This window comes from Chiloscyllium plagiosum, unplaced genomic scaffold, assembly GCF_037043375.1.
Source record: "Chiloscyllium plagiosum isolate Xiang-an unplaced genomic scaffold, Cpla_swu_hap1 HiC_scaffold_42, whole genome shotgun sequence".
Lineage (NCBI taxonomy): Eukaryota > Metazoa > Chordata > Chondrichthyes > Orectolobiformes > Hemiscylliidae > Chiloscyllium > Chiloscyllium plagiosum.
The window spans coordinates 1,166,550-1,454,907 of record NW_028270180.1 but is presented as its reverse complement, the minus strand read 5'-3'; the positions used below and the strand labels follow the sequence as shown (position 1 = coordinate 1,454,907).

The 288,358-nt window shown below is 43.4% G+C and overlaps 4 protein-coding genes across 13 annotated transcripts in view; 2 read left to right on the top strand and 2 right to left on the bottom strand.

The window, feature by feature from the left end:
• Nucleotides 1–333: 333 nt before the first annotated feature.
• On the bottom strand, nt 334–5,975 carry LOC122542518 (beta-1,3-galactosyl-O-glycosyl-glycoprotein beta-1,6-N-acetylglucosaminyltransferase 3-like). Its single transcript, XM_043680344.2, has 2 exons — nt 4,939–5,975; nt 334–3,547 (listed from the first exon to the last, which is right to left on the bottom strand). The coding sequence occupies exons 1-2, from the start codon at nt 5,719–5,721 to the stop codon at nt 3,017–3,019; spliced, it is 1,314 nt and encodes a 437-aa protein (XP_043536279.2). The 5' UTR covers nt 5,722–5,975; the 3' UTR covers nt 334–3,016.
• A 45,418-nt stretch (nt 5,976–51,393) lies between these two features.
• On the top strand, nt 51,394–203,320 carry otud7a (OTU deubiquitinase 7A). Of its 7 annotated transcripts, XM_087982227.1 has the most exons (17): nt 51,394–51,483; nt 72,715–72,771; nt 76,218–76,327; nt 84,583–84,701; nt 90,689–90,930; nt 92,603–92,797; nt 102,508–102,662; nt 113,577–113,747; nt 117,903–118,121; nt 143,850–143,951; nt 145,307–145,434; nt 159,193–159,305; nt 173,473–173,600; nt 181,399–181,548; nt 200,007–200,121; nt 200,753–200,837; nt 201,589–203,320. In XM_087982227.1, exons 7-17 carry the CDS (start codon nt 102,578–102,580, stop codon nt 202,957–202,959), a joined length of 2,667 nt encoding a protein of 888 aa, XP_087838353.1. In that variant the 5' UTR covers nt 51,394–51,483; nt 72,715–72,771; nt 76,218–76,327; nt 84,583–84,701; nt 90,689–90,930; nt 92,603–92,797; nt 102,508–102,577; the 3' UTR covers nt 202,960–203,320. The 7 variants fall into 7 exon arrangements, with proteins under 7 accessions (XP_087838353.1, XP_087838354.1, XP_087838355.1 ...); XM_087982228.1 differs by lacking the exon at nt 90,689–90,930; XM_087982229.1 differs by lacking the exons at nt 90,689–90,930; nt 92,603–92,797 and having other exon boundaries at nt 84,587–84,701.
• Nucleotides 203,321–236,703: 33,383 nt separating this feature from the next.
• On the bottom strand, nt 236,704–259,628 carry LOC122542516 (Krueppel-like factor 13). Of its 2 annotated transcripts, none has more exons than XM_043680338.2 (2): nt 258,884–259,628; nt 236,704–240,219 (listed from the first exon to the last, which is right to left on the bottom strand). In XM_043680338.2, exons 1-2 carry the CDS (start codon nt 259,194–259,196, stop codon nt 239,933–239,935), a joined length of 600 nt encoding a protein of 199 aa, XP_043536273.1. In that variant the 5' UTR covers nt 259,197–259,628; the 3' UTR covers nt 236,704–239,932. The 2 variants fall into 2 exon arrangements, with proteins under 2 accessions (XP_043536273.1, XP_043536272.1); XM_043680337.2 differs by having other exon boundaries at nt 258,830–259,602.
• A 23,839-nt stretch (nt 259,629–283,467) lies between these two features.
• Nucleotides 283,468–288,358, top strand: part of LOC122542515 (transient receptor potential cation channel subfamily M member 1-like) — an 83,011-nt gene continuing 78,120 nt past the window's right edge. For all 3 annotated transcript variants that reach the window (XM_087982213.1, XM_043680330.2, XM_043680329.2), the window contains exon 1: nt 283,468–283,801. In XM_087982213.1, the coding sequence (XP_087838339.1) occupies nt 283,721–283,801 (81 nt within the window). In that variant the 5' untranslated portion in view covers nt 283,468–283,720. The remainder of the gene's footprint in view (nt 283,802–288,358) is intronic.

Sequence of the window (288,358 nt, the reverse complement as noted above, 5' to 3'; positions counted from 1 at the left end):
CAGAGATTTATCCTCCAACCTCGATTTTCGAGGTCGCCGACATGGTCTCGCAAGGCCCGCACCTCTCGCTCCAGCACCTGGATCCGACTGGATGAGGACTCCATCGCAGCTTCTGGGGTTCTGGGGCCTTAGTTCGACCCTCCACCTCCTCCAGCCTCTCCCCGAGGCCCTGGATCTCCTGCTCATGCTTCTGCAGCATGGACACGATAGGGTGGACCTGGGCACGAATCTCCCCACGGATTTCCTCAATCGCAGCCCCAACTTTCAAGGTAAGTCTCTCCATCGCTGCAGCCAATTCCTGCGAGTCTGTCAGGTCCCCGGGGGTTCAGGAGAGGCTGCTGTTGCTGCAGTCTCTGGTGTGGTAGGTGTTGCAGGGGAGTGTCCTCCCGGCTGCTGTTTGCTTGCTCCTTTTCCCTTTGGCATCCTTCCCACTCCCAAATATTAACAAATATGTGTTCTGTAAGGGTTTAAACTAATAATTCCGCCACATACATTGGCCAGAGATGGCAAAAAACACCAGTATGCCTTGGCTGTTAAGCAGAGCTGTCCACAGCAGTCCTACAGAATCACTGCAATCTTGCCGAGTCCACAAAAACATTTTCTATTGGCCTGAACTGCATAAGGATGTATTTGAATTTTGCTGGAGATGTCACACGTCAGGTGATTGGAAAAGCTCAGACACTGTTAAAACTTACACGCTTAATACCCATTCCTGCATTTCATGAACCTTTATGAGAGGCTTAATTGATTTCCCCCTCCTAAGACACAAAAGTTCCAATCAATATTTATTGACCTTGAGTTTGGTGTTATTGTTTCAATATTTCAAAATTTATGTTGCTAGTAATTTATCTGAGATGATTGTGTATTGATCATAACTCTTTAATGTTTTTGGAAAAAAATGAGGACAAAAATACTAGACTATTCAGAAAAAGTTCATTATTACAACCATTCAGTTTGAAAATCAAACATGACAGGATGAGAGAACATACTTGCCAGCACATTGATGAAGGAAGACGGAGCTGTTTGGTGATGGAAAAAAAAGGACTGAAATAACTGTATTGTTGAATTTTTTTCATGCTCAGAGCTAATACAAGGTTCCTGTCATGCTGAGTAGTAATAATGTGACACAAAATACTTTATAAAGGAAGTATGGATGGTTCTTTCTTTTAAGGGGAGAAGGCATGATGATACTGTGCATTTACGAGAGCTATCTGTGCTGTTTCTCTTGCGATGGGGTATTGCCACAGTGATTATGTTTCCTTCAGACAGGCAGTTCGTAAACAGTTTTAAATTCTCCCTGAATGTTTTTTAAGTCAGACAAAGAAACAGACTCAGGGGGGCTTTAAGTTTTGTGTTCGGTTAGTGAGAAGGTTTCTACTGGCTGCTGGAGCTAAAAGCTGAAGTTCTCTGCTTCCTCTTAAATGTTAAAAGAAGCAGGTTGTTTCTTTCAGTATTTCATTCTTTTGGACTGAAGAGTGACAGCTCATGAGAGTCATAACTGTTTTGCTGAATTGCATGTTTGTGTTTATGGGATGCTGCCTATATTGGAAAAGTTAGTGATTAAATAATAGATTATCTTGTTAAATATTTCAATAGAGTTATGCTAGTTCTTCTTTTTGTTGTATTTTAACTGTGTTATCAGAATACAGTGTGTTTTGATTCATTGGTGGACCAAGCACCTTACACTTGTGTTTTTAAAAAATAAAGAAGTTAGGATTTAGGCTATTTACATAATATACTTTGGGAGAGTCTGGTCTAGTCCATAATACTAATACAAATCTTCTTGGACAAATGATACAGGTGGTAGCTGTTCATGGAACATGCCCTGAGATGCATTATGGGGATAATCAGAAAGATAAGAATGAAAAACAAAATAATTTCTAAAGTAAAGGTGTGTTGATTCATGTTAAAGACAGAACTGGGGTGAGGAAAGGGACAAGGCGAGCAAACAATCAATAATTATTTTACAAAAATTAATATGACTTTGGTAAGAACTATTTCGGTGCTGTGACAGGTGTAGAAATGATGTCTGAGGAATTCAAGCAGGGAGTTATTGGAAAGATTGTATGAATTTGGGAAAAAATGAATTAGAAGGGACTTTGAGCAGTGTGGAGGTTTTAAAATAAATGGTCCATGAGACTTGAGTACAGACAGCTGAGGTGCGGCTTAATTGACCTTGTTGAAAGGTTTGAGGATGAGAGTTACAGTCATAGAGATGTACAGCACGGAAACAAACCCATTGGTTCAATCCGTCCACACCAATCACATATCCTAATTATTTCCTCTTGTACAGGAATCCAAAGGTAGGCAGAATTACTCCTGAATTAGAGGTAGGTTGCTGGGGAGTGGTATCAGAAAGCACTTGTTCACAGAACAGATGGTGAAAATGTGAATTGTCTCATTCACAAAGCAGAGAAAAGAAATAACAATTAAAGTTTTCAAGGCTGAGAGCTTCGATTTTTAGTGTTTGATCAGTTGAGATCAAAGGGGCAATAAAGATCAAAGATCACAGATCACAGCTGGATGGATGGAATTGAGGTCCTGATTAACTGTGACATAACAATGGAATAGCCTTCAGGATCTAAATGGAGACCTTCTGTTCACATTTTCATCAAAACCCAGTATTCAGCAAATAACTTTGAACATGGTTTTCCTTTTACATGAAAAGTGAACTTTGGGATGTCATTGAAAACTGAATAAAGATACAAGTTTAATTACTAAAAGGTTACATTAATGCAGAGAGTGATCAGCACTTAGAATATACTCTGAGTGGAGGAGAAAATATTGGAATCATGAAAGAAAAAGCAGGATATTGCAATGTGGAAGGGAAAAGGCAAAATATGCAGTGTTTATGGATGGATGAAATATTTCAAAGATTATCTTCTGCTAAGTAATGACACAATTCATTAAGGAGCTTTGGTCTATCTCACTTGATTTTGGAGGATGTTAAATGGCATCATGTGACATTATGAAGAATCAACAAAAATGGAAAATTAGGATGAACCAAAATGCAATTTTACATCAAACCAGTTCTATAAATTGCTTTATATCTCAAATGTTCCTCCAAGCACTCAATAGCTGTGTTATCTACTTCAGGATCAAATTTGTTGGCAAAGAGGTGATGTTGTTGCAGGATCCAGTGAAGGTCACCAGAACCGTAGATGCATACTGCACGACGATGTGTTCCTGTGCACTTGGGATAAGGGGCACCTTTGGTTATATCCCCCTCCATGTAGGACCACTTCACCATGCGGGCAATGGCTGCCATATCTGACATATGATACTTGCTATTGTAGGGATTGGAGCCTGGGACAGTAGGAATCCTCTGCAGAGTAGCCCAAACATGCTCATCGGGACTATATGTATCTTCTGCCCACTTCAGAAATTTCTGGATTTCGCGAGATTCAAGTAAATGATTCACAAATTCCCTTGAAGCCACAAAGTATGCATTTCCAGTGAACATAGGAGTACTTATTGGAGGTGAGGTCTTCTTTTCCTCAGTTCTGCTTATTTGATTTTTAACTTCATGATGAAACAGCCACCGCTCCTGTAATTTAAGAAAAGTACCTTCAAGCAGAGAGATTGGAATTGGCCAGGATGCCATTATATAGGCAGAGAGGAATAGAATTATTTCAACTAAATGAAACCTGATTAACTGAAGTGAAAGCATTTGCAGGATTGGCTGATTTGCTGTTGCACAGAGCTGACACAATCACTATTTTATGATTGTATAATTTTAATGCTTAAAAAGGGACAGTTTTTTAAAATCAAATTGAATTAAGATAAAAGGGGCTTCTCATTTGTTGTCACCAGTTTTACCCAGGAGCACAATGTCAAAATCTAACCGCTTTGACAAATATCATTATGTAAAATGGTTTAAGGCCCAGCAATTTCAAATCAGTCAGTCAGCATTCCTGATTACCTGCAGCACCTGTGTGCTAGCTTTCTGTGTTTGTGCACAAATATCCACAAGTCTGTACATTTTCTCCATTTAAATAATACTCTGTTCATGAGTGTGGTGCTCGGAAAGCAGAGCAGGCCTGGCCGCATCCAAGGAGCAGGAAAATCGACGTTTCGAGCAAAAGCCCTTCATAGGATTGAGCTCATTCCTGATGAAGTGCTTTTGCCTCCACCGTCGATTTTCCTGTTCCTCTGATGCTGCCTGACCTGCTGTGCTTTTCCAGCACCACACCCTTGACTCTAATCTCCAGCCTCTGCCGTACTGACTTTCGCTTAATACTCCGTTCGTTTGTTCTCCGTTCCAAAATGAAAATTCCACATTTTCCCACATTATCCTCCATTTGTTAACTTTTTGCTCACTTGCTTAGCCTATCAATATCTCTCTGTAAGCTGTATCCATCTGAGAATTTGCCTTCCCACCAACCTTTGTGTCACCTGCAAGTTTGGCTGCAGCACATTCGCTTCGTTTTTCCATGTCATGACGAGAAACTGATATCTGCAGCCCTCACTAACGTCCGCCGCCCTCTTCCTCCAAACCAAACTCTTCACTAATTTCTACTTTTCTGTTGCGGTTTCCTATTTTATCCGATCTCATCTCAAGAAGGACCTGCTTTTTTTTTGTCTGGATGATAGACTTATTGTTGGAATGACGCCGGGCTGGACCCAAGCCTCCCTATGTTGACATTATGCCTCCTGACATAATGTCAGGAGAAAATGTCCAATGGAGGGTGCGTTTCTATGTGTTGGTAATCGTTTGGGATTGCAGCGCCCTGGCTGAAACTTCAATCAGAGTAAAATAATATATGGAATGGGCATTTTTAGGTGAAATAAAAAATTATATTCGTAATCTTTTGAGGTTGAACAACGCACTGTGATTTTGTAATGTGTTTGAAAGAGATGAGAACAATGATTAATGTGCCGCTTCAGCCTTTCATTTGGCTGAAATCGGAGGCCAATTTGAGCAAATCGGCGACCTACCCGTTTGAATGCTGAGGGCACTTCGGATTCCATGCTGTTTTTCCCATTCAGGACAATGAGGCTTCTGACAATCTCTGCGTTGGTTTTAAGGGGGAAGTCCATTCCGCACAGGTTAATGAAATATCTCCAGCGGACTGGGTTCTGGAGCAGCTCTTCCATACAGTTCAGGTCAGCTTGGACTCGCGACCAAGACGCGTAGATCACATTCTCCAACTTGCTGGCAACGAAAACATTAGAGAAACAAGAGGCAATAGCTCTCACAGCGAGTTGAAAACTATCTGCAGCTTTCCGATCCACGTGGATACAATACACATTTTGCGGAGTATAAATGGTCCGGAGCAGTCTTTCAAACATCTCGATGTTCTGATGAATTACAATGGAATAGGCAATGGGGAAATTCTTCTCTTCCTTGCTCAATGCGAAGTTTAGGTACTTGCGCTCCCTTTTAAATCCAGCACAGTCCCGTGTCATATTCCAATAATGATTTTCAGTCAAAGGCGTCTTACGACGTGTAACATCAATCGAGTTTAAACGAGCCTTTTCAATAGCAGTCTGATCTCCTCCAATAATTTGCGAACAAATCGACTGTTGAGCAGACAGATTTAGAGTTTTGTAAAAAATATCCAAGCACCGTCTGTTACCCATATCTATGGAATTTTCCCAAATTCCCCGCATCATATCTTCCTCACAGGATTGAAAATTCCCATTAAGTAGAAACAAAAGTCCCACCAGTGCAGTCCCTGTGGTTAAAAGCCACTTTCTGCGACACCCGATCAACCTCATTCTTTCTACAGGATGTTCAAAAGTCAATCTTTTCAATCCGTCTCACCGAATAATTATCCTGCATATTTCTTCAACTGACATCGATTGTGTAAGCAATTTGAATCATACCTCAACCATAAACTGCTTAATCTTTTAATCTTCATTGGTTCGTAATTCATTTTAATAAACAATCCTAAATTGAACCACACCTCAACCATACAGTCATACTATTCAATCTTTCAGTCCAGTTGAGAACATTTCAGTTATGAATGGTCAGGTGAACCGTCATGACATTATGGTGCCATGGGAGTGACCCTTGCTCTGACCCAGGTGGGCTGGGTACAAGACCCGCCTGCTTCAGAGGTGTGTCATAACATGACTGAACACGTTGACTGGAAAATATCTTAAAGTTTGAAGTGAATCATATATGGAACCACACTTCTGCAGAAATATTGTTGTTACATCACAGAGGTGTTACAACATAAAAGGAAGTCATTCATCCAATAATACGTACACTAACTGTTGTGAAACTAATTAAAAATACCACTGTGTGCAAAACTCTATGCTGTAAATACCAAGCATCAGTGGACATAGAAACCGAGTTAACAATTCCAAACTTTTCATCAGAACCTGAGTATTGGTCAAGACCCCAGTGAGAAAATCCCTTGCTTTTTCAACACTGTCTTGGGATCTTTTCAGTTCACCTTAGAAAACAGACAGGATATCTCCCCTGAGAGAGATGTCCATGATCCGACAATCCTTGAAAGCTTCAAGAGAAAAGATACACAAGATCTTCTTGTTGTTCTTTGATAGGGTGTACATTTGTTGCCTTCTCAGAGAAAGACACACAGTGTGGACAAAGTCAATATGTTGCAACAAATGCAGAAAAAGCAGTTTAAAGGAATTATCCCTGTCTTGAAGAAATAAGATGCAATCTCAATCAATAATTATGTAATTTTGTAAGGTCTATGTGTTTATGTAAAATTCTTAATGTCCACATACTGGTGCACACACCTTGTTCTCCTAAACTACTAATCTTTCCTGTTGTCTGCACTTCATACTCAGACTCACTCAGAAGGGTTACCTCACCACCTCTCCTGCTTCTGCATCATCATTAGCTTTCAGCCATTTCCACATACTCAATCCCTTCCTTTCCCTCAAAGAGGGAAGAATTGTCCCATAACCAGGCTGAGAGGACCAAGACTGCTGGGTTGGGTGGGTGAAGGGAGGCCCTGGACATCAGACTGCAGAAATTCTCTGTCAGGAAAAGAACACAACAGCTCATGTGGGATGGACACATCTTCTTGGGCAACCAATTTGATAAGTTTCATTACGTTGTGAAGCTCTTCCATTAACATGAATGCCCACTCATTCTTAATCTGCACAAGATTTTATCACACTTCCACAATAAATTTTCTCTCTTCCTCTACGTAGACACTAATGGAATCCATTGGACGTTCCCTAAAAGCTCCATGTCTTCTTTGAGGAGGAATTTTTTTAATTTCAAAAATATACTTTATTCATAAAATAATTTGATGGTCTGTACAGTTGATCATGCCATACATATGTAAACATGTACATACAGAGATCAAAACTTATCATTTTTTGTACATTTTTTGATCATATGCCCATATAATTAGCTGAGGCGTCAGCAGAGCCCAAATGACTGCATGGGCCCCCTGTTCTTCGTTAGGCAGGCAAACTTTACACAGTGGTCTTTCCCCACCGCGCCTTGGCGGCAGCTGCCCCAAGCTTCAGCGCGTCCCTCAACACGTAGTCCTGGACCATGGAATGTGCCAGTCTGCAACACTCAGTCGGGGTCAACTCCTTCAGCTGGAAGATCAGCAGGTTTCGGACCACCCAGAGAGCGTCCTTCACCGAGTTGATGATCCTCCAGGCACAGTTGATGTTCGTCTCGGTGTGCGTCCCGGGGAACAGACCGTAGAGCACGGAATCCCGCGTCACGGCGCTGCTCGGGACGAACCTCGACAAACACCACTGCATTCCTCTCCAGACTTCCTCTGCATAGGCACATTCCAGAAGGAGGTGTGTGACAGTCTCGTCCCCCCCGCAGCCGCTTCGAGGGCAGCGTGCGGTGCGACTGAGAGTCTGGGCGTGCATAAAGGATCTCACAGGCAGAGCCCTTCTCACCACCAGCCAAGCCATGTCTTGGTGCTTGTTGGAAAGTTCTGGCGATGAGGCATTCTGGCAAATGGCTTTGACAGTCTGCTCAGGGAACCGCTCGATAAGATCCGCCCTCTCCTTTTCCCGAAGGGTCTCAAGGACACTACGTGCTGACCACTTCCTAATGGACTTGTGGTCAAAGATGTTTTTCTTCATAAATTTCTCCACGAAGGACAGGTGATACGGAACGGTCCAACTACTCGGAGCGTTCCGTGGCAGCGAGGCCAGGCCCATCCTTCGCAACATCGGGGACAGGTAGAACCTCAGTACATAGTGACACTTGGTGTTTGCGTACCGGGGATCCACGCACAGCTTGATGCAGCCACACACAAAGGTGGCCATCAGGGTGAGGGTGGCATTGGGTGTATTTTTTCCCCCGTTGCCCAGATCTTTATATAGTGAGTCCCTTCGGACCCGGTCCATCTTTGACCTCCATATAAACTGGAAGATGGCCCGGGTGACTGCAGCGGCACAGGTTCTGGGAATAGGCCAGACCTGTGCCACGTATAATAGCAATGACAGTGTCTCACACCTGATGACCAGGTTTTCTCCTGCGATGGAGAGCGACCGTAGCTTCCATCTGCCCAGTTTCTGCCTCACTTTGCTGATACGCTCCTCCCAAGACTTGGCGCATGCCCCAGCCCCTCCGAACCAAATACCCAGCACCTTCAGGTGGTCAGTCCTGACGGTGAAGGGGATCGAGGATTGGTCGGCCCAGTTCCTGAAGAGCATGGCCTCGCTCTTGCCTCGGTTTACCTTGGCCCCCGAGGCCCGTTCGAACTGGTCACAAATGCACATGAGTCTGCACACGGACAGCGGATCCGAGCAGAAAATGGCGATGTCATCCATGTACAGGGAGGCATTAACCTGCAGGCCCCCGCTGCCAGGAATAGTCACCCCTCTCAGGCTCGCATCCTTCCTGATGGACTCGGCAAATGGCTCTATGCAGTACACAAACAAGGCAGGAGAGAGGGGGCAGCCCTGCCTGACTCCAGATCTGACTGGGAAGCTATCTGATTCCCACCCATTGATTGAGACTGCACTGGCAATGTTGGTGTAGAGCAGTCTGATCCAATTGCAGATTCCCTCCCTAAAGCCTATTTTGGAGAGAACATCTCTCATATACGTGTGTGATATCCTGTCAAAGGCTTTCTCCTGGTCCAGGCTGATCAGGCAGGTGCCCAACTCTCTGACCTGCACATAGGCGATCGTATCCCTGAGGAGTGCGAGACTCTCAGTGATCTTCCTGCCCAGTACAGCACAGGTTTGGTCAGGGTGAATCACCGACCCTAGAGCAGACCTGACCCGGTTGGCGATTACCTTTGACAGAATTTTGTAATCCGCATTCAACAGTGAGATTGGTCTCTAATTTTTGAGTTCCTCCCTCTCCCTCTTCCGCTTGTAGATGAGGGTGATGATGCCTTTCCTCATGGATTCACTCATGGTACCTGCCCGAAGCATACTGACATAAACCTCCAGCAGGTCCTGGCCAATCAAGTCCCACAGAGCGGAATAGAGCTCGACCGGTAAGCCGTCGCTTCCGGGAGTTTTATTCTTTTCGAAGGACTCGAGGGCCTTGGTCAGCTCATCCAGAGATAGCGGCTGGTCCAGCCTCTCCCGTGTTCTGTCGTCTAAGACCTTCGTGATAGAGGACAGGAACGACTGGGAGGCCTCACTGTCGGTCGGCTTCGCGTCATACAGACTAGCGTAGAAGGATTTACTGATCCTCATGATGTCAGCCTGAGATGACGTTATCGAGCCATCTTCTTCCTTCAGGCTGCTGAGCACAGAGCTCTCTTTGTGCACCTTCTGGAAGAAGAAACGTGAGCACGTCTCGTCCTGCTCCACCGAGTGGACCCTGGACCGGAAGATTATCTTGGAGGCCTCCGAAGCAAGGAGCGAGGCTTGCTGGCCCTTCACTTCCTTGAAGTCCTCCGTGACATCCACCCCCATCGTCTGTAGCAGGAGCAGGTTCTGCATACTTTCCTGGAGCTGGGACAGTTTTCCCCGCCTCTCTCTCGCCTCCTGAACACCTTTGAGGATGAAGAACCTCTTGATGTTCCCTTTTACTGTTTCCCACCAGTCCGCTGGGGACTCAAAGAGGGGCTTCACGGTTCTCCAACCTGCGTAGTCCCTCTTGAGCTCCTCAATGTTTCCCGGGGTCAACAGCTTGGTGTTCAGTTTTCACGTTCCCTTACCAGCCCGCTGCTCGTCCTGTAGGTGACAGTCGGCCAGCAGGAGGCAGTGGTCGGAGAAGAACACCGGCTTGACATCGGTGGATCTGACCGAGAGCGTTCGGGACACAAACAGGTAATCTATCCTTGAGCGGATAGACCCGTCTGCCCGTGACCATGTGTATCTACGCGGCGCTCCGTCTGCAGGGGTGCTGAAGACGTCATGCAGCTTGGCATCTTTGACCGTGTCCATCAGGGTTCTGGACGTGGCGTCCAGTTTACTGTCCCCCCCGCTGGATCGTCCATCTGCATCAATGATACAGTTGAAGTCTCCGGCCAGAATGACCGGCCTGGACGTAGCCAGCAACAGTGGAAGCTGCTGCAGGACGGCCAACCGTTCACTCTTACCCACTGGGGCTTACACATTAATCAGTCTCAGGGGAGCATTCCTGTCCATGATGTCGGCGACGAGGAGACGCCCGCCCACCACCTCCTTAACCTCGGAGATGGTGAAGTTGCCTTCTCTCAACAGGATACCCAGGCTGGAGGCGCGGCTATCGTTGCCCCCCCCGACCAAACTGACGGCCCATGGGCCCATAAGCTCGACCATCTCCTGTAGCTGCTGAGGTGCGGTATCCCACACTCCTGCAGGAACAGGACGTTGGCTTTAACGTTAGCCAGGAAGGCCATCGTAGAAACACATCGCGTAGCCGATTTGATGCTACGCACATTGATGCTGGCAACTCTTATCCCCATTTTAACAGTTTATGAGGTTAACAGTGTCCATTTGCTGCTGGTCTTGCCCCTCTGGGGTAGCTGTGTGCATTCCCGTGGTGACGGCAAACTGCTGGACCATCCCAGGGCTGAGGTAGCTGTCCGGCTCCACGCTGGAGCCATTTCCCCGCTCTGGAGTCTTCGGGTCGGGCCCAGGGTCCGCATAGTCCAGTTCTCCATCTGACAGCGGGGCTGTCACAGGACCGCTGCTCCCAGTTACCTGGAGCTGTGGGCCGGTGGGTACCTCTTGGTTCTCACCGGGTGGGGGGAGGCCTTTACCCGTCCCCTCAGAGGGATCGTCTTTTCCTGCTTGGGTGGTGCTGCCCTCCTTTTTCCCCACGGCGCTCTGTCTCTTCCTCTGGTGACGACCCGTCTTGCGCCCATCCTCACCGTCAGAAGAGCCGCATGTGTCCTCGTCGCGTAGGTGTCGCTTCCCCCCTCGCTGGGTGGCTTTGGGAGGTTTCCTCTTCCTGCTTTTCACGGTAATCCAATCCTCTGCTTCCTTTGGTCCCTTATCTTCCATTTCCTCCCTCTGTCCTGAAGGAGCTTGGATCGGCTACTTTGAGGAGGAAGCCATTGAAATCTCAGAGGATGTATTGGCAAGACTGGTGAGTACATAAGTAATACACTTCCATGGTTGGTTGAGGGGGAACCACCCTTCAGATATGGTGTCCTTGAGACCCTGTGGAAAAAGGATCTGTTGTGCTTTTCCCTGAGCAGACTGTCAAAGTGATTTGACACAATGCGTCATAGCTAGAACCTTTCAACAAGCAACAAGACATCACTTGACAGATGGTGAGAGGGGCACTGTCTGTGAGATCCCTCATTTATGCGCAGACTCTCTGTGACATTGCATGCTGCTCTGTCAGCAGCTGCAGGGGAGAGGAGGAAGGGGCAGAGACTATCACACATCTCTTTCTGGAATGTGCCTTTGTAAAAGACATCTGGAGAGAGATGCAGTTTTTGTTGAGGTTTGCCCAAGCAGCTCATGATGCAGGACTCTGTGCTGTATGGGCTGATCCCCAGGATGCACACTGAGACAAACTTGACTATGCTCACAGGACCATCAGGTTGATGAAGATGCTCTTTGGTCTACCTGAAACATGTTGGTCTTTCAGAGCAAGGTGTCAATCTCAACCAAGTGTTGCAAACTGTCAATGCCAAGGTCCAGGACTATGTGTTGAGGGATGCACTAATGCTTGGCACAGCTGCCACCAAGGCACAGTCGGGAAAAATCATTGTCTCAGGTCTTTCTGTCAAATGTGACGATGCTGCTCCTTAAGCAAGGTTACGTTATCCTTGGTGTTTTCAAAAGGGTAATGAAGGCAGAGGTTACAGTATGTCTGGAAATATCTACTTGAGAATGCTTTTAAGTCTTTTATTGTACAATGAAAGGGGAGTTCTCGCAATTCAGGGTATGGTTTGGTTTGGCTTTAGGAAGCAGTCTGTTTCAAGGCTGCTGGGCAAAGAAACAGATCCATACTGATCCCGAATCTTTCTCTCTCTCTGACATCTCTTCTTTCAGAACCTATTTTACCTATTTTTGCCAAGGAGGTGTTTATGGAGATGTTGCAAGTATTTCAAACAATATAATTAAGGTGCGATAGAGTCGATTGGGTTTTCACAAAGGTTATGTTATTCTAATATCAGTTCTTTTTTGTTCGTGTTTCATTCAGTACTCTGTAAATAAATTCTGTTTTGTTTAAAACTGAGTGGTTGGGCCAGCTGCATCATTCCTGGAATATCCACTGTACACGTGCTTAAAACAACTGGAAAAGTTAGGGTCTGGGCTGTTTTGAGGGGGTCTGGGTCTGGGCTGGACCATAACAGATTGAGGGCTCTTGCAGGAATTGATGTTTAGTCCCGGTTTAGGACTAGGGTTGCTGGACTCAAAGACAGCGAGTGGTAGGTGCTTTTGTCTTTTGATCTGGGCTTTGAATTCAGTTGGTCTGAACAGTGCTTGGTGCAGTAATGGCTCTTTCAGTCACTAAGAGTTTTCTGGGGATGGCAGAATTGACTTTGGGGACCTTAGAAAAGGTGAATAAGGACAAGCTGCTGACAATCTGGACAATCTGGAATTGGAGCTGCCTCCTTCCATGAAGAAAGGAGAGATATTTACAGCAATAGCTTAGCATTTAAATTTTCTGGAAATGCCATCAGAATCTTTAGACATGGTTAAAATTCAGTGAAAAATTATGCAGCTTGATTTAGAGGAAAGCTGAAAATGTGTTGCTGGAAAAGCGCAGCAGGTCAGGCAGCATCCAAGGAGCAGGAGAATCGACGTTTCGGGCATGAGTCCTTCTTCAGGAATGAGGAAAGTGTGCCAAGCAGGCTAAGATAAAAGGTAGGGAGGAGAGACTTGGGGGAGAGGCGTTGGAAATGCGATAGTTGGAAGGAGGTTAAGGTGAGGGTGATAGGTCGGAGTGGGGGTGGGGGCAGAGAGGTCAGGAAGAAGATTGCAGGTTAGGAAGGTGGTGCTGAGTTCAAGGGTTGGGACTGAGACAAGGTGGGGGGAGGGGAAATGAGGAAACTGGAGAAATCTGAGTTCATCCCTTGTGGTTGGAGGGTTCCTAGGTGGAAGATGAGGCGCTCTTCCTCCAGCCGTTATGTTGCTATGGTCTGGCGATGAAGGAGTCCAAGGACCTGCACGTCCTTGGTGGAGTGGCGGGGGGGAGTTGAAGTGTTGAGCCACGGGTGGTTGGGTTGGTTGGTCCGGGTGTCCAAGAAGTGTTCTCTGAAACGTTCCGCAAGTAGGCGGCCTGTCTCCCCAATATAGAGGAGGCCACATCGGGTGCAGCGGATGCAGTAATTGATATGTGTGGAGGTGCAGGTGAATTTGTGGCGGATATGGAAGGATCCCTTGGGGCCTTGGAGGGAAGTAAAGGGGGAGGTGTGGGCGCAAGTTTTGCATTTCTTGCGGTTGCAGGGGAAGGTGCTGGGAGTGGAGGTTGGGTTGGTGGGGAGTGTGGACCTGACAAGGGAGTCACAGAGGAAGTGGTCTTTTCAGAACACTGATAGGGGAGGGGAGGGAAATATATCCTTGGTGGTGGGGTCCGTTTGGAGGTGGCGGAAATGACGACGGATGATATAGAGATTGAGGCGGTTAATGTCGCAGCGGCAGTTGGCTATGAAGAGATCGAGGGCAGGTAAGAGGCCAGCACGGGGTGTCCAGGTGGATGGGGGGTGTTGGCGACTGGAGAAGGGGTCGTCAGAGGGTGGGCGAGAATCCTGGTTGAAGAAGTAGGTGCGGAGGCGAAGGCGGCGGAAGAATTGTTCAATGTCACGCCGCATGTTGAACTCGTTAATCTGAGAGCGTAGGGAAATGAAGGTGAGGCCTCTGCTGAGGACTGATCTTTCATCCTCAGAGAGGGGTAGTTCTAGAGGGATGGTGAAAACACGGCAGGGCTGGGAGCTAGGACATAGGACCTAGGACCTGGTGTGGGGCTGGAGCTGGGAGTGGGGGCGGGGTTAGGCGTGGGGGTGGGAATCGGGGCGGGGACGGAGATTGGGGCGGGGTGGGGTTCGGCGTGCGAACGGAGATCCGCATGGGGATGGAGACACATGCGGCGTGTCGTTGTGCAGGTCAGTGATGTCACTGGGGGCGGAAGTGGCTGCGGCGGCGGCAGAACCGGTGTTGTTCCCGATAGCCGTGCACCCCACAGAGTCCGCAAATCTGTTGTTGATGGTCTTCCTGGTGATCGTGGAGGCGGTTGTCTGGGCGGCGATCGCGGAGGCTGCAAGGTCGGTGGGGGTGGAAGTGACATCATGGTTCGCGGCGGCGGTTGCTGCCACGGGCGCTGCAGCGGCCGCGTGGTTAATGGCGCCCGAGTGATTTCGGAGGCCATGGAAGATTCTGGAACAGTTGAGGAACCCAGAATGTGGGGGTAAGTACATGAAAGTTTTTGGTACTTACTGTCTTTAATTTGCGATATGGCCAGGAAGAACTGTTTGTTTAGTGTATGGATTCTTCTGTGGATGAAGATCTGTAGAGGTCCTTTGCAAGTCTGTGAGAGTGTTTTCCTGAGCTGGGGCTAATTGCCGGGAATGTAGGTAGCGGTGCATGGCTGCAAGCGTGGAGCAGAGAATCCGGAGGAGGTCTGTTGCTGGAGGTTTTGGATTTGTTGTAGGTACTGGTTGTCCTGGTTGTCCTCCCTGATTTAGAGGAAAGACAAGGAAAGGGCAAAAGAAATGAAACTGTTTGAATTACAATTAGAAGCAGAGGAAGAGGACTTGGCAAGATTGTGGCGATTCTGTAGAACTGCTGTGGACGGCTCTGCCTGACAGCCAAAGCAAATTGGTGTTTTTTGCCATCCCTGGCCAACTTATGAGGAGGAATTGGTAGTTTAAAACCTTGCAGAACACATATTCGTTAATATTTAGGAGTGGGAAGGATGCCAAAAGGAAAAGGAGCAAGCCAAACAGCCGCAGGGAGGACACTATCCTGCAGCACCGGGCACACCCAGAGGCCACAGCAGCAGCCTCTCCCAAAACCCAGGGGGCCTGACAGACTCGCAGGAATTGGTGGTGGCGATGACGAGACTCACTTTGAAGGTTGGGGCTATGATTGAGGAGATCCATGAGGAGATCCATGCCCAGGTCCAACTAATCGTGTCCATGCTGCAGAAGCATGAACAGGAGCTCAAGGGCCTTGGGGTGTGGCTGGAGGAGGTGGTGGGTCAAACCAAGGCTTCAGAAGCGGCAATCAAGTCCTCATCTGGTCAGATCCAGGTACTGGAGCGGGAGATGTGGGCCTTCTGAGAACACGTTGATGACCTCGAAAATCGAGGTCAGAGGATGTATCTTCAGATTGTTGGGCTCCTGGAGGGTGAAGAAGGTCGGCAGCTAGTCAGCTTCCTTGAAAGCTGGCTGCTGCAGTTCCTGGCCCTTCAAATCGAGTCCAGCTGGCTGCAGATTGAAAGGGCCTATCCAATTGCAGTGCACAGGTCTGGGGTGATACAGCACCCCTGCCCGGTCCTAGTGCACTTCCACACATAGGAGAACAAGCAAAAAATTGATAGAAGCCTCCAGATCATTGGGAAAGGACCCATAGGCACTGCTGCATAAGGGGTCAAAAACCATGTTCTTCCAGGATTTCTCAGCAGCTGTAATTCGAAAGAAGAAGTCCTTCGATGTAGTTAAAAAGAGGCTGAGGAATCTGGGCATCCAGTACTCCATGGGGTACCCTGCTGTGTTCCACTTCAGCCACAAGGACTCATTTCATATGTTTGACTCAATGGATAAAGCTAAGAAGTTTGTAGACGCTTTAAAATAGACTGACTGGTTTAATGTTCATTCTCTTTTCCTTCTTTCCCTATGTTTTCCCTTTCCCTGCCCTTTGTTTTCTTTCTCTTTCCCTAATAATTTTAGAATAAAATCTTGGAATATGTTGTTCCTATTATATTTTTATAATTGGATTTTATCATGGGAAATTTTGTGCGTGTTCTTTGTTGTCTCCCTATTTTTTGTTCTCTTTCTTTTTTAGTTACAGTTAGGGGTGATATGGAGCCGAAGATGGGCGGAGTGCTTGTCCTGACTTTGGATGTTTTTGTTGACTTAGGGATCATCTTATTTAGTTTTTTTTGCCTAAGGCTGGGCAGAGTCCAGACTTGAAGCAGCTGTGAAGGAGGAGATGAGTAGGGCGAGTGTCCCTGATAGGCTGGGGTGGGGGTGGGGGGTGAATTTCCCTTTCAACGTTTTATAGTTGGTTTTCTTTATAGTTTTTTTGGTAGCAATAATTGTTTATAGTTATGATAGAGTAGTTTTTGTGTGCACAATTCTGTGACTCTATGAGTCTTTATTTACTTGTGCTCGGCGCATTGTAAACAGGGTTCTCTCTCCCAGTGGTTCAAGGGTCTCTGAAAGGAGATCTGGCTGAGTGTCTTGTGAAATGGTGCACCTGGAACAACAAAATAAGTCTGGACGTTGGAGGATCGTTTGGTTGTGCTGACCTGCTATTGGTGGATCTTCATGCTGGCTTCGGCCTAACGCCAATTCAGGGACCAGCCAACCTCAGAGCTATGGCCTCAACAGCTGCGCGCAGCCCTGGGCAGGGGGTTCGAAACACCGTCCGGGTGTCTGTTAAGAAGGTGGAGGAGCGTACACCAGTCGATCGGACGGTGTTCGTCAAGAAGGTGTTGTTCGAGTGCTGTGGATTTGCCGCAGCAGACGTGTACTGCCTGCAGGATTTCCCTGGGGCAGGCTACTTCGATGTCACCTTCAGGAGCATGAAGCAATGTGAGCAGCTCCTGAAGGTCTTCAAAGAAAAGGAAGGGGAGCCGCTGTTCTCCATCTTGTCGGCGGTCCCGTTGTGTGTGCTTCCTGCACAGAGGAGTCGGGTTGTTACAATCCACATGTACAACCCCTACGTGCCAGCACGTCCTGACGTTCCTGGGAAGATATGTGCAGGTCGAGGGTCAAAGCACCGACGTGGTTGACCCTTTCGGGATCTGGACCAGCAAACGACAGGTCAAGGTAACCCTGAGGGTGGACGCCAGTGGGAATATCCTCCACCCACCCACCAGCTTTGCTATCGGAGGGAGCAGAGGGTACCTGACTTATGCAGGGCAGCCGAAAGTGTGCCGAACCTGTGGGAGGTCAGGCCACATGGCGGCGGACTGCAAGGTCACGATCTGTCGCAATTGCAAGAAGGAGGGCCACCCTACCAAAGAATGCAAGGAGGAAAAGAACTGCAATCTGTGCGGGGAGGCGGGCCACGTGTACAGGGCCTGCCCAAGACGAGGGGCCGCCACCTACGCGCAGATGGCCGGAGGCGGGCCACAAAAGGACAGCAAGGCACCGCAAACCGGCAAGGAAATGGTGTCTGGGGGCATGCAACAGGAAGGACAGGCCGGAGCAGAGCAGATGACAGCTACTGGAGAGGTACAGCTGCCGAGCGAAGCTCCAACAGGACAGGAGGAGGAGGCGGAGAAGGGAAAGAAGGAGGCAGAGGAATGGACCGTGGTGAAAAACAGGAAGAGGAAAACCCACCCGGTCACCAAGACCTTCCAGAAAAAGGGGAAAAGGCAGCTGCAGGTGGAAGACACAGACAGCTCTTCGGAGGGTGAGGACGGAAGAAAGGAGGGTCGTCACCAAAAGAAGAGGCAGAGCGCTGCGAGGAGAAAGGAGAGCAGCAACTGCCAACCAAGGGACGAGCCTCCTGATATAGAAACCTCAGATATAGAAACAGACAGCGTGGACCCTGGTCTCGGCCCGATGACACCGAAGCGGGCAAATGGGCCGAGTGAGGAACTGGACAGTTACCTCAGCCCAGCGAGGGTCCAGCAGTTTGCGTACTGCACGGGGATGCAGACAGCTACCCTAGAGGGGCAGGACCAGCGACAATCGGACATGGGTAACCTTCCAACTTGTTAACAAAATGGGGTTTAAAATTGCAACTATTAATGTGCGCAGCATAAAATCTGCTGCGTGATGTGTTTCAACTCTGGCCTTCCTGGCCAACGTGAAAGCTGATGTCCTGTTTCTGCAGGAGTGTGGGATACCGTACCTCAGCAGTTACAGGAGATGGTTGAGCTTGTGGGCCCATGGGCCGTCAGTGTGGTTGGGGGGCAATGATAACCGCTCCTCGGGCCTGGGTATTCTGTTACGGGGAGGCAACTTCACCATCTCCGAGGTTAAGGAGGTGGTGGGCGGGCGCCTCCTCGTTGCTGATGTTACATACAGAAACTCTCCCCTGAGACTGATTAATGTGTACGCCCCAGCGGGTAAGAGTGAACGGTTGGCCGTCCTGCAACAGCTTCCACTGTTGCTGGCTACGTCCAGGCCGGTCATTCTGGCCGGAGACTTCAACTGCATCATTGATGCAGAAGGACGATCTGGCGGGGGGGGGTCAGTAAACTGGACGTCACGTCCAGAGCCCTGATGGACACGGTAAAAGATGCCAAGCTGCACGACGTCTTCAGCGCCCCTACAGACGGAGTGCCACGTAGATACACCTGGTCACAGGCAGACGGGTCTATCCGCTCAAGGATAGATTACCTGTTTGTGTCCCGAACGCTCTCGGTCAGATCCACCGACGTCAAGCCGGTGTTCTTCTCCGACCACTGCCTCCTGCTGGCCGACTGTCACCTACAGGATGAGCAGCGGGCTGGTAAGGGAACGTGGAAACTGAACACCAAGCTGTTGACCACGGGTAACATCGAGGAGCTCAAGAGGGATTACGCAGGTTGGAGAACCGTGAAGCCCCTCTTTGAGTCCCCGCGGACTGGTGGGAAACAGTAAAAGGGAACATCAAGAGGTTCTTCATCCTCAAAGGTGTTCAGGAGGCGAGAGAGAGGCGGGGAAAACTGTCCCAGCTCCAGGAAAGTATGCAGAACCTGCTCCTGCTGCAGACGATGGGAGTCGATGTCACGGAGGACCTCGAGGAGGTGAAGGGCCAGCAAGCCTCGCTCTTTGCCTCGGAGGCCTCCAAGATAATCTTTCGGTCCAGGGTCCGCTCCATGGAGCAGGATGAGACGTGCTCACGTTTCTTCTTCCAGAAGGTGCACAAAGAGAGGTCCGTGCTCAGCAGCCTGAAGGAAGAAGATGGCTCGATAATGTAATCTCAGGCTGACGTCATGAGGATCAGTAAATCCTTCTACGCCAGTCTGTATGACGCGAAGCCGACCGACAGCGCGGCCTCCCAGTCGTTCCTGTCCTCTATCACGGAGGTCTTAGACGACAGAACACGGGAGAGGCTGGACCAGCCGCTATCTCTGGATGAGCTGACCAAGGTCCTCGAGTCCTTCGAAAAGAATAAAACTCCCGGAGGCGACGGCTTACCGGTCGAGCTCTATTCCGCTCTTTGGGACTTGATTGGCCAGGACCTGCTGGAGGTGTATGTCAGTATGCTTCGGGAAGGTACCATGAGGAAAGGCATCATCACCCTCATCTACAAGCAGAAGGGGGAGAGGGAAGAAATTAGAAATTGGAGACCGATCTCACTGTTAAACACAGACTACAAAATCTTGTCAAAGGTCATCGCCAACCGGGTCAGGTCTGCTCTGGGATCGGTGATTCACCCTGACCAAACCTGTGCTGTACCGGGTAGGAAGGTCGCCGAGAGTCTCGCACTCCTCAGGGATACGATTGCCTACGTGCAGGACAGGGGCATGGACACCTGCCTCATCAGCCTGGACCAGGAGAAAGCCTTTGACAGGATATTGCATACATATATGAGGGAAGTCCTCTCTAAAATGGGCTTCGGGGAGGGAATCGCTAATTGGATCAGACTGCTCTACACCAACATTGTCAGTGCAGTCTCAATCAATGGGTGGGAATCAGATAGCTTCCCAGTCAGATCTGGTGTCAGGCAGGGCTGCCCTCTCTCTCCTGCCTTGTTTGTGTGTTGCATAGAGCCATTTGCCGAGTCCATCAGGAAGGATGCGAGCCTGAGAGGGGTGACTATTCCTGGCAGCGGGGGTCTGCAGGTTAAGGCCTCCCTGTACATGGATGACGTCGCCGTTTTCTGCTCGGATCCGCTGTCCGTGCACAGACTCATGTGCATCTGTGACCAGTTCGAATGGGCCTCGGGGGCCAAGGTAAACCGAGGCAAGAGCGATGCCTTGCTCTTCGGGAACTGGGCCGACCAATCCTCGATCCCCTTCACCATCAGGACTGAGCACCTGAAGGTGCTGGGTATTTGGTTCGGGGGGGCTGGGGCGTGCGCCAAGACCTGGGAGGAGCGGATCAGGAAGGTGAGACAGAAACTGGGCAGATGGGAGCAACGGTCGCTCTCCATCGCGGGTAAAAACCTGGTCATCAGGTGTGAGGCACTGTCGTTGCTGTTATACGTGGCACAGGTCTGGCCTATCCCCAGAACCTGTGCCGCCGCAGTCACCCGGGCCATCTTCCACTTCGTGTGGAGATTAAAGATGGACCGGGTCCGAAGAGATGTAATGTACAAAGACCGGTGCAATGGGGGAAAAAACACACCCAATGCAACCCTCACCCTGATGGCCACCTTTGTGTGTGGCTGCATCAAGCTGTGCGTGGATCCCCAGTATGCAAACACCAAGTGTCACTACGTACTGAGGTTCTACCTGTCCCCGGTGTTGCGATGGATGGGCCTGGCCTCGCTGCCGCGGAACGCTCCGAGTAGTTGGACCGTTCCGTATCACCTGTCCTTCGTGGAGAAATTTATGAAGAAAAACACCTTTGACCACAAGTCCATCAGGAAGTGGTCAGCACGTAGTGTCCTTGAGACCCTTCGGGAAAAGGAGAGGGCGGATCCTGTCGACCGGTTCCCTGAGCAGACTGTCAAAGCCATTTGGCAGAATGCCTCATCGCCAGAACTTTCCAACAAGCACCAAGACATGGCTTGGCTGGTGGTGAGAAGGGCTCTGCCTGTGAGATCCTTTATGCACGCCCGGACTCTCTGCCGCACCGCACGCTGCCCTCGAAGCGGCTGCGGGGGGGACGAGACTGTCACACACCTCCTTCTGGAATGTGCCTCCGCAGAGGAAGTCTGGAGAGGAATGCAGTGGTGTTTGTCGAGGTTCGTCCCGAGCAGCGCTGTGACGCGGGACTCCGTGCTCTACGGTCTGTTCCCCGGGACGCACACCGAGACGAACATCAACTGCGCCTGGAGGATCATCAACTCGGTGAAGGACGCTCTCTGGGTTGTCCGAAACCTGTTAATCTTCCAGCTGAAGGAGTTGACCCCGACTGAGTATTGCAGACTGGCACATTCCATGGTCCAGAACTACGTGTTGTGGGATGCGCTGAAGCTTGGGGTAGCTGCCGCCAAGGCGCGGTGAGGAAAGACCACCGTCTAACATCTGCCTGCCTAAGAAGAACAGGAGGCCCACGCAGTCATTTGGGCTCCGCTGGCACCTCAGCTCAATGTAATCGCACAGACGTGTAAATAGGAATGATTACCCTGTTTCGATACGCAAAGAAATGGAATGTTTACAGAAGATGGCATTTCCAATTGTATAGATCAAATATTTATGAATAAAGTATATTTTTGAAATAAAAAAAAACAAAATAAGTAATTTTCCTGTTAAAAGGGAAAAAGTGCTTTCAATCCTTATTAGGGAAAGGGTTGCTATCGCTCTGTTGCAGGAAACCCATCTTGACGATTGGAAACACCTGAAGCTACAACAGGGGGGTTATGATCGGGTATTCTTTTCATCCTTTACTACTAAAAGTCTGGAAGTGGCTGTACTTAACCAGAAAAATCTTCCGTTCACATCGTTATAGCAGGTGAAAGATGAGCAGGGGTGGTTTGTGATATTTAAGGCCCTGATACATGGGGAGGAATATGGCATTTTAAATGTCTATTGTCCTCCGGCGCATCCCCTCAATTTTTTGGTTAGTGCCTTTTCTAAGTTGAGTGCCTTTGGAACACGGCAGTTATTATAGGGGGGATTTTAATTGCCTTTTGGATCTGACGTGGACAGGATGCCTAGTGGGCCTCAACTATTTCTTCGTAGGCCAAGCAGGTAGCTGACCTATGTGAGAAGTTGGGGCTGGTGGATATTTGGAGGTGTCTTCACCCTACCGGCAGGGACTTCACTGTTTTTTTCAAACCCACATAAATGTCACGTGAAAATTGATCTTTTTAGGCTCCCTCGACTTTTCTGGATTCGATTATGCATTGTAAAATTGGGAACAGAACTATCTTTGATCACACAGCAGCATATTTGGAGGTGAAGGCCAAGAGTGAGGGGCTAGGTTTGCGGCACTGGCATCTGAATCCTTTTGTCTTGAAGGATTCCAAATTTGTAGAATACTTTTTGAAGGAGTTTAAGGAGTTCTTGACTATCAATTCAGGCACGGCCAGTAGTCCGACTATGCTATAGGAGATAGCTAAGGCCTTTGCTAGGGGATTAACTATTTCCTTTTCGGCTAGCCAGAAGTGACAGAAGGGGAACAGCTGTGTCTACTTGTGACGAGGTTGAAAGCTGCCAAAGCAGCACATTTTGCATGGCCTTCGGTGACTAAACTACAGCGGATCATGGCCCTCCAGGCTGCCTTGAATTCAATACTTACACAAACCACAAAGAAAGAACTTGCTTTTGCTAGACAAATGCTGTTTGAGTATGGGGATAGGCCAGGGAAATATTTAGCATATCTGATGAGGAAATAACGTGTTCCCGGATCCATTACTGCAATTAGAGACAGTGCAGGGGACCTTGCATATGATGCCTAAAGGATTAATGAGGCTTTTCGGAGTTTTTACTCTGAATTGTATCGGTCCGAAGGTTGCAAGGACAGGTGGTCTAAAATGGAAGCCTTTTTTAAGATCCTGGACCTCCCAGGGGTAACTTTGGAAGAGGCCTCTCTCCTTAATGCCTCCTTAAGATCAGGAAATATAGGAGGCAGCTAGGCAACTTCAGAATGGGAAAGCACCTGGCCCCAATGGTCTTCCGGGTGAGTTTAATAAGGAGTTTATAGGGATTCTGTCAGTGCTGATGTTGGAGAGGTACAGTCACTCCTATGTGCATGATTGCTTCCCACCATCTTTGAGAGGAGCTAATATTTCCCTCATTCTTAAGAAGGGGAAGGTTCTTGATTGTGCCTCATACAGGCCCATCCCTCTATTAAATTCCGATTTCAAGATTCTGTCTAAGATCTTGGCACTGAGATTGGAGAAGTTGTTGCCCCATATTGCCAAGGAGGACCTGACAGGTTTTATAAGGGGCCATAGGTCTTCTAATAATATTAGAAGATTGCTGCATATGGTCCAAATATGTCAGCAATGAATGATTCAGGGGTTGGTGATTTCCTTAGATGCGGAGAAAGCACTTGACCGGGTGGAATGGCCATATCTTTTTTACATCTTAGAGCGGTTTGGGTTGGGTGGGGTCTTTGCTAGTTGGGTGGAGGTTTTATATCACCACTCTCTAGCCACGGTCATCACTAACAGTGTGAAGCCTGGGAACTTTAGGATTTGGAGGGGTAGTTTTCAAGCTGCCCCTTTTCACCGTTGTTGTTTACGTTGGTGATAGAGCCTCTGGAACGTCCACATAACCGATCCAGAAGTGGGATCGAGGGTACACAAGATTACACCGTATGTAGATGAGATCCTTCTGTTTTTATCAAACCCGACTACCTCCTTATCCATCTGATACAATGAATCAATTAATTTGGGGCTATTTCAAGATATAAGATCAACTTTGCAAAATTGGAGGCTGTGCCTTTGGAGAACCTCAAGAAAGTGCTAGAAGTTGAAGGTGGCCCTAGGTTCCCTTTTAAGTAGTCATGGGTGGTATTCCAATACCGAGGCATTTTTATTACCCCCATGTTTGATTGGTTATCCCGGACTAACTTTGCTCACTTGCTCGACAGTATTAGGCGAGATCTCCAGAGATGGGAGGCTCTTCCAATTTCATGGTTGGGCCGAATAGCCCTCAATAAGATGAATGTTCTTCCTGATTTGCTTTATCCCATGCATATGTTCTGTATAATGTTTCCCAGGTCAACGCTGCAGAAACTTTTGGGTTGGTTTACTTCCTTTGTCTGGCATCGTGGGCCTCCCCTCTTCAGACTTACTAAATTGCAGTTGCCTCAACGATGGGGAGGAGTTGATTTCCCACACATCAGGAGATATCAATTGAGTTCCCTGCTGTCCTTTGTGTGTGATTGGGCAGGTAACGATCCGGGCTCAATACGTCTGGATATTGAAGCCTCCCAGGCAAAGTGCCCTCTTATTAACCTGTTGTTCTTAGATAAGATGAGGACAGTTATGGACCACTGCTGGAACCTCATTTGCATATATTTTATTATAGGGTATAATACCTTCTGTATTATAGGGTAGGATAGTAGTTAGTAGACAGTAGTTGTATTGTAATTTATGTTTTTCTTTATTAAACTAGTATTTATTATTTGTTATATTTTCAGTAACTTTATATTTTTGCTAAGTTAAAACTTTTTTTTGCTAATAAATATATTTATATAAAAAAGCAGAAAAAAGACAAAAAGAATGAATCGCATTAGCAGAACAAAAAGAAAGAGAGGAAGAGAGAGAGAGAAATAGAGAAAAGGAGAGAGAGGAAAGGAAGAAAAAGAGGGAGTTTGAACTTCATAAATTGGCACTTAGACAGGAAAGTCAGCTTAAAAGGATAGAGATTACAGCTGAAAGTAAACTTTGTGAGGAAGAAAGTGAGAATGAGCAAACCCACGGTAACCAAAGGCCTGGTGGGAATCTGTTTAAATATATTCAAGCATTGTCAAAATTTGACGAGAAGGATGCAGAAGCCTTTTTCACCTCATTTGAGAAGGTGACTAAACAAATGAAATGGCCAGTGACCATGCGGGTTTTGTTGACCCAAACAAAACTTGTAGGTAGAGCTAGTGAGGTATTTGTAACACCCTACTGATGTATTTGCAACAAAGGAGGTATCTGGGGCATAGGAGGAGGTGAAGAAAGCCTTTTTAGGTGCATATGAGCTTGTGCCAGAAGCCTACAGACAGCGTTCCAGGAATCTAAGGAGGGACCCTGGTTAAACCTACATTGAGTTTGAAAGGATCAAACAAAGTAATTTTGATAGGTAGATACAGAGGGTGGTAGGTGCCTGGAACGTGTTGCCAGCAGAGATATTAGAGGCAGGCATGGTACGTTCATTTAAGATGCATCTGGACAGATGCATGAGTAGGTGAGGAGCAGAGGGATACAGATGCTTAGGAATTGGGGCGACAGATAGTAAATTTGGATCAGCTCAGGCTTGGAGGACCGAAGAGCCTGTTCCAGGGCTGTAAATTTTCTTTGTTCTAGATAAGGGCATTAAAAATAGAGAAAACCTATGATGCTCTTAGAGAGACAATTATTTTGGAAGAGTTCAAAAATTCACTTCCTGAGGTAGTGGGAACACATGTGGAGGAGCAGTGAGTTAAAATGACAAGATTAGCAGCTGAAGTGGCTGATGATTATGAATTGGTTCACAAATTAAAGTTTGGCTTCCAACATCAATTTCAATCCATGGGAGATAGAAATTGGGGAAAAGAGAAATCCTCCTGTGGTAAGGGAAAGGTAGATCTTGGTGAAGATCATGAGAAGAACTTAGCACAGAGTAAAAAGGAAACCCTTCAAAGGGAAAGAGAAGTTAAAAAGCTCTGGTATTTTCACTGAAGTAAAGTAGGCCATGTGAAATCACAGTATGGGGATGTGGGATCGTGTTCAAATAATGACCAGAATCTGTGAGTGGCAAAAAATGGTTTATTTTATTAAGCAATTATAGCATAAGTTTGAGGCAGCAGTAGAATCCTGAAATACAGTTCTGACAAAAGCCCCTTTATACGCAGTTTTCACATATATTAAAATGCCATTACAATGGTGTTACATCCTTTTATCTATAGTACACAAAGGTTTGAAAGGCTTTTGTCCTGGGAGACAGGAGATAGGTTAAAACGTGCTCAATGCTGGCTGCTACCTCTAATGGATTAAGAGTGTCTATCCGGTCTGCTTGTATAACTAGGTGTTTGTCCTTTTGCATTTTAGCTTAGTAAATGTTAGTGGAAACCCTGCACCTATATGCTCTAAATCAATTAGAAATTATACCAGTACAGTACTTAATAAAAGAACAAAGGACATTAAACTGATTACTGCAGCTGGGTTGTGAGATTTATTTACTATTTGCTGGTATGAAAGTGGGTACTGCAGATGCTGGAGATTAGAGTCAAGATTAGAGTGGTGCTGGAAAAGCACCCTCATTCCTGATGAAGGGCTTTTGCCCGCAACATCGATTTTCCTGCTCCTCGGATGCTGCCTGACCTGCTGTGCTTTTCCGGCACCACTCTAATCTTGAACTAGACAAACTCTCAGTTCCAGGAAGACAACTTATTCTTGCTAACAATATATTGTAGCAGGTTTACAGGTAGGAGTGCTGCCTAGGGTGGTTGAAAAGCCAGTGGAAACTCAGGCAACTGAGGTATTGCAGGGCACATATCCTGGGATTTTTCCTGACTATGTGGTAACGAGGTCACAAAATCACCAGTTGGAACAGGAGAGATCAAACAGTGCAGATAAAAAACTTAAATGGAATTAGCAGAGGTCCTGTTTGATCAAATGGTTGAGACAAGCCAGCTACAGGGAGAAAGTGAGGACTGCAGATGCTGGAGATCGGAGTCGAGAATGTGGTACTGGAATAGCACAGCAGGTCAGGTTGCATCCGAGGAGCAGGAGAATCGATGTTTCGGGCATAAGCCCTTCATCAGAAATTCATCAGCCCGTCAATCCTGATGAAGGGCTTATGTCCGAAACATCGATTCTCCTGCTCCTCGGATGCTGTCTGACCTGCTGTGCTATTCCAGAACCACACCTTCGACACAAACCAGGAACAGATTACTAACAAAGTTGAAATCTTTAGCTCCAGAAATTAACTGAGTTACAGCAGGGAGATGAAAATTTGAAACAATTGTATCAAAAGACATCAGGGAAAAAAAGAATCCAAATGCATCCCTGAATGCTATTATCTTAAGAATAATTTCTTAATAAGGAAAGTTAAAAATCACACAATACCAGGTTATAGTCTAACAGGTTTATTCGGAAGTAGCAGCTTTCGGAGCACTGCTCCTTTATCAGGTAGCCAGTGGGGCAGGATCATACGACATAGAATTTATAGCACAAGATCACAGTGTCATACAACTCATACAATATATTGAACAAGCATAGATTGCTGTTAAGCCTTTCATCTTTTAGAATGGTGTTATGGACTAGGCCAGACCACTCAAAAACATTCTTAAGCAGGCAGCCCAGACCATAACTTTGCAATTTGTTTTGTTAAGTGTACAGTGAAAATTACCTGGACTAAATTCGCTAGGTCAACTACTAAATCTTTAAAACAGACAAAACTTTATTCACAAAATTACACAATGCAACACAAAGAACAGAATAAAGAACCCGTACAGAACTCAGTCTGTCCAAACTAGACTTAATTATGCTGTTCCGAATATACACAATTGTACCAATAAGCAACGTCCCTTTAAAAAAACACATGCTTGAAGAGCAGAAAGAGAGAGAGTGTGTTTCCACACAGCTCACTGTTGAACACCTCGCCAGTTCAAGACTGAACTAAACTGCTCAGCTAGAGAGCTGACCACTCCCCTTTCATTACACAGGCCACGTCTAAGGCATGACCACTTTGGCCTGAAGTCTCATCTGTTTACATGTAAACCAAAGGTCTGTCAAAATCCTTTTCATCTCTGTACCAAACCAGACTGATCGGAGACTGGCCTGGTTTATTACCCCTCTGAAAAAAAATCAAGGGCAGAGTATCCTTGAGCCAAGTAACAGCTTTTAGAAAAAAAACGGATTAGCTTTGTGACAATGGGTTGCAGATTTTGATTCATTAATATATAAATCCCAGAACTTCTTTCAAGTCACATTCCTGAGATAACTTAAGGGGGAGAAGTTAGAGTCTGTCTGCATTTCAATCTTGAGTCAGACTGGTTCTGTTTCCAAAGTAGGAATTTATAAAATGTCACATGGATTGAATGCCTACAGATTGTGTGCTTTTTGAGTAAAATAGAATTTATTTGCAAATACAGTTTACAATTGCAAATTCACCCCATAGACTTATATGTGTGTGCATGCATGTGGGGAGACAGAGACAGAAAGAAAGAGAGAGAGAGAGAGAATGTATGTATGTGTATGTGTGTGTGTAATAGTGTGTGAGTGTGTGTGTGTGTAATAGTGTGTGAGTGTGTGTGTGAGAATGTTTAGTGTAGTGGGGTCATGAATCCCAGATCCCAGTTGAGGCTATCTTCATGAGTATCAAACTTGGCTATCAGCCTCTGCCCGGCCACTCTGTGTTGTTGCGTATCCTGAAATCTGCCTTGGAGAATGGTTACCCGAAGATCCACAGCCGAATGTACCTGACCGCTGAAGCGTTCCCAGACAGGGAGGGAACATCACTGTCTGGTGATTGTTGTGTGGTGTCCATTTATCCGTTGTTGTAGTATCTGCTTAGTCTCACCATTGTACCATGCCTCGGGGCATCCTTGCCTTGAGCGTATGAGAGAGGCAATGTTGGCTGTGTCAAAGGAGTACCTGGTGGGTGGTGTCCCCACGTGTAATGGTGGTATCCATGTTGACACTCTGACATGTCTTGCAGTGGTTGCCATGACAGGGTTGTATAGTGTTGTGGTCACTGCTGTCGTGAAGGCTGGGCAGTTTATGGCAAACAATGGTCTGCATAAGATTTTGCAGTTGTTTTAAGGCAAGAAATGGAGGCATGGAGAAGGTCATCCTCATTGGTAATGTGTTACAGGTTGCGAAGAACATGGCATAGTCTCTCACTCTCGGGAAGTACTTTGCTCCCAGAATGTGACTTGAAAGAAGTTCTGGAATTCACATATTAATGAATCAAAACCTGTAACTCACTCTAAAAGATGAAAAACTCAACAGCAATCTAGGTTTATATCATATCATTTTGTATGACACTATGATCTTGTGCTATAAATTTTGTGTCTTTATGATCCTGCCCCACTAACTACCTGATGAAGGAGCAGTGCTCTGAAAGCTACTACCTCCAAATAACCTGGTGTTGTGTGATTTTAACTTTGTGCACCCCAGTCGAACACTGGCACCTCCTCATTAATGAGGAAATAGAGACCATCACATATTCAAGCAAATGAGAAATGGGCAGCAGTTCATCAAGTCATCTTGCTAGTGGGTAAAAGAAAGGAGGTGTTGCGGGTAGCATGTGAACTACCACTAGGAGGTCATTTAGGGGTAAGAAAAGTTCAAGCTAAAATACAGAAACATTTTTACAGGCCTGGACTGCATAAGGATATAGTTGAATTTTGCCAGACATGCCATACATGTCAGGTTATTGCCAAACTGCAGGCAGTAGTAAAAACTGCACCTTTAATATCTATTGCTGCATTTGAGGAACCTTTTACAAGAGTCTTAATTGAGTACGTAGGTTCCCTACCTAAAACAATCAAGGGTCAAACTTTACATCAAAATTATTCAAGGAAGTTATGGACACCTGAGTAATAAAACAATTCAATCACAGGGAGCACTAGAAAGGTGGCATCAGATATTAAAGACCATTTTGAGTCCTTATAGTCAAGATTATCCAGATGATTGGGTTAATGGAATTCCGTTTGTACTTTTTGCCAGAGATGCACCAAATGAATCGACTAAATTCAGTCCATTTGAAATAGGTGTTGGACATGAAGTAAGAGGACTGCTAAAATTGATTGAGGAGAAATTGATAAGTTATAATTCAGAGACCACATATTTGGACAGTATGTTAGATTTTAGGGAACGGTTAAATCGAGCCTGGAAGTTGGCTAGACACAAGTTAAAATTAAAATAGACAGGCAGGACACTGGAAGAACAAAGCAATCCAGATAGCATGAGGAAGTGGCAAAGTTGCCGTTTCGGGTGTAACCCTCTTTCAGGAATGGGTGTGGGTGTGGGGAGAGCTGCAGATAAAGGGGGTGGCAGGGGTGGGGAGGTAAAGTGGGAATAGATGAAGATAGGTAGAGGGTACAACCTGGTTGGTTCCTACTTCACCACTCTGCCCACTCCAGATGCTACCTGGCTTGCTGTGTTCTTCCAGCCTCCTACTTGTCTTTTTTGGATTCCAGCATCTTTTGTCTTTAAAATTAAAATGACATACAATTGAAGTAGACAAGAAATCAGAAATCCCAATTTTGCAATCGGAGATGAGGCATTAGTGTTACTTCCAGTGGCAGGTGAACCTTTAAAAGCAAAGGTTAGTGGACCTTATCAAGTCGACGGGAAATTAAGTGAGGTGAACTATTTGATTAGGACTCCAGACAGAAAGAAATCTCACAGAGTGTGTCATATGAATTGCTCGAAAGGTATTTTGACAGGGAAGGAAATCAAAAGGAGAATGTGTTATTGTTACAACACAGAGTGAAGAACCAAGTTCAGAGGATTCTGAATTGGACATTACTCAAACGAAATTAAACAATGAGGAAGTTGTCAACAACTGGGATAAATTATTGAGTTACCTTCTGGAGGGAAATCAAAATAACCTGAAAGACAGGTTCAAAAGGAGATTGAACAAATGCTCCAAGACGACAGAATCCAAGTGAGTTACACTGACTGGAGCTCACCTATAGCAATGGTGCGAAGACCAGATGATACCCAAAGGTTATGTGTGGACTGTTGCAAAGTCAATGCGGTTACAAAGACTGACACATATCCGTTTCCATGTTTGGAAAACTGTACTGAAAAGGTGGGACACACAACTTATATTTCTAAGTTGGACTTGCTCAGAGGAGAGTGGCAAGTACCTTTGTCTGAAAAGGTGAAGACAATTTTAGCTTTTGTAATGCTGAATGGATTGTATCAACTGAAAGTCATGCCTTTTGGTATGAAAGATGCACCAGCCACATTTCAAAGATAACCAGTAAGGTAATTTCTGGATTTCCCAATTGTGTCGCATATATCGATGACCTGGTGGTTTTAGTCACACATGGAAGGAACATTTGCAACATTTATCAGATTTGTTCAATCAACTTCAAGAGGCAGGCTTGGTGATAAACCTGGCTAAGAGTGAATTTCCCCAAGCCCAAGTTACCTTGCCAGGCCATTTTCTTGGACATGGACAAATTGCCCCACGGAACGTAAAATCAAAGATAATTGGGGAGTTTCCCTTACCATCGACAAAAAGAGCAGTACTACGATTCCTAGGATTGAATGGATTTTATTGAAAATTCATACCAAATTTTAGCAATGTGTCTGCTCCACTCACTGTATTACTAAAGAAAGACAATAAGTTTCAGGGGACAGCGGACAGTCAGAAGGCATTTGACAGCCTGAAAGCTGTGTTAAACACTGCCCAAGTGTTAGCCACACCTAATTCCACAAAGTCATTCAAGGTGGCTATCGATGCGAGTGATGTGGGTGTTGGCGATGTGCTCTTACAGGAAAATGTCAAGAAAATAGAAAGATCCATGGATATTTCTCCAGGAAATTGAACATGCATCAGCAGAAATATTCAACTGTTGAGAATGAGACTTTGCGCTTGGTGTTAGCATTACAACATTTCAATGTTCTTGCCAGCAATGTGTCTGAGACAATCATATACACTGACCATAACCCATTGAGGTTTGTGGAGAAATTTAAGGACAAAAGTTCCAGACTGCTTAGATGGAGATTGTTGTTACAGCCATTCAACTTGAAAATTGTGCATGTGGCAGGAATGGGAAAACGTGATTGCCAACGCATTATCGAGTTGAGAAATGGAGGCATTTGGTAGCACGAGTAAATGAACTGAAACAGAATGTGGGCGGCACGGTGGCACAGTGGTTAGCACTGCTGCCTCACAGCGCCTGAGACCCGGGTTCAATTCCCGCCTCAGGCGACTGACTGTGTGGAGTTTGCACGTTCTCCCCGTGTCTGCGTGGGTTTCCTCCGGGTGCTCCGGTTTCCTCCCACAGTCCAAAAGATGTGCAGGGCCAGGTGAATTGGCCATGCTAAATTGCCCGTAGTGTTAGGTAAGGGGTAAATGTAGGGGTATGGGTGGGTTTCGCTTCGGCGGGTCGGTGTGGACTTGTTGGGCCGAAGGGCCTGTTTCTACACTGTAATGTAATCTAAGTAATCTAATCTAAGAATGTAGTAATGCATGTTTGCATGTTTATAGTCAGTGTATGTGAGTTGTAGAGTACTGACAATTTAAGATTAAGAGATTTTAAAATGAATCCATCTTTGGATATTGATGGGTTTTTTTAAGGGGAGAGGTGTGACGATGCTGCTCCTTTAACAAGCTTATGTTGTTCTTGGTTTTTTCCAAAATGGTTGTAAAGACAGAGATTCTGATATGTCTGGAAATATCTACTTGGGAAGTCTTTTAAGTCTTTCTTTTAAAATACTTTTTTCCAAGGGGAGTGGCCAGTTCTCCCAGTTAAGGGTTTGGTTTGATTTTAGGGAGCAGTTCTGTTTTGAGGCTTCTGGTTAAAAAAAAGCCAGCTCCTTGCTGATCCTGACTCTCTCTGTAAGAACCTTTGTTTTGATTTTACCTTTCTTTGCCAAGGGGGTGTTTATGGGGATGTTCAAAGTATTTGGAACAGCATCATTAAGTTGCATTGGAGTTGACTGGGTTTTCAAATGGGTTAGGTTATTCTAATTTTGGTTCTTTTTTGTTTGTGTTTCATTCAGTAGTCTGTAAATACTTCTGTTTTGGTTAAAACTGAATGGTTGGGCAATTGCATCACCCTTGGAGTATCCACCTGACATCCGCTTAAAACAACGAGAAAAGTTAGGATCTGGGCTACCTTCCTGAAATGTTTTGAGGGGGTCTGGCCTGGTCCATATCACAAAGTACAATTGGGGTCCATTCAGTTATCGAACCCTCCTAGTACTTCAAATACGTATAAATAGTCCCTTCCATTGGTAAGGAATGCCTCGGGTTCCCATTGAGTGAGTGAAACTCCAAAGTTTGTTTTTTTTCAATGTGCTAAGACTGTGCAGAAGTGAACTGCTTTAGTGACGATGGATGTATGTAAAGGTTTTTATGATTAAACTATATTTTTGAAATTAAAAATAGCGAAACAGATGAGGCCTTTATTAGTTACAATTTAGAAGATTGATGGGTGATCTCACCGAATCATACAAGATTCTGAGAGGCCTTGACAGGGTCGATGTTGAGAAGATTTTCCAAAACTGGAGGAATCTTGATCTCAGAGACGTAGTTTCAGAATAATGGGCACTCATTTCAAACTGAGATGTGAAGGACATTTGTCCCTCAGAGTGTAGTGAATGTCTGGAATTCTCTGCTTCAAAGAATTGTGGAGAAAGTGAGGACTGCACGATGCTGGTGATCAGAGTCAAAAAATGTGATGCTGTAAAAGCACAGCCGGTCAGGCAGCCTCCAAGGAGTAGGAGAGTCAATGTTTTGAGAATGAGCTCTTCATCAGGAATGGGTTGGGGGGGGAGTGGAGTCGTTCCTAGGGATCTGAGAGGTAAATGGGAGGGGCATGGGGCTGGGGGAAGGTAGCTGGGAATGTGATAAGTTGATGAAGGTAGGAGGTGATTGTGATAGTTCAGAGCGGAGGGTGGAGCAGATAGGTGGGAAGTGAGATGGACAGATACAACAGTTCAAGAGAGTGGTGCCAAGTTGGAGGGTTGGATCTGGGATAATATGGAGGCAGGGGAAATGAGAAAACTTGTGAAATTAATATTGATCGTGTGTGGCTGGAGGGTCCCAAGGTGGAAGATGAGACGTTCTTCCAGGCATTGGGTGGCTTGTGCTTGGCAGTGGAGGAGGTCAAGTACTTGCATGTCCTTGGCAGAGTGAGAGGGGGAGTTGAAGTATTCAGCCATGGGGTGGTGGGGTTGTGTACTGCATGTGTTCTCTGACAAAACTGTCTGTGTGGAGTTTGCACGTTCTCCCCGTGTCTGCATGGTTTCCTCCGGCTGCTCTGGTTTCCTCCCACAGTCCAAAGATGTGCAGGTCAGGTGACTTGGCCATGCTAAATTGCCCATAGTGTTAGGTGCATTAGCCATAGGGAAATGGGTCTGGGTGGGTTACTCTTCAGAGGGTCGGTGTGGATTTGTTGGGCCGTAGGGAATCTAATAAAAAAAGTTCTGCAAGTTGGTGTCCTGCCTCCCCAATGTCGAGGAGACCACATCGTGTGCAATGGATACAGTAGAGGACATTGGTGGAGGTACAGGTAAACCTCTGTCAGATGTGGAAGGATCTTTTGGGCTCCTGGACAGAGGTGAAGGGGGAGGTATGTGAGCAGGTTTTGTACTTCTTGCAGTGGCAAGGGAAGAGGTACTGGTAGCAGAGGGTGGGTCTTGGGGGCATGGACCTAACAAGGGAGTCGCGGAGGGAATGGTCTCTGCAGAACGTTGCAAGGGATGGGGAGGTATGTTTGTAGATGGCAGAAATGGCAGAGGATGATGTGTTGTACTACGAGGTTGGTTGAGTGGAAGGGGAGAACCAGGGGGTGTTCTGTCCTTGTTGCGATTGGAGAGGTGGGGTTCAAGGATGGAGGTGCGGGAAGTGGAGGAGATGTGCTGGTGGTCCATGTGGGAGGGGAAATTGTGGTCCCTGAAGAAGAAAACCATCTGGGATGTTCTGTGGTGGAATTGATCCTCCTGGGAGTTGATGCAGTGGAGGCAGAGGAATTGGAAGTAAAGGATAGCATTTTTGCAGAAGGCAGAGTGGAAGGAGGCGTAGTCCAGGTAGCTGTGGGAGTCGGTAGATTTGAAGTAGATGTCTGTGTTGAGTTGATCGCCGGAAATGGGGATGGAGAGATTGAGGAAGGGGAGGGAGGTGTCGGAAATGGTCCAGGTAAATTTGAGGTCAGGGTGGAAGGTGTTTGTGAAGTTGAACTGTTCAACCTCCTTGTGGGAGCACAAGGTGGTGCTGATACTGTGATCGGTGTCGCAGAGGAAAAGGTGGGGAATGGTGCCAGCATAGCTGCAGAAGATGGACTGTTCCATGTACCTGGCGAAGAGGTTGGCATAGCTGGGGTCCATGTGGGTGCCTATGGCTACCCCTTTGGTCTGGAAGAAGTGGGAGGATTCAAAGGAGAAATTGTTGAGGGTGAGGACCAGTTCAGTAAATCGAATGAGTGTGTCAGTGGCTGGATGGTACTGGCTGGGTCTGCGGGAGAGGAAGAAAAGGAGGGCTTGGTGGCCTTCGTCATGGCTGATGGATGTGTACAGGGACTGGATGTCCATGATGAAGATGAGGCATTGGGGGCCTGAGAAATGAAAGTCACGGAGGACATGTAGGAGGTGGGTGGTGTCCTGAATGTATTTGGAGAGATCCTGGACAAAGGGGGACAGGACAATGTCAAGGTATGCAGAGATATGTTCGGTGGGACAGGAACAGGCTGAGCTGATGGGTCGACCTGTCAGGTCTGTGTATTTTTGGTAGGAGGTAGAACAAGGCGATGCGGAGTTCTTGAACTGTGAGGTTGGAGACTGTGGGTGGGAGATTCCCTGATGTGATGAAGTTGTGGATGGTCTGGGAGATGATGGTTTGGTGATGGGAGGTGAGGTCATGGTCAAGGGGGTAGTAGGAGGAGGTGCCTGTGAGTTGGCACCTGGCTTCAGCACTTTCGAGGTCAATGCACCAAACTACCACTTCATCCTCCTTGTCTGCTGGTTTGATGCTGAGGTTGGGGTTGGAGCAGATGGAGTGGAGGGCTGCGCATTGCAAGGGTAAGAGATTGGAGTGGGTGAGAAGGGTGGACGTTTAAGGTAGTTGATGTTGCGATGGCAGTTGGAGATGAAGAGATCAAGGGCGGGTAACAGCCCAGCACAGGATGTTCAGGTGGATGGGTGTGTTGGAGGTGGGAGAAGAGGTCCATAGATGGTGAGCAGGAAAAAAGTAAGCACCGAGGTGGAGGCAGTGGAAGAAAAATTTGATGTCGCAACGCGTCTTGAATTTGTTGATCTGGGAGCATAGGGGACGAAGGTGAGACCTTTACTGAGGACTGATCATTCATCCTCAGTGAAGTCTGGGGGATGGTAAGAACTCGGTAGGGCTAGGAGCTGGGACCTGGTGTGGGGCTGGAGTTGGGAGTGGGAGCGAAGACTATCTCTGAAGTGAGTGTGGTTATGGGATGGTGGCTGATGTCATCAACAGAAATGATGCTCACCATGGTGTTTGGGGGAAGGGGGGTGTGGAAGCGGTGCCTTCAGTGGATTTGCTGGGGCAGAGGTGACGTAACATGTAATGTTTGCAATGTTGTCGGTGATGTTCCGTTGAGTGACTTGGTAGAAGAGGAAGTGGCTGAGGCGGCAGCAATAGGGCAGAAGTGACGTGCAGGGTAGTCTTTGTGGTGGTTTTAGGCAGTGGTGGATCTTGCAGCGGTCGGGTTAATCTTGGTGGCGATCGTGGAGGCAGTTGTCTTGGCAGCGACTGCAGAGGCAGTTGTCTTGGCGGCGATCGCGGAGGCAGTACAGTCGCGGAGGTGATTGTCTTTGCGGCGATTGTGGAGGTGGTACAGTCACGGAGGCAGTACAGTCAATCGTGGAGGTGGTCCTCCCATTCCTAATGAAGAGTTCATTCTCGAAACATCAACTCTCCTGCTCCTCGGATGCTGCCTGATCAACTGTGCTTTTCCAGCACTACATTTTTTGACAGAGTTATGGAAACTGGATCACTGAAAGTATTTCAAGAGGGCGTAGATATATTTTTAAAACATTAGAGCTGAGGGTTACGGGCGGCACGGTGGCACAGTGGTTAGCACTGCTGCCTCGCAGCGCCAGAGACCCGGGTTCAATTCCCGACTCAAGCGACTGACTGTGTGGAGTTTGCACGTTCTCCCCGTGTCTGCGTGGGTTTCCTCCGGGTGCTCCGGTTTCCTCCCACAGTCCAAAGATGTGCAGGTCAGGTGAATTGGCCATGCTAAATTGTCCGTAGTGTTAGGTAAGGGGTAAATGTAGGGGTAGGGGTAGGGGTGGGTTACGCTTCGGCGGGTCGGTGTGGACTTGTTGGGCCGAAGGGCCTGTTTCCACACTGTAAAGTAATCTAATCTATGTTATGGGGAGATGACTAGAACAGGCATATTGAATGGCATGACAGGCTTAAAGAGCAAAATGCTCCAATTTGCATCAAGGAGAGACTACTTGTCAGATTACCAATAAAATCTTAAATAATTGAACATAATTCAAATCCACCAGATTTCAATAGATTTCAATAAATTCCTTCTGGTCTCTCAAGCTCTGCAGTGCATTTCTCTAGCATGATCACTTGGACAGTGCTCTTAGTCAATGTTCTAATTCTTTGGTTCATCTTCATCATCAATCTTGCAAACAATCCCCATTTTATGTGCATCAAGAACATCCACTCTTTGTTGGCTCCAGTTGTGAAAGGCATAGCAGGCCACAATGATGTTGCAACTCTACCTGGAGTACTCTGCAGGCCCTGCTAGAGTTATCCTGGCATTGAATACTCATCTGAAGAATGTCTGTGTTCTGTTCCGCTGTGGCCCTGTTTAAAGAGGTTTGAATTTGGGTTAGAAATATTTTACAATGTTAAAAGGCTCCTGGGAATAATGGCGGAATTAATGCTGTGACATTTGAGCATGTGGGGATAGAAGGAAACATTTAAAAGCCTTTTTTGACCAAACAAAAACAAGTTGAACTGGTTGAATGGCATTTGTGAAGTGGCTTTTTGAGATCGTTTGGTAAGACTGGTAACTACAGCAAGTTTCTAGAATTTAAAACAAAATCTGCAGTCTTTCAGTGGAACAGCATATTATGAACTAAAAGCAAAGGGACTTGGGCTTTCCAGCCAATTGTTATTGCTCAAAATGAACTGTTTGAGAACATGAGATCAAAAGACATTTATAGTAACCATGAGGATCAGAAGGCAGAATCTTATAGAATCCTGAGCATTGTAGGCTGTGTACTAGATTTGACTTTTGAGTGGTGTGGAAGCTTTAAAGAGACTTCAATGTGATTTGGAGAAATTGAGTGAGTGGACAATTTGGTGGCAGCTGCAGAATAACATGTATAAATATGAGGTCCACTTCAGTGGGAAAAACAGTGTGGCAGAGTATTTAATAAATGGTGATAGATTGAGAAATGTTGATATACAAAGGAACCTGATCATAGAAAATAAGCATGTAAGTGTAATAAGCAGTTAGGAAGTCAAATAGTATTTTGGCACAAGCATAAATAGAAATTGCTGGAGGAAGCCATCTGGTCTGACATCACCATAGGAGAGAAAACAAATGAGCGTTTCAAATCTGGTTATTCTTCTTCAGAACTGGAATTAGCTAGGTACAAACACTGAAATTGCTGGAAAAGCTCAGCAGATCTGGCAGCATCTGTGGAGAGAAATCAGAGTTAACAGTTTGGGTCAAGTGACCCTTCCTCAGAAAAGTTACCTCTGATTTCCTTCCACAGATGCTACCAGACCTGGTGAGCTTTTCCAGCAATTTTACTTTTTTGTTTCTGATGTACAGCATTCGCAGTTCTTTCGGATTTTTGTTTAGGAAAAGCTGGTATTTGGTCTTCGTATCTAAGAGTCATAGAGTCATCAAAGTCTACAGCACAGAAAGAAAGGATACATTTGTCACATAGGAAGTGTAGTGTAGGTTCACCAAACTGATTTCTGAGGTGGCAGGTTTGAGAGCAATTGGCTTGATTGAACTTGAGCCTCATTTTCCATCTTGGGACCATCCAACCACATCGGATCAATGTGCATTTCACTCGTTTCCTCATTTTCCCTCCTCCTACCTTATCAAAGCCCCAAGCCTACAACTTGGCACTGCCCCCTTGACCAGGCCTATCTGTCCATCTTCCTTCCTTCCCACCCATCCACTCCACCCTCCCAACTGACCTATCACTTCCACCCACACCTTCATCTACCTATCACATTCCCAGCTATCTTCCTCCAGCCCCCCCCCCCCCCCCCTCCCCCGCCATCTGTCTCTCAGCCCTTCAAGCCTACAAACCTCATTTTTGATGAAGGGCTTATGCCCGAAATGTCGATTCTCCTGCTCCTTGGTTGCTGTCTGACCTGCTGTGCTTTCCAGCACCACACTCTTGTCTCTGAACCTGTAATCACTGGAGTTTAGAAGGATGAAATGGTACAGTATAAAATTCTAACAGAGCTACACAGACCAGATGCAGGGATGATGTTTTGCTTGGTTGTAAGTCACACTCAACATACACAGTAGGTTATCTTAGATTGAGATGAGGAGAAGTTTCTTCACGTAGAAGGTGGTGAAGCTCTGGGATTCCCCATCACAGAAAGCTGTGGAGGTGAAAGCATTGAATATTTTTAAGAAAAAGATTGATCAATTTCTTGAAGCTGAATTGTCAAGGGGTATGAGGAAGGAGCAGGAGTATGACAAAGTAGAGGATCAGCCATGATCATGTTGAATGGCAGAGTGGGATTAGTGGGCCTATGCCTCCTATTTTCTATGTTCAAAATATTGGGGATGAATGGTTTTTCGTTAATCTCTAAATAGCTCAAAAACTTCCGACTTAAAATGTTTACTATATACACAGTGTAAAGAAATTTTAATAACAATGAGTGAGTGTTGACACCTTTTTGATCATGGTATCATATTACTTGGTGCTGATGATGCCAGCATTGCCATTCTGTACTTGGTCAACAGATGACAGCCAAATTGCTCCAGGTTTGCATAGCTCAATCAACAGGGCCCTCTCATGGCTTAACAAGGATGAGTGAAACCTATCTTAGAAAAGAAAGTAAGTACAGCTGTGAATCTGTAAAGATATTTGGATATCATTTTATGCTAATCAAGTCATAGAAGTGGAATATAAATTAGCCACAGTAAAACCAATGGCTCAGTTTATGGGGGTTGCTGCAGCAGAGGATCATTAAATCTCAAACCAATGAGACTGAACAATCTTGTTTCCATTCCTATGTCACCACTTTGTCACCACTTGAGATCTGTGAGATGTTGGAGAGAATACAGCTGTCTACACTGTCAGAGGGTCAGTGCTGAGGGAGCACTGCACTGTCACAAGGTCAGTACTGAGGGAGAGTCAAATTGTCAGAGAATCAGTACTGAGGGAGTGCTGCAGTGTTGGAGGGTCAGTACTGAAGGGGTACTGCACTGCTGGAGGGTCAAAATTGAGGGAGTGACAGATTTTCGAAGGGTTAGTACTAAGGGAGTGCAGCACTGTGGGAGGATCAGTACCCACACTGTGATGGACTGTTTATTGGTGCTGGAGATTTCAACCATGCGAACCTCAGGACTGTGCTCTCTAAATTCCATCAGCATATGGACAATGTGACAAGACGGGTGAACATGCTGGATCTTGTTTATACAAAACATTCCAAATGCATACAGGGCAGAGCCCTGGCCACACCTCGGCTCCTCAGACCTCATCTCTGTTATGCTAATCCAAGCATACAGACTGCTCCTCGTCAGACCTGTCAAACCGCTTCGGAAGCAGGCTGGAAGGAGCTATTTTTGCTCTTCAAGATTGTTTTGAGTGCATTGACAGGTGCGCGTTCAGGGAGGTGGTAACTGATGGCGATTACATCAACTTAAAGGAGTACATGGCGTCAGTGATTTGCTACATTAGCAAGTGTATTGACGACATCACTGTTTCCAGGGTCATCACTTCTTGCCCCAACCAGAAGCCTTTTGGCTAAGATCAAGTGTCTGTTCTTATCAGGACAGGGGTCGAGTTGCGAGTCATCAGAGCTAGTGGAGATCATCGCTGGATCGTGATTGGACGTTGGAGGATCGTTTGGTTGTGCTGACCTGCTATTGGTGGATCTTCATGCTGGCTTCGGCCTAACGCCAATTCAGGGACCAGCAAACCTCAGAGCTATGGCCTCAACAGCTGCGCGCAGCCCTGGGCAGGGGGTTCGAAACACTGTCCGGGTGTCTGTGAAGAAGGTGGAGGAGCGTACACCAGTCGATCGGATGGTGTTTGTCAAGAAGGTGTTGTTCGAGTGCTGTGGATTCGCCGCAGCAGACGTGTACTGCCTGCAGGATTTCCCTGGGGCAGGCTACTTCGATGTCACCTTCAGGAGCGTGAAGCAATGTGAGCAGCTCCTGAAGGTCTTCAAAGAAAAGGAAGGGGAGCCGCTGTTCTCCATCTTGTCGGCGGTCCCATTGTGTGTGCTTCCTGCACAGAGGAGTCGGGTTGTTACAATCCACATGTACAACCCCTACGTGCCAGCAACTGATGTCCTGACGTTCCTGGGAAGATATGTGCAGGTCGAGGATCAAAGCACCGACGTGGTTGACCCTTTCGGGATCTGGACCAGCAAACGACAGGTCAAGGTAACCCTGAGGGTGGACGCCAGCGGGAATATCCTCCACCCACCCTCCAGCTTTGCTATCGGAGGGAGCAGAGGGTACCTGACTTATGCAGGGCAGCCGAAAGTGTGCCGAACCTGTGGGAGGTCAGGCCACATGGCGGCGGACTGCAAGGTCACGATCTGTCGCAATTGCAAGAAGGAGGGCCACCCGACCAAAGAGTGCAAGGAGGAAAAGAACTGCAATCTGTGCGGGGAGGCGGGCCACGTGTACAGGGCCTGCCCAAGACGAGGGGCCGCCACCTACGCGCAGATGGCCGGAGGCGGGCCACAAAAGGACGGCAAGGCACCGCAAACCGGCAAGGGAATGGTGTCTGGGGGCACGCGACAGGAAGGACAGGCCGGAGCAGAGCAGATGACAGCTACTGGAGAGGTACAGCTGCCGAGCGAAGCTCCGACAGGACAGGAGGAGGAGGCGGAGAAGGGAAAGAAGGAGGCAGAGGAATGGACCGTGGTGAAAAACAGGAAGAGGAAAACCCACCCGGTCACCAAGACCTCCCAGAAAAAGGGGAAAAGGCAGCTGCAGGTGGAAGATACGGACAGCTCTTCGGAGGGTGAGGACGGAAGAAAGGAGGGTCGTCACCAAAAGAAGAGGCAGAGCGCTGCGAGGAGAAAGGAGAGCAGCAACTGCCAACCAAGGGACGAGCCTCCAGAGGAAATGGGAAACCACCACCCCCCACCAGGTGAAAGCCAGGAGGGCCCCACTGCCCTACAGCTCCAGGTCACTGGGAGCAGCGACCCTCTGACAGCCCCGCTGTCAGATATAGAAACAGACAGCGTGGACCCTGGTCTTGGCCCGATGACACCGGAGCGGGAAAATGGGCCGAGTGAGGAACTGGACAGCTACCTCAGCCCAGCGAGGGTCCAGCAGTTTGCGTACTGCACGGGGATGCAGACAGCTACCCCAGAGGGGCAGGACCAGCAGCAATCGGACATGGGTAACCTTACAACCTGTTAACAAAATGGGGTTTAAAATTGCAACCATCAATGTGCGCAGCATAAAATCTGCTGCGCGATGTGTTTCAACACTGGCCTTCCTGGCCAACGTGAAAGCTGATGTCCTGTTTCTGCAGGAGTGTGGGATACCGCACCTCAGCAGTTACAGGAGATGGTCGAGCTTGTGGGCCCATGGGCCGTCAGTGTGGTCGGGGGGTAATGATAACCGCTCCTCGGGCCTGGGTATTCTGTTACGGGGAGGCAACTTCACCATCTCCGAGGTTAAGGAGGTGGTGGGCGGGCGCCTCCTCGTTGCTGATGTTACATACAGAAACTCTCCCCTGAGACTGATTAATGTGTACGCCCCAGCGGGTAAGAGTGAACGGTTGGCCGTCCTGCAACAGCTTCCACTGTTGCTGGCTACGTCCAGGCCGGTCATTCTGGCCGGAGACTTCAACTGTATCATCGTTGCAGATGGACGATCCGGCGGGGGGGACAGTAAATTGGACGCCACGTCCAGAGCCCTGATGGACACGGTCAAAGATGCCAAGCTGCACGACGTCTTCAGCACCCCTGCAGACGGAGCGCAGCGTAGATATACATGGTCACGGGCAGACGGGTCTATCCGCTCAAGGATAGATTACCTGTTTGTGTCCCGAACGTTCTCTGTCAGATCCACCGACGTCAAGCCGGTGTTCTTCTCTGACCACTGCCTCCTGCTGGCCGACTGTCACCTACAGGACGAGCAGCAGGCTGGTAAGGGAACGTGGAAACTGAACACCAAGCTGTTGACCCCGGGAAACATTGAGGAGCTCAAGAGGGATTACGCAGGTTGGAGAACCGTGAAGTCCCTCTTTGAGTCTCCAGCAGACTGGTGGGAAACAGTAAAAGGGAACATCAAGAGGTTCTTCATCCTCAAAGGTGTTCAGGAGGCGAGAGAGAGACGGGGAAAACTGTCCGAGCTCCAGGAAAGTATGCAGAACCTGCTCCTGCTGCAGACGTTGGGGGTCGATGTCACGGAGGACCTCAAGGAGGTGAAGGGCCAGCAAGCCTCGCTCTTTGCCTCGGAGGCCTCCAAGATAATCTTCCGGTCCAGGGTCCGCTCGGTGGAGCAGGACGAGACGTGCTCACGTTTCTTCTTCCAGAAGGTGCACAAAGAGAGCTCCGTGCTCAGCAGCCTGAAGGAAGAAGATGGCTCGGTAACGTCATCTCAGGCTGACATCATGAGGATCAGAAATCCTTCTATGCCAGTCTGTATGACTCGAAGCCAACCGACAGTGCGGCCTCCAAGTCGTTCCTGTCCTCTATCACGGAGGTCTTAGACGACAGAACACGGGAGAGGCTGGACCAGCCGCTATCTCTGGATGAGCTGACCAAGGCCCTCGAGTCCTTCGAAAAGAATAAAACGCCCGGAAGCGACGGCTTACCGGTCGAGCTCTATTCCGCTCTTTGGGTCTTGATTGGCCGGGACCTGCTGGAGGTGTATGTCAGTATGCTTCGGGCAGGTACCATGAGTGAATCCATGAGGAAAGGCATCATCACCCTCATCTACAAGCAGAAGGGGGAGAGGGAAGAAATTAGAAATTGGAGACCGATCTCACTGTTAAACACAGACTACAAAATCTTGTCAAAGGTCATCGCCAACCGGGTCAGGTCTGCTCTGGGATCGGTGATTCACCCTGACCAAACCTGTGCTGTACCGGGCAGGAAGATCGCTGAGAGTCTCGCACTCCTCAGGGATACGATCGCCTACGTGCAGGACAGGGGGGTGGACACCTGCCTCATCAGCCTGGACCAGGAGAAAGCCTTTGACAGGATATCGCATACATATATGAGGGATGTCCTCTCCAAAATGGGTTTCGGGGAGGGAATCGATAATTGGTTCAGACTGCTCTACACCAACATTGTCAGTGCAGTCTCAATCAATGGGTGGGAATCAGTTATCTTCCCAGTCAGATCTGGAGTCAGGCAGGGCTGCCCTCTCTCTCCTGCCTTGTTTGTGTGTTGCATAGAGCCATTTGCCGAGTCCATCAGGAAGGATGCGAGCCTGAAAGGGGTGACCATTCCTGGCAGCGGGGGTCTGCAGGTTAAGGCCTCCCTGTACATGGATGACGTCGCCGTTTTCTGCTCTGATCCGCTGTCCGTGCACAGACTCATGTGCATTTGTGACCAGTTCGAGCTGGCCTCGGGGGCCAAGGTAAACCGAGGCAAGAGCGAAGCCATGCTCTTCGGGAACTGGGCCGACCAATCCTCTATCCCCTTCACCGTCAGGACTGACCACCTGAAGGTGCTGGGTATTTGGTTCGGAGGGGCTGGGGCGTGCGCCAAGACCTGGGAGGAGCGGATCAGGAAGGTGAGACAGAAACTAGGCAGATGGGAGCATCGGTCGCTCTCCATCGCGGGTAAGAACCTGGTCATCAGGTGTGAGGTACTCTCAGTATTGTTATACGTGGCACAGGTCTGGCCTATCCCCAGAACCTGTGCTGCCGCAGTCACCCGGGCCATCTTCCACTTCGTGTGGAGATCAAAGATGGACCGGGTCCGAAGAGATGTAATGTACAAAGACCGGTGCAACGGGGGAAAAAACACACCCAATGCAACCCTCACCCTGATGGCCACCTTTGTGTGTGGCTGCATCAAGCTGTGCGTGGATCCCCGGTACGCAAACACCAAGTGTCACTACGTACTGAGGTTCTACCTGTCCCCGGTGTTGCGAAGGATGGGCCTGGCCTCGCTGCCGCGGAACGCTCCGAGTAGTTGGACCGTTCCGTACCACCTGTCCTTCGTGGAGAAATTTATCAAGAAAAACACCTTTGACCACAAGTCCATTAGGAAGTGGTCAGCACGTAGTGTCCTTGAGACCCTTCGGGAAAAGGAGAGGGCGGATCCTGTCGAGCGGTTCCCTGAGCAGACTGTCAAAGCCATTTGGCAGAATGCCTCATCGCCAGAACTTTCCAACAAGCACCAAGACATGGCTTGGCTGGTGGTGAGAAGGGCTCTGCCTGTGAGATCATTTATGCATGCCCGGACTCTCTGCCGCACCGCACGCTGCCCTCGAAGCGGCTGCGGGGGGGACGAGACTGTCACACACCTCCTTCTGGAATGTGCCTATGCAGAGGAAGTCTGGAGAGGAATGCAGTGGTGTCTGTCGAGGTTCGTCCCGAGCAGCGCCGTGACGCGGGACTCCGTGCTCTACGGCCTGTTCCCCGGGACGCACACCGAGACGAACATCAACTGCGCCTGGAGGATCATCAACTCGGTGAAGGACGCTCTCTGGGTGGTCCAAAACCTGTTGATCTTCCAGCTGAAGGAGTTGACCCCGACTGAGTGTTGCAGACTGGCACATTCCATGGTCCAGGACTACGTGTTGAGGGACGCGCTGAAGCTTGGGGCAGCTGCCGCCAAGGCGCGGTGGGGAAAGACCACCGTCTAACATCTGCCTGCCTCACGAAGAACAGGGGGCCCACGCAGTCATTTGGGCTCCGCTGGCGTCTGAGCTCAATGTAATCGCACTAACCTGTGAATATGAATGATTACCCTGTTTCAATACGTAAAGAATGGAATGTTTACAGAATGATGACATGTCCAATTGTATAGATTAAATATATATGAATAAAGTATATTTTTGAAATAAAAAAAAAACCAGAACCCGTGGATGACTGCAAAGGTGTGGGTGCTGCTGAGGACCCGTGATTCCTCCTTCAGAGCAGATGGCAAGGCGGCCCTAACAACAGTGAGGACCAACTTGACCTGGGCCATCAAAGAGGCAAAGCATGCACATGCACAGAGAATACATAGCTATTTTCAGGACAGCAGTGGTACGTGGAGCATGTGGAAGGGCATTCAGGCCCCAACAACAGAATAGCATCACTGTTTGTGCTGGTGATGCCTCCCTCCTGAATGAGTTGAATAATTTCTATGTACGGTCTGAGGCACGAAATGATATGGCAGCGAGGAAGACCACACCCCCTCCCAATGACCAGGTGCTGTGTCTTACCACAGCCAACGTAAGGAAAACCCTATGCTGAGTCAACCCATGTAAGGCTGCTGGACCAGATAACAATCCTGGCAGAGTGATCAGAGGATGCTCTGACTTACTGGCGGATGTTCTCACGGACATCTTTAATATGTCACTGAGCTGCGCCATACTTCCAACATGGTACCATTGTCCCTGTGCTGAAGAAATTTTCAGCATCCTGTCTCAGCGACTAATGCCCTGTTACACTAACACCCATCATCATGAAGTGTTTCGAGAGGCTGGTGACGAGGCATATTAAGAGTTTGCTGCCCCCCCTCACTGGATACCTTGCAGTTTGCATATCGTCCAAACTGGTCAACAGATGATGCCATTTCCACCTCCATTCATCTGGCCCTCACGCCGCCTTCGCCTCCGTGCCTTCTTCTTCAATCAAGACTCTCGCCCACCCTCTGACGACCCCTTCTCCCACCTCCAACACACCCCGTCCACCTGGACACCCCGTGCTGGCCTCCTACCTGCCCTCGACCTCTTCATAGCAAACTGCCGCCGCGATATTAACCGCTACCTGAACTCCTCCACCCCTCCCACCCACTCCAACCTCTCACCCTCGGAACGCGCAGCCCTCCACTCCCTCCGTTCCAACCCCAACCTCACCATCAAACCAGCTGACAAGGGAGGCGCAGTAGTAGTTTGGCGCACTGACCTTTACACCGCTGAGGCCAAACGCCAGCTCGCAGATACCTCCTCCTACCGTCCCCTTGACCATGACCCCACCCCCCACCACCAAACCATCATCTCCCAGACCATCCATAACCTCATCACCTCAGGGGACCTCCCATCCACCGCCTCCAACCTCATAGTCCCACAACCCCGCACCGCCCGTTTCTACCTCCTGCCCAAAATCCACAAACCTGACTGCCCCGGACGACCCATCGTCTCAGCCTGCTCCTGCTCAACCGAACTCATCTCGGCATACCTCGACACGGTCCTGTCCCCATTAGTCCAAGAACTCCCCACCTACGTTCGTGACACCACCCACGCCCTCCACCTCCTCCAGGATTTCCGCTTCCCCGGTCCCCAACGCCTCATCTTCACCATGGACATCCAGTCCCTGTACACCTCCATCCCCCATCACGAAGGACTCAAAGCACTCCGCTTCTTCCTTTCCCGCCGTACCACCCAGTACCCTTCCACCGACACCCTCCTTCGACTGACCGAACTGGTCCTCACCCTGAACAACTTTTCTTTCCAATCCTCCCACTTTCTCCAAACAAAAGGAGTAGCCATGGGCACCCGCATGGGCCCCAGCTATGCCTGCCTCTTCGTAGGGTATGTGGAACAATCCATCTTCCGCAACTACACTGGCCCCACCCCCCATCTTTTTCTTCGCTACATTGATGACTGTATCGGCGCTACCTCGTGCTCCCACGAGGAGGTTGAACAGTTCATCCACTACACTAACACCTTCCACCCCGACCTCAAATTCACCTGGACAGTCTCGGACTCCTCCCTCCCCTTCCTAGACCTTTCTGTTTCTATCTCAGGCGACCGAATCAACACGGACATCTACTACAAACCAACCGACTCCCACAGCTACCTGGACTACACCTCCTCCCATCCTGCCCCCTGTAAAAACGCCATCCCATTCTCCCAATTCCTTCGTCTCCGCCGCATCTGCTCCCAGGAGGACCAGTTCAAAATACGTACAACACAGATGGCCTCCTTCTTCAAGGACCGCAATTTCCCCCCCGACGTGGTCGACGGTGCCCTCCACCGCATCACCTCCACTTCCCGCTCCTCCGCCCTTGAGCCCCGCCCCTCCAACCGCCACCAGGACAGAACCCCACTGGTCCTCACCTACCACCCCACCAATCTCCATGTACAGCGCATCATCCGCCGTCACTTCCGCCACCTCCAAACAGACCCCAGCACCAAGGATATATTTCCCTCCCCTCCCCTATCAGCTTTCCGTAGAGACCACTCCCTCCGCGACTCCCTTGTCAGATCCACACCCCCCACCGACCCAACCTCCACTCCCGGCACCTTCCCTTGCAACCGCAGGAGGTGCAACACTTGCGCCCACACCTCCCCCCTCACTTCTCTCCAAGGCCCCAAGGGAAACTTCCATATCCGCCACAGATTCACCTGCACCTCCACCCACATCATCTACTGCATCCGCTGCAGCCGGTGTGGCCTCCTCTATATTGGGGAGACAGGCCGCCTACTTGCGGAGCGATTCAGAGAGCACCTCTGGGCCACCCGGACGAACCAACCCAACCAACCTGTGGCACAGCATTTCAACTCCCCCTCCCACTCCACCGAGGATATGCAGGTCATTGGACTCATCCACCGCCAAACCACAACAACCCGACGGTCGGAGGAGGAGCGTCTTATCTTCCGACTGGGAACCCTCCAACCGCAGGGGATGAACTTGGACTTCACCAGTTTCTTCATCCCCCCTCCCCCCACCTTGTCTCAGCCGGATCCCTCCAGCCCGGCACCGCCTTCCTGACCTGCAGTCTTCTTCTTGACCTCTCCGCCTCCATCCTACTCCGACCTATCACCCTCACCTTGACCTCTTTCCACCTATCACATTTCCAACTCCCCTCCTCCAAGTCCCTCCTCCCTACCTTTTATCTTCTCCTGCTGAACACTCTCTGCTCATTCCTGAAGAAGGGCCTGTGCCCGAAACGTCGAATCTCCTGTTCCCTGGATGCTGCCTGACCTGCTGTGCTGTTCCAGCAATAAAGTTTCAACTTTGATCTCCAGCATCTGCAGACCTCACTTTCTCCTGCTCCATCACTGCCTGGTTGCTGAATTGCACTGTCTTGGATCGTAAGACCATACAACGGATAGTGAGGACAGCTGAGAAGATAATCAGGGTCTCTCTTCCCTTGTTACAGGCATTTACACCACATGCTGTATCCAAAAGGTTAAGAGCATTGTGGAAGACCCCACACATCCCTCACTCAAACTCTTCTTCTTCTTGCCATCTGACAGAAGATGCCGGAGCATTCGGTCTCTCATGGCCAGACTGCAATAGTTTCTTCCCCCAGGCCATTAGGCTCCTTAACACTGTATTCCAGCTGAAACTCTTTGCATGACTTCAAATTGCTGCTGGACCAATGTTTTATTAATTATCATTCTTTTACTACACCATAATCTTTTTACACCACTGTGCCTATTGTCTTGACTTTTCAAGAATTAATGTGCTTACATGTTTTGCACTGCTTATGCACTTTATGCTGCCCTGCGTATGATCATGTAGTTTGTGCTGTCCATGTAGCACCTTGGTCCTGGAGGAACGCTGTCTCTTTTTTTTACTGTATCAGTTGAATGTGGTAGAAATGACAAATAAAGCTACTCTTGACTACTGAAGGAGTGCCGCACCATTGGAGGGTTAATACTGAGAGGGTACCACATTTTCAAAGGATCAGTACAGTGGGAGCAGTGCACTGTGACACTGTCCGTACTGAAGGACTCCTGCATTGTTGGAGGTTCTGCATGGCAGAGTGCTGCACTGTTAGTGAGTCGGTACAATAGACAATAGGTGCAGGAGTAGGCCATTCTGCCCTTCGAGCCTGCACCACCATCAATATGATCATGGCTGATCATCCTTCATCAGTTCCTGCCTTATCTCCATAACCCCATGTACGGGGAACACTGCACTGTTGGAGGATCAATGTAGTGCTTGTAACATGGTGATCCAGATGGACCTCATAGAATATGCATTTCCTACTTGGGGCTGTTAATCCAGTCTGATCAGGGAGCCCTGGCTGACAGATAAAAAAGAGGAACATTAGACATTCTGCCAGTCTGAGAACTGAGTCGATGGGAGCTGGACTAAGTGTTAAGGATTTTTCACGTGTAAACAAAGGGTGACATGGTGACAGGATACCAGCTTCTCTGTAGTTATTTTAATCGTGATTGGAGGTGCTGGTGTTGGATTGGGGAGGACAAAGTCAGAAGTCACATGATGCCAGGTTGTAGTCCAACAGGTTTATTTGAAAACACTAGCTTTTTGTCAGTACTTCGGGAGTGCTGCCCTGTTATGGGGGTCAGTGCTGAGGGAATTTTATTTCTTTACAAATTTCTGTGGTTAAGGTGACAACAGTTTCCACTCTGTAATTAGATTAATTACAGTGTGGAAACAGGCCCTTCGGCCCAACAAGTCCACACCGACCCGCCGAAGCGCAACCCACCCACACTCCTACATTTACCCCTTTACCTAACACTACGGGCAATTTAGCATGGCCAATTCACCTGACCTGCACATCTTTGGACTGTGGGAGGAAACCAGAGCACCCGGAGGAAACCCACGCAGACACGGGGAGAACGTGCAAACTCCACACAGTCAGTCGCCTGAGGCGGGAATTGAACCCGGGTCTCTGGCGCTGTGAGGCAGCAGTGCTAACCACTGAGCCACCGTGCCGCCCATGGGCAGGCAAATGGGCAAAAATGAGGACTGCAGATGCTGGAAATCAGAGTCTAGATTAGAGTGGTGGTGGAAAAGCACAGCAGGTCAGGCAGCATCCGAGCAGGAAAATCGACGTTTCGGGCAAAAGCCCTTCATCAGGAATGGCGTAACAGCAGTTCAAATCCCTACATTCTTCAGCTGCGGACCGTTTTATTTAAATTAAGTTTAAATTCATTGAATTATTCTGAGACTGCCGAATAGCCAACGATGGCTACCTCATGTGGCTCTGTCACTGAAGGAATTTGAGTAACGCCTGGTACTGGGATGAATTTTCGATGGAATCGGTGGAGGGGGCGGGTCCGTGTGGAGGGGGCGTGGTTTATTGCCGTGGCGAGGTGACGCGTGAGAAGGGGGCGGAGCTTGTGTGGACTTCTCTTGGGCCGCCGGGGCGTGGCTAACCTTGAGTGACAGTGCGAATTAGGCGGTGCTGGTAGGCTGCGCGCGCAGTCAGAGTGCGTCCGTTTGCGGGGGACAGCCACTGAGGTGAATTGTGAAAGAAACAGCATAACACAACGGTCCCTATTAAACCGATTTGTAGCTGCATAGCAATAAACTGAGGTAAGAGCTAAATACCCCAAATGAATTTTTCACTCTCAGTCTACGGCATGACTTCTGGCAGTGTTCTTTTGGTCTGGTGCAATGAATTTGAATTTTTTATTTTATCATATTTTCCCCGATCATTTATCTTCATGAAAACAGGTCAGTCTTTATTTTTTGGCTATTTCGTTTTAGTCCCTTGGTAATGTCAAGGTTATACAATTAGGTAGGACGGAAGGTTTTATTTTTCTTATTTTGTGTTTAAACATTTTCAGCTAAATGCCTTTTTTGTGAAAATCTCTGTCGGATAAAATGGCATCCGAAGCTCGTGTGTGGGTTAATTAAAGGATAATTGCTTACTGTTGAAATTCTAAAGCCTGGTCTTTCAATATACTGTACATTAATTCTGAGGATGAAAGGCTAAAGCTTTTTATTGCTGTTATTCTGCCAAAGTATTTCACTCATTGCATTTATCTTCTGTTGTTAGGCATTTTACTGCTTATTTAATGTGAATTTTACTTTAATTGCTGATAGTAACTGGCGGTGTTTTAATTCTGGTACTGGAAGTATTAAAATGACAGTTTTTAAAATTCAGATTAAGTTAGAGATTTTGCTGCAGTTCTGATTAAGATGCTTTTCGGTGATGTCATACAAGCATTGAATGTTTCCTTGATATCAATGTTCTAATTATACCTTCGGTCTTAAGAATTAGCGTAGTTGTGAATTTTATTGAGGTAACTGAATTGTCTTAATCTAAAATTCAGAGTAATCCATACAATTTGGTTTAATAGACATAAAATTATTTCATATTTTTCTTCAGTTTGGAAATCACCAACATTATATGGAATTGATGTAGTCTGTTGAAATGCTGTGCCCTAGGTCTTCAGCAATAAAATATAATCTATGTATAAAAACATCATTGTGCCAAATCCAGCAGAAGCATTCAACCAAAGTTTACAGCAATGCCTGTATGACAGTATGTTATGTATTTATTACATGCAGATCCTGAATTACATGCAGATCTCGTTGTATTTCCTGAATTGCTGTCTGTTTTTGTTTTAATCTGGTACCATCTTCCATTTGATTTGATAGTTATGACTTGGGCGTACTGTGTTTACTGATTTGTATTTTCTTCATTATGGAATATTTTGGGCTTGCAATATTAGAAACATAGGTTCCTGACGAAAGGTTTGTTTGGCTACAAGGGCAGATTACATTGTCATACATGATGCTGTTAATCTACTATGATCTACCAAGTTCATACTGCATGTTTTGATTGTGGTTAACTTGTATCACACTTAGCTATGTCAAATTGTGTGCACTGTTTCATAATTTTGTCTTTTTGTTCAAATAGACAATTCAGTATAATGGTAGGTATATGAACTAAAGGAGTTTTTAAGTAGAACAGCTTGCACTCACTCTGTGGAATTTGCACATTCTCGCCGTGTCTGCGTGGTTTCCTCCGGGTGCTCCGGTTTCCTCCCACAGTCCAAAGATATGCAGGTTAGGTGAATTGGCCACGCTAAATTGCCTGTAGTGTTAGGTAAATGTAGGGGAATGGGTCTGGTGGGTTGTTCTTCGGAGGGTTGATGTGGACTTGTTGGGCCGAAGGGTCTGTTTCCACACTAAGTAATCTAACCTAATCTAGAGCATTTATCAATGGAATAGCTTTGACCCATTAATTTCAAGGATGTCTATGAACCTTGTGTTCAACTCTTTATAAATGCATGTATTAGCACCTAGATAGTATTCATTGTACAGACGAAAATCTATTTTTACTACTGAATGTAACCTCTCCATTTACTACGTAAACAATACAATGAACTTTTTTTTTGCAGGACCAAAATATCACTAGATTAGGTAGTAATATATTCTGTTTCTGAGGTTTGCAGTATGATCTGCATGTTTATATGGAAGAGTTTAAGTTGACATAGACTCTCACCAGCACTGGAAAATCCAGGGTATTTTTGTTTGCTCATAGTTGTCTCTTTCTGTCGATCCTGAGTGTCTTAGTGACCATATATGTTGCATTGTGGAGAATGACCAGTTTGAGACATAGTTAACTATATAAAAGCAGGGGTGAGGAATGGTTTGTGTTTACATCAAGAAAATCTTCGGTGGAGTAGGGCTTTTGAGCCTGGGGCTTGTTTGGTCCATCTGCTTTTCTTTTCTCTTTTTTTTTCTCTCTGTTTCTCTCACTCTCTTTATTTTACTACTTGATGAAGAGCTTGGTTGCAGTGATGACATTGGCAGGAGGTGGTCCTGGTGCTGACTCATGCCTGCTATGGCAGACGTGAGTTTGGGTTCCTGGTGGTGTCTGCTTCCAGCACAGAGTCATGGAGGTAGAAGTGAGTTTGTGCCCCATGTGAGACCCGGTGACATTATCAGCGGCTGCATCGGCGAGGTGGGCTCGAAGTGGAATTGCAGGGATAAAGTCAAGTTTTGTCTGGCGTGCTACTGAGCAGCATTGTGGCATCTGTATTGGTGAGGTCCAGTGAGGACTCAGTTGTGAGGGTGTTGGTGGAGGCGAGATGGTGCTGAAGAGTGGCAACTTTGGTTCTGGCAGTGGTGGCGTGGCAAAACGGACTCATGCATAGTTACAATGCCCACTGCCTGTTGCAGAGCACCTAACAAGAAGGACTGTAAAGTTGAACACTTTCTTTTATTTTTCTGCCTTTATATTCTGTTTTGGTTTATTTTTCAATGTTTTAAAATGGTGCCGGAATGGCGACACTTTAGAACACTTTTCTCTGTGGCAATAAATAAATCAAATTAACCAAAATGCAGTAACTCATCACGACTCCTCTGCAGCGCATCCTAAACTCCTGACCTCTAATGCTTAGTAGGACAAGAGCAGGAGATACATGGGAACACCACCTGCAGGTTCCCCTCCAAGGTGCTCATTGTTCTTGGAAATATATCACTACTCCTTCACAGTCACTCAGTCAAAATTCTGGCGCACCTTCCCCAAAGCACTGCGGGGTGTTTTTACACTTTAAGGACTTCTGTGTTTCAGAAGGCAGCTTGCTGCCGCATTCTTCATGGAAATTAAGGATGGATATAAATGCTGGTCTAGCCTGCAATCTATGAGGAGAAAGTGAGGTCTGCAGATGCTGAAGATCAGAGCTGGAAATGTGTTGCTGGAAAAGCGCAGCAGGTCAGGCAGCATCCAGGGAACAGGAGAATCGACGTTTCGGGCATAAGCCCTTCTTCAGGAATGAGGAAAGTGTGTCCAGCAGGCTAAGATAAAAGGTAGGGAGGAGGGACTTGGGGGAGGGGCGTCGGAAATGTGATAGGTGGAAAGAGGTCAAGGTGAGGGTGATAGGTCAGACTGGGGTGGGGGCGGAGAGGTCGGGAAGAAGATTGCAGGTTAGGAAGGCGGTGCTGAATTCGATGGATTTGACTGAGACAGGGTGGGAGGAGGGGAAATGAGGAAACTGGTGAAATCCAAGTTCATCCCTTGTGGTTGGAGGGTTCCTAGGCGGAAGATGAGGCGTTCTTCCTCCAACCGTCGTTTTGTTGTGGTCTGACGATGGAGGAGTCCAAAGACCTGCATATCCTTGGTGGAGTGGGAGGGGGAATTGAAATGTTGAGCTACAGGGTGGTTGGGTTGGTTGGTCCGGGTGTCCAAGAGGTGTTCTCTGAAACGCTCCGCAAGTAGCCGGCCTGCCTCCCCAATATAGAGGAGGCTACATCGGGTGCAGAGGATGCAATAGATGATGTGTGTGGAGGTACAGGTGAATCTGTGGCGGATATGGAAGTTTCCTTTGGGGCCTTGGGAGTTGAGGGGGGAGGTGTGGGCGCAAGTCTTGCACCTCCTCCTGCCCCTCCCCCAAGTCCCTCCTCCCTACCTTTTATCTTAGCCTGCTGGACAAACTTTCCTCATTCCTGAAGAAGGGCTTATGCCCGAAACGTCGATTCTCCTGTTCCCTGGATGCTGCGTGACCTGCTGCGCTTTTCCAGCAACACATTCCTAGCCTGCAATCTAGCCTAGTTCACATCCCATCGGCAAAAAATTTCAAAAAATCTTCTAGGAGTTAGGAGTAATGATAGAGTCATAGAGATGTACTGCATGGAAACAGACCCGTCGATCCAACCCGTCCTTGCCGACCAGATATCCCAACTCCATCTCGTCCCACCTGCCAGCACCTGGCCCATATCCCTCCAAACCCTTCCTATTCATATACACATCCAAATGCCTCTAAATGTTGCAATTGTACCAGCCTCCACCACTTTCTCTTTATATCTTTCCCCACTCACCCTAAACCTATGCCCTCTAGTTCTTGACTCCCCAGCGCCAAGGAAAAGACTTTGTCTATTTACACTATACATGCTCCTCATAATTTTGTAAACCTCTGTAAGGTCACCCCTCAGCCTCCGATGCCCCAGCCTGTTCAACCTCTCCCTATAGCTCAAATCCTCCAACCCTGGCAACATCCTTGTAAATCTTTTCTGAACCCTTTCAAGTTTCACAGCATCTTTCCGATAGGAAGGACACCAGAATTGCAAGCAATATTCCAACAGTGGCCTAACCAATGTCCTGGACATCCGCAACATGACCTCCCAACTCCTGTACTCAATACTCTGACAAAGAAAGGAAAGCATCCCAAATGCCACCTTCGCTACCCTAGTGAAGAAGACGTTTGGTATGCTTTCCTTTATTGGTCAGAGTATTGAGTTCTAGGGTACACCTGATCAGGTCCTGATGATTTATCCACCTTTTATGCATTTTGAGACATCCAGAGACTTCCTCCTCTGTAATTTGGACATTTTACAAGATGTCACCATCTATTTCCCTACAGTTTACATCTTCCATATCCTTTTCCACAGTAAATACTGATGCAAAATACTCGTTTAGTATCTCCCCCATTTTCTGCGGCTCCACACAAAGGCAGCTTTGCTGATCTTTGTGGGGTGAAAATGTGTTGCTGGAAAAGCGCAACAGGTCAGGCAGCATCCAAGGAGCAGGAGAATCGACGTTTCGGGAAGGCTCATGCCTGAAACGTCGATTCTCCTGCTCCTTGGATGCTGCCTGACCTGCTGCGCTTTTCCAGCAACACATTTTCAGCTCTGATCTCCAGCATCTGCAGTCCTCACTTTCTCCTGATCTTTGAGGGGCCCTATTTTCTCTCTAGTTACCCTTTCATCCTTAACGTAATTGTAAAAACCCTTTGGATTCTCCTTAATTCTATTTGCCAAAGCTATCTCGTGTCCCCTTTTTGCCCTCCTGATTTCCCTCTTCTGTATACTCCTACTGCCTTTATACTCTCCTAAGGATTCACTTGATCCATCCTGTCTATACCTTACATATGCTTCCTTCTTTTTCTTAACCAAACTCTCAATTTTTTTAGTCATTCAGCATTCCCTATACCAACCAGCCTTTCCTTTCACCCAAACAGGAATATACTTTCTCTGGATTCTCGTTATCGAATTTTTGAAGGCTTCCCATTTTCCAGTCGTACCTTTAAGTGTGAACATCTGCCCCCAATCAGCTTTCGAAAGTTCTTGCCTAATACCATCAAAATTGGCCTTTCTCCAATTTAGAACTTCAACTTTTAGATCTGGTCTATCCTTTTCCATCACTATTTTAAATCTAATAGAATTATGGTGGCTGGCCCCAAAGTGCTCCCCCACTGACACCTCAGTCACCTGCCCTGCCTTATTTCCCAAGAGGTGGTCAAGTTTTACACCTTCTCTAGTAGGTACATACTGAGTCAGAAAACTTTCTTGTACACACTTAACAAATTCCTCTCCATCTAAAGCCTTAACACTATGGCAGACCCAGTCTATGTTTGGAAAGTTAAAATCCCCTACCATAACTACCCTATTATTCTTACAGATAGCTGAGATCTCCTTACAAATTTGTTTCTCAATTTCCCTCTGACTGTTTAGGGGGTCTATAATACAATCCCAATTATGTGATCATCCCTTTCTTATTTCTCAGTTCCACCCAAATAATTTCTCCGGATGTATTTCCAGGAATATCCTCCCTCAGCACAGCTGTAATGCTATCCCTTATCAAAAGTGCCACGTCCCCTCCTCTCTTGTCTCCCTTTCTATTCTTCCAGTAGCATTTGTACCCCGAAACATTAAGCTGCCAGTCCTGCCCATCCCTGAGCCATGTTTCTGTAATTGCTATGATATCCCCAGTCCCATGTTCCTAACTATGCCCTGAGTTCATCTGCCTTCCCTGTTAGGCCTCTTGCATTGAAATAAATGCAGTTTATTAGTCCTACCTTGTCTCTGCCTGCCCTGTCTGTTTGATTTGCTTCTGTTCTCAACTGTATCAGTCTCAGATTGACCTCTTTCCTCTCCCTGGGTCCCACCCCCCCACCTTAACAGTTTAAATGCTTCCGAGCAGCTCCAGCAAATTTCCCTGCCAGTATTTTAGCCCCCTTCCAATTTAGATGCAATCCGTCCTTCTTGTGCAGGTCACTTCTACCCCAAAAGAGATTCCAATGATCCAAAAATGTGAATCCTTCTTCGATACATCACCACCTCAGCAATGCATTCATCTGCTGTATCCTCCTATTCCTGCCCTCACTAGCTCGTAGCACTGGGAGTAATCCAGATATTACTACTCTCGAGGACCTCGTTTTTAAATTCCTGCCTAACTTTCTGTAATCTCCCTTCAGACTCTCAACCTTTTCCCTTCCTATATCGTTGGTTCCAATGTGGACAATGACCTCTTGCTGGCCCCTCTCCCCCGTGAGAACACTCTGCACCTTCTCGGAGACATCCTTGATCCTGGCACCAGGGAAGCAACACACCCTTCTGATGTTTCGCTATTGGCCACAGAAACGTCTGTCTATATCTCGGACCAGAGAATCACCAAATAGAATTGATCTCTTGGAACCCCTCATTGCATTAGAGCCAGTCTCAATACCAGAAACTTGGCTGTTCGTGCTACGTTCCCCTGAAAATCCATTCCCCATCTACATTTTCCAAAACAGCATAATTGTTTGAAATGGGTATAGCCATAAAAGACTCCTGCACGAGCTGCCTACCACTCTTACCTTTCCTGAAGTTAACCCATCTATGTGACTGTATCTGAGACTTTTCCCCCATTCCTATAATTGCCATCCATCACATACTGTTGTTGTTGCAAATTTCTCATTGCTTCTAACTGTCTCTCCAATCGATCCATTCGATCTGATAAGATTCGCAACCAACAGTATTTATGGCCGATATAATCCGCAGTAACCCTTAAACTCTCTTTAAACTCCCAAATCTGACAAGAAGCACATTTCACTCTACTAAAGGCCATTTTTGCTTCTTCACAATCTACAGACCCAGAAAATAACACCGTCTTATTCTTCTACAAACTCTGCCCCAGGTTAAGTTAATAGTTATGGCTTATATTTTAAGTTTAATCAAGAGATATATCTCCAAAAACATATAATCAAGAAAGAACCCACTCTGCCCACTATTGCAGCCTTTCTGTAGGTCACACTTGAAACAACAATACACTTATCTGCTTCTGTGTTGTGAACTTCACCCAATAGTTCCTCCAAGATCAGTTGTGAATTTCACTGTTTATTAATTTTCCCGGATGCACTCCAATGTCCAGCGGTTCATGAATTCAAACAGCAAAGGCAGTGCCAGTTTTTTTCTTTCTCTCTCTCTCCTGCACTGACCTCACCATGTGCTTCCTTTTTGTCTGTTCTTCTCCCTTTTAAAACTGTTGTTTTGACTTCCTTTTTCTCCTAAGTTCCAAAACAATGCAACAGCATATAAAACAGTAATTGGTGCTCCTGGAATTCGAGGAAATCACGTCCAGCACCTAAAAGTACCTCAAAGGAGCAGCTGTTACAGCCAGAAAGTTTTCCTGTCCTCCATCTTGGATTAATAGCAGCGTAGATAATGTGAACAAAGCACAAGGATACGTGAATCATAGAATGCAATAGAGATTTCTTAGCCCATCGAGTCTGTGCCACCAAGAATGCACACTATCCACACTCGTCGCACTCTCCTGGACTAGGCCTCTGGCCTTCAGTGTTATGATTTTTTTATTTCAAAAATATACTTTATTCATAAAATAATTTGATGGTCTGTACAGTTGGTCATGCCATGCATATGTAAACATGTACATACAGAGATCAGAATTTATCATTTCTATACAGGTCTGTACATTTTTCAATCATATGCCCATTTGATTAGCTGAGGCGTCAGCAGAGCCCAAATGACTGCATGGGCCCCTTGTTCTTCGTTAGGCAGGCAGACTTTACACAGTGGTCTTTCCCCACCGTGCCTTGGCGGCAGCTGCCCCAAGCTTCAGCGCGTCCCACATGGATTGTGCCAGTCTGCAACACTCAGTCGGGGTCAACTCCTTCAGCTGGAAGATCAGCAGGTTTCGGACCACCCAGAGAGCGTCCTTCACCGAGTTGATGATCCTCCAGGCACAGTTGATGTTCGTCTCGGTGTGCGTCCCGGGGAACAGACTGTAGAGCACGGAGTCCCGCGTCACGGCGCTGCTCGGGACGAACCTCGACAGGTAGAACCTCAGTACGTAGTGACACTTGGTGTTTGCGTACCGGGGATCCACGCACAGCTTGATGCAGCCACACACAAAGGTGGCCATCAGGGTGAGGGTGGCATTGGGTGTATTTTTTCCCCCGTTGCCCAGATCTTTATAATAGCAATGACAGTGCCTCACACCTGATGACCAGGTTTTTTCCCGCGATGAAGAGCGACAGTAGCTTCCATCTGCCCAGTTTCTGCCTCACTTTGCTGATACGCTCCTCCCAAGACTTGGCGCACGCCCCAGCCCCTCCGAACCAAATACCCAGCACCTTCAGGTGGTCGGTCCTGACGGTGAAGGGGATCGAGGATTGGTCGGCCCAGTTCCCGACGAGCATGGCCTCGTTCTTGCCTCGGTTTACCTTGGACCCGAGGCCCGTTCGAACTGGTCACAAATGCACATGAGTCTGCGCACGGACAGCGGATCCGAGCAGAAAATGGCGACGTCATCCATGTACAGGGAGGCCTTAACCTGCAGGCCCCCGCTGCCAGGAATAGTCACCCCTCTCAGGCTCGCATCCTTCCTGATGGACTCGGCAAATGGCTCTGTGCAGCACACACACAAAACAGGAGAGAGGGGGCAGCCCTGCCTGACTCCAGATCTGACTGGGAAGCTATCTGATTCCCACCCGTTGATTGAGACTGCACTGACAATGTTGGTGTAGAGCAGTCTGATCCAATTGCAGATTCCCTCCCCAAAGCCCATTTTGGAGAGAACATCTCTCATATACGTGTGTGATATCCTGGTCCAGGCTGATCAGGCAGGTGTCCAACCCTCTGTCCTGCACATAGGCGATCGTATCCCTGAGGAGTGCGAGACTCTCAGTGATCTTCCTGCCCAGTACAGCACAGGTTTGGTCAGGGTGAATCACCGACCCTAGAGCAGACCTGACCCGGTTGGCGATTACCTTTGACAGAATTTTGTAATCTGCATTCAACAGTGAGATTGGTCTCCAATTTTTGAGTTCCTCCCTCTCCCCCCTTCTGCTTGTAGAAGAGGGTGATGATGCCTTTCCTCATGGATTCACTCATGGTACCTGCCCGAAGCATACTGACATACACCTCCAGCAGGTCCTGGCCAATCAAGTCCCACAGAGCGGAATAGAGCTCGACCGGTAAGCCGTCGCTTCTGGGAGTTTTATTCTTTTCGAAGGACTCGAGGGCCTTGGTCAGCTCGTCCAGAGATAGCGGCTGGTCTAGCCTCTCCCGTGTTCTGTCGTCTAAGACCTCCGTGATAGAGGACAGGAACGACTGGGAGGCCACGCTGTCGGTCGGCTTCGCGTCATACAGACTGGCGTAGAAGGATTTACTGATCCTCATGACGTCAGCCTGAGATGACGTTATCGAGCCATCTTCTTCCTTTCGGCTGCTGAGCACGGAGCTCTCTTTGTGCACCTTCTGGAAGAAGAAACGTGAGCACGTCTCGTCCTGCTCCACCGAGCGGACCCTGGACCGGAAGATTATCTTGGAGGCCTCCGAGGCAAAGAGCGAGGCTTGCTGGCCCTTCACCTCCTCGAGGTCCTCCGTGACATCGACTCCCATCGTCTGCAGCAGGAGCAGGTTCTGCATACTTTCCTGGAGCTGGGACAGTTTTCCCCGCCTCTCTCTCGCCTCCTGAACACCTTTGAGGATGAAGAACCTCTTGATGTTCCCTTTTACTGTTTCCCACCAGTCCGCTGGAGACTCAGAGGGGCTTCACGGTTCTCCAACCTGCGTAATCCGTCTTGAGCTCCTCGATGTTTCCCGTGGTCAACAGCTTGGTGTTCAGTTTCCACGTTCCCTTACCAGCCCGCTGCTCATCCTGTAGGTGATAGTCGGCCAGCAGGAGGCAGTGGTCAGAGAAGAACACCGGCTTGACGTCGGTTGATCTGACCGAGAGCATTCGGGACACAAACAGGTAATCTATCCTTGAGCGGATAGACCCGTCTGCCCGTGACCATGTATATCTACGCTGCGCTCCGTCTGTAGGGGTGCTGAAGACGTCGTGCAGCTTGGCGTCTTTGACCGTGTCCATCAGATTTCTGGACGTGGCGTCCAGTTTACTGTCCCCCCCGCCGGATCGTCCATCTGCATCGATGTTACAGTTGAAGTCTCCAGCCAGAATGACCGGCCTGGACGTAGCCAGCAACAGTGGAAGCTGTTGCAGGACGGCCAAAAGGCCGATAAGCGATGATACTTCAAGTGCTCATCCAAGTACTTTTAAAAAGTTCTGTGGATCTCCTCTCAACTGTCCTCCAACACAGTGCAATCCAGAACCCCTTTACACTCTAAGAAAGCTTTTCCTCAAAATCTCGTGCCTTTCACTTCAAAATTACGCCCCTTGTCCTTGTCCCTCATAATCTTATACAACTTGATCAGGTAACTTCTAAGCCTAATCTGCGCTCACGAAAACATCGCATGCTATGTCCAAAGACAGGATAAGCTGAAATGCATCTTCCAAGACCATATTCTGGTGAATTTCCTTTTCAGCCCCTCTTTCCTATATTGTGGTGATCAGAACTGCACACACTACTCTAGCTGTGGCCTTACCAAAGTATTGTCCAGTTCCAACATGGCCTCCCCGCTTTTAGAATCTTTACCATGACTGATACCAGTAAGTATCCCATATGCTGCCTTAACAACCCATTGTCCTGCCCTGTCACTTCTCGGATTCTGTAGTCAAGCACTCCAAAATCCCTCTGTTCCTCTGATCTTTCTAGTGTCCTGCATTTATTGAGTATTCCCTCATCATGTTCCAAAGTGCATGACTTCACATTTTATCATGGTTAAATTCCATCTGCTGCTCATCTGCCCATCTGACATATCTCTTCATATCCACCTGTAACCTAACACCTTCCTCCTCACTGTCACACAAATGGCAACTCTTTGCATCACCCATAAATTTACTTATCATTCTCCCACATTCTTATCAATATCATTTATGAATATTGCAAACAAGAAGGAACCTTGCACTGACCCCTATGGTATGCTGCTGCACATGGGCTCTCGACTCGCAAACAGCCTTCTCCCAAAGCCCTGTTTTTCCTGTCACTAAGCTAGTTTTCGATTCAACTTGTCAAATTACCCTTTATCTCATGAGCTTTTATCTTTTTCAGTTTCCCATGAGGGATGTCATCACAGGCCTTGATGAAATCCATATAATCCACAGAGTAAGTTTGCAGATGACATCAAAAATTGGAGGTGTAGTGGACAGCGAAGAGGGTTACCTCAGATTACAACAGGACCTTGACCAGATGGGCCAATGGGCTGAGAAGTGGCAGATGAAATTTAATTCAGATAAATGCGATGTGCTGCATTTTGGAAAAGCACTTGTGCACTTAATGGTAAGGTCCTCGGGAGTGTTGCTGAACAAAGAGACCTTGGAGTGCAGGTTCATAGCTCCTTGAAAGTGGAGTCGCAGGTGGATAGGATAGTGAAGAAGGTGTTTGGTATGCTTTCCTTTATTGGTCAGAGTATTGAGTACAGGAGTTGGGAGGTCCTGTTGCGGCAGTACAGGACATTGGTTAGGCCACTGTTGGAATATTGCGTGCAATTCTGGTCTCCTTCCTATCGGAAAGATGTTGTGAAACTTGAAAGGGTTCAGAAAGGATTTATAAGGATATTGCCAGAGTTGGAGAATTTGAGCCATAGGGAGAGGCTGAACAGGCTAGGGCTATTTTCCCTCGAGTGTCGGAGGCTGAACCTGAAGGGCAACGTTTTCCACACAGAGGGTGGTTCATATGTAGAATAAACTGCCAGGGGAAGTGGTAGGTGCAAGTACTGTTACAATATTTAAAACAGATTCAGACAGGTTCACGAATAGGAAAGGTCTCGAAGGATATCCGCCAAACACAGGCAAATGGACTAGTTCAGCTTGGGAAACTTGGTCTGTATGGACAAGTTGGATTGAAGGGTCTACTGTGTAACACTAACTCCAATAAACTGATTAAACATGATTTCCTTGAAAGGAAATGTGCTGGTTTTTCTCTGATTACTTCCTGAGTGCACAGCTATCAGTTCCTTAATGAACGATTCTAACCACTGTCCCACAACAGACATCAAGCTAACTGGTCTATAGTTTCCTGTATTTGGCCTCCCTCCCTTCTTGAATAGGATGGTTATATTTGCTATTTTCGACTCAAATGAAGCCTTTCCTAAACCAAGGGAATTTTGAAAAATTAGTACCAATGAATCGAATACCTCATTAACAACCTCTTCGAAGACCTGAAGATGAAGCCAATCCAGACATGGAGATTTGTCAGTCCCCACCTTCATGGGTTTGCTTAGTACTATGCCCCTTGTGATGGTAATTTCACCAAGTTCCTCTCTCCATTCCATCCTCTGACTTACAACTATTCTTGTAATGTTTTACCTATTCTTTTTATTTGTTAAATTACAAAGGAAATGAGATAAAAAGGCAGGTTATGTTCACTGACCTAAATCACATCTGTCAGAGTCTAGTATAAAAGATGTAATAGCAGAGCATTTATAAATAATAATTATAGTCAGGCAGAGTCAGTATTGGCTTCATGAAGGAGATATCATTCCTGACAAATTTACCAGAACTTTGAGCAGGTAATAAGTCAGATAAAGGGGAAGCAGTGGATGTAATAAATGTGGATTTTCAAAGGTGTTTGATAAGGTATCACACATGAAGCTATTTAATAGTATAATAGCTCATGTTCAAAGTAGTGTATTAGAATGGATAAGAGGATTAGCTACCAAATAGAAGACAGAGTTGAGAAAAGGAGAGCATTTTCAGAATGGCAACTTGTTACAAGTGGAGTGCCACAGGAATCAGTGCTGAGAGAACACTTATTTACTATATTTATATATATATTAATGACTTGGATGAAGAAAGTGAATGTATTACAACCAAGTTTGCAGATGACACAAAAATGTGTGGAAAGGCACATCCTGAGGATGAATGTCTGCAGTGGAATATAGAGACACGAAGCATGTGGGCTGAAACTTGGCAGATGGACAACATTGTGGGAAGATAGGAGATTATGCACTTATGCGGATAATTATTTAAATGAATATTATTTAAATAGAGAATGCGTGTGCAGAAAGCAACAGAACAGAGGGTTTTGGGAGGCCTCATCCTCAAACTACAAAGATGCTGGCAGCCAAGTTCAGTAGGTAAAAAGGAAGGCAAATGTAATGTTAGCTTTTATTTCAAGGGAAATACAATATAAAAAGTAAGGAAGTTTTGCTAAAACTATACAATGCACTAATCAGACATCAGGTGGAATACAATGAACAGTTTTAGTCCACTTATCTAAACAAAGATATACTCACACTGGGGACAGTCCAGAGAAGATTCTCTTAGCTAAAACTAGTTATGGAGGGTATTTTATGAGGAAGAGGTTGAGTAGATTGGGCCTGCACTCACTGAATCAGAGGTGGTCTTAGTGAAGCCTATAACATTCTTAGAGAACTTGACAGGGGAGATGCAGAATAATCTCACATCAAGGGATTAGCACATTTAAAAACAGATGAGGATGAATTTCTTCTCTCAGAAGTTAGCAGTTTTGTGGAAATCTTTACTGCAGATGACTGTCCAAGGCTGTGTTATTTACCATGTTCAAGGCAAAGATAGACAGATTTTTAATTAGAAAGGGAATTAAAGGTTGTTGCAGTAAAAGGCTAGAAAGTGGAGTTGAAGTCATGATCTCATTGACGAGAGGAGCAGACTCAAATGTTAAATGGCCTACTTCGGCACCTATGGTTTACAGTCTTATTCAATTATTTTTCTTATGTACCATTAATTCCCAAATTCTATAGGACCATTTATCATCATTTAAGTAGGAACACAGGAGCAGGAGTAGCTCATACAAGCACAAGCCTTTTTCAACAATGAGATCATAGTTTATCTGTGGCCTAATTCTACATAACTGCTTTGGTCCATATCCCTTAATACTGTTGCTCCACAAAAAAAAATTATCGACCTCAGATTTAAAATTAACTTATCCAGCATCCACTGTCATTTGTGGAAGGAGTTCCAAACCTGTAGCACCCTTTGTGATAGTCAGCATGGCTTTGTCAGGGAACATCACGCCTAACAAACCTAGTGTAAATTTGAAGAGGTGTCAAAGTGTGTGTATGAGGGTAAGGCAGTTATAGAGTCACAGAAACGTACAGCATGGAAACAGACCCTTCGGTCCAACCCGTCCATGTCGACCAGATATCCCAACCCAATCTCGTCCCACCTGCCAGCACCCGGCCCATATCCCTCCAAACCCCTCCTATTCATATATCCATCCAAATGCCTCTGAAATGTTGCAATTGTACTAGCCTCCACCACTTCCTCTGGCAGCTCATTCCTTACACGTACCACTCTGTGTGAAAACGTTGCTCCTGAGGTCTCTTTGATATCTTTCCCTTCAAACCCTGAACCTATGCCCTCTAGTTCTGGACTTCCCAACCCCAGGGAAAAGACTCTGCCTATTTCCCCTATCCATGCCCCTCATAATTTTGTAAACCTCTATAAGGTCACCGCTCAGCCTCCGTTGCTCCGGGGAAAACAGCCCCAACCTGTTCAGCCTCTCCTTTTAGCCCAATCCTCCAACCCTGGCAACATCCTTGTAAATCTTTTCTGAACCCTTTCAAGTTTCACAACATCTTTCCGATAGGAAGGAGACCAGAATTGCACGCAATATTCCAACAGTGACCTAATCAATGTCCTGTACAGTCACAACTCCTGAACTCAATACGCTGACCAATAAAGGAAAGCATACCAAACGCCTTCTTCGCTATCCTATCTATCTGCGACTCCACTTTCAAGGAGCTATGAACCTGCACTCCAAGGTCTCTTTGTTCAGCAACACTCCTAGGAGAAAGTGAGGACTGCAGATGTTGGAGATCAGAGCTGAAAATGTGTTGCTGGAAAAGCGCAGCAGGTCAGGCAGCATCCAAGGAGCAGGAGAATCGACGTTTCGGGCATGAGCCCTTCTTCCTGAAGAAGGACTCATGCCCGAAACGTCGATTCTCCTGCTTCTTGGATACTGCCTGACCTGCTGCGCATTTCCAGCAACACATTTTCAGTACTCCCTAGGACCTTATTGTCACTCCACTTTCAAGGAACTATGCACCTGCACCCTGAGATCTCTCTCTCACTCCCCAGGGCCCTTTAGCTAACTGTATAAGTGCTGCCCTGGTTTGCCTTAACAAAATGCAACACCTCACATTTATCTAAATTAAATTCTATCTGGACCTCCTTGGCCCATTTGATCAAGGTTCTGTTGTTCTCTGAGATAACCTTCTTCACTGACCACTATACCAGCAATTTTTGTATCATCTGAAAACTTACTAACCATGCCTCCTATCTATCTTTATCAAAGATATAGTCATTTATATATTTATGAAAGTCATAATCCACGGAAACAGACCCTTAGGCCCAACTTCCCTTGCCGACCAGGTTTCCTAAACTGAACAAGTCCCATTTGCCTGAGTGTGGTCCAAATTCCTCAACATTTTCTATCCCTGTACCTATCAAATGGCTTTTAATTGTTGTAATTATACCCACCTCTGCCACTTCCGCTGGCAGCACATGCTATATTTGTGCCACCCTATGTGTGAAAAAATTGCCCCTCAGATCCCTTTTAAATCTTTTCCCTCTCACCTTAAATCTATGCCCTCTAGTTTTGGACTTCCTTGCGCTGAAGAAAATACTTTTGGCTATTTACCTTAGCTATGCTCCTTATGATTTTATAAAGCTATATAAGGCAGCCTGCAGCCTCCGATACTCTAGTAAAACAATATCCGAGCCTATCCAACTTCCCCTGATAACTCAAACTTCCAGTCTTGGTGACATCCTTGGAAGTCTATTTTGAATCATTTCCAGTTTAGTAACATCTTTCTTATAACAGGGCAACCAGAATTGGATACAGTATTCCAGATTTGGCCTGACCAATGTCTTGTACAGCTGCAACATGACATCCCAACTCCTATATTTCATGCTCTGACCAATGAAGGCAAGCGTGCCAAATGCCTCCTTCACTACCCTGTCTAGACCACTTTCAATGAACTATGTGCCACACCCCGGGTCACTCTGTTCAACAACTAAGCCCAGGGCCCTGCTATCAACTGTGCAAATCTTATCCTGATTTGTCTTACCAAAATGCAAATCCTTGCATGTATCTGAATTAATCTCCATCTGTCATTCCTTGGCCTACAGGCCCAAATGAGCAAGATACAGTTGTACTCTTAAACATCCTTCTTCACTGTCAACTATACCACCAATTTTGCGTTACCCAAATACTTAGTAACCATGCCTCCTATATTCACATCCAAATGATTTGTATCAATGACGCACAACAGTGGACTCAGCACAGATCTTTGCGGCACACTGCTGGACAACCCTCTGTCTGCTACTGTCAAGCCAATTTTGCATCCACTTGTCTAGGTCTCCCTGAATGCTGTGTGATTCTACTAATGCTCAATTTACTCTCATCGGTTACTGAAGAACCAGTTTCCAAGGTGCTGGTTTCATTACACAGGTTTTCTTACTACCTGACATGCATAGCACATTTTAGAGAACTTCATCACATCTTTATGAAGTCTTGGCCAGGTAAAATAACTGTTCATTGATGCTTGTGTCTCCTTATTCCTACATGTCCTGCCATAGGAATCTCGTGCTACTTTGTATGATTATTTGAGGAAGAACATTGTTTGCTGATCTGTGAGGATATCTCCAATTCCTTCTCCATTTTAATCTTGTTAAGGATCACTGGGAAAGTGTGCTGGAAATCAAGTTGCGCTATTTCCAGAGTCAACACAAAAGTTAAATGTTTTAAAGAGTATGCTAAGTTTTCCAATTTACCTGCCTTTGAGGCCCAGAATGATAGAAAGCACAGACCAGGTGTCTGTTCACTCTCGCTCTAGTTCACAGGTCACTCATTTTTGATAATTGCCTTGGGTGTCTAGTTACTTGCTTTACAAAACTTACAGGTGCCCTTTCAAACACTGGCTTCAGAACATGTTTTGGAACATTGGTTGTGGCAATGTAATAGCATTTCAAAACTCCTTCAGCCACTAACTTCTTTAAATCTGCATCTGCTTCTCATGCCTCAACTATTGAAGATGTCCCAAATAGGTGACAAACTTGGTTTAGCCATTTTTATGGTCATTACAATTGACAGAAGAATCCCTGGAACATATTCCATAAATACTGTGTCTCCTGTAACTTCTCTTAGACTGCCCATGATTATAGCTGAAGCTTTGACTTTCATTCCACCAAATCATCACTCAGGAGTAAGTCAAGTCCATGCATGGATAATTTTTAAATTAACCAACTATGACTGGCCCAGATAAGGGGTCACACTCTAAATTGGACTTTGAACAGTGGAACTGGGATGTCCTTTGCACTTAGCGTAAGTGTTAGTACACAAGATTTCATGAAATTTTCTGGCGGGAAAACAAAATCCTTCTCATTTTTTTGGGTTTGGCTGTATCATTTGCCTAAAGGAAAACACTTCATCTTCCTCCTTGGGACCCTCCAACCACATGGCATCAATGTCAGCTTCACCAGTTTTGCCTTTATGCCTCCAGCATGAATTCATCTGTATCCAGTATAGCTCTTTTTACCATGTCATAATTCCTCAAAATCTCTTCTGACTGTGAAGCATACATTTCTTGTGCATTACCTGTCAATTTACCATGCTTGAGGAATGTCTGATATTGTTTTGGTCAATTTTCCTGTCTCGTTATTTTCTCAAAGGACATTAAAGAATGTCTTCACATCCAATTCCCTAAAATTCTGGTAGGTCTGTGCAAACTTAAACATCTTCTTAGCAGTCTTTATGCTATCAGTAGGGTTTTCCCAATCTTCTTGGTTGCTGGGTTCTCTCTTTTCTTTTAAGGCAGTGTCATTCCAAGCTAAACATTCCCTGGCGCGCGCACTTTTTTTTCACCTTTGCACTTCTAAATCTAGTTTCATAAATTATTTGTCTTTGTCTCTCTCTGCCCTTTAGAAATCCAACATTTTTTATTTTGAGCTGCTTTATTTTTCTCCATACTCAAGCTACTTAAGTCAATACTATCTGATTTTGATTTTTCACTGCATTGAGTACCTGGTCTATCCTGTATTTCTACTAAAACTCAATTGTCACGAGCCCATGGATTATATTTGCCTTCTTAGCTTTTGCAGACAATTCCACTCCCAATTTATTTGTCAGTTCAATCCATCTGGCTTTTGTAATTTTATTTCAGCTTGTCAGGGGTTACTTTTCCATTTGTAGAAAGTTTCCAGTATCACTTTTTTTCTATGTAATAATTTATCACGTACTGATACCATATTTTCATTTCTCTATTCCATAATAATTCCAGACAAACCCCTAATCTCTTGTCATGACCTGTTTGGGAAAAACTGCCGATTTAAGCATGACTATTTCCTAGGTTCTAATCACAAGATTACTGAGTTCCCTGATTTTCCTGCCAATGATCTCGAAAACACCAATTAGGTTTCTGTACTTTTTTTGCCAACAAATCATTTCCGGTTTGCAGTACTTTCTTTCATGATCAATCACACAACAGCGCTTAACTTTCTGAACTTCAAACAACTCCTTCAGGATTCTAACCAAACACTTCTAGTCTGGAACTTTCAAGCTAATCCTGTAACACTGAGCTAACCTATTTCATAATTTTTCTGACCTAACTCCTTTTTCTTGGAGAAGTTTTTTAATATGTCTAATTTTAACCATTACGATTTCAGAAATACTGTCAAGTTTAATCATCAAATAGACCAAAGCCAGATGCCACGAATTCAAAATCCAACTGTAAATGTGATATTAAAATATATATAAATCACACGCCTTACATTACAAAATGTGACACATGACCTCTGCTTTTCCAGTCGATTGAACTATTTTGCAGACATGAGGATGACTACATACACTCCTGGGATTGTGTCTTGCCTGTTCCCCTAACTTGAATTCTGTATCATTATTGTCTCCTAATCTTCCATCTTCTATTTTACATAGCTGGCTTACCAATAATGCTGTGGTCTTCATGAATCGCAGAAATATGATGTGGAATGAGACTATGTGGCCCATTTCACCTACACCAGCAAATGAGCATCCTTACCTAGTGCCAATCTCCTGCTTCTTCAGCAAATCCTTGCACTGTGTTTCTATCCAAATAGTCATCCAGTGCTTAACTGAGGCATTCAATAGAGCGCCCCTTCACCACAATTCTAGGCAGAGCATTCCATATTGTAACAAATCATTGAGTGAAAAACTTTTTTTTCTCGCATCACCACCCTTGCTGCTTTTACGCACCACTTTAAATCTATGCCCTCTTGTTTTTGTTCCCTTTTTGAAGTGGGAACAGGTTGTCAGTATCTGCTCTATCTAACCTATTCATGATTTTGAAAACCTCTAACAAAGATCCTCTCGGCCTTCATCGAGAACAGTTCAAACAGTCCTAACTTGTTCAAACTATCCTTAAAACTGAAGTTCCCCATCCCTGGTACCATTTTTTTTTTAAGCCACGTGCACTCTCTGTGATGTGCTCACATCCTTCAATAATAGAGTCTTACAGTATGGAGACTGGACCTTTGGTCCAAACTAGACCAAACTGAACTCAATATCGGGCTCAACAGTTTTAGGGATTGAGGCATTTTCTTCTGTGTTGTTATCACACGGTCTGCTATTACGTTCGATCCATTTTCCTTTTGCAGTTACTAATTCTCCTAGTCTGATTATCCATTGCTTTATCTGTCAAACTGTTCTTCTCTCTCTTTGGGCTCTATTTACTCCTTACCCTCTCTGTCATTCTATAAGGATTGGAGAATTTGAGCTGTAACGAGAGGTTGAATAGGCTGGGGCTGTGTTCCTTGGAGCGTTTGAGGATGAGGGGTGACCTTATAGAGGTTTATAAAATCATAAGGGACATGGTTAGGGTAAATAGACAGGTCTTTTGCCTGGAGTGGGGGAGTCCAGAACTAGAGGGGATAGGTTTAGGCTGAGAAGGGAAAGATATAAAAGGCACCCAAGGAGCATCTTTTGCATGCAGAGGTTGGTGTGGCTATGGAATGAGCTGCCAGAGGAAGTAATGGAGGCTGGTGTAATTACAATATTTAAAAGGATTGGGTATATGAATAGGAAGAGTTTGGAGGGATATGGGCCGGGTGTTGACAGGTGGGACTAGTTTGGGTTGGGATATTTGGTCGGCAAGGACGAGTTAGACCAAAGGGACTATTTCCGTGTTGTACATCTCAATGACTCCATCTTCGGTGTAAAAAAAGACTTCTTAGCTCCCGTCAGTTCTGAAGAAGGATCGCTGGGCCCAAACTGTTAACTCTGATTTCTCTCCATAAATGCTGTCAGACCTTCTGGAATTTTCCAGCAATTTGTTTTTGTTTCAGATTTCCAACATCTATAGTTTTTTTTGTAATCTAACTTAGATTGTGTTTGTTCATAATTTTCAGTTACATTGAGCATGTATATGTATAATCATGTTGAATATTTATCTTCCCAGATTCAACACAGCTGAATAATCTCAGACTGCCTTTTGAAGCCAATGTGTTGATGAAAGGTGTTGCGTGCATTAGTTTATAATTTTGTTCTGGAGATAAGGTTGTATTTCAGTATAATACCTTTGTGATATTGTTGGGTTTATTTTTGAATGCTAAATAAACCTCTTATTGTTTTGAGATTTTGGGATATAGATTAAATCAAAACTGTCAGTGAAAATGCATGCTGAAGAACTGACTTCACAATGTTCATAATGGTATCTCCTTGCATTTTACAGTGATCGAGATCTGGAGCTTTTCCAGTAGTGTGATACCGCCATTAAAACCCAAGTGTAGTAAGTTAATTTGAAATATATTTCTGGAGATGTAGAGCACCAGTCAAACTTGGCTGTGAAAGTGAATAAAAAGTTGATAGCGATGTACAAGATGATTAGGGGTTTAGATAGGGTTGACCATGAGAACTTTTTTCCACGTATGGAGTCAGCTATTACGAGGGGGCATAGCTTTAAATTAAGGGGTGGTAGGTATAGGACAGATGTTAGGGGTAGATTCTTTACTCAGCGAGTCGTGAGTTCGTGGAATGCCCTGCCAGTAGCAGTGGTGGACTCTCCCTCTTTATGGGCATTTAAACGGGCATTGGATAGGCATATGGAGGATAGTGGGCTAGTGTAGGTTAGGTGGGCTTGGATCGGCGCAACATCGAGGGCCAAAGGGCCTGTACTGCGCTGTATTTTTCTATGTTCTAAAAACTTGAATGCTAAATGCGCTCAGATATGATTGAGGTATTTCTTAGGTCTTGTTTAAAAAAGGACATCCCAGTTAAGAGTACACCTTAATGTCAAAAGGTTGAGGAATTATGGGATGTTGGGACATTTTTACAAGTTAAACTCACAAAGGTGGCAATCCTGTAAAATGAAATTACACATCACTTTGGCATTTACATCAGTCCCCTCTGATGTTGTTGTCTTAAGTTAAAATTTAATCATGGTTGTAATCATAGTTAGGAATGCCATAACATAAATGAAAGCATGTTCTTCAGTTAATTCACAGAAGAAGGGCTATTGGTCTAGTTGATCTGTGTTGGCATTAATCTTTATTGAGAGCAAGTAGTCAAAATCACACTCCCTTTGTTCCCATATCCCTTCATCAAACTGGTTTATGTCCATTTGTTAATGGGGGACTTTTTACTTTGTGGCATGGCTGACAGTTGTATGGGAATAGTTTTAAATATAGATACCATTGTAATTTTGCGGTAGGTGTCAGTACTGTTATTGTTCTTAAGGAACATCTCATGAAAAGAGAACATTCTGTTAAGTAGCACGGTCTTTTAGGGTTTGATGCTGTCTGGTTCTGGAGAATTTTTTAACATTTTCTATGACTGAGACTGAGCTCAATTGCTACAGCATGAATTACCCTCCCTCTGACTTGATCAAATTGCAATGAAATCTGATCCTTCCAATGGATCTTGAATTTAGTTCCTTAGAAAACAAAATTTTGTCCTTATTTGTTCTTGATATGTCTGTTGAGGTCATTTCACATGAGGTCTCTAGCCATGACAATGTCCTTCTCTGGAAACACAGGTTTTGTGGATGGTGTCAATTTAATTCTGCAGAATTTAGTTATCTCTTTTTATATAGGATTTATTCCACTCTGGTTCCTGAGTTTTCCAGTTTGTTTATACCACTACAGAATTCAATAGTGAAATGTGCTCACTAGATGGTTTATTTTATAATATTGTGTACACCACCATAGCAGCAAAGCAGTACAACCTGCAGGTCCTGGCCAAACATTGACAATAAATAAACAAAAAGATTAATAGAATTGTAGCCATGTACAAAAATTGATGTAATATCCTTCCTGAAAATTTAGATGGGTGAGAACAACAAGGACTATTGGGTAAATATGAGGAGAGAAGGACAGAATCTAAATGAATTAAACGATAAGACTAATACCTTCCCTTTTATGTCTCCGTTTCCTACAAACACAATATTTTATCTTTTGAGACTGCTTTTTTTGGCTTTGGTACATGAGCTTCAGACACTGGCTAGGTAACATGTGTCCTAATTTGATAGTAATCAGACAATTCTTTGGCTTCTCGTGATTTTTCCTAAACATTTTTATCTATGCAGATTTCAGATTTGACACTTGTAGCAGGAGTTAGATGTCCCATCCTTTCTCTGCCTTTATTGTTCATTGGAAACTGCTATTGAATGGATCAAATCAGAATGTACAAGTGCATGTATTGTTAAAATGTCATGTATTGCATTATAAATTAGCCGAAGGCTGAGGGAATGTATTCTGTTTTACATAGAGCATTAGAATACAAAAGAATAAACCTTCTACTACAAATATATGAAGCCCTAATTAAACTACTTCTGAAATACTGAAAATTGTGCTGGCCATCACACCTTGGGAAGGACATATAGTGAATCCTCAATTGAAGTTATGGTTGCACAAGTTAAACTTAAAGTTAATTGATTTTAAGTGAATCAGATTCCTTCGTTAGAAAAAATGTAAGAGCTGTAGTTATGTTCTTTCGGACCTACGTTGTTAGAAAAAAAACTCCATAAACTCTATATCCTGAAAATTGAATCACTTAATATTGGTAAATGAAAAACTTTTAAAATAATTGATAAATATTAAAGGAACGTGGTCACTTTCAACTTCACTTTTGCTTGCTGTAACCACCAGAACACACCTCCAACTCCTAGATGCCACTTTTCTTTCTGTGACCATCTGCTATTCCTTGGCCCTTGCTCTCACTGCTGACTAGATAGACTCATGGCCTCTCCCTCTTGCTGCTGTCTCCAGGTCTAAGCTGCTCTACCTGACTCTTGCCGTTCCTGTCCAGAACCCCTGCTTATAGTGAAGCTTCAAGAGAAGAAAATGTCAGGTGGAAGGAATTCCAAGAGAAGGAATTGGGGCATAGGAGGTTTGATAAGAGGGAGTGTTAGTGAGAAGCAGAGGCTGTGACCATGGAGGGTTGGCAATGTGACATAGGGTCAACGTGCAGGAGGGGCCATTTTAAAATGACATCAATCAGATCATGTGGCCCTATGCCAGACTAATGTGAAACAGTTTTAAAACAAGACTTGAAATATAAATTACAATATAGGCACATTAAAAGAAAACAACATAAAATCAAGACTTAGTGTATTAGTGTTGAAGGGAGGATGGTGTGACTTTGCCGGAATATTCCTTGGGTTCCAAGGGTTAGTCATGAGAGATGACACGCCCTCTGATTGATTGTATTTGGTATTATGTCTTACATTCTGTATTATCCACACATTTATCATGAAGGGAACAGTCTGGCTGTGTGTAATTCTTAGATTTTCAGCCATGTGGCAATCTCAAATGGACCACGGACAGAGCCTATCAAACACTGCAAAGGAAAATAGGAAGGAACATGAAATTTAGAAGGGTAATGGGTTAATTGATCAAAGCTTTCAAGATATTGAGAAGAATAGGTGGGTTTAATGGAGAATCCAACTTTTCCACTCGCTAGAAAGTTGAGTGTTCAGGGATACAGTGTAAAAATTAGAGCCAGACGTATCTGGAGTCATATTAGGAAATAAACATTTTCACTTTAATGATGATAAAAGTTTAAACTCTTAATATGTGGCAATTGATGTTAGATCAACTGTTGATTTTAAATGTGAGATGAATTTTATTTCGCAAAAGGTATTAAGGAATATGAGGTAAAAGCAGGCATATGGAGTTAGATCACAGGTATCATAGTGGAATAGCTCGAAGGTACTAAATATCATATTTCTCTTTCTAGGTTTCTAATTGTGTAGCTCACAACAGAGTCATATCAGAAATCCCAACAACTTTCATAGCTGGGGATAGACAAATTATGGCCAAGGTTTCTTTCAAACAGTAGCAGCCTGAGTAAGTACTGCAATATCTACTTCAGTGTTATTACCTTGTAAATGTGGCATTTTTCCAACTCAGCCAAACAAAAATGTCAGTGAATTGCACCTGTGGCACGACTAAGTTTACACTTATGTTAAGGAAGGTGTTGAATTTTGCATCTATTTTTGTTTATTTCGTACTCCTCCTACTGAGTTTCCCCCTTGTCTTTTATTTATCTGCATTGAAGGGTATTAAATAGCTTTAGCACCGAATAAAGACTATTAGTTGTGTAAAAGGCAGTTGTAGAGTCCTGTAGGTTTACAATCAGGAAATAGGCCCTTTGGCCCAACTTGTCCATGTTGCTCAGTTTTTACAATTAACCTAGTCCCATTTGTCTGCGTTTGGTCCATATCCTTCCATGCCTGTCCCATCCACGTACCTGTCCAATTGTTTCTTAAGTGACAAAATTGTACTCCTCCACCACTACCTCTGTTCCAGACACTCACCACCCTCTCTGGAAAACAATTGCCCCTCTGGACCTTTTTGTAACTCTCTTATGACTTTCCAATTTTAAATTCCCCCTCAGTGGGGAAAAGCTATTAGCTATTTACTTTATCTGTACCTCTCATGATATTATATACCTCTATAAGGTCACTCTTCAATCTCCAACAATCCAGTGATAAAAGTCCCAGCCTATCCAGCCTCCCCTTATAACTCTAACTTTCCAGTCCAGGTAGCATACTAGTAAACCTTTTTTGCCATCTTTCTAGTTTAATAATGTCCTTTTTATAATAGGGCGACCAGAACTGCATGCTGTACTCCATATGTGTAAGAAGTGAGGAATGTTTGAGGACTCCGGGTCTGTACTCAATGGAATTTAGACGGATGAGGGGGATCTGTTTGAAATTAACAGAATACTGGATGCTGGACAGAGTGGATGTTGGAAAGATGTTTCCATTGGTAGGAGAGACTAGGACCAGAGGGCACAGCCTGAGAGTAAAGGGAAGGCATTTTAGAACTGAGAAAAGGAGAAACTTCTTCAGCCAGAAGAATCTATGGAATTTATTGCCACAGAAGGCTGTGGAGGCCAGGTCAGTTGGTATTTAAGACAGAGATAGATAAGTTCTTGATTGTGAAGGGGCTAAGGGTTACAGGGAGAAAGTGGAAGAATGGCATTGGGAAACTTATCAGCCATGATTGAATGGTGGAGCAAACGATGGGCTGAATGGCTTAACTACTTCTCCTATGTAGTATACTCTTATATGGCCTCACCAACATCTTGTACTGCTGCAAACGATGTCCCAATTTGTATACTCAGTGCTCTGACCAGTGAAGGTAAGCATGCCAAAAGCTGACTTCACTACCCTATGTCTACCTGTGACTCCACTTTCAAGGAGCTATGAACCTGTACTCATATACCTCTTTGTTCTTTAACACTCCCCAAGACCCTATCATTTATTATTGTAAACCCTGCCCTAATTTGACCTACTAAAATGCGACACTTTGCATTTATCTAAATTAAACTCTGGTTGATCAAGATCTCGCTGTATTCCCAGATAATCTTCTTCACTGTCCACTATACCACCAATTATGGTGTCATCCGCAATTTCACTAACCATACCTCCTCAATTCTCATTCAAATCATTTATAAAAGCAACAAAAAGCATTGGAACCAGCACCTATCCTTGTGGCACTGCTGGTCACAGGCCTCTAGTATGAAAACCAACTGTCTACCATCATCCTCTGTCTTTTCCCTTCAAGCCAGTTTAATATCCAGTTGGCCAGCTCTCCCTGTTTGCTGTGAGATTTAACCTTACTCACCATATGGTAGCTCACCATATGGTACCTTGTCAAAGGTCTTGCTGAAATCAATGTAGATAACGCCTACTGCACTGCCTTCATCTACTTTCTGGGTCACCCCTTCAAAAAAAATCAGATACATGTGATATTTATTTCCCATGCACAGAGCCATGCTGATTGTCCCAAATGAGTCCCTGCATCTCTAAATGTCTTTAGATCCTGCATCTCTGAATCCCCTCTAACAATTTACCCAACACAGACATTATGTGCACCGTTTCCGACATCCCAGTTCTGTAGATCAAATCCTGATGTTAAACATATTATCTTCAGATATTTTTCTTACCTTTTGAAATTACTTGAAAGTAAAAATAAAAGCTTTGAATTGAAGTCTTTATTGTTAATGCTTTTTTTTTGCTGGAAAGTGATGAGGAACAATCTAATCAGTGTTTGATAAATTGGCATGAATATTTGGAAGTGCATACACCGTAGTACTGTTCTATGTTAACATTTTTTGTAGAATAGTGAAACTTCTGTGGCAATGTTTACCATATTAATGGAATTTTACAAAGTAGAGCAATTGGGGCTAGATTAGGTTAGGATGTCTGGTCGGCACGGACGAGTTGGACCAAAGGGTCTGTTTCCGTGCTGTACATCTCTATGACTCTGAGAACGGGACCGTTTGGTCCATTCTGCTTGCTGACTCTTTGAAAGTGTTCGTCAATTAGTCTTACTCTCCCATCTCTTTCCCCATAGCACGTTTTTCCTTTTCAACTGTACGTTCAGTTCTCTTTTACTATAAATCAGGTTTCACTACACCTTTTTAGCCTGGTCATCCACGATCATTAATAATCTGCTGTGAAAGTAAATCTACATATTTCTCCTATGGCTCTCTTGCTAGTTACAGTAAGGCTATCCTCTGGTTACCACCCTTCCTGCCAGTGAAATTAGTTTCTTCCAATATACCTTTACCAAAACCCTTGTCAATTTGAACACCATCACGCCAACACTAATCTTTCCTGGACCACTGCTTTTCCCATAATAATTGAAATCCTTCACCCCTTGCAATATTTGAATAATACCTTTTTGTAACTTCTCCATCTTTAAATGGACTAAGTATAATTGTTGAATTGATTTTTCAGGAATGTTGTTTGAAGAGAAACATTATGAAAGCAGACAAATTAAACAAAAATCTTTGCAAGAGTTGTTCTGGACTTGAAACGTTAACTCTACTTCTTTCTCCACAGCCACTGCCAGGCCTGCTGAGTTTCTCCAGTACTTTCTTGCTGCAACACAGGCCAAGCCAAACCAAATCAGCCCCACTGTCACTGGATTCCCAGTACAGTGAAGTTAAAACATTCAATAACCCTCCAAACTGCCCAATTGCTGCTAATCTGATTTTATGAATAACGGATCTTGGACACTGACTTTATAACTTAAAACAAAAGTTAACAGTTTATTATTACTAATGAAACTTTAGCAGAACACAAGTAAGCAATAAGGTAATCTGATTAATATCTACAATCTAAAGCCCTTTTTTAATTATAAACCCCCTTTTGCACAAAGACAGACACAGTTAAGGGATAAATTAACAAAGAAAATAAAACAACCAGTTTCCAATGATTGATACCAGGCATTCATGAAATCATTGGACAATAGGCTGTTCACAGACAAGTAGAACTGCATATGTTATGTTCGTATGTTCTATATCTTGCTTGAATTCTGAAGTCACAAGTTAGTGCAAACAACTTCAAATTTTCAGAAGTATGGAAACAGGCCCAACAAGTCCACACTGACCCTCCAATTTCTTACAGATTGGGGTTCTTTTCTTTGAACTTTCAACAAGTTGATTCATGAATTTGTACAATGTGGAAAAGACCCTTCAGCCCATTGAGTCTGTGTTGATAAAGCTACTATTAAAAGTGTGCTAATACCAATTTCCTGCACTTGTCCCATATGCTTGAATGTTATAATATTTGAAGTAGTCATTCAATTTTTTTTAAAGGTTCTAAGGTTTCTAGCATCCATTACCTTCCCATGCAGTGCATTCCAGAGTCCCACCACCTGCTGAGTGAAAAGTTTTTTTTTTCCCAGATCCCCTCTGAATTTCCTACCCCTTTTCCAAAAGTTATACCCTCTTGTGATTGACCCCTAAACCAAGGGGAACAGTTGCTCTCTATTCACCCTGTCCATTCCCTTCGTAACCTTGTACACCTCAATCATGTCCCCCCTCAGTCATCGCATGGTGGCTCAGTGGTTAGCACTGTTGCCTCACAGCGCCAGGGATCCAAGTTCAATTCCCACCTCTGGCAACTGACTGTGTGGAGTTTGCACATTCTCCCAGTGAGTGCGTGGGTTTCCTCCGGGTATTCCGGTAACCTGCCATAATCCAAAGATGAGCAGGTCAGGTGAATTGCCCGTAGTGTTAGGTGCATTAGTCAGGGGTCTATATAGGGTAGGGGACTGGGTCTGGGTGGATTATTCTTTGGAGGGTCAGTGTGGACTTGTTGGCCGAAGGGCCTGTTTCCATACTGTAGGGCATCTAATCTAATCTAATCATCTGTGCACTCAAGAAAGAAATCCAAGTCTATGTATTCTCTCCTTATGGCTCCATTTCTCCAACCCAGACAACATTCTGGTGAACCTCCTCTAGTACTGTCATATCCTTGATGTAGTGAAGTGACCAGAACTGCATACAGTACTCCAATTGTTGCCTGACCAATGCTTTGTACAATCCAACATTACCTCCTTGCTCTTATACACTATCCCATGACTAATGCAAGCAAATGTTCCACATGCCTCCTTAACTGTCCAATTCACATGCTCTGCAGATTTCAGATATCTGTGAATAATACCTTCTGTTCCTCTAAGCTACCCAATGTCCTGAACCCAGTACTCCTTCATCTTGTTTCTTCTTTCAAAGTGCATCACCTCACACTTACCAGGCTTAAATACCATCTGCCACTGCTCTGCCCGTCTGACAAACCCATCTGTATCTTCCTGTAACCTACATCCATTTTCTTTGCTATTATCCATTCTAGCAGATTTGGTCAAAGTTTGGGAGAAGATTTGTAGCTCGGGTGCTCGTGGTTGTGGTTCTGTTCGCCGCGCTGGGAATTTGTGTTGCAGACTTTTCGTCCCCTGTCTAGGTGGCACATACAAATCACTATAAATGCTGGAGGACGCTTCACAGGAGGCTCCCAAGCACTGAGGATGTCACCCAGACAGGGGACGAAACGTCTGCAACACAAATTCCCAGCTCGGCGAACAGAACCACAACAATAGCAGATTTGGTGTTTTGCAAAGTTTGCTTGACATTCCCCCCACATTTTTATCTATATCAGTTATGTATGTAACAAACAACAATGGTCTCAGTACTGATCCTTGCAGTACACTGCTGGACACCAGCCTTCCAGTCACTCAAGTAGCCTTCTACCACTACCCTTTGTCCTATTACTAAACCAGTTTCTGATCTATCTTGCCAAATTCCCTTAATTCCATGTGCTTTAACCTTCTCAATCATTCTCCCAATTGGATCTTTGTCAAAAGCTTTTCTAAAATTGATATAAACTACATAAACTGAATTTTCCTCATCCACACACTAGATCACATTTTCAAAGAATTCTAACATTTGTCAGACCTCCATATGACAAAGCCATACTGACTATCCCTAATTAACCCATGCCTTTCCAAGTGGTTGTAATTCATTTTTTCAGAGTTTTCTCCAATAGTTTCCCTACCATGACTTGAAACTCACCAGCCTGTAATATCTACTACTGTCGTTAAAAGGTGGAACCATATTGTCCATCCTCCAGTTCTCTGGCACTTCCCTTGTGGCCAGTTAGGAATTAAAAATTTGTGTCAGAGCTCCTGCAATTTCCTGCCTTGCCTCCCACAGTAGCTGGAGGTGCATTTCATCCGAGCCAGGGGATTTGTCTGTTTTTAAGCCCAACAAAGCCTCCAATACCTCCCCATTTCCTATGTCAAATTGTGCGAGTTCTCCATAGTCTCTTTTCCTGAATTTCACTCCAGCATTGTCTTATCCAGAATAAAAACTAAAGAGAAGTATTCATTCAAAATTCTTCCAATATCCCTAGTGGACTCTACTCTTTCCTTGGTTAACGTCTTCCCTTCAGATTAGATTTAGATTACATTACAGTGTGGAAACAGGCCCTTTGGCCCAACAAGTCCACACCGACCCGCCGAAGCGCAACCCACCCAGACCCCTACATTTACCCCTTACCTAACACTACGGGCAATTTAGCATGGCCAATTCACCTGACCTGCACATCTTTGGACTGTGGGAGAAAACCGGAGCACCCTGAGGAAACCCACGCAGACACGGGGAGAACGTGCAAACTCCACACAGTCAGTCGCCTGAGGCGGGAATTGAACCCGGGTCTCTGGCGCTGTGAGGCAGCAGTGCTAACCCCTGTGCCACTGTGCTGCCCATAAATTCATGTATTTACAGACTATCTTAGGATTCTCTGTAATCTTGTATGCAGGTCCTTTCTCATGCTTCCCTTTTGCTCTTCAAATTGTGTTCTTAAGTTCTCTCCTGCACTTCCTGTATTCCTGTAAGGCCACAGTTGAATTGCTCCCTTTGGACTTGCTAAAAGCCTGACTTTTCTATATCCAGTCCTGAAATGTCCTAGTCATCCAGGGTTCTGTGAACTAATTGATGCTACATTTCCCTCTAAAGAGTACATGTTGAACCTGTACTCCCTCTTGCTTCTTTCTGAATGCGTCCCCCCCACCCCCGGTCTCCTCCTTCCCCCCCCCCCCCCGCCATTGCTCTGCTGTAGATCTACCTGCAAGGAGCTGTTCCCAGTCTAGTGGCGAAATCCTGCTTTATTGTAATGAAATCTGCCTTCCACCAATCCAAAGCGTCTTTTGCAGGCCATCTTTTTTCTTATCCAGAATAAATTTGAACTATATATCATGTTGTGGTTCCCATTACCTAAATGTACCCGGACTGCCATATCAAACATTTGTCCGAATTCTTTTCCACAGAACCAGATTCTTGTCGGACCTTCTCCGTATCGATAGAATATATTTATGAGTATTGATTGGGTGTATTTAAGAATGAAATAGGTTTTTGAGTATCAAAGTAATCAAAGATTACAGGGGGAAAACGGGAGAATGGAGTTGAGAAACCTATTAGCCACTATTGAATGGTTGAGCAGACTCTCTGGGCTGAATGGCCTGATTTCTGCTCCTATGTCTTATGGTCTTAAAAAGCTCCCCTGGATACATTTCGAGGAATTTGCCCCAATAAACCCTTAACACAATGACTATGTAATTACCCAAGTATCATGTCTACATATTCACTCTTGGATAACTGGAGAGAGAGCTAAACAAAGCAGCACAGTCTCTGGAAGTCTCCAAAGAATCACTGCCTCCTGCTAACCTGAGTCAGAACCAGTTCATCCTTGATTGACCAACTCAACAGCCAACCAGCTACTAGCCCTGGGCATAGCATCAACTCAGCACTGATAGAGTCCTTAATCAGTAATAAAGATGCAGTATCTTCCAGACCAGTTCCCAGCAGAAAGCATCTATCTTTGTTCTCTTCTCTTTTAAAACAAACTCCTGTTCAAAGTTCACTTATTAACTTTGGCAGCACGGTGGATAACACTGCAGCCTCACAGTGCCAGTGACCCAGGTTCGATTTCACTCTTGGGCTACTGTCTGTGTGAAGTTTGTGCGTTCTCCCTGTTACTGCATGGGTTTCCTCCCACTGTCCAAAGTTGTGCAGGCTAGGTAGATTAGCCATGGGAAATGTGGGATTATGGGGATAAAATAGGTGAGTGGGATGTGCTTTGGAGAGTCGGTGTGGACTCTATGGGTCGAATGCCCTACTTCCATACTGTAGGGATTCTATAATTTCGACACTCAGTTCCAAACTAAAACAAATGAGAAAGATAAAAGGAAAATAGCAATAGTCTCTTCTTTCTGTTTTTATTTTAGCAGCAGACTAAATGGATTCCTGTTATTAACTCAATCATAGTAAGGAAACTGATGAGAGGTTTAGAAGGGTAATGTTTGTGGGTTGCACATGTTAATATACTCCTATATGGTCCCTTATCCAGTGTTTAAGAAGTCCATATAAGCTGTATTTCTTTCAAAGTGTCCCCAAAATTGACCACATGCACTTTCTTAAAAAGTTATTGAATTCATTTTTCAATGCAAGCGAGTACAAGAAGGTAAGAGATGGTTCGGCAGATATTGGATAAATCAGGTCCGGGAGTGGCTAAATATAGGTTACAAATTTTGGCAGCAATTGTGGGATAGGGGTGAAAATAGTTGTAAAAGTAAGGCTAAGTGGTAATGGAGGAGGTATTAGATCTAGAATTCTAAACTTAATCCTGTTGTATAGAGTTTGCACAGTTTGGTTTAGGCTGAAAGAGTCGAGCACTGAAGGGTAACGGTTGCAATTGGTCTCCCTGCTGTTCAATTGGAAGAAATTTTGACTAATACATGACTTATATCAGGCAGGTAATCTGACGAGACACTTGTGTTTGCACAACTGAAGTGGTGGAGAAGTAGAATTGGATGTTATCTGCGTGTAAAGAAAATCTGATTCCATGGTGACTATCACTAACTCAGGCAGGTATGTTTTCATGCTTTCTGGAAATACTTCTTTTTCCTTATGTTGAAAACTGTTCAGAAACTATGGCAATTTTTGCACCCAACCTCAGTCAACATATAATTAAAGGATTAGTTGTTGAGTCAAACAGACTAATTACTTGGTAGCTGAAAATCCTGGGACTCAGCAATGATTGTAGCTTGTCACAAGGACCCTTCTTCATTAAAGTTGTGTAACTGTGAGTGGTAAAGACATCCACTTATGTGCCTGGATCAAAGAAGACTACAAATCAAATTTATCGACTGTTGAATTGAACTTGCTATTAGTCAAAGCCAATATATTTATATCTAAATCTTGACCACCTGATAGAGTCACAAAGCAAGGAAACAGACCCTTTGGTTCAACCAGTCCATGCCAAATATAATGCCCAACTAAACTAGTCCCACCTGCTTCTCCTGCCCCATATCCCTCCAAACCTTTCCTATTCATGTACTTATCTAAGTGACTTCTGAATGTTGGAACTGGGCCCACATTTGCCACTTCCTCTTAAGTTCATTCCATACGCACACCGCACTCATGTCTTTTTTTTAAATCTCTCTTCTCTCACTTTAAAAATGTATTCCCCAGTCTTGAAATCCCCCATCCTAGGGAAATAGCACCTATCATTAACCCTACTATTACACATCATGGATGTACATGCAATCGTGTAGGTTAGATGGGCTTCAGATTGGTATGACAGGTCAGAGCAACATCGAGAGCCGAAGGGCCTGTACTGTGCTGTAATGTTCTATGATTTTAAAGCATCTATAAGATCACCTCTCAACCTCGTACGCTCCAGTGAAACAACTCCCAGCCTTTCTGTGTAACTCAAATCTTCCATACCCGGCAACATCCTGGTAAATCTCTTCTGAACCCTCTCCAGCCTGATCCTTTCCTTCCGACAACAGGATCACCAGAACAGGACACAGCCTCATCAATATCCTGCACAATATCAACATGACAACCCTACTGCTATACTCAAAGGACTGACCAATGAAGGCAAGCATGCTAAACATCTTTTTAACCACCCTGTCTATATGTGACTGAAAGTTCAAAGAATTATGTACTTGAACCTGTAGGTCCCTCTGTTCTACAACACTACCCAAGGCCCTGCCATTAATTGTATAAGTTCTGTCCCCATTTGTTGTACCAAAATGCAATAACTCACATTATCCAGATTGAACACTATTTGTCATTTTCAACCCATTGACCCGTTTGATCAAGATCTCTTCGTAATTTTAAAAACCTTCTTCACTGCCTACTATGCCATCAATTTTGGTGTCTTCCGCAAACTTACTAACCAAGTCTTCTATATTTTTATCTAATTCATCCAAATGACAAACAAAAGAGGACTCCGAAACGATGCCTGTTGAACACTGCTGGTCACAGGCCTCCAGTCTGAAAAGCAACCCTCCATCACTACTCTGTTTCCTGCTGTTGAGTCAATTATGTATCCAGTTGGCAAGCTCACGTGGAACCTATGTGACCTAACTTTACTAATCAGTCTACCATGTGGAATCTTGTCCAAGACTTCATTAAAGTCTACTGCTCTGCCTTGTCAATTTTTTTGGTAACTTATGCTGAGAATCAAAAGTTTGATGTTTATATTTTTTGATACCTGTTGAGTGAATGAAATACCTGGCTTGGTTGCTGAGATGAGAGTCAGACATGTTTATAATTCTAGTCTTTTTCGTCATGGACTGGGTCTGCTGTGCATGATTCTTCAAATGAGTTCATTTGTGTATCCAGCAATTCTAATTTAATGGATGCACTTGCTTGGCACTATGCTTCTCCTTTAACTGACTAGTGGCTGCTGTAACTCCCCCAGCAGCTTCTTGTTAATAACTCGGGAATTATTGAGGCCACATCTGGAGTAATGTGTTGGTTTTCTTATTTAAGAAGGGACATAATTGTATTGGAAGCAGTTCAGAGAAAGTTTATTCAATTGATTGCTGATATAAGGGCGTTATCTTATGAGGATAGGTCTGACAGATTGGGACTGTATCCATCCTAGGAGTTTAGAAAAATGAAAGGTGATATTATTGAAACACACACAATCCTGAGGGAGCTTGTCAGTGGTGAATATTAAAAATTGTTTCTCCTTTGTAAGACTCAAACTTAGGTGACACAGTTTGAAAACAAGGGGCCTTCCATTTAAGGCAGTTATGTGCAGATTTCTTTTCCTCCAAGGATTGTGTGTGGGGAACTCTTTTCCAGAGTGCGGTGGAAGTAGAGCCTTTGAATATTTTTAAGTGAGAAGCTGATAAATCTTTGACCAACAAGGGAGTCACAGAGTATAGGAGGTACACAGGAAAGGGGAATTGGGCTACAATCAGACATGAACTTGTGAAGTGTGGCAGAGTTGAGGCACCAAACCTGCTCCTGGTTTGTGCGCTCATGCCTCAATAGGACCCCATATTTTGACTGATCTAGTCTTTTTGATGTCATCTAAACTTTTGAAATGTTTTTGTACCTCAGGTGCAGATAGACTGCAGTTTGGACTCGAGCCCAAGGCTCCTGCTTTCTTTTCAATCCTGAGGTCAAACTGTCTTTGCTCCTTAATCTCCCTCTTATTCAGCTAACCTATCTTTGATGACCCCTTTTGTATGACCATGGTGGCCTTCTTCCTCCATACCTGTATTCATCCTTTGTGCTCCACAACCTTTCCTGTTTTCATTAAATAGGCCTATAGATTGATACTCCTGAATGGGGTTCTTTACATGCTTTGCTTGATTTGAAGATTTATCCTAGGACCGAATGGTAGCTATTCCAGGGAGCAAGTTCAAATGGCTCCAACTTTGTCCCAGCTACACATCTCAAAATACTCCTTGGAAACTGATACCCCCAGTTACTTGGAAATGCTTCATCAAATTACCCTGTTCCTTGGCCACCATCTCTGCCTCAGGCTTGCTGTAGTGCTCTAGCGAAGCTCAGCATAAACTGGAAAAACAGCACTTCATTTTCTGCTTGGGGATCCTGCAGTCTTCCGGACTCAGTATTGAGTTGAGTTACTTTGGAGCTTGAGCTCTCCCATGTCCTTACCCCAACCCCCGCAAACCAAGCCTTGTTATCACGTATTACACATGCGCTATTACACACTACCTATTGTTAGCCACTAACAGTTCCCATTAATAGCTGTTCACCCTCTTAGCTGGATCATTGTCCACTCCTTTGTCTGTCCAAATGCTCTTCTCCCTCTTTGGCCTTTATCCCCACCTATCATTTACTCCTTATCGATCTCCCCGACCCTATCTCCTGCATATTAACCAACATTTTCCAGCTACCATCAAATCAGAGGAAGGGTCTCTTGACTCAAAACATTCATGCTGACTTCTCTTCACAGATGCTGCCAGACTGCTGAGCTTTTCTAGCAATTTCTATTTTTGCACCCAGTTACTTCCTTGTTCTTGCCATCTCTTTCCTTTCCTTTAACCATTGCTGTCAGAAAACCTTGCATCTTGGAATATTGCATGAAGTTCTGGTCTCCTTCCTATCGAAAGGATGTTGTGAAACTTCAAAGTGTTCTGAAAAAATTTACAAGGATGTTGCCAGGGTTGTAGGATTTGAACTGTAAGGAGGGGTTGAATAGGCGAGGGCTGTTTTCCCTGGAGCGTCTGAGGGTGAGGGGTGACCTTAAAGAGTTAGGGTAAATAGCCAAGGTCTTTTCCCTGGGGTGGAAGAGTCCAGTACTAGAGGGCATAGGTTTAGGGTGAAAGGGGAAAGAGGCCTATGGGGCAATGTTTTCATGCAGAGGGTGGTGCATGTGTGGAATGAGCTGCCAGAGGAAGTGGTGGAGCCTAGTACAATTGCAGCATTTAAAAGGCAACTGGATGGGTATATGAATAGGAAGGGTTTTGGAAGGATATGGGCCAAGTGCTGGCAGGTGCAACTAGATTGGGTTGGGAAATCTGGTCGGCATGGACAGGTTGGACTGAAGGCTCTGTTTCTGTGCTGTACATCTCTATGACTCTCGTACTGCCTTCACATCTCTCTCTTGAGCATGCACATACCTGTGAACAAGGTCCTTGGATTCATGATCTTCATTTCAGATAATTCTAATCATGTCAGGCTCAAGATATGACTCTCATCCAGCAGTTCTATCCAACTTTCACTTGGAAATCTTTCATTGTGGTGACATGGATTTAATCACTGCGTATGAAATTGGCTTCTTGATTTATTGCAACTGCACTTTGGTATCTTTCAAAATCTTTTTCATTTTCAAAATCGTGCCTCACTCAAAAATGCTCCTAAACCTTTTGCTTAGATTTGTACTAAGATGTGAACTCATTTCTCTGTGTTCTCAAATTGTCCTGAACCCGTAGTCTAACTACATCAGCATCCTCTGTTCTTACTTTGCACTTCTGTTTTCCTCCTTTAGACTTGCCTTGTGACTTGCCTCTCATTCATGTGCTTTGAAACCTCCTTGTCTTCATCGACAGCTCCCTGCCTCTCAAGATCCAAAGTTTTGATCACTTGAGGCAAACTTAATCCGCTACCTCTAGACTTTAGTGACCACATCTTTCTCTTGTAACTTCAATTTCCTGTGTTCTCCCCATCCACCAATGGCAATAATTCCAAATTTTTATTTGCATTTGGAAATTTTGATTTCCTTGACTTTGACCTATCATTTATCACAGCAACTCTATTATAGCCTGCTTAATCGCCCTCATGTTTTTGGTTTTGACACCCTTGCTCCCTTCCTTCATTTGAGCACTATCTTGCATGTCAGACTCCATGCTTTCGGTCATAAATTTGAAAATATCAGAAGCACAATTAGCCAAATCATTAATTGCCAATATATTTCACTGTCCTCTGCTGGAATCACGTGTTATTAAGGATCATGCTAGAAAGTAAGATAACACCATGCCTTAGACTCACTGCACTCAACCCCCTACCCATGATTTCATGTGCTATCTAACATTGGCATTATTCGCTTTTTCTTGAGGACTGTGTCACTCACCTCTGAAGTTCATTGGCACCATCTGTCCTCTCCAGTTATTATATCATCTCTAACCCTTGATTTCTTTATAACATGGTTGAAGATGTTCCACGTGAGCTCCACACCCATCTCACCTTAAATTTCCTGTTTGAATCTCTACAGTCTCCCAGCCTCTTCACAACATTAAAGTGGCACCAGCTGAACTAATGAAAGGTGTCCCTTTTCATGATCTTATTAGAATCAGTTGTGCTATTAATTCAATGTCACATTTTTTTTAAACAGCCCCTTTACATGGCGGCATTTCTCCAGTATGCATCTCGAGCAATGTATTTGGATTGAGATGCAATCATGTACAAAGGCCCCTCCCAGTCTATTGTAGTCATGTGGCCTTTACCATGAGGTACATTGCTGTAGACTGACATCTTGAGCTCATTTCAGTAAAGATCTGGTGTTGCGCATACTTCTGTGTTATACACTTTAAACATTGTGTCAGAAATGACACTTAGGTGACTTGCAGAGCAGTAATAAAGTGCAGGCACTGACAGTTGGGCATAGTTGAGCTCTGAGCTGCCATTGAAACAGAAGTGAATAACAACAAAGCAAGCCACAGTATAAACTGGAATTTTTCTGGGCACAATGGCAAAGTTATGAAATAACACTTTTATCACTGTTGGGAAGCAACAATTTCAAAATATATTCCACCCTAAAACCTCTCTGAAGAACAGAGAAAACACACCACAGAAACTTTAATTGCTCTGAAGTTACGTTTGAGCTCAGGATGCATGTTATGTATGAATGGATCAAAGTGAAGAAAGAGTTCTTTAGCATATATATTCATCAATCTGTAAATCATGACTCCATCTTGCAGAAACCTTTGAATTTGCACAATTAAGGAATAATCCATTTAAAGCCAGGATTGTATTAGGCATAAAAGATCCCAAAATGCGAACACGCCTGTTAAGAGAAGAGAAGTTTACACTCAGGAGAGTAATTTACCTGTTCAGAAGTGCTGGCTCTTGCATTATGCTAATAGATTCTCCAAGTACAAAGGGCAGAACAACAACAGACCAAGAGCGGAATGCAAATATTATGGAGGACATTGTACAAAGGAGAAGGCAGCACATCCAGCATGGGGAAAGCAGTGTTCTCAATGCAAGAACTGAATCATTTTGCACCCAAGTGTCGTCTAAAAAGGAGCATACAAGCAAGTACAGATGGCCACTGGAGAGAGAGAAACGGAAGATTCTGACCAATTACTCAGACACCATATAACAGGTTGGTTCAGTGAAGTCACTATTTGAGACATGGTTTATGTCTTATTAAAATGAGAACTACAGAAGGAAACTAACCAATCAACATGAAGTGTCAGATACTGGTGCATCATGCATAATGTTCACAGACCTGTGAGAAGTGGCTAAACATGACAGTCCAAAAATGAAGGCCTAGAAAGTAACAGTAATGCCATATGATAGGTCTGTGCTAATGCCAAGAGGATAGATTACTCCAAGAACCCATTGTAACAACATGACCGAGGATCTGGAATTTCAGATCATAGATGGAGAGCAAATGCTAGTCATCTCAGCTGGGGCAAGTCTAAAATGTAGACTGGTAACCCTCACTGTGCCAAACAAGATTTGCAATGTGTCATAGCACAGTTTAAGCCATTTATTTTGGGACAATTCCTAGAGGAGTACAACATTGTGTTTACGGGGTTAGCATATAGAGTCATAGAGATGTACAGCACGGAAACAGACCCGTCAGTCCAACTCATCCAAGTTGACCAGATACCCTAACCTAATCTAGGCCCATTTGCCAGTACTTGGCCCATATCCCTCTAAACCCTTCCCACTCATGTACCCATTCAGATGCTTTTTAAATATTGTAATTGTACCAGCCTCCATCATTTCCTGTAGCAGCTCATTCCATATATGCACTGCCCTCTGCGTGAAGAAAATGCCCATTAGTAACCTTTTAAATCTTCCCCTCTCACTCTAGACCTATGCCCTCTAGCTCTGGATTCCCCATCCCAGGGAAAATACCTTGTCTAATTACCCTATCCATGCCATTCATGATTTTATAAACCTCTATAAGGTCACCCCTCAGTCTCTGACGTTCTAGGAAAAACAGCCTCTCCCTGTAGCTCGAATCCTCGAACCCTGGCAAACCCTTGTAAGTCTTTTCTGTACCCTTTCAAGTTTCACAGCATCCTCCTTATAGCAGAGAGACCAGAATTGCACACACTATTCCAAAAGGGATCTAACAAATGTCTTGTATAATTGCAACATGACCTCCCCAGTCATATACTCACTGCTGTGACCAAAACGGAAAGCATACCAAATGCTGTCTTCGTTATCTATCTACCTGCAACTCCATTTTCAAGGAACTATGAACCTGCAATCCAAGTTTTACCCAGGACCTTGCCATTAAGTGTATAAGTCCTGCTCTAATTTGCCTTTCCAAAATGCAGCACCTCACATTTATCTAAATTAAACTCCATCTGCCACTTCTCAGCCCATTGGCCCATCTGATCAAGAGCCTGTTGTGCTCTGAGGCATTTTCCTGGAGAATATCTACTTGAATGCAAGACTAGTTTTGGTCTATTGAGGAAACTTCTACTGCACTCATGGCCAGCCACAAAGATTAGATGGAAGAGCTGGAAAAGAAGGGCATAGTTAAGGAAATGATAATTCCTGCAGAGCAAGTTACCTGCATGGTAGCAATGAAACCACCTGGAAAGCTAAGTGCATGCATCGACCCAAGTATCTAAATAAGGCCCTGAAGGGATCTCAGTATTCCATGCAAATAATTGAAAAAGAAGTTGTCACAATTTGCAACATCAAAAATTTTCAACACTTTTTTTAGATGTGAAGGATCGTTGCTGGTAAATCAGGCCGGATGAAAGCAGCAATTTTCTAACCATGTTCTTGACCCGCTTTGGTAAATACAGATGATTTTGCATGCCATTTGGTATTTCCACTGCTCTGGAAGAATATCACCACAGACAGTATCAAATCATTTTTGATCTTCCTGGATTGGAAACTATAGTGGATTATCAGCTTATTTATGGATGTGGAGATACAATCAAAGAATCCATCGCTGACCGCGATCAAAATACGGTGAACTGCTTGACAGACCTTTTCAGGTAAGCCTGAAGCTGAACAAGAAAAATTTACAATTTAACAATACCTGAAGTCAAGCGAAGTCAAGAACTTTCAAAAGTTGATTGGGAAAGGCTATTTACAGGTGAATGGCTAGTTGGTAAATGGGAGGCCTTTCAGGAGAGTTCAGGAACATACTGTTTCTCTTACAGTGAAGGACAAGGGTGGTAGGTGTAGAGAATGCTGGATGACTAGAGGTTGTGGTCAAGAAAAAGGAGGAGGCAAATATTAGGTATAGATAGCTGAGATTAAGTGAATCCCTAGAAGAGTATAAGGGCAGTAAGAGTATACTTAAGGGGAAAATCAAGAGGGCAAGAAAGGGATGTGAAATAGCTTTGGCAAATAGGATTAGCAAGAATCCAAAGAACATCGACAAATGCATTAAGGGCATAAGAGTAACTAGGGAGAGAATAAGGCGCCTTAAAAGTGAACAAGGCTGTCTCTATCGAGAGGTTGGAGATGGATGAGATATTAAACGAGTATTTCACAGATCTGTTTACTGTGACGAAGGCTGTGGAAGCTGGAGAACTTGGAGAAGTAAGGAGTGATATATTGGAACATGTCCATTTTTTAGAGGTGGTGATGCTGGACACCTTAGAATGCAAAAAGGTGGATAAATCCTTGATCAGGTGAACCTAGAACTTTGAGGGAAGTTCGGGAAGTGATTGCTGGGCCACTTGCTGAGATCTGAAAATATGTTGCTGGAAAAGCGCAGCAGGTCAGGCAGCATCCAAGGAGCAGGAGAATCGACGTTTCGGGCATGAACCAAAACGTTGATTCTTCTGCTCCTTGGATGCTGCCTGACCTGCTGCGCTTTTCCAGCAACATATTTTCAGCTCTGATCTCCAGCATCTGCAGTCCTCATTTTATACTTGCTGAGATGTTTGATCATAGATAGCCACGGGTGAAGTGCCAGAAGCCTGGAGGGTGGCTAGTGTGGTGCCATTATTTAAGAAAGATGGTCAGGAAAAGCAAGGGAACTGTAGACTGGTGAGCCTGACATTTGTGGAGGGGATTCTGAGGAGCAGGGTTTATATGTATTTCGAAAGGTAAGAACTGATTAGAGAGTCAGCATGGCTTTGAGCATGGGGAATTGTGTCTAATGAACTTGATTGAATATTTTGAAGAAGTGACGAAGAAGGCAGAGCATTGGACATTGTGTGGACTTCAGCAAGACTTGAAAGTTCTGCATGCTGGACTGGTTAGATCACGTGGGATTCAGGGATACCGAGCCATTTGGATATAAAATTTGCTTGAAGGTGGGAGACAGAGGATAGTGGGGAAAATAATGCATTCATCTGCAGACCCATTTAAGTTTTTTGAAGGGGCTGCTGTTAAAATTCTGGTTGCACTTCAGCCCCACACTCCTGATCTATGGGCACCTGAAGCAGGGTACGGTAGACAAGTCTATGAGCCTTCTTGTGGCTTTGCTTCTAGGCCTGGCCAAGATAACCATTAATAGGTCCATGTAACAGCTTGAAGAGGAGCTTGTTGTTCCTGCCTGTCTGCCCCTCTTTAGTGGTTACATCTGCGCTCAGGTGTCCTTGGAGGGGAAGCATGCCGTGCTCAGTGGCACATTTGAGGCCTTTCAAGAGGCTGGGCGTAGTGAGGGCTGAAGTGCATTATCAATCGGGATAATGATATTCTGATTTAGTTAATTGTTTCTGTAGTATAAGTTTCTATTTTGCCTTTTAAGTTTGCATTTGTTTTCTGATTTGGTGCCTTGGGAAGAGGGCTGTTTTATTTGCCCTTTGTTCCAATTTTGGACCTCTTGTATTATCCCTGTCCAGATGTACTTGATGGGGATTGGGACGAAGAGAATTTTATTTTTAGTTGGAATGAGTATGAAAACATCCTCTGGATGTTAAACCTTTGTTGTCTCTATCCCAGGAGTGTTTGATGGGGATGGAGCAGAGGGCATTGATTTACTGGCATTGATTTATTTAGTTATTTGTTTTTTATTTGTTTTCTTTGATTTTCCTTTAGTCTCTTTTTATATTGGTCCTCTGTGGTCCCTGCCCAAAAGAGGTTGGTGGGATCAGAGTCAGGGGAGAGCCATTTTTTGCTGGTTAATTGTTTGTTTTTCCCCAGAGTAATAGGATCTTTATTTTTCTTTAAAAGATTCAAGGCAGCTTTATTTTCTGTTTTGAAGGAGCAGTGTGGGCTTTGCTGAGTTTCACCCGGTGCTGTCCCTGTCCCCGAAGTGTCTAATGGGAGCAGTAGCGGGGGATGTTGGATTTGTCTGTTTACACCCTTTATTTAAAAGAGTGGAGCATTGTTTATCAGACTGCAGGCTTGTGACCAGTGATGTGCCCCGAGGATCGGTGCTGTGTCCACTGCTTTTTATCATTTATATAAATGATTTGGATGCTCATATAGGAAGAATGGTTGGTAAGTTTGCAGATGACACAGATTGGTGGTGTAACGGACAATGAAGAAGATTTTCTCAGAATACAATGGGACATTGATCAGATGGGCCGAGGGATGGCAGGTGGAATTTAATTTAGAAAAATGTGAGGTGTTGCAATTTGGTAAGACCGATCAAGACCAGACTTTACATGTAATGGTAGGGTTCTGGGGATGTTGCTGAACAAAGAGATTGTGGGGTGCAGGTTTGTATTTCTTTAATAATGGGAGTTGCAGATAGACAAGGTAGTATAGCAGGCATATACTATGCTTGCCTTAATTGGTGAGTGTACTGATTACAGAAGTTGGGATGTCATGTTGCGGCTATACAAGATGTTGGTGAGGCCACTGTTGGAATACTGCATTCAGTTCTGGTCTCCCTGCTATAGGAAAGATGCTGTGAAACTTGAAAGGGTGCAGAAAAGTTTTACAAGGATGTTGCTGGGTGGAAGAAGTTAAGCTATAGGCAGAGGTTGAATAGGCATGGGGCTATTTTCCCTAAAATGTAGGCAGAAGGGTGACCTTAAGGGTTTATAAAATGATGAGGGGTGTGGAGAGGGTGAATAGCCAAAGTATTTTGACCAGGATAGGAGAGACAAAACTAGAGGATATAGGTTTAAGGTCAGAGGTGAAAGATTTAAAAGGGATTTGAAGATCAACGTTTTCACGCAGAGGGTGGTGTGTGTATGGAGTGAGGAAGTGGTAGAGGCAGGTACAACTACAACATTTTAAAAGGCATGGGTATATGAATAGGAGGGGCTTAGCGGGATATGGTCCAAGTGCTGGCAAATGGCATTAGATTAATTTAGGATATCTGGTTGGCATAGACGAGTTGGACTGAAGGGTCTGTTACCATGATGAAAATCTCTGACTCTGAGGTCTAGCAGGATCTGTGGAGAGAAAACTGAGTTCATATAGTCCACTCTGAGGAAGAATAATTGGATCGAAAATGTCAACTCTGATTTCTCCACAGATACTGCCAGACCTCCTGTGCTTTTCCAGCATTTCTGTTTTTTGTTTATGATTTCCTGCATCCGCAGTTCTTTTGGGTTTTAAACAAACATTGGAGTTTAACTCTATCCAGCAAACAAATCAAAAGCATTTCTTACTTACAAGACTATATTTAATATAGTTGAGGCACCGAGAGGGTCTGATAACTGAATGGACCCCCATTTAACTTGGGTAGAATGAACAGTGGTCACGCACACCACACCTTGGCAGCAGCTGCCCCAAGCTTTAGTGTGTCTCTCGGCATGTAGTCCTGAAACTTGGAATGTGCCAGTCTACAACACCTGGATGAGGTCAAGACCTTGCTCCGGAAGACCAACCAGTTTCAGGCAGACCCGAGAGCATCTTTCACTGAGTTGATGGTCCTCCAGGCGTATTTGATGTTTGTCTCAGTATGCTTCCGGGAGAACAGAACATAAGAATCCTGTGTCACGGAGTTGCTCAGGATGAACCTTTGCAAAGACTACTGCATTTCTCTGCAGACTTCCTTTGCAAAGGCACATTTCAGTCGGAGATGTGTGACAATCTCTATCCCTCTGCAGCAGCTTCAGGGGCAATGTGCGATGATGCAGAAAGTCTGGGTATACATGCAGGATCTAACAGGGAATGTACTTCTCACCACCAGCCAGGCGATATTTCGGTGCTTGCTGCAAAGCTCTGTTGAGTCATTGTGCCAAATGACTGACAATCTGCTTAGGGAACAATCCGACAGGATCCACCCTCTCTTTCCCACAGGGTCTCAAGGATGCTACCTGCTTACCACTTCCTGATGGATTTATGGTCAAAGGTGATTTTCTTTGCAAATCTCTCCCTTAAGGACAGGTGATATAGAATGGTCAAACTACTTTGAGCAATCCGTGGCAACGAGGCCAGCCCCATCCTTTGCAATACTGGGGACAGGTAGAATCTCAGTGACACTTTGTGTTTGCACATGGAGTTCTATACACCGCTTAATGCAGCCGTACAAAAAGGTGGCCATCAGCATGAAGGGGGTGTTTAGCAAGTTCTTTTCCCCCACCTTCTCCAGAGTTTTCTTCATTGTGTTACTACGGATTTGGTTTACCTTAGAGCTTCAGATGAAGTGGAAGATGGTTCGGGTGACTGCAACTGCGCAGATTCTGGGAATGAGCCAGATCTATGCCAGTTGCACTGTTCTAATGTGCACCAGCTAAACAAACTGAGAAATGTGGTCGATACACAAACCCCAGAAAGGCCATGGATGAAGCTGAGGAACATTGAGAGGAACAGATTTATCTTATCACTGTAGAATACTATTCAGACCACTGTTGAAGTGGACCAGCCTTCTCAATGACTACAGGTGAAATTGTTAAATTTCTAAAAGTGAATGCTGACCATTACAGCAATCCAACATTGTCGTGAATGTGCATGAGCCACTGTTCATGAGTGAGGAATTGTGTCATTTCATTAACTGCACCGCCCATCATTTCCACATGATCCAGGTCAAATAAGGGCTGAAGCAGCAGTGAAAATGGTAAAAGAATCATTAAGATATCAAGCAAATCCCACATATTTATGCAAAGAAATTCTCAAGTTGGAAAGCATGCATACTGACAGAATGGAAAATAATCCAGGACAAAGACCAGTTACACACTGCGTAGAAACTACTCTTCCAATACCAAAGAGCTACTGAAGCCAGAAATACTAACTGGTGTGAGGGGCAAAATCAAGATGAAACAGCATAAAACCAAATTTCATTTTGACAAGACCGCTGAACATTGGAGAACCAGGTAAAGTATAAACCTTCAACACTTGACAAAAACCTGCCAAATTGGGATCTGCATGGAGCAGTTATCTCTTTGATCATGTGCAGTGGATATATCATCACATCTCCTTAACTGGAGTAGCTGCACATGTCTGGTCAGGAATAGGTGAAACGTCGATTCTCCTGTTCCTTGGATGCTGCCCGACCTGCTGTGCTTTTCCAGCAACACATTTTCAGCTCTGATCTCCAGCATCTGCAGCCCTCCCTTTCTCCTCCTAGGTGAATTCACCACCTGTACAGTTTGCACATCAACAATCGGAGAAAGGGTTTGCAGCAACCCAACAGAAATACATTAATAGTACTACAGCAGCTGTAGTGAATGATTCAGGAATGACACTCCCTTGGAAAAGAACAGCTAGATGAACTTCCAATGACAACGTGCATGCCCACACTACTAAGAGACCAGCACAACTCAAGGAAAGTGTGCAAATAATGCATGTGTGTAGACTAATGAGCTTAATTACCTGCTAAGGCATGAGGAAGGCATATGTTTGGTAAGTTGGGTAACTGCAAATATACATGATAATGCATGCAATTTTTTTTTGTGTAGAAAGTGGAATTTGAATTAAAGCATAATCATGCACAAATGTTCCTGTTAGTCTGCCAAAGCCATGTGACTTCTACCATGTACATTATAGGCATAAGTCTTAAGCTTACGTCAGTAAAGACTTTGTGTTGAACACGCTGTTTTGTAGACTCCAAACAGTCTATTTTTCCCCTTACACAGGGCACCTCTAGGGTCCATCAAAACTCTGTCCTCTGGCTCGCTCTTGCTAATTTGTATTTTATCCATTAATTTTGGCTCTGTTTCATTATTCAGAATTTAAGAAAGGAATACTAATGTCACATTCACAAACATTGTAACCAAGATATCTTGTCTGCACAGTCCTTTGTGCAATGGAATTTTCCAGTAACCCGACAAAAACAAAAGCAGCAGTATTAGAATTAGAATAATATCGTCTTACAGGCATCGGAGCAAAAAAGCTAAATCTCTAGCTTGTGCTCAAGATGTCAAAACTCCTTCATTAAATTATAGTGACACTTATAGAGATTATGATATCTTTGTGTTTTTCTGTCTTTTTCACACTTCTTAATTTGTTTCGGGAAGCTTCTGAAAATTGTACCAATCAATTGCGTTTGGTTGATATCCCTCTAAACCTTTCCAATCAAAACGTCTTTTTGATGCTGTAATTGTACTCTCCTCGGCCATTTCCTTTGGCAGCTCGTTACATATATATAATATATATGCACCATTCTCTGTGTGAAAACATTGTTCCTCAGGTTCCTTCTAAATCTTTCTTTCTCACCTTAAACCTATTCCCTTGGTGATTCACCTTATCTATGTCCCTCATGATTTTATAAACCTCTATAAGGTCACCCATCAGCATCTTATGCTCCAGAGGAGAAAAGTCTGAGCCTATTCAAAGCCTCCAGTCTGTGACATTATTGTAAATCTTTTTTGCACCCTTTCCAGTTTAATAATATCCTTCCTGTAGGAGGGTGACCAGAATTGTACACAGTGCTCCAAATGTGGCCTTACCAGTGTGTTGTACATCTATCACATGATGTCCCAATTTCTGTTCTCACTGCTGTGACAAATGAAGGCAAGCGTGCCAAATGCCCCTTCACCACCCTACCTACCTGTGACACCACTTTCAAGGAACTATGTACTTACATTGCTGGGTCAGTCTGTTCGACAATACTTCCAAGGGCCCGAGCCTTCCAAATACTATGCAAGTCCTGCCCTGATTTGTCTAACCAAAATGCAACACCTCACATTTTTCTAAATTAAACTCCATCTGCCATTGCTCAACCCTCTGCCCAGTTATTCAAGATCCTGTTATACTCTTAAAATTCACTGTCCACTTATACCATTAACTTTGTTGTCATCTGCAAACTTACCAACCATGCCTTCTATATTCTCATCCAAATTCTTTACCATATATACTCAAGTAATAGTTGTTCTCATGTAAACTTGACCCCCTATTTTTGGCCAAATAGTCTGGAATTTTCCGAATACCTTGTGTAACGGTTGAGCCTAGTTATTCACAGATAGTAGATCAACATTTACGAGTCAGTGTGCCGGCTGTCACATTCTGCTCCAGCTCTCCAGTCTGCCGTTGTTCCACTCCTGTCCCAGTCTTCCAGGCCATCTGGCTTTTGTGTTTCCCTCCGGGTTTTCTGAATTACCACAATTCAATGTTTATTTTTCTTTGTTGTTTAGAGATCACTTGGGCTTCTGCTACTGAATTTTGACAGGCATGAATTTCAGCCCCTCAAAAATAGTGTCCATGTAATAGTCGACCCCATAAATGTAACCTTAAAAAGTACTCAAAAAAATTTGATTATTATTTGTGTATATATGGTATATAAATGATGAACAACAGGGGAATCATCGATTGTTGTGGCACACTACTGATAAAGGCCACCAGTCTAAACAACAGCCGTTGTTTTCTACCATCAAGCCAATTTTGTATTCAATTGGCTAAGTCTCCCTGGATCCCATGTGATCTAACCTTACTTATCAGTCTACCATGTGGAACCCTGTCAAAGGCCTAGCTGAAGTCCACGTAGATAATGTCTACCATTCTTCTTTCATCTATCTTCTTGTTCACCTCTTCAAAAAAAATTATCAAGTTTTTGGAACACAATTTCCCATCCACCAAGCCATGCTGATTATCCCTAATCAGTCCTTGCCTTTCCAAATGGATGTAAATTCCCTCCAACAAAGTATTCACCACTGACATCATGCTCATTGGTCTGGAATCCTCAAAGCTTTTCCTTGCAGTCTTTTTTAAATATTGGTGCAACAGTAGCTACTTTCAGCCTTCCCGCACCTCGCCTGTGTCTGACACAAAAAACAAATGTCTCTGCAAAGGGCCCTGTAATTTCTTCCCAAGCTTGCCACAAATATCCTGGGATACACTTCTTCAGGTAGGAAAGATGTTTCTACCTTTATGCATTTAGGACCTCCAGCGCCACCTCTTCTGTAATATGGACTCTTTTCAAGACATCACTATTTATTTCCCTGAGTTCCTGAGCTCCCATGTCTTTCTCCACAGTAAATACTGACATGAAATATTTGTTCAGCATCTCTTCCATCTCCTGTGGATCCACTCGTAGATGACTTAGTTGATCTTTCAGAGGCCCTATTCTCTCACTTGTTACTCTTTTATCCTTAATGTACTTGCAGGATCTCTTCACATTCTCCTTAACATTATTTGTGAAAGCTATCTTATGTCCCCTTTGTTCCCTCCTGATTTCCCTCTTAAGTGTACTCCGACACTCCCTATATCCCTGAAGGGGTTCACTTGATCCGAGCTGATGTGTGCCTGTTTCTTTTTCTTGAACAGAGCCTCAGTATCTCTAGACATCCAGTGTTCACTCATCCTGTCAACGTTGCCCTTCACACTAAAAGGAATATGTTCTCCTTGAACTCTTGTTATCTCACTTTTGAAAGCCTCCAACTTAACAGAGATATCCCTTTACTTACAAATAGCCTGCCCCAATCAACTTTTGAAAGTTCCTGTCTAATACCATGAAAATTGGCCTTGCCCCCATTTAGAACTTTATCTTGTGGACCAGTTCCAAACTGTTCCCCAACTAACACCTTAGTCACTTGCTCTGCCATATTTCCCAAGGGTTAAGTTTTACCTCTTCCCCCAGAAGGGCCATCTATGTATTGATTGAGAAAGTTTTCTTGAATGCACTGAACAAATTCCTTTCCATCCAAGCCCTTAACACTCTGGCAGTTTCAGATGATGTGTAGAAAGTTAAAATCCCTTACTATTGCAAAAGTATGATTCTTAGATCTATCTGCGATCTCCCTACATATGTGTGTTTCTTAATTTTCCACTGACAATATGGGAGCCTATAGTGCAATCCCATCAAAGTTATCACCCCCTTCTTATTTCTCAGTTCCATCCATTTAGCTTCGCTGGGCGAACTACCACAAATATCCGCTTGAAGTACTGCTGTGACGTTTATTCAAAATTGGAGCAGAAGTAGGCCTTAACTAAATTAAGTTACGATGCAATGCTACCTGCTATTTAGACATTTTTGTTTGGATTTCAGCATCTCACTTTTTAGGTGAAACAGACTTGTTTTGTAGTGGCTAAGAAAGAGTTGCTTTGGTTTTTAATTCTTAATTACTTACTGTGGTGAAATGGAATAGTCATTATCTTTCAACTGCATCCTGGTTGCAGTTGTGGATTGTTTTCTTGATTCTTTTGGCTCATAAGGTATGAGTCATTGTCACACACTGGTGGAATTGTTACTTTCACAGCTACTGGATGGTACAAACAGTTAGGAGTGAGCTGCTGCATTCATATTACTTTGAGCAGTAGAAAACAAGTAAGTAATTCTGTGAAGGATGTTGTACTTCCCTGACTGACTGCAGCAATCAGAGGGCAATAGCTGTGGGCTTGTCCTGGATTGATGATTGACATAAAGTTTGTTTTATATGCCCTGGAAACTACTATTTATTTTTTTTAACAGATGACTGACTAAAAGTCTTGAGACCAAAACCAGTTCTGCTGTGCTTCAAGTAGAGCATCTACATGATCACATGACATTTGATATGGATTTGGTCCTGTCAGACTTTGTTCGCTCCACTGGGGCAGAACCTGGTCTGGCAAGAGACCTGCTGGAAGGTGAGTTAAATGCTGAAATATTGTTCATTGTTATATAGTATTGTATAATCTTTAGTGAAGAAGGGTAGAATATTTTGTTGTTGCACATCTTTTTTTCAATAGGTTTTACCATGTAAAGTTGTAATGTTTAGAATTTCTTACCTTGACCACATGATGTAGGAGTATGACTTTTTGGTTGATTATTGGCCAGCTTTGCTGCTTTTATGCTGCCATACTAAATTGTTACAATGCTGCAGAATACCGCCACTCGTGTTAGTTGTTCACATTCTGCAGGAGTGGGGGAAAAAGTATTCTTTGAAGCTACTTTAGTCCATTTCGGTTAGAATGTATGTCTGTTCATATGTAGCTTTTCAATAAGCTGTTTAACCTTGTTAAAAATCACACAACACCAGGTTATAGTCCAACAGGTTTAATTGGAAGCACACTAGCTTTCAGAGCGACGCTCCAAGCTAGTGTGCTTCCAATTAAACCTGTTGGACTATAACCTGGTGTTGTGTGATTTTTAACTTTGTACACCCCAGTCCAACACAGGCATCTCCAAATCATGACTGTTTAACCTCTGTCTTGTTCTTGTCCATGAAAATACTGATGCTTTTAAAACCAGATGACTATTTGTGAACATGCCATTTCTGTATTGTTTCAAGGCCTTTCATCAAATTCCTACCTAAGGGAAAGTTCGTTTACTAGCAGTAATATTGAGGGCCCAATTTTTACAGATATCAGCCTTGATGGCTTCTTATCTATTGGATTGACATGAAATGACTTTGTTCCTGTAATGACTCCATATTCTGAGAACTCCACCACTGTTCACCTAGCATAGAGTGATTTTGACTGGACTCTTCGATTCAGGGAGTTTAATTTGTGTCGATCAGGCAAAACCGCTTTCTTCTGACCACTGTTTTGTTCTGCATATGTATGAACTGATGTTCACTAGCAAGGTGATGAAATTTCTGAGAATAAACCGACCAGCTCAGTGAGCAAACTTAACCTGTTGACTAGTTAGTGTGTTGCGTCGCGGCAAGTCCTCGTTGCGTTATTTGTCTGTTAGGCATCTGCGGATAAAGTTGCAGGGATATCCATTTTTGGTGAACACCCTGTCGAGATGTTGTTCCTCCATTGGCAGGTTGAAAGTGTTCCAGTGTGTTGTAGCCCTTTTGAACTGGGTTCTAATGCAGCTTCTCTTGTGTGTGTTTGGGTGGTTGCTGTTGTCGTTTAGGATCTGGTCCGTGTGTGTGGCTTTTCTGTACACTTTTGTGGTTCTTTCACTGTTCTGTGTTTTTTCTACTATCACAGTTGAGATGTTCGGCCACGGATTGGTGGGGTTGATTGGTGCGGGTGTCCTGGAGATGTTCCTTAAAGCGCTCTGCGAGATTTAGTTTTCCCCTTCTGTCCTCCTATTATGAAGACATTGGCATTTTCTGGAGTATAGTGCCATAAACACTGGTAGTCTTATGTTTCTTTGATCTAGTGGCCAAACATTTTGCATAACATCCTTCAGTTATCAATATTCTGTGTTTACCACTGACCAGAAACTCTGCTCGACTAACCGTATAAATACTGTAGCTACAAGCACATGTCAATCGCTGAGAATTCTATGGCAAGTACTTCATTGCCTGATTTTCCAAAAGCCTGTCCTCCATCTATAAAGCACAAGTCAGGGGTGTGATAGAATACTTCTCATCTGTCTAGGAAAGTACAACTCCATCAACATTGTTAAAAGCTTGATGTGATTCAGAACAAAGCAGCCTATGTGATTGGTACCCACCAATTACTTTAAACATCTAGTTCTCGACCACAGATAGATGATGGCACATGCAATATGCACTGCAGTAACTTGTCAAACCTATTTTGAAATCACCTTCCAAATCCCACAACCTCTGACAACTGGGAGGCAAGGACAGCAGATGGATGGGAGCATTACCACCTGTAAGATCAACTCCGAGCCTTAAACCATCCTGATTTTGAATCTTATTGCCGTTTCTTCACTGTTCCCTGATCAATATCCTGAGACACCCTTTCTAACAGCAGTGGACTTACCTAACCATTATGAAATACAATGCTTCTAAAGACAGAAGTACGTCGGTTAGGCTACTTTAAAATATTGCGTGCTGGTCTGGTCGTCTTCCTATCAGAAGGATGTTCTGAAACTTGAAAGGATTCAGAAAAGCTTTACAAGGATGTTGCAAGATTTGGAGGATTTGATCTATAGGGGAAGGCTGAATAGGCTGGGGCTGTTATCCCTAGCATGTCAGAGGCTGAGGAGGTAACCTTTATAGAGGTTTATAAAATCATGGGCATGGATAGGATAAATAGGCAAAGTCTTTTCCCTGGGGTGGGGAGACTCCAGAATTAGAGAGCATATGTTTAGGGTGAGGGGAAAGATATAAAAGAGAACTAAGGGGCAACCTTTTAACGCAGAGGGTGGTACATGTATGGAATGAGCTGCCAGAGGAAGTGGAGGCTGGTACAATTACAACATTTCAAAGGCATCTGGATGGATATATGAATAGGAAAGGCTTGGAGAGATTTGGGCCAAGTGCTAGCAAAGGGCTAGATTAGGTTGGGATATCTGATTGGTTCCACTGTTGTCCAGGCCGGTCATTCTGGCCGGAGACTTCAACTGTATCATTGATGGAGATGGACGATCTGGCGGGGGGGGGCAGTAAACTGGACGCCACGTCCAGAGCCCTAATGGACACCGGTAAAAGATGCCAAGCTGCACAACGTCTTGAGCACCCCTGCAGACGGAGCGCAGTTCAGATAAACCTGGTCACGGGCAGACGGGTCTATCCGCTCAAGGATAGATTACCTGTTTGTGTCCTGAACGCTCTCGGTCAGATCCACCGACGTCAAGCCGGTGTTCTTCTCTGACCACTGCCTCCTGCTGGCCGACTGTCACCTACAGGACTGGCTGGTAAGGGAACGTGGAAGCTGAACACAAAGCTGTTGACCCTGGGAAACACTGAGGAGCTCAAGAGGGACTACGCAGGTTGGAGAACCGTGAAGCCCCTCTTTGAGTCCCCAGCGGACTGGTGGGAAACAGTAAAAGGGAGCATCAAGAGGTTCTTCATCCTCAAAGGTGTTCAGGAGGCGAGAGAGAGGTGGGGAAAACTGTCCCAGCTCCAGGAAAGTATGCAGAACCTGCTCCTGCTGCAGACAATGGGGGTGGATGTCACGGAGGACCTCGAGGAGGTGAAGGGCTAGCAAGCCTCGCTCTTTGCTTCGGAGGCCTCCAAGATAATCTTCCGGTCCAGGGTCCGCTCGGTGGAGCAGGACGAGACGTGCTCACGTTTCTTCTTCCAGAAGGTGCACAGAGAGAGCTCTGTGCTCAGCAGCCTGAAGGAAGAAGATGGCTCAATAACATCATCTCAGGCTGACGTCATGAGGATCAGTAAATCCTTCGACGCCAGTCTGTACGACACGAAGCCGACCGACAGCGTGGCCTCCCAGTCGTTCCTGTCCTCTATCACGAAGGTCTTAGACGACAGAACACGGGAGAGGCTGGACCAGCCGCTATCTCTGGACGAGCTGACCAAGGCCCTCAAGTTCTTCGAAAAGAATAAAACTCCCGGAAGCGACGGCTTACCGGTCGAGCTCTATTCCGCTCTGTGGGACTTGATTGGCCAGGACCTGCTGGAGGTGTCTGTCAGTATGCTTCGGGCAGGTACCATGAGTGAATCCATGAGGAAAGGCATCATCACCCTCATCTACAAGCGGAAGGGGGAGAGGGAGGAACTCAAAAATTGGAGACCAATCTCACTGTTGAATGCGGAATACAAAATTCTGTCAAAGGTAATCGCCAACCGGGTCAGGTCTGCTCTGGGGTCGGTGATTCACCCTGATCAAACCTGTGCTGTGCCGGGCAGGAAGATCGGTGAGAGTCTCGCACTCCTCAGGGATACGATCGCCTACGTGCAGGACAGAGGGTTGGACACCTGCCTGATCAGCCTGGACCAGGGGAAAGCCTTTGACAGGATATCACACAGGTGTATGAGAGATGTTCTCTCCAAAATGGGCTTTGGGGAGGGAATTTGCAATTGGATCAGACTGCTCTACACCAACATTGTCAGTGCAGTCTCAATCAATGGGTGGGAGTCAGATCTGGAGTCAGGCAGGACTGCCCTCTCTCTCCTGCCTTGTTTGTGTGCTGCATAGAGCCATTTGCCGAGTCCATCAGGAAGGATGCGAGCGTGAGAGGGGTGACTATTCCTGGCAGCGGGAGCCTGCAGGTTAAGGCCTCCCTGTACATGGATGATGTCGCCGTTTTCTGCTCTGATCCGCTGTCCGTGCGCAGACTCATGTGCATATGTGACCAGTTCGAATGGGCCTCGGGGGCCAAGGTAAACCAAGGCAAGAGCGAGGCCATGCTTTTCGGGAACTGGGCCGACCAATCCTCGATCCCCTTCACCGTCAGGACCGACCACCTGAAGGTTCTGGGTATTTGGTTCGGGGGGGGCTGGGGCATGGCCAAGTCTTGGGAGGAGCATATCAGCAAAGTGAGGCAGAAACTGGGCAGATGGAAGCTATGGTTGCTCTCCATCGTGGGAAAAAAAACCGGTCATCAGGTGTGAGGCCTTGTCATTGCTATTATACGTGGCACAGGTCTGGCCTATTCCCAGAACCTGTGCCGCTGCAGTCACCCAGGCCATCTTCCAGTTTATATGGAGGTCAAAGATGGACCGGATCCGAAGGGACTCGCTGTGCAAAGATCTGGGCAACGGGGGAAAAAATACACCCAATGCCACCCTCACCCTGATGGCCACCTTTGTGTGTGGCTGCATCAAGCTGTGCGTGGATCCCCGGTATGCAAACAAGTGTCACTACGTACTGAGGTTCTACCTGTCCCCGGTGTTGCGAAGGATGGGCCTGGCCTCGCTGCCGCGGAACACTCCGAGTAGTTGGACCGTTCCGTATCACCTGTCCTTCGTGGAGAAGTTTATGAAGAAAAACACCTTTGACCACAAGTCCATCAGGAAGTGGTCAGCGCGTAGTGTCCTTGAGACCCTTCGGGAAAAGGAGAGGGTGGACCCTATCGAGTGGTTCCCTGAGCAGACTGTCAAAGCCATTTGGCAGAATGCCTCATCGCCAGAACTTTCCAACAAGCACCAAGACATGGCTTGCCTGGTGGTGAGAAGGGCTCTGCCTGTGAGATCCTTTATGCATGCCCGGACTCTCAGCCGCATCGCACGCTGCCCTCGAAGCGGCTGCGGGGGGGACGAAACTGTCACACACCTCCTTCTGGAATGTGCCTACACAGAAGAAGTCTGGAGAGGAATGCAGTGGTGTTTGTCGAGGTTCGTCCCGAGCAGCGCCGTGACGCGCGACTCCATGCTGTATGGCCTGTTCCCCAGGACGCACACCGAGACGAACATCAACTGTGCATGGAGAATCATCAACTCGGTGAAGGACGCTCTCTGGGCGGTCCGAAACCTGTTGATCTTCCAGCTGAAGGAGTTGACCCCGACTGAGTGTTGCAGACTGGCACATTCCAAGGTCCAGGACTACGTGTTGAGGGACGTGCTGAAGCTTGGAGCAGCTGCTGCCAAGGCGCGGTGGGGAAAGACCACTGTGTAACATCTGCCTGCCTAAAGAAGAACAGAGGGCCCGCGCAGTCATTTGGGCTCCGCTGACGCCTCAGCTAAAAATGTAATCGTACAGACCTGTAAATAGGAATGATTACTCTGTTTTCGGTATGCAAACAAATGGAATGTTTATATATGTATGGTATGTCCAGTTGTACAGATCATCAAAGTATTTTATGAATAAAGTATATTTTTCAAATAAAAAAAATCTGATTGGTAATGAACCAGTTGGACCAAAGGATCCTTTTCAATATTGTTCATCTCTATGACTCTAAGGCAGCTCCCACTCCTGCGAATGTGAACAATTAGCATGAATGGTGATATTCTGTGTTGTAAAAGTTGAATATGGCAGCATAAAAGCAGCAAATCTGTCCAATAACCAACCAAAACGTCACACTCCTACAATATGTGGTCAGGTTAAGAAATTCTAAAGTTTACAAATACAGAGTATAGTAAAAACTATTGGAAAAAAAGGAGTGGGTAACAAATGCTGGTCTTAACTATTTATGCCCACACCCCATGGGAAAAGACAGGAAATTAAATGCAGGTATTGAATATTGTTTGTGTGTAAATTAAAGCCTGGTCCTGCTCTTTGCTTTCTAACATCCCTACATATTTGGACCTGTCTGTCAGAGTCACTTAAAGCTACGAAAGATGAATTCCTGAGCATGTTCAGGATCCATCAAACCCACCACTCATAACTCAGTATTACGAAGGCCAGTTTTCATGTCATTAAAACATAGGCCATTCAGTGGGAATCGGCCATTCAGCCCTTATCATGCTCCATCATTCAATAAGATCATGTGAATGACATCTCATCTCCACTTTTCAGTTTTTCCCCCATAATCTTTGGCTCTCTTCTCAAAAATTAATCTGCCTCAGCCTTTAAAAGATTCAATCACGCAGCTGTCACTCTTTTCTGAGGAAGAGAATTCCATGGGCTTAGTCCTCAGTGCCTTGATAGGTTCAACCAATTTACATGGAGTAGGGTTTGAATTTGAAATTTTCCTTTGCTGCTGGGTGCTCACTCCTGCAATGTATTAAGTTATCAGCATATTGATGTTAAATTGCTAGTAATTTTAAATTACATGCTGTTTTCCCCAGTAATAATGAGCTAACTTTCTCAAGCACTTACTTTGTGCGTTACGTCAAGCTTCATTCCTTTTTAAATTTTCCTTTGTGGATTGTGTTGCATCTTATTGTTTGAGTTCTTAAATTGAATTGAATTGGACTTGCAGCACAAAAGCAGGGCATTTATTACAGTTAAGCTGTGCCAGTATTTATTCTCCACTTGAGGCTTCTTTATTCTTCCTCGTTTACATGTGAGCAACTTAGTTCCCTTGTGGAGCTTCCCCTTAAATGCACCAATTCTCATGATTGCAAGTTTCACTGTCGTGATTGAATTGGGAAGAATGCACTGAGAATTATACCCCACTGTTGAACAAGCCTTCACAAGATGTATAAAATTCCAGTTGGACCACCAAGATGACAGCTTGCCTGATTGACAGGACAAAAGCAATTCACTCCAGGTTTTCCCATTCATAATGAAAAAAATTATAGCACACCTAACTTGAACAAATAGCAGAGGGAAAAGAAAGGACTACTAATCTAATACTCTGCTACTTAAACTGTACCCCTATAAAGACTGTTGGCTTTACATATTATTGGTGGAAAAAAGATGGTGCAAAATTCTGAAGATCGAGCAGCTGCATACAAAGGTGGGTTAAATTAGCTGACATACTTCATTTTGACTTCAGCAATAATGAAAAGCTGTTGTCTGTAAAGCAATGGTCATTTTTCATTTCAGTGGTTTAAATAAAAGCCCTATTAGAATTCTGTCTTCAAAACTTTATCTCTCTCATCAGGAAAAAGGGAGAGTGAGAGAGATATTTTCAGTTTGCCAACTCTGGAGGTGTCTGGTTTCTTTACAATTAGAGATTTGCAACAGACTGCAACTCAACCAATAAAAGGCTATTGTCAGGCAGTTCTTCCTTTTCTCAGAAACTCCTTAAACCATTTTCTCAGTTAGAATCTCAGTGCTTCAAAAAGCTAAAAAGGTGTAGCTATATCGTAGTCCAACAATCATTTCAGCTTACAGTTGTAAAGGAAAATAAAAATGTGTTCCCTTTCACTATATTCTCATCACACGCTGGGTAAAGAAATTTTTCTTGGAAGTGGGAATAATCAAATGATTCCAAAAGAAAATTGGGGACCATTTGAATGGCTATGGGAGGAATAGGAGAAACTGCATTATTCTGCATCGAGCCAGACCGTACTTGATTGACCAAGTGGCCTCCTTTTGTTTTGATTTGGAGATGCCGGTGTTGGACTGGGGTGTACAAAGTTAAAAATCACACAACACCAGGTTATAGTCCAACAGGTTTAATTGGAAGCACACTAGCTTTCGGAGCGACGCTCCTTCATCAGGTGATAGTGGAGGGCTCAATTGTAACACAGAATTTATAGCAAAAATTTGCAGTGTGATGTAACTGAAATTATGCATTGAAAAATTGATTGTCTGTTAAGCCTTTCATCTGTTAGAATACAGTGATAGTTTCACTTCTTTCATGTGTAAATCACAAAATCTTTTTTTAAAAGTTGCATTCTTAGGTTAGCTGTTAACAATGCTGATAGCTAGACAATATGTTGAAGGTGTTAGCCCCCTGTGTTCTCTGTCTATGACCTGATGTTTAGATTGATTTTTATCCTTTTGTTTTGTAATTGATTTTATACTTGGCCTTTAACTCCAAATGACATAAAGGTTGCTTGGGATACTTTTAAATAGAGTATCACTTTGTCCACTATTTCAATTTGATTTCATGCAATATCTCTGCTATGTTTAGAAGGGATAAACATAGGAACTAATGCAGACATAGATACTTAATAGAAAATGATCAGTTGCTTAACTTATGGAAAGGATTGGGTGTTCACACTAGGTAGTTTGGAGTCAGAATTCTAGTTCTGGAGGATAAAACAGTCAAGCCTTTAATTTCTCCAAAATTAAGCTAAACTTTAAGTAAGGCCACAGCAGAAGCATTTGCTGCAGAAACCGAAATTATAAAGCTGATTGCTTTTTAATGAATAATAACAAGTTTTTCTCTTTGACATAAACCGTTTGATTACAAAGGTGATTCAGGGATATTAATCTGAAGAACCTATAATAACTATATTCATTATCAATCTTTCTTCTAATTCTGATACAATTTGTTTCAGGATAGGAAGATTTGATTGTTCCCTTTTAATGATGGTTGATGTCATTCTGTTTTTATTGCTTTAATTTACACTTTTAAAAAAAAAACTGAATTGAATTAATGACCTGGAGACAAGCATTATTCCCATCACAGCAGTTCAGGCACTTAAATTCAATTAAATAAATATATATGGAATAAGTGAAGCTAGTTTCAGTTAAGGTGACATGCAAATTCTAGATTGTTGTAAAAAATCATCATTCATCACTAGTGTCCTTTAGGAAAAGAAATCTGTCATTCATACTTTGTGTTGAAAATGTGTTGCTGGAAAAGCGCAGCAGGTCAGGCAGCATCCAGGGAACAGGAGAATTGACGTTTCGGCCATAAGCCCTTCTTCAGGATCTGGAGCATCTGCAGTCCTCACTTTCTCCCCATTCATACTTTGTGTGGCTTATATGTAACTCCAGATCCATGGCAATACAGTTGACTCTTAACTCTCCTCTCAAATCCCTAAATAATCAAGTATTATGAGTTAACATATCTGCATACAGAATGATGTAGACGTGCTCTGCTGAGCAGTATGCTGTTATTGTAATGCCAACTTTTTATTGGAATGTGCTTCAAGTACCTCACAATTATAGTAAATTTTGATATTAAATCAAATTAAAATGATCATTGACATGAGGTTGATGTCTTATGTAAATATATGCATTCATTCTAGTCAGTGAATTTGCTGCTTATGTTAAATATCAGTTTCAAAATTTTTAATGTACTTAATAGAAATTAGTTTAGTAAACAATTATTCTGGTTAGTAAGAACTGATTAATATTTTAAATTATCTGAAGGAAGCTCTGCTGTCTTTCACAAATCTGATGCTGAAATATAAATGTAACTAGGAGTGCACATCAGCCGTGGTCTAATTGAATGGCAGAATAGGCTCAATTGGGTGTATGGCTTACTCATGTTCCTGCTTCTCTACTTTTTGCTACTAGTAACTGTGTCAAAGGCTTACAGCAAAGGGGAATAGAAGGTTCACCAGCCTACATTACTCTCAATCTGAAATGCAATCCAATGCATTGTCTCTATATTCAGGAGCACTGCTCAATGTATTTAAAACATTGGGGTATCTCATGTTTCATAACTAAATAACTCTTCTGAAGTAGAGTCACTGTTATAATTTTATTCATAGCAACATTCCTTCAAACTGCAATGGCATCAATTACTGAATTAATATTGGTACTCATTTGAGGAATAAATATTGGCTATACAGCAAGAGAATTCTTCTGGGTTTTTTTTTAAAATAGCATGAGACCTTTAAAGTCCATCTGAGAGGACAGAGAGCATTTTGCCCACCATCCCAAAGACTATGGGTTGAAGTTAATTGGCAAAAAAAACCCCAAAGGATTACAGAGAAGTTATTTAGTGTTGTGAGTCGACACGATCCAGAATGTGCTGCCTGAAAAGTCATGAGAGCAGATTTAAGAGTAATTTTCAAAAGGAAATTGGAAATAGACTTGAAAAGGAAATCCTTGTAGGGTTTTGGTGAAAGAGAATGGGTATGGGACTAAATGAGCGGCTTTCAAAGTGCTTTTAACCAATATGATAGCCTTGTCCTTTGTTGTAATAATTTGAAACAAAAGGCAAACCTCCTTCACACTGCACTGAAATGTCAGCCCAAACTTTGCCCAAATCTATGGAGTGGAACATGAATCCATAAGAGTGCTACCACTGAACCAAGGCCATATGTGGAAGCACTGAATGTCAAATATTCTGTACAGTACTGCGCAGAACTCAGTTAACCATTGTCCAATAGTGATATTGATTGATTATTATTACTTTGTTAATTATTTGATGAGCAGTTGCATCATCACATCTAAAAATGAGTTAGAAATTTTAGACTTCTATTGCTCAGTGATGATATAACAAGTGTGTATCCAATTTTTTTTGTAAGTAGACCTTTTAGAAATGCAATGAGCAAGTATTCCTATATTGATTTGTTTCCAAGTAACTTATTTCATCCATAAAGAGTTTGATGCCTAAATAAAGGTCATGGAGGGAAGTCAGCTGATTTTTTTTTTTCTCTTTAGATAACGTATCAGTTATATTTGGATAATAAGCAACAATGTACAATTTTATCTTTGTAGGTAAAAACTGGGATCTAAGTGCAGCACTGAATGACTTCGAACAACTTCGACAAGTTCATACTGGGAATCTACCTTGTGTGTTCAATGAAGGAAGCTTCTACAGGCAGCAAGACCAAGAACTGTCCGATCAAATGAAAACATCTGAGCAGAGACAGGATGAATTTGCTCAAGGTAATCTGTTTCCCAGTTGGAACACAACATTCCTACAGGTCATGGAGTCACAGAGTTGAACAGCTTGGAAATACATCCTTCTGTCCAATTCGTCCAAGTTCCATTTGCCAACATTTGGCCCATTTCCCTCTAAACCCTACCTATTCATGTACCCATACATATGCCTTTTAAATGTTGTGATTCTAACAGACTCCATCACTTCTTCTGGCAGCTCATTCAATGCACACACCACCCTCTGCGTGAAAAAGTTGCTCTTCAAGACCCTTTTAAATCTTTCCCCTCTCACCTTGGCTATTCACTCTATCCATGCCCTTCATAATTCTATAAACCTCTATTACATCACCTCTCAATCTCCAATGCTTCAGGAGAAGTAGCCCCAGCCTATTCAATCTCTCCCTATAATTTAAACCCTCTAACCCTGGCAACATCCTTGTAAATCTTTTCAAGTTTAACAACATCTTTCCTATAACATGGAGACCAGAATTAAATACAGTATTTAAAAGGTCCTGTAAAGCCTCAACCTGAAATCCCAACTCCTATAATCAATGCGCTGACCAACAAAGGCTAACATACCAAATGCCACCTTCGCTACCCTGTTGACTTGTGCGTCCATCTTCAAGGAACTGTGAACCTGCATCCCCAAGGTCTCTTTGCTTGGAAATACACCTGAGCAGGGCCCTACCGAAGTGTATAAGACCTGCCCTGATTTGCCTTACCCAACTGCAGCACTCATTTATCTAAATTAAACTCCATTGGCCAGTCCTTGGTGCATCAACTCATCTGATGAAGGTCCAATGTACTTTGAGCTGACCACATTCACTGTCCACTTGCACCATCAATTTTGGCAAATAATTTCAAATTTACTAACTATTCCTGCTATATTCCCATCCAAATAATATATATAAACGATAAAAAGTAGTGGACCCACCACTGATCCACGTGGCACACTGAGGCCTTCAATCCAATAAAGAACCCTTCACAACCATCCTCTGCCATCTTTAAGCCAGTTTTGTATCCAAATGGCTAGCTCCTTGGATCCCATGTGTCCGAGCCTTGCTAATTAAAGTCATAGAGTATGGAAACAGAACCCTCAGTCCTTGCCGAGCAGGTTTTCCAGACTAAACAAGATCTATTTGTCTGCATTTGGCTCAATTCCTCTAAACCTCTCCTATTCATGTATTTTGAAGCAATGTAAAAATATTGCATAATCTGCAGTATAGTGGTTTACATGTGTACTTACAAAATAGAATGGAAAATTCTGAACATGTGCAGAGATATTGATATCCAAAGGACCTAAACTCAAAGCAGCCAATCTTTTACTGTGTCCAATTTGTAACTTGTTAACATTGTGGAAAAATGCTGTCAATGTGTTGGTTCCCTCAGTGGGTCTTGAGGACAGACCGAAGTGACTGGGCAACTTAAGTAAGTTTATATATGAACTTGACATCATTGGTAATCAGAAACCTATCTACTTCAAATAACCTGAGCTTCCTCTGAGTGAACAAATTTTTCTTGGTCCTAAATCACGTACCCACTTTATACTAGATTCACCAAATAGGAAACTTCTTTCCTATAGCTGTCATGTCTATCCTTTTAAGTAATTTGTAGGTTTCAATTAAATCACTTCCCAAAGAGGAAGAACATGATGGGAAGAAATTTTGCAAAGTATGTTCCCCTTCCCCAGTCCCTCAGCTGGCTGGCAGACTAACACGGAGGCGCAGTGTGGGCCACTGCCCAGAGCAGGTGCAGTGTGACCTAACCCGTTGTTCTGTACAGCTGCAATATGACCTCCCAAATCCTATGCTCAATGCACTGATCAGTAAAGGAAAGCATACCAAAGGCTGCCTTCACTACCCTATCGACCAGTGACTCCACTTTCAAGGAACAATGAATCTATACTCCAAGGTCTCTTGGTTCAGCAACACTCCCCAGGACCTTACCATTAAGTGTATAAATTCTGTCCTGATTTGCTTTCTCAAAATGCAGAACCTCACATTTATCTAAATTAAACTCCATCTGCCACTGCTCAGCCCATTGGCCCTATCAGATCAAGATCCCTTTCTGCTCTGAGGTAACCTTCTTCGCTGTCCACTACACCTCCAATTTTGGTGTCACCTGCAGACTTACTAAGTATACCTCCTATGTTCACATCCGAATCATTTATGTAAACGACAAAAAGCAGTGGACCCAGCATCGATCCTTGTGGCACACCACTGGATACAGGCCTCCAGTGTGAAAAGCAACCCTCCACCACCACCATCTGACCTCTACCTTTGAGCCAGTTCTGTATCCAGATGGCTAGTTCTCCCTGTGTTGCATGTGATCTAACCTTGCTAACCAGTCTACCCTGAGGAACCTTGTTGAATACCTTACTGAAGTCCATTTCAATCATGTCCACAGCTCTATCCTCATCAATCCTCTTGGTTACTTCTTCAAAAAACTCAGTCAACTTAGTGAGACATGAATTCCCATGCACAAAGCCATATTGACTATTCCTAATCAATCCTTGCCTTTCCAAATGCATGTCAATCCTGTCCTTCAGGATTCCCTCCAACAGCTTGCCCACCACTGATGTCAGGCTCACCAGTCCATAGTTCCTTGGCTTTTCCTTACCACCTTTCTCAAATAGTGACACCATGTTAGCCACCCTCCAGTCATATCTTCAAAGACCTCTAGCAAATTAGTCAAACATGATTTACCTTTCATGAAAGAATGTGACTCTGATTGTATTTTGTCTTTGCAAATGTCCTGCTATTATTTGCTTTATAATGGATTCTAACAATTTCCCAAGGTTAGATGATAAACTTGCTGGTCTATAGTTCCCTCCTCTCTGCCTCCCTCCCTTTTTGAGTAAGGACATATTATTAGCATTTTTTTAAATCACTGGAACCTTTCCTGCCTCCAGTGAATTTTGGATTATAATAGCCATGGATTCATTTTCCCCTGCTACCACTTCCTTCAAGATTCTACGATATAGGTTATTGGATCCTGGGAACGGTCTGCTTTCAGTCTCGATAGTTCGCTCAGTACTTTTTCTCCCAGTGAAGATTATTCCAAATTCTTCCCTTTCTATAGCCTCTGAATGACCTATTACTATTGGTGTAGTACGAGTGTCCTCCAGTGTGAAAACTGAGGCAAAATATTGATTGTGTCTCCACTGTTTCTCTAATCCCACTGTGTACCCCATTAATAATGGGGTAGTCTCATCCTTCAATGGACCAATTCACTTTCTCTTCCTTTTTATATATTTAAAGAAGCTTTTGCTGTCCATTCTTATATCTTGCATGAGTTTTCTTTCATAATTTACCTCTTCTTTTAATTACTTTTTTGATGTAACCCCTGGTTAATCTTTCATAGTTTGTCATATAAAACATGATTGTATAAAATATATTTAGCAACTCGCGGACAAAACTGCCTTTAAAAGCTGCTGATCCAATGTTTTTGTCACAAATTGCCTTCAAAATGTTTTTCTGTGTTTTTGTGCAGGTGTAATTTTGCTTAAAGTTAAGACTTTACACTTCCTATCACAGTGATCTAACTAACATTTTTACCATAGAATTAGGTTGCAGAGGTTGGATGTGTTGTTTCAGTGGTAAAGACCAGAGTACTGAGAATGTCTTTTTCATTGAAACTCAAAAGGCAAAGGACTTGATTAAAAATGTACACAAGTTTAATGCAAGACTTTTTCTTTGAGTGATATACGGATTAATTTTCACTTCACTATTTAAAAACGCTCATAGTTACATTTATCTTCTATTTTCTGAAATGTCTGGGTGCAAAAAGAGATGTTTGAATATAGGTGTTGTGTTATATACAGGATATGTCCTTTTTCTTTCTCTATTCACTTCACTTGATATCACATTTAAGTTGTTCATGGTCTGACATTTACCAACACTTTTAGCCATCATATCAAAACTGTGGTTTTAAAATATTTGTATACATGAGTAATAGTGAATATTTTATGTTCATTCTGAAGGAAAATATTACATTTTTAAACTATTTCGTTTTATGTGCTAATTCCTTATTTATGTTGTTTTGTGAATTTCAGATTTGCATTTTTACTTTCTATACATTGCATTGTAATCAAGTTGCTGATTCTGGGTATTTTCTAGCCAATAATATTTTGCATCATCTTGTACTTTATTTTTTTTTCAGAAAAACGTCTTTCCCGAGGAATTTCTCACGCAAGTTCAGCCATAGTGTCCCTTGCTCGATCACAGGTAGCAAACGAATGCACTAATGAGCAGTTTCCTTTAGAGATGCCCATTTATACATTCCAGCTGCCTGATTTAAATATGTACAGTGAAGATTTCCGAAGCTTTATTGAACGGGATTTGATTGAACAGTCAACAATGGTAGCCTTGGAACAGGCAGGTGAGGAAATATTTCAAATGGTATCAAATACTTAGCAATTCACATGAAGTGATGGTGATTTTACAAAATGTTGGGAAATGACAAGGTGTTGAGAGCATTGCTGCTTATCATACATGCAAATGAGTTGAACCCAAATTAGCTGTACAGGTAACAAAATAACCATTGGTACCAACTTAGAGGAGATGGTTAACAATGTCTCGGGCTACACCAAAATACAGAAAATAAAAACATACTTTAAGAATGTGTTGATATGTGGCAAATGAAATTCAAAATAACAAATGGTAAAGCAAATCATTTTGAAAGTAGGAGTATAGAGGTTATTTATTCCTTGAAAGATAAGAAATTAAATGCAGTCAAAGAAAAAATATGGAAATGCAGATACGGACATCAGATGCAAGTTGATAAGGCAAACAGAAGATGAATAGGATCACTTCCAGAAGAATAAGATACCAGATCAGGTAGATAGTGCTAAATGTATAAAACACTTAGATTAAGTCAGCGTAGACCACTGTACGGTTCTGCTCTACATTTGATGAAAAGGTTAATGAATCACTTGAATCACATTACCCTTGAGATGGTTTCACTATCAGGAAAATTTTGCAACCTGAGGAATATTTTGAATGAGAGGGGAAGACTATGGGGAGACCTAAATTGTAAAAAGATATGTTGGAGTGGAAATGGAGAAAACATTACTTGTGGTTAAACTAAGAGCAAAGTTTATAAGTATAAGCTAGTCATAAATGTATAAGTTGTTTTTGGCATGTTAAGAAATGTATAACTTGCCGCAACAGGAAGCGGAGAACATTGGCACATTTGAGAGGCTTGAAGGGAATAGAGGGTTCCGGATCTGGATGGTGTGTGGTTGGAGAGAGAGAGACAGCTAGAAGAATTTTAAAAGTTTGACAAGAGCTGCAGAGTCATATACTGTATAAAAGTGGCCATTCAGCTCATTATATCTCTGCTGACTATCCATGAACTAAATCCAGTCAGCCTCGTGCTCTGGATCTGTTCCCGTAGATTGCAAATTAATTTTTTAAAATATTCATTCATGGGATTAATTTATTGCCCATCACTAATTGCCCAGAGGACAGGTAAGAGTGAACCACAATGCTATTGGTCTGGAGTCACATGTAGGCCAGATGAAGTAAGGTTGTCAGCTTCTTTCCTTAAAGGATATTAGTGAATTAGATAGGTTTTTCCTGACAATCGACTTAATTAGGCTCTTAATTCCAGACTTTTCTTGAAGTCAGATTCCACAATTTGCCGGATCTCAACGACATTACCTGGTTCTCTGGATTAATAGTCCAGTGATAATACCACTTAGGCCATCACCTCCCCTTCAAATCAAAACTGGCAGCGGTGGCATCTATAGTGCCTGGAACTTGGGTTCAGTGCCTTGGACCTTTTGGCCGTGCTACACAGGCCCGCAGTCCTTTAAGTGTCCATCTAATTTCCTTTTGAAATCAGTGCGGCTCGATGGCTCAATGGTTAGCACTGCTGCCTCACAGCTCCAGAGACCCAGGTTCAATTCCACCCTTGGGCAACTGTACAAACTCCATACAGACATTCTCCCAGTGTTTGTGTGGCTTTCCTCCACATACACCGGTTTCTCACCACAGCCCAAAGGTTGGTGCACCACCAAAGGTGCAGGTTAATACTAGTTGCCCGTAGTGTACAGGGATTAGCAGAGGGCCATGCTAAATTGCCCGTAGTGTCCAGGGATTAGCAATGGGAAATGCAGCTTTACAGGAGTGGGTTAGGGATTGGGTCAGATGGGATGCTATTCGGAGGGTCAGTGTGGATTTGATAGGCCAAATGATTTGCTTCCACACAGTAGAGATTCTTCAGTCATTGATTTGTCTCTGCTTCTATCACCCTTGTGGACAGTTCGTTCCAAGTCATTACCACACAATATAGAACACAACAATATAGTGCATAACAGGCCCTTCGGCCCTCGATGTTGCACCAATCTGTGAATTCATCTAAGTTCATCCCCCTACACTATCCCATCATCATCCATGTGCTTATCCAAGGATTGTTTTAATCTCCCTAACGTGGCTGAGTTAACTACATTGGCAGACTGGGCATTCCACGCCCTTACCACCCTCTGAGTAAAGAACCTGCCTCTGACATCTGTCTTAAATGTATCACCCCTCAATTTGTATTTAAGCTTCCTTGAACAAGCTGACATTGTCATCCTTGGAAAAAGACTTTGTGTGTACCCTATCTAATCTTCTGATCATCTTGTATGTCTCTATCAAATTCCCTCTTAGCCTTCTTCTTTCCAATGAGAACAGATCCAAGTCTCTCAACCTTTCCTCATAAGACCTTCCCTCCAGAGCAGGCAACATCCTGGTAAATCTCCTCTGCACTTTTTCTGATGCTTCCACATCCTTCCTGTAATGGGGCGACCAGAACTGCACACAATATTCCAAGTGAGGCCGCACCAGCATTTTGTATAGTTGCAGCATGACATTACGGCTCTGGAATTCAATCCCTCTCCCAATAAAACCAAATACACTGTACGCCTCTTTAACAGCACAATCAACCTGGGTGGCAACTTTCAGGAATCTATGTACATGGACTCGAAGATCCCTCTGCACATTTATACTACCAAGAATCTTTCCATTGACCCAGTAGTCTGCCTTCGTGTTATTCTTCCCAAAGTGAATCACCTCACATTTAGCTGCATTGAACTCCATTTGCCACCTCTCAACCCAATTCTGCGGTTTATCCAAGCCCCCCTGCAACCTGCAACATTTTTCCACAGTGTCCACCACTCCACCCACTTTAGTGTCATCTGCAAACTTACTAATCCATCCACCTTTGTCTGCATCTAAGTCATTTATAAAAATGACAAACAGAAATCGTCCCAAAACAGATCCTTGTGGCATACCACTCGTAACCAGACTCCAGGCTGAATATTTTCCATTAACCACCGCTCGCTGCCTTCTTTCAAAAAGCCAGTTTCTAATCCATACTGCTAAATCACCCTCAATCCCTTACCTCCAAATTTTCTCCATCAACCTACCATGTGGAACCTTATCAAAGGCTTTACTGAAGTCTATGTATACCACGTCAACTGCCGTACCCTCATCCACATGCTTGGTCACCTTCTCAAAATTCATCTGTGAGGTTTGTGAGACATGATCTGCCCTTGATGAAACCATGTTGACTATCTGAAATCAAATTGCTTGCTAGATGATTATAAATCATATCTCTTATAATCCTTTCCAAAACTTTTCTTACAACAGACGTAAGGCTCACTGGTCTATAATTACCTGGGTCATCTTCACTGCCCTTCAAGCGCACAACATTTGCAATCCTCCAGTCCTCTATACTAAATCTGTAGACAATGACGACTCAAATATCAAAGTCAAATACTCTGCCATCTCCTCCCTAGTTTCCCAGAGGATCCTCTGATAAATCCCTTCAGGCCCAAGGGACTTGTCTACTTTCACTCCTTCTAGAATTGATAACACCTCTTCCTTACTAACCTCGATCCTTTCTAGTCTCATATCTCGTATCTCATTCTTCTCCTCTATAATATTATCCTTTTCCTCAGTGAAAACCGATGAGAAATATTTGTTTAGCACCTCTCTGATCTCCCATACAAATCCCCACTTCTGTCTTTGACTGGCCCTATTCCTACCCTAGTAGTCCTTTTTTCCCCCTCATATACCTATAGAAAGCTTTCGGGTTCTCCTTTATTCTACCTGCTAAAGACTGTTCGTGTTCTCTCTAAGGCTCCTCTTAACTCTCCCTTTAAATCCTTCCTGGCTAATCTGTAACTCTCCATCACCTCATCTGAACCATCTTGTCTCATCGTCATGTAAGCCTCCTTCCGCTTAACAAGAGATGCAATTTGTGTCGTAAACCACAGTTCCTTTACCTTATCACTTTCTGCCTGACAGGGACATTCCTATCAAGGACATGCAATATCTGTTCCTTAAACCAGCTCCACATTTCGATTGTCCCCATTTCCTGCATTTTGCTACCCCGTTCTATACATCATAAATTTTGCCTAATCGCATTATAATTGCTCTTGCCTTGTGGCATGTACCTATCCCTTTCCATTGCTAAACTAAACATAACTGAATAATGATCACTCTCTTCAAAGTGCTCACCTCCAACTAAATCAAACGCCTGGCCTGGTACATTACCAAGCACCAGGTCCAGTGTTGTCTCCCCTCTTGTCGACCCTTATATATTCTGTGTCAGAAAACCCTCCTGCACATATTGAACAAAAACTGATCCATCCAACATACTAGAGGTATAGCATTTCCAGTCGATGTTGGGGAAGTTAAAGTCCCCCATTATGGCCACCCTGTTCCTTTCACTCCTACCCAGAATCATTTTGCCAATCCTCCCCTTCACCTCCCTGGAACTCTGCGGAGGCCTATAAAAACCTCCCAGCATTGTGACTTCTCCTTTCCTGTTTCTAACCTCAGCCGATACTACCTCAGTCAATGGGTTCTCATCAAAAGCTCTTTCAGCCACCATTATACTATCCTTGACTAACAAGACCACACCACCCCCTCTTTTACCGCCTTGCCTGTCCTTAATGAAAGATCTAAACCCTGGAACCTGCAACATCCTTTCCTGACCCTGTGCTATCCATGTCTCCGAACTGGCCACAATATTGAAGTCTTGGGTATCTCTCTATGCTGCAAGCTCACCTACCTTATTTCGGATACTTCTGGCATTGAAGTAGACACACTTCAAACGAGCTTGCTGTCTGCCAGCACATTCCTGTGACCGTGAAGTCCTGTCCATGCCCTCCCTATTCTCATCCTCCTGTGCACTGGAGCTATACCTCAGGTTCCCATTCCCCTGCTGAACTAGTTTAAACCGAACCGAATAGCACCAGCAAATTTCCCACCCAGAATATTAATACCCCTCTGGTTCAAGTGAAGACCGAAGCTCTTTCTCAGATCTCCCTGAATCTGTTGTCCCAAACCCAGTCAATTAATTGAATTATCTTTTCTCTTTATCATATCTGGTCAACATGAACAGGTTGGACCAAAGGGTTTGTTTCCATGCTGTACATCTCTATGACTCTATCTTATTCAAACCTGCTATAACCTTGGACATATTTTACAAAATCTTCCTTTGACCTCCTTTGTTCCAAGCAATCAGAGTTTCTCCAAATTAACATTTTTAAAATAATATTCCTCTATCTCTGGAACAATTCCATCTCCAGTATCCATTGTTAATATTATGGTGATGAGAGATAAATGTAATATCCTACATGTAGCCTAATCAGCGACTCTCAAAAGTTCAATGTAATTTCCCTGCCTTTGAACTAAATAAATCGTTTTATGAAACTCAAGGTACTTTACGAACCATGCTGAATATTTCATGCTACCTTTAAAGATCCCAGTTACACCCTAGGGCCCACTTTCCCTGCACACTGTATAAAACTCTGTCATTTAGTCTCTATTGCTTCTCTTTATGTCATCTTTACACGATGCATGACCTCACATTTCCAGGTATTAAATGCTATCTGTTCCTTGTCTACACATTGTTTTACCCTAGCTTTGTCTGGATGCAGTTGATTTGTATTATCTTCACAATTGCCACTTCTCCAAGTTTGGTATCATTGACATGTTTTGAGGATTTGGATAAATAACCTTTGACACAATGTCTAGATAATTTGGATAGCTGCTTTGGGAGAATGGGAAAAGAGTGGTGCTGGAAAAGCACAGCAGATCAGGCTGCATCCAAGGAACAGGAGAGTCGACCTTTCAGGCATAAGCCCTTCATCAGGACTCTGACTCTCCAGCATCTGTAGTCCTCACTTTCTCCCAGAATAGGAAAAGAGACTGGCAATAATAAATTATTTCCTTTATCAATTATGAAATTTAAGTGATGCTCCATTTTTTATGTCCTGAGAGAAAGTAAACTTCTGAAATATTTGAATTGCTGAAATAATATACTAATGTATTTGCTTTAAAATAAATCTGCTGAATATTTGTTGTGCCTTTTTCACTAACTTGTTGTTAGCCATCTGTAGTCTAATACTTTATCTAAAACTATGCTTGCTATGAATTTAAAAATTGAAATTAAATTAAATTTGCAGCACTTAAATATCATTCAGGATTTTGCTTAAAATACCTTCTGAAGTTGCCAGTTAAAATGAAGGATTTATATAATCATCTGGAAAGGAATAATTTGATTACGGATAATCAACACTGGTTTTGTGAAGCGTCAGTTGTGCCTCACAAACCTTATTGAGTTCTTCGAAAAGGTGACAAAACAGATGGATGAAGGTAACGCAGTGGTGTATCTAGACTTCAGTAAGGTGTTTGATGAAGTTCCACACGGTAGGCTATTGCACAAAATCAGGAGTTTCGGGATTGAAGGTGTTTTCGTGGTTTGGATCAGAAATTGGCTAGCTGAAAGAAGACAGAGGGTGGTGGTTGACGGGAAATGTTCATCCTGGAGCTGTTCCCAGTGGTGTGCCGCAAGGATCTATTTTGGGGACACTGCTATTTATCATTTTTATAAATGATCTGGAGGTGGGCAAAGAAGGATGGTGAGTAAATTTGGAGATGACACTATGATAGGCTGAGTTGTGGATAGTGCCAAAGGATATTGTGGGTTACAAAGAGACATAGATAAGATGTAGAGTTGAGTGGAGAAGTGGCAAATGGAGTTTAATGCAGAAAAGTGTGAGGAAGAAGTAACAGGAATGCAAAGTACTAGGCTAATGGTAAAATTCTAGGCAGTGTAGATGAACAAGTCTATTCATCCTGAAAGTTGCCTCCCAGGTTGATAGGGTTGTTAAGAAGGCATATGGTGTGTTGACATTTATTGGTATAGGGACTGAGTTTCAGAGCCATGAGGTCATGCTTCAGCTGCACTGGTAAGGCCGCACCTGGAGTATTGTTTGCAGTTCTGGTCACTGCTTTATAGGAAGGATGTGGTTGTTGTTGTTGAATACTGATGACTTGTTCCAGTGTAGTTGTCCATTCATGGTCAGTCACATTGGTGTACAGAGTTTTTTGGCCTAAAATTTCTTGTTCGTTTTTGTGGAGTCAGTTGTGGGCATCATTTATCGTTGCACAATGGACCTGAACAGGAAGACACAACATGTCCAGAGTCACCCTCCCATCCATTAAAGACATTTCAGAGATGACCATCAGACTACTCCGGCCCCTAGGCATCATGGTAGCCCACAAATCTATTACCACACCGTAACAACTACTGATGAATTGAAAGGACCCCATACCCACAACCAGCAGAACAAATGTAATGTACAAAATCCCTTTTAATACTGTAACAAACATTACATTGGACAAACTGGCAGATAACTAGCCACCAGGATACATAACCACCATGGGACAATATATTTGTCCTGGGACAGACCAAACAGAGACACAGATGGGAATTCCTAGAGGCCTGGCATTCAAACCAGAACTCCATTAACAAACTTATCGATTTGGACCTGGTTTACCAAATTTTCAGAAACAGAAGTGGAAAAGATATCAGCCACCACAACAAACCAAGACACGCAAATTGCAAGTAGGACAGAACACCAACACTTCATCGGAGGCTCACTGATGATGTTACCTAGCATGGTGATGAACAGTCTGCAAACAAACCTACAACCTCATCCACAACCTGAGGTACAAATCATCTCCGAGGCCTCATCTATGTCTTCAGAGTCCACAGATTGCCTGTATGGGAGCCACCTTTTCCTGGTTATACTTTTGCTCCTTGCACTCTTCGAAAATGCCTTTCGATTTTTCCTTTGTTTTACCTATGTGTTTTTCATGCTGTCTCTTCACTTCCCTAATTTCTTTAAGTAATCCCTGCACTTTCTGTATGCCTTGAGCTTCTGGTATTATGAGCCCTCAGTATTTGTCATATAAACATCCCTTTTTATTCCTGTACATTTTTTGACATGTTTCTGAAATTTTTGTTGCAATTTATAACTTTTTTTTGTCTCGTAACCTTCAATTCCTGTGACCGCTGCCCATTTGTGAAGTTTTGGGCATGTGAACGATATTTTAAAAATGTGTAAAGTTATCGTTAAGGCTTAAATTGGATCTTTGACCAGTTACATTATTATAAGGGTGGCACGGTGGCAGTGGTTAGCACTGCTGCCTCACAGCACCAGGATTCCAGGTTCGATTCCAGTCTCGGGCAACTGTCTGTGTGGAGTTTGCACATTCTCCCTGTGTCTGCGTGGGTTTTCTCCGGGTGCTCCGGTTTCCTCCCACAGTCCAAAGATGTGCAGCTCAGGTGAATTGGCTATGCTAAATTGCCCATAGTGTTTACTAACCTAGTGTTATGTGCATTAGTCAGAGGGAAGTGGGTCTGGTTGGGTTACTCTTCGGAGGGTCAGTGTGTGGACTGGTTGGGCCGAAGGGCCTGTTTCCACACTGTAGGGAGTCTAACCTAATCTCGTTTTTAAATTCTGATCTGATACAAAGCCAAGTATTCCATTTGTGTCTTTGTGTTTCAGTCATAGTTAAAAATCACACAACACCAGGTTATAATATAGCAGGTTTGTTTAGAAGCACTAGCTTTCAGAGAGCTGCTCCTTCAGGTAGCTGAAAGAGCAGTGCTCTGAAAGCTCGTGCTTCCAAATAAACCTGTTCGACTATAACATGGTGTTGTGTGATTTTTAACTTTGTCCACCCCAGTCCAACACCAATTCCTCCACCTCATGTTTCAGTCATGAAATTCAGATCTATGCTGTGACAACTGCTGCTCGAGAGCAGTTTCCTCAGCGCTAAAGAACTGTGAAGAAATGCTATCTTGAGTGATCCAAAAAGCATTTCCAGATGGTTCCTAGTTCTGGTTCCATGTGTTACTTGCAACTTCCTGTCATACCTCAATTGAGCTTCATGTAATGTTTATTTTTCCTTGAGGGTCTAATTTTGATAATTTAATTATTAGAACAAAAGAACATTAGGAGTAGGCCATCTGGGCCTTCAAGCCCACTCCGCCATTCAATATGATATTGGCTGATCTTTTCGTAGCCTAGCTTCACTTAACTGCCTTCTCACCATAACTCTTTGTTTCTTTACTGTTCAAAAAATTATTTATCTTGGCTTAACTACTTCACTGGACATGGAATTACTCAGATTCCCAACCGTCTGGGTGAAGAAATTCCTTCTTAATTCAGTCCTAAATCTGCTTCCCCAGATTTTGAGGCACTGCCCTCTTGTCCTAGTTTCGCCTGCCAGTGGAAACGTCCTCTCTACGTCTATCTTGTCTACTCCCTACATAATTTTATGTTTCTGTAAGAACCTGACTCATTCTTCTAAATTCCAGTGAATATAATCCCAGTCTCTCCTCATAAGACAACCCCCTTGACTCTGGAATCAACCTACTGAACCTACTCTGCACCTCTCTGATACCAGTATATCCTTTCTCATACAAGGAGATTGCACACAGTATTCCAGGTGTGGTCTCACCAGCACTCTCTACAACTGCAACATAACCTCCCTGTTTGAAACTCAATCCCTTTAGCAATGAAGGACAAAATTCAATTTACCTCCTCATTTACCTGTTGCACCTGCAGACCAACCCTCTGTGATTCATGCACAGGGACACCTAGATCCCTCTGCACAGCAGCATGCTGCAATTTTTTTTTACCATTCACATAATAATCCTCTTTAGTGTTATTCCCAGCAAAATGGATGACTTCACATTTATTAGCATTGTGTCCCATCTGCCAGACCTTGGCCCACTCACTTGAAGTGTCTATGTCCCTCTGCAAAGTTTCACAGTCCTCTGCACACTTGGATCTACCACTCATGTTTGTGTCATCCGCAAACTTGAAACACTACACGTGATCCCAAACTCCAAAGCATCTATGTAAATGGTGAATAATTGAGGATCCAATAATGATCCCTGAGGCACACCACTAGTCACTGATCGCCAACCAGAAAAGCGCTCATTTATTCCCACTTTATGCTTCCTGTTAGTTAATCAATCCTCTATCCATGCTAGTTGATTACCCTTAAAGCTATGCATTTTTATCTTATGCAGCAGCCTTTTATGTGGCACCTTGTTGAATGCCTTTTGGAAATCTAGATACATCACAACTACTATAGAATCATAGAATCCCTACAGTGTGAAAGCTGGCCATTTGGCCCAACAAGCCCACAACAATCGTTCAAAGAGTAACCCACCCACACCCGTTCCCCAACCTTATTCCTCGACATTTCCTCTGAGTAATGCACCTAACCTACATAGCCCTGAACATTATGGTAAATTTAGCATGGCCAGTTCACCCAACGTGCCCATCTTTGGACAGTGGAAGGAATTCGGAGCACCCAGAGGAAACCCATGCAGACAGTGGGAGACTGCAAACTCCACACAGACAGTTGCCCGAGGCTGGAATCAAACCCGGGTCCCTGGCGCTGTGAGGTAGCAGTGCTAACCACTGTGCTGCCCATGCTGGATCCTTGTTGTCAACCGTGCTCATAATATCTTTATAGAATTCCAGCAGATTAGTTAAGCATGACCTGCCTTTAATGAACCTATGCTGCATCTGCCCAATGGGACAATTTCTCTCTGGATGCCTTGCTAGTTCTTAGTTGATAATAGACTCAAGTATTTTCCCCACTACAGAAGTTAAGCCAACTGGTCTAAAGTTCCCCAAATTTTGTCTATCGCCTTTTTTAAACAGTGGTGTCACATTTGCTGTTTTCCAATCCACTGGAACTGCTTCAGAGGTCAGTGAATTTTGGAAAATTAGAGGAAGTGCATTTGCTGTCTCTCCTGCTATCTCTTTACCTCCATTAGCTTGTCCAACGCTATCTCTTTTGTGATAATGGTTGTTTCCAGGTCCTCACTTACTTTCGTCTCCTTGTCAATTACTGGCATGTTATTAGTGTTCCTTCACTGTGAAGAACAACACAAAATACCTATTCAATGCCTCGGCCATGTCCTTATATCCAAGGAGCAGGAGATTCAACGTTTTGGGTCTTAGCCCTTCATAGAGTCATAGAGATGTACAGCATGGAAACAGACCCTTCGAATGACGCTTGTGATTCGGGCCTGAGAGATAAATGGGAGGGAATTGATCTTAGGGGGAAAGTAGCTGGGACACCAGCTGGTTCATGACACCATCCATATCCTTCACCTCCTCCAAAATTTTCATTTCCCTAGCCCCTAATGCCTCATCTTCACCATGGACATCCAGTCCTGTACACATCCATCTCCCATGACGAAGGTCTCCAAGCCCTCCGTTTCTTACTCTCACTGTCCCAACCAGTATCCTTCCACCGATACCCTCATCCACCTGGCTGAACTGGTCCTCACCCTCAACAACTTCTCCTTCCAATCTTCCCACTTCCCCCAAACCAAAGAGGTAGCCATGGGACTCAGCTATGCCTGCCTGTTTGTTGGATATGTGGAGCAGTCGATCTTCCACAGTTACACCGGCACCACTCCCCACCTGTTCCTCCATTACATTGATGACTGTATTGGCGCTGTCTTGTGCTCCTGCGAGGAGGTTGAACAGTTCATCAACTCTACCAACACCTTCCACCCTGACCTTAAATTCACCTGGACCATCTCAGAAACCTTCCTCCCCTTCCTGGACCTCTCCATCACCATCTCTGGCGACCAACTAACCACAGACATATACTACAACCCATCGACTTCCACAGGTCCCAAATGGTTGACATTGCCCTCCAGAGCATCTCCTCAACTTTACACACCACCACCATTGAACCCCATCCCTCCCAATGCAACAAGGAAATAACCCTGGTAAAAACAATGACTGCAGATGCTGGAAACCAGATTCTGGATTAGTGGTGCTGGAAGAGCACAGCAGTTCAGGCAGCATCCAAGGAAATAACCCTCCCTAGTCCTCGCATTCCACCTCACCAACCTGTGTATACAACACATCATCCTCTGCCATTTCCGCCACCTCCAAATGGACCCCACCACAGAGAGATATTTCCCTCCCCATCCCTGTCATTGTTCTGAAAAGACCATTCCCTCTGCGACCCACTCATCAGATCCACAACCCCCACCAGCCCATACCCCACTACTGGCATCTTTCCCTGCCACCACAGAAAGTGCAAAACCTGCGCCCACACCACTCCCTTCACCTCCGTCCAAGGCCCCAAGAGATCCTTCCATATCTATTGGAAATTTACCTCTACCTCTACCAATGTCACCTGCTGCATCCATTGCACCCGATGTAGTTTCCTCTACATCAGGGACACAGGACGCCTTCTTGCAGATCGTTTCAGAGAAATCCCTGGGACACCTGCACCCACCAACCCCACCACCCCATGGTTGAAGACTTCAACTCCCCCTCCCGCTCCGTCAAGGACATGCAGGTCCTGGGCCTCCTCCACTGCCAAATTGTTAGCACCTGATGCCTGGAGGAGGAATGCCTCCTATTCTGCCTTGGGACCCTGTAACCACATGGGATAAACAGCTTCCTCATTTCCCCTCCCCTCACATTATCCCAGTCCCAAGCTTCCAATTCTGCACTCCCCCCTGGACCCATCCATCATCCCCCTCCTCCCAATCTATCACCTTCACCCACCTGTCACTTTCCCAGCTACGTTCCCCCAACCCCACACCCCTCCCATTTATCTCTCAGCCCTGACCCACAAGCCTCATTCCTGATGAAGGGCTTATGCCCAAAATGTCAATTCTCCTCCTCTGATGCTGGCTGGCCTGCTGTGCTTTTCCGGCACTACACCCTTGATTCTGAACTCTAGCATCTGCAGTCCTCACTTTCTTCATGTCCTTATATCCCATGACTAGTCCTCCTTCTCATCCTGTAAAAGACCAATATTTTACCTGAGCCACTCTTTTGTTTTTTATATTTCTTGAAACTTTTGCTATCTGTCTTTTTATTCAGAGCTAGTTTACTCTCATTATCTAAAAGTTATAAAGAAAAGAAAGATAACGTTTTTCCAATCTTCTAGTTTCCCGCTGGTCCTTGCCACTTTGTATGCCTTCTCTTTTAATTTGAAAGCCTTCCTTATTTCCTTCAACACTCATGGTAGATTACCCCTTTTCCTTCAGACTTTCCTTTTCACTGGTATACACTTTTGCTGAGTCCTTTGAAAGTCCTCCACTATTCATCACATTGCCACCATGAAGTCTTTGCTTCTAGTCTACTTTAGCCGACTTCTCCCTCATCCTATTGTAGTCTCCTTTATTTAAGCACAGGACCGTCGTATTGGATTTTATCTTCGTATTTTCTATCTGTATTCTAAATTCACCCATACTGTGATCGTGCCTTCCAAGAGGATCCCTATGATATCATGCATTATTCCTGTCTCATTACACAGGACCAGATCCAGGATCGTGTGCTCCCTTGTTGGTTCTATTACATGTTCAAGAAAACTATCGTGGATACATGCAATGAATTTTTTCCTCAAGGCTACCATGACCGACTTTATTCGAACAATCAACATATACGATTAAAATTGCCCATGATAACTGCCATGCCATTTTTTTATAGGCAATAGATATTTCTTTGCTTATTGCCTGCCCCAATGTGATATTGTTTGGTAGCCGATAGACTACGCCTATCAGTGACATTTTATTCTTAGAATTTCTAATGGATTCAACCTTATTCTCCATCGAATCTTTATCATGTTTCACCACTGCCCTGATGTCACCTTAAATATCAGAGCTACACCACCTCCCTTATCTTCCTGTCTGTCCTTCCAAATAGTCTGGTACCCTGCTTATTTAATTCCCAATCATGACCATCCTGCTACTAAATCATACTCTTTTGCGATGATTTGTGCTATTAACTCATCTACCTTGTTTCGAATGCAACAAACATTCAGGTAAAGTGCTTTTCTGCTGGTTTTTATACCATCTTTATGAATTCTAACATCTCCATTAATCATATCTCCTGAGTTATCCTTCCTTTTAATTTCTTGCATAGTTTGCACACATGCTTTCCTCTCTATTTACCATCATACTTCTTGTCATTTGTTTTCCCCTTACCTTCCCCCGATTCACTAATTTATGGTCTTTGTGACCACCCTTTTCACGAGAACACTGATTCCAGATCAGTTCAGGTGGAGACTGTCCCATTAGTACAGATCCCCATTCCAGAGCTGATGCCAGTGCCTCATGAAATGAAACCCCTCTTTCTCACACCACTCCTTTCGTCACGTGTTTACTTCCCTAATTTTCTCATCCTTAAACCAACTGACAAATAAAGACCCTTTGATGATTTTTTTAGCTGACCCAGCAATTCTTTGTGGTTTAACTGATTGTTTTGCAGCTGTGCTAATATTCCCAAAGGATATACCAGTGTCTCTGCAAAGATTAGTTAGCACGTGGAAGTGGGTCACAGTGACAGAGACGGTGTGATGGTACTTTGCTTAATTTTTGCCCCTAGCATAGAGTTAAAAGAAGGTGGTTTCTTTCATGTCATATATTCATGTACATGCTTGTTTGGTTGTTGAGATGATGCTTCTTCAGTTAACCTGGTGGTTTGAAGCTCAGCTATAAGTTGCAGAACGGTCTTTTCATTTGCACGAAAGAAAATTACTTCAATCTGTGTATATAGAGTGATAGAGATGTACAGCATGGAATCAGACCTTCTTGTCCAACTCGTCCGTGCTGACCAGATTTGCTAAATTAATTTGGTCCCTTTTGCCAGTGTTTGTTGGCCCACATCCCTCTAACCCCTTCCAATTGACATACCCTTCACTTCCCTCCACTTAACCTGATGAAGGAGCAACGCTCTGAAAACTTGTGATTTCAAATAAACCTGTTGGACTTTAACCTGGTGTCATGTGACTTCTGATTTTGTCTATTCAGGTCTAACACCAGTATCTCTACATCATATTCATGTACCCATCTAGTTGCATTTTAAATGTCGTTGTACCAGCCTCAACCACCACTTCTGGCAGCTCATTCCATACATGCACCACCCTCTGCAGGAAAGAGTTGCTTCTTAGGTCAGTTTTAAATCTTTCCCCTCTCACCTTAAATGTGTACCCTTTAGTTTTGGACTCCCTAACCTGGGGAAAAGACCTTGGCTGTTCACCCTATCCATGCCCCTCATGATCTTATAAACTTCTGTAAGGTCAGCCCTCAGCCTCCCATACACCAGGGAAAACAACCCCAACCTATCCAGCCTCTCCCTATAGCTCAGACCCCGCCCACCCACTCCTAAAACACCTGGCAACATCCTTGTAAAACCTTTCTGAACCCTTTCAAGCTTTGAAACAACTTTCCTATAGCAGGGAGTTCAAAATTAAATGCAGTGTTATAAACGTCGCCCAAGCAACATCCTGTACAGCCACCAGATGACCTCTCAACTCCTATACTCAATGCGCTGACCAATAAAGGAAAGCATTCCAAGCGCTGCCTTCATTATCCTATCTACTTATGATTCCACTTTCAAGGAACTAGGAACCTGCACCCCAAGGTCTATTTGTTCAGCAACATTCCCCAGGACCTTATCAGTAAGTGCTATCCTGATTAGCCTTACCAAAATGCAGCACCTCTCATTTATCTCAGTTTAACTCCATCTGCCACTCCTCTTTGTGGCCCATCTGATCAAGATCCCATTGTACTCTGATGTAACCTTTTTCACTGTCGACTACACCAATTTTGGTGTCATCTGCAAATGTACTAACCATGCCTATGTTTACATCCAAATCATTTAAGCAAATGACAAAAAACAGTGGACCAAACACCAATCCTTGTGGCACACATCTGGTCACAGGCCCTCAGTCCGAAAAACAATCCTTCACCACCATCCTCTGTATCTTATCTTCAAGATAGTTTTGTATTGAAATAGCTCTCCCTTTATTCCATGTGATCTAACCTTGCTAACCAGTCTACCATGCGGAACTTTGGCTACATGGACTTCAGCAAGGCATTTGACAATGTCCATTACTCTACCTTTATCAATCTATTTTGTCACTTATTCAAAAAAACTCAATCAAGTTAGTCAGACATGATTTCCAATGCACAAAGCCACGTTGACTACCCCAATCGGTCCTTGCCTATTCAAATACAAGTACATCCTGTTCCTCAGCCTTACCCACGATTTACGACAGGCTCACCAGTCTATAGTTCCCTGGCCTTTCCTTACCATCTTTCTTAAGTAATGACACCATGTTAACCAACTTTTGGCACCTCACCTGTGGCTATCGATGATACAAATGTTTCAGCAAAGGGGCCAACAATCACTTCGCTAGCTTCCCATAAAGTTCTAGGGTGCACCTGACCAGGTCACTGAGATTTATCCACTCTTATGCATTTTAAGATGTCCAGCATCTCCTCCTCTGAAATGGGGACACTTCCCAATATATCATTATTTATTTCTCCAGGTTCTATAACTTCCAAAACCTTCTCTACAGTAAACACTAATGCAAAACACCCGTTTAGTATCTCACCCACTTTTTGCAGTTCCACACATAGGTGGCCTTGTTGATCTTTAAGGAGCCATATTCTCTCCATAGTTACTCTTTTGTCATTAATGTATTTGTAGTATCTCTTTGGATTCTCCTTAACCCTATTTGCCAAAGCTATCTCATTTCCTCCTCTTGCTCTCCTGATTTCCCTCTTGAGTATACTCCTACTGCCTTTGTACTCTGCTGGGGATTCCGTCAATTTCAACTGTCTACGCCTGACCTATGCTGCTTCCTTTTTCTTGACCAGAGCCTCAATTTCTCTCGTTGCTACACCTACCAGCCTTGCCATTCACACTAACTGAAGCAGACTGTCTCTGGGCTCTCATTATCCCATTTTTGAAGGTTTCCCATTTTCCAGCTATCCCTTTACCTGCAAATAGCCTCCCCAATGAACTTTTGAATGGATAGGATCTATTTATATTTAGAAAAGAATGAGCTTATCAGTGATAAGCAACATGGTTTTGTGCGGGGGAGATCGTGCCTTACCAACTTAATAGAGTTCTTCGAGAAAGTGACCAAGTTGTTAGATAAAGGATGGGCTGTTGATGTCATATACATGGACATTAGTAGGGCGTTTGGTAAGGTTCCCCTTTGTAGACGAATGGAGAAAGTGAAGCCACATGGTGTGCAGGGTGCTCTAGCTAGGTGGATTAAGATCTGGTTGAGCAACAGGAGATAGAGTAATGGTTGAAGGAATTTCTCGAAATGGAGAAAGGTGACCAGTGGTGTTCCACAGGGGTCAGTATTGGGGCCACTGTTGTTTGTAATATACATAAATGATCTAGAAGAGAGCACTGTTGGTATGATCAGCAAGTTTGCAGATGAGACAAAGATTGGCGGAGTAGCAGAAAGCATAAGGGACTGTCAGAGAATACAGAAGGATATAGATAAACTGGAGAGTTGGGCGAAAAAGTGGCAGGTGGCTTTCAATCCAGAGAAATGTGAGGTGATGCATTTAGGCAAGTCGAATTCTAGAGTGAATTATACAAAGACTGGAAGAGCCTTGGGAAAAGTTGATGGGCAGAGAGATCTGGAGTGCAGGTCCATTGTACCCTGAAGGTTGCTGCACAGGTAGATCGAGTGGTCAAGAAGGCATATAGTATGCCTGCCTTCATTGGATGGGGTATTGAGTATAAGAGCTGGCAAGTCGTGTACAATTTTAACAAGACATTGGTTCGGCCGCATTTAGAAGACTGTGTACAGTTCTGGTCGCCACGTTACCAAAAGGATGTGGACGCTTTGGAGAGGGTGCAGAGAAGGTTTACGAGGATGTTGCCTGGTATGGAAGGTGGTAGCTATGAAGAGAGGTTGAGTAGGTTAGGTTTATTTTCACTAGAAAAAAGGAGATTGAGGGGGGACCTGATTGAGGTTTACAAAATAATGAAGGGTAAAAACAGGGTGGATAGAGACAAGCTTTTTCCCAGGGTGAAGGATTCAATAGCGAGAGGTCATGTTTTCATGGTGAGAGGTGGAAAGTTTAAGGGGGATACACGCGACAAGTATTTCACACAGTGTGGTGGGCGTTTGGAAAGCATTGCCAGCTGGGGTGGTAGAGGCAGACACAGATGCATGAGTAGGTGGGGAGCAGAGGAATACAAATGCTTAGGAATTGACCGACAGGTTTAGACAGTACATTTGGATCGGCTCAGGCTTGGAGGGCTGAAGGGCCTGTTCCTGGGCTGTAAAATTTCTTTGTTCTTCTTTGTTCTTGCCTAATACCATCAAAATTGGCCTTCCTCCAATTTAGAACATAGAACATAGAACAATACAGTGCAGTACAGGCCCTTCGGCCCTCGATGTTGCGCCGATCCAAGCCCACCTAACCTACACTAGCCCACTATCCTCCATATGCCTATCCAATGCCCGCTTAAATGCCCATAATGAGGGAGAGTCCACCACTGCTACTGGCAGGGCATTCCATGAACTCACGACTCGCTGAGTAAAGAACCTACCCCTAACATCTGTCCTATACCTACCCCCCCTTAATTTAAAGCTATGCCCCCTTGTAATAGCTGACTCCATACGTGGAAAAAGATTCTCACTGTCGACCCTATCTAAACCCCTAATCATCTTATACACCTCTATCAAGTCACCCCTAAACCTTCTTTTCTCCAATGAAAACAGCCCCAAGTGCCTCAGCCTTTCCTCATACGACCTTTCTACCATACCAGGCAACATCCTGGTAAACCTCCTCTGCACCCGTTCCAGTGCCTCCACATCCTTCCTATAGTATGGCGACCAAAACTGCACACAATACTCCAGATGTGGCCGCACCAGAGTCTTATACAACTGCAACATGACCTCAGTACTCCGGAACTCAATTCCTCTACCAATAAAAGCCAGTACGCCATATGCCGCCTTCACCGCACTATTTACCTGGGTGGCAACTTTCAAAGATTTGTGTACATGGACACCAAGATCCCTCTGCTCATCCACACTACCAAGTATCCGACCGTTAGCCCAGTACCCCATCTTTTTATTACACTTACCAAAGTGAATCACCTCACACTTAGCTACATTGAACTCCATTTGCCACCTTTCTGCCCAGTTCTGCAGCTTATCTATATCCCGCTGTAACCTGCCACATCCTTCCTCACTGTCTACAACTCCTCCGACTTTCGTATCATCTGCAAACTTACTCACCCAACCTTCTAACCCCTCCTCCAGGTCATTTATAAAAATGACAAACAGCAATGGTCCGAAAACAGATCCTTGCGGAACACCACTAGTGACGGCACTCCAAGATGAACATTTGCCATCAACTACTACCCTATGTCTTCTTCCAGCCAGCCAACTCCTAATCCAAACCTCCAACTCACCCTCAATGCCATACCTCCGTATTTTTTGCAGTAGTCTACCATGGGGAACCTTATCAAACGCCTTACTAAAATCCATATACACCACATCTACTGCTTTCCCCTCGTCCACCTCCTTAGTCACCTTCTCAAAGAATTCAATAAGGTTTGTGAGGCACGACCTGCCCTTCACAAAACCATGCTGACTATCCTTGATCACGTTATTCCTATCCAGATGTTCATAAATCCTATCCCTTACAATTCTCTCTAAGACTTTGCCCACAACAGAAGTGAGACTCACCGGCCTATAGTTACTAGGGTTATCCCTACTCCCCTTCTTGAACAAGGGAACCACATTTGCTAGCCTCCAATCTTCTGGCACTACTCCTGTAGACAACGAGGACATAAAAATCAAGGCCAATGGCTCTGCAATCTCTTCCCTTGCTTCCCAGAGAATCCTAGGATAAATGCCATCAGGCCCAGGGGACTTATCTATTTTCACCCTTTCCAGAATTTCCAACACCTCTTCTCTACATACCTCAAAGCCATCCATTCTACTTAATTGTGACTCAGTACTCACATTGACAACAATGTCCTGTTCCTGAATGAATACTGACGAAAAGTATTCATTCAGTGTCTCCCCAATCTCTTCAGCCTCCACACGCAACTTCCCACTATTATCCTTGACTGGACCTATTCCTACCCTAGTCATTCTTTTATTCCTGACATACCTATAGAAAGCCTTAGGGTTTTCCCTAATCCTACCAACTAAGGACCTTTCATGTCCCCTCCTTGCTGCTCTTAGCTCTCTCTTCAGGTCCTTCCTGGCTACCTTATAACTCTCAATCGCCCCAATTGAACCTTCACGCCTCATCTTTACATAGGCCGCCCTCTTCCATTTAACAAGGGATTCCAATTCCTTATTAAACCAAGGCTCCCTCACATGACCCTTTCCTCCCTGCCTGACGGGCACATACTTATCAAGGACACTCACTAGTTGCTCCTTGAACAAGCTCCACATATCAATTACACCCTTGCCTTGAAGCTTACTTTTCCAGGTCACACATCCTAAGTCATGCCTCACAGCATCATGATTTCCCTGCCCCCATCTATAACTCTTGCCCTGTAGTGCACACTTATCCCTCTCCATCACTAGAGTAAAGGTCACCGAATTGTGGTCACTGTCCCCAAAGTGCTCACCTACCTCTAATTCTAACACCTGGCCTGGTTCATTACCCAGAACCAAATCCAGTATGGCCTCACCTCTTGTTGGCCTATCTACATATTGTGTCAGGAAACCCTCCTGCACACATTGGACAAACACTGACCCATCTAACGAACTTGAGCTATAGCTTTCCCAATTAATATCAGGAAAGTTAAAGTCCCCCATAACAACCACCCTATTACTTTCACTCTTCTCTTGAATCATCCTCTCAATCCTTTCTTCTACGTTTCTAGGACTATTAGGAGGCCTGTAAAAAACTCCTAACAGGGTGAGCTCACCTTTCCTATTCCTAACCTTAGCCCAAACTACCTCAGATGGCGAGTCTTCATCCATCGTCCTTTCCACAGCTGTAATACTATCTTTGACAAGCAATGCCACACCTCCCCCTCTTTTACCCCCACCTCTGACCCTACTAAAACATTTAAACCCTGGAACCTGCAACAGCCAATCCTGTCCCTGTAGAACTTTAAACTTTATAATCTGGTTCCCTCTATTTCTTACAGCAGTGATTAACTATGGTTACTTTGAACAAAACATATAAAAGAAATAATTTCAAAGATACAAGTGTAGGATTGTATACACGCTGGCTCCAAGAGCCATAATAATCTAAAAGCAAGCTAGGGGTTGTGTGAATGTTTTGCTAAAAGGTTTACTGTAAGAACTCCCACCCTGGCCAAAAAAAAATCTATGAAGCTCTAAGATCTTGAAGTAATTGTCTTTAATTGTACAACTACCTTTCTGTGCATTAAACTAGACCTCCCAAATATTTCAGGGTCAAGAAACCTAACTTAAAGTATAAGCTATACTAACCAGAAATTTAATGTACCCAGTTATGCTGCACAAAATAATGGCTTACAAAAACTATCACAAAATACATTGGATTTTGAGGTAACCTCTTTAGACTTTCACGAAGGTCCTCAGCTGCATAAATAAAACTATTCCCATTTAGAATGATAACTTAATTTATTACCTTTATCATATCCTGAAATTCAATTTTTTAAAAAGAAAATGATCTGCTTTATATTGAATGACTCAGTGCTGCCACCCTTGAGAGCCTCTTCCATTGATTAATAACTTGCTCATTGAAATATTGTTTTTGTGGATTAGTTTACAGTTTACAATTAGTTAATTGATTTCTTATGTTTATCTAATAACTGCACAATTGACAGTCATTTTTAGCAAGAAAATCTAGTACATTATGGTGGTGGGTTCTCCAAGGCTATTGTGATATGACAATCTATTTACTAAATCATGATTACTTTTAAGATTGTTTGTTTGCTTTTAGAAAATAATTGTTTCAGTTTTCTTTGCGTCCTTAAGCTTTTACTGAAAAGCTTAAATCAAGGATAATAGTGGGAAGTTGTGTGTGGAATCAGAGGAGATGGGGAAGCACTATATAAATATTTTTCGACAGTGTTCACTATAGAAAATTAAAATGTTGGCGAGGAAGATGCAGAGATACTTGCATCTGGACTAGAAGAGATTGAGATTCACAAGGAAGAGGTATTAGAAATACTGCAGACTGTGAAAATAGACAAGTCCCCTGGGCCGGATGGGATCTATCCTAGCATCCTTTGGGAAGCAAGGGAAGAGATTGCTGAGCCTTTGGCATTGATCTTCAAATCATCATTGTCTCCAGGAATCGTGCCTGAGGACTGGAGGATAGCAAATGTGGTTCCCTTGTTCAAAAAGGGTAGTAGAGACAACCCTGGTAATTACAGACCAGTGAGTCTCACTTCAGTAATTGGTAAAGTGTTGGAAAAGGTTATAAGAGAGAGGATTTATAATCATCTAGAAAAGAATAATCTGATCAGGGACAGTCAGCACAGTTTTGTGAAGGGTAGGTCGTGCCTAACGAATCTTATTGAGTTTTTTGACAAAATGACCAAATAGGTAGATGAGAGTAAACCGGTTGATGTGATGTATATGGGTTTCAGCAGGGCGTTCAATAAGGTTCCCCACAGTAGGCTATTATATAAAATGCAGAGGAATGGGATTGTGGGAGACATAGCAGTTTGGATCAATAATTGGCTTGCTGAAAGAAAACAGAACATAGAAAAGTACAGCACAGAACAGGCCTTTTGGCCCACGATGTTGTGCTGAGGTTTAATCCTAATGTAAAATATTGTAACTTAACCTATGCACCCTTCAACTCACTGCTATCCATGTGCATGCCTACCAGTCGCTTAAGTGTCCCCAATGACTCTGTTTCCACCACCACAACTGGCAATGCATTCTATACATTCACAACTCTCTGCGTAAAGATCCTACCTCTGACGTCTCCTTTATACCTTCCTCCCAATATCTTCAAACTATGACTCCTCGTACCAGTTAATCCTACCCTGGGGAAAAGTCTCTGGCTATTGACTCTATCTATTCCACTCATTGTTTTGTACACCTCGATCAGGTCACCTCTCTTTCTCCTTCTCTCCAGAGAGAAAAGTCTGAGCTTAGTCAACCTTTCTTCATAAGACAGGCCCTCCAATCCAGGCAGCATCCTGGTAAACCTTCTTTGCACCCTCTCCAAAACCTCTATCTTTTCCATAGTAGGGCAACCAGAACTGGACACAATATTCCAAATGTGGTCTCTCTTGTAGAGCTGCAGCAAAACCTCTATGTTCTTAAACTCAATCCCCCTGTTAATGAAAGCCCAAAACACCATATGCTTTCTTAATAACCCAATCCACTTGGGTGACAACTTTGAGGGATCTATGAACTTGCACACCCAGATCCCTCTGTTCAGCCACACTGTCAAGAATCCTGTCTTTAATCCTATATTCAGCATTCGAGTTCAACCTTCCAAAATGCATCACTTCGCATTTATCCAGGTTGAACTCCATCTGCCATTTCTCAGCCCAGCTTTGCATCCTGTCTATATCACGCTGAAGCCTGCAGTAGCCATCGATCCTATCAATGAACCTCCAACCTTTGTGTCATCTGCAAATTTACTAACCCACCCCTCAACCTACTCATCCAAGTCATTTATAAAAACTACAAAGAGCAGAGGCCAAAGAACAGAGCCCTGCGGGACCCCAATTAACACTGACCTCCAGACAGAATACCTTCCATCTACAGCTACTCTCTGCCTTCTGTCAGCCAGCCAATTCTGAATCCAGATAGCCAAATCTCCCTGTATCCCATACTTCCTGACTTTATGAATGAGAACCTTATCAAATGCCTTGCTGAAGTCCATATACACCACATCCACTGCTCGACCATCATTGACCTGTCTTGACACCACCTCAAAGAACTCAATAAGATTTGTGAGGCATGACATGCCCCTCACAAAGCCATGCTGACTGCCTTTAATGACACTATGCTTTGCCAAATAGTCATAAATCCTATCCCTCAGAATTCTTTCCAAAACTTTACATGATGTCACAATTCCAGCTGATGCTAATACTGGACTGGGGCAGGCAAATGGTGATTGATGTATTCGTGGTTACAATGGATGCTTTTTTTTCACCTTGAGTACTGAAAAAAGCAAAGAGGTGGAGGTTTTGTTACAACAACAAGGACCTCCAGTTAGATTACATCTAGGATAGTGACAGTGATTCTGGCACCACACCATATTCCATGTTAGGAATTACGGGGACTATATAGTGACTTTGTGCACAGGTATTCTATCAGAATTTACCTAGTTTCCAAGGATTAATTTGAGCTGCTTTAATAGACAATTCGTAGAACTTAGAAGATTAGTGATGACAGATCAATCTTTTCAGAATATTAACAAGAACTGACCAGAATGGGAAAAAGACATGGTAAAATATCTTTTGTAGCTTGTATAATGCATTTACCATCTTGATTGCCGCTTAAATATTTCGATACAGATTTGTGAATGCAACGTAAAATTAATGTAATGAACTTGAGAAGTAGTTCAAGAAGGAAATTTATTTCCTAGCTGCCATGACACACAGTATGACCTTACACAATATTTGCAGCATATAATTAAAATGAGAAACTGGACATGTACAGCCAGAATGGATATAATGAACATTTGCACTAAATTTCATTAGTGCTTCAGTTCTGGCAGGAGTTGCTGTGTAACCACTTTTGTAATCACTATGATGCTGTGCCACACTTTCATATGGAATGCGAGTATTTTTATTCATGTAATGTGTCTTGATTGGATGGCTTCCTTCATGGACTGCTTGGTAAAGGAGTGAGAGTGTGGTGCTGGGAAAGCAAAGCAGGTCAGGCAGCATTCCTGAACGAAAGGTTTTTGCCTGAAATGTCTACTCTCCTGCTTCTTGGATGCTGCCTGACCTGTGCTTTTCCAGCACCACACTCTTGACTCTGACCTCCAGCATCTGCAGTCCTTGCTTTGCCTTGCTTGGTAAAGGGGCCAACCTTCTAAGCCATAAAGACCAGAATGCCCCAAGGTCTCCCCATGGTGTTGTTAGTTAGCTCATCCTTGCTGGAATGGTAGTGAGATCCAACAGTTCACCACCTCATTGAAATGCACATGGGCTAGCTTGGAATTAGACAAGAGTTCTTACACTCCACTGTGATTTCTGCTAAACACAGACCTTTGCAGGAAATTGTCTGTATGGGTGTTGACTAAGGGCACGATTAACCTCTCTGGTGATGTCAGTCAAACATCAATTTTGATTACAGTCAATATAGTTTACTGATGTTCAGCTTTTAGGCTTGTACGTGAAGACTAGGTAGATCCATATTAAAATAAACATGTTTCCAGGAGAAACTGTAATTAAATTGCATGTTATTTTTTTGTCCAAACCTCTGGAATTCCTACAGTGTGGAAAGAGACCATTCAGCCCATCAAGTCTGCACCAACCCTCTGAAGCTAATTCCATTCAGACCCAGGCCCCCACCCTATCCCCATAATCCTGCATTAACATGGCCAATTCATCTAACCTGCACATCTTTGGACTGTGGGAGGAACACGGAGTAGCCAGTGAAAACCCACACAGACACTGGGAGAACGTACAAACTCCACACCCAGTCACCCAAGGCTGGAATCTGGTTCCCTGGTGCTTCGAGGAATTAGTGTAAACCAGATAAATTCCACATCTGAAAAAATGGCATTGACATTGAGCATTCACCTAGTTTCGTTTGTATCTCGACTGTTTAATTGCAATATGACCTTAAGATGTGTCTTTTCTATCACTCCCTTCAATGTTACTGCCATAAAGGTGCGAAGATAAGCTGCCAAAATTAAGCGATAAATGGTAATTTATGCCACCAAATAAAAATAAGTAGTTTAATATTGTGCACCCTGAAACTCTGTAAACTTCAACAGATAACCAGTGACATCACTGTTACCATGCTATTTACAAACTGACTTTTAATTTTCCAGGTCGACTAAATTGGTGGTCTGTTGTTTGTTCAAGTTGCAAACGGCTTCTCCCACTAGCAACAACAGGAGATGGAAACTGTCTCTTACATGCAGCCTCCTTAGGTAATATACATGTAAAGTGTAACCAGTTTATTTTGTTGCAGTTTGTTCAAATGTTTGGCATAAATAATGTCCCGACAGATACATAACTTAGGTACAGAAATTCAAATTCCAAGTGCTAACTTCAAGGAATTGCATGACAAGATTTCAAGATTTCTTCCGATAAAAACAAACTGGAAGCAACTCTATTTCTCTCTCTCCTTGCCCACGTCCCTCTTGCGTGCCCCACACCCCGTCATCTCGCTTGGCCCGTCTCGTTCGCCCCCGTCTTGCTTGCCTCCGTCTCACGTGCTGCACTGTTGCCCCTCCCTGCACTCTCGCCACTCCCAGCCCTCTTGCGCCCCCTCACTCCCCTCCCCCTGCACTCTTGAGTCCCCTGCCCCGGAATCTTTCCCCCATCCCCAAACCACTCGCCCCCCCCGCCCACTCGCCCCCCCGCCCACTCTTGCTCCCTCACAACTCTCATCCCCATGCCCCCTTTCCAGGCCCTCCGTCCCACTCCCCAGCTTTCCACCCCTTCCCTCCCTCTCTCTCTCTTCTCTTCCCTCCCCCTCCCCCTCCCCCTCTCTTTTCCCTTCCCTCCCCTCCCTACTTTCTGTCCCCGTCCCCTCGCGTCCCACCTTCTCCCCCCACTCTCTTTCCCCACCCCATTCTCTTTCCCTGCCCCTGCCCCACCTCGGTCCTCCCATCTTCCCCCTCTCTATCCTCCCCTCTGCCCGTCCCCCATTCCCCTCCCCTCTGTTCCCCTTTACCCCCCCCTTTCCTCCCCTGTTCCACCCCTTCTGCTCCCGCCCATTCCTCCATCACCTCGCTGCCTCCATTCTCCTGTCCCCACTGTTCCCTCCTCTGTCCCTCCCATCCCTCCCATCTGTCACCCACCTCCGTCCCCCCATCTGTCCCCCCGCCCTCCTCTGCCTTCCCCCCTCTCTTTCCCTCACTCTCTCCCCACCCCTATCTCCCCACCCCTCTCTCTTCCCCCTCCTCTCTCTCCAGTCCTCATTTCCCCTCCCCCCTTTTCCCCTCTTGCCTCTCCTCTCTTTCACTCACTCTTACCTCCTTCTCCCTTTCTCTGTCTTCCCCCTTCTGTTCTCTCTCTCGCACCCCTCCCTTCCTCTTTTCTCCCTCTTTCTCTTCTCCCCCTTCTGTTTCATCTCGCTCTCTCTGTCTCTTTCCCTCCACTTCCCCCTTTCTCTCTTTCCCCTCGCTCTGACTCGCTTTCACTCTCTATCGCTCTCTCTTGCTCTCACTGAAACAACCTGAGACCTGTTTCCATCTTTGTCAATTAAGTGACATGCCGGACAGAATTATAACATATTGCTACAACTGTGAGATTGTTCCGAATTCTGTTTGTGTTTGAGGTATGTGGGGTTTCCATGATAGAGACCTGATTCTTCGTAAAGCTCTTTATACTATGATGAAAAGCAGCACCGAAAGAGATGCATTGAAGCGACGGTGGAGATGGCAACAGACACAGCAAAATAAGGAGGTTGGTATACAAAATGGACCTGTTACTGGCATTGTAATTTTAATCAACAGTGCAGCCATAAGGTACAAAGTAAAACAGGGCATTTGAAAATTACTTGCAGTTGAATGAGTCTTGCTTACAATAGAGTAAGACATTCTACTTTCTTCACTGCAGTATCATATTTTTGGTCTCAAATGTCTTTCTGTGCAGTATATTATTACATTAAAGACTAAGCAATCTCAGATAGCTCCAGTTCACATACTTCAGCAGTTTACATGTTCATGACAGATTCATTTTCGGATCTTTGGGTTTGAAATTGAATTTAATTTTTAAGCTTGCGGGTAGCTTCAATAAACGTTTTATGAAAATTGTGATTAATGTCTTTTTTTTTTGTTTATATTTGCTCCTGGGAATGAGGCACTGCTTATTCGGATAGAATTTACTGCTTTTGAAGCTTTCTTCAAATGAGCTGAAAAATGAGTTGCTTTCTTTGAATCACTGCTTTCCCCCATGATCACCGTGACTTTGCCTTTCTGACATGCCCTATCTACTTCCTGGTACATCTTGCGTCCCTGGTCATGACCACTGCTGGGAGGTCTGTACATGACTCCCATTTTTTTTTTGCCTCCACCCACACAGACTCCACATCATATGACCCTCTGTCATTCAGTGCCAAAGATTTAATTTCATTCTTAACTATCAAGGCAACTCCGCCCTCTCTGCCCACCTCCTGTCTTTTCGATAAGTTGTAAATCCTGAATATCATATTTGACTGATGACTTCTGACCTTGTATTTGTGCCTTCTCCAAGACTGCCTTTTTCCACCTTTGCTCATCTGTTTCTGAAATCTTCATTCATGCATGTTACCTTCATACTTTGTATACATTCTTTGCAGATATCCTGCATTCTACATCCATAAGTTTGATGTAATCCTGTATCAATGTCCTAACTTGCATCAAATCATGTATATCCTCCAGGTTTTGATTTTAAAGATCTCATTCTTGGTTTCAAATTTCTCAATATCTTTGCCCTTCCCTCTTGCTTTTATTGCTCCACAATCCTGTAAGTTATCTGAACTGTCATCATTCTACCTCACTGAGCATTCCCCATTATAATCACGCCACCACTGGTGAGTGTGCTCTTAGTTGCCTAGGCGCTAAACTGTGGAATTCATTCCTATGTCTCACTGCCTCTGTACTGCATTTCTTTCAAACCTATCTTTTGACTAAACTTTTGATCATCTGAACTAATAGCTCCTTTTTGGTTCAATGTCATGTATTATTTTATTACATTCCTGTAGAAACACCATGGAACATTTTATTTTGTTAAAGTTACTATTATAATAAGTTGAAGATTAACTACTGTGAGCATCTTAGTTCAGCTTTGTTTAAGAAAGGTCTTGCTGAAGGGGCATGATCAGGAAGCTTCACACAGTCCAGAAGGAGAGATTCCATCTAGAGTGGGACTCAGTGAGGGTATAGTTGGCAGAACTTGGACTCTGAGGGAATTCATTGCACAGAGGAAGGGGTGCTCTTTGCTTGCATTTGTTTTTGGCTCTGAGTTTGTAGGTTTATTTTTAAACAGGATAAATCAAAACCCACAGTCAGGGGTCCAGCACAAAAGAGTGACATCACAGCTTGATAGTGAGGATAGAGATCAGTTTGAGACGAGTACGATTGAGAAAAGGAGCAAGTCAAACAGTTGGGGCAGACAGGAACAAAGCAGAGAACGAGGTAGGATTGATAAATTAAACTACATTTAATTCAATGCAAGAAGCCTAACCGAGACAGGCATGGCGAGGAACATAGGACTGGGATATCATAGCAATTACAGAGATGGCTCAGGGATGGACAGGACTGGCAGTTTAATCTTCCAGGATACAAATACTATCAGAAAGATAGAAAGGGGGCAGGAGAGGCGGGGGAGTGGCATTTTTAATAAGGGAGAGCATTCCAGCTGTACTTAGGGAGAATATTCCTGGGAATACGTCCAGGGAAGTTATTTGAATGGATCTGAGAAATAAGAAAACGAAGATCACCTTACTGGGATTGTGCTATAGACCACCCCTCCAATAGTCAACGGGAAATTGGGAAATAAATTCAGAAGGAGCTCTCAGTTATCTGTAAGAATAATAAGGTGTTAATCATGGGGGATTTCAACTTTCCAAACACAGATTGGGACTGCGATAGTGTTAAGGGTTTAGATGGAGAGGAATTTGTTAAGTGTGTACAAGACAATTTTCTGATTCAGTATGTGGATGTACCTACCAGAGAAGGTGCAAAACTTGACCTACTCTTGGGAAATAAGGCAGGGCAGGTGACTGAGGTGTCAGTGAGGGAGCACTTTGGGGCCAGTGACCATAATTCTATTAGTTTTAAAATAGTGATGGAAAAAGATAGATCAGATCTAAAAGTTGAAGTTCTAAATTAGAGAAAGGCCAATTTTGACGGTATTAGGCAAGAACTTTCATAAGTTGATTGGGGGTAGATGTTCGCAGGTAAAGGGATGGCTGGAAAACAGGAAATCTTCAGAAATGAGAGAGAGTCCAGAGACAGTATATTCCTGTTAAGGTGAAAAGAAAGGCTGGTAGGTGTAGGGAACGCTGCATGACTAGAGAAATTGACGTTTTGGTTAAGAAAAAGAAGGCAGCATATGTCAGGTATAGACAATAGAAATCGATTGAATCATTAGAAGAGTATAAAGGCAGTAGGAGTTTACTTAAGAGGGAAATCAGGAGTGCCAAAAAGGAACATGAAGTAGCTTTGGCAAATAGAGTTAAAGAGAATCCGAAGGGTTTTTACAAATACATTAAGGACAAGAGGGTGACAAAGGAGAGAATAGGTCTCCTCAAAGATCAACAAGGCCACCTATGTGTGGAACCACAGGAGGTGTGGGAGGTACTACATGAGTATTTTGCATCAGTGTTTACTGTAAAGAAGAATATGGAAGATACAGAATGTGGGAAAATAGATGGTGATATCTTGAAAAATGTCCAGATTACAGAGGAGGAGGTACTGGATGTCTTAAAATGTGTAAAGGTGCATAAATCCCCAGGACCTGATCAAAGTCTTTTCCCTGAGGTGGGAGACTCCTGAACTACAGGGCATAGGTTTAGGGTGAGAAGGGAAAGATATAAAAGCAACGTAAGGGGCAACTTTTTCATGCAGAGGGTGATACATGTATGGAATGAGCTGACCGAGGAAGTGGTGTGGAGGCTAGTACAATTGCAACATTTAAAAGGCATCTGGATGGGTATATGAATAGGAAGGGTTTGGAAGGATATGGGCCAGGTGCTGGCAGATGGGGCTCAATTGGGTTGGGATATCTGGTCGGCATGGGCAAGTTGGACCGAAGCATCTGTTTCCATGTTGTACATCTTTGACTCTATAAACTACAAGTTCATCAGTTGGTGATAGTTCCTAATTTGACTATCTATACAGGTTACTTCCAGATTGAAGGGAAATGAGGGCAAAATTTGTAGGCTGCAAACTGAAAGACCAGTATGAAACTTTTAAAAATCAGATCAAGAATCAAGTAATTTTAAAACAGGAATGTCAGGCAGGGTAATGTTTTATAATTGCATGACATGGGAGCTGTTGGAACCCATTGTGGTTTGTAGTGACTATATCTGTAGCAAGTGTTGGTTGTTTGAGGATCTCTGGCTGTTGAGCTGGAGTCTGAACTTCAAACACTACGATGCAATAAAAAGGGGAGAATTACCTTGAAGCTATGTTTCAGGTGGCATTTGCACCCCTTAGATTAATGAGCTTAAATTTCATCAGTGGTCATGGACAGAATGATGTAACTATGAGTGGGGCAAGTAGAAAGATCTAGAGCCTCAGTCCCAGATCTGTCTGACAGATTTGAGATTTTTGCTCTCTGTATGGATGAGATTCTGGCTGTATGGAGGATGAGCAAATTGACCACAGCATCATAGTATGGAGAGACAAGAGAAATGAAGTTGTAATCGGGAATTGTATAGTCAAGGGAATAGATACTGTTCTCTGTAGCCAAGAGACCCAATAGGCTGTGTTGCCTGCCTGGTGTCAGGGTTCAGGATATCTATCCGTCTGTAGAGGAGTTTGGAGTGGGAGGGGAAATATCCAGTTTTCATAATCCATATAGATACCAACGATATATGAGGAAAGAGAGTCTGCTGAGGGAATATGAGTAACTCGGGGCTAAATTTAAAACCTAAACCAAAAAGATGGTAATCTCTGGATTACTGTCTGAGTCACAAATTGGCACAGGGCCAACAAAACTAAAGAAGTAAACATAGCTCAAAGATTAGTGTGTGAGAAATGGACTCAAATTCGTGGGATGTTGGCACTTGTCCTGGGGAAGGGAGCAGCTGTTGCGATGGGATAGGCTCCACCTGAATTATGCTGGAACCAAAGTTCTGGCCAGTTGCATGAGTAGAGCTGTGGATGAGACTTGATACTAAATAGTGTGTGGAGGCTTCATTTGCTTGGAAAATTATGCAAAAAGTTAAAGGGGGAAGGGCTAAGCAAAGGTTCAAGTTTCACAAAAAGTAGTAACACAGAATAGAAAGGGTCAGGAATCTGAGTTCAGGTAAATCAGATGAACAGACAACAATGATAATGGGGGGGCAGTCCATGCAGGACTGAGGCTGTTGTACTTAGAGTCATAGAGATGTACAGCATGGAAACAGACCCTTCGGTCCAACCCGTCCACGCCGACCAGATATCCCAACCCAATCTAGTCCCACCTGCCAGCACCCGGCCCATATCCCTCCAAAATCTTTCTATTCATATACCCATCCAAATGCCTCTTAAATGTTGCAATTGTACCAGCATCCACCACTTCCTCTGGCAGCTCATTCTATACACATACCACCCTCTGCATCAAAAAGTTGCCCCTTAAGTCTCTTTTATATCTTTCCCCCCTCACCCTAAACCTATGCCCTCTAGTTCTGGACTCCCCGACCCCAGGGAAAAGACTTTGCCTATTTATCCTATCCATGCCCCTCATAATTTTGTAAACCTCTATAAGGTCACCCCTCAGCCTCCGACGCTCCAGGGAAAACAGCCCCAGCCTGTTCAGCCTCTCTCTGTAGCTCAGATCCTCCAACCCTGGCAACATCCTTGTAAATCTTTTCTGAACCCTTTCAAGTTTCACTTACTAACTGTACCTGTTATGCTCACATCCAAATCATTTATGGGGTGTAGGTTTGCTCACTGAGCTGTAGGTTTGATATCCAGACGTTTCATTACCTGGCTAGGTAACATCATCAGTGGCGACCTCCAAGTGAAACGTCTGGATATCAAACCTACAGCTCAGCGAGCAAACCTACACCCTAAACCTCAACCTGAGCTACAAACCTTCACAAGCCTTGCAAATCATTTATGTAAATGACAAAAAATATTTCATTGCACACAGTATACGAAACAAGGTAGATGAGCTTGTAACACAAATTGGCAGGTACGATGTTGTTGTCAGAGATATGGCTACAGGGCAATCAGGGTTGGGAACTAAATAACCAAGGATATATGTCTTATTGAATAGACAAGCAGATGGGGCACTGTTGCCTTGTTTGTAAGAATGAAATTAAATTAATAACAAGAGCTATTGATTTGGAAGGAATGGAATCTGTGTGGGTAAACTTGAAGAACTTCAAAGGAGAAAAGACCATGATGGGAGTTGTGTGCAGGCCTCCTAACAGTGGTGAGGATGTGGAGAAGAAAATAAATCAGGAAATAGAAAAGACGTGTAAGAAAGGCACTAATACAATCATCATGGGGCACCTCAATATGCAGGTGGACTGGGAGAGTCAAGTTAGTAGCAGATCTCAAGAAAAAGTTTTTGTGAAATATCTGAGTTTTTTTTGGAATACTTTGTGGTAAAGCCCACTAGAGTACAGGCAACTCTGGATTTGGTGATATATAATGAGGCAGACTGGATTAGGGAGTTTAAGGTGAAAGAATTCCTAGGGGCAGTGACCATAATGTGATAGAATTCACCCTGCTGTGTGAGAGGGAGAAGACTGAATCAGATGGTAATGGTATTACAATTAAGGTAACTACAAAGTCAGGAGGGAGGAACTGGCCAGAGTTGATTACTCTATGCTACTTTTTCCCCACCTCCACCCTCCTCTCATTTATCTCTCCACCCTTCAGGCACTCTGCCTGTATTCCTGATGAAGGGCTTTTGCCCGAAACGTCGATTTTCCTGCTCCTCAGATGCTGCCTGAACTGCTGTGCTTTTCCAGCACCACTAATCCAGAATCTGGTTTCCAGCATCTGCAGCATTTACCTAGTTGATTAGACAGGGAGCCAAGCAGGGAGGATGGTGGAGTAGCAATGATAGGAGCTTCTGGGGGTAATTTAGGCACAGCAGAACTTCACCCCAAGGAAGAAGCAGCATACTAAGGCAACCATGGCTTATGAAAGAAGTCGGAGGCAGCATTAAAGTAAAAAAAAACAACATGCAATGTGGTGAAGATTAATGCAAAGCCAGAGGATTGCGAAGCTTTTAAAAGCAGTGAAAGGGGAGATGATCATCTATGGGAGTAAGATAGCTAGTAATATGTAAGAAGATTGCAACAGATTTTTTAGTTACCTGCAAGGTAAAAGCGAGACCTTGGACTGCAGGAAAATGAGGCTGGTGAAGTAGTAATAGGGAACAAAGAAATGGCAGAGTAATTCAGTAGGTATTTTACCTCAGTTTACACAGTGAAAGACACCAGCAGCATCCCAGAACTTCGAGAGTCAGGGGTCTGAGGTCAGTGTTGTGGGCATCACTAAAGAGAAAGCATAAAATCAGCAATTGCTGGAAAAGCTCAGCAGGTCTGGCAGCATCTGTGGAAAGCAATCAGAATTAACATTTCGGGTCAAGTCTCCCTACCTCAGAACTTATGGTAGCTAGGAATATGTCAGTTTATATGTAGAAGGTAGGTTTGGGGGAGGGGGGGTAGTGTTAAGGTGTCAATGACACATGGGTATAGAGCCCAAAGAGAGAGAAAATCAGTTGAACAGACAAAGGAGTGGATAACAATATGGCTAAGAGTGTGAATAGCTATTACTGGGGACTGTTATTGGCTGACAATGGGTTGCATGTAATAGCAGGTAACAAGGCCCGGAGTGTCGGGGTGGGGTAAGGACATGGGAGAGCTCAAATCCTAAAGTTATTTAACTTGATATTGAGTCCAGAAAGCTGGAAGGTCCCCAAACAGAAAATGAGGTGCTGTTCTTACAATGGCATTTCAACACACCACCTTGTTCCTTGGTCCAGATCAGTCTCAGGTTTGCTACAGTGCTCCAGTGAAGCTTAGCATAACCTGGAAGCACAGCACCTCATTTTGCACTGATGACACAAAGCTAGGTGGATGGACAGTTTTGAGGAGGTGGAGAGGTTTCAGAAGGACTTGGACATGATAAGCGAATGAGCAAAGAAGTGGCAGTTGGAATATAATGTGGAAAAATGTGAGGAAGAATAAAGGCAGAGACTTTTTTCCAAAGAGGAAAGGCTTTGGAAATGGTAAGATCCTGAGGAGTGTTGCTGAACTAAGCGATCTTGGAGTGCAGGTTTGCAGTCCTTTGAAAGTGGAGTCACAAGTTGACAGGATAGTGAAGAAGGCATTTGGCACACTTGCCTTTATTGGTCATTGTATTCTGTATCGGAATTGGGAGGTCATGTTGCAGCTGTGCAGGACATTGGTTAGGCCACTTTTGGAATACTGCATTCAGTTCTGGTCTCCCTGTTATAGGAAAGATGTTGAGAAACTTGACAGGGTTCAGAAAAAATTTACAAGGATGTTGCCATGATTGAGCTATAGAGAGAGGCTGAGTAGGCTGGAGCTATTTTACCTGGAGCTTCAGAGACTGAGGGGTGACCTTAACAGAGGTTTATAAAATGATGAGGGGCATGGATAGGATGAACAGTTAAGGTCTTTTCCCCAGGGTGGGGAAGTTCATAACTGGAGGGCATAGGTTTAAGGTGAGAGGGGAAAGACTTAAAAGGGACCAGAGGAGCAACTTTTTCAAGCAGAAGGTGGTGCATGTACAGAATGAGCTGTCAGAGGAAATGGTTAAGGCAGGTACAATTATAACATTTAACAGTCTGGATGGGTATATGAATAGGAAGGGTATAGAGGGCTATGGGCCAAATGTTGGCAAATGGCTCTAGATTAATTTAGGATATCTGGTTGCCATGGACAAGTTGGATTGAAGGGTCTGTTTCTATGCTGTACATCTCTATGACTCTCTGAAGCACAAAGGAACTTGGGAGTCCTGGTTCAGGATTCTGTTAAGGTTGACATGCGGGTTCATTTGCTAGTGAAGAAGTCAAATGCAATGTTCATATTCGTTTCAAGAGAGCTGGAATCCAAGAGAGGCGATGTACTGCTCAGGCTGTATAAGGCTCAGGTCAGACCATATTTGGAATATTTTGAGCAGTTTTTGGGCCCTGTATCTAAGGAAAGGTGTGCTGGCATTGGAGAGAGAGAGAGAGAGAGAGAGAAGTTTTTATTTGTCATTTCTACCATATACAAATGATACAGTAGAAATGAGACAGCATTCCTCCAGAACCGAGGGTGCTACATGGACAGCAGAAACTACACATTGTATATATCATAAAATGCATAACAAGTGCAAAACACAAGTTAGAGTGTAATAGAAGAATGATAAATAATAGATTTTTTTCTAGCAGCAATTCAGTCATACAAAAATTTTCAGATGGGAAAGTGTCTGATCTTATTGTGTTAAGGAGCCTGATGGCTTGGGGGAAGAAACTGTTGCACAGTCTGGCCATGAGAGACTGAATGCGTTGGTATCTTCTGCCAGATGGCAGGAGGGAAAAGAGTTTGAGTGAGGGATGTGTGGGGTCTTCCACAATGCTCTGAGCCTTTTGGATGCAGCGTGTGATCTGTCTGTAATGGAGGGCAGAGAGACCCCGATGAACCTCTCAGCTGTCTTCACTATCCGTTGTAGGGTCTTGCGATCTAAGACTGTGCAATTCCCAAACCAAGCAGTGATGCAGCAGCTCAGGATACTCTCAATGAACCCCGTGTAGAATGTGGTGAGAATGAGGGGTGGGAGATGGACTTTCCTGAGCCTACACAGAAAGTAGAGACGCTGCTGGGCTTTCTTGGCTATGGAGCTGGTGTTGAGGGTCCAGGTGAGACTCCACCAGGTGTACACCAAGAAATGTGGTTCTCTTGTCACTGCAAGAGATGTAAAACAGTGTAACATTTGGTCGAAGAGCTAGGAGTAGCTGGGTTGCTATGAGACAAAAAAACAAATTCAGATTCGGCCAATGTGTTGAAATTATGCCCCAAGATTCAAAACTCCAATCCAGTTTGATAATATTAAAACCAACGAAATGATCTTATGTTTTGGGATATAAATATCAGACATTTTGAACAGTTAGCCAGAAGGGAGAGCTGCCAAATGACCAACAGATGTAGACTGCTAGTTTAAGAGCTTTCTGAGAGATACCTGTCGATGGAGGAAGCCTGGGCAGCAGAATATCGAGGCTGACCTGGAGAGAAAATCTGCAAAGCTGACTGGTTTTGAAACGTGGTTATATTTTTTTGTAAATGGTAATCAGGATTTTGTATCGAACTAGTATTGCAGAGGGAAAGGTAAAAGATAGATTTAGAGAGAGAGAGAGAGGAGTTGTTAGTTAGTTATTCACTGTTAGACTTTAAAAAATGTTGTTAATTTTTATTAGACTTTTGGGTTATCTCTCGAATTTTATCAGATTACAGCATGGGGTGAATCTTTTCTGCGTTGCTGGTTTAAATTGAGGGGTTGACCCCATGTCATAACAACTTTAAAATACCTTCTCCATTCTGTTCCTTCAAACCAGAGCATTACTGCTTAGCTTTTATTTTTAAACCCGTTGTTAAACCTGCCTTTCTACTTTTGCTACAAAATGTGGTACCTCCCATTTATCTATGTTGAAGTTCAAACTCATGTTCTCCTCAATGGCACAGCTCCTCCTATAATTATGTTCAAGACTCATACCTAACTGATAATACTGCTTACATGCTAGAATTGACTTTTGAAGGGCTTCAGAAACTGACTAAAATCAGACAGTTTCATTTCAATACTAAACTACATAACTGTGTTTTATTTATTCATTCAGGGGATGTGGGCATTGGTAGCTGAGCTAGCATTTGAAGCCTTGCTCTAGTTGCCCTTGAGAAGGTAGAATTGCCTTCTTGAATTGCTGCCGTCCATTTGGTGTATGTACACCTTTAGGGGGAGAGTTCCAAGATTTGACTTAGTGACAGTGAAGGAATGGTGAAATATTTTCAAGTCAAGATGGTGAGTGGTTTGGAGAGGAACTCTAACGTCGTAGTGTTCCCATGTATCTGCTGCCGTTGTGTCTTGAGATGGTAATTGCTGTTGGTTTGGAAGGAGCTTTGGGTGAATTTTTGAAGTGCATTTGTAGGTAATATGCACTACTGCTACTGAGTCTTAGTCAGTGGTGGAAGGAATGAATGTGAACGTGGCTGCTTTGTCCTGGATGGTAGTAATTATCTTGTGTTGTTGGAGCTGAACTCATCCAGGCAAGTAGGGAGTATTCCATCACACTCCTGACTTGTGCCTTCTGGACGATGGACAGGTTTGGGGGAGTCAGGAGTTTTTACTCTCAGATTCCGAACCTCTGACCTCATATTTTCTTTAATACGGCTAGTCCAGTTCCGTTTCTGGTCGATGATGACTCCCAGGATTGTGGGGGATTGAGCGATGGGAATGCCAAGGGGTGGTAGTTAGATTATCTCTTATTGGAGACGGTCATTGCCTGGTGCATGAGTTATTGTCAATTTTTAAATGCACACTTTTGTCACTTCACCCTTAGCAGCAATCTTGCTTCTGAATCACAAAGTTATAGGTTCAAGTCTTTATCTAGGATTGACCATCATGTGCACTTTGTAGGAATTTCTTTGCTACTGTGTTTTGTACTATCTCTGATGAGTTGCTCAACTGAGGCCTTAGCTATCCTCTTGCGTAAGAGATATCGATATGTTTTGAAGAGCTGTGGGATTATCCCCAGTGTCCTTGCCAGTCTTTATAAGCACTCAATTTTAATCTCAAAAATGGGTTATTTTATTGTTATTACAATGCTCGTTATAGAATCTTACTATATACAAATTGCTGCATTGACTAGACTCAGAAGTACTTAATTAGTTGTGATGTGGTTTTGGGTATTGTGGTCATATAAAGCACTTTATAAATGTAAATATCTCTCCCTGTTTTAAACAAAAGGTACAATTGGGCTTGTTGCTGCCTTAATTTCAGAAGTTCTGACCACATTCTTAATTGATTTAGGACAATCTGAGGGACTTGTGAGAACTTTCTATTCAAAATGGTTTCATTTTAATTGAGCAATAATTTTTTTGAATATCTAACAGGAATGTTCATTGTGTAAAATAGATGGACTTTATATTCCTGTTCACATTGAAGTTGATTCTTATTTATACACCACTTTGATCCATGTTTTAAGCTTGTTTCTTTGTATATAATCGACTCTTGATGTGTGAACAGGACTTGCATTACCGACTAAATTTCAACTTTCTTTGAAATTCAAAAACCTGATGGCTTGATTTTGTGATGAACAAAATGTGGTTAGTTTATGTCAATGTTGCTGAAACACAGCCATTTCCTGTCAAGGCCCTCAGTTACATTTGTCAACTAAAATTCAGAATTTGTTAGAAGGTTTTCTGAACTTGACAGTTCAGTGGGATTGTCACTAAAGTGAGGCAAATTTGTGGTATTGTCATTTTTTTTAAGTAGGCTTGGACTTTTTTTTTGTTGATTCTATTATGTAGAATTACTGAAAAATATTTGTAGACTTACACAGCTGACTCTAAAACTACATATACCCTGTATAATGTTGCTTTTGTTGCTGTGTCCATTTATATGTTTCAACTGTATCACCATAATAGAAGTTCTAGGACAAAGCACTGACAGTAGCAAAATTAAACTTAGGCCAGAGTCAAAACGTGTGGTGCTGGAAAAGCACAGCCGGTCAGGCAGCATCCAAGGAGCAGGGGAGTCAACATTTCAAGCATAAGCTCTTCAGGGATGTGAGGGAGGCCCAAGGGGGCTGAGAGATAAATGGGAGGGGCTGGGGAGAAGGTAGCTGGGAATGTGATCGGTAGATGAAGGTGGGGTATGTGGTGTGGTGATGGTGATAGGTCAGAGTGGAGGGTGGAGCAGATAGGTGGGAAGGAAGCTGGACAGGGAGCACACTTCAAGATGGCAGTGGCGAGTTGGAGAGTTGGATCTGGGATAAGGTGCGGGCAGGGGAGATGAGGAAACTGGTGAAATCAACATTGATTCCATGTGGTTGGAGGGTCCCCAACGTGGAAAATGAAACGCTCTTCCTCCAGGCATCCAGGTGGCTAGGATCTGGTGGTGGAAGAGGCCTCGGACTTGCATGTCCTTGGAGTAGGAGGGGAAATTGAAGTGTTGGGCCACAGGGCAATGGGGTTGTTTAGTACGTGTGTCCCAGAGATGGTCTCTGAAATGTTCTGTGAGTTGGCGTCCTGTCTCCCCAGTGTAGAGGACACCACATCAAGAGCAACAGACACAGTAGATGGCAAAAGTGAGTACTGCAGATGCTGGAGTTTAGAGTCAAGAGTGTGGTGCTGAAAAAGCACAACAGGTCAGGCAGCATCTGAGGAAGCAGGAAAATCGACGTTTTGGGCAAAAGCCCTTCATCAGGAATTCCTGATGAAGGGCTTTTGCCCGAAACGTCAATTTTCCTGATCCTCAGATGCTGCCTGACCTGCTGTGCGTTTCCAGGACCACACTCTTGATAGTAGATTAGGTTTTGGAGGTGCAGGAAAATCTCTGCCAGATGTGGAAGGATGCTTTGGGGCCTTGGGTGGAGGTGAGGGGGAAGGTGTGGACACAGGTTTTACACCTCCTGCGGTGAGAAGAGAAAGTGCCTGGAGTGGAGGGTGGGCTGGTGGGGGCCTGGACCTAACAAGGGAGTCACAGTGGAAATTACTTTGCAGAACGCAGATAGGAGTGGGGAGGGAAATATATCTCTGGTGGTGGAGTCTGCTTGTTGATGGTGGAAATGGTGGAGGTTGGTGGGGTTGAAGGTGATGGGTGGAGGTATGGGAAGTGGAGGAGATATGCTGGAGGGCATCGTTGACCACGTGGAAGGGGAATTTGCAGTCCTTGAAGGAGGCCATCTGGGATGTTCTATGGTGGAATTGGTCCTCCTGGGAGCAGATGCGGTGGAGGTGGAGGAATTGGGAGTAAGGGATAGCGTTTTTTTACAGGAGTTTGGGTTGGAGGAAGTGTAGTCCAGGTAGCTGGGGGAGTCAGTGGGTTTGAAGGATATGTCCATGTTGAGTCAGTTGCTGGAAATGGAGATGGAGAGGTCCAGGAAGAGACCTTATGCCGCAAAGGTTGTGACTTTGTGGGCTTTCTTGGAATGGGGCAGGTGCTTCTGGCTGATCTGGTTGTTTAATTGTCCAGGATAGTAATAAAATTCAAGGCCTTTTACAGAGTTTCCCAACACGGAGCGAAGTCTGTCTTCAATAAAGTAAAAGATAATATTTTTTTAAGCAACTGCATGTGCTGTACAGGCACAATCTTATGCTTATTGCTTGTCATGCTTCTAAATTGACTCTTATGTAATTTGGGTGAATTCAGAGTACACGTGTCAGTACAGGATGTGACATTGCTATTAAATCCTTGTTTTCTTAATAGTTTGTTTATTCAGTTATGTAAGCACATTTAAAATGTGGCTTCATATTTAAGTGATATGTCTATTTCTTACTTGGCAAACTAGTCTGGTTTGGTTTACACTGAAGAGGAATGGGAGCGTGAGTGGAATGAGCTTCTTAAGCTTGCTTCCAGTGAGCCTCGCACACATTACAGTAAGAATACAGGCAGCAGTGGTGGGTAAGTTGGTTGCTTTGGTGACTTTGACTGTTCATACTCCATGTCTGCAATTGTAACGTTCCAATTATTTATATTCAGTATGCTTCCAATCTTAAGGTTTTTTTTACTTAGTTTAAAAAAAAAATATTTCCATACTATAAATCACTCTTTTGGGATCTTAATTTATGTTGTTCAATGGTAACCAATTATTGATGAATTATATAAATAGAATGAAATTAATGACCAAACACACAAGCTCAAGCTGCAACTTAGAGTGGAGCATCAAATTGAATGTCAGGATTAGATTTGGTGCTGTTAGGCCTGTTTGTAACCAAATCTGTCACTTAGCAAAACCTTTAGAATATTTATAATAGACCCCAGGCTTCTCCACTGGTGGGATTGGTTATTTCATTAACTTCACTTACATTGATGAGTGAAAAGGAGTAATTTTCAAACCATAATGCAAAGAGCACGATGAACAAAGTTTACATTGAATAGTTTTAAACTTAAATGATTTGCATTAATTATAATCTCAAATTAAAGTGTGTTTCAAGTACTTAAATTGTACAAGACATCGATAACACTGCACCTGGAGTACTGGGTATACGACTGGTCACTGTACTCATGTCAGTGCTTTTGAAGCAGTTCAGAGAAGATTTAGCCTGAAATGAAAAAGGCTAATCGGTCTAGGCCCATGTCCTCTGAAGTTTAGAAGTGACTTAATTGAATCACCTAAGATCCTGAGGGGACTTGACTGGGTGGATGTCAAAAATTATATTTCCTCTTGAGGGAGAATCTAGAACTAGAGGTCATAGTTTTGTCGACTTCTATTCTCATTTTTATCCGGTGCATCAGTTTACTGTGGATATCAACAACACCAGGCAGTTCTAATAATGGAATATACCTAAAAAGGTACTACAGAAGATACCACAACAATCACCCATACAATGCTTATAATCACAAGTGAACCCTTTTATGTGGACTTTTCCGAAGATCTGGCCAGAGCAGGTGATCAGACTATGCCATCTCAACTTCTAGCCATTGGTTGAACTCCTCCTTCCCAAGCTAGTTAATTTTTGAGACAAGCTTATTTTTCACTCTTTCCAAACAGAGAAGCCGAGTATTTGCAGTCTTTATCCTATCTTCGGTATTATTTATTCAGCTGATAAGTAGTCCACATTATCACATTTAATTTGCTATATCTGTTTTAAACAAACTTCAGCTTTTCCAGAGTTATTGTAACACTTCAGTCCATTACTGCTGAGTTGCAGCACTGGCTCTTAACATGTTTTTAACAAAACATTGAAACAGTTTAAAACCAGTGACCTCCTAATCATTAGGACATCACCAAGCATCATATGTTTTCTCCTTCTCATTTTCATTTAACTTTGTTTAACATTCCAGCTAATGCAGTAAATTTTAGGTTAGTAACTTGAAATACCTCCACAGAGATTGGTATCCCATCACCACTTTATTTGTACATGCACAGTAAGCATATCGACTCTGACTAGCTAGCTCAGAGCAAGTCAGACTCCTATTTATATCCCTCAGCCAGCATTCCCTGATTGCCCAGGTTAGCAGCCCCAGAGAGGAAACTCGTTCTCGATAAGGTCCACCTGGCCAACCTAACTACAGCTTAAAAATAAAGAAAGGGGTACCCATTTAAATCAGAGATGAAATATTTTTCTGAGGATTGATTCAAAAGACAGTAGATGCAGAATCTTGCACAGCAGAAAAATTCTTATGACTAAGGTGATGAAAGATTATCAGGGATATGCAGCAATGTAGATTTGAGATTAAAATCAGATCAGCCATAATCTTATTGAATGGCAGAGAGAGCTCAAAGGGCCATTGTTCCAATGTGTTGTACATTAACAGCAATGCACATTGTAAAAAAATGCTGAATACTAATAATTTATAGAGGAGCATACTATAATGTTGGGCAAAAGAGGGAAAGTGCGTAAAACATAAGAAAATGAATTGACATGATTAATATAATAAGTCACCTTGGCTCAGTGGGAACACAATTCCCTGATTCTCAAGATCATGACTTCAAAACACTGTGCAGCGGCGACTGCACATAACCTCATCACGTCTAGTGATCCCATCTTTTAAATGGGATTTTGAACCAATTGACTTCAGGATCCCACGGTACTATTAAGAAATACAAGAGGTTACCCTTAATGTTAATGCTGATTAATTTTCCCAAAGCTACATAATAAAAACATATTTTCTGACCATTTAGTTACTAGTTTTGGGTGTTGATTATGTTCAAATTAGCTGCTGTATTTCTCTACATGGTAACACTGACTAGATTTCAACAATACCTAAATGACTCAAGAAGTTGAGGTCCTGAGGACTTGAAAGGTCGATAATAAATCTTTCATTCTATGTAAAGGTTGTTTTCTGAACAATTCCTTGTTTATTCTACTTCCACACTATGCCTGTCAAAAATAGTTCATTCTGTTAGAAACATAGACTTGAACGTATACATTTTAGATTCCACTGCATATTGGGACACTGATTATGTTGATTAAATAGTTATCAGTGAGAGCCAATCAGCTCAGTTGGTTGGGTGTTTGTTTGTGATGCAGAGTGGCGCCGTCAGTGCAGATTCTATTCCTGTATGAGCCGAGGTCACCATAAAGGCCCCTTCTTCTCGAGTTCCCTCTTTACCTGCAGCATGGTGACCCTCTGGTTAAGCTCACCGCCAGTCATCTTTCTCAAATGAGGAAGCAGTCCTGTGGTTGTCTTGGACTATGATAACTGACTTTGTATATTATTAAATTAATATTATAATTTATCAAGAAAAACTTGAATGGTATATTTTCATTTGCAAATAAGGCTTTTCCTTCCTCAGCCAGTCTGTCCCAAGATTTAATTAACATTATCATAAAAGTTTGTTTCAAATGGTTTTGTGTTATGATATAATTGCACGATATTTGAGGGTTAGTAAAATGATTCTTATTAATTCTAAAAGAGCCAAAGTAAACTCTAAGGAACACTGCAGCTACATTTAATTGGACAGTTTGATGCTCCCCTTTTCTCAGTATTTTACCTTCATTTATCTATTGTAGTTGTAGTAATAAATCTTTTCCCACATTGTTTGCTAGATTGAGATGTTAGAATACAATGCGGCATCATTATATTTGCATAGTCCTGACACCGACTGGATGTTATATATTAACCAGCTGTTGAAAAGCTAATAGCCACCAATAACATCAAGCAATAGATTAGAACTGTAAACTGGAATTGAGTAATTATCCATAATGTTGCTATGGATGCAAGCATTATTTATTTATTTATCTTTCCTCACTGATTCCTGCTGGGTTATAATTGCACAGGGATCAGTCTTCCTCTGTACTTTCCCTGAATTATCTTTTTCATGTATAAGCTGAGATGGTGAGGATCAGGCTGTTCAACTAGGGAAAGTGTTTGTCCCCTTCTGATTGTTTACTGGTAAAGCAGAACAGTATATCAAAATAGATGCAAAATAAACAGGAAAAAGAAAAGGTATGCTTTGTTAGCTGTGGTTAGTGCATTCTGAGTTTCATTGTAGTGTAACATGGTGTGGACAATAGTGGCTCACCATTGTATAGTTTAGGGTAGGTGTCTTTGCATCATCCATTTTTGTTTCACTTTAATCTTACTCTGTTGCAATACACATCACATTTAGTTCTACACTTAACTGTCTCAAGTGAATTTTTGGGGCTTCAAGATATGAATATCAGTTTTTTTTATTTGCAAAAGCAGATTGTATATATATATATATACATCATTGTTAGTTAGCGATCCAGTTAATTACCTATTGTGTTCTGTTTTCTTCACCCAATTGTTTCTGTTTTCTTTCTTTCTCTATTTCTCCCCGTCAAAGATGCTGACTCACCTTGGCCAACAGTTCCACAGGTGCCAGCCATCCTCCAGTACCTTCCGTAATGCCCATTTTAAAATTCAGGCTAGGTGGGATATTTGACCAGAGAAGACTAAACCTGTTTTATCCTTACTAGATATTTTGACAAATGCAATTTCCAAGGTGAGGGAGATCTCACTAATTTCCTCCTCTCATCTGTGTCCTTTCCCGTGGCCATAGCTGAGACCAGTTAAATCAACAGCACAGTTTGGAAGTAGAATAGGGGGGCTCCTGCTTCTGTTATTCGGTGCAGTATGATATTTTCTAAAATGTTGAACAGAATGGCATACATATGTTCTGTTTTGGCATTTCTATTGATTCTAACCTGTGAAGTGACCATTTAGTTTTATGAAAAAAATCTCTTTCAATTCAAAAAGTAGTAAATGGTTTATTTCATAGGAAATACGCATTGAATCATAAACCTAGGTTAATCCTATCCTGAGCTCAGTATGATCAAAAAGTCTAGTACTTATACTGGTGTTAAGAGTAAAATTGAGTTACTTCAGTTTCCCCATGTTAAGTTTTGAAAGAAAAACAAACTTGCATTTATCTTGCACTTCTCATAACTTTCGGACATTCTAAACCACATCATGAGAAATGAAATCCTTTTGAAGTATAATAACAGTGGTAATATAAGTAAGCACAACATCAAAGCTCTGTGCAGCAAACTCTCACATTTCTACTGATGACATTAAGGAACAAACTTGTAGCAGCACATGAGAACTTCTAATACTGCCATAGGATCTTTTATGTCTAATTAAAGATAACAGTGCCTTATTTTAATATTTCATCTGAAAGGTGGCATGTCTAAAAGTGCAGCATTGGAGTTTTAGCCTGGATGGTGGGCTTAAGCCTTTTGAATGGGGACTTGAATCCAAATATTTTGAGGCAACATTAAGTCCTCTGAATCATGGTTAACATATGTGTTGATTATGAATAAATGTTAAATTCTTGTTAAAAGTTAAATGGGAGCAATTTTACCTTTTCACCTGACTGCTGGCATGAACATCTTGCAAGCCATTGAAACCAAGTAGAGGCTGTATTGCTCGCCACAGGTAATAGGAGGGCAGGAATTTGGTCAGGTGTCAAGCTAAGCCCACAGATGGGTATGTGATTGGAGGGGACATTTCTGGCCAACAAGCAGGCAGACGTTGATAGACCTAGCAGAAGTTTAGGGTTTTTTTTTGAGCACCTTCCAACAGTCTCTTTAAGGCTGGGCTGCTCATTGGTACTAATAGATGAAGTAGGAAAGCAAAGAATTGTAATCAGGGTCCTGTAACTGGCAAATTTCTACATTTGCAAAGGAAATAATGTGACTGTTGCGCCGCTAGAAAGGGAAAATGGGGAATTATTATTGAATAATAAAGTTAAGCTCCTTGAAAGTGGAGTCGCAGGTAGATAGGATAATGAAGAAGGCGTTTGGAATGCTTTCCTTCATAATTCAGAGTATTGAGTACAGGAGTTGGGAGGTCTTGTTGCAACTGTACAGGACATTGGTTAGGCCACTGTTCGAATATTGTGTGCAGTTCTGGTCTCCTTCCTATTGGAAAGATGTTGTGAAACTTGAAAGTGTTCAGAAAAGATTTACAAGGATTTTGCCAGGGTTGGAGGACTTGAGCTTTGGGAGAGGTTGAATAGACTGGGGCTGTTTTTCCTGGAGGGTTGGAGGCTGACGGGTGACCTTAAAGAGGTTTGTACGATCATGAAGGGCGTGGATAGGATAAATAGACAAAGGCGGAAAGATATAAAACAGACCTAAGGGGCAACATTTTCACACAGAGGGTGGTACGTGTATGGAATGAGCTGCCAGAGGAAGTGATGGAGGCCAGTACAATTGCAACATTTAAAAGACATTTGGATGGATATATGAATAAGAAGGGTGTGGAAAGATATGGGCCAGGTGCTGGCATATGGGACTAGATTGGGTTGGGATATCAGGTCGGCATAGATGAGTTGGACCAAAGAGTCTGTTTCCGTGCTGTACATCTCTATGACTCTAAGTGACAAATGAAATAACATTAGTCTTCTCTATAGAAAACTGAAAAATCATTCTAGTAGTACCTGTAAGTCAGAAGGTGGAAGATAAAATCGCTAGAGATGTCTGAGTGAGAAAGCTGATGGAGCTGAGGCTTTCATTAGACCACAGCTGGAATACTGTGAACAGTTTTGGTTCACTTATTTAAGGAAAGATATATTGACATTGGTACCAGTCCCGAGAAAGTTCAGCAGGCTGATCCTAGGCATGGGAGGGATCTGTTTTAGTTTTTTTAATCATATATTCCCATTAAATTTACCGGAGAACTGAAGAATTCTAAATATTACATATCTGTTCAAAGAAGGGTGTAAGGATAAGCCCAGTAAATACAGGCCAGTCATCTGAGGAACATAGGAGCAGGAGTAGGCCATTCCGGCCCTCAATTTTGCTCCACCATTCAGTAGGATCATACCTGATCTGTGGTCTAATTTCATATTCCTACTTTGGGCTCGTAACCCTTGATACCCTTGTCTGATTTAAAAAAAACTTCTCTTCTGAATGGCCTGGTCCTCATTCTTAGGCTATGCCCCTGGTTCTAGAATCTTCAACCAGGAAAAAGTTTATCTGCCCTGTCTTTCCCTGTTCATACCCTCTTAGATCGCCTTTTAAACTTTTAAATTCTGGGCCTAACTTACCTAATCTCTCCTCATAACTTAACCCCTGAAGTCCGATTATCATCCTTGTAAACCTGTGCTGAACCCCCTCCAAGTCTAAAACAACCTTCCTAAGGTGTGGTGCCCAGATCTGTTCACAGTGCTCCAAGTAGGATATAACTAGGGTTTTGTATAACTGCAGCTTAATGTCTGCACCCCTAATCTCCAGCTCCATAGATTCGACGGCCAACATTCCATTCGCCTTCTTAACAATTTTCTGCATCTGTTTATGACATTTTAAAGAGCTATGCACCTTAATCCCCAAATCTTATTGGAGATCCACAGTATTTAACTGTGTGTCTTTTAAGAAGTACCGTGATCTATCCTCCTTTGGTACGAAATGGATAACCTCACACTTGCTTAAATTAAAATCTACCTGTTACAGGATAGGTGGAGATGGAGCCAAGAAGCAGTTATGAAAGGAGTTGATAAACAGGGAGATTATGGATAGAAGGCCAGGACAGAAGAAAAGCTGAATAATAAGTTGCAGGCAGTTGGAAGCTCGGGGTCATTTTTGTGGACAGAGTGTAAAGCAGTTACTCAGCCTGTATTTTACCTCCCCAGTATAGAGAAACCCACATTGTGAACAGTAATTACCCAGAGACTAGTTTGAATGAAGTAGAGGTCAATCGCTGCTTCATTTGGAAGCTATGTCTAGGGCCCTGGATGGAGAAACAGGCAGATATTATGTCTTTTGCGATTGCAGGTGCTGTGGAAGTGCAAGGACATGTTGGGAGTGGAGGAGGAGTCTGGTAGAGTGTCCCAGAAGGAACGGTTCCTGTAGAATGCTGACAAAGGAAGAGAGGGGAAAATATTTCTGATCATAGTATCCCTTTGGAGGTGACGAAAATGGCGACTTACAATCCTTTGGATGTGAAGGCTACTGGGGTGCTAAGTCAGGGCCAGCGGAACCCTATTGTTGTTGTGGGAGAGAAAGGAAGGAGTGAGAGCAGGTGGGTTGAACACAGCTCAGGTTCATGTCCACCACTTAGTGAGGAATCCTCAACTGAGGAAAATGGCGGGTATTTTTAGGGGCCCCCCCATGGAGAGTGGCATCAGCAGAACAGATGCAATGGAGACTGAGAAACTGGGAGAATGAGATGGAGTCCTTACAGGAAGTATGGTGTGATGATATACAGTCAAGGTAACTGTGGAAGTTGGTGTGCTTGTAGTCTGTGTCGGGGATCAGTCTATCCCCAGAAATGGAAACAAATGTCGAGGAAGGGGAGGGAAGAGTCATAGAGGGCTCTGAAGCTGAGTATAGCATGGAAATTGGAAGCGAAATTGATGAATTTTTCCAATTTTGAGCAACAGAGCAAAGCAGCGCCAATCATGTCATCAATGTACTGGAGAAAGGGGGGTGGCATGGTAGCTCAGTGGTAAGCACTACTGTCTCACAGCACCAGGGACCCTGATTTCATTCCCCCTGGGCAACTGTCTGTCTGGAGCTTGCACACTCTCCCCGTATCTGCATGGGTTTCCTCCCACAGTCCAAAGACGTGCAGGTTATGTGAATTGGCCATGCTAAATTGCCCACAGTGTCCATGGATGTGTAGGTTAAGTGGATTAGCTATGAGAAATGCAGGGTTACGGGGTAAGATGCGGGGGGAAGGGGGGGGTGAGGCTAGATGGAATGATATTCAGTGAGTCGGTGTGGATTTGGGCTGAATGGCCTGCTTTCACACTGTAGGCATTCTATGAAAATTTGACCATGATTTAACCAAAGTTCAGTGGGTAGATAGTGTAGTTAAGTCTCTAGCATTATATAGGTCACGTTGTAACACCCCTCAAAGACAAGCTACAACAAAATTGATCGATAGTTGTGTATAATTTCTCTATAGTCACAACAAAACCAAAGGCAATTTTTAATTAAGTAAGAAACTCTTTACATGTATTTGAGGCTCTCAAGAGTGTCTGATAACTGAATGGACCCTCGTTTTATGTTGGTAGAAAGACCTTCGACTGTGGTGGCTGCCTTAAGCTTAGTGTGTCCTTCAGCATGTAGTCCTAGATCTTGGAATGTGCCAGTCTGCAACATTTGATTGGTGTCAACTTTTTGCATTGGAAGGTCAACACATTTGGGCAGAATGAAGAGTGTCTTTCACCACGTTTAGAGCACAGAATCTTGCATCAAAGATGAACCTTGACAAAACTACAGCACCTCTCTTTAGACTTCCTCAGCATAGACATATTTCAGAAGGACTTGTGTGACAGTCTCATTAACCCCCCCCCAAAAAAAGAAACTACTTAGGTGCTTTGAGGGCAACATGAGGTGGCACAGAGAGTCCGGGTGTACACAAAGGATCTGACAAGTCGTGACCTTCTCACCACCAGCCAAGTGGTGTCTTATTGCTTGTTGGAAAATTCTGGCAATGAGGCATTCTGCCAAATGACTTTGACGGTTTGCTCAGGGAACCACCTGACAGGATCCACGCACTCCTTTTCCTGCAGGGTCTCAAGGATGGTGCGTGCTCGCTACTTCCTAATGGACTCGTGGTCAAAGGTGTTTATCTTTGCAAATTTCTCCATAAATGACAGATAAAATGGAATGATCCAAGTACTTGGAGTATTCCATGGCAACGAGGTCAGGACCATCCTTCGTGACACTAGGGACTGGTAGAAGCTCAGTACGTAGTGACACTTGATGCTTGCCTACTGAGGGTGTACACACAGCTTGATGCAGTCGCCATGAAAGTGGCCATCAGGATGAAGGTGGTGTTGTGTACATTCTTCTTCCCTGCTCTTCATGAGCATTATATATGGTATCCCTTTGGATTCGGTCCATCTTTGACCTCCAGATGAAATGGAAAATGGCTTGGATGACTACAGCAGTGCAAACCTAGGTAATAGGCTAGACCTATTATAATACCAAGAATACCTCCTACCTGATGACCAGGATTTTACCCGCAATGGATATGGAGCAATGCTTCCAGCTGCCCAGTTTCTGCCTCATCTTCATCATACACTGCCCCCACATTTTGGTGCACACCCCAGCCCCTCCAACCTATTTGCCCAGCACCTTTAGATAATTTATCCTAATGGTGAAGGGTATAAAGGATCAGTCAGCCTCATTCCCAAAGGACATGGCCTCATTGTTAGCTCAATTTAACTTGGCTGCCAGTTCAAACTGGTCAGAGATGCTTATGAGCCTACACGCTGACAGCAGATCCAAGCAGAAAATGGTGATATCATCCATGTACAGCCCTTCACTGTCTGGAATTCCAGCTACTGGTGAAAGAAGTCCCAGAATATTTGTTGAATGTTTTATTATTGCCTTGGATGATTTGGAATAACTAACTGATCCTGATACCTAAATAAATCTAGTCCCATTTGCCAGCATTTGACCCTATCCCTCCAAACCCTTCCTATTCATATACCTTTCCAGGTGTCTTTAAATGTTGTAATTGTGTCAGTCTCCATCACTTCCTCTGGCAGCTCATTCTATACACATACCACCCTCTCAGCTTAAACCTATGCCCTTCAGTTTTGAACTCCCCCATGCCAGGGAAAGGACCCTGTCTATTCATCCTATCTATGCCCCTTATGATTTTATAAACGTGTATAAGATCACCCCTCCGCCTCCGACCCTCCAGGGAAAATAGCCCCAACCTATCCAACCTTTTCCTATAATTCAAAATGTCCAATCCAAGCAATCTTTTCTGAATCCTTTCAAGTTTCACAACACCCTTCCTATAGCAGGGAGACCAAAATTGCCCACAGTATTCTAAAAGTAGGTTAACCAATGTCCTGTACAGCTGCAATTTGACCTCCCAACTCCTGTATTCAATGCACTGACCAATAAAGGAAAGCATACCAAATTCTGACTTCATTATCCTATCTATCTTCAACTCCACCTTCAAGGCACTATGAATGTGTGCTCCAAGATTTGTTTGTTCAGCAACACTCCTCAGACCCTTACCATTAAATGTATAAGTCCTGCCCTGATTTGCTTTTCCAAAATGCAACACCCCTCCCAATTCCTCCCATCTGACAAGATCCCTTCTTCCTCTGAGTTAACCTTCGCTGTCCGTTATACTTCCAATTTTGGTGTCATCTGCAAACTTAATAACCAATGTTCACATCCAGATCATTTATATAAATGACGAAAAGCAGAGGGCCCAGCACCGATCCTTGTGGCACACCACTGGTCACAGGCCTCCAGTCTGACAAGCAACCCTCCATCACCACTCTGTCTTCTACCTTTTGAGCCAGTATCCAAATAGCTAGTTCTCCCTCTGAGTTGAAAGGTTTAGCTTGCTTACTTGAGGGGTCTTATTTTGGTTGGTTCATGCATGAAGTTTAGGTAATTATTTCAGTATTTCATTGTCTGTGAGATTTCTTAGTAAGCAGACGAATTAAAGGTAGCTGTGACAATGGACAGAATATGTCATGAGTAGAAATTGTGCACATAATCTCATTTAATTTTGTAGTACTGTTCTATAAAATAAGAATGTAAACTGCTGAAGAGGCTCTTCATCCTCTTATTGTCTGAATGCTACTGCTTTTGGAGGAGGAAACCTACTTTCAGCATGTATTTGGAGGAGTAAAATCACTGGAGCACTTGCGAAAATGTTTCCCTGCTGGCATTAATGGGCAACAGAATACATTCTGCTGTTACTTTCATATAAGGATCATGAGCTCGGGATAGTGCAATGTTGGTTTACTTCTCAAACTTTGAACAGTTTATTTCAAATTGACCATAAACAATCATGGTGAAGGTATGAGAGTGGAGTTCAGGTTGCACCCTTGGGAAAGGAGTTGAAAATAAGATCATAAGACGTAGGAGCAATAATTAGGCCATTCAGCCCACACAGTCTGGTCCACCATTCAATTATGGCTGATCAGTTTCTCAACCCTATTCTCCCACTTTCTCCCCATAACCATCAATCCCCATGATAATTAAAAACCTACCTATCTCAGTCTTAAATATACTCAGTGACCTGGCCTCTACTGTGGCAATGAATTCCATAGATTCACCACTTTCTGGCTGAAGAGGTTTCTCCTCACCTCTATTCTAAAAGGTCTTCCCTTTACTCTAAAACTGTGCCCTCGGGTCCTCATCTCTCCTACCAATGGAAAATCTTCCCAGCATCCACTCTGTCCAGGCTATTCAGTATTCTGGAAGCTTCAATCAGGTCCCCCCTCATCCTTCTGGACTCCTTTGAGTATAATCCCAGAGTGCTCAAACATTCCTTGTAAGTTAAGCTTTTCATTCCTGGGACCATTCTTGTGAACCTCCTCTAAACATGCTCCAGGGCCATGAGATCTGGAGCCCAAAACTGCACACAATACTCTAAATGTGGTCTGACCAGAGCCTTGCAGAGCCACAGAAGTATATTCCTGTTTTTATATTCAAGTACCCTCAAAATAAATGCCATCATTGCATTTGCCTTCCTAACTACTGACTCAACCTGCAAGTTTACTTTGAGAGAATCCTGGACGAGAACTCCCAAGTCTCTTTGAACTTCAGAATTCTGAATTTTCTCCCCATTTAGAAAATAGTCCAAGCCTCTATTCTTCCTACAAAAGTGCATGACCCCACACTTTCCAATGTTGTATTCCATCTGCCACTTCTTTGCCTACTCTCCTAACCTCTCCAAATTCTTCTGCAGCCTCCCCGCCTCTTCAATGCTACCTGCCCCTCTACCCATCTTTGTATTGTCTGCACACTTAGCTAGAATGCCCTCAGTTTCTTCATCTAGATCGTTAATGTACAAAGTGAAACATTGTGATCCCAACACTTAGCCTTGCAGAACACCAGTTGTCACTAGCTGCCATCCTGTGAAGGACCCTTTTATCCCCACTGTCTGCTTTCTGCCAGACAGCCAGGTGTCTATCCACACCATCACCTTGCCCCTGACAACTTGGGCCTTTATCTTACTCAGCCTCCTGTGCAGCACCTTGTCAAAGACCTTCTTGAAATCCAGGTAGATAACATCCATTGGCTCTCCATTGGTCTAACCTGCTCATTACTTCCTTAAAGAATTTTAACAGATTGGTCAGGCATAACCACCCCCTGATGAAACCATGCCGACTTTGCCCTATTTTACCGTATACTTCCAAGTATTCAGCAAGCTCATCATTCACAATGGATTCCAGGAACTTACCCACGATCAAGTTTAGGCTAATTGGTCTGTAAATTTCCATCTTTTGCCTTACTCTCTTTTTAAATAGGGGTGTTACATTAGCATTTTTCCAGTCCTTTGGGACCCTTCCTGTTTGTCACGATTCCAGAAAGATCACTGCTAACGCCTCCACTATCTCTTCAGCTTTCTCCCTTAGCCCAAATGATCCAGTTGATTTATCCACCTTCAGACTGTTCAGTTTTTCTGGCACATTCTCCTTGGTGTTGGTCACCATAATCAGTGCTGCCCTCTCACTCTCTCTTGAATCTTTGGGATATTACTCATGTCTTCCACTGTGAAGACTGATGGAAAGTAATTATTCAGTTCCTCAGTCATTTCCTTGTTTCCCACTACTAACACTCCAGTGTCATTTTCCAGCGGCTCAGTGTCCACTTTTCCCTTTCCTTTGCTCTTTACATATCGAAAGAAACTCTTACAGTCTTCCTTTATATTACTGGCTAGCTTACCCTCCTATTTAATCTTCTCCCTCCTCATTTCTTTTTTCATTGCCCTCTGTTGGTTTTTCTAAGCTTCCCAATCCCAATACTCTGGATTCGTCTGGTCAATTTATCTTGGACCATGCTTTCTCATCTTACTGCAGCATTAACACCTGCAAAACAGTGCACAGTGCTGAGAGAGAAAAACCTAAAATGACGGAAGACTCATAATAAAATTGTGTCATTAATGCAGTATCCAAGCATCAGGATGGAAAGCATTTCAGCTGATGACAAAATACTCTTATGTCAATTCTTCAAACATGAGTCATTCTCAAATGCATTACCTTCACTTAAAGATGTGTATCATTTTGCAATTCATAAGTCTGAGATGTACAGGTTTCTTTCATTAGGTATATTTCATGCTAGAAGTTTTATGTTACCAGCTGTATCCATTTGTAGATTCAGAGGTAACTTTAGTAACTTGAAAAGTGTCTGTTGGTAGAGTGCTTACAGGAAAATGTTAGCACCCATAAATCATAAAGAATAAATGTTTGTCTGAGAATTTGGTTGGGGGTTCAATGGATTAAATGTCGGCCCAAATTGTTTAAATGAAAAGTCATCTCTGTTCTAGCTGTGAGAGTCCTATGTGAAATGTTTTTAAACAATCTGAGCCCAGTTCCTTCAAGATGTGGACTCGTAGCACAAAACTGTCCCTGATATAACTCCAAATTAACAAGGATACCTGTTGTTGGTCTGGAATTAGAATAAAAAGACATGAGGCTAATACTGAGACGCTTCATGACCTAAGAGGAAAAAAATTTAGTTTGCATCTCACCTTGCTTTCCCTGATTTGGGTCTGCTTGATGCTGACATTGAATACTGCAATTAAAAGTCGTCTTCCATGTATCCTTCATCTTGACTAGAACAAGAACGATAAAGTTTGATTTAAAGGAAAGGTTTACCTTGTGAATTTGTAAGATACTGTGAAGAATTTGTATAATACCATTGGGTAATCTTTTTATTCACAGTGTGGATAATTCAGAGGATCCTGTTTATGAAAGTTTAGAGGAGTTCCATGTCTTTGTTTTGGCTCATGTATTACGAAGACCAATTGTTGTTGTCGCAGATACAATGCTAAGGGATTCGGGAGGTGAAGGTTAGTCTGCCTTTTCTTTTGTTTTAATCTTTCAAGGTAAATTTTTCTATGTTTCAGTATTCCACTAGGTGAAACAACATAATGAAATTAGAGTGACCTGTCATGTCCATTCTTATGGAACCTTAGAATTGACACATGGTAACGCACCAGATAAATTTACATAGAATGCAGAACATTACAGCACAGTACAGGCCCTCCAAGTTTGTGAGAAGATTTGTAGCTCGGGTGCTCGTTGTTGTGGTTCTGTTCGCCGAGTTGGGAATTTATGTTGCAGACGTTTCGTCCTCTGTCTTGGTGACATCCTCAGTGCTTGGGAGCCTCCTGTGAAGCGTATCTGTGATCTTCCCTCCGGCATTTGTAGTGGTTTGAATCTGCAGCTTCCGGTTGTCAGTTCCAGCTGTCCGCTGCAGTGGTCGGTATATTGGGTCCAGGTCAATGTGCTTATTGATTGAATCTGTGGATGAGTGCCATGCCTCTAGGAATTCCCTGGCTGTTCTCTGTTTGGCTTGTCCTATAATAGTAGTGTTGTCCCAGTCGAATTCATGTTGCTTGTCATCTGCGTGTGTGGCTACTAAGGATAGCTGGTCGTGTCGTTTCGTGGCTAGTTTGTGTTCATGGAGCATTTCCGAACTGAGCCAGACTATTGCGACCACGAGGACTCATAACAGCACACAAACCAACAGCCACTCTCAGACAACAACTCACCAGAACGAAGGACCCGATACCCAGCATGAACAAAACCAACGTAGTGTACGAAATCCCATGCAAGGACTGCACAAAACACTACATAGGACAAACAGGAAGACAGCTAACGATCCGCATCCATGAACACCAACTAGCCATGAAACGACACGACCAGCTATCCTTAGTAGCCACACACTCAGATGACAAGCAACATGAATTTGACTGGGACAACACTACTATTATAGGACAAGAGGAGAAAGTGAGGTCTGCAGATGCTGGAGATCAGAGCTGGAAATGTGTTGCTGGAAAAGCGCAGCAGGTCAGGCAGCATCCAGGGAACAGGAGAATCGACGTTTCGGGCATAAGCCCTTCTTCAGGACAAGCCAAACAGGACAGCCAGGGAATTCCTAGAGACATGGGACTCATCCACAGATTCAATCAATAAGCACATCGACCTGGACCCAATATACCGACCACTGCAGCAGACAGCTGGAACTGACAACCGGAAGCGGCAGATTCAAACCACTACAAATGCCGGAGGAAAGATCACAGGAGGCTCCCAAGCACTGAGGATGTCACCTAGACAGGGGACGAAATGTCTGTAACACAAATTCCCAGCTCGGCGAACAGGACCACAACGGTACAGGCCCTTCGGCCCTCAATGTTGTGCTGACCTGTCATACCAATCTGAAGCCCATCTAACCTACACTATTCCATGTACGTTCATGTGCTTGTCCAATGACGACTTAAATGTACTTAAAGTTGGTGAATCTACTACCGTTGCAGGCAAAGCATTCCATACCCTTACTACTCCGAGTAAAGAAACTACCTCTGACATCTGTCCTAAATCTATCACCCCTCAATTTAAAGCTATGCTCCCTCGTGCTTGCCGTCACCATCGCTGCAAAAAGGCTCTCCCTGTCCACCTTATCTAACCCTCTGATTATCTTGTATGTCTCTATTAAGTCATCTCTCAACCTTCTCTCTAATGAAAACAGCTGCAAGTCCCTCAGCCTTTCCTCGTACCAGGCAACATCCTAGTAAATCTGCTTTGCACCCTTTCTAAAGCTTCCACATCCTTCTTATAATGCGGTGACCAGAACTGTACACAATACTCCACAAGTGTGGCTGCCCCAGAGTTTTGTACAACTACAGCATAACCTCATGGTTCCGGAACTCGATCCCTCTATTAATAAAAGCTAAAACACTGTATGCCTTCTTAACAACTCTGTCAACGTGGGTGGCAACTTTCAAGGATCTGTGTACTTGGACACCAAGATCTCTGCTCATTTACACTACCAAGTATCTTACCATTAGCCCAGTACTTTGCATTTCGGTTACTCTGACCAAAGTGAATCACCTCACACTCGTCTGCATTAAATTCCATTTGCCACCTCTCAGCCCAGCTGTGCAGTTTATCTATGTCTCTCTGTAACCTTCGTCACTATCCACAACTCCACCAACCTTAGTGTCGTCTGCATATTTACTAACCCACCCTTCTACGCCATCATCCAGGTCGTTATAAAAATGACGAACAGCAGTGGACCCAACACTGACCCTTGCGGTACACCACTGGTAACTGGACTCCAGGATGAACATTTTCCCATCAACTGCCACCCTCTGTCTTCTTTCAGCAAGCCAATTACTGATCCAAACTGCTTTATCTCCCACAATCCCATTCTTCCGCATTTTGTACAATAGGCTACTGTGAGGAACCTTCTCGAACGCCTTGCTGAAATCCGTATACACCACATCAACCGATTTACTCTCATCTACCTGTTTGGTCACCTTCTCAAAGAACTCAGTAAGGTTTGTGAGGCATGACCTACCCTTCACAAAACCGTGCTGTCACTAATCAGATTATTCTTTTCTGGATGATTATAAATCCTATCTCTTATAACCTTTTCCAACACTTTACCAACAACTGAAGTAAGGCTCACTGGTTTATAATTACCTGGGTTGTCTCTACTCCCCTTCTTGAACAGGGGAACCACATTTGCTATCTTCCAGTCTTCTGGCACCATTCCTGTAGACAATGATGATTTAAAGGTCAATGCCAAAGACTGGGCAATCTCCTCCCTGACTTCCCAGAGGATCCCAGGATAAATCCCATCCGGCCCGGGGACTTACCTATTTTCACACTCTGCAGTATTTCTAATACCTCTTCCTTGTGAACCTCAATCCCACCTAGTCTAGTAGCCTGTATCTCAGGATTCTCCTCGACAACATTGTCGTTTTCTAGAGTGAATGCTGTCGAAAAATAATCATTTAGTGCTTCCCCTGTCTCCTCTGACTCCACACACAACTTCCCACTACTATCCTTGATTGGCCCTAATCTTACTCTCGTCATTCTTTTATTCCTTAAATACCTATAGAAAGCCTTAGGGTTTACCCGGATCCTATCCGCCAACAACTTCTCATGTCTCCTCCTGACTCTTCTGAGCTCTCTCTTTAGGTCTTTCCTGGCCACCTTGTAACCCTCAAGCGTCCTAACTGAGCCTTCACATCTCCCCCTAACAAAAGCCGCCTTCTTCCTCTTGACCAGAGATTCCACTTCCTTCATAAACCATTGCTCCCGTGCTCTACACCTTCCTCCCTGCCTGACAGGTACATACTTATCTAGGACACACAGGAGCTTTTCCTTGAATAAGGTCCACATTTCTAATGTGCCCATCCCCTGCAGTTTCCTTCCCCATCCTATGCTTCCTAAATCTTGCCTAATCGCATTGTAATTGCCTTTCCCCCAGCTGTACCTCTTGCCCAGTGGTATACACCTATCCCTTTCTATCACTAAACTAAACATAACAGAATTGTGGTCGCTATCACCAAAGTGCTCACCTACTTCCAAGTCTAACACCTGGCCGGGCTCATTATCCAGTACCAAATCTAATGTGGCTTTGCCCCTTCTTGGCCTGTCTACATACTGTGTCAGGAAGCCTTCCAGCACACATTGGATAAAAACTGACCCATCTATAGTGTTCCCAGTCAATATTTGGAAAGTTGAAGTCCCCCATGACAACTACCCTGTCTCTCTCACCCCTATTAAGAATCATCTTTGCTATCCTTTCCTCTGCATCTCTGGAACTATTCGGAGGCCTATAGAAAACTCTCAACAGGGTGACCTCTCCTTTCGTGTTTGTAACCTCAGCCCATACTACCTCAATTGACGAGTCCCCAAACATCCTTTCTGCAACTGTAATACTGTCCTTGACCAAGAATGCCACCCCCCCACTCTACCATCTTCTGTTCTTACTGAAACTTCTAAATCCTGGAACCTGCAACAACCATTCCTGTCCCTGCTCTATCCATGTCTCCAAAATGGCCACAACATCGAAGTCCCAGGATGCGAGCATAAGAGGTACAGTTGGTAAGTTTGCAGATGACACCAAAATTGGAGGTGTAGTGGACAGCGAAGAGGGTTACCTCAGATTACAACAGGATCTGGGCCAGTGGGCTGAGAAGTGGCAAATGGAGTTTAATTCAGATAAATGCGAGGTGCTGCATTTTGGAAAAGCAAGTCTTAGCAGGGCTTATACACTTCATGGTAAGGTCGTAGGGAGTGTTGCTGAACAAAGAGACCTTGGAATGCAGGTTTACAGCTCCTTGAAAGTGGAGTCACAGGTAGATAGGATAGTGAAGAAGGCGTTTGGTATGCTTTCCTTTATTGGTCAGCATATTGAGTACAGGAGTTGCGACTGTACAGGACATTGGTTAGGCCACTGTTGGAATATTGTGTGCAGTTCTGGTCTCCTTCCTATCGGTAAGATGTTGTGAAACTTGAAAGGGTTCAGAAAAGATTTACAAGGATGTTGCCAGGGTTGGAGGATCTGAGCTACAGGGAGAGGCTGAACAGGCTGGGGCTGTTTTCCCTGGAGTGTCGGAGGCTGAGGGGTGACCTTATAGAGGTTTACAAAATTATGAGGGGTATGGATAGGATAAATAGACAAAGTCTTTTCGCTGGGGTCGGGGAGTCCAGAACTAGAGGGCATAGGTTTAGGGTGAGAGGGGAAAGATATAAAAGAGACCTAAGGGCCAACTTTTTGGCGCAGAGGATGGTACGTGTATGGAATGAGCTGCCAGAGGAAGTGGTGGATGCTGGTACAATTGCAACATTTAAGAGGCATTTGGATGGGTATATGAATGGGAAGAGTTTGGAGGGATATGGGCCGGGTGCTGGCAGGTAGGACGAGATTGGATTGGGATATCTGGTCGGCATGGATGGTTTGGACCGAAGGGTCTGTTTCCGTGCTGTACATCTCTTATGACTCTGAGATAAAAGTTAAGCACTTAGAGTCATACAGCACAGAAACAGACCCTTCAGTCCAACGTTTAATCCCCCTCACCTCCATCCAAGGCCACAAAGGATCCTTCAACATCCGCAGAGATTTTCCTGCGTCTGTTACTCTTGATGGTTTCCATATTGGGGAGATAGGACACCAACTTGTGGAATGTTTCAGGGAACATCTCTGGGACACACGGACCAAGCAACCCACCGCCCTGTGGCCGACCACTTCAATTCCCCTTCCCACTCTGCCAAGGACATATAAGAACATCTCCTCTTCCGCTTTGGGACCCTCTAACCACCCGGCATTAACGTCGATTTCACCAGTTTCCTCATCTCCCCTCCTCATACCTCATCCCAGATCCAACGCTCCAACTCAGCACCACCCTCTTGAACTGTCTGAACTGTCTAACCTGTCCGCTCAACCCTCCACCCAGCTACCTCCGCCCCCCCCACCCCCATTTATGTCTCAGCGCCCTTCTCTCTTCCTTCTCCCCCCACCGCACACATTCCTAATGAAGGGCTTATGTCCAAACTGTCGATTCTCCTACTTCTTGGATGCTGTTGCACCTACTGTGCTTTTCCAGCACCACACTTTTCAACTCTGATCTCCAGCACCTGCAGTCCTCGCTTTCTCTTTCAGTCCAACCATGCCAAACATATCTCAAGCTAAGCGAGTCCCACCTTCCTGCTCCTACATCCTTCCTACATTTCTCATTCATGTACTTACCTCAGTGTCTTTTAAACATTGTAACTGTGCCGACATCCACCACTTTCTCAGGAAATTCATTCCATATACGAACCATCCTCTTTGTTTAAAAAAAAGTCCCTCATGTCTGTCTTAAATCTCTCTCCTCTCACCTTAAAAATGTGCCCCTAGTCTTGAAATTTCCTATCCTCGGGGGGAAAAAACGCCACCTATTAATCCTATCTTTACCCCTTATGATTTTATAAATTTCGTTAAGGTTACCTCTCAACCTTCTACGTTCCAGTCTCAGTCTATTCAGCTTTTCTTTATAACTCAAGCCATATCTGGCAGCATCCTTTGTAGATCTGTTGTGAATCCTGTCCAGCTTAATAAAATCCTTCCAACTGGCCAACCAGAACTGCGCACAGTACTCCAGAAGAGACCTCACCAATGTCCTGTGCAACCGCAACATGTCTTCCCAACCCCTGTACTCAAAGGACTGAGCAATGAAGACAAACGTGCTAAATACCTTTTTATCCACGCTGTCTATATGTGATGCAAACTTCAAAGAATTGTGTACCTGAACCCAAGTCCTTCTCTGTTCTGCAACACCATCCAAGTCCCAACCGTTAATTGTATAAGTCCTGCCTGTGTTTATTGTACCGAAATGCAATACCTTGTACTTATCCAAATTGAACTCCATCTGTCATTTTTCAGCTCATTGACCCATTTGATCAAGATCCCTTTGTAATGGTGTCAGAGGAAAAACTCTCCACTTTGTATTTTAAAGTTTCACAGCAGCTGATGTGTGAATTGATTGTGTTTTCATCCTGAGCCACAGCACACTAATATGGAGAAGTGCAAGATCTGCCTCCCACTTCTTCAGCCATATACAAATAAAGGTGAAGTTGGAGCCCAGATATTGCTATGCAGCAAGAGTAAAATTAGAGGTCATATTGCCTGCCATGTTGTGTTATATTTACAGTCAGTTTGTGTTGGAGGGAGAGGTGGAGTTTATATACTTTAGCTGAAGAAACGGAGCAAATCTGGCAGCATCTGTGGTGAGAAATGATCCTTGTTCAGAACTTTTAAAGACTCACTGGACCTGAAATGTTGACTTTGCTTTCTCACCACAGATCCTGCCAGACCTGCTGAGTTTCTCCAGCAATTCCTGTTTTTATTACAATTTAGTCCATTGTTTGTAAAAGTAAAAGATGTCACTCAGTTTATGTTCGTTGACAGCTGTTGAGCAACACGTTTTGTTAAACCAGACAAATGCTTGAGTCAAATGTATTCCAATTCATTATTGTAAGATGTCCATATTTTTATCATTCTGTTGTTCCTTCTCTTGTTCCTCTAGTCCTGAAACAATGACGTTTGCTTATAGCAGATTTGCTGTTTTCAAATTACTTTGCTGTTTTCCGTAGAGTTTAAACTTTGATATTTTAATCTCATTGGAACTGGGTAAAAGCCAGTAATACCAATGCTAGTGATGCTTTTTTCAAGGTAGTTCCAAAAATTACTGATAATTTAAAACTGTTAAAGGTCCAGTTAAACTTGAGCAACAAGTTAGAGAATTCTTCACCAAAATGAATATAGTTGTTTACTATTAGCACTTTGTGATGTTTCTTCAAAATACAAATGAGCTGCAGTGCAGAATGCCATAAATGCTGTCGTCAGTACTTCATTAGAGACAAAAAAAACCTGCAGATGCTGGAATCCAAAATAGACAAGCAGGAGGCTGGAAGAACACCGCAATCAGGAGGTAGAGAACTCCAACGCCAATGATATAATCCATCTTCATTTCTGAAAAGTAGGGCTTCTCTACCTCCTGTTGCTGCCTGGCTTGCTGTGTTCTTGCTGTGTTCTTACAGCGTCCTACTTGTCGACGTGGTCAGTGTTTCAGCTAACAACAATCTGATATCACAGAAAATGCTCTATATCCATAGCAGTCCAGTCAGTACCTAAATAAGAATAGTTAGGATTTGAAGTAGAATCCTCCATCAGACGGCTGTGAAGTAAAGCCCTTCTGAAGCATTAAAGTCAATCTTTAGTTCTGAAATGGCTCTGCTGTAACAGTTGATTATTTCACATGTTACTGTTCTGTATGCTGAAGAAATGTTTATGCTATTTTGTTTTTGCAGCATTTGCGCCAATACCTTTTGGAGGGATTTACTTACCTTTGGAAGTACCCCCTAACAGATGTCACTGCTCACCTTTAGTCTTGGCCTATGATCAGGCCCATTTCTCTGCACTGGTTTCTATGGAACAGAATGATCAGCAACAGGAACAAGGTATTATATATGCATTTTCTTGCTTATTGCTTAAACCTTAACTGATATGTACAAGTTAAAAGATATTCAAACAAACTTTTCACTTTAAAAATAACATTAAAATTTCAAGGAAGCTGTTTGTTGAACATCACCTTGGACTGAACAAGATGATACTCAATTACTCAATGCTACCAATTAATGTCCTTATAAAAATGAGTAGGTAAAAATTCTAGCCAACTGATGTGATTCAATATTGTTGCAGTTTAGTTTAACTGAGTGGTAGCACTCTTACCTCTAAGAGATGATTGAGTTACAACTGCAGCAAGAGTTTTGCATTCAGAGGAAAGATGAAAACTTATCTTATATTTGTGGAGAATGTGTTTTAAGTACAGATAATAATGGAAGGGCATTATAAATCTGTACTGGGTACTAAAATGTTTCAAGTGACATGAACTGAAAGAACAAAGTGCTGAAATGATTACGAAATAATAGTCATACTTTGCAGAGCCATCTCAGTGTGTCACTTTTTTTTTACTAAAACAGGAAATATTGGAAATGGCAGTATGTGAATGAGAAGAGATGGTTATCTTTGTCCAGATATTGATGGAAATCTTGTACATTTGTAATACCTTCGATTTGTCCACTGTTTTCCAGTGTTCCTATTTATTTTCTTTTTTTCTATACTGTCCTATTCTCTGGAACAACTCGAGTTGCATTTGTTCTTGATCGATCAGTTGCTTCTACATTTCCTTTTCTGGTTATATTGTTTCAGTTGTCTGGGCACAAGCTGTAGAATAGGATTATTTCTTTGCATAGATATCTAAATTATATATTGCTGTAAGTACCTGTTTTAGGTTGCCCCTTTTAACATTGTTTTACATTATCTTCGGTAAGTTCATAGGATCTGTAATCTTGTTTAACATCATGAGATAAAATGCAGTTTCTCACCAGTGTGTGACCTGATTACTGCCATTTTGAAGTAGACTGCCCTCATCCTTAACCCTTCTTTTGCCGATCCACCTACTCCCTGAATATGAAAATGTGAGGACTGCAGATGCTGGAGAGTCAGAGTTGAAAATGTGGCACTGGAAAGAGCACAGCAGATCAGGCAGCATCCAAGGAGCAGGAGGGTCGATGTTTTGAGCATCCAGAATGTGGGGTGGGGGGCGCAAGGACAGATAAACAAGGGTGTGAGGGTGGGGCTGGGGGCGAAGTAGGGGGAATGACGTTGGGGGAAGCAGGTGGGAGCTGATTGTGATAGGTCAGTGGGAAGGGTGGAATGGGCAGGTGGGAAGGAAGATGGACAGGGAGGTCAGGTCAAGAGGGTGGTGATGAGCTGTAGGATTTGGTTCGGAATAAGGCAGGGGAGGGGTTGGGAGATTGGAAACTGGTGAAGTCAGTATTGATACCGTGTGGTTCTAGGGTCCTGAGGCAAAGATGGGGCGTTCCCACCCCCTTATTTATCTCTCAGCCTCCTTCTGCCTTCACATTGCTGATGAAGGGCTTATGTGTTATGACCTGGATATAGCAGGGACAGGAATGGTTGTTGCAGGTTCTGGGATTTCGATGTTTCAGTAAGATCAGGGAAAGTGGTAAAAAGAGGGGAGGTGTGGCATTGCTCATCAAGGTCAGTATTACGATGGCAGAAAGGATGTTTGATGAGGTCTCGTCTACTGAGGTAGTAGGAGCTGAGGTTAGAAACAGGAAAGGAGAGATCACCGTTTTGGGTGTTTTCTGTAGCCTTTGAAAACTTCCAGATATATAGACAGAAGGATTGTAAAGATGATTCTGGATAGGAGCGAAAGTAACAGGGTATTTGTTTAGGGGGACTTTAACTTTGTAAATATTGACTGGAATCACTATAGTTTAAGTAATTTAGATGGGTCAGTTTTTTAATGTGTACAGGATGGTTTCCTGACACAGTATGTAGACAAGGGGCGAGGCCACATTGGATTTGGTACTGGGTAATGAACCAGGTCAGGTGTTAGATTTGGAGGTAGGTAAGCACTTTGGTGATCGTGACTACAATTTGAGTAGGTTTACTTTTAGCAATGGAAAGGGATAGGTATGTACCACAGGGCAAGAGTTATAGCTGGGGGAAAGGAAAGTATGATGCGATTAGGCAAGATTTAGGATGCATAGGATGGGGAAGGAAACTACTGGGGATGGGCACAATTGAAATGTGGAACTTGTTCAAGGAACAGCTACTGCTTGTCCTTGATAAGTATGTACCTGTCAGGCAGGGAGTAAGTGGTCGAGCGAGGGAGCCGTAGTTTACTAAAGAAGTTGAATCTTTTGTCAAAAGGAAGAAGGAGGCATGTGTAAAGATGAGACGTGAAAGCTCAGTTAGGGTGCTTGAGAGCTACAAGTTAACTAGGAAGAACCTAAAGGGAGAGCTAACAAGAGCCAGGAGGGGACATGAGAAGTCATTGGCAGGTAGGATAAAGGAAAACCCTAAAGCTTTCTTTAGTTATGTCAAGAATAAAAGAATGACTAGAGTAAGATTAGGGCTGGTCAAGGACAGTAGTGGAAAATTGTGCATGGTGTACGAAGAGATAAGAGAGGTGCTAAATGAATATTTTTCGTCAGTATTCACAAAGGAAAAAGACAATGTTGTTGAGGAGAATACTGAGATGCACGCTATTTGACTAGATGGGATTAAAGTTCATAAGGAGGAGGTATTAACAATTCTGGAAAGTGTGAAAATAGATAAGTCCCCTGGGCCGGGTGGGATTTATCCTTGGATTCTCTGGAAAGCCAGGGAGGAGATTGCAGAGCCTTTGGCTTTGATCTTTATGTAATCATTGTCCACTGGAATAGTGCCAGAAGATTGGAGGATAGCAAATGTTGACCCCTTGTTCAGGAGGGGAATAGAGACAACCCTGGTAATGAAAGACCAGAAGCCTTGCTTCTGTTGTGGGCAAAGTTTTGGAAAGGATTATAAGGGAGAGGATTTATACTCCTCTCGAAGTGAATAATTTGGTTTGGGGATAATCAACATGTTTTTATGAAAGGTAGGTCACAAAAAGGTGCCTCACTAACTTTACTGAGTTCTTTGAGAAGGTGACCAAACAGGTGGATGAGGGTAAAGCAGTTAATGTATGTATGGATTTCAATAAAGCGTTTGATAAGGTTCCCCGTCGTAGGCTATTGTAGAAAATACAGAGGCATGGGATTAAAGGTGATTTAGTGGTTTGGATCAGAAATTGGTGAGCTGAAAGAAGGCAGAGGGTGGTGGTTGATGGGAAATGTTCATCCTGGAGTTCAGTTACCAGTGGTGTACCGCAAGGATCTGTTTTGGGGTGACTGCTGTTTGTCATTTTTATAAGTGACCTGGATGAGTGCAGTTGTGGACAGTGCGGAAGGATGTTGCAGGTTATAGAGGGACATAGATAAGCTGCAGAGTTGAACTGAGAGGTGGCAAATGGAGTTTAATGCGGAAAAGTGTGAGGTGATTCACTTTGGAAGGAATGCAGAGTACTGGGCTAATGGTAAAATTCTTGATAGTGTGGATGAGCAGCGATATCTCTGTCCATGTGCATAGATCCCCGAAAGGTGCCACCAGGTTGATAGGATTGTTTAGAAAGCATATGGTGTGTTAACTTTTATTAGTAGAGGGACTGAGTTTCATAGCCATGAAGTCATGTTGCAGTGCAGGTGCGGCCGCACTTGAGCATTGCATACAGTTTTGGTCGCTGCATTATAGGAAGAATGTGGAAGCGTTGAAAAGGGTGCAGAGGAGATTTAACAGGATAATGCCTGGTATGTAGGGGGAGGAGTTTTGAGGAAAGGCAGAGGGACTTGAAGTTGCTTTCGTTAGAAGAAGGTTAAGAGATGATTTAATAGAGACGTATAAGATGATCAGAGGATTAGATAGGGTGGACAGTGAGAGCCTTTTTCCTTGGACGGTAATGGCTAGCACAATGGCACGTAGCTATAAATTGAGGGGTGACAGATATTGGATAGATACCAGAGGTAGGTTCTTTACTCAGAGTAGTAAGAGCTTGGAATGCTCTGCCTGCAACAGTAGTGGACACGCCAACTTTAAGGGCATTTAAATGGTCACTGGATAAATATGAATGATAATGGAATAGTGTAGTTTAGATGAGCTTTAGATTGGTTTCACAGATCGGCGCAGCATCAAGGGCCAAAGGACATTACAGCGCAGGACAGGCCCTATTTTCTCCGCCCGAAACATTGACTCTCTTGCTCCTTGGATGCTGCTTGATGTGCTGTGTTTTTACTAGTGCCACACTACTCCCTGACTCTCACTCACTGGTTCTCTCTTCTGAACATGTGTAACTGCTCAAGAGCCAGATGCCATAAGAGGCTGGACATCAGGGTCAGATTGAATTAGAAGCCAGCAGTTTCAGGGTTTCTGAAAGTACAGGTCTGAATGGTGCAGAAGTGCCAATCTGGGGTTGTTAGAATTGATGTTTTCTCTGGATGGCCATTCAAAGTTGCTCTTTGTTTCTTGATGCTCATCTCCAGAGCCTTGGCTCACAATGACAGCGCAGAGGAGAGAAGTGTTGAGCAGGATAGTGTTGGTGTCTTGGCATTATAAACCCAGGCAGTAGTGCAGAGGAGCCTGGGTTGGGCAAGGGAGGGGACAAATATGAAGATTGCAGGACCAGAATGCAGCAGAAACTCTTATATCAAGTTTAAGCACCCCAGAGGTGTTTAAATATCATGATGCAGGTTTGTTCCACTCTTTCCAAGTGATATACGATCCACTCACCTCAAAGTTGCAACATTTAAAGCAAAGCTATTGTCAATTATCTTCCTTTGGCTTTAAGCTTAAATAAAGGACTGTCATGGCAGATGTATTGCAAAAGCAAACAGTTCTGTTACATTGTAATGGGCAAATTCTTTTTGACACAGGTTGATTATATTCTTTTCATGATCTGAAATTGAGGTAAGAAGCTTTAAGTATAATAATTGGCATAATGAAAGGGGAAAATAGCCAATTAGTAAAGAAGAGACCCAACCATTGAGAAGGAACAAAAGTGGCAAACAGCCACTTTAAACCTGGCTTTTGATGTGGATAAATTGCTATTTTGTAGTGTTGTTCATGTAAAAACAAAACATTTACAATATCTATCGATTTATTCTGTTGTTTTTAAATGTAGAAGATCGAACATGTTTTAATGAAAATTTCTGTCAAGCTCCAGTTTGAGTCATAAAAAGTTAAAATGCTGAAAACCTTCACCAGGGCAGGACTTTCTGAATCCAGATTCCTGAAGAAGGGCTAATGCCCGAAACGTCGATTCTCCTGTTCCCTAGATGCTGCCTGACCTGCTGCGTTTTTCCAGCAACACATTTCCATCTCTGATCTCCAGCATCTGCAGACCTCACTTTCTCCTCAATGAATCCAGTTACAGTCTGTCCATCAATGTAGAATAATGTAGCATCTGTTGCCATCTACTAGTAGACTTTATAAATTTCAAATATGACTTGCACTTTTCTAACACAGCCACCAACCATTTCATGGAACGATTTGCTTCGGTTCGAAGAGCAAGAGCAATGAAGTAATTGGCCTCTGTATTCAAATTTCTCATTTATTTCTCTGTAGATGTTGAAGCAGTAAAGCTGTGTACTTTGCAAAGACGTTGTTTGGCCAGATTTTTTTTAATATAGGTTTTTTTTTGAAAAAAGAAAATTTTTAAGATTTTTTACAAAATTTTAAAGTAATACCAACAAGTATAAACATCAATGTAACATTAAATAAATAAATAAGAAAGAATAAATAATAACCAAATAAGAAAGAAAAGCCCAACTAACTACTAATCTATCCTACAAACAACCAAAACATAAAATAGAATATCATACATTGCTAGCGATAAACAACGAAATAATTAAATAACTAGATACATGCTCAAAATAGATTTACATCAAGTCATCATAAAACCCGTATTTATACGGGATTCCTCCTCCTGAGGGTCCCTGAACCAGCCAGAACCATTACCACAGCCAGTCAAAAGCCCTGGACAATATGCCGAAATATCTGTGTCGATGTAGTTCAAAAAGGGCTGCCGTGTTTTATAGAATAATTCCGATTTTTGGTGCACCATATTTGTGAGGAAGTCAAGGGGGATATATTCCATGACTAACTTGTGCCAGTTTGAAAGTCCTGGAGGGCCTTCAGCTACCCAATTCACTAAAATATTTTTCCTTGTTGTGGTTCTGTTCGCCAAGCTGGGAATTTGTGTTGCAGACGTTTCGTCCCCTGTTTAGGTGACATCCTCAGTGCTTGGGAGCCTCCTGTGAAGCGCTTCTGTGTTGTTTCCTCCGGCATTTATAGTGGTTTGTCTCTGCCGCTTCCGCTGCAGTGGCTGGTATATTGGGTCCAGGTCGATGTGTTTGTTGATAGAATCTGTGGATGAGTGCCAAGCCTTTAGGAATTCCCTGGCTGTTCTCTGTTTGGCTTGTCCTATAATAGTAGTGTTGTCCCAGTCGAACTCATGTTGCTTGTTATCTGTGTGTGTGGCTACTAAGGATAGCTGGTCGTGTCTTTCATGGCTAGTTGGTGTTCATGGATACAGATCGTTAGCTGTCTTCCTGTTTGTCCTATGTAGTGTTTTGTGCAGTCCTTGTATAAAGTTAGCTTTATACAGCTGACCAAATACTGGGGTGATTAAAATACCTAAGTATGCCAAACTTTTCCAATATATACAAAAGATATGACCATTCTACCCGATCAAATGCCTTTTCTGCGTCCAAGGAGATGGCTAAACCTGGTATTGTTCCCTATTGACAAGCTTGTATCATATTTAAGACCCTTCTAATATTATTAGTTGACCTGCGGCCCTTTATAAACCCCGTCTGGTCCTCTTTTATGATATGTGGTAAGACTGTCTCCAATCTTAATGCTAACATTTTAGAAAGAATTTTGAAATCCACATTTAGTAAGGATATGGGTCTATATGATAAGCAATCTTCTGGGGCCTTTTCCTTTTTAAGAATAAGAGAGATGTTTGCTTCTCTCAACGAAGGCAGGAGGCAGCCATGACTATGTGAATAATTATACATATTTGTGAATGGCCCGGCCAGTTCCCCTATAAATTCTTTATAGAACTCAATCTAGAATCCGTCTGGTCCAGGCGCTTTGCCACTCTGAAGCTGCCTAACCGCGTCGAGTACTTCCTGGGTTGTCAGGGGGGCATTAAAGATTGACACCTGCTCTGAGGTTAAGCCCGGGAGGGCCAAATGTTTAAAGAAGGATTCCATCTTCTCAGTTCTACCCTCACAGTCCTGTGATTTATACAGTTGAAAATAGAACTTTCTAAAGGCTGTATTGATGTTTTTACGATCACAAGTCAAAGTACCAGCACTTTCTCTAATGGACGCAATGGCTTGAGGAGCCTTTTTCTTTCTAGTAAGATATGCTAGGTATCTGCCAGGCTTGTCGCCATATTCAAATAATCTCTGCTTTGCGAATAATATTTCCCTCTTTGCTGTTTGTTTGGGTAAGCGCGGTATTCAAGGCTGCCCTAAGGGCTGTGACCCTTTGTAGCTTAGTAATGGAAGGCCTGTTAAGATACGCTGTCTCAGCTGCCTTTAAGCGAGCCTTGAGCAGGCGCTGTTGCTCTCCCTTTTGTCTTTTCCATATTGCAGAATGAGTTGACCAAGCCTCGCACATATGTCTTATTGGTCTCCCACATCATCGATGGGTTACTGGCTGTATCGGAATTAATTTCCCAGAAGGTTTTGAATTCTTGCAAAAAATACTTTATAAATTTGCTATACTTCAGTAAAAAGGAATTCTTATGCCAATGTCAGGGGGGCCTATCCCACCATCCCTAATCTTGACTTCCATATATACTACGACATGATCAGAAATAGCTATATTACCTATTTTACAAATTTATATGGAATTCAAAAGGGTCAAGGGGGCAAAAAATATCAATTCTGGTATGGCATTTATGTGGGTTAGAGTAGAAAGTAAAGTCTCTACCCTGGGGGTGAAGGCACCTCCATACATCTACTAGTCCTATATGCAGGCCCGGGTCAGACCAGCGCCTAAGTCTTAGGCACCTCCATACATCTCCTTATTCAGATCCGCCAGTTGTCCAGATCTCTGAGATATACCCGTAGTGCTCTAAGGTATCCTATCTGTCTCTGGGTCCATAATACAATTATAGGAGGAGATTTTAACTGTATGGCAGACTCCAAAAGCTGTCAACTTAGGGAATTTAAAGGGATGTGCCGGGGGGGGGGGGAAGTGAAGATTCAAAATTCCATATTCCTCTCCATGTATTAGAGCTTTGATCACTATATACCGTCCAGGCTCATCTTTTATCTGGCTTAACATTTGGAAAGGAAGATTCTTCTAAATAAGAATGGCTACTCCCCTACCTTTTGAACTGAAAGATGAGAAAAAGCCTGATCAAATCCACCCTGTTGTAGCTTTAAATGTTCTTTGTCAAGTAGATGTGTCTTCTGTAAGAGAGCTATAGCGACCCTTTCTTTTTTGAGACTTGATAATATATTTTTCCTTTTGATTGGTGAATTACTCCCCTTGACATTCCAAGTGCACCACCTAAGCGAATGGCTAGCCATAATCGTCCAGGCAAGCGTGAGACCCCCCAAGAGGAAGAACCCCACTCAGAAAACCTTGAATAAAGACCATAGGGAATTCACAAATACAAAAATTCTTTAAAACATTTAAACCAACACAATTAAAAGCTATTCCTAAGTTTAAAAAAAACAACGCAAACATATTTGAAAGGACACTTTTCCCCCTTGCTCCCAGAGGGCATAACTACCTATCGATAACCCCACCATAACCTCTCCTAACTAGGGGCCTGCCCTTGGCCCAGGCATTATAGAATGGAATATACAAATTCAAGTATTTTATGAAACCAGAGTTATAAGTGAGTAACCCACCCCGCCCCCCCACACCAACACCTGGGTGCGTTTAGCAAACACAGTACAAAATAGGAATATATAAAATTACAAAATTACAATCCCGGCGAGTATTAGGCAACTAAGTAAAACGAGAAAAGAGGAAAACCCCCGTTCTTAAGAAAAGGGCAAGACAAAACAAACCCTCCTCTCCCACAAATCGAGTAAGCCAGGCGAACTATAAAAAGGAAAAGTAAGGAACAAGCCCCCACACCCCCAGCCCCAGGGAAAGATAAGTGGAAGAAGGTTGAAAGAAATAAAAAGCGGGGTAAACAAAGGGGGGGGTCAAAATAAAGTCGTTATCCATACGGTTCGAGTCCCGCAATCTATTTAAGAGAGTCCAAGAATTCTTTTGCTTTTTCCGACAACCCAAAGTTGTAAATGATTCCTTCATGGCTGAAGCGCAGCGCTGCTGGATAGTGCATGGAGTATTGGATATTTAGGTCTCTCAGACGCTTCTTCACCTCATCGAATGACCTCCTCTTGCAGACCATGGCTGGTGAGAAGCCCTGGAATAACATTATTCTGGAACCTTTGTGCATCATGGCCTGGGGATCCTTCCCCAGGACTTGGAGGCTTCCAGGAGAATTTGTTTTTCTCTATAATATTGGAGTTGGATTAGAACCGGGCGGGGGCGCTGGTCTGACCCGGGCCTGCATATAGCAACCCAGTGGGCCCACTCCATCTGCACCCGGCCCGGTGCCAACTCCAACTTCAATAATTGTGGGAGCCATCGCTCCAAAAAGTCTACAAGCTGGCCTTCCTCTTCCCGTTCGGGAAGGCCCAGCAACCAAATATTTTTCCATTGGCCCCGATTATCGAGGTCATTAATGCGCTCCTCCAGGGTCTGGGTTCACCGCATCAGAGCCCGGGCCTGACCTACGGGCGACTCGGCAGCAGTCTCCGAGGCCGTGACCCATCGCTCCAACCCTCCAATGCGTTGTTCAAGTTTTTCGATTTCTCAGTCGTGCTTCTGCAGCATGACTGAGATTGACTCCCACCTGGACTGGGACTCCTCAATAAAAGCGTCTATCTTCTCTTGAAGTTTGGTGATCCCAGAAAGCAGGGTCGCCTCCGCAGGTAAGTCCCCCGAGGCGGCCGCGGAAGTCACTGCTGCTGCGAGAGGGGGTTGGGGAGGGGTCCCTGCCTGTTGCGAGCTGCGAGAGTTTTTGCCCTTAGTCATTTTAGAAACAATACCAAACTATCCATGTAAAATGACTGACTACGCTGAGTAAAAGCTATCTTAAATGATTTAAAGGGTGAGGTGAAGGCAGGTGCCCCACTTTGCCCAAGTCTTAGGCAGAGCACTACAGACTCAGACTTGTTGGGTCGCTGCCATCTTGAATCTCCCCGGCCAGATATCTTTTAAAGGTTTTAATCCAGAAAAAGAGAAGCAGCTGAAGCCTAAGAAACAGTTCAGAAAAAGCGCAACATTCAGCTGCTTCAAAAGTCGAGCAAATTAGCAAACTTCAAAATATTTTCACCAAATCTCCAAAGCATTCATTTTAATGGAGTGGAGCAAATCTGGAAAGAGCTGAAGATCTTCTCATGTTGTGAAAAAACCATGAGCTACAAGACCAGGAAACACACAGACTGGTTCATTGACAATGACCATGTCATCTAAGACCTCATCAACAATAAGAAGGCAAAAAGTAACATCAAGGCAAAGAGGAGAATTCATCAGCTGCAAAGGCGGAGTTACAAAGAAGGACTAGGCAAATCAAGAACCAATGGTAAACTGACAAAACTAAGGAGCTGCAAGTCCTTGCTGACGAGCATGACACCTGGTGTTTCCTCAGCGCCACCAAGGTGATGTACAGACTCAACACCCTTGGCCTCAAACCAATATAGACGAAGCTTGGCATCCTTTTGAGAGACAGACTGAGAAAATGTCAGCCTGCAATGGAGACAATATTTCAAAGAACTCTTAAACCAAATTGCAATAGTCGGCGAGAACGTATTTGATGAAATCCTCCAACTCCCCATTAGAGATGATCTTGGACTGAACCGGCTGAAATCTAAGAGGAAAATGACATGGCCTCGCTTGTGAAACTTCTGTATGTAGATAACAATGTCATCTCTGTTCTCTTGGAAGAGAATCTTCAAGCCTTGCTTAATGCCTATGCAGCAACACACTGGAGAACTGGCTTCTGTCTGAACTCAAAGAAGTCAAATCCTAAATAATCCAGCCCAGGTCAACTTCCAGTCCGTCCCTCTATTTAAGATGAATGGAGAAATCCTGCCAAACATGGAGCAATTCCCCTACCTGGGAAGCTACTTTTTGGTTGAGGCTCACATTGATGCTGAGATTCAACATCACATCCAACCTGTGAGCACTGCCTTCAGTCTCCCAAGAATGAGAGTCTTTGACTGTGTCATCTGTGCTGATACCAGGATCCTTTTTCCAGGCAGTCATCCTTTGACTCTTCTGTATGGCCCCGAGACTTTGGTTACATAAAAATTCCAGCTCAAGATCTTTTGAGAAATACCACCAAAGCTGTTTGAAATGGGTTCTCTGCATCAGCTGAGAGGATAAGCATACTAACATGATTGTCCTTGAAATAGCTAACAGTACCAGGATCGAGGCTGTGATCATCCAAAACCAACTCTTTTGAGTTGGCCGTGTACTTATGATGCTTGAGTTCCGACTGCCAAAGCAAATCATCTTTGCTCAGCTCAAGGGACACGCTCAAATTGGAGAAGAACAAAAGCTTTTCAATGTCTCTTTGAAGGCTTCCCTTGGGAAATCCAACACCGATGTTATTGCATGGGAGATCCTTGCTCAGAAGAAGCTGCTGTTATGAAGAGTCACAATTCTTCAAGAACTCCTATCGACAAAGTTAAAAATCTCACAGCACCAGGTTATAGTCCAACAAGTTTATTTGGAAGCACTAGCTTTCAGAGCACTGCTCCTCCATCAGGTGGCTGTGGAGAATAAGACTATAAGACTCGGAGGTTTTTTTAGATTAGACTAGTTTCCTATAGTGCGGAAACAGGCCCTTTGGCCCAACAAGTCTGCACCAACCCTCAGAGTAACCCACGCACCTACTGCCTACTAATGCACTTATCACTATGGACAATTTAGCATGGCCAATTCACCTGACCAACACATCTTTGGACTGTGGGAGGAAACTGGAGCACCTGGAGGAAACCCACGCAGGCACAGGGTAAACATGCAAACTCCACGCAAACAGTCGCCCGAGGCTGGAATCGAACCGGTGTCCCTGGCGCTGCAAGGCAGCAGTGCTAACCACTGAGCCACTGTGCCGCAAAAGTTTATAGTGTGATGTAACTGAAATTATATATTGAAAAAGACCTGGGTTGTTTGTTAAGTCTCTCATCTTTTAGAATGATCATGTCGGTTTCAGTTCTTTAATATGTAAATTGCAAAATGTCTTTTTTAGAAGTTACATTTTCAAGTGAACTTTAACAATTGGTGTCATGTCGGCCCAGATAATGTATTAAAGGTGTGAGTTTCCCTGTGTGAGCTTGTCTGTGCCACCAATGGTCAGACTGATTCTCATCCAAAAAATGTATAGAATCTTACATGGATTCATGCGGTTTTTCAGCAAAGTAAAATTTAGTTCTTAAAATACAAATTCACCCCACAAACTTAAATATGTATATGTGCATGTGGGTGTGTGCGTGGGACAGGGGGAGGTGGTTATGAGTGTGTGAGTGTAAAGGGGTATAAGTCTGTGAGAGGGTGTCTGTGGCAGTGTACACTGTATGTGTGAGTGTCTGTCTGTCTATAGACACAGACACTTCTACCTACACACACACACATCCTTGCTCTCCAACAGACACAGACACTCATGTAGAATGTTTCTCATACGCTCACACATACATACATTCCCACGCACACCCTCTCACAGACTTACACCCCTTTACACACGCACACACTCTCACAGACACTCCTATTCCCCTCCCGCGCGCGCGTGCGCGCGCGCACACACACACACACACACACACACACACACGTATGTTTTGGAGTGAATTTGTACTTGCAGAATTACATCTTACTTTGCTCAAAAACTGCATGAATCCATGTAAGATTCTGTAAATCCGTTTTTTAGTTTAGAATCAGTCTGACCATTGTGGCACAGACAGCCTCAGACAGGGAGCTAACACCTTCAGTGCATTGTCTGGGCCAACATGACACTAAGTGTTAAAGTTCACTTGAGAATGTAACTTTTAAAAAAACTTTGTGATTTACATATGAAAGAACTAAAACTGACATGGTCACTCTAAAAGGTGAGAGACTTAACAAACAATCCAGATCTTTTTCAATATATTTCAGTTACATCACACTAAACTTTTGCTATAAATTCTGTGTCTTACAATCTTATACTCCATAACCACCTGATGAAGGAGCAGCGCTCCGAAAGCTAGTGCTTCCAAGTAAACCTGTTCAACTATAACCTGATATTGTATGATTTTTAACTTTATACACTCCAGTCCAACACAGACATCTCCAAATCCTGTCAGCAAGTGGAAGTACGGAAAAGGAACTGGAAAAATGAATGTCGATCTTAAAGCCAAAAGCACTTCAACCTTCCAAAAACACCTGCAAATGTGTGGATGGAAATGTAGCCACAGGATCGGGCTCATCATCCACAGAACCTATGACCAATGACATGGAATTTCGTAGGCGGACAATCATATCCATTGACAAGTGATTGCCAATTTAACAAAAGATTTTATAAAAAGTGATGTGTGGTTGTCTGAGGCCTTGCAGTCTAAATGAGGAACATTTCAACTGTGCATATGCTGTTATCACCATATGGCACTGGACCTTCCTCGAAGTACTGTCTGTGTATTTATTCAGTATTTCAGAATGTACCAAGGTGTCAGGCTTCTTCAGTAGGTGGTATTCTTGTCACGACATCAGAACGTCATGGGTTCATGCCCCACAGCAGGGAATTGAGGACACTCCAATGTGGGACTCAAGAGTGTTGTACCTGTACTATCAAATGTATTGCCTGGTGGAATGATTTAAACTAAGGTCTTATCTGCCCTGGAAAATAGCACATGGGACTATTCCAAGAAGAGTCATGGAGCTCTTTCCAATGGCCTGACACAATATTAATTCCTCAATTAACACTACTTAAAAACAAATTATCTGCTCAGCGTTATATTGTATTTGTGAGACAAATTGGAAGCCATGTTTCAGGCATTTTAACTATCTCGGTACTTCAAAACTAGCTCATTCTTAGCATACCTTGCCAGAAAGAGAAGTGCCGCACAAATCATTACAGTGATTAGGGAAAGGTCTGGGAACCTAACATGTAATTCTAAGAAGACTAATGTGGCGTTCCAGAGATTCTACTCCAAGTTATATCTGAGAATTGTGAGGTGGGGCAGGCCAAAATGGAATCTTTTTTAGAGATCTGAAGCTCCCGGGTGTGACTCCCGAACAACAGTCCTTTCCCAATGCCCCATTATCAGAGCAAGAAGTGCAGGAAGCTGTGAGGCAGCTTCAGAGTGGAAAGGCGACCGGTCCTGATGGACTTCCCAGTGAATTCTATAAGGAATTTATAAGTATACTGTCAGGCCCGATGCTGAATATGTTTAATGATTCATACAGTCATGATTGTCTCCCACCATCTCTGAGAGAGGCCAATATTTCACTTATCCTTACAAAAGGGAAGGATCCGGAAGACTGTGCTTCATACAGGCCCATCTCGCTCTTAAATGTGGACTTTAAAATCCTCTCTAAGGCTCTTGCGTTAAGGCTGGAGACTGTGTTACCCTCTATTATTAAAGAGGATCAGACGGGCTTCATAAAGGGTCGCAGATCCTCCAATAACGTTAGGAGGCTGCTTAACGTAGTTCAAGCATGCCAACAACCGTCAATACAGGGATTGGCGATTTCTTTAGATGCAGAGAAGGCATTTGACCGAGTTGAGTGGCCGTACCTTTTCTATACTCTAGACCGGTTTGGTCTGGGCAAAGTTTTCATAAGATGGGTAAAGATTCTCTACAGTGTACCTCTCGCGGCAGTCATTACCAATGGGGTACAATCAAGCAATTTTAATATTTCTAGGGGCAGCCGGCAGGGCTGTCCCCTTTCATCATTACTTTTTACGTTGGTGATTGAACTGTTGGCAGAGGACGTTTGTGGGGATCTCAATATATCAGCTCCAGAAGTGGGGTCAAAATTACATAAGATCTCGCTGTATGCAGACGATGTTCTAATTTTCTTGACGAATCCAGCAGTCTCAGTGCCTTGCCTGATACAATGCATTCACGCGTTTGGTGCTTTTTCAGGGTATAATATTAATTTTGCTAAATCAGAGGCTATGCCTATGGGTAGGTCTTACGAAAGAGTTGCCTCTTGAGAGTGACTATAGATTCCCATTTAGGTGGTCACAGGGGAGTTTTGTGTATTTGGGCATATTCATTACTCCAGTTCTGGTTTGCCTGTTCAAAGCCAATTTTACTCAATTATTTGAAATAATTAAACAAGATCTCCAAAGATGGGAGGCACTTCCAGTCTAGTGGTTGGGTCGGATAGTGCTTATTAAGATGAATATTCTCCCTCGTTTGCTATACCCTATACGGATGCTCCCCCTGATTTTCAATAAACAAACACTCAGGAGACTGAATGGTTGGTTCAGCTCCTTTATCTGGCACCGTAAACGGCCCTTCATTAAATTAGCCAAACTGCAGTTGCCTCACAAATTGGGGGGAGTAGACCTTCCGGGCATTAAAAATTACCAATTAAGCTCGCTTTTGACCTACGTGAATGATTGGGTTTGTGGGGACCCTCTTTCAGTATGGCTAGATATCGAATCCTCCCAGGCAAGGTGCCCCCTTACCAATTTGCTGTTTTTGGACAAGGTGAGGATAGTTGGGGAATATTGCCATAATCCAATAGTCATCAATACTGTTAAAGCAAGGAGGGCAATTTGGCAGAGGGAAGGTAATATTGGCAAAACATCTTTGTTTACACCTTTAGTGGGTATGCCGGGTTTTCAACCGTGTATGATAGATTCAGGATTTAAACGTCGGGCAGCTCGGAGTAATACTTGCATGAGTGATTTATTTGAGGGAAACGTAATGATGTCCTTCAATCAGTTAGTACGGAAGTACGAGTTATCTAATAGAGACCTCTTTTGTTTTTTTCAAGTTAGGGATTTTATTCAAAAAAAGACCACACTTTTGACTGATCCCTACAATCTGACATAGAAAGAGGGGTATTAAGGGCTAAGAGTACACTCTCTGTCAGTACTTTATATCACCAATTGGGGGGTCCCACCTCAGATGAGTCTGATCGACTCTGCAAGATGTGCGAGAGAGAGTTGGGCGTTGAAGTTTCTTCAGAGGCATGGGAGGATATTTGGGAGAATGCAAGGAAGATATCAATTTGCAATAGGACCCATGCTTTACAGTTGAAGATTCTCCTCAGGGTCCACTTAGCCCCAGACCGTTTGTTAAAATTTAAATATCTTCAGCATATCCCAAGTCTGCATGGGCACTCTTAACCATTGTCTTTGGTCTTGTGACAGGCTTCAAACCTATTGGAGCGCTGTGGTGGGTGCAGTGGAGAGGATTTTAGGTGTAGGGGTGGGGAAGGACCCTATTTCGCTCCTTTTGGGCCTACCATTGTATTTCCTGCAGACGCGCATAAGGCAAAACTTTTCAACATTCTTACATTCTGTGCAAGGAAGAATATCTTGCTAGGTTGGATATCCGAAAACCCCCCAGGCCTGTCGGGTTGGCGGAAGATTGTTATGGAGCATATTTCCCTGGATTTTCTCACAAATATGGTACACCACAAAACTGAGAATTTTTACAAGACATGGCAACCCTTTTTGAAATACCTGGACACAGATTTATCTGCCACACTAACAAGGGCTTTTATAAAGTCGTAACGATTGTGTTTCATGAGTCCAATATCCAGGGAGGAGGAACTGTGAATGTATGAGTGTTTTGTTTGGCTGGGCTGAGTTATTACTATTTATTTGTTTGTTGTTAGGTATTTATTTATTTAGTTCAATAGCTAGTTTAGGTTTTTTTAAAATTTTATACTTCTCTATATATGTTTATACATTTGTATAGGAGAGTGGGTTGGAGATTTTTTTTATTGTTTGGGTTTAGTTTTGTACTATTTTTGTACTGTTTTGAATTGCATTGTTTTGTATTTGTTGTAGTATTTAAAAATCTATTTTTTCTTTACAGGCAATGAGCTAGTTTTTTAATGTGTTGTGACATCTGGAGTTGCAAAAGATGTTGTATAAATTCTGCTTGTTTTCTTTGAGTACTTTTATGCAGTTACATTGATACAGGCACATACAGAGTGGAGGGGTCTGATCCAGAGGCTCAACTTGCAAATTGCTTGACGAGGTTCATTGTCGGTAACATAATGTAACACACGATAAAGTTAAAACCACAAGCAAAGATGCTGAAAGTATGTTTCTGATCAGAATTTTGAAAATAGCCAGATCAACATTTTGTATGATTCTTTTCTCAATCTAGTTAGAATCGTTAGAATCATAAATCCCTACAGTGCAGAAAGTAGGCCAATTGGCCCATCAAATCTGCACCGACCCCGAAGAGCATTCCACCCAGATCCACCCCATCCCTGTAACATTGCATTAATTTTTTACAACTGCTAACTCTCATAACCCACACATCCCTGAACACTATGATGCCATTTGTTTTCAGCATGACCAATCCACCTAACCTGCATATCTGTGGAATGTGGGAGGAAAGCTGAGCACCCGGAGGAAACTCGTCGACACAGGGATAATGTGTAAACTACACACACAAGCCCGAGGCTGCTTTTATCTCCACATAAGTTGACTAACATGCTGCATGATTCTAGCATTTATAGTATATGCTTTCTATTTGTTACTGTGCCTTTTTGTTTTTGTGTTGTTAATCAGACTTGTAATGAATATTGAGCCTTCTCTTATTTACACAGATATTTGATTTGGTTGCCAGGCTTTAGATTAGATTCAATTAAATTCCTTAGTGTGGAAACAGGCCGTTTGACCCAACAAGTCCACACCGACCCTCCGAAGAGTAATCCACTCAGATCCATTTCCCCATGACTAATGCACCTAATACTACTTTTGGGGAAGTAAAAAAAGTCGTGCTCAACTTTATTTGGTGTATGCCTATTGAAATTAACGCACTGATTTTTTTGTTAATGAATTAATAATTGGATTTGGAGTCTCTCAGAAGTTTCTGCAAATGCTATTTTCCGACATTGTCCGTGATGATTTCAATTTTGAAAGAAGCTTGGCTTCTGCTCCATGTCTTCATGTTAGATTGAGAAATTGGTGTGCAGCTCTGCAGGTAACTCTATCTTGAAGCTACTGCATGTGTTCGGTGCAGATTCAGAAGCAAGTTATGTGCCTTCACTATCAAATTGTGCTCATTAACAGATATGGTAAAATGCATTCAAAAAACATTCTAGTTTCATAATTCTAATTTTAGTGGTTCTCAGTAAGATTGCAAAGAAAATGTATTTCTCCATTCAGAAAACTGTCTTTATTCTCGACCTGAAAAGACAGACTAATTGCCAATGTTATCTATTTGTTGCTCCTAATTTTTTTGTTATTTAGCTGCAATTCCCTTGACCGACTCTGAACACAAGCTGCTACCTTTGCACTTTGCAATGGATCCCAAGAAAGATTGGGAGTGGGGAAAGGATGACAATGACAACTCTAAGTTGGCCAAGTGAGTACTTTTGATTTAATTTGCTTTTAATTTTAGAACATATTATTTTGTCCTTCTTGAGAATAACAAAAGCTTTTGTTTTACATAGAGTAATTTTTCACGTTTAACATAAACTCTCTACAGTGCGGAAAGAGGCCATTTGGCCTATCTAGTCTGCAGCCAGACCCAGACCCTACCCTTGAAGTAGGGCTTATGCCCGAAATGTCGATCCTCCTGCTCCTTGGATGCTGCCTGACTTGCTGCGCTTTTCCAGCAACACATTTTTCAGTCCTACCCTATCTCCCTAAACCTGCATTTAGCATGGTCAATCCTAACCATATGATTGGACTGTGAGAGGAATCCAGAGCACCTAGCAGAAACCTAGGCAGACGGGGAGAACATGCAAACTCCACTCAGTCACCGGAGGCTGGAACCAACCTCTGTCCCTAGTTCTGAGAGGCAGCAGTGCTAACTATTAAGCCAGTCTGCTGACCACAGTCTTTTTCTGAAGACTTGCGCGAATTGAGTGAGTAATAATTGAATAGTTTGATCTAATGTCAATTCACATTTGGATTGTTAGAGTTATCACAGTTGGTGCCTTACCTTTTGTCCATGTGTAGATGTTTTGTCACCATGCATTATTTTCTTCCAGTTTAGTCCTTTCCCTGGAAGCCAAACTTCACCTACTGCATAACTATATGAATGTATCCTGGATCTGTATTCCCGCTGAAACTAGGGTAAAGTATTTCCTGCTTTTAAAGTGCAAGGGCAATATTTTCTGCTGTGATTTATGTGACTTGTAAAGTATAACTTCAATGATGCTATACAACAGAGATTATAAAAATGCATATTTTTTTCCAAATTCCCTGAGCAATACCATTGTGAAAACATGTATATTAATTGTAAAACCATGTCTGTTTTCAATAGTAGTGTTATCCTATTTATTATGAGTGAATTAATAGCTCCAAAAAATGAAAAAAAGACCTTGCTATGTTTGTATTTGGTATTTGTGCCATCTTGCATAGTGGGGTTTCCAGGCTGTTTGCTTTAAATCTACTTAATTTATGTTATTGCTGTTAGCAATGTGATTTGAAGTACATGAGCTATGCAAAATAGGAAGATCACAGGTTCAGTTGACCTATTTGTGTTTAATTAGCTCAATTCCGCTACATATTTGGTTGGCATTTCACAATTGGTCTCAAAACCCTTCGACTAAAGGAAAGAAATTATCTGCTGATTATTCACTACTGGTTTCTATTAGACTGTCTGTGTATAGATGCCGAGTTTCACGGTTGAGTCTGTCTATGGTCAAACCTCCATATGCCGCTTATTGTCTTACATGTAATTTGGGTGAGGCACTGGATAATACTGCAAGACAAAACTATTACAGCAGTCAGGTTTTAATATAAAATACTTTGTTATATTCTAATAGTTTTGTATAATACTATAAATTTTATTAGGCTAGTTATGAATTGTTTGTACTCACAGGCACCTTTGGCCCAGCCAGAATCACCAACTGGTTCAGTAGGGGAAGATGCCCATTCACTGTCTGACTCCGAGTCAGACAGAGACTCCATCTGCAGCAACTCTAATCTGAATGGACACAAAAACCAGAAAGAGAAAGATAAAGGAGATAAACAAAAGAAGGAAAAGAACAGGACAGACTCTGTTGCAAACAAACTCGGGAGCTTTAGTAAAACCCTGGGGACTAAAATAAAGAAGAACATGGGAGGATTCGGAGGATTAGTACATGGAAGAATCAGCAAAGGAAATTCAAGCAATGGGCGCAATGGGGAGAATGTGGAGAAAGGCAAGAAAAAAGAATCCAATAAATCTAATAAAGGGAGTAAAGATGAGTCATTGCAATCAAGTTCATCACCTACTGACAAGTCAAATATTACCTCTGTTAAAGTTCCAACGGATAAACCAGCTGATCAGTGCAAGTACAGCACTGATGTCAAACTCAGCCTCAGCATATTGAGAGCTGCTATGCAAGGAGAGAGGAAGTTCATTTTTGCTGGACTTCTGTTGACTAGCCATAGGCATCAGTTTCACGAGGAAATGATTAATTATTACTTGTCTACTGCTCAGGAACGCTTCAATGCAGAGCAGGAGCAAAAACGCAAAGAGGCAGAGAAAAAAGCTTCCAGTAACTCCACATGTAAAAAGATGGAACATGAACCATCTGAGAGAAGCAAGGTGGAACCAAATCCTCAGGTGGACACTCTACAAGGTTCTTCTCAAAGCCATATGGATTTGATGAACTCAAAAACACAAAGAAGGAGTGGTCAAGCAACAGAGACCAATTCACCCCTCAGAAATGAAATCCCTAAGACCGGCACACTCACCTCTGCCCACTTTACACACACGCCAGCTTTGTTGCGGCATGTCATCCATGTGTCTGAGATTAAACCTCCATCATCAAACTGCCCAATTGACATTCAGCCACCTGTCATTGGCTCCCTGAAAACATGCGCAACATATCCGCAGCATAGTCACTCACTGTCTTATCAAAATTACTGTCCTGTGGGTCTTTCAAGATTTCCTACTGTAGAAACCATGGAACCTCTGAAGCATTTGCTGCCCCCTGAACATAAAAGCCACACATTTACCAATGGATTTGGTACAAGCGATGTTAATGGCTACTTGGAATATGCAGACGAGGGTGTTTCCTCGGTGTGGCAAAGTGGAGAGCAAACCAAAGGGCGAATTATGGCGGCTCCTCCCTATTTCCTACAACAAAACCGATGCAAACAGCACAACTGCCCCTTCTACGGCAGTCCGGAGACAGAATTTTACTGCTCTTACTGTTACAAAGAAGAGCTTCAGCGCAGGGAAAGAGGAAACAGGTCTATTTAACTGAATTGTCTGAAAAACGTCATTCCAGTTTCTCTATATTAACCAAATCCATCACTACAAATGTTTTGAAGAAGCAATTTAAGTTGAGCATCCATTTATAGATCTTTATACCATGAAGGAAAGTCTGTTCATTACATTTTCAAAGTCCTTGAGTTGCACTACAGTCAGATGTATTCGAACGCGTTACAACTTCTGTTCGGAATTGATACTCCAACCCTTAATTCTTACTTAGTAACCTGGAGTAATGTGAGACCTTTTCATTTTGTTACTCCATGGACTGTTACCAAATATTTGATTATATTTCAACAACTATGTTTTTTTTAAATTACGCTACAGCAAAGTAAACACCAGGAGATAATTTGCACATTAGTTACCAATGTAAAAGTGATATGGTGACATAGAGCAGAAAATAACTGTATATTTGTGTTTGTGAACTAGAAGATGCATTATGACTGAAATTTACAAGCAGAAGTTAAAAATTGTAATATAGAAATTATTTTTATATTATTTTCACAAATGTGCTGCAAAAGCAATATTTTGCGCTTTTTATTAAAAAAACACATTTGCCATTTTAATAGATGATTTAATTGCAGAAACTGTTAACTTGAAGCATACGTTAGAGCTTTGTAATGTGTATTTATAAGCTCCAGTGGACTGAAGGAGTGGCCCAGGCTTTCATACATTTTGATATTTTGTAAACATGCAACGTTATTTAAGAAATGGGTTTTTCTCAATCTTGCTCCAGTGTTTCAACATGGCCTCAGTGTTTATTGAGCTGTAAAAAATCTTTTGCACCGCTTTGCAGTGGCATTGCTTTGCTATTTCCAACAATAATTCTGAATGCGTTCTAATCTTATACATGTATCTGTTTGTCCCACTGCAGGTATCACATTACATTTTGCCACAAACTCAAAGCAATTGTTGAAAAGAGGAAAAAGCCAGTTTTTTGGGTTCTTCTGCCCCAAACCCAGAACTTTACAGGCAGTTACACTTGCCCTGTGATTAAAATCAAAAATTTACAAGCAGTTGAAACTGCCTGAATTTTTTCACACCAACAGGGAATATTAGAAGTGGCCTTAAATGGACAGATGAGGTTAGTATCTTAACACTGCAACAGCGCTCAAGAAGCATGGGATTGTCTACTAGCCTTCTTTTAATAACATAAGATAGACTAGTTCTATGCAGCTTTTATTTTCAATGATGTTGCATTTTTTGTTTTAATATGAAAATAAAGCTCATGGGAATATTCTCTTTAATAATCTTAGTACTATGCACACAATGACAAAAGCAAAAATGAAGAGATGGGGTAACTGAGCAGGTCTGGTGTATCTTTTGAAGAGTGAAACAGTTAATAATGCAGTTTAGACATCTTTTATCTCGCTGTTTGTCTTTCCAGAGATGCTGTCTTGCCTGTTAAGGATTTCCAACACTTGGTTTTAATTTCAATTTTCCAGTAACCATAATAGTGGAGAATATAAATATGAGTGGATTGCATGTGTACCGTCAGGGAACTCTTTCTTAACTTTACTGTTAATTTGGCTCTCCCAATTTCAGAAAACCAGAATGTTCCCCCCCCCCCCCCCCCCCCCACCCAAGCCACTGGATTCCCAAGAGCGTTGGAAAATACTTTTAGGAAAGAGGGAAGTGAGTAGCAACTGACTCTGACTGAATGTGGAACTCCTGTCCTTCTGGGAGAGGAAGGAAAGTATTGAAAGCTCCCATGGAAATTTAAACAGATACATTTACCGTTAACTGTTTAATATTTTCTGATTACTTTGAACTTAAGGTTGAGAAATGATGCAGAGAATTTAAACTACAAGACCCTTACAAGTACTTGGCTAGTTGGGATGAGAAAATGCATCATTATTTTTACTTGTCTGTTTTCAGAAGAAGAAACTAGTTTGCAAATGACAAACATTTCTGTCAGTATTAAACCATTTAACTTGTGGCAAAAACCAATGAGCTCAGGAAACTTGCTAAGATTGTTTGAAAGATTGAACAATGTTTTAGGTTTTGTTTAACTATGATTGATTGTTCTTGGATTATTTTTCTTTATATGATCGTCCTACGATTATCCAAATGGTGAGAAGTCCTAGAAGCTCATTTTGAAGTTTACCAAATTTAGTGCAAAGGCCTGATCTCTGATATAAATTCTGTATTAAAATAAATTATGATTGAGGTGAATGTTGCCATTATTGGATGAGCTATTCAATAGGAGATGCCTTATCTTGTTTGATCATGGTAATCTGTATTGTTCAAAATGTTTATCACCTGACTTGCACTGAAAATTAAAACCCTTGTTATTCTGACTTCCTCCATTAAACTGTTTATTTTCTACATGTTCTAGAATTGGCAATGTCTCATTGCTTTAAGTTAGGTTTGTTAATTGGATCAACTTATACATTGGGAATTGCTAATGCACTCTGCAGCAACTGAACCACTACTATTGGCCCAAATGCTTGGGGATAAAGAGGAAAATTCATTCAATCATCTTGCTCTTCTTCAGCCACTGACCTTGTTTCTTCAGCCACTGACCTTGTTGTAAAGTACAGGTACAAGTCAGATGTGAACAGAATCAGGCTGTACTGTGTTGTTATAAAATGGTCTGTATCCTGCTGACAATTAGTGACTAGACTGACAATAGAATGCACTCAAGCCTATGAGAAACCACATGCAATCAAAGGCCACTATGTTGAGGTAAGGAAAAAGCACTAGCCAATTTCCAAATGTTTTGTTATTTTTTAACAACTTTCCCCAAGAACTTGAGCATTAATAAACCCATTACAATGAATTCTGTATGCTGGTCATTTCTTCTTCTACTCCTGGGCAGTTGGGGTGGGGTGGGATTTGCTGATGCTCTTCGGGAGAGTTTAAACTAATTCATCAGAGGAATGGGAACCTAAATTATAGTTCCGATATCCAGGAGGGTGAGAGTAGTGAGGTCAGAAAATGGTTTCAAGGTCGCAGGAGTTCACCGGCATGAAGGAAGGTGGTTTGAAGTCTGTCTACTTCAACTCCAGGACCATCTGCAGTAAGGTGGGTGAACTTGCAGCATGGGTTGGTACCTTGGTTGTCGATTGGTTGTGGCCATTTCAGAGACATGGATAGAGCAAGGACAGTAATGGTTGTTAGGATTTAGATGTTTTAGTAAGAACAGAGAAGATGGTATCAGAGGGGGAGATGTGGCATTGTTAATCAAGGACAGTATTACAGTAGCAGAAAGAATGTTTGATGATTTGTCTACTGAGGTAGTATGGGCTGAGGTTAGAAACAGGAAAGGAGAGGTCACCCTGTTGGGAGTTTTAATTGGCCTCCTAATAGCTCCAGACATGTAGAGGAAAGGATAACAAAAGTGATTCTGGAATAGGAGCAAGAGTAATAGGGTAGTTGTTTTGGGGGACATTAACTTTTCAAATATTGACTGGAAATACTATAGTTCAGGTACTTTTAGATGGCTCAGTTTTTGTTCAATGTGTGCAGGATGGTTTCCTGATCCAGTATGTAGACAAGCCAACAAGGGGCGAGGCCACATTGGATTTGGTACTGGGTAATGAACCGAGTCAGGTGTTAGATTTGGAGGTAGGTGAGCACTTTGGTGATAGTGACCACAATTCAGTTATGCTTACTTTAGCTATTGAAAGAGATAGGTATATAATGCAGGGCAAGAGTTATAGCTGGGGAAAAGGCAATCATGATGTGATCATGCAAGATTTAGGATGGGGAAAGAAACTGCAGGGGATGGGCACAATTGAAATGTGGAGCTTACTCAAGGAACAGCTACTGTGTGTCCTCGATAAGTATGTAGCTGTCAGGCAGGAAGTAAGTGCTCGAGCAAGGGAGCTGTGATTTACTAAAGAAGTTGAATCTCTTGTAAAGAGAAAGAAGAAGGTTTATGTTAGGATGAGATGTGAAGGATCAGTTCGAGTGCTTGAGAGTTATAAGTTAGCCAGGAAGGACCTAAAGAAAGAGCTAGGAAGAGCCAGGAGGCGACAGGAGAAGTCATTGACAGGTGGGATCAAGGTCAAACCCTAAAGCTTTCTATAGGTATATCAGAAATAAAAGAATGACTAGAGAAAGATTAGGGCCAATCAAGGATAGTAGTGGGAAATTGTGCATGGAGTCTGAGGAGATAGAAGAGCTTAATGAATATTTTTCACTGTATTCACACAGGAAAAATATGATGATGTCAAGGAGAATACTGAAATACAGGTTACTAGACTAGATGGGATTGAGGTTCATAAGGAGGCGATGTTAGCAATTCTGTAAAGTGTGAAAATAGGTAAAGTCCACTGGGCCTGATGAGATTTATCTGGGAAGCCAGGAAGGAGATTGCAGAGCCTTTTTGGCTTTGATCTTTCTGTAATCAATGTCTACAGGAATAGTGCCAGAAGACTGGAAGATAGCAAATGTTATCCCCTTGTTCAAGAAGGGGAGTAGAGACCACCCTGATAATTATAAACAAGTGAGTCTTACTTTGGTAAAGTGTTGGAAAAGGTTATAAGCGGTAGGATTTATAATCATCTAGAAAGGAATAATTTGATTAGAGATGGTCAGTATGGTTTTGTGAAGGGTAGGTTATGCCTAACTAACCTTATTCGAGAGTTCTTTGAGAAGGTGACAAAACAGGTAGATGAAGGTAAAGCAGTTGATGTGGCGTATATGGATTTCAGTAAGGCGTTTGATAAGGTTCCCCACGGTAGGCTACTGCACAAAATACGGAGACATAGGATTGAGGAAGATTTAACAGTTTGGATCAGAAATTGGCTAGCTGAAAGAAGACAGGGTGGTGGTTGATTGAAAATGCTCATTCTCGAATTCAGTTACTAGTAGTTTACCACAAAACTCTGGTGCGGCTGCACTCAAGGTATTGCATACAGTTTTGGTCACCGAATTATAGGAAGGATGTGGAAGCTTTGGAAAGGGTTCAGAGGAGATTTACTAGGATGTTGTCTGGTATGGAGGAAAGGCTGAGGAACTTGAGACTGTTTTCATTTGAGAGAAGAATGTTGAGAGGTGACTTAATTGAGACATATAATTTGGGGTGGCATAGTGGCTCAGTGGTTAGCACTGCTGCCTCACAGTGCCAGGGACCCAGGTTTGATTCCAGCCTCGGGCGACTGTCTGTGTGGAGTTTGCACATTCTCCCAATGACTGCCTGGGTTTCCTCCAGTTCCCTCCCGCAGTCCAAAGATGTGCAGGTCAGGTGAATTGGACATGCTAAATTGCCCATAATGTTCAGGGATGTGTAGGTTAGATGCATTAGTCAGGGGAAATGTAGAATAATAGGGTAGGGGAATGGGTCTGGGTGGGTTACTCTTTGGAGGGTTGGTGTGGACTTGCTGGGCCAAGTGGCTTGTTTCCACATTGTAGGGATTCTGTTAAAATTAATAATTGAGGGTTAGATAGGTTGGAAAATGAGAGTCCTCAGATAGTGATGGCTAACATGAGAGGACATAGCTTTAAATTGAGGATTGATAGATGTAGGATGTCAGAGATAGTTTCTTTACTCAGGGTAGTAGCAGAGATGTGAAATGTCCTGCCTCCAACAATAGTAGACTCGCCAATTTGAAGGGCATTAAAATCACCATTGGATAAACATCTGGATGAAAATTGAATAGTGTAGGATAGATGAGTTTCAGATTGGTTCCACAGGTCAGCACAGCATTGAGGGCCAAAGGGTCTGCACTGCGCTGTAATGTTCTATGTTATGTACTCCGCACCTCCTAATCGATGTCTAGCTTTTTACCTGGTAACTATCTGAATGAGTAGAGGTTAACCAAAAAATACCAACAATGCATCATTTTAGTCTTTGGACTGCCAAATGTTTGAACAAAACTTTTACTGTAGTAATTAGACAATCTGCTGACATAGTCATTGATTTGTCCCATTTTAAGGTGAGTGTCGATGCTGGGGATTGGAATCCTTCTACACCTTCACTCCCAACCCCTTAAACTCTGAGTCAGCATCAAACTGTCCCAGGTCAGGTAGGGCCATTTATACTATATAGTTACGTTGTACACCTAATTCTTCTTTGTTGTATTGTTGTGGGACACTGACCGAAGATTTTAATTTACTCAATCCTTTCATTTATACGAATATAAAATTGGGTCTGTAAATCAACAAGGTTGGACTTTTGATTCACTCTGTATGATTTGTGCTTTAAGGTGAAGATAGTATGGTGGGGAGGATTGAATCTAGATTTACAGAGGATGAGAATCAGTAGGCAAATTCAGAGCAGGGAACAGGAGGCAGAAACTTAGTGACAGAAGACAGCAAAGATTAAAATATACACAGCACAAGAACTTGGCAATATTCAAGTATATATGTAAAAGTACGAAGCCAAAGAGCTGTGTACACATTGCAGCATGATTTTCATTGATTTAACAGAAATTTAGCTTAACAAGGGTCAAAGATGCAGCTCAACATTTCTGGATGTAGAGTTTTTGACAGTTTACAGAAAGGGATAAAAATTGTCTGCATGTACAACAGGTAATTAGGAAGGCAAATGGAATTTTGTCCTCCTTTGCAAAAGGGATTGAATTTAAAAGCGGAGAAGTTATGTTGCAGCTGTACAGGGTGCTAGTGAGGCCACGCCTGGACTACATGCAGTTTTGGTCTCCTTACTTGAGAAAGGATGTACTGGCACCAGAGGGGGTACAAAGGAAGTTCACTAGGTTGATTCCAGAGTTCAGGGGTTGGCTTATGAGGAGAGACTGAATAGACTGGAATTATATTCATTGGAATTTAGAAAAATGAGGGGAGAACTTATTGAAACATATAAAATTATGAATGGAATAGATAAGATAGACGTACAGAGGTTGTTTCCACTGGCAGGTGAAACTAGGTCAAGAGGGCATAGCCTCAAAATTAGAGGGAGCAGATTTAGGACTGAATTGAGAAGGAACTTCTTCACCCAGAGGGTTGGGAAACTATGGCTTCCCTGCCCAGTGAAGTAGTTGAAGCTACTTCAGAAATGTTTTTCAAGCTAAGATAATTCCTTTATTGTTCAAAAAATATTTAAGGGATATTGTGAGAGAGCGGGTAAGTGGAGCTGAGGCAACAAGAAGGTCAGCCATGATCTTATTGAATGGCGGAGCTGGGTCAGAGGGCCAGATGACCTACTCCTGCTCCTCGGTCTTATGGTGGAGACATAGCATCATTGGTTTAAAAGAAAAATCAATGACACTCGTGAAGAGAGGTGCCACACAAATTAAACATTAAATGAGACTGAACTCAACAAAAAATGGCAGGAATGAATATGTTGGCAAATTTAAGTGCAAACTCAATCGGGCAATCATAGTTGGGAACTTCAACAACCCTAGAATCAACTGGGACACAAATGGTGTGAAAGGAACGGAGGACACTTTTTTCTAAACCAACACATAAGTACAACAATAGTGGTTGCAATTCTCGATTTAGTCTTAAGAAATGAAATTGGCCAAGTGGTTTAAATAGCTGTGGATGGTCATTTTGAAGATGACCATAATACATTTAGCATCATTCTGGAAGGGAATGGGACAATAATTGAACAGGAGTAAAAGTTGTAAATTAGGGGAGGGCAAACTTTACAAAGCTGAGAGATGATCTGGCAAAGTGGATTGATTACAGCTACTTGAAGGAAAGTCAGTGGGAAACATTGAAAAGTGAGAATCTAAGTGCACAATGTAGACATGTCTCCACAAAGAAAAAGGGTGGCACTAACAAACCTGGAGCCCCCTGATATCCAGAGGCATATCAGGTAAGAAACAGCAGAATAAATAGACCTTACAACAATCTGAAAAGTAGCCATATTTGGGAAGCATGGGAAAATATAGAAAGCAGAGGTGAAATGATAAAGGAAATTAGGAAGACAAAGAGAGGATACAGATACAATATCTTAGAATTTTCCACAATTTTATTGGTTTTCACATATTCCCTCTTTGGTAATTTCCTTTTTCATTTCACCCCTGTCTGGGTGGCACCGTGGCTCAGTTGTTAACACTGCTGCCTCACAGTATCAGGGTCCTGAGTTCAATTCAAAACAGGTAACTATTTTTGGTGGAGTTTGTACATTCTCCCCGTCTCTGCATGGGTTTCCTCTGGATTCTTCAGTTTCCTCCCTCAACCCAAAGATGTGCAAGTCAGGTGAATTAGACATGCTAAATTGCCTATAGGTGCATTAGTCAAGGGTAAACATAGGGGAATAGGTCTGGGTGGATTACTCTCCGGAAGGTCGGTGTGGACTTGTTGGGCTTTAGGGCCTGTTCCCATACTGGAAGGAATCTAATCTTTCTTGGGTGCTAAGTTCTGAAGTTCCCTCACTCTTGGATTGTAAAATATTGATTTAAACCATGACCAGATTTTTGGTCAGCTCTTCCAATAAAATTCTTTATGTCCAAACTTGACTCAGTAGAGTTGCCAGTACTGAAACCGCATCAAGCTCTGAGCAAGATGTGACAGCTGTATAGCTGTCCTTCCACACTCTGTTTTCAGAGGTCACAATGATTTTTGAGTCTTGAAATGGGGTCATAAGGGAGAATGTTTGGGGCTTATGTAGCTAAGTATCAATTTATTAATTTATGTAGGAATATGTTCCAGTGAAGAGCTTTGCAACATGTACATGAATACAAGTTACTGCTCAAAGATTGCTGAGTGCTGCAGATTTTTTTAAAAAGTGAAAATTATTTTCTTAATGGAAATCAAGTTTTTGCATAGTAACAATTCAGAACCCAGTGCTGAAGTTTTTTTGACTGCTTACTAGTTTCTTTCATAAAGCTCAATGGTGCTCTCTGTTGATGTATGCATAGTACTACATCAGAGATGGAATACAGAACTGTTCCCATAAGCAGGGGTCAGCTGGATGTATTGTTGCTGTGTACTGTATTTATTATGTGTTTAGATACTCTGAGGCCAAGAATTTAACAATCATTTTAATAATTGCCTTCGTAAGAATATAAAGTAAACATAGAAGATTCTGGGCAACAATTTAAAGTTGAGGAAATGTGTTCGCTATGGAGAAAAGATTAAACAAAGTTCAAAACAAACTTGATAATCCCACAGAAATTTTAGGACAGGAAGGGAATCATAAAAAAAGATTTTTTTTGAATGTGATAAATTGTTTAATTAGCAGCACTAGTTACGTTTCTAAAGAATGAAGATTAGAGAAATTAGTGTTTGTATATGGTAGAGGGACAAATGAGTCCAAAAGGTCGTCTTCTGAAGCTAAAAATTCTTCTGTTGTAATGAAAGGTTGAGTAAGTGCCTAGTGTATGGTGCCTTCTGGTGCAACTTGTTCACTTTATGCACATTTGTTAATGGACATCATGATCCTGAGAAGATGATCAGAATTAAGTTCTCCTGGACCATTCACAAGAAATTGCTGGTATTACAATGCAAATACTGGGTTACTTTATCAATTTCTGCTCCATTCAAGCATGGTGTTCCATGTTACTTTACTATGAAACTGAAAACATGTGGCCCGTAACATTTCACTGGGTTGTGAAATTAATTGTCCTCATAGTTCTATTGACAGTAATGTCCTGAATGTAATATTATGCTGAGACTCAGGAACTCAGTACTAGACTGAAAGCTTCAAATAGGAGAAAGTGAGGACTGCAGATGCTGAAAATCAGTCAAAAAGTACAGCAGTGGAAAAGCACAGCCAGCCAGGCAGCATCCGAGGAGCAAGACAGCTGACGTTTCGAGCATAAACTCTTCATCACATTCCTGAGGAAGAGCGTACGACCAAAACGCTGACTCTCCTGCTTCTTGGATGCTGCCTGACCAGCTGTGCTTTTCCAGCACCACACTTTGACTGAAAGCTCTAAATGTTCAGCATTCAGAAGAATTCAGACTCTGCATCAGGTACTTACTTACTAAGGAATATTACAAATGTTAATGACAAGGGGTGATGGTTGAATGCTTTCTCGTTGGAGATGGTCATTGTCTAGTATGTCTGACACAAATGTTATTTGTTACTTATGACCCAGGCCTAGACATTATCCAGATCTTGCTGAATTGAATAAACTGCTTCAGTATCTGAGGAGTTCAGAATGGTTCTGAATGTTGTATGATAATTAATTAAAAATCCCTACCTCTAATCTTACGATGGAGGGTGGATTATTAATAAAAGCAGTTGAAAATGTTAGATCTTTAGGACACCATCATGAGAACCTCCTGCAGTGATGTTCTATGATTGACCTTAAACAACTATAACCATATTCCTTTATGCTCAGTATGACTCCATCTGGCAGAAAGTTTTCCCCTCTATCCCCTTGACTCCAGTTTTGCTTGGGTTCCTTGAAGCCATATTCAGTCAAATGTAATCTTAATGCCAAAGACAGTCATTCAGTCTTCAACTATTGAAGAAAATCTCAAGAGGCGGGCCTTGAACATTAACCGGTTTATTAGATTATTAGATTTTTTTTTAGATTATATTAGTGTGGAAACAGGCCCTTCGGCCCAACAAGTCCACACAGTCCCGCCGAAGCGAAACCCACCCATACCCCTACATTTACCCCTTACCTAACACTGCGGGCAATTTAGTATGGCCAATTCACCTGACCCTGCACATCTTTGGACTGTGGGAGGAAACCGGAGCACCCGGAGGAAACCCACGCAGACACGGGGAGAACGTGCAAACTCCACACAGTCAGTCGCCTGAGGCAGGAGTTGAACCCAGGTCTCAGGCGCTGTGAGGCAGCAGTGCTAGCCACTGTGTCACCGTGCCGCCCACTTCTCATGCATCATGAGAAGACCACCATCCCAAACTGTGGCTGGGTAAGACTCCGAAGTGCCACAGAAAGTTATAAGATTATATAGAAAACAAGACATGGGCTGAGACACAGGCTGACCGTTAATCAGTGTCAGGATGGTCCGAGAAGGTACTGAATCAGGGGTCTGCTCTCGGGGCCAGCCTAACTGATACTATACATTCCACAATGGACAGGATTGAAAGTTATCACCTAACATGCTGTTTACAGAGATCCGTAATAAATGTAGGACACGTCCTTAATTAGAGGAATAACATATTAGCAATACATCGTAGAGAGAGAAGCTAATTGATAAGAGGAGGCACCTTTGAGCAATTAAGCTAATTAACCAACAATACATCACATGACTGTGAAAGAGGAACTAAGCTATGTGCAGAAGGCTGAGAACCTCTCACAGTTAACATGCCAAGTACCATCGTTCTGCTGGGTGAGGGACATTTCAGCAAAATGGCTTCCACATCAACTCTGCAGTCACTTGTTTTGTCCATGTTTGGACCAAGGCTGGAATGAAGTCATCAGCTGAAGGGGCTTCGTGAAACACAAACTGAGCATTATCAAGCACATCACTGGTGAATAATTGCCATTTGATGACATAGTCAACAAAATCATTTTGCTGACAATTTATGGTAGAGTTAGGAGGCAGTAACTAGTCAATTTGACTTGTTCCTTTATGTGGATAGGACATAGCTGCTAAATTATTTGGTAGATGCCAACGTTGTAACTGTACTGGAACAACTTGGTTGGGGATGCAGCTAGTTCCAGGACTGCTGGAATGTTGTCATGCCACATCATCTTTGCATTATCTATGTGACTTACTGTCACTTTTTGAAGGCAAGTGGAGTGAATCAAATTTGCTGAAGTTTGCTATCTGTATGCTGGGGACCTTAAGAGAAGGCTTGTGTGGATCAGCCATTCAGCACTTCTGGCTGAAGATCAATGCAAATGCTTCAGCCTTGTCTTTTGCACGAAGCTGGGCTTCCCCATCATTGAGATGGAAAACATTTGTGGAGCCTTCTCCACAAATGAATTGTTCATTTGTCCTCTGCCATTTCATGACTGAGTGTGGCAGGACTGCAGAGTTCAGATCTGATCAGTTGGTTGCAGGATCACTTAACTTTTTCTATTGCATTCTGCTTACGCTGCTTGCAATGAAACTAGTTGCATGTCCTGGTTTTACTATATAGACATTACATCTTTAGAAATGCTGGTGTCACCCATGGCATGCCTCCTGCACTCTTTGAATCTGAATGATGTATCTCTCTTCCAGTCAGTGCCTAGATTGAAGCAGTCTTCTCTCGTCAATAATGATGCTGATTCACCTCTCACTAGCCTTTCACCACAGGCCCTTTTATCTGGATTTAGCCATGTAACTTCTTAATCAAATGGATGCTGTGATGGAGTTTAAGGATCCACCACAGAAAAATCACCTGCTTCCACACTGTTAATCTTAATACAAGGATTTTTCAACTCAACATTCAGGTTTCTTCAATTTTTTTCATCCTTAGACTATAGGACAGTACTACACAGGAACAGGCCCTTCAGCCTCCCATGTCTGTACTGCCATTTGAAACTAACCCTGTCTACCTGCACAACATCCATAGCCCCCTCTTCCCTTCCTGTACATGTATCTAAATTCCTCTTAAACATTGCTATCATTATCTGCTGCTATACCTCCCCATGTAGTGCTTTCCATCACTTAAAAAAAATTGCCTCATCTCCTTTCAACTTTCCTCCTCTCACCTTTTAAGCCTTTGTTCCCTGGTATTTGACATTACCAACATGGAAAAAAGACTGATTCTCCACCCTGTTCCATGCCTCTCAATTTTATATACTCCTAGCACTGACAGGGACTACTTGCGGACACAGAGACGGGCTCAAGTGCGTATACTTCAACGCAAGGAGTATCAGAAATAAGGTGGGTGAACTTAAGGCGTGGATCGGTACCTGGGACTACGATGTTGTGGCCATCACGGAAACGTGGATAGATGTGGGACAGGAATGGCTGTTGGAGGTTCCTGGTTACAGGTGTTTCAGTAAGATTAGGGAGGGTGGGAAAAAAGGAGGGGGGGTGGCATTGCTAATTAGAAATGGTATAACGGCTGCAGAAAGGAAGTTTGAGGGGGATCTGCCTCTGGAGGTAGTATGGGCTGAAGTCAGAAATAGGAAAGGTGCAGTCACCTTGTTGGGTGTTTACTATAGGCCCCCCAATAGCAGCAGAGATGTGGAGAAACAGATTTTGGAAAGGTGCAGAAGCCACAGGGTCGTAGTCATGGGCGACTTCAACTTCCCAAATATTGATTGGAAGCTCTTTAGATCAAGTAGATTGGATGGGGCGGTGTTTGTGCAGTGTGTCCAGGAAGCTTTTCTAACGCAGTATGTAGATTGTCCAACCAGAGGGGAGGCCATATTGGATTTGGTACTCGGTAATGAACCGGGACAAGTGGTGGGCTTGTTAGTGGGTGAACATTTTGGTGATGGTGACCACAATTCTGTGACTTTCACCTTGGTTATGGAGAGAGATAGGTGCGCACAACAAGGTAGATTTTATAATTGGGGGAAGGGAAATTACGATGCTGTAAGGCAGGATTTGAGGAGCATACGTTGGGAGCTTAGGCTGTCAGGGAAGGATGTGGTGGAAATGTGGAACTTTTTCAAAGAGCAGATACGACGTGTCCATGATATGTATGTACCTATCAGGCAGGAAAGAAATGGTCGTGTGAGGGAGCCTTGGTTGACGAGAGAGGTTGAATGTCTGGTAAAGAGGAAGAAGGAGGCTTACATAAGGTTGAGGAAACAGGATTCAGACAGAGCAGTGGAGGGATACAGGATAGCCAGAAGGGACCTGAAGAAAGGGATTAGGAGAGCTAAGAGAGGGCATGAAAAATCGTTGGCGGATAGGATCAAGGATAACCCCAAGGCATTTTATGCGTATGTGAGAAACCTGAGAATGATGAGAACGAGGGTAGGGCCGATCAAGGACAGTAGTGGGAGACTGTGTATTGAGTCGGAAGAGATAGGAGAGGTCTTGAACAAGTACTTCTCTTCAGTATTTACGAACGAGAGGGACCGTATTGTAGAAGAGGAGAGTGTGAAATGGACTGGTAAGCTAGAAGAGATACCTGTTAGGAAGGAAGATGTGTTGGACATTTTGAACAACTTGAGGATAGACAAGTCCCCCGGGCCTGACGGGATATATCCTAGGATTATGTGGGAAGCAAGAGAGGAAATTGCAGTACCGTTGGCAATGATCTTCTCGTCTTCACTGGCAACGGGGGTGGTACCAGGGGACTGGAGAGTAGCGAATGTTGTGCCCCTGTTCAAAAAAGGGAATAGGGATAACCCCGGGAATTACAGGCCTGTTAGTCTTACTTCTGTGGTAGGCAAAGTAATGGAAAGGGTACTGAGGGATAGGATTTATGAGTATCTGGAAAGACACTGCTTGATTAGGGACAGCCAGCACGGATTTGTGAAGGGTAGGTCTTGCATTACAAGTCTTATTGAATTCTTCGAGGAGGTGACCAAGCATGTGGATGAGGGAAGAGCAGTGGATGTAGTGTACATGGATTTTAGTAAGGCATTTGATAAGGTTCCCCATGGTAGGCTTATGCGGAAAGTCAGGAGGCATGGGATAGAGGGAAATTTGGCCAATTGGATAGAAAACTGGCTAACCGGTCGAAGGCAGAGAGTGGTGGTAGATGGTAAATATTCAGCCTGGAGCCCAGTTACAAGTGGAGTTCCGCAGGGATCAGTTCTGGGTCCTCTGCTGTTTGTAATTTTTATTAATGACTTAGATGAGGGAGTCGAAGGGTGGGTCAGTAAATTTGCAGATGATACGAAGATAGGTGGAGTTGTGGACAGTGAGGAGGGCTGTTGTCGGCTGCAGAGGGACTTAGATATGATGCAGAGCTGGGCTGAGGAGTGGCAGATGGAGTTCAACCCTGCCAAGTGTGAGGTTGTCCATTTTGGAAGAACAAATAAGAATGCGGAATACAGGGTTAATGGTAGGGTTCTTAGTCAGGTGGAGGAACAGAGGGATCTTGGGGTCTATGTACATAGATCTTTGAAGGTTGCCACTCAGGTGGATAGAGTTTGTAAGAAGGCCTATGGAGTATTATCGTTCATTAGCAGAGGGATTGAATTCAAGAGTCGTGAAGTGATGTTGCAGCTGTACAGGACTTTGGTTAGGCCACAGTTGGAGTACTGTGTGCAGTTCTGGTCGCCTCACTTTAGGAAAGATGTGGAAGCTTTGGAGAGGGTGCAGAGAAGATTTACCAGGATGTTGCCTGGAATGGAGAGGAAGTCGTACGAGGATAGGTTGAGAGTTCTCGGCCTTTTCTCGTTGGAACGGCGAAGGATGAGGGGTGACTTGATAGAGGTTTATAAGATGATCAGAGGAATAGATAGAGTAGACAGTCAGAAACTTTTTCCCCGGGTATAACAGAGTGTTACAAGGGGACATAAATTTAAGGTGAAGGGTGGAAGGTATAGGGGAGATGTCAGGGGTGGGTTCTTTACCCAGAGAGTGGTGGGGGCATGGAATGCGCTGCCCGTGGGAGTGGTAGAGTCGGAATCATTGGCGACCTTTAAGCGGCATTTGGATAGGTACATGGATGGGTACTTAATCTAGGTTAGAAGTTCGGCACAACATCGTGGGCCGAAGGGCCTGTTCTGTGCTGTATTGTTCTATGTTCTATGTTCTATGTTCTATCAGGTTGCCCCTCAGCTTCCAACACGAGCAAAAATATTTCAAGTTAGTCCATATTATGGACCAGACCCCCTCAAAATATATTAGGAAGCTAGCCTAGATCCTAACTTTTTTCCTTCTTTTATAAGCAAGTGCCAGGCGTTGGTCAAACTACCAGTCTTGAAGTAAAGTGCACTGTATTCTCAGATTATAGCTAAAATAATAAAAGGAATTAGAAAAAGGAATTCTGTTAGAAAACCTAACAATAATAGATTTACCTACCAAATGGTAACTTTTCCAGTATAGTAACATCCCCTATATAGTAAAATAGATTGTCTCTTATGCAATTCTAGCAGCAGGAAGAGAATCCCACTTTGAGCTGTAAGAGGAAAAACAGCCTCAACATCCAGCTTCAAGACTCCAGCAGTAATTGCTACCAAAAACTAAAAATCCTGGTTCAGTGGGAGCTTGATCCCACCCACTCAGGCTGCTTCTATTTTTCCAACTTCTAAAATGAAACAGAAGGCATCGCAAGCTGTTTATTGGCTTGAGCAGACTGCTCATCACTTGCATCTCAATAGAAATAAGATGAGGACACAATTCACCTGTTAAAGCTCTAGCATCATCAGAGTCTAACCTCTCCCTATACCTAATATACTCCAGTCCAGGCAACATCCTGGTAAACCTCTTTTCCCCCCCTATCCAAATCTTCCACATTCTTCTGGTAGTATGGCAACCATAACTGCACACATTACTCCAAATATGGCTTAACTAAAGTTTTGTTAAGCTGCAACATGGCTTGCCAATTTCTATATTCAGTGCCTCAACTGATGAAGGCAAGCATGCCATATATTTTCTTTCTGACCTTATCCAGTTTGTGACACTTTGTGAGCTATGGACTTGAACCCCAAGATCCCTTTGTATATAAGTGCTCAGGAGAGTCCTGCCATTTCCTGTATACTTTCCTCTCCTTTTGCTTTTGACTTCCCAAAATGCAAAGCTTCACACTTCACTCCATCTGCCATTTCTCTGCCCAACTTTCCAAATGATCTATCCCGCTGTATCTTTTGACAACATTCCTCATTATCCATAACTTCAATTCTCCTATTGTTTGCAAATTTGGTAATCAGACCACCTATCTTTTCATCCAAATCATTTATTATATATATAAAACAGAGGTCCTTGAGGAACACCGCCGATCACAGACCTCCAGTCAGAAACCCTCCATAATTATCCTCTTCAACCAAGACAATTTTGTATCCAACTTACCAATTCACTGTGGATCCCATGTGAAAATCTTCTGGACCAGCCTATCATGACAGACTTTGTCAGATGCTTTAGTAAAGTCTATGTAACAACACAAAACAAAGCTATGCTGACTATCCATAATAAGTTCATTCTTTTCCAAACACATGTTAATCCTGGCTTCTCCAATAATTTGTCTACCACTGATGTAAGGCTGACCAGCCTATAATTTCTTGGCTTATCCCTTTTGCCTTCCTTTAAACATTGTCCATTCTCATCTTCTCAGACCTTGCTTGTAGCTACAGAAGATACAAAGATCTGTCAAGACCTCACTATGCCGAAGAGCCGACAAGAGGGGAGGCCACACTGGATCTGGTACTTGGCAATGACCCAGGCCAAGTGTTTGATTTAGTGATAGATGAGCACTTTGGAGAGAGTGACCATAATTCAGTTACATTTAGTTTAGGTGCTGGAAAGGAATAGGCACATGCCACAGGGCAATAGTTATAGATGGGGGAAGGGCAATTATAATGTGATTAGGCAAGACTTAGGAGGAATAGAATGGGGCAGCAAAATGCAGGGGGTGGGGACAATCGAAATGTGGAGCTGGTTTAAGGAACAAATATTGTGTGACTTTGATATAGGTTTGTCCCTGTCGGGCACGGAGGAAGTGATAAGGTAAGGGAATCATGGTTTATTAAAGAAATTGTATCTCTTGTTAAGGAGAAGAGGGAGGCTTATGTGACATTGAAGCGAGATGGTTCAGATGAGACGATGGAGAGTTAGAGTAGCTAGGAAGGATTTAAAGAGAGAGTTAAGAAGAGCAATTTGATTGGAGATTGTCAACATGGATTCGTCAAGGGCTGGTCGTGTCTCACAAACCTCATTGAGTTTTTTGAGAAGGTGACCAAGCATGTGGATGAGGGTAGAGCAATTAACGTGGAGTACATGGACTTCAGTAAAGCCTTTGCTTTAATGTCATGCTGCAACTGTACAAAATACTAATGAGGCCTCAGTTGGAATATTGTGTAGAGTTCTGGTCACCCTATTGCAGGAAGGATGTGGAAGCATCGGGAAAAGATGCAGAGGAGATTTACCAGGGTGTTGCCTGGTCTATGAGGAAAGGCTGAGAGACTTGGGTCAATTCTCATTGGAGAGAAGAAGGCTAAGAGGGGATTTAATAAGAGATATACAAGATGATTAGAGGATTAGATAGGGTGGACAGTGAGAGTCTTTTTCCGAGGATGATGACATCTGCTTGTTCGAGGGGGCATAGCTGTAAATTGAGGGGCAATAGATTTAAGACAGATGTCAGAGGCAGGTTCTTTAGACAGAGAGTGGTAGGGCGTGGCAGGCAGGGCATTCCAATGTAGTCAACTCAGCCACATTAGAGGCATTTAAAATGTCCTTGGATAAGCATATGGATGATGGTGGAATAGTGTCAGGTGATGGGCTTGGATTAGTTCATAGATCGGTGCAATATCAAGGGCCGAAGGGCCTGTTCTGCACTGTATTGTTCTATGTTCTATGTAATCTCCTTCCTTGCCGCCTTCAGTATCCTGAGATGAATACCATCAGACCCTGAGGATTTATTTACCATAATATTTTCAAAACACCTAACACCACCACCTTAATATCAACATACCCCACCCAAATCTAACCATCATCCATGTCCTGCTCCTCAATGAATACTAACAAAGTAACCATTAAGGACCTCAACCACTGCCTCTGGCTCCATGCATAAATTCTCTCCTCTGTCCTTGAGTGGACCAACCTCTTCCCTTTTTACCCTCTTATTCCTTATATACCTATGAAATGCTTTGGGATTTTACTTATCTCAGTTTGCCAAGAATATCTCATGGTCCCTTTTACCCATCCTAATTCCTTGTTTAAGTTCTTTCCTGTTTCCTCTATATTCTTCAAGGATCTTGTCTGATTTCAATTTACTAAGCATTATATGTTTCCTTTTTGAAAAATCTTTCAATATCGCTTGTCATTCAGAGCTCCTGAATCTTGCCATCCTTATCTTTCATCCTCACAGGAACATGCTGGTCCTGAACTCTTAAAGACTAGTTGATCAGATTCCTATATAGCAAATGTGGATTTACCCTGAAACAGCTGCCTCCGATTTAATTTCTCCAGTGTCCCAGTCAATACTGGCTAAATTAAAATCATCCACTACAACAATCCTGTTGTTTTTACATGATTTGCCTATGTGTCTGCTCCTCTATCTCCTCCTGACTATTGAGAGGCCTGCAGCATAACCCCATCATAATAATTGCACCTTTCTTGTCCCCAAGTTCTAATCGTATGACCTTGCTGAATGAGCTCTCCAAATGTCCACTTAGTACAGTTGTGACATCCTCTTTAATCAGGAATGCAACTATTTCCTCCCCTCCTTTTACAGCCCTCTCCATCAAGTCTGAAACACCTAAACACTGGATCATTGTGCTGCCAGTCCCTTCTTTCAACTAAGTTTTTGTCATGGCTACAATATTGTAATCCCATGTACTAATCCAGGCTCTAAACTCATCTGCCTTACCTCCCTATAAGGATATTGGTGGCTTTTCATTTTAAGTGCAAACCATCCTTCTTGTAAAGGGCCCTCCTGCCCTAGATGGATCCTAGTTATCCAGATATCTGAAGCCCTCCCTCCTACTCCCAAGTCTTTGGCCACACATTCAACTACGTTATCTTATTTCTGGCATCACTAGCATATGGCGCAGAGACTAATCCTGAGATTACAACAATCGAGGATCAGCTTTTCAACTTATTCCTTAACTCCCTAAATTCCCTTTGCAGGACCTGATCTCCCTTCCTGCCTATGTTAGAACCAACATGGACCATGAACTTCAGCTGCTCACCCTGCCCTTTCATCCTGTGACCAATCGCATCACCTTGACCTGGCTCCAGAGAAGCAACGTATCAGTTTGGAGTCTAGCTTGTAGTCACAGAAATACCTATTTGTCACTACTGCTCACCTACTCTTCCAGCCTCCCTGCTGTACAACAGAGCCTGTAGTGACGCCAGTGATCTGGCTGCTTTCTCCTGAGGCCATTCTACATCTGCATTCCTGCCTTGCCAAAATGTATCCAAAGTGGTATACTGCACTGCCTGCCCCTCCTGGCAGTCACCCATATGTCTGAACTTTTGGTGTGACCACATCCCTGAAACTCATATCTCTAAAACTTTCTGCCTCCTGTATGCTCTTTAGTTAGTCTGACTGCAGCTCCAACCGATCCATGCAGCCTGAGAGGAGCTGCATAGACACCTCTTGCAAATATAGTTGTCAAGGACATTTAATTTCTCCCTGATCTCCCACATCTCTAAGGAGGAGCCTACCAGTACACTAACTACAATCAGTACTCTAGTATCTAGCAGATTGAAAGAAAAAGACAGACCTTACTTTAGCATACCTTAATGCTCCTCACCTTCCACGGCAAAGCCCAATGCTTACCAAAGCCTGCATTTTGGCTCCAACAGCAACATTTCAATCTCACAACCCCTCTCGAAAATGGCTGCTCCCACAAGAGTTTGCCTCCCTTTTATATGCTGCCAATAGGAAGGAAAAGGTTCACCAGAATCCTTGAGGAGAAAGTGAGGACTGCAGATGCTGAAGATCAGAGCTGAAAATGTGTTGCTGGAAAAGCGCAGCAGGTCAGGCAGCATCCAAGGAGCAGGAGAATCAACGTTTTGGGGATTCCTGAAGAAGGGCTCATGCCCGAAACGTCGATTCTCCTGCTCCTTGGATGCTGCCTGACCTGCTGTGTTTTTCCAACACATTTTCAGCTCACCAGAATCCTTATCAGTCATTCCTCACTTTGCTCCACAAATATTCAGAAAGAGCCAACCCATGCCATTTTGTCTTTGCCTAGCTCCAGTGGGTCCTTATCCTCTAGCAAATAATTTAGTGTCCATAGCTTCAACCCACTATAGCTTAGTAATCTAGCTGTTACTTTGCAGCATGCAACTTATGCTTCCCCCTACACTCCCACCCACCCCCCTGATTTACTCCTCATCCCTTGCTCAAATTCAATATCTGCTTTTCAAGCTGGAAATGAGAGATGCTCTTTTAATTTCAAAAAAAGCTCCAAAGACTATCTTATATCACTGATATTTTGTTTCTCCTTCTCCCTTTATTACCATTTTAATGCAATCCTACAAATCCGGCATTTATAGCAATTCAACCCTAATGTGGATTTTTGTTTTCTAATTAACCTGTTTAAAGATGTTACTACATACCTCTAGTGCAGTTGGGACTTGAAACTGGGTCTTTCAGTCCAGAGGTAAGGACAAATCCACTGCCAACAGATGGCCTCTTAAAGCAGTTCAAGTTTTTTGCCATAGATTGGAAACCACTTTTGCTGTCAAGCAGTCAAATGTAATTTAATAACCTGCTAATTTAAAGGCTGCCTCAGGAACAAATGGCCAAAATTAACAGGTTGTTATAATTTTAAACAGGTTCATTAATGTTGAGGGCAGTGAACTGGTCACCTTACTAAATCTCTTGGCAACTTAGAATACAATAAGTGAAACCTTACTACATGATGACAATTGCTGGGTTTGATACCAGAAAGTAAGCACACAATGCAGTTAGCCTTTACTCACTCCCTCCTTAACTTCCAGTACACCTCCTTTTGTTCATAACTTGAATTTTGCAATAATAATTGTCACATAGTAAATTAAAGCAGTTCTAATATTTATTTTATGAATCACAGAGATTTCTGTAAAACCACAGATGTTTGGTAGTGTTACAACACAGGGATAGCAAGCCAGACAAGAGCAAACTCTGTAATTCTGGATATTGCGATACAGTGAATAAAATATTCAATTATCTCAATTGCCCAATTGTTCTGAATCAGGGTAATAAGATTAACTCTAGAAAGAGGAATATGATGTGAAATGTGGCACAAATAGCCTTTTCTTTTGTTATTTCATGGGATGGGGGTATTGCTAACAATGCTTAATTGTCCTAGAACTGATCAGGCATTGCAGAGGACTGTTGACCACATAGCTGTGGTTCTGGAGTCACATGTAGACCAAGCCAAGAAGGAAGGCAGATGTTCTTCCCTAAATGGTTACGGCTAAAGGATATTAGTGTATCTAATAGGATTTTATGATAGTCATTACATAATGTGGAATCTTCTCAGATCTGAATGGTGTGGGCTATGGAAAGATATATGTTGGGGAATTGGGAGAAATGTGCAGGAAGTCTTTTCTTGATAGTGAGTCAAAAGATTGCATCTCTTGCTAAGCTCCAGACATCAAAACAAGATTTTCACTTGTGAGCAGTGAAAGCCCTTTTACCATGGATTATTGCTCTTTATGACCATCATTACTACCTAATCCCACTCTATTAAGATTCAAGCTCCCGTTCTGCATCAACTTGATAGAAACTGAATGCTCAACCCACTGGACTAAATCCTTTGCAAAATGCTTTTCTGTTTCAAAGTATTTATGCTGTAATAGTGAAGGAATTGCAAATAATTGACTGTGTTGCAATGATCAAACTTTGTGATCCTGGAAGTACAAAATAACACGAAGACAGGAAATGTTTTGTGCATATCCTGGCTTTTTGTTAGACTTTTGTCAAATAAATAAGAGGACCAAGGAAAAAAAAGAAATTGAATGCTGATAATTTCAAACATGTGATGCACAAATTTGTTCCTCTGAGACAGGTAAGGGGTAAGATTAACGAACCTTGGATGACGAGAACAGAGGAGCTTCTCGTCTAAAGGAAGAAGGCAGCTTATCTAAGGTGGAGGAAGCAAGGATCTGGCACAGCTTTAGAAGATTACAAGCTTGCTGGAAAGGAGCTCAGGAATGGACTGAGGAGCACCAAGAGGGGGCACAAGAAAAGGCTTGGCAAGAATGATTAGGGAGAACCCAATGGCATTTTGCTTATACATGAAGAATAAGAGAATGATCAGGGATAGTGTAGGGAACGTGCGCGTGGAGACTGAGCAAATAGGGGAAGCCCTAAATGAGTTTTTTGCTTCGGTTTTTCACTAAGGAAAGGGACCTTGTTGTGAATGAGAACATTGAGGAGCTAGAATACAGGCTTAACCAGATCAAGGTTGATGTGCTGGAAATTTCGGCGAACTTTAAGGTTCACAAGTCCTCAGGGCCAGACCAGATTTATCCTAGGCTGCTCCGGGAAGTGAGAAAGGACGTTGATAATCCGCTGGTGAGGATATTTGCCTCCTCACTCTCAACGGGAGTTGTACCAGAGGATTGGAAGAAGGCGAATGTTGTTCCTCTTTCAAGAAGGGTCATAGGGAAATCCTTGGCAATTACAGACCAGTCAGTTTTACGTCTGTGGTCAGCAACGTTTTGGAAAGAATTCTGAGAGATAGGATTTATGACTATTTGGAAAAGCATAGTGTGATTAAAGGCAGTCAACATTACTTTGAGAGGGGCAGGTCATGCCTCACAAATCTGACTGAACTCTTTGAGGAGGTGAAAAGACAGGTCAAGAAGTGGATGTGGTGTATGTGGACTTCAGCAAGGCATTTGATAAAGTTCCCCATGGTAGGCTCATTCATAAAGTCAGGAAGTATGGGAAACAGGGAGATTTGGCTATCTGGATTCAGAATTGGTTGGCTGACAGAAGGCAGAGAGTGGTTGTAGGTGGAAATATTCTGCCTGGAGGTCAGTGTTGAGTGGTGTCTCGCAGGGCTGTGTTTTTGGGCCTCTGCTGTTTGTAGTTTTTATAAATGACTTGGATGAGGAGGTTGAGGAGTGAGTTAGTAAATTTGCGATGACACAAAGGTTGGAGGTGCCATTGATAGTATCGAAGGCTATTGCAGGTTGCAGCAGGACATAGACAGGATGCAGAGCTGGGCTGAGAAATGGCAGATGGAGTTCAAACTGGATAAATGCGAAGTGATGCATTTTGGAAGGTCGAACTCGAATGCTGAATATAGGATTAAAGACAGGAGTTTTGGCAGTGTGGAGGAACAGAGGGATCTTGGCGTTCGAGTACATGATCCCTCAAAGTTGCTACCCAAATGGATAGGGTTGTTAAGAAAGCATATGGTGTTTGGCTTTCATTAACAAGGGGATCGAGTTTAAGAGCCGCAAGGTTTTGCTGCAGCTCTGCAAGTCCCTGGTGAGACCACACTTGGAATATTGTGTCCGCTTCTGGTCGTCCTACTATAGGAAAGATACAGAGGCTGTGGAGAGGGTGCGAAGAAGATTTACCAGGATGCTGCCCGGACTGGAAGGCTTGCCTTATTAGGAAAGGTTGACTAAGCTCGGACTTTCTTTTCTGGAGAGGAGGAGGAATGGAGGTGACCTGATCGAGGTATATAAGATAATGAGAGGCGTGGATAGAGTCAATAGCCAGAGACTTTTCCCCAGGGCAGGATTGACTGGCACAAGGGGTCATAGTTTTAAGATATTAGGCGAAAGGTTGAGAGGGAACGTCAAAGGAAGGTTCTTTACGCAGAGAGTTGTGAATGCATGGAATGTGTTGCCAGCGGGGGTGGTGGAAGCAGAGTCATTAGGGACATTTAAGCGACTGCTGGACATGCACATGGATAGCAGTGAATTGAGGGGTGCGTAGGTTAAGTTATTTTATTTTACATTAGGATTAATCCTCGGCACAACATCGTGGGCCAAAGGGCCTGTTCTGTGTTGCACTTTCCTATGTTTTATATTCTATGTATATCTGAGTGGGTATCTCGCAACTTTACCTCGCTCTTTGTTCTTTTGGACTTCCATCTTGAACAGCAGTAACCAACATCTCATGGCACATTCCATGGTCATTGCCCACATGAGCCTCATGTCCATATACATTGACACCCAAAACATACCAGCCTCACTGCAAAAACATGGTGTATCTTCAATCTACTTATACTAAACTTCTGCACTTTGGTTCACGTTGGCAATGCTTTTGTTGCAATGCCGCTGCAAGAATATTTTATGTGCAGGACAGGGTACCAAGCTCAAGGATTGAACCAGGCTGCATCTCAGGGCTGTTCACTCACTATCTTAGCACAGACTCACTTTACATCTTCCTGGATGCTGACATCATCCTTGCCTACATATGTTTTGTCCACTAGCCAGTCCTTAAAGACCCAAAGTACTTCTTTATTGCCTTACCTTGCCTTGCCCATAAAGCTGGCAACTTGTCATGATTGTATATGCCACTTTCCTGAAGAAGGGCTTATGCCCGAAACGTCGATTCTCCTGTTCCCTGGATGCTGCCTGACCTGCGCTTTTCCAGCTATACATTTTCAGCTCTGATCTCCAGCATCTGCAGACCTCACTTTCTCCTCAAAGATATGCCACTTTCTATGTCAATCTAAAGCCTACAGTTGTTGCCTGCAACCTGTATAAGCAAGAATATTGCATATGCATCAATCAACTGACCGTGTTTCAAGAAGCTAAGAGGAGTAGACCTCCAAGTCAGAGAGAGCTGTCATCAGTCAGTGGGTCCTAGTGCAGTCAGTCAAAGGCAGAGTCTGCTCATGGTGCAGGTGTTTGGGTGCGGTCAGCGCTCCATCTTGCTACAGTCTGGGTAATAGGCTATCGTCAGTCTGGCAGGCTGTGCAGTGGGAAACTCAACACTGGAATAAGTCAGCAGCTGTGCTGTTGAGGGGTCACGGATGGTGAAATATAAGAGTTGCTCATATTGAGGATGGAGCTGGTAGTGCATGCAAAGACATAGAATGCAGAATGTGGGGTTATTGGTGGTCGTCACCATAGTGACCTCAATGGGTGGGGAATGGGGGACAGAATATGCGTTGCAATAGTGACAGGCTCAGGGAGTTAAGGATGAAAGTTGCAGTTGCACCTCCAAGAGCAAAATGTGGGAGATCAGTTTTAGTTGCTGCCCAGGGGGGTTCAGGAGGGGGACCTAATGACCATGAACTTTGTCTCATGTGATCTCTCGACTAAATGTGGCCTCTGACTGGAAAATGGCTCGACCATGTACAGAATGGGCAGAGTCAGTGATGACAAGGTCAGTGCTGCAGCCCAGACAGTAGGAATTGGCAACATTGCTGCCTTGGCCCAGGTGGAGGATGCTTTAGACTGGTGGATATTGTGTTAAGAAGACTATTCCATCATGCAGGTGAGTTCATCAATATGCAAATGATTTGTGATCATTGGTGCCAATTCTAGCAAGTATACATCTAGTGTCCTGGAAGTTGCAATCATCCCTGTAGCCTTGAGCACTCCTATTGTTTTTAAGGGTCCAGCTGTTTGAAACAGTAGTTACCAGGGTGCAAGGGCTACCTTCTGTGATCATGACTGGTGACTCCATTACCTAACCCCACACTAAGATGGAGTGTGGATACAATGAAGCCTGTTCTTTGACAAGGATCATGGTGGAGCAGACAATAGCCCTCTTGAAGACCTCGGTTTTGATGTTTGTTTGGATCACTCTGGACAAAGTGTGCTGCAGTGTTATCCTCCGCACAAGCGAAGATGTGATGGAGACTGAAGAGCTGGGACATCAGCAGGCTGAGGATATTGAGCAGGAGCTTTATCATCTTTTGACATGCTAGAGCACAGTAGCATCAGATGTTGCAAGCCAGACAGGACTTATACAGCACTCATTTTCAGTAAATAAGAGCTGCGTACAGTGATTATTCGTTGACTGTAAGATTGTTAATGCTTGATATGCAAAGAGTTTGTTTCTGACCCGAGAGGCAAATGCAGCTTTTTAAAAAAAATTCATTTCCACCAATTCCAGCAGGATGCCACCACCAGGTACTTCCCTCTCTTGTCAATATTCAACTGAACTATTCCCTCCGGATGCGCTGGTCCATTCCTCCTCCACTCTCAACACCTTCCCATATCCCCACTTCGCTTTCCCGCGTAATCGCATAAGGCGCAATACTTGCGTGTTTGCCTACTCTCTCCTCAGTATCCAAAGCCCCAGACACACCTTCCAGGTAAAGTAGCAATCTACCTATACTTCCCCAAATCTAATCTAATGTATTCACTATTCACCAATGCATTGCAACCACACTGACTCTCCAAAGAGCTTCCTACCCAGACCCACTCTTTCCCTATAACCTTTCATTTCCTGTGGCTAATCCAATCTGAGTTGGAGAATTTGGTTAGTATAGAATGTGAGAGATGGCATTGAGGCATAGTATCCAGTCAATGAAACAAATTTGGGATAAAAGCATGAGAAAACTTATTCAGCTTTGTAGAGAGAAGCCCTCACTTTGCCAATTTTTAGTATGATTCACCCCATGACCACCATTAAGCAAGATTTTAATTCTCAATTTTATTAAATTCAAATTTCACATTCTGCCATGATGGGATTTGAACCTAAATACCCAGAACATGAGCGTGGAGCGCTGAATGACCATTACACTCCTCCACACCATGCACACAGTCCAAAGCAGAATACAACTGGGGTGGCTTAACACCAGACATCAGGCTTTTGGTAGATGTAAAGATAGACAAATCAGGAATGAAGCTGCAAATGGAGAAATTGGAGTACAGCAATTAGGTTAAAGCAATGAAATGGATGGCTTACAATACTGAGATTCTTTGGTGTTCAAATATTGATTACTTGAAACCTCTTCTATTATTGCAGTATCGCAGCTTCTGATTTGCAAATTGGAGTTAGGTTCTTCGTGTCCCTCATATGCACTAAACATTTTTTTAAAAATCTGAGCAGCTTGGCAGCTCCACTGAGTCTATTTCATCACCTGATTCACCCACTCTGTATTGATTCCTTTCCAAATACATGTAATTAGTATGAAATTAATGACAAGGTGAAACAGTTCAACATTGAACAGGAGAGCTCGAAGGAAAGTTGCAGATTTTTGTTTGTGCAAATGCCAGACTCTTTGTTTTCATTATGTAAAAGAATCACTCATCAATTTTATTTTTCTCAATGATTGGTCAACAAACAAAATAAGTTGTCACTTTTTTCAAATAATGACCACATTTAAATCATTTTGAACTCATTTTTACTTCAAGATAAAACCTAGTGTTATGGTCAATAAAAAGTTCCATTATTTATATTTGGAAATGAGTAATAGTTTGATTATAGAACACCTAAGATAAAGCTATAAAGGTGTATGATTCATGAAACAAAAGAGCACTGTCCAGTATTCTTGACCCGAGCATTTCTCAGGAGAAAGTAAGGACTGCAGAGGCTGGAGATCAGAGCTGAAAAAGCGCAGCAGGTCAGGCAGCATCCAAGGAGCAGGAGAATCGACGTTTCAGGCATGAGCCCTTCTTCAGGAATGAGGAAAGTGTGTCCAGCAGGCTAAGATAAAAGGTAGGGAGGAGGGACTTGGGGGAGGGGCGTTGGAAATGTGATAGGTGGAAGGAGGTTAAGGTGAGGGTGATAGGCCGGAGTGGGGATGGGGCGGAGAGGTCAGGAAGAAGATTGCAGGTTAGGAAGGTGGTGCTGAGTTCGAGGGTTGGGACAGACACAAGGTGGGGGGGGGGAAATGAGGAAACTGGAGAAATCTGAGTTCATCCCTTGTGGTTGGAGGGTTCCTAGGTGGAAGATGAGGCGCTCTTCCACCGGCCGTCGTGTTGCTATGGTCTGGTGATGAAGGAGTCCAAGGACCTGCATGTCCTTGGTGGAGTGGGAGGGGGAGTTGAAGTGTTGAGCTACGGGGTGGTTGAGTTGGTTGGTCCGGGTGTCCCAGAGGTGTTCTCTGAAACGTTCCGCAAGTAGGTGGCCTGTCTCCCCAACATAGAGGAGGCCACATCCAGTGCAGCGGATGCAGTAAATGATGTGTGTGGAGGTGCAGGTGAATTTATGGCGGATATGGAAGGGTCCCTTGGGACCTTGGAAGGAAGTAAGGGGGGAGGTGTGGGTGCAAGTTTTGCATTTCTTGCGGTTGCAGGGGAAGGTGCCGAGAGTGGAGGTTGGGTTGGTGGGGGGTATGGACCTGACGAGGGAGTCACGGAGGGAGTGGTCTTTTCGGAACGCTGATAGGGGAGGGGAGGGAAATACACCCCTGGTGGTGGGGTCCGTTTGGAGGTGACGGAAATGACGTCGGATGATATGATGTATATGGAGGTTGGTGGGGTGGTAGGTGAGGACCAGTGGGGTTCTGTCCTGGTGGCAGTTGGAGGGGCGGGGCTCAAGGGCGGAGGAGCGGGAAGTGGAGGAGATGTGGTAGACAGCATCGTCGATCACGTCTGGGGGGAAATTGCGGTCTTTGAAGAAGGAGGCCATCTGGGTTGTACAGTATTGGAACTGGTCCTCCTGGGAGCAGATGCGGCGGAGACGAAGGAATTGGGAATATGGGGTGGCGTTTTTACAGGGGGCAGGGTGGAAGGAGGTGTAGTCTGGGTAGCTGTGGAAGTCGGTCGGTTTATAGTAAATGTCCATGTTGATTCGGTCGCCCGAGATAGAAATGGAGAGGTCTAGGAAGGGGAGGGAGGAGTCTGAGACAGTCCAGGTAAATTTGAGGTCGGGGTGGAAGGTGTTGGTAAAGTGGATGAACTGTTCAACCTCCTCGTGGGAGCACGAGGCTGCGCCGATACAGTCATCGATGTAGCGGAGGAAAAGGTGGGGTTGGTGCAGTGTAGCTGCGGAAGATGGACTGTTCTACATATCCTACGAAGAGGCAGGCATAGCTGGGGCCCATGCGGGTGCCCATGGCTACTCCTTTAGTTTGGAGGAAGTGGGAGGATTGGAAAGAGAAGTTGTTCAGAGTGAGGACCAGTTCAGTCAGTCGAAGGAGGGTGGAAGGGTACTGGTTGGTGCGGTAGGAAAGGAAGAAGTGGAGGGCTTTGAGTCCTTCGTGATGGGGGATGGAGGTGTACCGGGACTGGATGTCCATGGTGAAGATAAGGCGTTGGGGACCGGGGAAGCGAAAATCATGGAGGAGGTGGAGGGCGTGGGCGGTGTCCCGAACTTAGGTGGGGAGTTCTTGGACTAAGGGGGACAGGACCGTGTTGAGGTATGCAGAGATGAGTTCGGTGGGGCAGGAGCAGGCTGAGACAATGGGTCGGCCGGGGCAGTCAGGTTTGTGGATTTTGGGCAGGAGGTAGAAACGGGTGGTGTGGGGTTGTGGGACTATGAGGTTGGAGGCGGTGGATGGGAGATCCCCTGAGGTGATGAGGTTATGGATGGTCTGGGAGATGATGGTTTGGTGGTGGGAGCACTTCTCAGTCAGGTTAAGTGCCAAGTTTCTATTTTCAACTGTATTTTGAGCTTAAAATAATGCAACAGGTGAAATTGAGTAAAGCAGTTTAGAATAATGATCAAAGATATAATGGTCACTGATGTACAATTTTAATTAGGCTGTGGGAGTTTTTAACATGAATGGGTGGAGTCCATAGATTGGTCATGCTCTGTGGAAGAAGTGGTTTCAGGGCATTCTAAGCTTTTAAGGAAAACCGAAAGAACTGCAGATTCTGTAAATCATAAACAAAACCGAAATTGGTGGAAACGCTTAGCAGGTCTGGCAGCATCTGTGAAGAGAAATCAAAGTTAGCATTTCAGCCCCGGCTTCTGAGGAAGGGTCACCAGAGCCAAAATGTTAACGTTGATTTCTCTTCACAAATGCTGCCAAATCTGCTGAGCTTTTCCAGCAACTTCTGTTCTTGTTTTTAAACTTTTCATGATTCAACTAAGAATTGATTGCATAATTGATATAATTATGTGGACATCTTGTAATACTTGTGCTCGAGGATAAACTGACCTGTTATATTGTCAGACATCTGTCATTGTAACACAGTGTGGCGAATTCAAAAATGTAAATAATTTCATTGCTCTGTTTAGTTTGAGTAGGAGAATGCAGACATATTCACTTCCAGTCTCATTCTTGTAACTAATTGCACAAAACTATAGAAGTTAATTTGCAAGATAGAATTTGAGCAAATTAAGAGATCAGGCCTATGGGGAAGAGGGGTTGCAAATAGAGAAAAAAAATTTAGTTAACAAGAAACATAAATGGATCATACGTAGATTAGTGAGATATAATAGATGGAGTGCCACTGTGTGGAGGCATCAGCAATTTACAGTGTACATCAATGGCTTAGATCTAGGAACTAAATGTACGATTGCTACATTTTCTGATGACTCCAATAGGTAGGAATGTAATTTGTGAAGACCAGGTAAAAAGTCTACAAAGGGATATAGATAAGTTAGGCGAGCGGGGAAAAATTGACCTATGAGGTACAGCATGGAAAATGTGAGTTTGTCTACTTTGGCAGGAAGATGAGAAAAACAATATTTAAATGAGCATTTTTTTTCTTCACTTGTCATGGGATAATGGCTTTGCTGCCTGGGCCAGCATTTATTGCCCTGGAGAAAGTTGGTGCAGACCCACCTTCTTAAATAACTTTAGTCCATTTGGTACATTCACAATGCTGTTATTGTGAATTATTATTGATGGAATGGTGATATATTTCCAAGTCAGGGTGGTGAATGGCTCAAAAGAAAACTTGGAAGGTTTGGTGTTCTCATGTACTTTGCCTTTGTAACCAGATGGTAATGGTTGTGGGTTTGGAAGATGCTGTCCAAGGAGACAAGGAGTTTCTGCAGGCATCATTCAGATGTACACACTGCTGCTACTGTGCATTGATCGTGGAGAGAGTGACTATTTGCAGATGTTGGTGCCAATCAAGTGGGACACTTTGTCCTGGATGGTATTGAGGTTCTTTAGTGTTGTTGGAGCTGCACTCATCCAGGCAAGTGAAGAGTATTCCATCACACTCCTGACTTGTGCCTTGTAGATGATGGACAGGCTTTGTAAGACAGGAAATGGTTACTCACCACAGAATTTGTAGCCTCTGACTTGATGTTGTAGCCACAGAAATTTTATAGCTAGTCTAGATGAGATTCTGTTTAAAAAAAACTGCAAAACTCTTGTTGCATCAGGATACCCAAATCCTTATGTATAAATCACAATGTTAGGATGCAGATACAATAAGTGATTAAGCAAGCAAATGGAATATTGTTTATTGCAAAGGGGAATAGTATATAAAAATAGATATGTTTTGCTACGGTTGTACAAGGTGTTTGAGAGTTCACATGGAAGATTGTACAGTTTTGGTCTCCTTGTTTAAGAAAGTGTATAAATACTGTTATGAATTTGAAGGCATGTACTGTACCTTTTAAGAGAGAGTGAATGCTGTTCTGAACTGAGATTACAAGCACCTATGTTTATGACCAGATGGCAGTCCCAGAGTGCACTAGAAAATTGAAAATATAGAACATAGAAGAATACAGCGCAGTACAGGCCCTTTGGCCCTCGATGTTGCGCCGATCCAAGCCCACATAACCTATACTAACCCACTATCCTCCATATACCTATCCAATGCCCGCTTAAATGCCCATAAAGAGGGAGAGTCCACCACTGCTACTGGCAGGGCATTCCATGAACTTACGACTCGCTGAGTGAAGAACCTACCCCTAACTTCAGTCCTATATCTACCCCCCCTTAATTTAAAGCTATGCAACACTTATATGTAACACTTGGCTGTGAAATGGATACCTGAGTTTTGGATGCTGCTTTGAAAGCAGTTCAAATTTAACTAATAAATTTAATTTATGCCGCAGGATACTAAAATCCAATCTAGTTAAAATGTATTGTTTTGATACATTGAACCAATGACCCAGTCTGATGTTGGAGGGTATAAAATGTGGACCTTTTTGAAAATTGGTCAGAGAGCAACTGTTGTCAAGACAGAAACACGTGGAGAGTTAACATCTTGCTCTCAAAGAAATTAGAAAACACTTCCTATCAAAGGTACCTTTTCATCTGAAGCATACTCGCAATAAAAAGACGACAACCCAGGGAGATCTTCAGGTGGAAGAAGAAAGACACATGACAACATTGGCGGTGGTTTTGAAATTAAGTTGATGTCATTTTAATGAGTGTCTTATTGGAACAACATATTGTTATAGAGTTGAAGGCAGATAACAAGCAGTTAAGAGAAAGGGGGGCTCAGAGTTGTGAGTAGTTGTTTAATGTTCACATTTGAGTTAAAAAAGAACTGATGTTATTTTCTTTAAATAGTGAAATTTGGGAATTCTCTGTCACTCATATTTTAACATTACGAAGCGAGGTGAGTTTTTCTGGGTGTTTGGTTCAGTTAACAGAGGGGTTCACCTCTGAGTCGTAACAATACATTCGAAGCGGTTTAGTGAGAGTTTACTCAATTGATTGCTGGGATGTGTGGCTATCTTAGGAGAAAATGTTGGGGACAAGCTGAACCTGTGTATGTTAGAAATTAGATGAATGAGAGATCTTCTTGACATGTGAAAGATTCTGAGGGGTCTTAACAGAATGAATGCTGAAGGCATTGTGGGAGAGACTGGAACTTGAAGGTACGGTTTAGAAATAAAGGGTCTCCCAAAAAAAAAAGAAAAGAATTTTTTTCTCACAAAGAACAGTGAGTCTGTGGAATTCTTTTTCCCAGAGAGCTAGGAAGGCAAGATCATTGAATATTTTTAAAGCATAGGTAGCTAGAGTTTTGAACTACCAAGAAAGTGAAATTGTATTGGAAGTAGGTGGAAAAGGGAAGTTGAATCAAGAGTTACATTAATCACGATCATATCAAATGGTGGAGCAGGTTCAAATAGTTGAATGGCTTAATCCTGTTTTCTCATCATTTGATTCTTAGTAATAATGGAAATTGTAAGAAGTTACAACATCAGACAGTGAAAGTCTGATCTCATGGACACTGACATCTTAAATATCTATGAATTCATGTATTTCCTGTTGCTCTCCCCCCCCCCCCCCCCCCCAAAGATTCTATTTGTATTTGGTACTTTGTGTTCTCAGTTCTCTTTCTCTGATGTTTCTCATTCTTGTACTGCCTTTGTTTTCATCTTTCCATCTGTTGTTGTTGTCGTCTTGCCTTCACTGGATCCCACCGCTTTTTTTATATGTGATTGCACAATAATGAGGTACAATGGACATGATGCTTAAATAGCCCTTAGACATTCACTGTCCAGCTCACATTTTTAAAAAAGTCATTTGTAGACTCTGAAATCTGGTCAGAATTGACAGTTTTGGGACAATGATGATGCCAAAAGCAGCGATTGCCAAATGCTGTAACCATTCTATAAATCTTATGATTTCAGAGTTTTGGTTCTCAATAATGGGTCTCACAGAAAGTCTTAAACATTTATTTAAAAGAAGCCCTCACTATCCATGCATATTATTTGTTAAGAAATTTGTAGTTTTGCTCATGTTAAAGATTGCATAGGACAATAATCACAATATTGATGTACAAAGTAAAATTACAAAAAGCATACAAAGCAGAACATCAGAGCAGTGAGCACCAGCATTGTGAAGTGTGATCCCTTTAATAATAATTGGATGCATGTAGCGAGTCACTACATGGCCTTCTCAAGTTAGAACTGGTTTATTTAGATAAAGTAGAAATTAATGATTTACATAGCATGTGCACACGAGGTCCTGAGGAAAAATTGAACAGTCTGATTGGAAAGGGAGAATCTTGCCCAATCCCTACATATAAATATACAGTATAAGCACCAAAGAATCACACTCTCTAAAATATACAGATCAGCTTGTAATTTTGCTTCATTAACATTAGCTAACATTACTGACATAGCTGGTGCTATCACTCACTCTTATACATGAAACCAAAAAACTCTTGACTCTCTGGAAACCTGCGATCATTAATTTTTGAGAAGTAGGCAGTTGAAGGAGCTTCAATTTTAAAGCTAAGACATGTTCATTGTGGGAATGAAGCAGTTAACTGATGTACCATGTAATTCCCAGGCTAGGTACATTAAATTGAAGCAGAATAATATTCCCTCTGTACTGTCTCACCAAACACTCCTAGGCCAGGTACAGCACAGGTTAGAGAACAAAGGTAAATCTAGATTATTTTTCTCCCCATTTTGGAGTGAGATTGTCTGTGCTTTAGCAGCAGCAATTAGTTTCAGTATCTCAATGCACAGAAACAATGATATCAAAATTTCAAATTGATGACTGTTAGCTCCATTCTGAATGGTATTTGAACAAAACCTCTGAGGTGAAAGGACAACACTATCTCAGTGCTGTAGCCAGTCCTAAACCCAATTTTAGAAACCTTTTTTAAAAAAAAACTTCTGTCCTCATCCTGCCATAGCCATTCCTCAAGTTGCCTTCCTTCCTAAATGAGTAGCTTTGTGTACTTTTATACAGTGGGCCTCTTTGGGGCTTTCAATCTGAGTTATTTTAATCGGGAAGCCAATCTATAATACATTGAGGTCTGAGCATATTTGTTTAGCAGCCTCAGAAGTTCACCTCCACAAACTGCCAAATGACAGTGAGCAGCTACTTCCTATAATAATCCACACCATTATAAAGTATTATTTCATATCCAAAATGATTATATGTCTGATGAACTGTCCAGTGTAATAGTAAACCATACATTTAGTCCCTTACTGAATTAGCTCATTCTACCCTCAAGGCAGTTCTTGGTAATTGTTCCTGTTTCTGATCATTAGATTAGATTAGATTAGATTAGATTACTTAGTGTGGAAACAGGCCCTTCGGCCCAACAAGTCCACACCGACCCGCCAAAGCGCAACCCACCCATACCCCTATATTTACCCCTTACCTAACACTACGGGCAATTTACCATGGCCAATTCGCCTGACCTGCACATCTTTGGACTGTGGGAGGAAACCGGAGCACCCGGAGGAAACCCACGCAGACACGGGGAGAATGTGCAAACTCCACAGTCAGTCGCCTGAGTCGGGAATTGAACCCAGGTTTCTGGCGCTGTGAGGCAGCAGTGCTAACCACTGTGCCACCCTGCCGCCCACAAATGTTCCAATGATTGCTGCTGGAGAAATGCTAGCATTTGTTAAGAACAGGACAGACTTTTGACTATTCTATCTTTCATGACTAAAGACTTATCAATAATCACAGTGTAAGTTCAAATGTGAGTGAAGGTATTGAAGGGCAGCTTGCTTGTGGAACCAATACTACAGTGAAAGAGAAGCATTTTTTTGGGGGTGAGGGGGAGAGCAATGAGTAGGCAGGATAAGTTATCAGAAAAATATTTACAGTTTTTAAATTATGCAATCTCTTGATGGAGAGGAGTAGATTGTGAAATAAACTTTAAATTCTTGTGGCGTAAGACAATTTTTTATGTACCAGTTTAACTGACAAGTCAGTGAGATTAATTCAGCTTCCATCATACACACACAAACATTTAACCACTCAACTTGACCATACATTCTCCTCTTTGTTTTTAATAAAAGGACCAGCCTATTGCATTTTACAGTTAAATAGAAACCCAAAAATAAATACAGGAGGTTATCAAAGAGTATCTGCGAGTTGATGTGTTTCAGACACATTTACTATGAGAGAGTGCAAGAGGTCCAGGAGTAAAGTTACCTGATCTCAGCATCAAGTACCAATAGTGCTATGCTGACCCTATCAACACAACAAACACAAGGGGCCAGAGGCAATAGCTTCCATGCAAAGCAAGTATGTACACTTTCCACATGGATTCCTTTGGAATGTATATTATCATTCCACAATGCAACCAATAACCTAGAGTATACAATACACTACATTTGACAGCACTTAAAACTCTTCTAAAATATCTTCAGAACATTTTGGAATGGCTTCTGGTTTTTCATTCGTTCACAACATGAACTTTCTAAGTTTGCATACAATTTTACAGAGTAATTATGTTTTTGTTGTGGAGAGGGACAGAAGGCATGGTGATCAGCAGGAAAGACAACATCCACTGGCAGCTTATGACTTTAACTCAGAAACAGGAAAGCTCCGATTCCTCCACCTCGTGCATTGTTCTTTAGTTACCTTCTGAAAGTGATATGCAGCGTATTGGAGGAGGTTGGATAAATGACCAGGAAAATTGCAAACCCCTTTCAGCCACTAATGAAACGTGTGCTGTGATTTGGAAGAACATACAAGTTACAACAATCCCATGATTAACACTTGAGCCACAAACATTAAAGTTTCAAAAGCAGAATTGACCTATGTATCCCCCTGCATATCAACATGACATCGATGCAATCTGAGTGCAAATATTTAAGGCAAGGCAATGGTACAGGAGAAATGTACTGTCATCCCTGAGGGAAAAACTGAACCAGGTTAAATCTAAACTGCATGTTGCTTTCTCTATTGTGCAGTTTAAAAGAAAAGTAACATATCCTGAGGTGAACGTGTAGTCATCTTGTGTTTTCTCTTAAAGCTGTTAACTCTAATTTTTTTAAAGACTCGGTAGCGGTGATGCTGTCCCTTCAACATCGACCAATCTAACTTCTCTTTTTGTTTTTCACTATTGCAGTGAAGTTCCACGGTTGGGAGGTTAGACAAATCAAAAGTTTAGTAATCGGGCACAGGAGTGTTTAGGGCGAGCTGGCGGGACTTAGCGCTGGGCTGGATGCATCTGATCGGCTGTAATCACTGACTGAGCTCGGCCGTGAGCTGTGCGCCCTGTTCAGCATGCTGGGCTGGAAATTGACATGGCGCCGAGCATGCTTCATCAGGTGGTCGCTGCGCGTGAAGCGTTTCTCACAGATGGGGCAGCTGAAACGCTTCTCGCCTGTGTGGGTGCGGTAGTGTCGAGCCAATTCATCAGAGCGAGCAAACTTCTTGTTGCAATCTGGCCAAGTACATGCGAACGGCCTCTCACCTGAAATTAAAATGAACAGATTTAATTAATAATAGATTTTAAAATACCTTGCATTTATATGAAGCTTTTCACAATCACCAGACACCTCAAAACACTTTACAGTTAATGCAGCACTCTTTGAAATGTTGTAAATGCAGGAAATGCAACAGTTTGCGCTCAGAAAACGCCAATTAAAAAAATCTGTTTCTCGTGTTGTTGATTAGGAATAATTATTGGTCAAGGCACCAGAAATAACTTCTTTGGGCCAAACTGGCCATTAACAGGTCCAGGCAGCGGGCCGTGGAGGGGGTCGTTAGGGCCGACTGCCTGCCCCTCTTCCGCGGTTACGTTAGAGCCCGGGTGTCCTTGGAGAAGGAGCACGCGGTGTCGACCAACATCCTGGAGTTGTTCAGGGAGAGGTGGGCGCCGCAGGGAGTGGAGTGCATCATTTCTCCCTCCAACTCTATTTTGATTTAGTCCCTACCCTCCCCTTCACTGTTTTGATCACACAGCACTGTCCCTTGATGTGAAGGGCAGTGTTTGTCACTGGCCACCCGGGTGTTTTCCTATCTTCCTAGTGGTGGAATTTGAATAAAGATTGGTGCATTTTGTAAAAAAAAAGAGAAAAAAAAGAAATAACTTCTTTACTCTTTTTCAAAACAGTGCCTTAGAATCTGCACAAACACTGAGCAGGCTTAATTGGACCTTGGCAAAACATCTTATCCACAGCAGTGCAATGCTCCTTTTAGACTTACACTGGAACATTAATCTTGATTTTTGTGCTGAAGTTCTACAATGGAACTCAAATTTAATTCTTTGCAAAACAGATAGCTTCTTTGGAAAAATCACAAGATGGTGTCAGATTATCATTACAGGGTGAGGGCTCCTCCTTGTGGCCCATCTGTTCCATCTGCCTTTTTTATTCTTTCGCTTTTTCTTCTTAATTTATAATCTTTTTACCTTGTGCAAGGTACGAGTTTGTGCAGTGAGGGGGAAATCATTATGGAGGAGATTAAGCCAGCACGGGGAGGGCATGCCCAACATGACAGCAAAAAAAGGTCTCTGGCCTCTGGCAATTATCCTAAGGCAGCTGGCCTGGGGTGGATGGTGGCGAGAGAGAGAGGGAGTGACCCAGGGCAGCCGGTGTCCTGGGGACTGCAGATGGTGAGAGTGGGAGCGGGCGGACGGCAGCGAGAGCGGGAGGGAGCAGCTCAGGGCGGGCAACAGCAAGGGCGGGAGCTGGAACAGACAGCCCGTGGCATCAGTGGGGAGAGGTTGAGCCATTGTGGAGGAGTACAAGGCCAGCATGGCCAGGTGCTTATAGAGACTATGTTGTTGAACTCGTAACTGTGTTTCCTTGTTTTTCAACTATTTTAATAAGGACTGTAATGTTTAACTTTTGACTTTGTTTTCTTTATTTTTCTGCTTTGTACCAAGACCGCAATTTCCCCTCAGACGTGCTACCTTCTTCAAAGACCGCAATTTCCCCTCAGACGTGATTGACTATGCTCTCCACCGCATCTCCTCCACTTCCCGCTCCTCCGCCCTTGAACCCTGCCTCTCCAATCGCCACCAGGACAGAACCTCACTGGTCCTCACCTACCATCCCACTAACCTCCAGATACATCGTATCATCCTTTGTCATTTCCGCCACCTCCAAATAGACCCCACCACCAAGGATATATTTCCCTCCCCTCCTCTATCAGCGTTCCAGAAAGACCACTCCCTCCGCAACTCCCTCGTCAGGTCCACACACCCCCACCAACCCAACCACCACTCCTGGCACCTTCCCCTGCAACCGCAAGAAATGCAAAACTTGCACCCACACCTCCCCCCCTCACTTCCCTCCAAGGCCCCAAGGGATCCTTCCATATCTGTCAGAAATTCACCTGCACCTCCATTACTGCATCCGCTGCACCTGATGTGGCTTTCTCTACATTGGGGAGACAGGCTGCCAACTTGCGGAACGTTTCAGAGAACACCTCTGGGACACCCGCACCAACCAACTCAACCGACCTGTGGCTGAATACTTGAACTCCACCAAGGACATGCAGGTCATTGGCTTCCTCCAACGCCAGACCATGGCAACACGACGCCTGGAGGAAGAGCGCCTCATCTTCCGCCTAGGAACCCTCCAACCACAAGGGATGAATGCAGATTTTTCCTGCTTCCTCATTTCCCATCCCCCTACCTTATCTCAGTCCCAATCCTCGGACTCAGCACCACCTTCTTGACCTGCAGTCGTCTTCCCGACCTCTCCGCCCCCACCCCCTCTCTGGCCTATCACCCTCACCTTAACCTCCTTCCACCTATCGCATTCCCAACGCCCCTCCCCCAAGTCCCTCCTCCCTACCTTTGATCTTAGTCTGCTTTGCACACCTTCCTCATTCCTGAAGAAGGACTTATGCCTGAAACATCGATTCTCCTGCTTCTTGGATGCTGCCTGACCTGCTGCGCTTTTCCAGCAACATATTTTTCAGCTCTGATCTCCAGCATCTGCAGTCCTCACTTTCTCCTCTGTACCTAGGTACCTTTTTACCCAAGATGGCACTAAGTGGCAACTTGTAAACCTTTCACTGTACTCATGAGTACATGTGACAATAAATGCAATTCAATTCAATACAGAGAGAATGCGTTCTCCAAACAAGTGATATCAGACTTGAAATGTTAACTTTCCCTGTCTCTCTACAGATGCTGCAAGACCTGTTGAATTTCTCAAGCCCTTTGTTTTTATTTCAAATCTCTAATGCCCACTTTACTTTTATTTAAACTAAATTTGGATTCCCCTCTCCACCCCTAAACTAATTTTCATTTGGATAGGGTTCAGAGGTACCAGTCATTTAAGCACCACATTTCTAGGTATGAACCCAGTCTGTCTATTTCACCACTGAGTCATTACAGTCAAGCTAGATTCTACTCTTTATATTAGTTGCAACTCTTACCTGACACTCTCGCATAGGCGTTTCAGGACAAATGTGAGGCTTAAGACTTTCCTCTTTGTGCATGCATTTGGTCAACTGTCCTAATATCTATTTTAGCATCACATTTTGGCTGGTTACATTGATGTGAAGTGCCTTGGGCTATCTGTCTTTATTAATTCTTTCATGGGCTATCAGCGTTGCTGACAAAGGCAAGTATTTGTTGTCCATCCCTAAAATGCCCTTGAGTGGTTTGTGAGGAAATTTCAGAAGACAGTTAAAAGTCAACCAAGTTACTGAGATTCTGGGGGCACATAGTTTGGACCAGGCAAAGATGATTTCCCTCCAGATGTTAGTGAACCAGTTGGGTTTTTACAATGAGATTACCGAAACAAGATTTATATTCCAGGTTATTGAATTTAAATCTATCAATAATAATGGAATTTGAACCCATGTTCTCGAAACACGAGCCCAAGTTCTGGATTACTAGTCCAGTGCCATTACGATTTATAGAGCATAGAACTATACAGCACAGAACAGGCCCTTCGGCCCTCGATGTTGCGCTGATCTATGAACTAATCTAAGCCCATCCCATCATCATCCATGTGCTTATCCAAGGACTATTTAAATGCCCCTAATGTGGCTAAGTTAACTACATTGACAGGCAGGATATTCCACATCCTTAACCACTCTGAGTAAGTAACCTGACTCTGACATCTGTCTTAAATCTACCACTCCTCAATTTGCAACTGTGCCCCCTCGTACAAGCTGATGTCATCATCCTCGGAAAAAAGACACTCACTGTCCACCCTATCTAATCCTCTGATCGTCTTGTATGTCTCCATTATATCACCTCTTAGCTGCCTTCTTTCCAATGAGAACAGACCCAAGTCCCTCAGCTTTTCCTCATAAGACCTTCGCTCCAGACCAGGCAACACCCTGATAAATCTCCTCTGCACCGTTTCTAATGAGTCCACATCCTTCCTATAATGGGGCAACCAGAACTGCACACAGTATTCCAAGTGAGGCTGCACTAGCGTTTTATACAGTTGCAGCATGACATTACAGCTCTGGTACTCAATAAAACCTAACACACTCTATGCCTTTTTAACAGCACTATCAACCTGGGATCTATGTACATAGAGATCCCTCTGCACATCCATACCATGAAGAATCTTTCCATTGACCAAGTATTCTGCCTTCCTGTTATTCTTCCCAAAGTGAATCACCTCACACTTACCTGCATTGAACTCCCATTTGCCACCTCTCAGTCCAATTCTGCAGTTTATCCAAATTCCCCCGCAACCCTCAACATTCTTCCACACTGTCCAACACTCCACCAACTTTAGCATCACCTGCAAACTTACTAACCCACCCACCTATGCCTCTGTCCCAGTCACTTATAAAAATGACAAACAACATTGGTCCAAAAACAGATCCTTGTGGCATACCACTAGCAACAGGACTCCAGGCTGAATATTTTCCATCAACCACCACTCGTTGCCTTCTTACAGAAAGCCAAACTGCTAAATCACCCTCAATCCCATGCCTTCACATTTTCTCCAATAGCCTACCATGTGGAACCTTATCAAAGGCTTTACTGAAGTCCATGTACACCACGTCAACTGCCCTACCCTCATCCACATGCTTGGTCACCCTCTCAAAAAACTCAATGAGGTTTGTGAGACATGACCTGTCCTTGACAAAACCATGTTTACTATCTCCTATCAAATTGTTGCTTGCTAGATGATTATAAATCCTATCTCTTATAATCCTTTCCAAAACATTTCCTACAACAGACATAAGGCTCACTGGTCTATAATTACCTGGGTCATCTTCACTGCCCTTCTTGAACAAGGGCACAACATTTGCAATCCTCCAGGCCTCTGATACTAAGCCTGTAGACAATGAGTGACTCAAAGATCAAGGCCAAAGACTCTGCCATCTCCTCCCTTGTTACCCAGAAAATCTTTGGATAAATCCCATCTGGCCCAGGGGACTTATCTACTTTCACACATTCTAAAATTGATAACATCTCCTCCTTACTAACCTCAATCTTTCTGGTCTAATGGCCCGTATCTCATTCTTCTTCTCTACAATACTCTCCTTTTCCTGAGTGAAAACTTTAGGATTCTCCTTAACTTACCTGCCAAAGACTGCTCATGTCCCCTCCTTGCTCTTCTTAACTCTCTCTTTAAATCTTTCCTAACTAATCTGTACCTCTCCATCACTCCATCTGAACCATCTCGTCTCAACGTCGCATAAGCCTCCCTCTTCTGCTTAACAAGAGATGCAAATTCTGTAGTAAACCACAGTTCCCTTACCTTATCACTTCCTCCCTGCCTGACAGGGATAGACCTATCGAGGACATGCAATATCAGTTCCTTAAACCAGCTCCACATTTCAACTGACCTCATCCCCTGCATTTTGCTACCCCATCTATGCCTCCTAAGTCTTGCCTAATCACATTATAATTGCCCTTCCCCCATTTATAACTCTTGTCCTGTGGCATGTGCCTATCCCTTTCCGTCACTAAACTAAACATAATCAAATTATGATCACTCTCTTCAAAGTGCTCCCCTACTACTAAATCAAACACCTGGCCTAGTTCATTACCAAGCACCAGATCCAGTGTCGCCTCCCCCCTTGTCAGCCCTTCGAATTCTGTCAAGAAGCCCTTCTACAATATTGGACAAAACCTGATCCACCTGACATACTAGAGTTATAGCATTTCCAGTCAATGTTGGTAAAGTTAAAGTCCCCCATAATGATCGCCATGTTCCTTTCACTCCTTCCCAGAATCGTTTTGCCAATCCTCTCCTCCACATCCCTGGAACTTTGCGGAGGCCTATAAAATACTCCCAGCAGTGCGACCTCTCTCCTGTTTCGAACCTCAACCCATACCACCTCAGTAGACAAGTCCTCATCAAACGTTCTTTCAGCCACCATTATACTGTCCTTGACTAACAAAGCCACACCTTCCCCTCTTTTACCACCTTCCCTGATCTTAATGAAAGATCTAAACCCTGGAAATTGCAACATCCATTCCTGATCCTGTTCTATCCATGTCTCCGAAATGGCCACAACATCGAAGTCCCAGGTACCTATCCATACTGTAAGCTCACCTACCTTATTTTGAGTACTTGTGGCGTTGAACTAGACACACTTCAAACCAGCTTGCTGTCTGCCAGCACATTCCTGTGACCGTGAAATCCTGTCCGTGTCCTCACTACTCTCATTCTCCTGTGCACTGGAACTACAAGACAGGTTCCCAAACCCCTGCTGAGCTAGTTTAAACCCACCCCAATAGCATTAGCAAATTTCCCACCCAGGATATTAGTACCCTTTTGGTTCAAGTGAAGACCATCCTGTTTGTAGATATCCCACCTTCCCCAGAATGAGCCTTAATTATCCATATATCTGAAACCCACCCTCCTGCACCATCCCTGCAGCCACGTGTTCAGCTGGTATCTCTCCCTACTCTTCGCCTCACTATATGTAGCACGGGTAACAATCCAGAGATAACAACTCTGCTCTAGCTCTTAGCTTCCACCCTAGCACCCTGAAATCCTGCCTTACATCCCTATCCCTCTTTCTACCCATGTTGTTGGTACCTATGTGGATCACGACTTGGGGCTGGTCACCCTCTCCCTTCAGGACCCCAAAGACATAATCTGAGACGTCACTGATCCTGGCATCTGGGAGGCAACACACCAACAGGGAGTGTCTTTCATTCCGAACAAACTTTCTATCTGACCCTGTACCTACTGAGTCCCCAAAGACTAACACTCTCCTCCTTTTCCCCCTTCCCTTCTGTGCAACAGGGACAGACTCTGTGCTAGAGACCTGCATCCCAATGCATGCCCATGTTAAGTTCCCCCCCCCCTCCGAGTATCCAAAACGGTATACTTCTTTTTCAGGGGAATTACTGTTTTGACCCCCTTCTAACAGTTGCCTAGCTTTCTCCATGCCTGTAACTCTTATCTATCACAGACTCTGCCTCCCGAATGATGCAAAATTATGCCACCTTCTCTTCACCTTCCTGTATAAAGCAGGTTATTATTCTTACACCTGAATCCAGGATGCTGAGGTGAGTTCTAAACTTCATCATTCTGCTGGCTGACATCATTAAACTGAAATGGATCAATGGGACACTTATCAATATCCCCAAGTATCACACTGAAACTGTACACATACATTGAGCCTTTAGGTGAACTGACTCTGGTGAGTGAATCACTCCTTGCCCTGCAGGGCCAAAGTGCTGCCAACACTCAAATCTTAAATACTATCTCTGACAGCAGAAGTCATCCACAACACTAAGAAACATTGTCTCTCTTTCCCCATCCTTGAAACTATTTATAATCTGAAAAAAAAAATACCAATAGTATAAAAATAAAGCACTAACTTCACCATTTCAAAGCGACTTGATGTCAAGAGAAATTTTCCAATATGGAACATTGTAAATGCAAGGCATTTTAAATGATGTGTAAAATAGGTCTAATAACATTAAATAGGGGTTTAACAGGCATATTGTGCAACATCCATTCTTTTTATGTCAACAAATTATTTACTTTAGCTTGAGGATAAGGAGCTAGGGATGAATACAGTTCCTTGGTGAGGGACAGGGATTAAAACAATAAGTTGTGTCTAATAATTAACAGCAAACATACCATTCTATGAAAAAGCAAAGGCATGTCAGCTAACTGATAGTGTCTGTTTTGATGAATTGTCTGAATAAATAAAACAGGATATGACCCAATGATTCAATTCGTCCTTCAGGTAGACTGATGAACAAGCAGTTTGCTGACAAGACCCTATCCTGAATACAGTGTGCAGGTTTGATTTCCTTATTTACGGAAGGATATAAATGTGTAGGAGGCAATTCAGAGGAGGTTTACGAGAGTGATATAAGTTGTATCACCATAATCCAGCAGTCTCGGAACTGGGCCTTTGCCGGACCACAGGAGTCTTAAACACTATTAAAAAGTACTTTGCAATATGTTGCTCATAATACTTATGCATTTCATTATAAGGTTCATTCAATTTTCCTCCTGTAAATCGTTAAAACAATACATGTTCCTTAATATGGAACCTTGAAACAATAAAGTTACATAAGCTCTAACATCAGAGACGATTGTTCCTGTGAGTTGTAGCAATTAATTTTACACTCTCCACACTGAGCTGTGCACAATAAAATATATCTTTTCACTAAAGGGTCCAGGCAGATTAAAAGTGCTTCACTAAAATAAATGTGACTGCAGACCAAGCATTTGCAGGCAATGGCTTGTAACCTTAACAGCAATTTTAGACTAGAACTGGAACCAACTGTGGATACTGGACCAGGGTGTCAGATCAGGGAGGTACAACCTGTATCTATAATGACTGGACTGTTTTGTGAAGATAGGTTGGACAAGCTGTGCTTGTTATTACTGGAGGTTAAAAGAATGAGGGGTAAATTTGTTGAAGCGTATTATGAATCTTGAATGGTCGTGATAAGTTGAACATGGAAAGCATGTTTCCTTTGCTGGGTAAAATTAGGGGTCTATCTTTCAGAACAAAGATGAGAATTTTTTCCCCAAGGACAAGTGTTTTACTGCGACTTTTGATTCCCTCACCTAAAGAGAATCTAGAATCATTCAGGCTGGACAGGAGTGTGGAATTTGAAACATAAACAGATAATTCACAATTATATTGAGTAGCAGAGCCAGCTTAAAGGGCTGAATATAACCCACTAAGGAGGAAAGATTCTAAGGAAAGGGATAAATCAATCATAGTCAACCAAGGAAGTTAAGGAGAGTGTTAAGATGAAGGTAAAAGTCAGTAATAGCCACACAGACTAAATTCAGAATCCAGTGTTATGGACCATGCCAGACCCCCTCAAAACATTGCAAGGAAGTAGCCCAGACCCTAACTTTGCTAGTTGTTTTAAGCAGGTGTAATGCAGATATTCCAGGAGTGATGCAGCTGGTCAAACCACTTAGTTTTCAATAAAACAGAATTTATTAATAAGATTACTGGATGAAACACAAATAAAAGAGAACAGAATACAGAATAACGTAACCTATCCAAAAACCCAACAGATTATCCCAACTTAATGATGCTGTTCCAAATACTTACAACAATCGCCATAAACATTCTTGGCACAAAATGAAAAATCAAACACAGTCTTACAGGACAGAGAGATGTCAGCACAGAACAACCTCTTTCATGTTGCTGTTATTTGGATCAGCAGCCTCAAAATTGCCTGACTGCAAAAACCAAAGATAAGCTGAGTGGGAGAACTGGCCGCTCCCCTTTCTTTGTAGAAGTGTTTCTTTTATTTGAAAGCCTTTTGCCTGAGGCTGAATCTGTTAGCTATTTGCAAATTGGCCCTTAAACCCATCAAAAGCATGAAAGTAGAGTTAACATTTCAGGTCCAGTGGCTCTTCTTTTTTTCTCCAAAGATGTTGCCAGACCTGTTGAGTTTTTACAGCAATTTGTTTTTGTTTTTCTTTCTGATTTTCAGCATCTGCCATTCTTTAGTTTCTTTATCCCCCCCTCAAGCAGAGTTAGCATAGCTTCATGAAAGAAAGGTCACGTCTGCCTAATTTATTCAAGCTTTCCAAGGAAGTCTCAACCAGAATGGATAGAGGGGGAAATCACTAAATGTGTTGTACTTGAACTTTGAGAAGATGTTTGACTAGGTACCTCACAAAAGATGACGTCATGAGAGAAGAGCCCATAGTACTGCACAAAGAGAGAATTGATGCATGAAACAGAAATTGGGTATAAGAGGTTCTTTTTCAGGCTGGCAACTTGTAATCATTGGGGATCCACAAAGATCAGTGCTGGGAATGCAATAGTTTACAATATATATTAATGACTTCGAACAAGGAATCAAATGTATTGTAGCCAAGTTTGCAGATGAGACAAAAGTAGGTGGAAACGCAAGTTGTGAGAGTGATACAAATAGGTTACGGAGAGATACTGATAGGTCAAGCAAGTGGGCAAAAAATTGACAAATGGTATACAACTTGGTAAAATGTGAAGTTCATTTTGGGAGAACAAAGACCAATGCCAGTGGACTAACAATGAATGAAAAGCCTTAAACTGGGACTGTTGGCAGCCACCCAACTGACAGGCATGTTGCAAGGTCAGAATGTTTTATAAGTGACTACGTAGGAAGGTTTCTTTTAAAATTATTTGTTCACAGAATGTGGCTATTTCTGGCTGGGCTACCATTTCATCCATTCCTATTTGTCCTTGTAGAAAGTGCCTCTTTGACCTGCTGCAATCCTTGAGGTTTAGATAGACCCACAGCACTGTCAGAGAGGCCATTCCAGAATTCTAATCCGGCAACACTGAAAGAACTGTGATATATTTCCAAGTGCAGGTTCATAGTTCCTTGAAAGCCCAGTCACAGGTAGACAGGGTAGTGAAGTACGCATTTGGTACGCTTATCTTTATTTGTCATTGTTTTGAGTATTGGATTTGGGAGGTCGTGTAGTGGCTGTACAGGATATTGGTTAAGCCACTTTTGGAATACTGCATGCAATTCTAGTCTCCCTGCTGTAGGAAAGATGTTGTGAAGCTTGAAAGAGTTCAGAAAACATTTACAAGGATATTGCTTGAGCTTGAGGGTTTGAGCTACAGGGAGAGGCTGAATAGACTTGGGCTATTTTATCTGGACTGTCGGAGGCTGAGGGGTGACCTTATAGAGATTTATAAAATCATGAGAGACTTGGATAGGGTGAATAGTCAAGGTCTTTTTCCCAGGAGAAGGGAGTCCAAAACTAGAGGACTTAGGTTTAAGGTGAGTGGGAAGGATTTAAAAAGGGACCTGAGAGGCAATCTTTTCACACAGAGGATGATGCATGTATGAAATGAGATGCCAGAGGAAATGGTGGAGGCTGGTACAATTAAACCTTTAAAAGGCATCTGGATGGGTATATGAATAGGAAGGGTTTAGAGGGATATGGGCCAAATGCTGGAAAATGGGACTAGATTAATTTAGAATATTTGGTCAGCATGGACAGGTTGGACTGTAGGGTCTCTTTCCATGCTAAACATTTCTGCGACTCCAAGTCAGGACGTTGAGGGGCTTGGAGGGGAATTTGCAGGTGGTGTTCCTATGTATCTGCTGCCCCTGTCCTTAAAGAATACATAATTTCTTTGGAAACAGTTCAAAAGATGCTCACTAGAATGATTCCTGCGATGGAGGGAATTATAGACCAGTTAGTCTGACCTCAATGGTGGGAAAGATGCTGGAGTCTATTATAAAGGATCAAATTACGACACATCTGGATAGTAGTAACAGGATAGGTCAGAGTCAGCATGGATTAATGAAGGGGAAATCATGCTTGACTAATCTTCTGGAATTTTTTGAGGATGTAACTGAAGATCGACAAGGGAGATCCAGTAGATGTAGTGTACCTGGAAGTTTTCAGAAAGCTTTTGATAAAGTCCCACATAGGAGGTTAGTGAGCAAAATTAGGGCGCATGGTATTGGGGGCAAAGTACTAACTTGGATTGAACGTTGGTTGGCTGATAGGAAACAAAGAGTAGTGATAAATGGCTCTATTTCAGAATGGCAGGCAGTGACCAGTGGGGTACTGCAGGGATCAGTGCTGGGACCGCAGCTTTTTACAATATATGTTAATGATATAGAAGATGGTATTAGTAATAACATTATCAAATTTGCTGATGATACTAAGCTGGGTGGCAGGATGAAATGTGAGGAGGATGTTAGGAGATTACAGGGTGACCTGGACAGGTTAAGTGAGTGGTCAGATGCAGTTTAATGTGGATAAATGTATGGTTATTCACTTTGGTGGCAAGAACAGGAAGGCAGATTACTACCTAAATGGAATCAATTTAGGCAAAGGGGCAGTACATAGAGATCTGGGTGTTCTTGTACACCAGTCAATGAAGGTAAGCATGCAGGTACAGCAGGTAATGAAGAAGGCTAATAGCATGCTGGCCTTCATAAGAGGGATTGAGTATAGAAACAAAGAGGTTCTTCTGCAGCTGTACAGGGCCCTGGTGAGACCACACCTGGAGTACTGTGCAGTTCTGGTCTCCAAATTTGAGGAAAGACATTCTGGCTATTGAGGGAGTGCAGCGTAGGTTCACGAGGTCAATTCCTGGAATGGCGGGACTATCTTACGCTGAAAGACTGGAGCGACTGGGCTTGTATACCCTTGAGTTTAGAAGACAGAGGGGATCTGATTGAGATGTATAAGATTATTCAAGGATTGGACACTCTGGAGGCAGGAAACATGTTTCCGCTGATGGGTGAGTGCCGAACCAGAGGACACAGCTTAAAAATACGGGGTAGACTATTTAGGACAGAGATGAGGAAAAACGTCTTCACCCAGAGAGTGGTGGCTGTGAGGAATGCTTTGCCCCAGAGAGCAGTGGAGGCCCAGTCTCTGGATTCATTTAAGAAAGAGTTGGATAGAGCTGTCAAGGATAGTGGAATCAAGGGTTATGGAGATAAGGCAGGAACAGGATACTGATTAAGGATGATCAGCCATGATCATATTGAATGGTGGTGCAGGCTCGAAGGGCAAAATGGCCTACTCCTGCACCTATTGTTTATTGTCTATTGTCTTAGGAGCAAAGGCTAAATAGGATGGAACTCTACTGACTGAAGTATAGAAGAATGAGAGGTGAACACATTGAATCATAGTGGATTCTTAAGGGCCTTTACAGAGTTAATGTTGTGAGGATGTTTCCCCTCATGGGAAAGTCTAGGACGAGAGGGCATAGTCTCAGAATAAATTTCAGACTGAGATGAGGAAGAACAACCTCTCTCCGAGCGTAAGGAGTCTTTGCAACTCCTTGCCAAAAACAACCATGGAGGTAGAGCCCTTGTGTAAAATTAATTTTGTGAAGGGTAGGTCATGCCTCACAAACCTTAGAGTTCTTTGAGAAGGTGACCAAACAGGTGCATGAGGATAAAACAGTTGATGTGGCATATATGGATGTCAATAAAGCATTTGATAAGGTTCCCCTTGGTAGGCTATTGCAAAAATATGGAGGCATGGGATTGAGGGTGAATTAGCGGTTTGGATCAGAAATTGGCTAGCATCAAGAGATACAAGGTAGTGGTTGATGTGAAATGTTCATTCTGGAGTTCAGTTACTAGTGGTGGACCACAAGGATCTGTTTTGGGGCTGTTGCTCACCCTGGATGTGGGTGTAGAAGAATGGGTTAGTAAATTTGCGGTTGACACTAAGACTGGTGGAGTTGTGGATAGTGCTGAAGGATGTTGCAGGTTACTGACATAAATAAGCTGCAGAGCTGGGTTGAGAGGTGGCAAATAGGGTTTAATGTGGAAAAGTGTGAGGTGATTCACTTTGGAAGGAGTAACAAGAATAGAGTACTGGGCTAATGGTAAGATTCTTGGTAGCGTAGATGAGCAGAGAGACCTGGTATCCAAGTACACACATCCCAGAAAGTTGACACCCAGGTTGATAGGGTTGTTAAGAAGGCATACAGTGTGTAAGTTTTTATTGGTAGAGGGATTGAGTTTCGGAGCCTGAGGTCATGTTGCAGCTGTACAAAGCTCTGGTACGGCTGCACTTGGAGTATTGCGTACATTTCTGGTTGTCACATTTCAGGAAGAATGTCGAAGCATTGGAAAGGGTTCAGAGGAGATTTATTAGGATGTTGCCTGGTATGGAGGAAAGGTCTTATGTGGAAAGGCTGAGGGACTTGAGGCTGTTTTCGTTAGAAAGAACAAGGTTGAGAGATGACTTCGAGACATACAAAATGATCAGTGGGTTAGAAAGGGGGACAGTGAGGGCCTTTTTCTTTGGATGGTGATGGCTAGCACGAAGGGACATAGCTTTAAATTGAGGGGTGATGAGTATAGGACAGAGGTCAGCGATTGTTTCTTTACTCAGACAGTAGTAAGTATGTGAAACGGCCTGCTTGCAACAGTAGGAGACTTGTCAACTTTAAGGGCCTTTAAATGGTCATTGGGTAGGCACATGGACAAGAATGGAATAGTTTAGGTTCGATGGGCTTCAGATTGGTTTCACATGTTGGCACAACATCGAGGGCCGAAGAGCCTGTACTGCAGGAAATTGGATGTGAGGAATGTTGGATCAGCTATGATCCTACTGAATGGCAGAGCATGCTTTAAGGGGCCGAATGACCTACTCCTGTTCGTGTTTCTAATGGTCCACTTCTGATCCCATTTCATATCTTAATTCCAATATTGTTCTGAACACCTTCCAGCTGTGGTGTTTTTATATGTTTTGATATTTCAGAAGTTGTCATCATTACCAACTTGTATTTATATAGCATTGTTATCATCATAAAAATATCAAGGAGAAATAACAATCAAAATTTCAGAGTGAATGCAGAAATATTGGGGCAGATGACCACAAATTCAGTTACAGCTATATTTTAAGGGACAGTGTAGAGGAGGGAGAGATGGAAAGGCACCAGTTGGGGAACAATTTAACAGGGAGATGCAAGAATTGGAGAAATTCAAAGACTTTGGAACATTGCAAAGGGTTTCACATAGATGGGAGTGCCAAACTTGAATGTTTGGTGGACCAGGTACCTTCAAAAAGGAGAGCAGTGATGCATGAATGGTACTAGATCTTGAGCTTAAAGAATACAATGTGGGAAAGTGAGAGGTCATGCACTTTGGTAGGAAGAATAGAGGCATGCACTATTTTCTAAATGGGGAGAAAATTCAGAAGTCTGAAGTGCAAAGAGACTTGGGAATTCTAGTCTAGGATTCTCTCAAGCTAAACTTGTAGATTGAGTCAGTAGTTAGGAAGGCAAATGCAGTGATGGCATTTATTTTGAGAGGATTTGAATATAAAAGCAGGGATGTACTTCTGAGGCTCTGATCAAGCCACATTTGGAGTCAAGAGTATGGTGCTGGAAAAGCACAGCAGGTCAGGCAGCATCCGAGGAGCAGGAGAGTCGATGTTTCGGGCAAAAGCCCTTCATTAGGAGTGAGGCTGTGAGCCGAGGGGGTGGGAGATAAATGGGAGGGGGGTGGGGGTGGGGCTGGGAGGAAGGTGAGAGCGTTTTAACTGGAGGGAGGTGGGAGTAATGGTGATAGGTCAGAGGGGAGGGTGCAGCGGACAAATGGGAAAGAAGCTGGACAGATAGGACAGGTCACACTTGGAGTGTTGTGTGCAGGTTTTGGCCCCATATTTCAGGAAGGCTGTACTGGCCCTTGAGCGTGTTCAGAGGAGATTCACGGGAATGGTCTCAAGAATGAAAAGCTTAACATAAGAGGAACATTTGAGGACTCTATGTCTATACTCAATGGAGTTTAGAAGGATAAGGGGGGATCCGATTGAAACTTATAGAATTCTGAATGCCTGGACACAGTGGGTGTTGGGAAGATGTTTCTATTGGCAGTAGAGACTAGGACCCAAGGACACAGCCTTAGACTAAAAGAAAGACCTTTTTGAACAGAGATAAAGGAGAAATTTCTTCAGCCTGAGAGTGGTGAATCTATGGAATTAACTTTCACAGAAGGCTGTGGACGCCAAGTCATATTTAAGACAGAAATAGATAGGTTCTTGATTGTAAAGGGGATCAAGGGTTATGGGGAGAAAATGGGAGAATGGGATTGAGAAATTTATCAGCCATGATTGAATGGTGGAGCAGACTTGATGGGCTGAATGGCCTAATTTCTGCTCCTATGTTGTATGGTCTAATGAAGGATATGGGGAGATGAGAGGTAACTTAGGAGAGCTTTCTGATTTAGGTAAATATCCTTGCGTTCTTTTGATCTAATTCGTGTGTAAATACTGCACAAGTTTTTTTCTAACTGACACTTGCTGTATTATTACAGAATGTCATCAGCCAGTTGCCAAGAGGCAACATCAAATTAACAGGCTCCTGCGACAAACCTACGACCACTTTTATCTAGAAGGACAATGGTAGCAAATACATGAAAACATAATCACCTGCAAGTTCCTCTCCAAACCACTCATCTTCCTGACTTGGGAATATATCACCATTCTCTCACTGTCACATGGAATTCATGGCAAATCATGGAATTCCTTCCTTAAACAGCATTGTGGGTCAACCTTCAGGACACAGACTTGGCAGTTCAAGAAGACAGCTCACCACTACTTTCTCAAGGTCAACAAGGGATGGGCAATAAATTCTGACCAGCCAGTGCCACCCATGTCCCCTGAAAGAATTAAAAAAACAGGCAAATTTACCCAACTACCGTGGCAGAGCAATCATAGGGAGACCCAAAAGGCCACCACTAATTTATCATTAACTGTGCAGAAAAACAACTCAATTTGCTGCTTCCTCTATGAACTAGGCAGGTAGGTAACTGGCTATTTATTTGATTAAAAAATGTAGAGTTTGAATTGTTCACCTTTGTCTATTTTTATGCCTTTATGGAGAAGTTCAACAAATGGAAGAAGAGCTGAAATACTCAAACTTCACAGATCCCCTGCACCCACCCTTTTCTACCACAAACTGGACTCAATTCCTGGTCCCTGCTGAGTCAACAGATCTCAGCACCCGAGTGCAAGAGGAGGAAGTCAGCAAGGCTTTTGGTTCCTAAGTACCTGTGTGAACATGGAGCAAGACTAGAATCGAACTGTGTAACGCCCCACATAAGAATGTCTTATTCTTCATTCCGATGAAATGGGCACCCATCACTAGCAAGGCTCCAATTTACTGTCCATCCTTAGGTCTACTGAGAAGCTGGGAATGTGACGTAAACTTAAATTGCTATTAGGTAGGAATTTTCAGGTTTTACAAAAATCCTTTAATAAAGGATGAGGGAGTGGGGAGGAGAGGGAGGAGGAGGGAAGTGTTAGGGAGAAAGAGAGAAAGGCAGAGGGAACTGGTAGATGGAGGGATAAGGCAGTGAGATTAAGGGGAAGATGGGAGGGAGCGGGAGGAGGGAGTGTTGGGTAGAGGTGGGGGGAAGTGGGGGAGACAGTAGAAAAGGGTGAGGGGATGAAATCAGATAGACAGAAGGGAGCAAGAGGGTGCAGAAAGGAGAGGGGTGGAGGGAAAAAGGGACAGCAGAAACAAGAAGAATAGGAAAGATGTCAAGGAGCGAGTGGGGGAGTGAATGGCATGGGGAGTGAGATGGTAGGGAACTTCGTGGCAATGGGGACAAAATGGAAGAATTTATGGGTTGGAATGGGGAGGAGGGAGCAGTCGGAGCTGGAGGGGAAAGAACAATTGCTGAAAGGTGAAAGGGACAGAGTGAGAGTGTCTAAGAGTGCAAGGAGGGTAGAGTGAGAGTGGGGAGTGAGTGCAAAGGTGGGGAAAGAAAGGAAGTGCAAAAGCAAGGAGGAAGAGAGTAAGAGTGAGGATGATGAGGGTGACAGAGTGGGTGCAAGGGAATTGGTGGAGAGAGACTGCAAAGGGGAAAGTGAGAGGGAGACAGAGTGCGAGGGAGAGGTCAGAGAGAGGAGAGAGTGCGAGGTGGGAATGTAGAGAGGTGGGGGGGGGAAATTGGAGAGAGTAGGGGTGGTGGAATGGAGGGGGAATAGAGGGAGCGAGCGAGGGGGAAGGGTATGAAGTGCGTATGTTAGGTTATGGTTACTTGTCTTTTTTGCTGTCCAAGTCTCTCACTTTCAATGTCTGATTCTTGATGAATCTGGGATTGTCGTCCTCCTTTTGGCTGTTGCTCAACCCTTCCCCTTATTCCTCCACTTCCTACTCACCCTTTTGCTATCTTGCCCCTTTCTCCATCTCCTCCTCCCCCTCCTTTGCCCTCATCCCCTATTCTTCCCCCATTCTCCTTCATCTCTCATCTACTCCATTTCCAATACCCTTGTCTCTTGCCCTCCTTGCCCCCTTATCATCCATTTTCCTCTCATCTCCCTAACACTCCCTTCCCCTCCCTTTCTCTTGCCTTTCTTTCTCACAATCCACTTCCCTCATTTTCCACTCCTCACTCTCCTTCCCACACTCCTATCCCCGTCCTCCTGGTTGGGAGATTTTGGGATGAAGAGCATCAGTGTTTTGAGTCTTTGGAGTTGCAGCAGTGCCCTGGGGCAGTGGAGGCACACAGAGGCTGCACCTCGAGTTGAGGGGGTTGGATACAGGCAGCATCCTGGGTGTGGGAGAGATGACATTTGATTGTTGATGGGTGGATGGAAATGATAAACAGAGATGTGAGTTGTTTTGGAGCCATGGAGAGTATTTTGGGGCAGGAGGGTGTGTATTTTGAGAGTCAGGGGTAAGTATTTTGGGGTCTGGAATATTATTTGAAGTCAACATGCAGTTTTGGGCTGAGTGCTAGGTTTTCATCCCAACACTATGGGACAGGCTGCCATTAGGTTTAGGGGTCCAAAGGTGTAGGACTGGGTGTGGGGTGAGGTGGGGTGGGGGTGGAAGCAAAAGGGGATTGACTGCATTGGGGTGAGGTGGGGGAGATAGGTCTGGGATAGTTGGGTTTGGGTGGGGTGATGTTGTTAGTAGAGTCAGGAGTGATGGTGGGAGGAGGATAGTGCTGCTGAATAGTATTAGGGATGAGATCCGGTTGGGGTGGTGGTGTTTGGGCGGGGCTGGGAGATGTTGGGGTGGGGGATAGTGTTGTGGTGAGGGTGGGGGAGGGGTGGTATTGGGGTTGGGGGTGGTGGGAAAGGGGTGGAGTTGAGGTGGTATTGGTGGAAGGTTATTGGAGTGGTGGTGTTGAGGTGGGCAAGGGTTGGGAGTGGTATTGCGGGAGGGGATGGCGTGGGGAATGGCCCCTGGGCCACACTGACCTGTGTGAGTCCGGAGGTGAGCCTTCAGGTGCGAGGATTTGCCGTAGACCTTACCGCAGCCAGGATACTGACACTGGTGCTTCTTGGGCCGCCGCTCCTGACCGCTCCTGCCTTTGCCTCTCCGGCTCCTGGGTCTCGGGGGGACGCAGTGCCCGGTAGCCAGGCTCCTCGCCCCATCCTGCGGGCTGCCATCAGCCGACGGGCCGCCCTGAGCCGGGATCCCAGCCAGAACCAGCAGCAACCCGGTGCCTTTGTCCTGACAGTCCCCGGGGGGAGTGGCTGCTGGACTGGGGCTGTGGACCACTGCTGTCCGGGACATGGACACCAGGCACTCGGCAGCAAAACGATCGAAAGCTGCACTCGCCATTTCGCATGCGACAATAACGAGGACACAAGCCCCTCTGAAAATCCTAGACACCGAGCCCCTTTGTTTGATAACGAGTGGGAACACACCCAGACTCCCGGAAATATTGCAATGCAGAAAAGTATCTGCACAGCCTCGTAATCTGCTTTCTCTGATTTAAGAAAACTCCTCCGGATCAATTTTGGGGCTAAGTTTTGGGTTAAGTACCATTTGGAGGGAAAAAACAACTAACTAATCAGTCCGTCTTTGTCTCATTGTAGCTAAAAAAAAATGGATCTGCCCTTATTACAGTTTGAGCCTCAGGTTAGAGGCGGGACATGACCGTCAGTCTCAGAATCTCCACTTCTATTGGTTCTGTTACGCGAGAAAGGAACGGCTTGTCATGGAGTAGGTGCGGGGCATGTTCCGTGTCGTTCGCCATGGGCAGGACGAGTCTAATAATCCTGTCACAGGCCAGCTCTGTCATGTTAAGATGATCCCTGTGTTTAAGTTCTCACCCACATTGCTAGCTTTCAATTTGTTTACCCGATGTTGAGAGAGTGCAGAAATAGAGGAGCTTGGTTTTATCTCTTTAACCCTTTCCTATCTACCGAGTATACTTTTGACCTAGAAGATATTCATATTTCAGCCAATACATGACCTGCTTTTGAAAGGCGTCAGGTAGCTCGCCAAAATGTTCAGTAATTTTCTGTTAACTGGCCAGGGCACATAATCCCCCATTTCAATGTCGACTTCCAAATGGCAATCTCCAGAGATTGTGAAATCTTCATTCTAAATCACTGCCAACTTGTCATGTTTGACACTGAGCAAGTTAGGCATGTTTAGTTTTATCTTCAGTTCATGGATCGACTCTTCAGTAATGTTCTTCAGTCACGGGATGAACAGGAGAAGGCAGAACAAGCCAAGGGTGTGTATACTGTAGGCTAAACAAGAGAAGATTGAGTGAAGGACAATGCTGCTGTATTGTCAACAGGCAGCCAATGAGGGGCTGAGGCATTTCAAATGATTTACAACAATAACATTACTCAGTCTGATGCCATATTTGACTCCCAGTTATAAATTCAGTTTTGATCTGTCCTGATTGTGTTGCACATTTACTTAGGTGTGACTCTATTTGCAAAGTAAGTGCTCCAAGAACTGTTGTTAACTTTCCTTCCTCTGATGACTACAAGAATTAGAAATCTCAGTTTTTTAAAAACCTGCCAGAAACCTCCACTGGGATCCTGTCACCTCCTATTTGATATCTTGCAACTTTACAAGTCAGAGTCTGAATTGGACAGCCAGATTACAGCACTGAGGCTTGTTAGCTCAATTATTTTAAATCCTGCAACTTTTCATAGACTTCATTCACTCCCAATGCAGTGTACAGTGCATTGGGTGACCACAGTCTCGTGCTGGGCAATCTTAGTCATTCTGCTTATGGAGGGATGTGAGTCCCTTGCATAAAGTAGATTTTGTTGAGTGGATGTTGCTGTTTTTCAAACCCTGGATTCTCTCTTGACTGATCATTCACCAAATCTTTGGCAACATTGCTGTCAGCCTGGAAGTGGGCTTCTATTTGTTTTGTCAAAAGATGCACAGACCTCCAGAAAAATGTATGTGTCTTGGAGTCACACATTCAAGAGATTCTGAAGATTTTTGCAGATAGTTTATTCTGAGTTGGCTTAAATGTACTTGGTCAACCAGCTCATATCAGGTCTAAAACCTGCTTGTTCTATTAAGGAGCTTTGGCTCCACGAGTAGAGAGCAGTTGGTTAGGAGGATACACTCAAAACCATTCATAAAAGATACATAGTAGTCAGATTAACCTGTGGACCCTGCACCATCCCTGGGGGTGAACCTGCAGACCCTGCACCCTCCCTGGGGGTGAACCTGCAGACCCTGCATCCTCCTGCAGACCCTACACCCTCCCTGGAGGCAAACCTGCAGACCCTGCACCTTCCCTGGAGGCAAACCTGCAGACCCTGCATCCTCCCTGGGGGTGAACCTGCAAATCTTGCATCCTCCCTGGGGGTGAACCTGCAGACCCTGCACCCTCCCTGGGGGTGAACCTGCGGATTCTGCATCCTCCCTGGGGGTGAACCTGCAGACCCTGCATCCTCTCTGGGGGTGAACCTGCGGATTCTGCATCCTCCCTGGGGGTGAACTTGTGGATCCTGCACCCTCTCTGGGGGTGAACTTGTGGATCCTGCATCCTCCCTGGGGGGTGAACATGTGGATCCTGCACCCTCTCTGGGGGTAAACCAGTGGATCCTGCAGCATCTTGGATTCAAACTTTTTCTTCTATTTCTCTGTAGTGAGAAATTGGAAGAAGGCAGGTGGGGAGAACATTGGAGGCAGAAACATTGAGAAATTGTGTCCAGAAAAATTGGCAGAATCTGAAAATTAGAGCCAGACCCCTCAGGAATGATGTCAGGAGGCACAAATGGTAATGTGTATCGATCCCAAAATGGTTGTTAGGTAAGGTTATTGAAGGATATTGAGAGATTAATCAACACATATTTATTAAAATGGTGAAATCCGATCAAGGGAATGAATTGTCTTCCTGTTGTTTACAGAATATTTCATTGAATGGTGGAGTGGACCAAATGGCCAAACTCTGCTCTTATATCTTATGGTTTAAGGTCCAAGACTGTAAAGCTGGGACTGGGATTAATGATAAGAACTGCTCTGAGGAGAGACTTTGAAAAAGATTGGTGCAGTGACGAAAGTGTTTATTGTCAAGTAAAATTTAAATCCTATTTCCTTCAGCAGTGTTCCACAGAAACTGCCTGAAATTCTGCTAAAAGTAGAGAGGTTTTGTGGAATGTTTGATTGTCCACCCCACTGCCTGGAATTGATAGACCTTCAATATTAACCTTGCACTCACCCAATGACCTTTCAAATAGCTCCGAAAATCCTCAAGTATTTAATAACTAATGACATATCTTTGGAGTGTGGTCACTATTGTCAGGTAGGAAATATGGCAAACAATTTGCACACAGCAAGATTCCAAAAACAGCTGCTTTAGTGATGTTGGTTGTGCATAGGTCAGCACACAGGGAGGAACTTTCAGTTCTTCAAATTCAACAGACAACACCTCTGGCAGTGCAGCACCCCTGAAGTATCGCACTGGAGTTCGGGCCTAGACTTTGTGCTTACCTTTATAGAGGGTGAACACCATACTTAGTAGCAAGATGTACTACCCTGAGCCATCATTAGCATCTAACAGTTACATGACATCCCATGTGACTGTGACAGAGATCCCTCCTCAACCTTCTAGAACTGTCAGCAGCCTCTGACATTTTTGGTCATCTTATCTTCCTCGGCCTCTCCAGCATCACCCAGTTCATTCTGACCTCTTGCACAACCTGATTTTAACTTGTTCCATTAGTGCCTGCACCACAACTTCTGGTATACCCTCCCTACTGCCCTTAACCTTGTTCTGCTCCTTTAAGTAGCCTCAATAAATAAATTATTTTAGCCAAATACCTCCTTTTGTGTTTGATCTCATATTTTGCTTCATGACTTCCCTCTGAAGTACTTTGGAACGTTTTATTAGTCAAAGGCACTATATAAGTGAAAGTTGTTTTACCAGAAGTTAGAGACTATTTTCAAACAAAGAATATGGTTAAGGCAAAGTCATATGGCTAATGTTTGTACCTCATACTCAGTATGCTGGGTAAAATGATTCACCAGACCATGAAGTGTACAGTTCACAGAAAAAAGTCTGCACGCAGAAACCTGAAGATAGCATTTGTTTTGCAGACTGAGCTGGTTCTTCGTGTCTGTTTGTTGGCTTGGTTTCTAATTCCCTGCCGAATTTAGTGGCACAGACCAGTGCAGCTTTCAATCATCCGTTTTCTCTTAAACAGAGTACAAAGAGTGGCGGCCAAAGTTCTGACCCAATTTTGAGAAGTTGTCTAGCTAATTTGTGTTTTATATTTTCTGTGTATGTTTTAAAGGGCAACAGTTGCCCTGAGTCAGGTGTGCCCGTGCCTGAGGCAAGAATAGGTGATGGTGGAGTCTACAGTGGAATCGCCAGCATTGGAAATTCCTGTGTGTGGAGGGGTGGGGAACCTCATGGCCAAATGCGGGCTTTGAGGGGCAGGGGGCGGCCCAGCCTTGGTTAGCAATGCAGAGTAAAGCAAACGGCAGAACATGGTCAGGATTGGTTAAATATCTATTCAAAAGCTGCCCTAAAGATCCAGGGGACGTGCAGAGTCCGAGTGAGAGCTCACCGAGCGGGAAGGAATCTCGCTTTTAAAACTGTGAATGTTACATGCAGACAGTGACTGTGGTTACGGCGTCTCGAAGTTTTTTCCTGCTCAGACTGTTTTTCTGCGCGCCTGTATTGTTTATACTCGCCCTTTCTGACCCTTTCACTGAGTTGAGAACATTTCGTTCTGGGCTATTTATAGCCCTTCTGCGTCATTGGGTTTTTGTACAACAGCAGAGACACACACGCAATCAGCACCGAAACATCCTCCAGACACAGAGTCAGAAAACAAAATGAGCCAAAGATACATCTCAGGCAAGGGAACAACCTGAGCCAGGAGCACGAGCCTTATAGCCTTCAAATCCGTCTCTGATCCCTCACTGAAACATTCAATCGCACTCCGCCCTGTCTCAGGCTTGATTATCCTAGGACTCGCCCGGCTGTGTTCCAGTTTTTCACTCCCACCCCCAAAAACTGCCCCTTTCTTAATGTTGGAAAACCCATTCCCCATCACCCCTGTGCTCACTTACAAACACTGGCTTCCAGTTAGTGCCTCCATTTTAAAGTCGCCTAATTTTTAAAATCACTCCATGAGGCTGGGCTCCTGTTGTGCATTGGTAGTGTCCATATCTCTGAGCTAGCAGGCTTTGGTTCAGGTTCCACTGCCCCAGAGGTATGCAGTACCATCTCTGAATAGGCTGATTAAAATGGACTGTTCATTCCAATCTCTGTCATCAGCTACAGTCTTCTGGGATCTTTTATGTTCTTTCAGTCTAGCATTTTTAATCTTTTTTATAGATTAGATTACTTACAGTGTGGAAACAGGTCCTTCAGCCCAACAAGTCCACACCGACCCTCCGAAGCGCAACCCACCCAGACCCATTCCCCTACATTTATCCCTTCACCCAACACTACTGGCAATTTAGCATGGCCAATTCACCTAACCTGCACATTTTTGGACTGTGGGAGGAAACCGGAGCACCTGGAGGAAACCCACGCAGACACGGGGAGAATGTGCAAACTCCACAGTCAGTCGCCTGAGACGGGAACCCGGGTCTCTGGCACTGTGAGGCAGCAGTGCCACCGTGCATGGGCAAAGTTAAAAATTGTACAACACTAGGTTACAGTCCAACAGGCTTATTTTGAAGTACAAGCTTTCAGAGCGCTGTTCCTTCGTCAGGTAGCTAGTGACAAAGGAGCTACCTGACGAAGGAACAGCGCTTCAAAATCTTGTACTTACAAATAAACCTGTTGGACAATAACATGTTGCTGTGTGATTTTTAACTTTGTCCATCCCAGTCCAATACCGGCACCTGCTCATCATTTTTAATCACTGCATCTTTGGTAGTAAGACCTCCAGCTGTCTGGACCCTAAATTCTGGAATTCCCTGTCGTTGTCCTAATTATGTAAGACTTGAAGGACCCGGTGTTAGACTGGGGTGGACAAAGTTAAAAATCACACAACATCAGGTTACAGTCTGACAGATTTATTTGGAAACAATAGCTTTTGAAGCGCTGCTCCTTTATCAAGTGGTTGTGGAGAATAAGATAATAAGACACTGAATTTATAGCCAAATGAGTACAGTGTCATGGGAATGTGATGGTAGATTAAACAATTTTAGATCAAGTCTTCCATCTTTTAGAATGGGATGTGTTGGTTTCTGTTCTTTGATATGTAAATCTCAGAACTTCTTTTAAATTACATTTTCAAGAAAGGTCTATCTTTTCTAACAATAGGTGCCATCTCAGCTCAGACAATGCATTAAGGTGTGAGGTCTGTCTGTGTCCCAATGTTGAGTTAGACTGGTTCTATTTCTATATAGTGGGATTCGCAGAGTTTTACACGAATTCATGCAGTTTTTGAGCAAAATATAATGTAATTTTGCAAAAACAAATTCACCCATAAACTTATATGTGTGCATGTTTAAGAGAGACAGAGTGAGTGTGTGCATGTGAGTGTGTGTGTGGGTGTGAGTGCATGTGATAGAGTGTGTGTGTAGGCTTGGTTAAATGTGTGTCATGATTTGGAGATGCCGGTGTTAGACTGGGGTGGACAAAGTTAAAAATCACACAACACCAGGTTATAGTCCAACAGGCTTAATTGGAAGCACACTAGCTTTCGGAGCACCGGTCCTTCATCAGGTGGTTGAACTGCACTCCGAAAGCTAGTGTGCTCCCAAGTAAACCTATTGGACTATAACCTGGTGTTGTGTGATTTTAATTTAAATGTGTGTATGAGTGTGATGGGAATACACCTGGGAGAAAGTGCATGCATGGGTGTGAGTGCGGGAGTTGTATGTGTGTGCATGTGAGCGAGTGCTTGTGTATGAGAGAGGGCTTGCATGGGTGTGTGGGTGTAAGAGAATGTATAGTGCAGTGGGGTCACCTGTAGTGTGACATGAACCCAAGGTCCTGGTTGAGGCCATTCCCATGGGTACCAAACATGGCTATCAGCTTCTGCTCAGCCACTCTGCATTGTTGCTTATCTCAGAGTCCGCCTTGGAAGGTGTTCACCCGAAAGTCCGAGGCCGAATGGCCCGGACAGCTGAAGTGTTCCCCGACTGGGAGGGAACACCCCTGCCTGGTGATTGTTGGGCGGTGTCCAATCACCTATTGTCATAACGTCCGCTCGGTCTCACCAATATACCATGCCTCAGGGCATCCTTACCTGCAGTGTATGAGATAGACAATATTGGCCAAGTCACATGAGTGCTGGTGGCATACATGATGGGAGGTGACAGTGTTGTTGTCCTGAAGACTGGGCAGTTTGCTGCGAACAATGATCTGTTTAAGGTTTGATGGTTGTTTAAAGGTGAGAAGTGGAAGCGTGGGAAAGGTCTGGTGAGGTGCTCATCCTCATTGATAATGTGTTGTAGGCTGCAAAGACTCAGCAAGCATTGTCTATGTCATGCACTGCAGGCAAAGATGCCCTGAGGCATGGTAAATTAGTGAGACCAGGCAGATGTTACGACAGTGGATGAACTTACACCGCGCAACAATCACCAGGCAGGAGTGTACCCTCCCAGTCGGGGAACACTTCAGTGGGCCAGGCCATTCGGCCTCGGACCTTCGGGTGACCATCCTCCAAGGTGGACATCAGGACAAGTAACAACACAAGAGTGTCTGAGCAGAAGCTGATAGCAAAGTTCGGTACCCATGGGAATGGCCTCAATCAGGACTTTGAATTCATGTCATACTACAGGTGACCCCACTGTATTATACATTCTCTCTCTCACACACACACACTCCTACATACTCACACACCCACACAGACACTCTGTCATACACAAGCTCGCTCACATACGCACACATACACCCACTGCACTCACATCCACGTGCACACCCTCTCATCGGCATATACCCCATCAAACTTAACCAAGCCTACACACACACATTCTATCACATGGACTTGCACTCATAAGCACACACTTGCTCTGTCTCTCCTACACATGCACACATATAAGTTTATGGGGTGAATTTGTTTTTGCAGAATTACATTATATTTTGCTCAAAGACTGCATGAATCCATGGAAAACTCTGCAAATCCCACTTTAGAAATAGAACCAGTCTAACTCAACATTGGGACACAGACAGACCTCACACCTTAATGCATTGTCTGAGCTGAGATAGCACTTATTGTTAGAAAAGATAGACCTTTCTTGAAAATGTAATTTAAAAGAAGTTCTGAGATTTACATATCAAAGAACAGAAACCAACACATCCCATTATAAAAAAGAAAAACTTGATCTAAAATTGTTTAATCTACCATCACATCTCCATGACACTGTACTCATTTGGCTATAAATTCAGTGTCTTATTATCTTATTCTCCACCACCTCCTGATGAAGAAGCAGTGCTTCAAAAGCTAGTGTTTCCAAATAAATCTGTTGGACCATAACCTGGTGTTGTGTGATTTTTAACCTCATTATTTAAGTCACTCCTCAAAATGTACCTTTTTGATCAATATTTTGGTAATTTTACTTATAATCTCCTGTCGAGATTTGCTTGATAGTCTCTTGTGAAGGGGTTCACAACATTAAAAGTGCTATATAAGTGCAGGGTTGTTGTTGTCCATAGATATAGTTGGTGTATAGGAAAGGGAGTTCTTTTGAGTTAATGGAGAATTTGGCTCATCACTGCCATCTTGTGAATACTTGGGTTTACTGTCTGGTGGGTACTTAACCAATCCTGACTACAAAGTGGAGGTGCCGGTGTTGGACTGGGGTGGACAAAGTTAAAAATCACACAACATCAGGTTATAGTCCAATAGGTTGGACTATAACCTGTTGTGTGATTTTTAACTTAATTTTGACTATGATCTTAATGTTTAGATCAAATTCCTAGTCTTGAGTAATGGTCTGTCTGTGCCCTTTATCACAGTAATCACTGATCATTGCTATCTGTATATATTTATATGTGCATGCCAGTTGTGTGTATGTAATTATCTGTTATCCTTCCTGGGCCACACACTCTGATTCTCTGGTTTTGCTTCACTTACTAACTCATGTGCAGATCCTTAGTTAAAACATACTCAAAGTAGTGGCTATTTTGTGTCATGCCTTGAATTCTGTCTCATCATGTTAGCCCATCACTAGTTTCACACCATCAATTACTGTTAAAGCAGGAAGCTCCAACTTAGAGTCCCCTGGATTTGGGCCTATAGTATATGTTCTGTGTTGGAAAGCTGGAGTTCAGTGACAGAGATCCATCATTTTTAGGTTAAAAACCACACATAATGAGTGACCAGAGACAGTTATTTGTACTTCTATTTACTATCACACTGCTTCCACTCAAAACACTTTCCTGGGATCTTAAGACCATAGAAACACATTGTTGTTCCTCTTTCATATAGATTTTTAAAAGCCAAGCTCTTCTCTTCCCTCAAGTGCCTTGCACAGTTTCTTGATACCAACTCATGTTTCTCATGCTAAGAATTGGTGTGGGTGTTGTTTACTGTGTTGGTATAATTTTGACACTGTCAGTGTGAATGCTGTGTTTACACGTCTTTTGCAATTCCAGCTGCATTGATCACAGTAACCAGCATCAGTTACTATGACAACACTGTACCACAACCCTTGTTCGTATTAAATGTTGTTTCCAGTTTCTCGGTTGTTGCTCTATGTGGGTGGTTTGAGGGTTCTTTTTCACATTGATTGTGCGAGCACCAAGCATAGCTAAAAATGAGGCTTCAGCGTGGTGTCTCTACAACACAGTAGAAGCTGCATCAAACAAATCAAACCTCTAAAGTCCAAAGTCTTGCCACATTGAGTGGTGAATGGTGGTGGACAATTAAATGGCTCTCTGTAAGGGGAGGCTTCATAGATATCCTTATTCTTGATGATGGGGAGCCCAGCAAATTAGTGCAAAAGAGTGGCTGAAGCATTTCCTATCTGATGTGCCACTTCCTTAGATGCCCAGCATCACAGATCCCAGCCTTGAGCTAATTTGATTCTCTCTATATGATATCAACAAATGGCGGAAGTCACTGGACTCTGCAAAGCTGGTGATCCTGAGAACACTCCAGCAGTAGTGCTGAAGGTATGTGTTACAGGACTAGCCACACCCTCACCAAACTGAACCAGTACAGTTACAACATTAGCATCTACCTACAATGTGAATAATTGCCCAGGGATGGCCTATCTGCACAAATGATAGATTCAACCTGTTCAATTACCACCCTACTAGTCTTAAATTGCACATTCAGTACGGAAGAGTTTACACTCCATTTCGGAATGGCAGGCAGTGGCCAGTGGGGTACCGCAGGGATCAGTGTTGGGACCGCAGCTTTTTACAATATATGTTAATGATATAGAAGATGGTATTAGTAATAACATTAGCAAATTTGCTGATGATACTAATCTGGGTGGCAGGGTGAAATGTGAGGAGGATGTTAGGAGATTATAGGGTGACCTGGACAGGCTAGGTGAGTGGTCAGATGCATGGCAGATGCAGTTTAATGTGGATAAATGTATGGTTATCCACTTTGGTGGAAAGAACAGGAAGGCAGATTACTACCTAAATGGAATCAATTTAGGTAAAGGGGCAGTACAGAGAGATCTGGGTGTTCTTGTACACCAGTCAATGAAGGTAAGCATGCAGGTACAGCAGGTAGTGAAGAAGGCTAATAGCACGCTGGCCTTCATAACAAGAAGGATTGAGTATAGAAGCAAAGAGGTTCTTCTGCAGCTGTACAGGGCCCTGGTGAGACCACACCTGGAGTACTATATGTAGTTCTGGTCTCCAAATTTGAGGAAAGATATTCTGGCTATTGAGGGAGTGCAGCGTAGGTTCACGAGGTCAATTCCTGGAATGGCGGGACTACCTTACGCTGAAAGACTGGAGCGACTGGGCTTGTATACCCTTGTGCTTAGAAGACTGAGAGGGGATCTGATTGAGACATATAAGATTATTAAAGGATTGGACACTCTGGAGGCAGGAAATATGTTTCCGCTGATGGGTGAGTGCTGAACCAGAGGACACAGCTTAAAAATACAGGGTAGACCATTTAGGACAGAGATGAGGAGAAACTTCTTCACCCAGAGAGTGGTGGCTGTGTGGAATGCTCTGCCCCAGAGGGCAGTGGAGGCCCAGTCTCTGGATTCATTTAAGAAAGAGTTGGATAGAGCTGTCAAGGATAGTGGAATCAAGGGTTATGGAGATAAGGCAGGAACAGGATACTGATTAAAGATGATCAGCCATGATCATATTGAATGGTGGTGCAGGCTCGAAGGGCAGAATGGCCTACTCCTGCACCTATTGTCTATTGTCTACCTGATGAAAGAGCAGCGGTCCGAAAGCTAATACTTCCAAATAAACCTGTTGGACTATAACCTGGTGTTATGTGATTTTTAACTCTATGGACATAGAAGGAGCACAATTTTGAGCTAGATGTGGAATCTGCTACTGATTCCTAATATTTAAGTTCACACTTGTGGAATTGTGACAGACATAAGGTATGAATGGAAATCAAGTGTCTGGGCAATCCCGTTTCTCAGTAAGGATTCTCCTCTCTGGGAAATTAGTGGGCAATGTTGAGCACAAAGGAAATTCAATAAAGCAAGGAAGAATACATTGATTATAATTTAACTATTCTATTTGTAATGAGGAGGGTGAACTGGTTTGGTATCCACTGATTCTGTTCAGAGTTAGTGGCTGTAAAGTTGTTATTCATTATTGCGTCTGACCACAGATTAGATCAAGAAGTGTTTTCCCTCAGTGCTGACTGTAACACCCTGTCCACCACTCACAGCTTTAAGGATGTGGAGTGGCATGCAATTTCTGGGCAGCAAGGGTATGATTCTGCAGTTTTCAATGGGTAGAATCTGACCCAGGAGCCAAGAATACAGACCTCCCAAAGGCTCGAGTTCATTAACCCCATGCATCAAGGCTTGGAGCAGATGCCAGAGCCTTTGTTGTTCAGCTACATCTGACAAGGTACACATCCCATCTCTGATAATCTCTGAACAGACAAGTAAGAGATTTAAATAGAATCTAAATTATAGGGAAAGCTGAAAAGTGACAGGATGTTTTGTGAAGGACTGTCTTGGAGCCCTTGCTGATTGGGAGAAGTTGTGTCGCTGGCTGAACAGAATGATTCTTTTGTAAATGGTTCTTTTAGAACCCCCATCTTTTTCAGTTCCCATATCTTGCTGAAAGCTTAGTAGATGTACACACTCAAGGGGCCCTAACTTTCAGCCTTGTTTTGTGCAGGATGGGCAAATATGACTTTTGTTTGTGGTGTGGGATGGTATAGTTAACCCCAGTGCTCCCAGGACAAGAAAGAAGGAGAAATCATCTATTGATGTTCCTCTCCACAGATGCTGCCAGACCTGCTGAATTTTTCCAGTAATTTCTGTTTTTATTTTTATTACTGATGTTCCTGCTTCTGCTTGTTTCCTCAGGGCTTGTTAGGTGGTCTCACATTTGTGGGGAAAGATTCTGGGCTAACCTCCTGAGACTTGAGCCCAAAACTTTAGCTGACACCCCAGTGCAGACTGTTTAGAGAAATAAGAGCCAACAGGATCCAGACTAATATCACAATCTCAATGCAAAATTAGTTCAGTGGCAGTCTCCATTTTTCTTATATTCTCTACCCCCTCCCCACCATCGCCCTTTCTGGGATGGGTGGGGATTGAAGTGGGGGTGGTATGAAGTTGAGGGTGGGGAATGTAGTGGTGTAGAAGAGGGGTGGGGAAAGGGTTGGGATTGGGGGACGGGATAGAGGTGAGGGATGGACTGGGGGATTGGGTAGAAGTGAGGATGGATTGGGGGTGGGGGTGGAGTGGGGGATGCAGAAGAGGTGGAGATGGATGTGGGGAATGAAGTTGGGGTGGGGGATACAGAGTGGGGTGCAGATATGGGAATGGGTTGAGGTGATGTTGGGGTTGGAATGAGGTGAGTTAGGAGATAGGGTGGGAGTTTGTGGTGTTGGAGAGTGGAATGTAGGAGTATGGGAGTGTGGTTCTGAATCGTTCACCAAGTTGGAATAGATTCTTTCCTCGAGGTAAGAGAATTCTGGGGTGTGTGTTGTTCCTGAGTTGTGGTATTCAGTTCCCTAAGTTCCAGCTGTGTAAGAGTTTCTGGAATGCAGCACATATACAACAGCTGCCCTCTGCCAATAGATGTTTGGGGCTTAAAACAACTTTATCCTAATCCTCTTACCTGCAAAGTCAGGCTGAATTCCACATGTGCAAATGTTCAGTTTGTGCCGTACTGGATACACAATGAGCAGGGGCCAGGAGTCTGGCCATGAGGTTTTGACCAGTGGCTGGGACAGAGATTTTCCTTGACCAACCCTCAAGCCTTCTCATTCATACCATTCCATCACCAAAAGCTGGGAAATCATGTGCACATCATTTCCTTCTAGAAACTGTCAATAGCTCAGTTTGGTGAGCATGAGGTGGGCCTAGCCAGAAGCAGTGATGGTTCAAGGATTTACAGAATAAAAAGATTGTTATTCAAAAAAAGTAGCCTGAGTTTTATAATCTTGAGTTATTTTGCCAAAATACCAGAGCATTTGGAGGCAAATGTCAAATTTAAAATTACATAATTTCACATTGACATCTGTTCTATATCTACATTTAACCAAAAATCAATGGCTGCTAACTGCATGTTGATTGTATTTTCATAGTAAGCTCAGGATGAGGTCTGGAGATAAGCTGTGCAGGGCCCACAGAGAATCACTAATAAATCTGCCCGTGGAGCTCATTGACTACAAGTTCCCTTGGTAACAGGAAATGGCCTGCCAGTCGGGACTCATCATCTGAGCCCTTTATGAAGTAGAACTTTCAATCCCAAACTGGAACGAGCTGATGTACGCTACGAGCAGTGGCTCTATTTTGGTGTTCAACCATAAATGATGTTCCTTTCCAATCGGGCTTCCTGAGTCAGTACATTGATGATCAGAGTAAAGAAACGTTTCTCACAGCCTTACCTTTCACTGATCCCGGTAATATTATAAGTTCTGGTTGCTGCATTATAGGAAGGATGTAGAAGTATTGGAAATGGTGCAGAGGAGATTAACCAGGATGTTGCCTAGTATGAAGAGAAGGTCTTAGGAGGAAAGGCTGAGGGACTTGAGGCTGTTTTCATTAGAGAGAAGGTTAAGAGGTGACTTAATAGAGACATACAAGATGATCAGAGGATTAGATAGGGTGGACAGTGAGAGCCTTTTTCCTTGGATGGTGATGGCTAGCATGAGGAGATATAGCTTTAGATTAAGGGGTGATAGAAATAAGACAGAGGTCAGAGGTAGTTTCTTTATTCAATGAATAGTAAGGGCGTGGATCGCCCTGCCTGCAATAATAGTAGACTCGTCAACGTTTAGGGAATTTAAATGGTTATTGGATAAACATATGGATGATAATGGAATTGTGTAGGTTAGATAGGCTTCAGATTGGTTTTACGTTAGTGCAATATTGAGGGCTGAAGGGCCTGTACTAAGCTGTAATGTTCTATGATGGTCAGCGCCTGATCCAATAGTCTACGGTTGGAGTCAGGAGTTCTAAATCAGCTTTTGGAGGGAGCAAATGTATCTACACCAACCAATAAGGCCATGGTCATTAGTCTGATCAAATGTTGTTGTACTTTTTGTAATTCATTCACAGGATGTGGGCATTGCTACCAAGGCTTTTATTACCCATCCCTAATTTCCCTTAAGGTGGTGATGAGCTACCATCTTGAATCAGTACAGACGGTGTGTTGAAGTACACCCCCAGTGCTAAGTGGGAATGATTTCTGGAATTTTGACTTTTCAGTGACACTGAAGTAACAGCGATACATTTCCACATCAGGATGGTAAGTGGCTTGAAGAAGAACTTGCAGTTGATGGTGTTCCCATGTATCAGCTGCCCTTGTCCTACTAGGTAGATGTGGTAGTGGATTTGGAAGGATATATTGCTGTCTTACACTAAACCTTATTTTCTGGGTAAAAGGTCTATTCTGTAGATGCTGTAAGTGTTGTATCCTCTATACAATAGGTAAAAAAAAGGAGGATTGGTGCCAGTGAACTATCTCAAACCTCCTTTAACCAGGTCCATGCTCTAAGAAAGGTGCCAAATATTGCAAGATATCAACAGTGATCGTCTGAGAGAGTTTCACATTCTCCATGCAATCATGGCTAGGGCCCTGTCGTTGAGTCTGAGGTTAAGCCTCTGTGCTCAAGAGGGAGGCGTCAGGGTGGGGGCAGGAGGAGGTGGGTGGGAGGTTGCCATGGCAGGGACTCAGACCAGGAACAGCCTGTGATTTCTATCCCTGCCCCTTTTCCCATTTACATAATACACAACAACCTCTCCAGGTAGGAAACACTAATTGCCCACAATTGTAGCATTATTTCAGTATAGTACTTTGGGAACAGAAACTTGGAAGATGCAACATTTGGTACATAAAACATAATTTTATCATTGTTAATAATGCGTCATTGCATTATAATCCAAAAAATTCCAAAATTATTTCTTCCAAGGGCTTTTGGATTAAGGAGATTATAGTTATTTCAAAACTTTGGCCATTAGTTATTTTTATAGGTGTAAAAGTGTCATTTTACTAACCAGAGGATGCTGCTGACTCTATCCTGTACAGTTTAATGGTGGTCTTCAACCAGTGTACCACAGCAGTGTGGTGTGAGAACTGTCCAAGTATGCCATGAAATTTTGTACTAAAGTAAAGAAAAACAAATGTAATCAAACATTGTTTCATCTTCAACAATATTCTGTCCAACCAAAATTATAATTCAAAACCTCGAAGTTTGGACTGCAGTACATAAATATCCAATGATCTCTGACTGTGCTATTACTGTATTCTTGCTGTTTCTGAAATCATATCTCAGTGAGCTAGTGTTTCCAATACTAGAGAGTGCATGAAAACAACAGGAGGGAGAGCTTGTCAATGGAGCAAGATTTGTAGGTGGCCGTTTCATCAATTCCTCCCGGGATCAACAGACTGCACACACTGGCAAACCCAGGCCTCCCACTAACCAGGTAAATTGCAATTTTCTCCACTTTGTGTTTTGCTCTGATCCATTGAGTTTCAATTAGGTATCGATTCACTTACTTCATAAAAAATATTCTTTTAAACAAAGTGTTACAAAAATGAAATGTCTTCTGCAAAAGTTAAACTCGGAACTGACTGCAACATGTGGAACAGATTAAAGTCTGTAAATAGTTAAAAATAGTTGAATTGAGCAGACATTAATAATGTTTTGGTGCTCATGGTTGAAGATGGTGTATTTTTTCAGAGCTTTTGATTCTCCTGTATCTTGTGTATGCACTATGTTGCAAACCTCTCCAGTAAGACAATAACTATTATAAATTTAAGTAATGGGCAATTAATTTGGCTGAAAAAGTGGGTGTACTATGGAATTGTTTGTCTCACTGAAGTGTGCTGAGTTGTTGAAAGAGTTGGGAATAAATGCCCTAACATATAGTGCAGCCACACAGTACGCCTGTGGGAGAATGGATCTGGTACCCTGGCTCTTGGAAACTAAACAATTCAAATTCTGGCTTTCATTCCCAAATATTTATCAACTCAATGACCCCATTCCAGAGGGATTAAAGCCATTGTTTTTAATCAATTAAATATTGCGTTAACATAATTAAATAGCACTAATCCGTTATGACAAGTGCATATCCCATGCAGTCAGGTTATATATCTGGTAACATGCAGGGCTTGTTGGCTCACACTCAATCAATTCCTCAATCAAATTTTCAAAATAAGATGATTGTTGAGCAAGCACACTGAGGTGAGGAGAGAGTTTGACTCCTTTAGCCAGTGCAGGAATTGAACCCATATGGTTAGCAACACTCTGCATTGAAACACTGCTGAGAGTGTGTTGCTGGAAAAGCACAGCAGGTCAGGCAGCATCCAAGGAGCAGGAGCATTGACGTTTCGGGCCAGAGCCCTTCATCAGGAATGAGAATTGAAAAATAGCTGTCCAGCCAACTGATCTAATTGAACACACTTTTAAGGTTGCAGGAACATTTACACTGAATCAGGCTTAATGTCCAGGACAGAATGATGAGGTGAAAGTTTCTTCTGACTGGTGTATTGACCCATCCTGTATCAGTCCTGGGAGTGTGTAATGGGGAGAGTGTAGTGGTGCTTTACTCTTTTCAAAGAATAAATAGCAAAATCAGCTTTATAAATGGAGACAAGCAATCCAGAATTGAAAAAAAACATGGAAAGCCTTGCCTCCCATTATCCTTAGAGTCATAGAGTTAAACGGCATGGAAACAGGTCTTTCAGCTCAAACCGGTCCATGTTGGTCCATGGTGCCCAGTCAGTTAGTTCCAATTGTTTGCATTTGGTCCATATCCCTCTAAACCTTTCCCATCCATGTACCTATCCAAATGTTTTTTTATAAATATTGCTATTGTACCTACCTCATCCACTTTCTCTGGCATCCCATTCTATATACACACCACTCTCTGCATGAAGAAGTTGCCTCTCAGGTCGTATTTAAATCTTTCCTCTCTCACTTTAAACCTATGCCTTCTAATTTTCAATTCCCCATACCTGAGAAAAAGATTATATGCATTCATCCTACCAATGCTCCTCATGATTTTATACACCTCAATGAGGTTACCCCTCCTTCTCCTACATTTCAAGGAATAAAGTCCTATCCTGGCCAACCTCTCCCTATAATTCAGGCCTACTTGTCCTGGCAACATCCTCGTAAATTTTCTTTGCTCTTTTTCCAGTTTAACAATGTCTTTCCTATAATAGGGTGACCAAAACAGTACAAAATACTCCAAGTACAGCCTCACCAATGACTTATACAACTGTAATATAATGCCCTACCTCCTATACTTAATGCCTTCTTCACCACCCTGATTATCCATGATGCTGCTTTCAAAGAACTATGTACTTGTACTCCTAGGTCCCTCTGTTCCACAATACTCCTCAGGACCTTGTTTTAGGAAAGGAAATATGTTGGCCTTACTGGCCAAATGTGACTTCAGATTCACAGCAACGTGGTTGTTCTTAACTGCTATTGAAAATGGCCGTGGAAGCCACTCAGCCTTATCAGAGCACTGTTCAGTGGAGGCTGGGTTTTGGTTAGAGAGTTGTTTTGAAGCAGATTGGTGCCAATGGCAATAAACTGGATAGAATTGAGACTTGCCTTCTAGCTGTACCCATAGCAGAGATTGTGATGTTATTACCCAGACTTCCCTTTGAACAGAGAACTGAACAAAATAAAGAAATTCTTTCTTCTTTTAAGAAAATATTTTAATTTGACTTCCTTCAGTCCAAACTGGATGAGCTTATATTTCTCTATGTTAAACTTCATCTGATCTGATCTATTTATGTCTCTTTGTAACGTCCTGTTCCTCCTTATCCAGTTGGAGGTGGGAATCAGAAGCAGGTTTTGATTCTGGGTCATGAAGCTGCCCCAGCTGCAAATTCACCCTCTCGCATGATCTTCATTGGGTTGGGGTTTTAACAACTCGAGAAATGGATCTTCCACCCAATTAAGGCCCAGGAAGCTGGCATTCAGGTAGTACACCAAGGAATGAGGCCACATTCAATCCCAAATTAACAGCTGTTGCTGTGGTTGCCATCTCAGTGTCTTCATCTTCAAAGTGTGCATGACAGATAGAGAACTGGGACCATGGGATAGGGTCAGGAATGGTTGCTTATGAAAACATAATAGTTGCTCAGTCGTTGTTTTTGTCCAAACTTTCACTTTTCTACATCAAAGAAGGTCAGTGCCACTGTCCGCATTGCAGCCAGGCCGTAGCTGGGCAGCCTCAGAGAGTTCTGACCGGAAATCTGTAGAAAGTCAGAAGACAAGGGTCCCTAATGGATCTCAACATCCCCAGTAAACAAAGTAGGTGATAATGTATCAGGGTGTAAAGGTCTGAAAGGGTTAGTACTGAGCAGTGCTTTAAGCAACACCCACAATAATTATGTCATATGGACTTAGGACTTTGACCGAGTAAAAGTGATGAAGTGGATCTGCCTTGGTGTCTCTGTTATGATGTCTGTTATATTACTGTAACTTGTGTAGTGTTGCAGGTGTGTTGGTTAGATCGGTGGCTAGACGGCTGGTTTGTGATTTTCAATTCCAGCATAAACAGAGATTACCATGAAAGACTGTCCTTCTCAAACTCTCCCGTCAACATATGTGGTGACCCTTAAACCACTACCTGTCATCTCTCTAATGAGAGAGCAGCCCTATGGTCCATTAGAATTCTACCAACTTTGTCTTTATCATACAATAATGTACATACTGTTTCAGTCAAGCTTCTCTTCTTTCATCTACAAATAGTTTTCTTTTAACACATTAGATCAAGCAGACCCTGTAGATCCCTACCAGGATAGACAGAGAGTCATAGAGTCATAGAGTCAGAGATGTACAGCACGGAAACAGACCCTTCGATCTAACCTGTCCATGCCGACCAAATGTTCCAACCCAATCTAATCCCACCTGCCAGCACCCGGCCCATATCCCTCCAACTCATTCCTATTCATATACCCATCCAAATGCCTCTTAAATGACACCTTGCAAAATGTCCATATTACAGAGGAGGAAGTGCTGGATGTCTTGAAATGCATAAAGGTGGATAAATCCCCAGGACCTGATCAGGTGTACTCTATAACTCTGTGGGAAGCTAGGGAAGTGTTTGCTGGGCCTCTTGCTGAGATATTTGTATCATCGATAGTCACAGGTGAGGTGCCAAAAGACTGGAGGTTGGCTAACATGGTGCCACTGTTTAAAAAGGGTGGTAAGGGAAAGCCAGGGAACTATAGACTGGTGAGGCTGATGTCAGTGGTGGGCAAGTTGTTGGAGGGAATCCTGAGGGACAGAACGTACATGTATTTGGAGAGGCAAGGACTGATTAGGGATAGTCAACATGGCTTTGTGCGTGGGAAATCATGTCCCACAAACTTGATTGAGTGTTTTGTAGAAGTAACAAAGAGGTTTGAGGAGGGCAGAGAAGTAGATGTGATCTATATGGACTTCAGTAAGGCGTTTGACAAGGTTCCCCATGGGAGACTGGTTAGCAAGGTTAGATCTCACGGAATACAGGGAGAACTAGCCATATAGATACAGAACTGGCTTAAAGGTAGAAGACAGTGGGTGGTGGTGGAGGGTTATTTTTCAGACTGGAGGCCTGTGACCAGTGGAGTGCCACAAGGATCGGTGCTGGGTCCTCTACTTTTTGTCATTTACATAAATGATTTGGATGCAAGCATAAGAGGTACAGTTAGTAACTTTGCAGATGACACCAAAATTGGAGGTGTATTGGACAGCGAAGAGGGTTACCTCAGATTACAACAGGATCTGGACCAGATGGGCCAATGGGCCAAAAAGTGGCAGATGGAGTTTAATTCAGATAAAAGTTCAGCAACACTCCCTAGGACCTTACCATTATGTGTATAAGTCCTGCTAAGATTTAGTTTCCTAAAATGAAGCACCTTATATTTATCTAAATTAAACTCCATCTACCACTTCTCAGCCCATTGGCCCATCTGATCAAGATCCTGTTGTAATCTGAGGTAACCACCATCGCTGTCCACTACACCTCCAATTTTGGTATCATCTGCAAACTTACTAAGTATACCTCTTATGCTCACATCCAAATCATTTATATAAATGACAAAAAGTAATGGACTCAGCATTGATCCTTGTGGCACTCCACTGGTCACAGGCCTCCAATCTGAAAAACAACCCTCCACCACCACTCTATGTCTTCTACCTTTGAGCCAGTCCATTGGACTTTGGTAAATAGCATCCCTGCCTTTTGGCCAGATCTTCTGACTCCCATTCCAGGATTTACTGGCCACAGTAAAATTGTTCATGTTGGTAACAGTCTGCTCATCCTAGAAACATTTCCCAACTATTCCCCAAATGGAAAAAAAATGTGAGATCAGCGAACAATTAACTGAACCATTTCACAAGGTTACCTTCAGTTTCAGCACAGTACTTTAACAGTATTTAATTGGTGTAAAAAGCTGTGAAACATGAAACATTCCTATTAGCATCTGTAGGATCTGGTTTTCAAATGAAATGGTTTGTGTAGTATTGGGAATATTCCAGCAGATGGCGATGTTTTGCCCAAATTAGGAGGAATGTAGGGAATGAAGAACACAGAACATATGCATAGAATATAGAAAAGTACAGCACAGAACAGGCCCTTTGGCCCATGATGTTGTGCCGAGGTTTAATCCTAATGTGAAATATAATAATCTAACCTATGCACCCCTCAACTCACTGCTATCCATGTTCATGTCCAGCAGTTGCTTAAATGTCCCAAATGACTCTGCTTCCACCACCACCGCTGGCAACGCATTCCATGCATTCACAACTCTCTGCGTAAAGAACCTACCTCTGACACCTCCTTTATACCTTCTTCCTAATATCTTCAAACTATGACTCCTCGCACCAGTCAGTCCTGCCCTGGGGAAAAGTCTCTGGCTATTGACTGTATCTATTCCACTCATTATCTTGTATACCTCAATCAGGTCTCCTCTCTTCCTCCTTCTCTCCAGAGAGAAAAATCCAAGCTTATTCAACATTTGGGTGGCACGGTGGCACAGTGGTTAGCGCTGCTGCCTCACAGCGCCAGAGACCCGGGTTCAATTCCCGACTCAGGCGACTGACTGTGTGGAGTTTGCACATTCTCCCTGTGTCCGCATGGGTTTCCTCCGGGTGCTCCAGTTTCCTCCCACAGTCACAAAGATGTGCACATCAGGTGAATTGGCCATGCTAAATTGCCCGTAGTGTTAGGTAAAGGGGTAAATGTATGGGAATGGGTGGGTTACGCTTCGGCGGGTCAGTGTGGACTTGTTGGGCTGAAGGGCCTGTTTCCACACTGTAAGTAATCTAATCTAAAAAATTTCTTCATAAGGCAAGCCCTCCTGTCTAGGCAGCATCCTGCTAAATCTTCTTTGCACCCTCTCCAAAGCCTCTGTATTTTTCCTATAGTAGGGCGATCAGCACTGGACATAGTACTCTAAGTGGGTAAAAACAATGACTGCAGATGCTGGAAACCAGATTTTGGATTAGTGGTGCTGGAAGAGCACAGCAGTTCAGGCAGCATCCGAGGAGCAGCAAAATAGACGTTTTGGACAAAAACCCTTCATCAGGAATAAAGGCAGGGAGCCTGAAGCGTGGAGAGATAAGCTAGAGGAGGGTGGGGGTGGGGAGAAAGTAGCATGGAGTACAATAGGTGAAGCAAATGTGGCTGTGGTAGCGAGTTTGTTTCACGACCTGGTTGAAGAGCTTCAGGGCAGAAGAAATGACCTGGGAGTTGCAGTGGGAGAGGGACTCCCTGAGATTCTTGTAGCGAGAGGAGGAAAACATCTTCAAGGCAGGCATCCTTGCAAGAGGATTCGCAGTAGGGTTAAAATCAACTAGGCAAAAACAATGACTGCAGATGCTGGAAACCAGATTTTGGAGTATTCTAAGTGTAGTCTCACCAGGGACTTGTAGAGCTGCAGCAAAACCTCGCGGCTCGATCCCCTTGTTAATGAAAGCCAAAAATCATATGCTTTCTTAACAACCCGATCCACTTGGGTAGCAACTTTGAGGGATCTATGTACTTGCACATCCAGATCCTTCTGTTCCTCCACACTGCCATGAATCCTGTCTTTAATCCTATATTCAGCATTTGAATTCGACCTTCCAAAATGCATCACTTCACATTTATCCAGGCTGAACACTATCTGCCATTTCTCAGCCCAGCTCTGCATCCTGTCAATGTCACGCTGCAACCTGCAGTAGTCCTCGATACTATTGACCACATCTCCAACATTTGTGTCATCTGCAATTTACTAACCCACCCCTCAACCTCCTCATCCAAATCATTTATAAAAACTACAAAGAGCACAGGCCCAAGAAAAGAGCCCTACGGGACCCCACTCAATGCTGACTTCCAGGCAGAATACTTTCCATCTACAACTACTCTCAGCCTTCTGTCGGCCAGCCAATTCTGAATCCAGATAGCCTAATCTCCCTGTATCCCATACTTCCTGACTTTATGAATGAGCCTACCATGGAGAGCCTTATCAAATGCCTTGCTGAAGTCCAAATACACCACATCCACTGCTTGACCGTCATTGACCTGTCTTGACACCACGTCAAAGAACTCAATAAGATTTGTGAGGCATGACCTGCCCCTCACAAAGCCATGCTGACTGCCTTTAATGACACTATGCTTTACCAAATAGTCATAAATCCTATCCCTCAGAATTCTTTCCAAAACTTTGCTGATCACAGACATATGACTGACTGGTCTGTAATTGCCAGGGGATTTACCTATTACCCTTCTTGAAAAGAGGAATAACATTTGCCTCCTTCCAATCCTCCGATACGACTCCTGTGGAGAGTGTGGAGGCAAATATCCTCTCCAGTGGCTTAGCAACCTCCTTTCTCGCTTCCCGGAGCAGCCAAGGATAAATCTGGTCTGGTCCTGGGGACTGATAAATCCTAATGTTTTCCAAAATGTCCAGCACATCAACTTCATCAATCTTGATCTGGTCAAGACTGTATTCCGGCTCCTCAAAGTTTTCATTCACAACAAGGTCCCTTTCCTTGGTGAAAACCGAAGCAAAAAACTCATTGAGGGCTTCCCCTATCTGCTCAGATAGGGGAAGGTCAATTTCCTGAAAACAAGTGGTAGGTGTGGAACTCTCATGCAAACCTTCCTGCATGATCCACAAACTCTTTGCTTTAAGATAGGAATATTGAAGGGTAATAAGAAGAATGGGGTTAGGCTGACTGTGATATTAAAGAGAGATGGAAAGTGCTGGAGAAATTCGGCACCGTTGAAACAGAGTTAATGTTTCAAATCCATAATTACTCTTCAAGAAGTTGTTTCTCTCCCTAGATGGTGCCAGACCTTTGAGTTTCTTCAGCACTTTCTGTTTTTATTATAGGTCTCTATCACCCACTGTATTTTGTTTTTAATTTGGTATATTAAAGGGTAGGGAGAATGAGCAGAGGAGTGGGATTAAACTTGATGGGTTACGAAAGGCTGTGGGGAATAGAATTAGTTGGCCTGGTATGAACTAGAAGGACTGAATGGCCTCTTTCTTTGTATTAATGACAGCCTCCATGGAGAAGGTGGTCATTTGAAATTTGTTAAGCTGAATGGCCTGTTTTGGTGCTGGAGCAATTAGTTTTACTGTGGTTACAGACAGGAATATGAGGCAGAGATGTTGCTGTTGATCTTCCATGAATACTTGGGAAAAATCCTCAAGTGGCAGCAATTATGATCATCACTGAGTTCCAGTAAAGTCCTGAAGAAATTTTACGCTATCTGCAAAATGTCAATCAGAAACATTCTATCATTTCACCTGCAACCGTTTTAATTTAATCTTGTTCAGTAAATTATGATTGCGCCTTGTAAATCCATCCCTGTTGTGGATTGGGCACTATCGGGGGTGCCCTGGTTAACTTTCAGCATATAGCTCATCATTAACATTACATTCCAACAAATGTTGGCCATCTGCTTAATTCATTCACTCTTTTCCTGATGATATAAATTATTTCCATCTGACTCCTGTGCGTGTACGAAATCTCCACTCTGCAAAGTAGATTTATTTCCAATCACCATTTGTTAAATCTCCTTCCTTACAGCCGTTGTGGTCGGAAGCTGATTTAAGCCTGATTATAGTTGGGGCAGAGTGGGACTGATGTATTGCCCCGTGCTCCATTGATCTACTTTCTGCACAACTGTCTCTGTCAGGCTGCTGCCATCTCTTTTTTTTATTTTCCTCCCGTGTAATGTGTGTCGGCACCCATTGGTTGAGTACAAGTGAAAACTGAGCCCACCTTGAAGATGCAGGTCCAATGGGAGCAAGTAGAGCCGGCTGTTAAAGAGGAAAGATGCTGACAAACTCCTTGAAACAAACAAGTGGCTCCTTGAAACGCACCTCCATTAAACGTACGATATCTGGGTCACAGAAGGTGAGTAACACGGTGGTAGTCACAGTCCAAGCTGTTGATTCATCTTCATCATCCTGTGTATAAACAGTGCTTAACCTATCAATCAAGTGTAGAACCGAGCTTAAGGAGACCATTACAGGGGAGGGGTCTAGATCCATCCATTTTATAATTTGAGACAGATTTAAAGACTTAAATTTTCCTCCAGTTTGTGTCTGATTAAGGGACAGGTTTTGTTATGATAACTGCATCATACATGCCCTTTTACGTTTATTACATGTGTAAGTGTAACATTGACTTAAAATTAAACTGAGCATGTTTATTTCCCAATCTCCTCACTCTTACTGGGTCTGATTTCCAGGACACCTAATATTCTCTTGTGCTTTGTACAGTTATGCCAAGGAAGTGATCGGTAACAGGCTATTTGACAGTTGAGGATATCACTGACTATCTAATTCTATCCACATCCAATTCTCCACATTTCCAGCAAAGCTGACTGACAAAGTTCAAAGTGTGAACATCCAGGTGATTATTGGGAGGGGGAAAGACAGAAACACTGAAGGCATTCCAGTGACCTTATGCCAAATAAGCAGAGGCTAGTGTTCGCTGGCCCTTTTGGGGGATGGTTGTGTAGATATTGGATGGGGAGGTGTGTGTATGTATATATTGCACGGTGGGAGTGGGGAATGTGGTGTTGGTGGTCAAGAGACCTCATAGGGGTGATTGTACAATGGTAATGTTACTGGATAATTGATTCAAAGGCCTGGACTAATATACTGGAGAAATTAATTCAAATCTCATCACAGAACCTGTGGAATTTTATTTCATTAAAAATCTGGAATAAATAAAAACTTGTTACATAGCATGGATTGTCATAAAAACCCATCTGATTCATGAGCATCCTTTAAGGAAGGAAACCTGTCATCCTTACCTAGTGTGGCCTCCATATGACTCCAGGACAATATGGTGAACTTCTATCTGCCCTCTGAAATGGCCTGAATAAACCACTCAGATAACAAGGAAATTAGGAACAGGACACAAATACTGGCCTTGACAGTGACACTTGCATCTCAAGAATGGATTTTTAAAAATGTTTGTTTCGGGTGGCAGTGAGGAACTGGGGTTATGATGGTTGAGGAATGTGCTGTTGGACTGGGGGATGGCATGTAAGAGATTGATGCATGTTCTATATACCCCAAGATCACAACTTCCAACCTTCATGCAGTACATTTTCAATTACCTGCCTCTGTGTTGTGTTTTCACGATTACGTGAACAGTACGGAGAACTCCTGGCATTTGTAACTTACAGCAAACTAAAAGAATGAGAAACTCTTCACAAACAAGATATGAGCAATAATGAGATCAAAACAAGAAAAACACTAAACTGAAAAGAAGAACATTGACAAATTGTCTTCCTTTACAACTGAAACCGTGTGCTGGGAATAGTCAGTTTTCTGATTTTGGCATGGATTTATGACAGTATGTCCTATGATGGCAATTCTTTGTGAGTAATTCTGAACACAAATTTATGTGTTTGAACACATTCCCCTTTAACGTGTTGTCAGTACAGGGGTTAAAGACATTAGTCATTGTCCAAGCAATTTAATCAAATCTCATTTAAAACTATTTGGATTCTGGAACTGCTTTCTGATATCGATCAGGGAATATTTAACTCTAAGCATGATAAGTCCTAGAATGTTTAGAATGACAGGAATCTGACCATGAAATGTGGAATACTTAATGATCAACACTACGTTAGGGTGAAATATTAAAACCATTTGTGACCACAGCATTTTGGGAGGTTCTCATTCTTCACCTTGGGATACTGCTCACCCATGAGCTGACTTGCTGATCTTGATGCAGGGCTTTACGAAGTATTGAGCAGAGGCCACTGCAGAACTGCCACAGGGAGACAGGACAGGACCACTCAGTCATTTTGGCCATTGGTTAGAACAGACTAGAAATAAATTGGGAACAGTCACTGATGTGGCATCTTAGTTGTGGTCAATATGTGGACTAGGCAAGTTATAAGCAGTGTGGAGCATTCATCGAGACTTGTGTTCCAGAATTATAACGGACACATTTATAGGAAGCAAATGTTAGAGGTTAATTCATCAAATGAACAAATGAGATGTTTATTTTTAAAAAAAAGATGCCTGATCTCAAATTCATTCATGTAGCATTATACAATGACATGACAGTAAGTGGCCATTTACCCATGGGGCTTTGCTGACTTATTGAAGGAGTTATCCATTTGGTTACCTTCTCTTCATCTCTTCCCATTATTGTGCACATTTTTAACTTTTAAAGGATTTATTCAATTCATTGGTGAAAGACGCAATTAATCTATTTCTACAAGCATTTTTAATGAATTTCTGAATGAGCAAATTATTCAAACAGATTTTATCCTTTTGTCTTCAACATCTTATATCAATGTCCTGTATCCCAGTGAGAGTCAGCATCTCCAGGAACTTGCAATTATGATGCAATTAGACAAGATTTGGGATGCAGAGGATGGTGAAAGAAACTGCAGGGATTGGGCACAATTAAAATGTGGAGCTTATTCAAGGAACAACTACTGCATGTCCTTGATAAGTCTGTACATCAGGCAGGGAGGAAGTGCTCGAGTGAGGGAACCGTGGTTTACTGAAGAAGTTGACTCTCTTGTCAAGAGGAAGACAGGAGCTTATGTAAAGATGAGACATGAAGGCTCAGGTAGGGTGCTTGAGAGTTACAAGTTAGCTAGGAAAGACCCAAAGAGAGAGCTAAGAAGAGCCAGGAGGTGACATGAGAAGTCATTGGCAGGTAAAATCAAGGTAAACCCTAAAGCTTTCTATTGGTATGTCAGGAATAAAAGAATGACTAGAGTAAGATTAGGGCCAATCAAAGACAGTAGTGGGAAGTTGTGCATGGAGTCTGAGGAGATAGGAGAAGTGCTAAATGAAAATATTTGGTCAGTATTCACACTGGAAAAAGACAATGTTGTCGAGGAGTATATTGAGATAAAGGCTACTAGACTAGATGGGATTGAGGTTCACAAGGAGGAGGTGTTAGCAATTCTGGAAAGTGTGAAAATAGCTAAGTCCCCTGGGCCAGATGGGTTTTTTTTTAGATTTCCCTACAGTGTGGAAACAGGCTCTTCAGCCCAACCAGTCCACACCGACCCTCCGAAGAGTAACCCACCCAGACCCAACTCCCTCTGACTAATGCACCTAACACTATGGGCAATTTAGCATGGCCAATTCACCTGACCTACACATCTTTGGACTGTGGGGGGAAACCGGAGCACCCGGAGTATTGCAGAGCCTTTGGCTTTGATCTTTATGTTATCATTGTGTACAGGAATAGTGCCAAAAGATTGGAGGATAGCAAATGTTGTCCCCTTGTTCAACAATAGGAGTAGAGACAACCGTGGTAATTATAGACCAGTGAGTCTTACTTCAATTGTGGGTAAAGTGTTGCAAAAGGTTGCAAGAGAGAGGACTTATAACCAACTAGAGAGAAATAAATTAATTAGCAATAGTCAACACGGTTTTGTGAAGGGTAGGTCGTGCCTCCCAAACCTTATTGAGTTCTTTGAGAAGGTGACCAAACAGGTGTTTGAGGATAAAGTGGTTGATGTGCTGTATATGGATTTCAATAAAGCATTTGATAAGATGCCCCACGGTAGGCTGATGCAGAAAATACAGAGGCATGGGATTGAAGGTAATTTAGCGGTTGGATCAGAAATTGGCTAGCTGAAAGAAGACAGAGGATAGTGGTTGATGGGAAATGTTCCTGGAGTTCAGTAACTAGTGGTGTACCACAAGGATCTGTTTTGAGGCCACTGCTGTTTGTCATTTTCATAAATGACCTGGATAGGGCTTAGAAAGATGGGCTAATAAATTTGCGGATGACACTAAGGTCAATATGCATTAGACAGATTAATTGTGATTATTTTTCAGTGACCTCTTTTTACAAGCCTGTCAGTAATTCCTCATCTAGAGAGAATGTAGAACTATAGTTTTCACCTGGGTCTTTGGAACATTTGCACAGTTGTTCCAATTATGGCGAATCAGTTGAACATGAACTTGGGCTCCTCGAGTTGAAAAGTGAGTTTGAATTTTGAGGACTTTCTCCTGTGGCTGGCCAATCATTGCAGCAGCTAAGGATCAGGAGTGTGGATGTGGGGTGAAAGGATCCTTTTGCACGGTGGTGATGGGTTCTTATCAACAAATGTCTCATCTCACATGTGAAGTAAAATCTTCAGGCCAAGAGGATGTCATGAAGCCACAGGGGGATTTACCTTTCAGCTCAACTCATGAGCCAAACAAAACAGCTTCTTCAATTCCTGGTCACATGAGCTGCTGCTTAAATGGCTACACTTGACTCACAGAGTTCAAAAGTCACCTCACTGGCATGTAGAATTGCAAGAAAACAACAGGAACCTGATCATGGGACCGGATCACTAAATTGAACAAGACACTGAAGTTACAAAGTATTCTAACTTCATTGTAACTACATTGTTAGTGAACTGAAGAAATTCCCAAGAACTAAAGGTGAGAAAGTTGAAGAAATGGAAGACTTGGTCTACTTTATAAC

Coding starts and splice junctions, on each gene's coding strand:
- LOC122542518 (XM_043680344.2), bottom strand. CDS start 5,721: ATGAGGTTGATCGGGTGTCGCAGAAAGTGGCTTTTAACCACAGGGACT. Junction 3,548..4,938: donor TGCCCTCAGCATTCAAACGG/GTAGGTCGCCGA, acceptor CTTAAATTACAG/GAGCGGTGGCTGTTTCATCA.
- otud7a (XM_087982230.1), top strand. CDS start 102,578: ATGACATTTGATATGGATTTGGTCCTGTCAGACTTTGTTCGCTCCACT. Junction 118,122..143,849: donor GGTAGCCTTGGAACAGGCAG/GTGAGGAAATAT, acceptor TTAATTTTCCAG/GTCGACTAAATTGGTGGTCT. Junction 181,549..200,006: donor TGATCAGCAACAGGAACAAG/GTATTATATATG, acceptor TTTGTTATTTAG/CTGCAATTCCCTTGACCGAC.
- LOC122542516 (XM_043680337.2), bottom strand. CDS start 259,196: ATGGCGAGTGCAGCTTTCGATCGTTTTGCTGCCGAGTGCCTGGTGTCC. Junction 240,220..258,829: donor TCACCTCCGGACTCACACAG/GTCAGTGTGGCC, acceptor TTTTAATTTCAG/GTGAGAGGCCGTTCGCATGT.